Source organism: Taudactylus pleione, unplaced genomic scaffold (genome assembly GCF_031769625.1).
Source record: "Taudactylus pleione unplaced genomic scaffold, aTauple2 ptg000386l, whole genome shotgun sequence".
Classification (NCBI taxonomy): Eukaryota; Metazoa; Chordata; class Amphibia; order Anura; family Myobatrachidae; genus Taudactylus; species Taudactylus pleione.
Window position 1 is genome coordinate 7,305,530 of NW_028284787.1, and position 288,358 is coordinate 7,593,887.

At 43.6% G+C, this 288,358-nt stretch overlaps 1 protein-coding gene and 1 pseudogene across 2 annotated transcripts; one reads left to right on the forward strand and one right to left on the reverse strand.

Annotated features, from left to right (window-relative positions):
* Window positions 1–26,583: 26,583 nt before the first annotated feature.
* On the reverse strand, window positions 26,584–179,549 carry SLC6A19 (solute carrier family 6 member 19). Of its 2 annotated transcripts, XM_088445644.1 has the most exons (14): window positions 179,434–179,549; window positions 172,791–172,861; window positions 170,164–170,385; window positions 122,472–122,612; window positions 114,611–114,748; window positions 110,041–110,222; window positions 105,971–106,081; window positions 98,799–98,911; window positions 79,698–79,826; window positions 72,867–73,023; window positions 61,468–61,672; window positions 34,224–34,383; window positions 32,319–32,481; window positions 26,584–27,416 (listed from the first exon to the last, which is right to left on the reverse strand). In XM_088445644.1, the coding sequence occupies exons 3-14, from the start codon at window positions 170,363–170,365 to the stop codon at window positions 27,207–27,209; spliced, it is 1,911 nt and encodes a 636-aa protein (XP_088301770.1). In that variant the 5' UTR covers window positions 170,366–170,385; window positions 172,791–172,861; window positions 179,434–179,549; the 3' UTR covers window positions 26,584–27,206. The 2 variants fall into 2 exon arrangements, with proteins under 2 accessions (XP_088301770.1, XP_088301771.1); XM_088445645.1 differs by lacking the exons at window positions 170,164–170,385; window positions 172,791–172,861; window positions 179,434–179,549 and adding an exon at window positions 123,941–124,021.
* LOC148507713 (5S ribosomal RNA) lies at window positions 140,556–140,675 on the forward strand (annotated as a pseudogene).
* Window positions 179,550–288,358: the final 108,809 nt, after the last annotated feature.

Here is a 288,358-nt window from a genome sequence, read left to right on the forward strand (position 1 = left end):
GGGACCTGATGCACTGTGTATGACTCTCGGCCCACTGGGCATGCGCCAGAAATCCCATCGCAACCCTCCTACTGGGCATGCGCCCGCCAGAGGTGAAAATTCAACAGCATACCGACTGCAGTAATACAGCCAACTGCGCATGCTCAGTGACGATCTTCCATACGCCATGGCATAGCGCTACATGGCGTATGGCTTGGCACCACAGATCCCATTGTACCCCCTCCATTTCTAATCCATCGCAGATGGCTGACAGCCGCCATAGCGCCAACCGTGTAATACAGAGAGCTCTCTCTCATACAGATCCCACTACTACCATACTTACTAGACATGAGAAATCACTATAGTGTGCAAGGTTGGAACAGCATCACTATTGTCACAAGTTTGCGATGCAAAGCTATTTTGCGCTTCAAATGCACAGTCAGCTTTGAACACAGAGAGCTCTCTCACAGACAGAAACCACTCTCAGATACAGTCCAAGAGACGTGGCTATAGTGTGTAAGACTGAGACCGCATCTACGTTGTCGCATGTTTGCATTTTGCGCTTTAGGCGCACAGTTTGTAATACAGAGCCCTCTCACTCATTCTATACAGTCCATTCACTACCAGTTTCTGCAGTAATGAAATTACTATTGTGTGTGCAAAATTCAATGGCATGGTCAGTTTTTAATATACAGCACAGACACATTCATAGCGGCACACTAGTTGTCCTAGCAAATGGGGGATGGTGTCCTTGGCAATGGTCACTATTCGTAGCATTTCTCAGGACACTAGGGCAGAGCTGACTGCTTACACTAAATGGATTAACAAAGCATCCTTTATTATGGTAATGAGAGGCTCTTGCTTGCTTTGGGGGAAGGGACCTGATGCACTGTGTATGATTCTTGGCCCACTGGAAATGCACCAGAAATCCCAACGCAACCCTCCTACTGGGCATGCACCCGCCAGAGATGAAAATTCAACAGCATACCAACTGCAGTAATACAGCCAACTGCGCATGCTCAGTGATGATCTTCCATACACCATGGCATAGCGCTACATGGCGTATGGCTTGGCACCACAGATCCCATTGTACCCCCTCCATTTCTAATCCATCGCAGATGGCTGACAGCCACCATAGCGCCAATCCTGTAACACAGAGAGCTCTCTCTCATACAGATCCCACTACTACCATACTTACTGGACATCAGAAATCACTATAGTGTGCAAGGTTGGAACAGCATCACCATTGTCACAAGTTTGCGATGCAATGCTATTTTGCACTTCAAACGCACAGTCAGCTTTGCACACAGAGAGCTCTCTCACAGACAGAAACCATTCTCAGATACAGTCCATGAGACGTCGCTATAGTGTGTAAGGCTGAGACTGCATCTACGTTGTTGCATGTTTGTGTTTTGCGCTTTAGGGGCACAGTTTGTAATACAGAGCCCTCTCTCATTCTATACAGTCCATTCACTACCAGTTTCTGCAGTTATGAAATCACTATTGTGTGGTGCAAAATTCAACGGCATGGTCACTTTTTAATATACAGCACAGACACATTCATAGCGGCACACTAGTTGTCCTAGCAGATGGGGGATGGTGTCCTTGGGAATGGTCACTATTCGTAGCATTTTTCAGGACACTAGGGCAGAGCTGACTGCTTACACTAAATGGATTAACAAAGCATCCTTTATTATGGTAATGAGAGGCTCTTGCTTGCTTTGGGGGAAGGGACCTAATGCACTGAGTATGACTCTCGGCCCACTGGGCATGCGCCAGAAATCCCATCGCAACCCTCCTACTGGGCATGCGCCCGCCAGAGATGAAAATTCAACAGCATACCGACTGCAGTAATACAGACAACTGCGCATGCTCAGTGATGATCTTGCATATGCCATGGCATAGCGCTACATGGCGTATGGCTTGGCACCACAGATCCCATTGTACCCCCTCCACTGGGCATGCGCATGAAATCCCATTGCAACCTCTTGAAGCAGACAGCCACCACAGCGCAGACATTGGCGAAAGTTTTGCACTATTTAACACACAATCAGTTTGTAATGTCTTACTTTTAAGCAGCCTTTTAAACAACAACACTACAGTATTATAGTACAACACTACTAAATTAGTTTCACTATAGTGTCCAGAGCAGACAGTGCCAATAAAAAAAATATACAGTATATGGTATATTCTTTTCCAGGGATCGAACCCAGGACCATAATTCTTCCAAAGTGATCACCTAACCACTAGCCCACACGACAGCTACAGTGAACCGCACAGAGCAGCCTCATCCTTGTGCACTCCTCCCACTGCTGTTTTTAATTAAAAAAAAAATTGTCATACTGTAATTCCTCCCATCTCAGTGAAAGCTGTGCGTGCATCTCATTAATCTACAGTATCAGTTATACCGTGATAACAACTCGGGCAACTTATCTACTGTTCAGTTACTGCACCGTATGTACTGTATGTGAAGTGATTTGCATCCTGTTATAAGATCTTACTGTACGATACAGTACTGTACTGTATGTACATTATGTGACAATAAAAATATTGGTTGTGCGAACATGCAAATGCTGTGAATGTGATATCCATCCAATTTACTGTAAGTTTAACAGTATGGCATTCAGTACAAGGCATTCAGTACAAATTACAACAGTGGAGCACTCACCACCCAGCGGTTAAGCACTGTATTATATGCAATTACAACAGTGGAGCACTCGCCACCCAGCGGTTAAGCACTGTATTACATGCTGTAGCATATCCTTCGTTGAAGAATACCACGGTACGCCACAAGTCCATGGCGCGACTCAGAGGCCTGCACGCCACTTCACAAGTCCATGACGTGACTCAGAGGCCAGCACGCCATGCCATGAGCAACAAAATAGCTGGGCAGATCTGTACCTTAGATGTTAGTAGGTATACCCGAGTGGTAGTGAGTGGGGTTGGGGTATAGTGGGTTAAGTTTTTTAAAGTTGGGTCCTCATTATAGGGATTCTTGTCTGGTTAGGAAGGTTTTGGATATGCAGGGTTGTTTAGTAGATGGTATTGTTTTTTTATTTATTTTTTACCTTTTTCTATGTTACAGGTTACTACTTTCCTGATGCTATGCGTGAGTGCCCAAGATGGTGGTGAGTAATTATGTGTTAGAGGGTCCATCTGCTCATCAGGAATGTTCAGGGGGTGAATGATAGAATAAAACAATCTTACTTAAATTAAAAACCTGACCCTGACATTATTTGTTTGGTGGAAACTCATTTAGTAGGGCTTATCTTACTTAACAAACCATGGACTCACATGCCCAAAATTCTATGGGCGTTTTGAGCCTTATTCACAAGAGACTAAGGGCCTGATTCAGTAAGGATCGCTATTACGATCGCAATAGCAATTACGCACGCAGTCTCATTGCGAAGATATGCTAATGATTGCAATCGCAATACCATACGCAGCCTAACATAAGGATGCCCCCTTCACCTTATACACACATCCGTAATACTTAGCAAGTCTGCGAAACTATCGTTAACATTGAGTACAATCGGAGCCTCATGCACACTTGCACAATATCTGACCTTACTCAGGAATTGCTAACATCATCGCACGCAGTGAAAGCCCAAGCTGCGTATGGCATCGCAATGGCTAATTTATGCACGTCCCTGTACCGGCATTCAAATGCACTAGCACGTCTGAATTTCGCCGACCACTCACCCGTCAACACCCCAAACGGTGCTGCGTAGTCACAGCGATCGCAGTCACGATCGCAGTGGAGTCTTCACGCACACGCACTGTGATGCATACGCATGCACAGAACGCAAGAATCAGCCGATTACATGCGTAATCGCAGTTGCGATCAGTAGTGAATCAGGCCCAGTATGTGTGAAAATTTACTGACTGTAATGTTATTTTTCCATAAGGCACTGGTATACTACATTTTGCTATTGTTGGGTATATACTGTATATGCCTCCCCCATTTAAAAACTAAAACTATGGGCCTGATTCAGAGCCAGATGCTCTGAAAGAGCGCTCGCTCTGAATCAGGGCATTTTTTTGGGGGGGTTTTTTGACCACCCACAGCTATTGTGACCGGCCAGGAGGATGGTCGCGATAGTCCAGGCCATCGCGACCATCGAGCTTGCGACGAGACCCTTGTGGTAGGGTCTCGTGGTCGCAAGCCCCAGAGAGCTTCTGGCTCTAATAGAGCCGGAAGCTCTCCCACTGACATCACTGGTGATGTCAGTGGGGCCGCCCACAAACGGCAGACGTTCACTTGGGAACGCCTCCGTTTGTGAAGCCACCCCCACGCCACGCCTCCAAAACGGTGCGAGCTGTTGATCAAAAACAACAGCCTTTTGGTGCGAGACCTGGAGCGACGAAGCGCCTGTCGCTAGCCGGGTCTCGCGCATGCGCACATCAGAGCTGGCTCCGGCGTGCGCATGTGCAGTGGCCTAACATCGACCCGCTGGGTCTGAATCAGGTCCTATGTTCTTAACCAATGTGCCGCATTGGTGTATTTCAATAATGTCATGTACCCTGGCCTACAGTAGATAGATGGCAATAATGTAGTCTGGATGTGTTCATCTGTGATATGGGGTTACATGAAGTCTCGCAGTTTAAGAATTTCTCTTGTTAGTCCTATTTGCACCAAGCTTTTTCAAGCATTAATTATGGTTTTACTTCCCTTAACTTGGTCCCTTAATGCTGGCTATTGACTTGGACTATTTCCTCATACTGGTGTCCATGAGTTTTGTGGTGGACAAAGGTATAACATTTTGAAAGCTTAACCCCTTCTAGGTATTGTTGATGGTTCTGGAATCCAATTTAATTTATTACTGGGAGAGATTTTTTGATGCTAATGTGATGATGGTTGGTCATAGTATTGTTTGGGATTTGTTTAAAGCATACCTTAAATTAATGTTTATTAAACAGGTAATAAATAATGGAAGTAGAACTTGAGGAATGTTGATTGGTGGATTTAGAGATTTTTACATTTTGTCAGACTCGATAGGTGGAATTGGGTTGCTGTTCAGATGGATTGGGAAAATTACCTCTTTGATAAGGTCCATTATAAATTGCCCTTATAAATTGCATTGTGTATCGCTACTGGTCACAAATGTTGAAATACTGGCAAAAGTCTTGACTGATTAAATGCTGCAAATGCTCAGCATATCCTTCCAGATCAGACGGGATTTATGCCCCAGTTTATCTACTGTTACCAATCTTAGGTACTCTTCTTTACGCAGATACAGGTACGTATGAGAGAGCAGTGGTTGCGTCTCTGGATGCGGTCAAGGCCCTTAACACTATGGAATAGGCAGCTTATGTAATGTTTTTGTCTGTGGGATTTTATTTTTGTTGAGAGCAACTTCTTTACTTGGCACCTTTGGCCAGAATTTGTGTAAAAGGAGTTACCTCCATTTGGTTGAGTCAGGTCATTAGGCAGGGTTGTCCATTATCCCATGCTCTATTTGCACTATCGATAGAACCACTTTCCTGTATGATACTTGCACATCCAACTATCCAACTATTCATATGCTCCCCCTGGGAAAAGTGGTAAAAAAAAAAAATTCATATGCTCCCCCTGGGAAAAGAGCTTTATATGTTGATGACATGTTGTTGTTGTTTTTTCCACGGATCCAGATGATTCTGCATCAACTTTTTTGGTGGTGGTGGATAGCTTTTGTTCATATTGTGACCTCAAAAATACTTGGGAGTCTGGACTTTTCACTCGCTATATTGATTCAGTGAATCACTATATTCATTCATGGAAGAAGCTTCCCCTTATGGTGACTGTCAGAATCAACTTCAGAAAAATGTTGGTGTAGCCTAAATTTTGAAACTCATTTTAGCACTCACAGGTTTACCCTCCTGCCAAGGTTTTTCACAAATTCAAAAGGAGTATATCATCGCTGATATGGAAAGATAAGAGAGCTAATGTCAGATTGAGCTGGCCCTTCTTAACCTTCTACTATCTACAGTAGCTGCTTAGCTGTCTCATTTACTTGAAGGCCCTCAGGTCAGAGCCGGCTCAAGGCATGTTCGACCAGTGTGGTAGAACAGGGGCGCTACCCCATAGAGGGCGCACCCCTCCATACCATTCCCGATTTCAGCGTGACAATCCCATTTTTCAGGCACTGCCCCGCTGTTCTACCCGCAGGGCGAAGTGTCCCGTGGGTGGTTGGGAGGTTGGGCACCTCCACAGCTGCGGTGGTGCTGGCTGCGGAGAAGAGGAATGGATGCCGCATGCTTTCTAGGTGGGCAAACAGATTCCTTCCTGACTCCTTTACAGATTCTCCCCATCTGGGCTCTTGCAAAACTATAGTAATATAATACTATGGGCTGTATTCAATTCGTAGCGAAAAGCCGTTTTCGCCCATTTTTTTGCGAAAATTTTGCCTGAAAATGTATCTCCGTATTCAATTCCAGTCTGTTTTCGCCTATGCGAAAAGTCAATGCACTGAAATAGGCAAAACTTTTTCTCCACAAAATAGCAGGATAAAAAAAGTTCAAAATCTATATTTTGGGGTGCAGGTGTTGGAAACCACTCAGAACCCTTGGTACACTACCCCAAAGGACAAATCACCCAAGAAAAGGAAAAAAATACAGGAACACCCCAAAAAAAGCCTTACAATTTTGGGGAAAAAATTAAAAAAGTGGGAGGACAACTTCAAAAACTAGCTAAATGTTCTGGGGTGCTCTAAGAAGGGGCCCAAGTGTTTTTGGGATTGCTGGTGCTTGTATGATGGAGGAATTTCACTTTTTCGAAAACTTCACTTTAGCGACATTAAAATATGGTAGTACCCATTCACAAGCACCCAAAATTTTATGGAACTACTGATTTTCTCCAAAAAACACTGATTTATGCCATTCTTCACCACTTTTACCAAGACACTAATAGCAAGCATTTACCACCACTTAAGCACCCTAACTAATTCAATTAGGGCTAATACTAAACTACCATAATGATTTCCGAAGTCAGAATTCATCCTGCACTTTTCGCCTGGTCCACATTCGCCGGGTCCCGTTTTCACCTGTTTGGCAATTGAATACAGAAAAAATCGGGAGCACGCATGAAAAGTTTTCACATCCAAAACACGCGAAGGCGGCGAAAAGTCAGGCAGGCGAAACTTTCTTGCGTCGGCCACATAGCTGGGGTGGACCAAGTGCGCACTTGGAACCTCCGCACCACGATCCTACCTGGGAGTATACAGGGACAGGTACTTTACCTTTACCCTCCCTCCTTGCTCTCTCATTAGCTGACTGTTACTGAGATTCCCTGCGCTGCCCTCTGGCAACAGGGAGTCCCAGTTTCATTGGACGCTAACAGCAGAGGCAAGCTGTACTGTTTCATATGTGCCATATGTCAGTGACACTCATCCCATGTCTGATACTTGTATGACATGGGAAAGCAGCATCTGACTTATAAGTGCACTCATCTCTGATTATTCCTAACTATGCAGGTTTCATTTTTTCTATACTCTCCCAGGTAGAAGGGAGGGACGCCTCCAATAAATTAACCATTGTGTATTGAATTGCTCACTTTACTCGTGGTTTGCAGCTTTTTAAAATTATATATGTTATCTGTTTTTGTCCATGTTTTCTATATGTTTTTCACATATTTTTCACCACACCTATATGTGCAGCTTATACTGGTACCTACATGTGATACCATAGAGCTTAATTTTTGAGCTGTGACTAGACTATTTATTGTCCTATTGTCACTCATCTTTGATATTTTAGACTCATGTAGGAGATGTAAAAAACTCTGATTAGTCTGATATCTAATTGAACCTATTGGTGCAGTTAGCGCATACAGGATCACCTGTTATCACTTTATATTGTTTGTTTGTTAGTCTGTCTGGCTTTTGATGTTCATGATTATGATTTTCTGGCAATAGTATTTTTAATTATTTTGAATAAAGAGTTATGTTTTAATCCTTATTAGACCTTTACCTATTTTTCTTTTTCTCTTTTTTTGATCTACCTCACATACTCTGAGGGAGCATCTCTGTACTGTTACTTAAATTCCATACCCTGACCTCCTTTGTTTCTCCTGTGCAATTGTTTTCTCTCCCTATCCCCGTTTCCCTTATTGCAATACACACATCTTGATGGAGGTGTTGCTTCCTATTCATGCTCTGTGGGAGACAGTGTTTTGGAACATACAAATAAGGACATACAGGAAAGTGTGGCACAATTATATATTTTGGATACTAATAACAGCAGGCTTAAACTGCAGCCATCTGAAGGGATATGCCACTACTTCTCTTTATACTGTACAACCAAATGCAAACACACAAAAACATACTTCATTCAATTGGTTTTATTCTTTGGTTGCGATCTCTTGGTAATATCTAATACTATTACTGTAAGGTGTACAGCATTATCACAGCTCTTATATGTTTAGATTTGGGAAACATTTTTGAAGAGGATTGGATATTATTTATAGGGTGTATACATTTTGAGCGAACATATGGGAAATCTTTAGATTGACTGGAATAGTGGTCCCTCCTTTAGGTCCCAAGGTTGGTCTATTTGAAGTAAGCTAAGAAAAATTGCTTACTAAACCTTTGTTTAAATATGTTTTAACATGACTATGAATGATAAAAGATTTAGGTATAAATGCAGAGAGGCAATCCATACAGTAAGTATCACACAGTCTGGTCCCCTTGGTATGACTCTCCTTGTGTAATACTTCCTCACAATGTTCCTCCTGATTGAGGGGACTGGGTTCATATTTACTGGTACTGATAAACTTCATGCTTCTTCTTCTCTTTTCTCCTTCTTGCTTCATCTTGTACCTTTCTGGGTGCCTGCTTGGTCATCTTTATTCCTGTACAATGTTATTGTTCGATATCTATGCATGTTCCCAGTACCTGACTACCCTTGTGCTATAATGATCTTCAATGTTGGTACCATATTTTCTAAGGACAAACAGTTCTAACCCTTGCTGGTTGCTATTATGTTTTCTAAGTGGGTGTTTTGTTGTAAAATATTTGTTGAAATATCAATAAAAATGACTTGATTTAAGAACACACTGGGCACACCATTTTAACCTAATGCTGGGTACACAATTAAGCGACCCAGCGGCCGTCATGCAGACTGAGCTGCTGATTTGGTAAGCTTACAGTAACAGTTGAATGGGAACAGTACAAAGGACCTTTGGGGCAATTTATTGCCTAGTACACCCCTGCCCTTAAAAGTTAAATGTGAAATGTAAATAAAAGGCTGTGGCCATAAGCTTTTCATTCCTTGGTGTTGGAAAAAATATTGAGTGGGTGTTTATTGGTTGATTGTGGGACTTAAGGGCAGATATATCCCAGTCTAGGGTCATGATTTGTTTATATAGACTTCATAATGTCACGACCAGGGTTTCACGGCGTGGAGGTTTGCGGTCCTTACTGGTGAGGGCGCTGGCGCAGTTCTTCTGTCAGGAGAGCTGGCGTGTAGAGACTGGCATTGGCTGTATGCAGAGGTCTGCCAGCATTGGGCCATCCTGGCAAGGGTAAGTCTAGTGGCATCTCTTTTGGTCATGTGACATAGCAGGCCAATCGTCTGTAGGTCACCTGCTCTCTCTGTCCTATCACGTTCCTCTACTGGGTACTTAAGGGTGTTTGGAGCTCCCTGTAGTTGTCAGTGCAATGTGTTCACAGCGTAGCTGTGAGAGAGAGTTCTCTGCACTCCTGAACCCCAGACTTGTGCTCCGGTGCTTGCACTAGCTCCTTGTCAGCCTCTGGCTCCCTGCATAGCCTGCACCGCTCTGCCTTGCCTTTCTCTCCACTGAGATCAGCCCTGCACCTTCCACCAGACCCACACCTGCCTGAACCTGTCTCCTCAGTTAACCCATTCCTGCGCAACCATCATCACAGCATTACCGGATATCCCCTTCAGCCACTATTCAGCAAACCAGGATATCCACTTAATTCTCACAGTCAATCTGGATTCATCTCTGTCACTGATCTGGACATTCGTTTACTCCCATTCACTACAGTTCCCTTCAGCCACATATATCAGTTTATTTATTACTGGACTTTAGTTTATCTTATTGTTCATGTCTACGATCATTCACATTTAACTACCCACCTTTTAGTTTAAACCTGTTCCGGTGACTGCTTCTGTTTCCACCCCAGGTCCACAACAAACATAGTCCCTAACACATAATGTCTGTCAAGACAAGATTTAATGGTTAAATACTGAAAACAAGGTTTGGCACTACCTGTAACAGAGGCGCAAAGTCTAACATGACAGTGATGTTTGCCAGAGGCCCCTGTAAAGGGATTTAGGCTTTGCCGTGCCCAACATGCTGGTCGCAGACCTCTAAGTTGGTACCTACCGTGACAGGTTGGTAACTGGAACAAGTGGAGGAAGATAGCAGTGGGTCAGAACCAGATATGTTGGAGGAATTACCAAAGAAACATCATTAAACAAGCCAGAAGTCAAATACAGAATCCACAGCAGAGATACCCAAGAAATGCACAGGAAGCAAAGTCAGAAACAAGTTGAATCACAGGGGCAAAGGCCGGATTACTAAGGAGGGGGGTATCTATACATTATATATATATATATATTTTATATACACATACATATATAATACATCGTGTACGAATTCTCCTGAACTCTCCCCAGGAGCTCCCCGGCATTCGTGGGAGTGATTTGGTCAAAAAAAGCTGCTAATTTGATTTACGATCTATCGTGCATCGTGTCTGAAGTCCAAATTGTGAGATCGTGCCCGATAGATCGTGAGTTTACAAAACAACACATGGCGATCTTCACGATTGGTGGGAAATTTAAATAATGGGCGGGGCTAGCTAGGGTGTATAAAAAGCAGGCACCATTTTAACCCTGTGCACATTCTGCACTGCTACTAGTGAGGCTAGGTGTATTCCAGCTGAAACCTGTACATTGCTACTGTGCTCTGCTTTGTATATGGCTCGCCTTTTACAAAGTGTCTTCTACCTGCAAGTGTGTGCTACCTGCATTCTATCCTGTTCCTGAATTCTGGGCTGATGGATCCCTATCAGTATAAAGTGTTGGTCACCCAAGCTGGGGTCAAGATGATTCAGGAGAGGGCCCAGCGAAGGAGGAGGAGAGCATGCTGGACCAAGGAGTGACTGCAGCAAAGGGATAACTGCTCTCGCATGTCCCTGCTGATGGAGATCAAGGAGAACAACCTGGACGACTACCGCAACTATCTGCACATGGATGATGACACCCTCCAGGAGTTGCTGCATCTGGTGACCCCCCACATCCAGATGCAAGACACAATGTGGCGGAGGGCAATCATTGCTGAAGAGAGGCTGGTGGCTACCCTAAGGTACCTGGCTACATGAAGGTCATTTGAAGACCTGAAGTTTGGAACACTCATCTCACCTCAGTCCTTGGGCGTCATCATCCTGGAGACCTGCAAGGCAATCGTTAAAGTGCTGCAGTACCAGTATTGCAAGGTAAGAAAAAAAACACCATACACATTTGTTTCTTGTAAAAAAAAAAAAAATTTTTTTAATTGAACCCTTTATAATAACTGTGACAGCCAATAAGGCAGCATTAAAAAGACTGTGCTGCATAGCAGTCATTAACATTTGTGTTGCAACACAATTACATTTTTTTGTAAGGTTTTTTTTTAACTCATTATAATAACTGACAGCCACTGTGGCAATAACACTGCACAGTAGTCAATAACAATTTTTCTGTGGTTTTATTTAAACTGTTTATTATAACTGAGACAGCCAATAAGGCTGCATTAACAAGACTGTGCACTGAACTGTAGGCAATAACATATTTTTTTGTTATTTTTAATATATAAAATAAACATGTATATAAATTGTACAAACCAGCATTATCACCAAATTTGATCAATCACAATAGGTGGGCTGCTGTATGTTGTACGGTGGGTCAGACACCAGATTGAACAGGCCAATACACATATGGCATAAGTACAGATTGTGGCCCCGGCATCCATCAATCTGTACTTGCACCATGGGTGTAGTGACCTTGTCCAATTAGTGTCATCACCACTGTATACCATACAGCCAGCACTTATTGAGAGTGATAAAATTTGGTGATAGTACAGGCAACAATAAGAAGAAGAAAAAAAAACTATTACTAAATTTTATCAATACCAATAGGTAGGCTGCTGTATGTTGTACGGTGGGTCAGACACCAGATTGAACAGGCCAATACACACATGGCACAAGTACAGATCGTGGCACCGGCTTCCATCAATCTGTACTTGTGCCATGTGTGTAGTGACCTTGTCCAATTAGTGCCATCACCACCGTATACCATACAGCCAGCACCTATTGGGAGTCATAAAATTTGGTGATAGCACAGGCAAGAAGAAGAAAAAAACTCAAAATTAAGAGTAACGCGTCAACTCTTCCTCTGACTCCAGCAGAGCATTATAAATGGTCTGGCTTGTGGGTGGGGTGCTGGGTGGGGGAGTAATCTCCAACTCAGCTGGGGGGAACCTCACATAGGCGGTTTGTGCAGGCAAATAAAGAAGTGTGTCTGCAATGTAGGTGGAGTCATGTAAATTGTTGTTGAGTGACCTAATTAAAAGCTCATAGACGAGCCTGTGCAAATTTTTCTTAGTTAGCTCATCCATTTTTCTCATTCGACTGTTAATATGTGCTGTAAAATCGTCAATATCATTCAGTGGTTTCTGAAGGATGTGTTCTGCTTGTTGGAGAAATGAGTTCTCCTGTTTTGTGTGCTATTGCTTTCTCCCGCTTTTTTTTTTTTGGGGTGGTGCCGAAGAAGATGATGGTCCTGGTAGAATGAGTGTTGGCACTGTGGTCAAATTATCCATCTCGCTGTCCCCGAGCAAACCTAGGTCTAGCGTGGAGGACATATCAGGCTCTTATAGTCATGTTTAACCCATTTTTCTACTATTTTTCCAGTTTCCTAACACTGTGGGTGAATGGAAGAGCATCGCTGAAGAGTTTGAACAACGTTGGAATTTCCCTAACTGCGGAGGAGCCATTGCTGGAAAACACATCTGCATCAACCCACCTGCCAACACCAGATCATATTACTACAACTACAAAAGCTTTTTCAGCATCGTTCTCATGGCAGTGGTGAATGCCAACTATGAATTTTTGTTTGTGGATGTTGGCAAGAATGGCCGTGCTTCAGATGGTGGGTCCTTCAAACAGACGGCTTTCTACAAGAGATTCACCAACAAAACCCTCAACTTGCCGTCACTGGACATGACAAATCAATGCCTAAATTACGTTTTCATCACAGACGAGGCTTTTGCATTAGATGAAGCCATTTGCCCAGAGGGGCCTGACCAGAGAGAAGAGTATGTACAACTATCGTCTATCTCGGGCACGGTGCATTGTGGAAAATGCATTTGGAATACTCAGCAACCAGTTCTGCATTTTCCACACCACCATAAATCTATGTGTGGAGAAGATAGACTGGTTCGTGATGGTGTGCTGTGTGCTGCATGACTTTCTGTGAAGGAAAACTACACAACGAGGACCAGTCCCAGCTAGACCAGAAGATGTAGGACCTCCGGAGAAGATTGCCCAGTTTACATCAGTGTCTGCACCACCAATTCCTACAACATTGACAGCACGTGTCAAAGAAGTGAGGGAGGAGTATATGGCCTATTTCAACAGACCAGGTGTGGTGCCATGGCAGGAGCACTGTCTGCGAGATAAATGACTATAGTGGACAATTGGGATAGAGCTACAAAAACAATAAAAGGATTTGGTTTATGAACCGTGGCTCTCATTCAGAGGCGGTCGGAGGATGCAAGTGGTCGCTCAGAAACTGGGCGGCCGCTTGCATCCTGACCGACCGCCTCTGTTTCGGTCGTTAGGCTGTGGGTTAACACCCACAGCTCTATTGACCGCTAGGGTGATGGTCGCGATGGTCAATGACAGGGCCCTATACAGGGCCCTGTCTGTCAAGTTCCGCAACATACAATGAATTGTAAGATGCATCGTGAGTAAAAAACTACTCACAATTTGCACCTAATCATGTCCCAGATTGGCAAATCTGCCCTACAGCACGGGAGATCTGAAGATGCAATGTATGACGAGCGGGGATGTGCATCGTCATCGTGATCGCGAGTGGAAACTCACAATTTGGTCATATTTTGCATGATTTGTTGAAATCGTAAAAATTGGGTAAAATATCGCTATGTCTGTGGGCAGCTTTACACACAGCATACATACAAACACACACACAGCATACACACAAGCATACTTACAAACAGCATACACACATACACACAGCATACATACATACATACATACATACATTACATACATACATACACGCAGCATACATACATACACAAAAGAAAAACACAAAAAGGGGCGCTATACAGCTAAAGTAGAAAATAATTAGACAATTGAATATTAATAATATGAATAAAGTATGGAACAATGCAAAAAGACACCTTGGAATGGGCCTCAGATAATTGCTGCTACCAATAGAGGAGCTGACCCTCTTTGAATATAGACATATACAACACAGATAGGAGCGCTATCTCTGAAGGCCTGATAATTACACTTATAAATAGTTTTAAAGAATAAATAATTTGTATTCCACCAGAGGAACAAACAGAAACAAAATACAATTAAAAATAATTAAAAACTTGCAAATAATCAATTAAATAAAAAATCTTTATAAACATTTAAGAAGGCCCAGAGAAGCAAGAAAATTAAAAAACCAAAAGAAACAGCTTTACATAAAAAATATATACATTAAAAGCAATGACATTTACATACGAAAAATAATAAAATATATATGGAATGATTAAAAATAGCAAACCACTTGATACATTTTCATGAAAGATAAACCTGTATACCCTTATTGTTAGATCTGCAGTAATGTGCAAATATGTTGCCAGTTCTGCAGTAATGTGTAACTGTGTTGCCAGTTCGTGTCAATATTGTCCTGTAGTGGGTATGGTATAGGAATGGAAATCCTTCAGTCTTATATTTGAATATAGAACATCAGTAGCCAAACTGGTTCAATTTATGCGTTTGTAGTAGCAGCCAGTGATAAAGGTTTTTTTTAACTGGTCTCAGTCCTTATGGACAGAATCTTTATTGATAAAAACAAAATTTGAAATTAAATTTGAGAAGTAAATAGAATTCCCAAAAGAACACCGCTAATTCCGTCTCCTCTCATAAAGGGATCGCCTGCAGGGAAAGAAAGTCCTGACTACGGTATATAGAAAATATGCACCGGAGACAATGATTTTAGTGCAAACAAAAAAATCCGATCACAGGGGGGAGGTTAGGGTTAGGCACTCCTAAGGAGGGTTAGGGTTAGGGGGGTTAGGTTAGTAGATACTTACCTTAGGACGATCGGGATTTCCAGCGCTGTCGGGTTTCTGCTGCCAGGCTCTGCTGGTTTGTCGGGCTGCCGCTGCTGGGATTCGAACTCCCGGCCATGCGGCAGCCGGGATATCAGAATGATTCCCCCAACGGACACACAGTCACGGCCACAAGCGCACACGGAAAGGACTAATCCTGGATGGCCCTGCGATGTGGAACCCAAAAACCAGATTATGAAGGTACCACACCAACATAAGCAGTGGTATTAAAAATCCCTTTCACTTAAATGTGATCAGATTTTTTTGTTTGCACTAAAATCATTGTCTCCGGTGCATATTTCCCTGCAGGCGATCCCTTTATGAGAGGAGACGGAATTAGCGGTGTTCTTTTGGGAATTCTATTTACTTCTCAAATTTAATTTCAAATTTTGTTTTTATCAGTAAAGATTCTGTGCATAAGGACTGAGGCCAGTTAAAAAACCCCTTTATCACTGGCTGCTACTACAGATGCTCTAAATTGAACCAGTTTGGCTACTGATGTTCTATATTTAAATATAAGTCTGAAGGATTTCCATTCCTATACCATACCCACTACAGGACAATATTGACATGAACTGGCAACACAGTTACACATTACTGCAGAACTGGCAACATAGTTGCACATTACTGCAGATCTAACAATAAGGGTATACAGGTTCATCTTTCATGAAAATGTATCAAGTGGTTTGCTATTTTTAATCATTCCATATATATTTTTATTAATTTTCGTATGTAACTGTCATTGCTTTTTATGTATATATTTTTTATGTAAAGCTGTTTCTTTTGGTTTTTTAATTTTCTTGCTTCTCTGGGTCTTCTTAAATGTTTATAAAGATTTTTATTTAATTGATTATTTGCAAGCTTTTAATTATTTTTAACTGTATTTTGTTTCTGTTTGTTCCTGTGGTGGAATACAAATTATTTATTCTTGAAAACCTTTTTATAAGTATAATTATCAGGCCTTCAGAGACAGCGCTCCTATCTGTGTTGTATATGTACATACATACATACACACACACAAACACACAGCATACACACATACATACATACACACACATAAGCATACTTACAAAACCGAGGTCTGAGGAGGGATGAGGAGGAGGCTCAGCGTTGGAGTCCATGTGAGTGGAGCTGTTGCAGCTTGGCCTGGTATCAGCTCCCTCAGAGCCAATAAGAGTTCTCTTTCTGAGGAATGGTAGCTCCATCGCAGTTGCGCATGGCCCAAGAGAAGTGTGTAGACACAGACAAGTCTGTCTCCATCTCTATAAAACAAATTTGGTCCATCAGGAGGGGTTTCTGGGTACTTATGGAAGGGAAACATGGAGTTGGAATCAGAAGTCTGAACCAGTGCTGGAGCACAGGAAAGAGAGCCTGACACTCTGGCACTGCTCTAGAGATGGCTACTGAGTGAGTGTCTCAACACAATGACTCTAATCATTCAGATGTGAAAATGATTCAAGTCACTCAACGTTTGGTGTGTCGAGACACCCACCTCTATCTCTAGCTTCTCTGTCAGTGGGAGCTGCTACCACCGGGGCCGAGGTGTGTGTGCATTGACTCTTCTGAGACAGTGCAGGATTATGATCAGCAGTGCAGGGTGCAGAGCAGTCAGCGACTCACTCAGAGTCACGCTGCTACTGCCATGGCTCGGCTCAGAGGATGTGCACTGACTCGGTGATTGAGGTGAATATAGGAGGCTGGATTTCAATTTGGTGCCAAGTACTTGGTCAGTCACATGACTGCACACATAAAACTGGCTCCTAAAGAGAGTGCTAGGTGTCATGATCCGATGCAAGAGTTCCTCTGTGGAGGACGGTAGGCCGGGGGGTTTGGATGGCTAGAGACGTGACAGTCCTAGTTCCCTTATTAAAGGTCAAACCTAGGTGTTGGCGAGACCTAGCCAGAGGCACAGAGTCTAACCCACTCAGTGGTCTTCACCAGTGACCCCTCCAATTGGGATGTGGGTTTTGCCGCACCAAGCGAGTAGGTCGCAACCACCTGGCTAGGTAGCTGGGAGAGATATGAGGAAACTAAGGAATGACACTGTAATACTTGTACACAGGAGATTAAATGAATATTTGAAAATAGGAGATTAACTGAATACCTGAACACAGGAGTTGAACTAAATACTTGAACACAGGAGTTGAACTGAATACTTGAACACAGGAGTTCAACTGAATACTTGAACACAGTCAGCTTGGGAGCTGAGCAGCACACTAACAGAAAGCACAGGAATTGTTACATGAGACACTGGAGTTCTGTGAGAAAGCAGAAGTAACACGCTTAGAATTAGCATGGGAGCTAATACAAGTGACACTGGAGAGGTCAGCGTGAGGGCTGAAACAACTCACTGGGGATATAACATGGAAAACACTGGAGAGCAAACAATCACTGGAACAGCGAAGTTGAACAGCAGTTTCCTGTTCCTGGAGTCAGAATTCAATACCCCTGGGTCGCTGGTCATTGGATCAGAGGATCAGCTGAGTGACCACAGGACTACTATTGGGAGAGACTAGTCAGGTGATATGGACCAACATGGATGCGCCATGCCCGGCACCCCGGAAACCAGGACGCACGGAAGCCCTAGTAGACCCCGAGGAGACTACTCAGACACTCACCTCCACTCCCAGCGACTGAACACCTAAGCCAAGAACAGAATTGAGTACCTGCCCGGCTCAGAGCAGAACAATGGCACAGAAAAACAGACCCCAGCTTCTGCCTGGCTAGAGCAGGGTGCTGGTGCAGATTTCAAGAAAGCAGGGACCACCGTCACCTGACACAGTAAACCCAGAGTTCCAGCAGCATGTGGCAATGTCACTAACTCAGTATTTTATATTCCGCCTAATCATTTGTCCCTTAGGCAACCGTTTTGTTTCACATAATGTTAGCATTTTACTATTTTTACATTTGCTAGTGTGCAAATGGAACCTCCAGACAAGGTGCTTCAGTCAAAAAGGAACCTTCTCTGGAGGTGTCATGTAGACCAACAAGTTGTGCAGAAGTACTTGAGTAAGACAGAAAGTGAAGTGTATTTTCACAAAACTAAATGTGCTGCATTTTTACTTATTTGCAAGTAGCAACTGACCCTAAAGTAGTGACGACAGGGTCAAGATGATGTTAATCATTGTTATTCTTCTATTAGGTTCTTGATTATCCAGTAACTTGCAGAAGATGATTTGTTAAATGTTTAACACACTACAAAGGAAATGCAAACATAAATGATTAATGATTGTACACCTCTTCTACAGATTTTAGGCCAAACGTGACATTCCTTTTGGGTTGATTAAATATTTCCATTTTTAATTTAGATTTTGCCTTAAAATTTCATATATACTATGGCATTACTATAAATCTTAAATTATATAAAATAAATGTTGAGCTGCCTTTTTAGACTTGTTTTGATTTGATAAAAAATTCTAACAAAATTAAAATTTTGGACCTCAAGTTTTGTGCATGATTTTCTAAAGCTTACACTGGTGACATTGGTTGAGTACATTTACACCAAAGACACAAAGTGAAGGTACCACACCAAAGTGACACAATCTTCAGACCATGGGCATCGGAACAGGGAGGGGAACAGGACAATATAAAGGAAGAGATAAAGGGCTTTTCTAAACCATTTACTTTGTGCTGTTGGAATCCATGCACACGTACTTTTTCTTGCAGTATTTTTCTGGGTTTTTTTTTTTTATGTTTTTCCTAATTGCACTGTGTTGCAAAATGGGTAGTCTCTTCTATTTTTAGACTTTGCAAAGCGAAGCATTTTTGTTAACCCAAAATTAATTTCCTTCTTATAACTAAAGCTGTGTACACACAATACGACCCAACAATGCGGCGATGCAATGTAATGATACAACGCCCATGGCATACATACTGTGTACGCTGGAGTGATGAATTGTTACATGCTGCACGTAACTGCGCCATGTTGTTCATTGCATCATGCTGGACAGCAGACGGGGTGATGTGATGAACGACACTTTATGATGTGTACGATATATCGTTCCAATCCACGACGGAACAATATATCGTACAATGGATTATATAGTATGTACCCAGCTTTATCTAAGAATACATTATACTAACTATTCCTCAAGTTCTATTAATTTCAACAATTGTAATAAGCTTTATATTGTTTGGGTTCACAAGTTTCAACAAGTGTCTACAGTATTTCTAGTACACATATACATTGCTAGCAATTCTATTGCATCAATCAATTTCAGGGTAATTAAAATACTCTACAAATATAGCACTGTCAGTTTTGCAGTTGTTTTCTATTTGTGATTTGATCTGGTTCATTCTCATTTAGGGGTCTATTTACTAAGCAGTGTTAGGAGACAGAGTGAAAAGTGATAATGTGCCAGCCAATCAGCTCCCAAATGTCATTTTTCAAACACAGCCTGTGAGATGGCAGTTAGGAGCTGATTGGCTGGCACCTTATCACTTTTCACTCTGTCTCCTAACACTGCTTAGTAAATAGACCCCTTAATATGGATTAATAAAATATTCCAACGATTATCGTGCCTAGTGTAAAACTGAAAATAATAAAAACCCCTGTTATCTTTCAGTACCTCATATCATCACTTTTTCTCTCAGGGACAGGGAAACTACAGTCTAATGTCCTTCAGCACTTATGCTTTCTTTCAAGCTGGTTCCACATTTTTGATATTTCCATTTTCCACAGTCAAAGACGAAACTTCTTTGGGGAAACTCAATAGAATACTCTAAACTCACCTGTTCACCAAAGATTTATGTTGACCCATGTGATCTGGATAGCTTCCCACAGCTCGCTGATATTTGTAGATTCAGGATCTTGGGTTCGAATGGACCTCTACGGCATGTCCCTTAAATGCTCAATTGGGCTCATGTCGGCCGAATGTGGTGGCCACACTATTTGTCTGAGCTCTCAAGAATGTTCCTCAGACCAATTCTGGACAACTTGTGACCGATGATACTGTGCATTATTCTGCTTGAATATTCCATCGTTGTGTGGGTACATGAAGTCCATGGTCATTAAGCAATGCAGTGTAGTGGTTACCGACCAATGACGTGTTCAGATGGACCAGCGGATCCAACCCATGCCACGTGAATGCACCCCACACCATTATGGAACCACCACCAGCTTGCACGGTGCCTTATTGACAACTGGGGTCCGTGGCCTCATGGGGTCTATGCCACATCCAAACCCTAGCATCAGCCTGAAACAACTGGAACCATGACTCATGAGTCCATAACACATGTTGCCAGTCCTCCGGGGTCCTATTAGTGATGGCATGAGCCCAGGTGAGGCACTGTGCACAGTTTTGTAGTGTTATTATCAGGAGCACTGTTGTGGGTCTTCTGCATCCAAATCCCATGGAAGCTAAAGACTGCTACAGTGACCTGATATGCATCTAGTACATCCTGCATTGGGTGTGGGTGTGATTTGAGACAGTGTTGCTTGTCTGTTACCAAAGACTATTTTGGCCAGGCACTGCTGTTCATGATCACTAAGCACCCATGGTCAGCCACTGCCTTGTCTATGGTGTGTGGTAATGCCTTCCATGAGGTATTCCAAGTACACACGCAACACAGTAGATCGAGGAATGTTGAATGTCCCAACAACTTTGGAAATGCAATGTCCCACCCTAGGGCCCCGTTCGAACTCCGATCATGTTGTCTTGCCATGAGCAGCCTAGCTGGTGTTCAAACTGACTCATGAGATGTCAGATTACAACTGATGCAGGTCTGGGCATTTCCAAAACATCACACTACGATGACACCACCTACCATTACCTTTACACACTGCTATCCCTTGACTTTTGGCACTTCAGTGTATGTCCAGGAATTAGTCAGGCTAAATATTATTAACATTTATATTACTCCCATGCCACAAATGTAAAATTTTTATTACCTACTTGATCTCTGACTTGCTTCATATATTGCACAAGATTTTTGTAAATGTAATTGATATATTTTTAGTAAATATATGTATATGTTGAATTGTTAATGGTTCATACGGTAAATTATTTCTTGACTAAATATTATTTATGTGACCTTGAGACATATATCTTATTGAGATTTGTTTGAGAACTGTGGGCCTGATTCTGACCTGCTCGCGAGCGCTGAGCACTCGCAAGCGGGTCGATGGTGCCCAAGTGCACAGGCGCACGACGGAGGCACCTCCATCATGCGCATGCGCGAGACCCGAATAACGACGGCTAAGCCGTCGTTAAGGGTCTCGCACCTAAGGGGGCGTGCTGCCGATGGTGAATGACAGCACGCCCCCTTTGGTGGGCGTGCCGGGGGCGTGGCTGCCCAGACGGAGGCGTTCCCACTAGTGATGTCAGTGGGAGTGCTTTTGGCTCTGATAGAGCCAGAAGCACTCCTGGGCTTGCGGCAGCGAGACCCTACCGCAGGGTCTCGTCACAAGCCCGATGGTCTTGACCATCGCGACCATCATTTTGGCCGCTCGCTATAGCTGTGGGTGGTCACCCACAGCTATGCGAGCAGCCAGGAGGCCGCTCCAAAAAGGAGCAGGGACGGCCCTTATTCAGAGCGAGCGCTCTGTCAGAGCGTCCGGCTCTGAATCAGGGCCTGTGTTCTGATTGAATGTGGAGAGCTGTGCAGACAACCTTCTGTTACATCATTGTTGGAATCAGCTGGGGAACTTTTTCCTGTTGGAATATAAGCTGCTGCATAACAACCTAATGCTCTATTATTTTAGATCTAACTAAATGCAAACAGTTGTATAATAGCGCTGTTAAAATCAGCTAGAGAACTCTTTTCTGTCAAGCTGCTACATAATAATCTGCTGCTTTATGATATTGATACTATCAATATCAACAGCTATTTTGTTCTGCTGAAATACAAATCACTGTAACACAAGGTTGCAAATTAAATTTTTCATAACTATATCTTACTAACAAGATTAAAACACAGCTGATGTTACTGTTTATAGAGAAGCAGTCTTCCTATGGTTTTATATTATTAAGGATTTTAAAGTTTGTAAAGACCCTTGTGTTATTTTAAATGAAGGAAGTGATATAAAATAGGAGACATACTAATTAATGTTTAGACTTGTATTAATTAATGTTTGATAATTAGCTGGTATTAATCTTTCATTAAGAAAAGGAACTAATACATTCTTCTTTTTATAGATAAGAACTGGTGGTACTTCCTCGTCTTTGCGGCCCCGTGCTGGAGTCTACTGGTTACGCTATTTGCGGCCCCCTGCGGGAGGCGCTAGTTATGCTTCTTACGTATCTTCACTGACTTGTGACTAGTGAAGATACGTCATATGCAGGGGCGAGTGTGTTCGGCTGGTCATGTGTGGCGAGTGTTCGGCGGGTCCGGTTGGATTATTTTGGCTGGCATTTCATTTTCTCACGGATTAAAAGCCTTTTAAGCTGGTAAAGAAAGGTAAGTCTGACTTCTATTATTGTTAGTATTATTGCCTGTTGATTTTTTATGTGATGTGGTGATGTGATGTGAATTGTGATTATTGCTTGTTGATTTTTAATGTGATGTGATAACTTACCTTTTAAGAGAGCGGCGGCCAGATGTCAGCGATGGCTTGTAATATGGCATCAAAAGGGTTTTCTGCTCCCAAAGTCTTTTGCCAAATGAATTCAGCTAGATAGGACTGAAGGTGGTGGCGTGCAGTGCCTCTTTGTTTTTTATTTCTCCATTTAGCAGAGCCCCACATTCTTTCCTCATTTTGTGTATGTGCGCCCGTTGCAGGATCTATGAAATTATATTTGTGGTTCACAGTTGCATGGCTGTATCCTGCTTTTTCGAGGTCCTCTGTTTTATAGGCACGCCAGCAGTCCGAACCAGAAAGTACTCTCCATTTTCCCTGCATACCCCTCCGAAGATCCATTGTTGGGGCAAAACCCTGCCAGCGTTGCTTTTCCTTCTTACAAATAGACTTTTATCTCTTTCCACAAGTTTGCCAGGGCCACCTATTAATTTTTTTGGTTGATGCATGAGATGTAGTGAGCAGATCTCTCTCATGTGATTATTCCAGTTTATGGTGGTATTTTCGCTCATGTTAAGCTGGTTTCTCGCACCACTTGATGGACGTCAGCTCCTCTGCCCAACAGTAGGCAGTTAACAATGGTACCCTGGAACCATTAAACCAGTTGTCAGACCTTACAAATTTTGACGTTACACCGCCAAATGTTTTCCCACACATACAACTTAATTTCGTGGCCATTTGCACATTTTCTGTTTCGAGGTAAAATGCCTCTTTCTTGAAAGAAAGCAACGGCATCTTCCTCAGTATGTGGCAAATTAAAAATTGTCATCATTTTGGGGTTACTTTTTTACCACAAACAACGAGGGGGATGACGAAATTTTTACCCACATAAAATACGTGGGGGACAGAACAGATATATCGTGCAGCATCAGCTGCGGCAGAAATACAGTAGCAGTAGCGTAAGTAGTACATTTTTTAAGAAAGTTACGTAAGTTAAGTACATTACATAGCGGATAAGTAAGTTATGTAGCGGGGGCCGCAAAGATGAGGAAGTACCGAACTGTTTGCTAGCACTTTCTATCCTTTTTTTATTATAGTTTTTATTCATGAGGCTTGAGTAATTGGAAGCAACAGGCAAATTAGTTCCACACCAAGTAGTTTAATTGGCGCTGACTGTTTATTTTCTATTGTTGCCCATGGCAGATCAGACCGCAGATCAGACTGTTTACACAATCCTACTGCATACCTGCTTACAGATTCTACAGCCGATCCTCGCTACTCACTAGTCTGCTGAAAAAATATATTCGGCTGTGCAGGAAAGGGGATTTATTAATGAGGAATTTAATTAATTATAATGGCAAAGAGGGGGAGGTTGAGAATTAATAACCTGATAATTGGAACGGGACCTGATTTCAAGTTTCAACAAGAAACTAAATACAATAGCGTGGGGTTCCCCCCAAAGAGGTATAACCAGCCCCAGGCTCTTTGAGCTGGCCCTAGTTCAAAAAATACAGGGAACAAAATGTGTAGGGGTCCCCCATATTTGATGAACCAGCACCAGGGTCTTGGAGCTGGCACTGGTTCTAAAAATACGAAGAACAAAACAAATAGGGGGTGCTAGCGGAGCACCTGGCTCCACTAGCAGGGGGCTAATGCCACAGCCAGGGGACACACTTGCCGGGGTCCCCTGGCCAAAGCATTCATCCCCCCTAACTAGTCAGCGCAGGCCGGGAATTCTTGTGGAAGTAGGGACCCCAATAATAAAGGGGTCCCCCCTCTCCAGGGCACCCAAGCACAGGGCTGAGGCCTGGGGCTATCCAAGGCACTCCTGGACTGTGGGTGTTGAGTTGATAGTCCATTATTAAAAGTGTAATATTGTCTTTTAAAGGTGGAACTACAGGTCCCAGAAAGCCTCCCCCGAATGCTGGTACATGGAGAACCACAAGTACCAGCAGGTGGGGCATTAAGGGCCTGCTGGTACCTATAGTACCCCAGTAAATGAAAAAGTAAAATAAAAATATAACACTAACTGTTTATTTTGCTGCACTTTCACCGGGGAGGTGGCGGCTTTTAAGCTCTTTTTCACAGCAACCGCCCTGCCAAGACTGCCCCCGCATCTTCAATCTTCAGGAGCTCTTCATCGCCCCACCTCCGCAGTTGGACTGACACCCGCTCCATCACGCTGGCTTATATAAGCCAGCATAAAGGGGCCGGACGATGATGCAGCGAGCCGTGAGTGGCTTGCTGCGCCCATCTTGAATTTCAAAAATGGCTCCGCGATGCCATTTTTTAAATTGGAAGCCGCACCGTCACCAACAAGGTAAGCCACATCCAGCGCCTCCACCAGGACTTCCACGACGTTTTCACCTTGATGGCGGCGGCCTTTAAGCTTATTTCCATGGCCGCCGCCCATCCAACTCTTCCCTGGTGTCTTCAATCTTCAAGAGCTCTTCTTCGCTCCTCCTCCACAGTCGAAATGACACCTGCTTCCTCGCGCTGGCTTATATAAGCCACCATAAAGGGGCAGGGTGATGACGCCCATCTTGAATTTCAAAAATGGTTCCGCGATGCCATTTTTTAAATAGGAAGCCGCACCGCCACCTCCCGCACTGTCCACCACCGCCATCCCATCATGCAGCAGTGGTGGACAGTGTGGGATCCTGCCGGATCCTGCAACGCCGCCATGTTGATAGTGTGTTGGGCTGCTGGGACCGGAGATCGGTCGCCAGCTCCAGTCTCCACAGCCTACACTCTACAACATTGGTCAGTGTTCGGTTCTCCTAGTTTTTAAGCATGTTTAAAAACCAGGAGACCCGGCAGGCGACTAGGATCGGGTCTGTGGAACGATCGGCGGTGGGTACACACTTGTCCAATGTCGGGCAGACCCATTCGTTGGGAGTAGGATCTCCCGAAGATTGGATAAGTGTGTACCCAGCTTTAGTCTGGCTCTGTTTTGACGAGATAAAAAATCCTAATAATTTTGGATTGTTAATGTTATAAAGCATTATAACATGGTTTGATCAAGGGTTCTAATACAAAGCAATGTTTGAAAGTATTGATATAATAAGCATTTATTTGTTTGTTTTTTAAAAAACTGTTTTTTTTCCAACCCTGCCCCTTTTCCACTACATTTTCATTTGCGTAAACAGGAAGTTCACATGGAATGGTCCTTGGTAACCCTAATGTTAGTATGAACAGAAAAGAGAATGTCTTTCCTGGGACCATTAGGCACAATGGGGGAGAAGTATCAAACTTGGAGAGAGCTAAACTGGAAATGTTTAGCAACCAATCAGCTTTTAAATGTTATCTTTTAGTATGTGCTAGATAAATGAAAGCTAGAAGCTGATTTGTTGCTATAGGCAACTTTTCCACTTTATCTCTCTCCAAGGTTTGATACAGCTCCCAAAATATGAGATATGTGGAACACATGTAATTAACAACTGGTATTTAATTGTATTACACCAAAAGCTAAAAACATTTACTTATGTATTACAAGTTATTTATATAGCACACACATATTCTGTAGAGCTTTACAGAGAATATTTGGCCATTCACATTAGTCCTTGCTACAATGGAGCTTAACATCTATTTTCCTTACCATATGCACACATAATTGTTCCATTGTATCTTATATATCTTAGTAAGTGGGACAGTTGTAAAAATAATATTTAGTGTACTACCCACTAATATTTTCTGTCAAGCCTTTACCTAATTCACCTAAGTACTAGTGGGAACGGAAATTAAGCCATTCATATTTGATATATATATGACACCTCAATGACTACCTTAATTCAAAGAGATAAAAACATTTCATCTTTATTAATCATGGCTCTGAAGAAGATTCATCTTTTACAGTAAGTAGACAAATAAAACATTACAATTTTAAAGAAGCCTTTAGTTGTAAGATCTACCCAACAAAATGTACGGATAGTGCTGACTCAGTGGAGTAGATTACAAAGCAAATACTATAAGATTGGGTCTTCGGGCAAAAAACAAGAACTTGGAGAATTTGGTTGTTTGTTTTCCAATTAATAGTACTAGCGTATATTTATAGACCTGGTTAGTAAAATGTCTGACTGACATTTCTGCTCCTAAACCTTCTAGAATTTTAAGAGCATTGCTCAGAAATTTCAGAGAACTAAGTAATCCAGTTGCAGATATCTATAGCAAATAGTAATATGTGACTACAAAACTATTTTATTCCATTGATATGTACAAAGTAGACACTTATTTAGTCATAGTTCAGTGAACACAAGGCTAATTATTACATCCTTGTATGAATCTCACTGGAGTTCTTCTCTCAATCATTGTTGTAGATGCTTCAATTCTTCACCTTTCTCTGCTCCAATGACATGTCTTAATTTTGAAAATAAAGGAACTCGCCAATACAATAGTTTTTTTTTATATTTTCAATTGAAAGTCTTTCATGATGTTTTGTAAACTTTAAAACTTGCTTTTAGGATCACCATTAATAGACACCATAGATGCTGCGTTCATAAATTCTTGTTCATCATCGTCCTTTGTACAGCAGTTCCGGATAAGCTTGTAAACAGCATACCCAGGTATTACTAAGCTTGGAACTCCAGCAAGAATTACAATGATGGCATACACCCAGCCAGGATAAGGCTGTTCTTTCGCCTTTGGAAATTCATTCTGCAAAGTGTTTACATGCAGGATTGTTACAAGTGTATTTATTTGAATATGAAAACATTCGATCATTTTATGTGCTTTAAAGGTGTGTACACACACAATGATTTTTTGAACGATTTAACTACAACGACGTCGTTATCGTTCAATCGTTCAAAAAATCGTTCAGTGAAAAACGATGAACGATTCACATTCATGCGCGTTCAAGTTTGTCGATTGTAGTTTGTAGTTCAGTCAGACTGGCCAACTGAACGATTATACTTTGTAAAACAATTTTCGTTCACTTTTTCAAGGGAAAAACTGAACGATAATCGTTCAACGAAAATCGTTCATTACTTACATCGTTGTGTGTGTACGCAGCTTAAGAAATGGAGGAGGCATCATAAGTGATGTAGGAATAACTTGACATAATTGGCATACAGATTTAAGACATATATCTTTTGTATTTTGTCTCTTGATTTGAATGATTTATATACCGTGTACTACCTAAGCACAACATATACCCACACTTGAGCTGTGAAGTCTTTGTTACCTAAGGGTGTTACTTTTAATGCAGGGGAAATAGCCTAACCATGCAATATAATCAGAGTGATAAACGCCATACCTATCCTCACACTGTTGCATCAAGGAGTGTGTGGGCTCTCTCATCCCTCAACGCAGAGCAGGCCATAGTTCCATGTTTTTGAACTAAGTGTATTTTATAAAATGTTGTTCTTGCTAAATGAGCAAATGGGGCTGACCAATTAAGACACTGTCACTGTGTTATATATTATACATTGGAATAGTAGTAATGGTTTCTGCAGCTTCATTCTGCAGCTAATAAATATAACGGCCATAGCAATCATCTGCATATAATTATAACCTATTTGATCAGAAAAGAAAGCTAAAACAATGTTTTAAAGTTCATTTGGAACTCTATATATGAGATCAGGACATAGGCTTTTTCTAGTCTACTTCACTTGGACTTGTTCACTCTTCTTCCTTTTTTCACTTGATTATTTTATGCTGCAGATCTTATAAGCATGAGCTGCTATATTATAACTAATAGCCCAGAACTAAAAGAGCACACAAAGGGCTTGATTCAGAGATGGACATGGACAAGCAATGTTTGTGCATTTAAGCTAAGCAATGTTTGTGCAGTTAAGCTAAGCAATGTTTGTGCAGTTAAGCTAAGCAATGTTTGTGCAGTTAAGCTAAGCAATGTTTGTGCAGTTAAGCTAAGCAATGTTTGTGCAGTTAAGCTAAGCAATGTTTGTGCAGTTAAGCTAAGCAATGTTTGTGCAGTTAAGTTGCTACTGCATGAAAAGTCCTGTAAACCCCTACGGCACTTGCGTTCCCCTGAGTGTATGCAGAGTCCACTATGGCATACGGAGGTGCTGGCATTAGAACAGGTGAGTCGAAACCATGGGCTTCCTGGGCGGTGTCTGTGAGGTGGCCTGAAGTGAGTGCAAAAAAAGGCTGTCTTATAGGTTTGTTATGGGAGTTTCACGGATGTGTCAGTGAACTCGGCCGCGTTCCCGAAAGGTCACAGTGGCCGGGGCGTATTTATAATGGGTGCACACGGTACCCTGAGTCCAGGGGGTCCCACACCGCATACCCTGAACTCATATTTAGTTTATACTAGCATGCAATGCTGAATGCAGATTCCCGATTATCGTGAATCTGCGTAGACGCCTGACCCATTCTGCACATGTGCAGAACGGGTCTGCGATCCAGCACGTAGACTGGCAACAGACTGTCATTGACTGACAGTCTGCTGCCATTTGTGAGCAGGGAAAAGCGGCGATGGCCTCTGTTTCCCGAAACGGAGGTGTGTTGCCGCTGCTGCAGGGGAGGGAAGAACACTCCTATGGTGGAAAGTGGACATCTCAGGGGTAGGCTGAAACTAGCGTTTGCATATTACCACCGTTGCAACTCTGCATAAAAGTTGCAACCGCAGCTTCAACTGCATCCACCTCTTAGTCAGACTCAAATATACTTTATCTTGGATTTTTTGGAGTGCATGCATGTTATTAAGTGGCTTTGGCAATTTTATGTTATCTAATGTGTGCACCGAGTTGATTGAAGTTACTACAACATTTCTAAATATGTTGCAGATGGAAAAGGTTGTTGAGCAGAGACGTGAAATTCAGGCGATACTCTAAGATTTGCTTTTGCTTTGTTATTCTACACTGTGAGCCTAATTCAGATGTGTATGCTAAAGCTATAGGAGCTGTGATCGTATACGCAGCTGCTGTGCGAAAATATGCTAATGAATGCAGCCGCCAGGAAATGTATTAGGACACCTATTGGCAACTTCGAAGATCCAAGCAACTGCATACAAATCCTTCGATAATCGATCATGTTGAGTTTGAGTGGGCGAGGAAACTGAGAATCTGGCGCCATAATTTCTGCATACGGGATCGCAGATGTAGGCAGATACATGCCCAGATAACAGCCTGCCTTTTTGTGCCCCTTCCTGTTACCTCCCCCAAACAGTTCCTGAATGTCATTTTGGGAATAAATCCTTCCTACAATCGGAATCGCAATTGTACCTTGGCGAGTGCACAGTGCGACCGTGATGCATGCGTAGTCGACCGATAATCGATCAACTGCGTGAATATCACCATTCCATCCACATCTGAATCAGTCCCTGTATTTGTAAGCTAGAATTTATAGTTTATGAATAGAGCTGTAACAGCAATTCATTAAGGTCAAATTTAGTTGCCAAAAATGATTAATGTAGTGGATACATTTTTGAATGAAGCAATTATTTTGTGGAAGATTTGAAAATGTTGCTCATCTCTTGTTATTAGTTAAGTGCATGTGTGTTTGTAGTCTAATTCACTGGGTAGGTTGTTGGATAGGTTGTATCCCGACCACAGGGATTCCGGCACAGAGAATGCCAGCACCGGAATCCCGACATTTGTCAGAATCCCTATGCTGGCATCCCGACCACCAGAAACCAAAAGGTAAGTAGTGGGGTTGGGGGAAAGGTTAGCGTTAGGGCTTAGGCACTAGGGGGAAGGTTAGGGTTAGGCACTAAGGGGCATGGATAGGTTTAGGGTGCGGGGTAGTGTCAGTATTCTAACCCTGTCGGGGTGCCGGCGTCGGGATTCTGACCGCTGGGATCCCAAGCACCGGCATCCCTTACCCATCCTGGTTGTAGAATGAGCAGATTATCTTGGTAGGAGAGTGGGAATCGAGAAATGTGTGACATCCGCTTTGTGAAAAGTTACCCTATTGGCGAGGAAAAACGTTGACGGTACGGAGTATTTGCTGCTGTCAGCTATACTGTGGAAGTGTTAGTATTTGCTCGACTCAGCATCCCAGCGTGGAGCTCCATTGAACATTGCCATTAACATTATATACATTACTGGTCTTGACATGCTCTTTGAAGAGCTTGTTGGGATATGGTATCTTAATCCCTGCTGTGCTTGCGTTATCACTGCCCTCACTGCACTGCTGGTCCCGACAGGCCCGGAATGTCTAGATCACAGGATCTCAAACTCGGTCCTCAGGACCCCAAACAGTGCATGTTTTGCAGGTCTCCTCACAGAATCACAAGTGAAATAATTACTCAACCTGTGGATCTTTTAAAATGTGTCAGTGTGTAATTAATTCACCTGTGCACCAATTAGGTGACCTGGGAAATGTGACCTGTGTTGGGTCCTGAGGACCGAGTTTGAGAACCACTGGTCTAGATATATAACAGCACGATGTACTCCACCTCCATTATCTTTGGGGTAAGGCATCCCATGGCTTAATTTGCTTTGTTGGTGAAGCTATTACATTTCCTTTACAGGATTCATTATGTTGGCTGCATTGTGACTGTCTACATTGAACTGAGAGTCTCTGCAATCGTTAGCTCAAGTGGACATTTCAAATCCTTGTGTTTTTTAAGATTACTAGCTTTGGAGCAAGGAGAGTGATCTTTTTCACCTAGCGCGCCAATGGTGATTTTATTTCTATATTATCTGCTCTGATTGAATATACCAAGCAAAACTACTATGGGTAGGGCCCATGTCTAATGAATGTGTATTTTATATATGCAGCTTTATGTTATTCTTTGTGACAAGCCGCTTTTTATTGACCCACTCACAGGAGTTATTAATGTGTTAATTGAATAAATATTCTCTTTTTTATTTGACTGTGTCATTGTGTGTATAATCTCCACTTAGATCCGTTATTTATGAAAAGAGCAGTGACAGCAATGATCAATTCATTCAGCTGAGTGGTGTGGTTGGGTTAGGATTGGTAATATTTATGGTCAAATTTATACCCATTTTCCACTGCCGCTTAAACCCGGGTTATTGCCGTGTCAATCCAGGTCTCGGCTCAGTGGAAAAGGCTCCTAGGAAAAATCCCGGGTTGCATGACCCAGCAATCCTTCCCGAGTCTCACGCAGGGTTTTCTGCAGGTAAGACCCGGGTAAGGCTCAGTGGAAACGGGTATCCCGGGTCATCCGACCCAAGTCCCGTTCACAGCATAGGGAGAGCCACATTTCCCGGCGCCGGCAGAGGTAAGCCCCAGCAATATCTTGGGTGCAGTCTGCGGTGTAAACTGGGTTCAAGCCGCTGTGACAAGGCTTGAAAAATGTGTGCAGTGTTCCGGGCTGTACCCGGGATTTTGGTGGAAAAGTGGTATTAGTTGTCAAAAAAGATGAATTTAGTGGACAATTATAGAATGAAGGAATTATTTTGTGGAAGATTTGAGAATGTTGCTCATCTCTGGATATTAGTTAAGTGCATGTGTATTTGTAGTCTAATTCATTGGGTAGGTTGCAGATTGAGCAGATTATCTTGGTAGGAGAGTGGGAATTGAGAAAAGCATGTTCGGAATGGCTAGATAAGACTTTTTACAATGTTGCGAATATTGTTCACATGGATCATGCTACTAATGACATTCATTTCACATTGTGATACTTACATATTCGGGATCCCAGGAAATGTAGAGAAGTTCTTGAGAAACTTTAATCACAAAATAGAAAATGAATATAACTAACATAAGAAGAGGGCTGATAACTCTCCAAGTGGCTTGCCAAAAGATATTTGGTTTGTGGCCAATCATGAATTCAATGTCTCTGTTGAACCTACAAAAGAAAATAACTGTAACTCATAGCAGGTGGAATTGTAAAATAATCTGTGCATGGTACATGACTGATATTACATTCCTTACATCATGTAAACCTTCTTTTTAAGAATTTGTGTTAGACAATGCTAATTGTAGATTGTACTGTGATGCGCTGGCTGTACCACACTCACACAGTGATGTATCTGAGGATAGGCTGGGCTACAATTTTTTGTTCTATTAGATAACCTCCAGATTACTCATATGTTAAAGGAATCTAGCTCATTTTGTATTTTGTATATAAAAAATATATTATTTGTTAAAATAATTTCTGTTTTTAATCTGTTACCTTTTCTATTGGTATTTCCTGTTTCACAGCCAAAGAAGGAGGGTCCTCCACTTGGTGCAATATATAACACAGCTAAGTACATAGCTAATCCCAGTAGTCACTTCCTATCAGCTACAGGAAAATGAAAAAAAAATGACCCAACTAATTTAGCAAAGGAATAAGCCACATCCTCCCCCTTCCCATGTTCCTCCTTTATCGCGCCTGCATCATGTGATGACACTTCAAGAGCAAGACTGCAGCCATCCATATCATTTGATGGGAAGCAGTCGGGAAGCCGACGGATGGAATCCCGACCGCCGGCTTCCCGACTGTCTAATCCCAGCAAGGGTTAAATGACAGGCATCAAAATCCCGACGCCTGTCATTTTACCTTTGACGGGAGCCTGATGCCCGTCATCCCGATCGAAGGACAGCCACGGGGGGGGGGGGGGGGGGGTTAGGTTAGGGGCTCCCTGGGGGTACTTAGGGTTAGGCACCCCTCTGGGAGGGTTAGGTTTAGGCTAGGGGAAGGGGGGGTTAGGGTTAGGCACCCCCAGGGGGAAGGTTAGGCTTAGGCACCCCCCCGGGAGACTTAGGTTTAGGAAGCGGGGAAGGGGGGGTTAGGCTTAGGCACTTAGAGGTGGGTTAGGGTTAGGCACTTGGGAGGGATGTTAGGGTTAGGCACCCCTACGGGAGGATTAGGGTTAGGGGGGGGGAAAAGATTAGGGTTACTTACCTTAATCACCGTTCAGGATTTTCACCCATGTTGGGCTGCCGCTGTTGGAATTTGAACCATGCAGCCGGCGGTAAATCATACCGATCCCCATTTGATCACAGTTGATTAATGGAGTGAATAATACAGCCTGCTAAAATGACAGCAGCTTCTATCCAATCGGATGTACATTCACTTCTTCCTGTTTTATGCTGTCAGCATTTGATTTACCTGGTTGCCTGCAATCTTCTTTTTCTTAACGTTGCACCAAAATGGTCAATATATTCATAGTCCATTTGCATTTTAAAATGTAACCTCTCTTACAGTATCTCATCTAAGGTGTTTATTGACATAACTGTACCTATTTGCTCTGAAGGATCAGAAGAAAGAAAATAGTACTTGCTTTGCTAGTTATATTTCATCAACCTTTCTATCAAAAAGCCCAATGTATTTCTAAATTGGTATTATTCAGAACTAGGTGACCCACTGTCCACATTCATTAAAAAGGCATTGGTCAAAAACGCATTTATACACTGATGGTAACACTTTTATAGAGAAGGCTAAATTAGCAAGCATACTATTATTTTTTACTTCATATTTCAAATAATTCATAAAGAAATATAACACTAATTCAATATGAATCTTTAATAACAGTTGCAGATGTATATTAACCGAATGAAGTTATATATTAAGGTTCTTTTGTTTACAAACAAATATAAACTTACCTGTCTATTCCATATATGTAAACCACTGAAAACATTTCACAAAATGCTATTATTAGCAAAGGTATGGACCCAGCAAAACCATCAAATAAAGCAAGCCAATAATTTCCAGAGTTCAGCACAAATATAAGTGCAATCAAAAATGAAACGACACATATAGAACCTATAAAAATAAAAGGGAAAAGAAAATTTAGTGTGATAATTATCTATTTCATTAATATGTTGTCAGTACCTCAACTTTTAATATATATTCCTCACAGAATATTCATTGTAATAAACATTACTTATGATTGAAAAGAAAAAAAAAGTTGTAAGGTGTGGTGCTACAACTGCACAATAAAGGTACAGTACGTCATTCTATAATCACTTTTAAAAAATGTGCATTTTGGGTTGAAGAAGCCCAAAAGTTAATTTGGGACCTTCAGTTTGTTTTAAGTTCCATAGCCAGATGATAGACCTTTTGGGCCTAATTCAGAGGCGGACACAGTGCCAATGCTTGCACAATTGAGCGATTATTTGCTGCTGCACATGCACGAAAAGTCCTGAAATCCCCAATGGTGCATGCGTTCCTCAGAGTGTACAGTATGTGGAGTCCGCTATTGTGTACGGAGGCGCTGGCATTAGAACCGAGGAGGCAAAACCATGAGCGGTGTCTGGAAGGTGGCCTGTAGTGAGCGCAAAAAAAGACCATCTCCTGGGCATCTTATGGGAGTGCCAGCAAACGTGGCTGCGTTCCCAAACACAGAGCCGCAACCACAGAGCCATGTTTAGCCGGAATTGAGAAGGAGACAATATGCCAGCCAGAGGCTGGTGCAAGTGTTGATGGTGGACGAGATTGCCTGCCAATGGTGCAGTGTTTTTAACCACCGGCAGATTTGCAGTGTACACTGGCTTTAATAGTGAGCGGCTCAATGCTTTCACAGTACGGCACATGCTAGTACACAGGGAGAATGCTGAAACTAGCATTTGCATTTCACCACAGCTGCAACTCTGCAAATAAGGGTTTGGTATAAAAGATAGACAGGAATTAGATAGACAACAGATGTTAGACATGCAATACGTCGACAGGGACAAAAGGTTGACACAGCAAAGGTTGACATGGGTGAAGGTTGACAGGTACAAAAGGTAGACCAGATCAAAAGTTCAAAAATGGTCAACCTGGAAAGCAGTGATGCAAATACATGTACTGTAGGCAAAACACCAGTGGGTAATCCTGTGATAAACAGATAACAAGTGATGAGGAGACAGTTTTACCCCAGTAGCATATAGCAATAAGAAGCAAAGTACAGGTGTTTCTGCATGCAAAATGCTAGCGTCACAGCCGCTGACACTGTAACGTAGCATTTAGCATGCAGATACAGCCACAGTCATGCACAGAATATAGGCATGCTGCATATCATTTTAATCAGCAGAAGCTGAAAAAAGGTAAAAAGTCACACAAAAAGACGCTCAGCACTACCGAGTAACACCACAGCATGGTGCAACTAGAAGGGCTGTTTAACAAGTAAGATGTCTGTGGACACATCTGTATGTTTGCATATTTCACAGATTTGCTCCGATTTCACATGTGACTTTTGGTGGCGCGAGTTACCTTGTATCCCAGATTTGCGACTTCATTTGTGAAACACAACGGATATGACTGATCTTGCATATGCAATAACATGAATAGTTACATCATTGAATGACAAAATGAAAGCAAACATGATTCTCTGAAAATGTGCATTTTGCGGCGCAAAACGTTCTGGCAATGAGGTGTAATAATGGATCGCATCCCTACACGATACTTAGTAAATCTCCCTCCTAGCCTTACTCTCGTCAGTACTTTGCAACCACTTCCTCCGCCACATGTATCCACTGATGATGATGCTTATCTGATTATTGAAATAAATTGGAAATTTGGAAACATGAAAAGGGCTGCACTCTACACAGTGAACACCGGACACATGTTGCAGCATTAGTTGTGTCAGTATTTCTCCCAATCGGCAATTTAGGTTGTAACATAGCCATAAGCTCAGAGCCGTAAATGTAGACCAGACTTGCCTACCCTCCCAATTTGGTCTGGAGTCTCCCGAATATCGGGTCCCACTCCCGGCCCCCCGGAAAGGCAGGCAAGCCTCCTGGCGGCTGCCGTCCCCCCCGACCCCCTCCCCCAGAGTAAATAGAGAGACCTCTGCAGTGGGGGGGCCTGGTGACATGATTCGCTGTTGTACCACTGTTATCCAGATATTAATGCCAAATACAGTGTGAATCTAATGGCTGCAGTGATAGTACACAATACATATGAAGTATAATTCACCAGCTTTAGATGTAGGGGAGCGCAGGTGAAGCTGCACCTGCAGCAGGATTTGTCTATCAAAACAGCCATGCACAAGCCTGGAGCCGGCAGCGAAGATCACCGACTGAAGGTATAGAAAGAGTGCTACTTGTAGTATATATGAAGCAAATATCAGCGGCAGGAAGATCCATGTATGTACACTATGCTGACAGCTGAATTCACTGGCAAAGGAACTCGAGTTGTAGTGGTAGCACCTGGGTCGGGAATCGGTGGCTGTGTTCAGGGCTACCGTTAGAAATTGTGGAGCACATAGCTCCATGTGTAAGGTGTCTGACTGCCATGTGAGAGGTGTTAGATTTTGAGTCCCGACTAGTGCCCAGAGGCTACTGATACTGTGGTTGCCGGTCAGATGCGTCAGTCTGCTGCCGGCCACCAAGGAGAGAGGAGGGGTCCCTGGACGAGGAAGGCACACGGCCCACTCCTCGCTTAATACACCGCTGGCTACAAGTGATTATAAACAAAAAATTGGCAGGCCCAATCAGCACCTGTGCCATCACCCTAGTTACAGCCCTCTTAAACACTGCACACATGCATCTGCTGACAAAAATGCTTTTACTGCCCAGGGAAAACCAAAATACAATAGAAACCAATGGCAAACAAAGCCCAATGTGCCCCGGACCACTTTTGCTGGTTTTGGTTCTAACTCGTGACTGGTTTTGATTTTGTATTTTTTTTCCAAAAATTAATAACAAGTTAACAACAAAAAGCTAAAAACACATACTTTGAGCCTTTTGTAATCCTAGAGTATTATTAACCTCAATAACATTCATTTACACTCATTTCCAGTCAATTTTTACCACCTCAAAACATTATTTTTTGAACTTGCAGCTCGGTTCAAACTGTCAAGATCCAGTGCAAGAATTCCTCTGTGGAGGACAGTGAGCCGAGGGGTTCGGGTGACTAGGGGAGTGACTAGACTAGGTCTTCTAGTTGCGGCCAAACCCAGGTTTGGCTAGACCTGCCCAGAGGCGCGGAGTCTAACTCACTTGGTGGTTTTCTCCAGTGACCCCTCCAATTGGGATTTGGTTTTCAGCTGCACCAACTGAGCAGGTCGCGGCCCTCTGGACAGGTACCTGGGAACGGCAGAAGACCAGAAACTATAAAGAATGCAATAGCACTGGAGGTGAATGGAATGAATGAACTCTGGAAATGGACCTGAATGCTATAACACAGGCATGGACTGGAAACAGTTAAGTATGCAGAAAAACACAGACATATACTGGGGATTGCAAAGGCAAGAGCAGAGTGGACTCAGGGAATATATGGGAATGCTAGAAATGATTGGAGCTGATTACCAGAGACAAGACACTGAGCAAAGAACACAGACATATACTGGAGATTGCACAGACAAGAGCAGAGTGGACTCAGGGAATATATGGGAATGCTAGAAATGATTGGAGCTGATTACCAGAGACAAGACACTGAGCAAAGAACACAGACATATACTGGAGATTGCACAGACAAGAGCAGAGTGGACTCAGGGAATATATGGGAATGCTGGAAATGATTGGCAGAGACAAGACACAAAGAGAAGTCAGGCATACACTAGGAGAGTGCTAAATGCAAGTGCAGATTTGCACTGACAAGACACAGGGCAGATTGACACAGATATGTGCTGGGAGGTCCAGCTGTGGGCTAATTAATACCAGCAGGTAATCTGACACCTCAGTGACACAAGGAAGCTGCAATACTAGCAGCACATATACAAAGACACACAGACATAGAAAACAAAACAGTCTGGATACTGGGAGAGAACTACTCTCAGACTAAGAATAGCTTGGAAGCTAATACTGAAAACTGGAGAACTGTGAACAGGCTGAAGTAACTCTCTGAAAGATTAGCACAGAGCAATGCTGGTATCACTGGTACAGAGAAGAAGTTGAACAGCAACTTCCTGGAGTTCTGGAGGCGGATTTATACCCAGGGGTAGCAGATTACTGGAGCACAGCATCAGCTGACTGAAATCATGCTACCATAGGTTAGGAGTACTGTCACATGAGAGGAACTGTCATGGCGGCGCCCATGATGGGATCCCCAGCACACACAGCCGACCATGGAAGCTCGCAAAAAGAACCTAAGGCAGAATACTCAGCCCCACATCCATCACTGCACCAGACGTCTGACCGCAAGGAAGTCAGGGGAAGCTGGCAAGGAGGTGAGAGAGGCCGATCCTAGGCTGAACCCTGACAGTACCCCCCCCCTTTTAGGGTGGGCACCGAACACCCATAAAGGCTCAACTGGAACTCCTCAGAAAGACACAAAAAATATATTTGAAAAACACAGGAAACTCGAAAATCTTGATTGAAGATACAATAAGAACTGGAAAATTTAGAAGAACAAGGTTCCCAATACCAGATGGATTCTGAGACTAATAATTGGAAGAAATAGTCAACTTGGTCCAAGAAAGGTTGGTCACCAGGAAGTCATCGATTCTTCTTCTTTTTCCGAGACTTTTTCGAACCACTTGAAGAAGAAGAAGTCTTAAGTTGCAAAGTGTCTTTCATGGGAACTACCGAAATTGTTTTTTCATCGTACTCAGGATCATAGTCAGAATCTGTGTTATAATTCATCATCCTTATGCTTCCTTGAGTCTTATCCTTCTGGACAGGTTGTTTTTGTACTGGATCTTTTTGAGAAGGACTCAAAGAAATGCATCTGAGCTTAATAGCAGAGGGTGGTACCCCAGAACTTGAGACTTTGTTGAGATGAGTATCCTCGAGAGAACTGTAAGGATAAGTTGGACCAAATTCTTTAATGACTGCCGCAGTAAAGGCTACTAAATCTGACAGCATCGGATCCTTTGAATCATAAATAGGCTCAACCCAGTCCCAAGCTTTACCTCGGAAAGATGAAATTATAAATTTTACTACATTAGTAGGCTTGATTTCAGACCATGGAGAGGATTTCATAATAGCGATGAAATGATCCACCAAAGCATAATACTGCGTTATATCTCCATCAAAAAGAATGGGCATAGAAACATCAGATGGATCCTGAGGGATACCTATAGATATAGTGGTAGCGTCATTTTGTGAACCTCTTAACTGATGGGGCACTAAAACGTTTGACTTTGACACAACACCAGAAGACTCTTCCTTGAGTAAAGAACCGGAGATCCTTTCTTGGTGCAAGAAATTTAAGATCTTTCCCTGGGATACGGATTTTGAAACTCCTTCTTGGGATGTTAGACTTGGGACTCCCTCCTGAAGAGTAACACTGGTAGCCTCCTGCTGAGGTATGACACTACAACCCCCATCTTTGGGAGTAACACTTGTAAACCCTTGTTCTTGGGGTACAAGACTTGAGACCCCCTCCTGGGGTAAGACACTTGCACTCTGCTTCGGAAATGTAATACTCGAAATCCCCCCATGGGGAATGGCACTAGGAATCCTATCTTGGAGTATAATACTTGAAACCCCCTTTTGGGGTAAAACACTTGGAAGTCTCTTTTGGGGAATAACACTGGAAACCCCATCCTGAGGTTAGACACTTGAAGTCCCGTCCTGGGGAAAGACACTAGGAACCCTCTCTTGGGGTAAGAGGCTTGAAACCCCCTCCTGGGGTAAAGAACTTGAAACAAGGATTTTCTCTTGGGACGTAACACTTGAAATTCCCTCCCAGGGTATAACACTGGGAACCCCATCCTGGGGTAAGACACTTGAAATCCCCTCCTGGGGTAGGATACTTGAAATCCCTTTCTGAGGAATAACACTTGAAATGAAGACCCTCTCTTGGGGCGTAAGACTTGAAACGAAGGCCTCCCCTTGAGGCGTGAAACTCAAAACGAAAGCCCCCTCCTGGGGCGTGAAACTCGAAGGCCCCCTCCTGGGGCAAGACACTTGAACTCTTCTTCAGAAATGTAATACTAGAAATCCCCCCCGGGGGGATGGCACTAGGAATCCCATCCTGGGGTGAGACACTTGAAGTCCCCTCCAGGGGAATAACACCACAAACCCCATCTTGGGGCATTACACTGGGAACCCCGTCCTGGGGTAAAACACTTGAATTCCCCTCCTGCGGTATAACACTGGGAACCCCATCTTGGGATGAGGCACTTGAATTCCCCTCCTGGGGTATAACACTGGGAATCCCATCTTGAGGTATAACACTCAGAACCCCATCCTGGGGTGAGACACTTGAGGTCCCATCTTGGAGAATAACACTTGAAATTCCCCCTTGGGGCACAACACTGGGAACCCCATCCTGGGGTGAGACACTTGAATTCCCCTCCTGGGGTATGACACTGGAAACCCCATCCTGGGCTGGAATACTTGAAATCCCTTTCTGGGGAAGAATATTTAAGGCTCCCTCTTGGGGCATAACACTAGGAACCCCCTCTTGGAGTATAGCATTAGAGGCCCCTCGTTGGGGTACGACACTTGAAACCCTCTCCTGGGGTATAGAGTCAGGAAATCCCTGTTGAGGTACTTGACTTGAGGCCCCTTCCTGGGAAACAAGATTCAAAACCTTCTTTTGGGGTGAGAGACTCAAGGCCCCCTCCTGGAGTACAGAACTTGACACTCCCTGTTGGAGTATGGGACCTAAAACCCCCTTCTGGGGAAGCTGACTTGGCTTTTCCTTTCGGGGTACGCAATATGAAACCCCCTTTTGGGATGCTAGAACGCAGACTTCCTCCTGGGGTGAGTGGCTCAGAACCCCTCTTGAGGTATGGAACTTGAGACCCTCTCTTGGGGTGCAAGACTTGAGACCCCCTGCTGGGGTGCGAGACTTGAGACCCCCTGCTGGGGTGCGAGACTTGAGACCCCCTGCTGGGGTGCAAGACTTGGGACCCCCTGCTGGGGTAAGGAAGTTGAGACCCCTCCTGGGGCTACTGACTGAAGTCCCATATTGGGAAAAACAGAATCCGGACTGGGACCGATGGAAATGGAATCCGGGCCGTGACCAATAGAAATGGAATGAGTAGTGTCCCTGAGTTTAGAAGGTTGAAATATCCTCCGAATATTTCTTAGACGAGGGCTGAAGCATCTTGTAGCAGGGCCCCAATCGAAAACTTGAACTTTCTTTTGTTCAATGGACATCACCTCCTTATCTGTAACTGAAAAAACGGGAATCACTGATGGATGACGGGGAGCACTGAAAGCGCAGACATTGGAAGTCACACACTTGTCACCACTTATCAGTGGGCACAGAGTACAGTCCTTAAGAAAATGATCGTCATAACCGCAATATAAACAGAGATGCAGTTCCCGGCGTCGCTGATGTTCAACCTCAGTAAGTTTAGGGCGCAGGAAACTTTGATGCTTTACTTTAGTTTGTTTGGAAAAGCTGTTAGTCAAGTCAGGAGTAGCACTAGAAAGCTTGGGAAGAACTTTAAAAATTTTGGGACGGAGATTTTGTAGTTGTTCTAGAAGCCAGTAGAAACTCTTGAAAGGTTCAGGGTCATGCATATCAGAAAATTGGGGAACCAGAGGACACTTGAGAGGTTCACTAGCTTGCACAGAAAATGTTTCATCTGTAGGTGTAATTGAAACTTCAGAACAAAACTGTGGAGAAGTCACTGGCGGAACTTGTGGTGTGTCTGGAGACAAAGCAGCTAGAACTGAATGAATAACCATCATTTGACTAGAGAGTTCTTGCAGCTGCTGTCTGACGGATTGCAAAGCTGTCTCCTGTGCAGTCACACGAAAGAGTAAATCCTGAAACCCTGCATCACCCTGGAACCCGGCGGCTTGCATATTGGGCTGTTCAAACTGTCACGATCCAGTGTAAGAATTAACGGTGAGCCGAGGGGTTCGGGTGACTAGGGGAGTGACTAGACTAGGTCTCCTAGTTGCAGCCAAACCCAGGTTTGGCTAGACCTGCCCAGAGGCGCGGAGTCTAACTCACTTGGTGGTTTTCCCCAGTGACCCCTCCAATTGGGATTTGGTTTTCAGCTGCACCAACTGAGCAGGTCGCGGCCCTCTGGACAGGTACCTGGGAATGGCAGAAGACTGGAAACTATAAAGAATGCAATAGCACTGGAGGTGAATGGAATGAATGAACTCTGGAAATGGAACTGAATGCTATAACACAGGCATGGACTGGAAACAGTTAAGTATGCAGAAAAACACAGACATATTCTGGGGATTGCAAAGGCAAGAGCAGAGTGGACTCAGGGAATATATGGGAATGCTAGAAATGATTGGAGCTGATTACTAGAGACAAGACACTGAGCAAAGAACACAGACATATACTGGAGATTGCACAGACAAGAGCAGAGTGGACTCAGGGATATATGGGAATGCTAGAAATGAATGGAGCTGATTACCAGAGACAAGACACTGAGCAAAGAACACAGACATATACTGGAGATTGCACAGACAAGAGCAGATTGGACTCAGGGAATATATGGGAATGCTGGAAATGATTGGCAGAGACAAGACACAAAGAGAAGTCAGGCATACACTAGGAGAGTGCTAAATGCAAGTGCAGATTTGCACTGACAAGACACAGGGCAGATTGACACAGATATGTGCTGGGAGGTCCGGCTGTGAGCTAATTAATACCAGCAGGTAATCTGACACCTCAGTGACACAAGGAAGCTGCAATACTAGCAGCACATATACAAAGACACACAGACATAGAAAACAAAACAGTCTGGATACTGGGAGAGAACTACTCTCAGACTAAGAATAGCGTGGAAGCTAATACTGGAAACTGGAGAACTGTGAACAGGCTGAAGTAACTCTCTGAAAGATTAGCACAGAGCAACGCTGGTATCACTGGAACAGAGAAGAAGTTGAACAGCAACTTCCTGGAGTTCTGGAGGCGGATTTATACCCAGGGGTAGCAGATTACTGGAGCACAGCATCAGCTGACTGAAATCATGCTACCATAGGTTAGGAGTACTGTCACATGAGAGGAACTGTCATGGCGGCGCCCATGATGGGAACTCCGATCCCCAGCACACACAGCCGACCATGGAAGCTCGCAAAAAGCACCTAAGGCAGCATACTCAGCCCCACATCCATCACTGCACCAGACGTCTGACCGCAAGGAAGTCAGGGGAAGCCGGCAAGGAGGTGAGAGAGGCCGATCCTAGGCTGAACCCTGACACAAACTGTGTGAAGTCACAGGGCTTTGAACAAAGTGCAGTAGGGTAAAGCGCACCAAACAGTACAAACAATAGATCTATATATATATATATTATGTTTATTATTATAATTAGTTATTATGGTGAGTGCAGAGCCCCTGTGATTTCTATTTAAACAATGTGGTCACATACCATGTTGCACCCCAAATCTAGGAATGGTGAGTGCCATGGATTAGTGCTTTTTGTTTATTTTGATACATTTTTATAATTAATCATTTTTGTGATCACATTTTCTCATGCTCCCCTTTTAACTAGTTTAATTAACTTTTGTCAGCTGTTTTCCTTTTCCTTTGCAACAGGTGTGCTTGGTAACTGTCTCACGTTTAAAAGCAAAGTTGCTGGGAGCTTTAAACCTTGATAGCATACCCTGAGTTTAACACTAATGTGATGGCTATGTCCATGTTATAATTCTGAGCAATAGAGTAGGGACTTGCAGTAAAGTGGGGTCCCGCGACGATGGGCTGCAAGCTTAAATGCATTCATCAATTCATGAACTAAAACCCCACTGTTTATTATGTTTATTATTAGTTATTATGGTGAGTGCAGAGCCCCTGTGATTTATATATATATATATATATATATATATATATATATATATACACACACAATAACAGTACAATAATAAAATAACATCTTAATTTTTCACTTCGAAGCTCAGCTCTCACTGCGGCAATTCAAAGGGGTTTTATTTTATTATGTACATAAATAATAACACACAAGGGTTCAGTGAACACAGGTTGTGCAAACTTAAAATAATATATTTTTTTTAACTTTTCTAAAAAATTTTTCATTTATTTTTTAATTTTTATTTACTTTTTTCACGACTGGCAATGACAATACACAATGTAGAGCTGCTTGTGAGCAGCCACTTTAGATGGACACAACACTTTAGATGGACACAACAATTTACAGAAGAGTACAGCGCAGCATATAGAAGCGTTCCCCCATACACACTGACTATACAGAACACAGCCACATGTTATGAGTCTGGAGTCTGGACACAGCTCAGCCAATTTACAGCAGAGCACAGCATACAGAAGCATGCACCTATATGCACAATGACTATACAAAGCACTGCCACTTGTGAGTCTGGACACAGCACAGCCAATTTACAGCAGTGTACAGTGCAGCATACAGCAGCGTACCCTTATATTGATGATACAGACAGAGCACAGCCACTTATGAGCCTGGAGTAAGGACACAGAACAGCCAATACCGCTGAGTACAGTGTAGCATACAGCAGCGTGCCTAAGAGTGAAATGAAGCTGAATACCGTCCGCAGCTCCTTATATAGAATCCAAAACTCGCGAGAATCCGATGCTGGGAATATAACTTTTTGCCTCCAGGTGGAATCTGAGTCTGGCGAGAAGACCCAAGTCAGATTGACTCGGATATCGGAAGTTCGGGCGGGTTCATATTACAGGTACATCTCTACCAAAAACTCAATGAGCCAATCAAAACCAAATCAGTGAAATCTGCAGCCCCCAGGAACCAATGAGGGAGAACAAAACACCCCCTTCATCTAATATAGCCTCTGTAACACCTTCCGCAAACACCCTTTTGGATCAGACTCCAGGCTATCTAGCTAAAATAAAGGTTACCCCTTCTCCTCCATAACAACAACTTATGTCAAATATAAAACCCCCAAAATATGGCATTTGTAAACTTCAGACCAAATTGGCCTTGCATTATTTTAAGCCATTTTTTGGTTAATATTTTATTAACATACATTCTTAATTAATAATATTTAATATCACTATATAAAGTAAGATAAAGTCACAATTTATTGAAATAAATTGGAAATAGAGAAATGTGAAAAAGGATAGCCATAAACCAAACATCCATCAGCTGCACTACATGGTGAACATCAGACGCAGAGTTTGCCAAGCTCCCACTTGCTAGGCTCCTCTTGGCTTGTGACCTAGCCTCACCCTCTTCAATACTGCGCATTCACCTCCTGGGCACATCTACCCACTGACTATAATATTTATCTACTAACACAAGGTAACATAAGCCCACCACCAAAAACCAAATGTAAAGTCACAAAACAAATGTGAAAAAACAACTGTAATCTACACTCAGACATGCCCCATCATGTCAATAAAACTGCACTCATACAAAATGTAAACACTAAAACCGAATCACTCGACCACCATGCTGCAAAATAAACTGAAAGGAAGTAGCATGCATCAAGTGACGCACTCCCTTCAACATGCAGGGGAACCAATTCCAACCAACAACCAACTGAGGCGATGGAGACTCATCAAGGGAAGATCAACCTGGAACCAAAACCAGAGGAATTAACCACCCCTCACTCCTGAATAAATCAGAACCAGTCAGGATTACCCCATTCAGCAGCAGTCACATACAGACAAGGAGGAAAGCCATTCTAGTATACCACATGTCTGCAGCATCCCAGAAAAATGTCCACCACGGTGCTTAAGAAGGATAGGCGGTCCAAAAAATAGTAGAATGGGGCACCATGCAAACAGTATGCAAACATCAGAAAAACCAAAAAGAAAACAAAACAGCAACATCCACAACTACAGTAAAAACACCCAACAAATGCCCAGCATGAACAACATAGCATCTCAAAAAGATCAGGCAGATGCACTAGACACAGCAAGGAGGGAGAAGAGCTGGAAGGATGGGCATTAGGTCTTAGATACGAGCAACCCATCGGAAGGATAAAAATTATGGAAAATTATTAAAAGCCCTTCAAACTCCCACAAAATAAGTAAGCAGTACACATCATGGGTTACTCATAAGCAAGGAGTACTTAACAAAACAGTAGGCACTACAAATAAAAACCCTATAGGCAACTTGCCACCACCAGCATACACAGTCTGAAATCATCTCCCCCAAACTCCTCATGCTGTAGCTGCCATGCATAAAGCTACCTATTCGTACAGAGCTACCCCAGAGATGAGTGCAATCCATAGTCTACACTCTGCAAACCGCACAAAGCAAATAATAGGCAATCCCCAAAAGTTCCTCACCCCTGAACATTTGACACAGGTATTTCGAACGCTGTCAGACATAGTATAGGAACTAGAGAAGAGCGATTCGGTTTTCAGCCAAACACACACAAACTTTGGGGTTCCGAGTCCCAACTTGGATCACACTTGGGGTTCCTAGTAGACCCGAGTCTTGGCTCTTGGATCTAAAACCGGATCTTGCATGTTTATGACTGCATGTAAGTCCTTTCCTTGTGATTTCAGGTATCAACATTGGTTAAAATTGACATTGATAATACTATAAGAACAATAACAGGTCCAAAAACCAAAACACTTAAGCGTCGGTTTTGCCAAAACCAAAACATGGGGGTCTGCGTACATCCAGTGCCAGATTAAGGTCCATATGGGCCTGAGCTGACCTTTCTGACGGGGCTATTTGTGCTGCCGCAGAAAGTGAGACCAGCATGGCGGGAGTGTGACTACTGATGTAGAGAGCGGGGGTGACCAGTGCTGTGGGTGTGTGGTCTGCACAGGGCTAGCACCATGGAGGGCATAGCTACTGCCTACTGTCAACCACCTCAATCTCTTTTCCACACACACACCTATCTATATATATATATATATATATATATATATATATACAGCGATCACACTGACAAAAACAATTACAGTATGTGAGTCCAAGGGTCCCATAATGTATAAAATTTGAGAAAAATAACAAAACAATAGTGTATAAAATGTATCACTGATCAGTGATCACCATCAGTTGTTTTTAGTAGTGACCCCACATATTATGTAAAATAGTAGTACCCCCAGTACACAATCTGGACCTGATTTAGAACCTTGCACAATGCCAATGCTAATGGAGTTAAGCAATATTTATCATCTGCGCATGCTCCAAAATTTCTAAACACCCCTGCGGAGCATGTAGCACACTGTGTGTATGCACACAAATGGTGCTTTTGTGATCGAGACCCACAGTATCAGGGAAAAGTGATGGGTGATCCTGTATGGTGACTGGGAGGAGGAAAGAAATGCACACAAATATGGTTTGTGTAATGGGCGTGTTACGCGAGTGTCAGTGAGATTGACTGTGTACACAGATGCACAGCCGCAGGCACAGGAGGCCATGGTCAGACGGAGAAACTGCACCTGCCATAGGGGTAGTGCGACTGATGGTGGCATATATGGATGCACCACTCTGTATTACAGTGTGCACGGGCGCTTGATAGTGCATTCGGCAGCACTAATGTAGACAAGGGAAACAGTTTGTAGCGATATTTGTATAAAGTGGCAGGTGGATGACCACCACTAGACGCTGCTGCATGCGCTTCTCCATCTGACTCAGAATCAGGCCTTATACCACATTTTAGTACCCCCGGAAAACACTATGTCACATTATTTTACATCCTAGTGCCCCCGATGCACATTATAGTGCCCACCGATACACATTATGCCACATTGTAATGTGCCAATACACAGTGCCACATTGTGGTGCCCCCACAACACACATTATGCCACATTGTAGTGCCGCTAATACACATTATGCCACAATGAAACCCACTTTATCAGGGAATTTTCTATATCAATCCAAGTTAGAACCCCCACCCACTCACAGCTGTTGTTGAACAACAGTTTTGTAGGGCATCAGCTGCAATGCCAGCATGTGGCGCACATCTCAGCCACTGGCAGAAGTGAGTGAGGGTAAACGGTGTGGTGGACGATAAAAGTGTAAAAATTTGTCCAAGTATGTGCCCCTGAGGGTACCACACTCCCCATACTTAGTTTAAGTCCATGACAGGATGGAACCACCCCCCTGGTCCTTCAAGCCGCTTTATACTGCAGTGGGCCAGCTGATGCTAATTCTCTGAACCAGCGTCAATGAAACTAGCAGAACGCCTGAGAACGTTCACAACTGGGGCGCGAGCGAGGAGCAGAAAGGGGTAGGACAAAGCAGACATATCTGTGCAGCTTCACAGAGAAAGGAAATCTAGAATCTGACTGAATATGGCAGGGGTAGGCATGGTCCAACAGGTTTGTCCCCGCTCTGTGTCAATGAGGTTCACCCTGCCAGTACAGCACCATCCTCTCTGCTCACAGACCTGCCAGTGTTTGTGCCAAAGCACAGAAACTCAAGGGCCCCATACATCTGCGACGGATCGTCGAGATATAGCGATCCTGTAACCCGGCATCGCAGGATCGCTGAGATCCAACATATTTGAATTTCACAGATATGCTGATCACAATCCAAAAATTATCGTGATTGGCAGATCGGTGAAATTTAACATGTGAAATTTCACCGATCCTGCGACGGATAGCGGAACATGGACGAACACCAGTCAGCATTTCCGAATGGCGTTTCCGATCCCATAGCTACATCGTGACAATCTGTTGCAGATGTATGGGGACCTTAACACAGCAAGATCTATTGGCTATAGCGTTAACTATGGAACTTGCTCATTTTGAAAAAGTTGCTACCCCCTATAGTGTAAAAGATGGGCTATAGCACGTAATGGTGAACCCACACACATATAAAGCATACAGTCAGGTCCATAAATATTGGGACATTGACAGAATTTTCATATTTTGGCCTCTATTCACCACCACAATGGCTTTGAAATGAAACAAACAAGATGTGATTTAACTGCAGACTTTCAGATTTAATTTGAGGGTAATTACATTCAAATCAGGTGAACGGTGTAGGAATTACAACGGTTTCTATATGTGCCTCCCACTTTTTAAGGGGCCAAAAGTAATGGGACAAACTAAACAATCCTAAATCTAACTTTCACTTTTTAATACTTTGTTGCAAATCCTTTGCAGGCAATTACAGCCTGAAGTCTGGAATGCATAGACATCACCAGACGCTGGGTTTCATCACTGGTGATGCTCTGCCAGGCCTCTACTGCAAATGTCTTCAGTTCCTGCTTGTTCTTGGGGCATTTTCCCTTCAGTTTTGTCTTCATCAAGTGAAATGCATGCTCAATCGGATTCAGGTCAGGGGATTGACTTGGCCATTGCATAACATTCCACTTTTTAGCCTTAAAAAACTCTTTGGTTGCTTTTGCAGTATGATTCGGGTCATTGTCCATCTGCACTGTGAAGCGCCGTCCAATGAGTTCTGAAGCATTTGACTGAATATGAGCATATAACAGTTCAGAATTCATTCTGCTGCTTTTGTCAGCAGTCACATCATCAATAAATACAAGGGAACCAGTTCCATTGGCAGCCATACATGCCCACGCCATGACACTACCACCACCATGCTTCACTGATGAGATGGTATGTTTTGGATCATGAGCAGTTCCTTTCCTTCTCTTCTCTTCCCATCACTCTGGTACAAGTTGATCTTTGTCTCATCTGTCCATAGGATGTTGTTCCAGAACTGTAATGGCTTTTTTAGATATTGTTTGGAAAACTCTAATCTGGTCTTCCTGTTTTTGTGGCTCACCAATGGTTTGCATCTTGTGGTAAACCCTCTATATTCACTCTTGTGAAGGCTTCTCTTGATTGTTGACTTTGACACATATATATCTACCTCCTGGAGAGTGTTCTTAATTTGGCCAACTGTTGTGAAGGGGTTTTTCTTCACCAGGGAAATAATTCTTTTGTCATCCACCACAGTTGTTTTCCTTGGTCTTCCAGGTCTTTAGGTGTTGCTGAGCTCTCTGGTGCATTCTTTCTTTTTAAGAATGTTCCAAACAGTTGATTTGGTCACACATAATGTTTTTGCTAACTCTCTGATGGGTTTGTTTTGATTTTTCAGCCTAATGATGGCTTGCTTCACTGATAGTGACAGCTCTTTGGATCTCATATTGAGAGTTGACAGCAACTGATTCCAAATGCAAATGTCACACCTAGAATCATCTCCAAACCTTTTACCTGCTTAATTGATAATGAAATAACGAGGGAATAGCCCACACCTGTCCATGAAATAGCTTTTGAGATGATAGTCCCATTACTTTTGGCCAGTTAAAAAGTGGGAGGCACATATTGAAACTGTTGTAATTCCTACACCGTTCACCCGATTTGGATGTAATTACCCTCAAATTAAATCTGAAAGTCTGCAGTTAAAGCACATCTTGTTTGTTTCATTTCAAAACCATTGTGGTGGTGAATAGAGGCCAAAATTCTGTCAATGTCCCAATATTTATGGACCTGACTGTATAAAATATACATATATATATATATATATATATTCATTTATGCATATATACATAATAGTTGTGTAAGGCTATCACATGTTCTCAATGCACGAACCCCAACTATTCCCAGCCTTTGGATCGGGCCTGCTGCTGGAGTAACTGAGGGAGCCCGGGGTGTTGGGAAGGAGCTGCAAAGGGGTAGACGGGGGATTAGGATGGAGCCATGGCAGGGAGGGGGGTGGATGGAGTCACAATGAAGTAGGAGTCCTGGAGGAGGCCAGCAGAAAGATGGTGGGGCAGAGCAGAGGGGAGACAGAGCTGGCTTGGCAGTCAAACTGGAATATATACATTATATATATATATATATATATATATACACACACAAACAGTATCTCTTTCTATGTACAAACACTGCATATATACATCACATTATCCACACATTTATGAAACTAGATTAAAAAAAAAAATTGTCAGAGGTTGCATACCTTACAGAAGCACTGACTGAGGCTCAGTGATCAGCAGGACATTCTTGATCAGCAGTCAGCGTCTCAGCTGCACTGCAAGATTGATACTGGACAGTCAGTATCAGAAACCCAGCTGGCCCCGTCCCCTTCACAGAAATAAGTTCCTGCTTAGCGGGGTGCAGTGGTGGCAGCAGCACTCATGAAATCACGCGGCGCGGAGGAAGCCCTGAGGGATAGTTAGTGACGCCTTCCTCCGCACCTCACCTCTGGAGAGTCTGGTCGCTGGTGTTTGAACAGCGGGCGGCCAAGGGTGGGAGTGGGAGGATCTCAGTGGGTGGATTTTCAGACGGCCGCTGGCAAGGCAGGCTGGTGCAGCAGTAAAAAAAAAAATGGCTTCAGCAGCACAGCTGATTCTGCTGTGGGCCTATCTTGATGGGCGGCCTGGAGCTGCAGCTCCACCCGGCCCATTGATAATCCGGCCCTGCGTACATCTATAATATGAACTAGACACAACATCATCTCTGCCATCAGAGGACATGACAGCTATCCTACTGATCCACCAGATCCTTCAACAAAATGAACACAAAAGGATCACAGTATTGAAATAACATGAAAGACATGTGACATAAAGTATGACAGAAAAAAAAAATGTCCGGGCCGCACTGTGCATGTTCCACGATACAGAGACTCAAGTGGAAATTGCATGCAATATTGATGGGTGTTTCTGCCTTTCTGGATGGTAACAGGTAGGGGTGGTGGTTATCAGTTTTGGGCATGTCAGTATCAGCAAATGCATCTAAAGACACATTTGCACTGTCACCAGTGACAATGTCATATTAGTACATTCTGTGCCTGCCATAGGCAGAATCACTAAAGTAAGCATAGCTTCCAACAGGTTGGGTACAGAATGCCAGCGCTCAGGATCCCGGTGGTCAGAATCCCAATGCCAGCATCCCGACTGGGTTACATGGCGGACACCTGCATAGAATACTAACACTAATCTTACCCCTAAACCCAACCATCCCTCCCACCCTGCAGCCTAAACTTCCCCTCACAGACTAACAACAACCCCTAATCTAACCTAACCCTCTCCCTAAGCCGAAAACTTACCGTCGGGATGCAGGCACCGAGATTCTGACTGGTGTCGGGATTCCGGCACTGGCATTCTGAGTGGCGGCATCCCGACCGCTGGGATATGAACTATGGACCTCATTCAGAGTCGGTCGTTGCGGCCGCACGGTCGTAGGGGAAAGGGGCCGGATATGCAAATGAAGCGATCACAAGTTGCGGTCCTAAGATGAAATCGTTAGCTGCACGACCAAGAGTAAGAAGCGGTCGCAAGACTAAATCACGCCCCCTTCTCGATCATAACACACGTCATCTCCTGGGATATAAGGATTAATCGCGACCATCGGGAACCATCGGAGCTGGTCGTAGAGCTTAAGGTTGACCATACACTCTCTTAAGCACTACGATCAAGTCAGTGTACAAACCTCCCATGTCACATGTGCCACGACGCTACTTTGTTAATTATGCACTCCCATTAAACGCCGTTTGCATAATTAGGCACGCCTGCATTCGGATCTCCACTCCCCCGTTTTCAGGCACCTTCCCCTGTTACCACCCAGAAACGGTTCATTCTGTCACTCAAACTAACGACCTGGCTGTGTTCAAGGAGAGAGAAATTTCTGATCGTAACAGCTAGTTTGCGCACGCGCATTGCAAACTTTACGCATGCGCAGTTCAGCGAACATCGGCTGCGTACGACCGTGCGGCCGCAACGACCGACTCTGAATGAGATCCAATATCCCTCCATAGCACCTGCCACAACCATCCTATGAAGTACCAACGTGGAGGCTAAACAGCTAAAATAAAATGTACTACGTCTTTCCTACGACTACAACTTATTTAAAATATAACAATTCTAAACTGTGGCATTTTAAAACCTCAGGTCAATTTGGCTATAGAAGAGGGACAAAGGATTTCTGTGTGGTTTATGGCACCTTTTTTGTACAAATGGATGTTTTTCAAATGTTTCCTTGCCTAGAGAATATATAGTAAACATTACATAAAAAGAACAGAATAAGAATTGTAATAGTTGATCAGTTTTGTCAATTGGGGACTGTCGTTAGATATTGAGAGCCACTAAAAATTATGGGGACAATTTACATATCTGCGATATGCAGCATCTGCGCACATAATGTATAATTATGGGAGAGAATCATTACTCATTTTACTCTGCACCCTTATGGCAATGTGCTGCCATTACCAGCATTCCCATGGCATATCACCAGCATCGTGATCATTTAAATTGCCCCCTATGAATTTTGCTTTTCCTTACTCTGGAATTTGATGGACTCTAAATGGTCCTACAGTAGGTCTATATTCCCTAATACGACTCTCAAGTTCCTTAAATCTCTTTTCTAGCAGACCGATCTGTTCAGGATTTATTCAAACTAAATTATTCACCAACAATAATCCTATATGGTTTGGAGAGGTACTTTAGAAGAGCTTTGGAAAATAAATAATGTACGACTGGACATACATCTAATCTTGTATTTAAAATAATAGAGAAGAGATACTGAGAAGTACAAATGTCATACAGAAATCAAATAGTGGCACTGTGTAACTGATCATTGATAACCCCCCCCCCCCCCCTAATTTAGCCTGTTTATTTCTACACTTGATGCAAAAAAGCTTACAAATACAGTAATCAGTTATATAAAAGCCAATTCATCATAAGCTCAACAACAATTTCAAGATTTCTTTTGAGTCCTAGGGGTACATTTACTATGGTTCGATTTTGTTTTCTGTTCGATTTTTAGTTACAGCGCTACTGAGACTGGATGCTGTGGCGACAGCGGTACAGAGGTTGGACGCTGTAGTAACAGCAGAAATGAGGCTGAACACTGTGGTGACAGTGGTACTGTGGCTGGACACTGTAGTGACAGTGGTACTGTGGCTGGACACTGTATTGACAGTCGTACTGTGGCTGGAAGCTGTAGTGACAGCAGTACTGAGAGTGGACGCTGTGGTAACAGCTTTACTGAGGTTGGCGCTGTAGTGACAGCAGAACTGAGGACTGCACTGAACATGGGTGAAATGTCGAGGACGCATTTCTGCTCACTGAAGTGGCAAATGGTTCGCAGACAGGCGAGATGTTGGGAGCACACTTCTGCACAATGAGGTGGCAAAGGATCCGCAGACAGGCGAGATGTACTGGACGCACCTGCACAACGAGGTGGCAAAGGATCCGCAGACAGGCGAGATGTACTGGACGCACTTCTGCACAACGAGGTGGCAAAGGATCCGCAGACAGGCGAGATGAACTGGACGCACTTCTGCACAATGAGTAGGCACTGGTAGGTACAGGGAAAACACAAGGAAGGACCTGGAACGAGATCTTCAGTAACACAAGTGAACTACAACATTGCTCAGGCAACTTCCTGTGGTCCGCAGTCTGGCTTTATCCCCTGCAGTAGCAGATCATTGGTGGATAGCAACAGCTGACCATCACCATGCTACCATTGGGTATGGAGTCGTCAGGTGATGCAAACAGTCATGGCCGCAACCACGAAGGCAACCCCAGAAACCAGGCACGGAGCAGTCCAAGGCAGTTCACATGGCACTAGGTAGAATACTCAGCATGTACCCTTCAGTGCAGCTGACGTCTGACCCCACAGGAGATCAGGGGAAGCTGGTGCAAAGGTGAGTAATGGCCAATCCTAGGCCGCAACCTGGCAGTACCCCCCCTTTCAGGTTGGACTCCGAACACCACCATGTGCGCCAAAGTACAAAAGAATCCTTGACTCGAAGAAATTCTGATTGAATATCAAGATACACAACTTCCAAAACATCTTCCAGGTGATCTCCCAAAGCTCCAGATACGAGGAAGTTCCAAAACACCAGTAGAAACTGATAAATAGAATTAAAAAAATGAATTTGTCACAGAAAGGTTGGTCATAAAGAATTTATTGATTTTTCTTCTTCCTACGGGATCATCGAGGACCATTCAAAGAAGGAGAAGACTTAAGTTGAAAAGGATCCTTAACGGGATCTACCAAAAACTGTACAGTATTTTGTCATGCTCAGGATCGTAATCCGAATCCATGTTGTACAGTAATTCATCATACTAATGACTCCTTGAGATTTTTTCTTTTGGACTGATTGTTCAAGAACTTAAAGAAGTGCATCTGAGCTTAATGGTAGAAGATGGTACTCTAGGGCTAGGGACTTCGTTGAGGCAAGAGCCCACGGGTGGACTTGGGAGAATCTTTTGACAATGGCAGTACTAAAAGCTACCATATTCAGAAGGATTGGGGACCTTATTCAGAGGCGGCCGCCTCGATGTTTTGCCAGTGCGCATGCGCACGAGGGAGCCGGCTCCCTCGTGTGCATGTGTGAGACCCGCTACGACCGACAGCGCCGGTCGTAGCGGGTCTCTTTCCAAAGGGGGCGAGCTGTCGATGTTGAGTGACAGCTCGCCCCGTTTGGAAGGCGGGCCGGGGGGTGGCAGCCCAAATGGAGGCGTTCCCATGGGAATGCCTGCCATTTGGGGGAGGCCCCACTGATGTCACTAGTGATGTCAGTGGAGAGCTTCCGGCTCTGACAGAGCCAGAAGCTCTCCGGGGCTTACGACAAGTGAGACCCTACCCTAGGGTCTCGTCGTAAGCCCCGATGGTCGCGATGGTCTCTGACCATTGCGACCATCACCCGAGCGGTCGTTAGAGCTGTGGGTGTTAACCCACAGCCTAACGACCGCAACAGAGGCGGGCGGTCAGGATGCAAGCGGCCGCCCAGTTTCTGAGCGACCGCTTGCATCCTCCGACCGCCTCTGAATGAGGCCCTGGATCTCGAGATTCCATTAATAGGGTAGCCCATTCCAACGCCTGTCCTCTAACACCAGAGAGAAGAAATTTAACGATACTTGTTGGAATAACACCACTAGAAGGATCGGTTCTCATAATGACCTCAAAATATTGGAGTACCTCAAAATAGTGTGTCAAGTTTCCATCAAAATGAATGCAATTAGGAGTACTAGGAGAATTTAGATCTGCTGGTTCATACTTTGCCGGCGGAAGGAGATTGGCAGATTTAGATTCACTAGAATTTACACAAGTCTTAGTTGAAATTTTTCTTGAAGTGTTTGAAAAGGCTGGACTAAATTTCTTAATTACCGCTTCACTAAAAGCTACTAAATCTAAAAGTACTGGGTCTTTAGATTTGTAAATAGGTTCAACCCAATCCCAAGCTTCACCTTGAAAAGACTAGATGATAAACTCTACGACGGTAGGCTTGATTCCCAATGACGGAGAGGACTTCATAATAGCAAGGTATGGATCTATTAAAGCATAATATTGTGCTACATCTCTATTACAGCAAATATCAGAAGGATCCTGGGTGATACATACAGGCGCAACAGTGAATCTCTTAACTGAAGGGGTATAGAAATGATTGTCTCATGCAAAACACTGGAAGCTTTCTCCTTGAGTAAGGACACGAAGGTCCCAGCTTGGGGTGCGAGACATGAGATGGAGTACCCTTCCTGGGATATGAGGCTTATTAAATCTTTACCACATAGTAAACAACAAGCATTCTCCTCTTGAGAAATTAAACTTAAATTCCCCACCTGGGGTATGGAACTTGAATTCCCCTCCTTGGGTATGAGACATGTGAGCCCCTGCTGGGGTGTGAGACTTGAGACCTCCTCTTGGGGTTAGAGACCTGAAACCCCTTCCTGTAAGACTTGAACTCCTTGTTTGAGGCTCAAGACTTAACTTCCCCACCTGGGAGACATCCTCTGAAACCCCCTCCTGGGGTGTAACACTTGAAAACCCTTGCTGGGGTATGAGACTTGAAACCCCACCTTGGGGTGAGAGATTAGAAACCCCCTTCTTGGGTGTGAGACTTGAGACCCTTCCTGGGGTACACAACTAGTAACCTCCTCCAGAGGTACGATTCTAGAAACCCCCTTCTAGGGTGTGGTACTTGAAATCCCCTCCTGGGGTGAGAAACTCAAAACCCCCTCCTGGGGTATGAGACTTGCAACCTCCTCCCAAAGTATGAGACTTGAACCCCCTTCTTGGGGTGAGAGACTAAAAACCCCCTTCTGGGGTGTGAGACTTGAGACCCCCTTCTGGGGTACACAACTAGTAACCTCCTCCAGAGGTATGATACTTGAAACCCCCTCCTGGGGTGTGGTACTTGAAACCCCCTCCTGGGGTGAGAGTCTTGAAACCCCCTTTCCTGGGGTATGAGAGTGGTAACCTCCTCTTGAAGTATGGGACTAGAACCCCCTTCTTGCGGTGAAAGACTCAAGGCCCCCTCCTGGAGTACAGGACTTGACACTCACTGTTAGAGTATGGGACCTAAAACGCCCTCCTGGGGAAGCTGACTTGGCTTTTCCTTTTGGGGTAAGGAACATGAAACCACCTCTTGGAATGCAAGAACAGAGACTCCCTCCTGGGGTGAGTGACTCAAAACCCTCTCTTGGGGTATGAAACTTGAAAACCCCTCTTGGGGTATAATACTTGAAAACGCCTCCTGGAGTATAACACCAGAAGACCCCCTCCTGGGGAAAGAAACTTAAAACCCTTTCTTGGGGCGTGAAACTTGAAACAAAGGCCCCTTCTTGGGGCATAAGACTCGAAACGAAGGCCCCCTCCTGGAACGTGTAACTTGAAAGAGAAACCCCTTCCTGGGACATGAAACTTGAAACGAAGGCCCCCTCCTGGAGCGTGAAAATTTAAATAGAAGCCACCTCCTGGGGCGTGAAACTTGTTAACCCCTCCTGGGGTATGAAATCCAAACCCCTCTTGGAGTGTGAGGCTAGAAACCCTCTCCTGGGGCACGACCCCTATAAACCCCTCCGAGGGAACAAGACTTGAATTCCTCGCTAGAGGTCAGCGACTCGAATTCCCCATCTGAGGCTCATAACTTGGTACCCTCTCCTGGGGTGTAAGACCTGCAACCCCCTCTTAGGGTGTAAGACTTGAAAACCCCAGCTTGGGTATGGGACTCAGAACTCCTTCCCGGGAAAGTTGATTGACTTTTTTTCTTGGGGTACCAAACGTGAAACCCCCTTTTGGAGTGCAAGATCAGAGGCTCCCTCCTGCGGTGGTAGACCCAAAACCCCCTCTCGGGGTATGAAACTCGAAATGATGACCTCTTCCTGGGATGCACAATCTGTAGCCCTTCTTGGGGTGTAGCACTTGAAATTTCCTCTCGGGGTGAGAGACTCGAAACCCCTTTCTGGGGTACAGGACTTGAAACTAGAGAGTTTAAGTCTGGTTTATTGAATAACTCTTTAGGAACAACTGACTGAAGACCTCCTACATTCCCTAGACAAGGAAAGAAACATCTTGTAGCTGGGCCCCAGTTATAAATTTACTTGAAACGCGTTCCCTTTTTGTTTGAAACTGCAGGAGTAGAGATCACCAGTGGTGACAGGGAAGAACTGGAAGCTTTGTCTTCAAGGAATACACCCTTGTCCCCATCTCTTGCAGGACGAAGTGCACAGTCTATAATAAAACGGTCATCATAACTGCAATACAGGCATAGATGTAGTTCCTGGCGGCGCTGATGTTCGCTCTCCAAAAGTTTGGGGTGCAGGAAGCTTTGATGTCTTACTCCTGCCTCCCTGACGGTAATGTAAGATAATCAGGGGTGGCACCAGAGAACTTAGAAATAATTTGGAATATTCTGGGGAGGAAACGTTGGAGTTATTCCAAAACTTGACTAAAACTTATAAGGAGGTTATGCTCACTGGAAACCGTTGCCGATGTAGACAGGGGATCCCCGGAAGATAGACTCGAAGACTTAAAGCTTTCACCTGCCATAGAGGAGAGTGGGCTGAGAGTCTCAGAAGATCCGGGCACAGGAGATTTAGTCGGTGGCCTCGAAAAGTAGCTGGAGATGATACAGAAGAAGCAAAAAATTTTTTTTTAATATTCCTGAAAATTCTTGCAGGTGTTGCTCCACAACCCGCAGAAATGTTTCATGAGCCTCCATTCGAGAGAGCAACTCAAAAAACCCCACCTTATCTTCCAACCCGGTGGCTTGCATATTTTTGGGGCTGAGCAAACTGTCATGACCGGCTGTATGGAATCCCCTGCTGTAGTGACAATGATACTGAGGCTGGGTGCTGTAGTGACAGCAGTACTGAGACTGGATGCTGTGGTAACAGCGGTACTGGGGTTGGCGCTGTAGTGACAGCAGAACTGAGGATTGCACTGAACATGGGTGAAATGTCGAGGACGCACTTCTGCTCAACAAAGTGACAAATGGTTCGCAGACAGGCGAGATGTTAGGAACACACTTCTGCACAATTAGGTGGCAAAGGTTCCGCAGACAGGCAAGATGTACTGGACGCACTTCTGCACAACGAGGTGGCAAAGAATCCGCAGACAGGCGAGATGAACTGGACGCACTTCTGCACAACGAGTAGGCACTGGTAGGTACAGGGAAAACACAAGGAAGGACCTGGATCGAGATCTTCAATAACACAAGTAAATGACAATATTGCTCAGACAACCTTCCAGTGGTCCGCAGTCTGGCTTTATCCCCTGCAGTAGCAGATCATTGGTGGACAGCAACAGCTGACCACCATCATGCTACCATTGGGTATGGAGTCGTCAGGTGATGCAAACTGTCATGGCCATGATGGCAACCGCAAAAACCATGCTTAGAGCAGCCCAAGGCAGTTCAATGGCACTGGGTAGAATACTCAGCACGTACCCTCCGCTGCACCTGATGTCTGACCCCACGGGAGATCAGGGGAAGCCGACGCAAAGGTGATTAACGGCCGATCCTAGGCCGCAACCTGACAGCATGAAGCAGTTCTATTCATTTGGGACTTTGAAGTTTGTTTTGGAGTGGGATTTGCTGTTCGATTTGGACATGAACATGCAAAATCGAACAGCAAATTCCTTCTTAAACAAGATCGAATTTGAGTTGAAAATCAAAAGCAAAATCCATTCTTAGTATATTTGAGATTTGCTAAGGGATTTGCTGTTCAAGTTCAATTCGATCTCAGGAGATTTCAGAGATTTCAAAGATTCATAAAAATTAATCTCTAATCGAACTTTAGTAAATTTACCCCCTACAGTTTAGATAAATTATATTTGTATGTGATTTGTAAATGATAGTTGCATGGGAGCATATTAACTTAGCCCGGGGGTTTTACTCCGTGGCTAATTGTCAACCCTGATTAATTCAATTGTTTGCCACATCCATATGCATTAGATCCCAACACAGATATTTCCTCACATCTCCTGGGGCTGCGGGGTAAAATATGCATTAAGTTCCCCCTCTGGTAGTAAACACATGGGGTTACACACAATTCCAGCATTTAACATGGAATCTATGGATTAAAATATTCTAACAGCAAGTTACCGTGCAGGGAAATTGACTAATAATCGAATAGATCTGTGTATTAACCACAGAGCTGTCCTTGAGCTGAAAACACCGCTGGTAATAGAATCTGCCCCATGGACTATGTATAAATGGAAGGGCTAAATGGCTGATGTTTATCATGATTTTTATCTTTCTATTTGCAGTACTGTTTTATTTCCTAAGTGGGCTCTTGCTATGGTTTGTTACATAGAAACATAGAATTTGATGGCAGTAAGACCCACTTGGCCCATCTAGTCTGCTCTTTAAATGGCATAATTATAACGTATTCTGGCCTGACACTGCAATCTTATATGCCAAAGGGGCACGGGTTACCTTGAGCAATAACCTATACACAGATAATGGCACTTCATTGTTCACTTGAAGTATTTAAAGGACAACAAGCCATCTAGCTTTTCCGGGGGTTGCATAGCATTAATACAACAACTTCTATATACAGGTTGAGTCTCCCATATCCAAAATTCTTGGGACCAGGGGTATTTTGGATAACGGAATATTCTGTATTTTGGAATATTTGCATATCATAATGAAATATCTTGGGAATGGGACCCCAGTATACACACAGAATGCATTTATGTGTTATATACACCTTATACACAAAGCCTGAAGGTAATTTTATACAATATTTTTAATAATTTGTGCCTTAGACAAAGTTTGTGTACATTGAACCATCAAAAATCAAAGGTTTCATTATCTCAGTCATGCCAAAATAATTCCATTTTACGGAATATTCCGTATTCGGAATATTTGGATATGGGAGACTCAACCTGTATCATATTTTCATAAGTCTGCCCTGTTTATATCTATACAGAATAACTTTAGATAAGTAAGTTAACACATACCTGTCACAGCTTCTTTTGGCCACGATTTTGGTATTATTTTGAGATCCATCAATGGTACTAAAACACCTTCCATATTACCAAACATGGAGGAAAGCCCTAAGCAAAAGAGCATGATGAAGAACAGAACAGACCAGAGAGGTGATACTGGCATTTTTGTTATGGCTTCAGTGAATACGATGAAAGCTAGTCCTGTTCCTTCCACACCCTACAGAGGGGACAAAATTATATCAGTGAGATTTTTTTTTAGTTATAAGGTAAACGTTACTCATACAGAACAAAAATAACTACATGAAGGAAATACAAATACAATAATAACTTATATTAAGTACTTACTTTCCATGTACTGATCATCCATTTATTTACTTGAACAAGGCTTTTTTTTTAAATTATTTGTATTATGTCCTCATCTTTCCAGATAATGAGAGCTGGCATGAGTTATCTTTCTCTATTCAGGAGGCCAAGTAATAAGCTGATAGTTACATCACATGGGGTGCACTTTCATGTAGAATGAGCCTCTCAGAGATGTAGTACCCAATGTACCGGACTCAGCTGATGATGGGTCTGACTCAGAGGTGAACGCAAATCCCATCGTGACTGCTATTCTGTATTCAGCGGACTTGCGAAAATATGCTAATGAGTGAGGTGAAGTCTTCAAAACATTGGTCACACATTGGAACCTCTGATCAAGCCTATGCTATCTTAGAATGAGCATCTCACCTAAGACACCGGGGGCTCTCCATCTGCATGCAAATTTGCAGTGGCTGACTAGGGTGCGCCCAGAAAATGGTCTCAACATACCTGTGTTTTTCTAGCCACAACCTGTTACCTCCTCCAAATGCTGTTGCTCACTTTACAAAATAAATCCTCTCTGCAAATGCTGCTGCAAACCAAATGCTGCGTGTGCGCAGTGCGGCTTTGGCGCTTGCTCAGTAGCAAAAAATCACTCCACTGCATCCAACATTAACATAGCGTCCACCATTGAATCAGGCCCAATGGATCATAGAGTCAGGAGAGAAGTTCTAATTTGCAGTATATCAGCCGTGTGCATTGCAAACTGTTATGCCTATAAATGATCACTGGAATATTACTGTCAAAAAAGTACTTTGATCCTGTATAAACTGGATATGAGTCAGAGATGTACGCTAATACCGCCGGTGCTGCATCTTTGTATGCAGATACTGTGCGAAAATATCTAAATGTTGCAAACACCGAGGAATGTATTGAGACGCCCATCTGCAGCTTTTCAAATCCCAGCATCTGCGTAAAAAAGATGCATCGGTCGCAGATCATTAGATTATCAGTCTTCTGAGTAACCCTATGAATACTTAGAATGCCGATGGAACTAAGATGCCGGAACCATTTATACAGCATACAAAGACGCAGTTGCTGGCTCAATTTATATAGTGGCTATATTAATTAATGGTGCGACCAATATATGCGTGTTCTATAAATGTTGATGATTAGGTTACAAATTTGACTTTCCTCTGACTCATCTTAATATCATCTTAAAAAAATATATATATATTTACCAAATTATATTACAGAGATGTCTTTGTTCATCTAGCCTCAATACGCTATGCAGTGTGATAAGCCTGGCGTGAGTGAGCCGCCAGGTCCCGTGCAACTCTGCTAGCGTTGGGTGTCTTCTCTTTCCAGAAATGCATACAAGTCACAATGCACCAGGACACTGTGCTGATTCTATTCATATGCGACACTTGTATATCTGTGCGCGACTAATGGCCTCATTCACCAATGCACGCATGTGTAGAAAGGGTCCTGCGTGATTGCCTGACGCCTCCTGTAGCATTAACATACTTGCAAGAATGGAATTGCAAATCTGCTTGCGTGCATCTTTGCAATTTGGTTCACTGCTGAATCATGCCCTGAGACTGTACACAGAACTTGGCGTGGAAAAAAAAAGCTACATCAAGCACTTTGTATGCTAATTGAGAGACTCAGTCGGACACAGATATACAAGTGTCACATATTACATAAATCAACACAGTCTCCTGGTGCGTCCTAGTCACATCGTATTGCAACTAAGACGCATTTTCGTCAAAACAGATGCAAAAAACATGCCCAGCGCTAGCAGAGTCTCACAGGACTAGACGCACCGGGAGGGGCTGTTTGGTATTACTGCTGCCAAGATGAGAGAGGACACATCTGTACTTCGATCTTGACTAAAATTTATTGCCTGGCTTACTTATTGTCTGACCTTTGTACTCATATTAATTGATTTCAACATTCCCATTAAAACCCCACTATATCTGCTGTCAGGAAACTTTGTATTCTCCAATATCTGCTCAAACTTTTGTCTCTCTTGTTTGGCTTTCCTACACTGACCCACAACCCCCCTAACATCAGCATTAACTCACAGCTCAAACTTTTGTCTCTCTTGTTTGGCTTTCCTACACTGACCCACAACCCCCCTAACATCAGCATTAACTCACAGCTCATGATCTACCACCCAAATCCACAGTGGCACAGTAATAAATAAATGTTCTTGACCCAATTCACTTCTCAACTTCACTAAAACTACTCCTTTTTCCTATAACTGCCCTGTCCTGTCATGATTGGCTGCCAGTCTTTTCACAACAACAAATTCACTTCAGGCCTAGACAAGCAGCTGCTCTAGCTACCACACTCAAGTCACTGGAAATCCAAGTCTCAGTCATGGTACACTATAAATCTTGCTCATATGGCTCATAGTTAAACTTCCTCCACTATAAATTCATTCTGTCATCTTACAGCATTGCCATTTTACTTGCGAAGCACATTAGTTTAATTTTGATTATCCATTCAGTCTTCTAACCCCCTACACCTCATTGACACCTTCATCTCACTTATCTGCCCACCTAAACACCCTCCCCTTCTTCCCTCACAGTCCATGATTTTGCATGACACCTATGCAAACCTGAACTGGAGTGGCTATCTGGCACTTCTGGAAAATTGCCTGATGGGCTGGTCCGGACTGAAACTTGGCCGAGCTGCTCAACCAGGAAACTGAGAGACAGGGTGTGTGGCAGCCCACACACAAAGAATAATGCCAGGGCCAGGGGCTTCTTAAGAGAGGAGGGAACCCGTGTGCCACCGCAGAAGCAGTAGGCTCTGGGCACCAGAGTGTGCCCAGAGTCTACTGCGCATGCGAAGAATGCCGGAAAAATGCGTCCATTTTCCGGTGTTCTGTGCAGTGCTGACAAATTACGTGGGACCACTGACAGTTATTCCAATTGGCAAGATATCTCCTCATGTCATGCATCACAACACTCAACCAAATTCTTTAATCAATCTTAATACACACTCTAAGAGGGGTATTCAATATGAAACGTTAACTTCACTGTCGAAGTTAAAGTTTCATATCGGAGTTTTTACCTCCGTTAAAGTATCGGGCGCGCTCCCGCTTATCCCCGTATTCAATATAAAATTAACGAAAACGGGAAACTCCGAAGTTGGATTTGCGTAAAGTTACGAATTTTTCATTAAAAAAATTGTGAGACCCCCCTAAAGTTGTAAAAACATGGGGGATCACTATGGGTACCCCCGTTTTAACCTTTAAATGAAAGTCGGGAATTTAAATAGCCGCAGCAGGTGTTTTTTTCCCGACATTGAAGAAGTGTTGCAGAAGAGCACTTAGGTTATTTTTTTTTATTTTTAAGTGGTCCCATCAAATTTGGGGTACATGAAAATGGGTACTAGCATATTTTTAAGTCCCTAAAGTAAGTTTTTAAAAATTCTGCATTTGTGCACCTGCCGCTATAAATCTATTCTAGAAAACATCTGCCGCATACTTGCAGAATAGCCCTGAACCTATTTCCCTATTGTTAGACAATTTTTTCCCATTTTTTTTTTTTTCACCCCAAATTTTACATTCATTTTTTGGGGTGTCCCTATTTTTTTTTTTTGACACAGTTCTTTTTTAAATGTCATTCCCAGGGGTGCAGGCTATTTTTTTTAAGCCTGCACCCCTAAACCCCAATTCTGCACTTTTTTTCGACACCTATTCAATGATGGAAATTTATCCCCGTTTTTTATCAAAGACTTTTCAAAACTGCGATAAGTCTTTGAAATTGAATACGGTGTAAAAGTAAAACCTGCGATAATGACGTCATACCTCCGATATTAACGCAAAAACGATGTTATCGCTCCCATATTGAATACCCCTATAAGTCCATTTTCCCTGATAACCAGGACAAATTTTATTCATCTCGTCTTGCATACAACCTGCCTCCTCAAACCCATTTGCTCTTAACTTTTCACCTTCCCCTCTCCACAACGTGCTCATTGTCTTCATTAACCTATCTTTCTACAATGGCACATTCCATCATTACACCATCCTTTACACACAAACTCATCTCACCAATCCTAAATCAATTATCTCTAGTCTAAATCCAGCCTCTGTCCATTCAGTGCCCCTTCTCCTCTACTCCCGTTTGCCTCCAAACTATTGAGCAATGTGTGTACTGTACAACCATCTATCCCAATTTCTATTCTCTCTTTCATTCCCTTCTAATGTCTTTGCAGACACTCTCTGTAACCTTCCACCTTTCACTAATGTTATCACTGATCTATTTACAGCACAGTTAAAGGGTAACTATTCCATACTGATCATCCTGGGTCTCAATGCTGATTTTTCACCACTGATTACTACCATGCACACCTGTTATTGTGTAAATCTTCATGACACAGTTTTACCTCCCTTGATATGTGTGTGTGTGACCCCTTTGTTTTTAATATCGACTGTGAGATGTATGTTTGAGGGATATTAGTCAATTCCACCATTATTGTCACATGCTATGCTGACGATGTCCTTTAAGTTAAGAAAACACAGTTTACACAAAGGGCTTGATTCAGGGATGCACGCAATGCCCATCGCTGGTGAGATTCCGTACGCAACGGATGTGCAAAATTATGCTAATGACTCAGCCGCCGTCATCTGCACAGAGATGTCCACCTGCAGTGTCTCACATCTGCAGCTTACTGACAACAGCAAAAACATCAGAAACATAGGTTGCGTATCGATCGCACATTACACCTCTGAGCAACCCTATGCTGTCTCAGAATGTCCGTCTTACCTAAGAGGTCAGGGCCTCTCCAGCTGAGACCAAATTCGCAGAGGCTCACTAGGGCACGTCCAGATAATAGTCCCAACATGCTTGCGTTTTTCTAACAACCCCTTTTACCTCCCCCAAACACTGAATACCTGTCACTCACTTTGCAAATAAATCCTCTCTGCGACCACCGTCGCTAATCCACTGCCACGCATGTGTAGTGCAGCTTTGATGCATACGTAGTGGCAAAAGAGTTGCTCCACTGCTTCCGAGATAGACATTGTGTACATCTATGAATCGGGCCCAAAGTCTCTTACAGACGCAATACCTCTGTTTCTGTGAGTGCAGTATACTCAGCTTCAATGGTGGATAAGGCAACAGTAGGCTGTTTTCTGCTAGCCCAACTGACGGCTGCACCCACTAATGCAAATAGCTATCCTATGTAGGAAGGCCTATCGTCCTTAGCTGATCTCCAGTCGGCGTCACAGTTGGCTTGTAACTCCAGACTTCTATTTTTTACAAAACTTTAGTTTTAAGGACTTAGGGCCTCATTCAGAGGCGGTCGGAGGATGCAAGCGGTCGCTCAGAAACTGGGCGGCCACTTGCATCCTGACCGCCCGCCTCTGTTGCGGTCGTTAGGCTGTGGGTTAACACCCACAGCTCTAATGACCGCTCGGGTGATGGTCGCGATGGTCAGAGACCATCGCGACCATTAGGGCTTACAACGAGACCCTAGGGTAGGGTCTCACTTGTCGTAAGCCCCGGAGAGCTTCTGGCTCTGTCAGAGCCGGAAGCTCTCCACTGACATCACTAGTGATGTCAGTGGGGCCTCCCCCAAACGGCAGGCGTTCCCATGGGAACGCCTCCGTTTGGGCTGCCACCCCCCCGGCCCGCCTTCCAAACGGGGCGAGCTGTCAATCAACATCGACAGCTCGCCCCCTTTGGAAAGAGACCCGCTACGACCAGCGCTGTCGGTCGTAGCGGGTCTCACGCATGCGCACGAGGGAGCCGGCTCCCTCGTGCGCAGACGCACTGGCAAAACATCGAGGCGGCCGTGCGGTCGTAGACCGTACGTCCGCCTCTGAATAAGTTCTTTACAGTGGTACCTTACAGGTATCTTAAAATGCGTTTTACAGAAAACCAGTGTTCCTTTCCGGAGTTGTTTACAAATTGGTTAAAATGACTGACTGTGTGTAACAACATTTGCATATATCAAAGTTTTTTGGTCTATTTCAGCCTTCGAAGTTGGACACATAGGGCCTTATTCAGAGGTGGATGCTATTTAGATATTCGCACAGTTGAGAGATTACCGGTGGACTGCGCATGCATCTTAGCCACAATGTGCATGCGCGGGAATTGAATTGTGATCAAATGCGACTACAATTGTAGTGAGGATTTATTCACAAGTGATTGACAGACAGGGCCCATTTTGTGGGAAGTGACAGGCAGTGGTGGCATTTTCAGGGAGTTTATCTGCCTACATCTGTGATCCTGTATGCAGAAAATATGGCACCAGTGTCTCAGTCCCCTCAGCCATTCTGGTGAAGACCATCACTGCCTATTTATAAGCAGTTGCTTGGATCTGCAAGGTTGTAGGTGTGCGTTTCTATATATTTCCAGGTGACTGTAGCATTAACATATTTTCGCACACACAGCAGCTGTATACAAATTAGCCTCTGTTAATGCATTAGCGTCCACATCTGAATCAGGCCCATAGCTTTTGTTATTTTTGTCCTTTTGTTGATTGGTGTACTGACAGGTTTAGCATCCATCATATTACATTTGATGAGCGTCGCCTCAATGTAACCTTGTTGGTCAAATGTAACAGTTCCAGCATTCAAATCTTGTACAATTCTTAGACTCAGCAATTGGTGTGCAGGCCCAAGATCTTCAATTTGAACATGTCACTTAGCAAAATCTTCACTTTGGCTATTGGCTTTCTGTCCAGCAAGCAACAAATCATCCACATACAAAACTATGATGAATATGTTATTTTCTCTACATTCATTTTTTGTTTTGGAATCTATAAAGTCAATTTCTAATAACACAATGTCAAGTTTGATGTACCAGCAGTGGCCATTTTGCTTTAGCCAATAGAATGATTTTTTTACATACTTTTCCTTCTGGAAATGCATTAACATTGTAATGTTCAGGTGACGCCATGCAAAATTCTTCAGCTAGCTTACTATTCAAAAAAGCTGAATCAAAGTCTAGTTTGTACAGCAGTAAATCAAACATAGCAGATATAGCAGTGATCACGCACAATCTACTGTACCTTACAACAGGTAAAAAGATCTCCCCGTAGTCAACACCTGTACAGTATTTTGGGTGTTACCCTTGGCAAACAGTTGGGCTTTGTAGTGAGCAAGACTTCCATCTGTGTTTCATTTCTTGCAGAAGACCGACTTGTTTTTAACTGTTTGGTCTATCAACAATAGTCCGTGTGTCATTGTTGTCCAAAGCTGTAAGTTCTGAATCTATGGCTGATTTTCACTTGTCCTAGTTGCTGCTTGACTTTGCTTCTTCTATGGACTGAGGTTCATAGACAAAATTCCTTGCTGTATATATTAGTAGGTTTTCCTCATAGAGCTCCTGCTGTGTGGTTGATCACTTGTATCTGTGGTTTCAATCTCTGGCATGCTTCTAGCTGTTGGAATGTCCAGCTTTACTAGTTTTTGTGGTTTTGTAGTACTTTGCTTGTCTATTATTGAAGCTGCTTCATGAATCTCTTGATTGTAAAGCTTTTGATTGACAATGTCCCATAATCTGTAGCCTTTGCTTTGCTGCCAATTCCAAACTTAATACACGAGATAGATTTTGGATCTAGTTTGCACCTCTTCTCCTTAGAGATAAGGACATATGCTCTGCATCCAAAGATACATAGGTGACTGACACTTGGCCAGTTACCGGACCACGCCTCCAGTGGTGTTTTGAACACCACTATAAGTGTTCGAATCTTGAGATAAATTGTAGTTTCTACTGCTTCTGCCCAGAATCTATTGTCCAGATCTGCACCGCTCTTTCAGCACTTATTGTTCTGTTTGCTTTCTCACTTACACCATTTTGTTCAGGTATGTAGGCATCATTAGTTGATATGGTGTGCCATTCCTTTTGAGAAATATAGCTAGAACTATTGATATATTCTCCACCATTATCAGACTTCAAAGTTTTTATCTTCAGGCCTGTTTGAGTTTGTACTAATGCATCATCCTTGTAGCATGTCTATGAGCATTATAAAGTAGCTATTACTTCTCACTGACTCCACCTCTATTGGTCCACATACGCCTGTGTTTACTAATTTCAATAGTGTTCTTGCTTTAAACACTTAATTAGGGAAGGGGCAATCTCTTTGCTTACTCCTCACGCAAATATTACATTCTGGTAATTCAGGATTGTTCACTGACATCCCCCATCACCTTCCCATCTAAACGTTTCTGCACATTGTCATATCCTAGATGTCCCAGTCTTCTATGTCATATTTCTATTGACTGCTGAGAATCTGAAGCAGTCATCGTACAACACTCCTTAGTATCTAGAATTTATAGTTGTTGGCATCGGGTTGCTGCTGCAATTAAAGTCCCTCTTTTATTGTCCACAACACACTGTACCTTTGCAAACTGGACCTTGTATTACTTCTTTCAAATACAATTAGATTGGTTTCTAGTGGGTGTACAGTATATATCAAAGTTCAATTTTGCATTCGATTTTATGTTCGATTTAGCTCACCTGAAATCAAATCGAATGTAGAAATCCATTTCAAAATCCCACATTTACTAAAATTCGATTTTGGATGCCTTTTCTGAATCAAATTCAATTTGATTCAATTTTGAATAGTGATTTCTTGTTCCATTTTGCATGCCCATGTCGATATCAAAAACATTATCTAACTTCAAATCAAACTTCAAATCCCCAAAATAATAGACCTGCTTCACGCTAAAAGCGTGCAAAATACTGGAGACCCCTACGTCTTTTGTCCCCCATAATTTCACAACCAGGATCGGCTCAGAAAAGGCTTGTGCTGGTTCTGCTTTTAGGGGGGACCACACGTCATTTATTTTTTTACATTTTAACAACCTAGTTTTTACACACAGAAGCATGCACGGATCTCACTGATCTGTGCATGCATCTGTGTAATTCATACCTGCTCATGCTAAAATCACCAGCATGAAGCAGGTCTATTATTTTGGGGATTTGAAGTTCGATTTAGAGTTCGATTTGTTGTTCCTTTTCAAATTGAATATTAGTAAATGTGGGATTTCTATGTTGGTCTATGTAAAAGTGCCAAAGTTTTGCCGATGTTCGATTTTGAGTGGGATTTAAGTGGGATTCCGTTTTATGTTCGATTTGACATTCGGTTTTGCCTTTAATAAATCACGAAAGGCAAAATCGAATGCAAATCGAATGTGAAATCACTTAAAACTCAAAATCGAACATTAGTAAATATAACCATACAACTGGTACTAACAACACATCTATGTCTGTAGCTATGAAAGGAAGGATCCGCACCAAAAGAAAAGAGTTTACAATAGGTTGAGGGTATACAGCTGTAAACTGGGGAACTTCAACCAATAAAGTTCCATAAAGTATTAATATATAAAGATGGATAGTTCCAGTGCTTCTCCAACTGTTAATGTCATAAGGTGTTGTTTGGTACCGACAAAGAAAAAGGTATATATAGAGTACACTGTGCAATTGCTATGATCTGCAGCAGCGGATCATCTTGGTGGCAGGTTCCGGCCGTATTAGGTGACTGGGACACTGCATCATGCTTTGATTCCAGTTCTGGCTGTTGCAGGCAGCTAGAACTCTGTCTGTGTCTGTGCAGCTCATAGCTGCATTCCTACCTGTCAGTCTGTGTACAGCTCAGCTGCAAACCATTCAGTGATTATGGAGGCTCTCTGCAGGTATTGCTCTCATTGGTCCCTGCTTCTGATAAATGACAGCCAGTCCTACACTTCCTGCTGGTGATATTGCCTGACTTCCATAGTATGTGTTTGTCCCTGTGCTCAGAGTTTTAGCCGGTCTCACCTTGTTCTGCTGTTCCTGTGTTCAGTAGCTATTAACATCAGTTCCTGAACCTGTTTTCCTGATCAGACGCCGTCCTGGTTTATTCTGCTGTTGTGCTACCTGCTCACGTCCTTGCTGCTCAAGTCCTTGCTGTTGGTACCATATGGAGCAGCGACTTTTGCAGTCACGACCTCTCTGTCCGCAGTGAATGGAGATAATGTACCTACCAACCAGCTCCTGTCATTTTTCAAGCACATCCTGTGACATGGCAGTTAGGAGCTGATTGGTTGTGACTTTATCTCTGTTTACTTTATCGCCATCCAAGGCTTAGTAAAGAGTTCCCCTTTACCTCTCTCCACTTTATCTATCTCCAAGCTTTCATACAATCCCCCTATAATCTGGTGTATTTATACCTTTGTGAATTGTTTTTAGAGTTTTCTTTTGGTAGGCTAAAGACTAAAGCATACTAAAGTATAACACAACTTAATTTGCCAGTTCTACTAACTGTAAGTACACCATGAGGCTGATTCTAAGTTGGGAGCGAGTAAAAAGCAAGTAACTTTGTATTTGGAACATACCATGTTGCAATGCAATGGGTGCAAATACATTTATTAATCTGTTCTTTGTATGCAGGGTACATACTTCCCGGTTTAGCATGTAGCCCACAAATACTGGACAGCTTTATTTTTATTCTGCAATTTAGATTTGAGTTTGGACACACCCCATGACATCTAAATCTACAGTATCTGCACATTGTACATCTGCCCCTCCTGCAGTGCAATATGGTTTTACTAAGGTGCAAAGTTACTTGCTCTTTTTTGCTTTGCTCCTTACTGAGAAGCAGCCTTATACTGTATGTACACTTTATATAAGATACATTTTCCCATTATAGGGTCTAGAAACAAGAAACATCTTCAGTACTTCCCACTTTCTTTAACCATTTATGTTTTATATTTTATTAAACACAGATCCTGTTTTATAGAGTTGTTGTTTTTTTATTTTTTTTAAATTCCAATTCTTCAGGAAGTAAAGGGGGATGTGAGGCAGTGGAGATCTGAGATAGATCTTCATCAGCACCTAGACTTTACTTCTCAGGGAAATCCCTGCTGATATCACTTTATGACATCACAGGATTTCCCATCTTCAACAAGAAGCCCAGGCTTCCCCATTTCGCTGAAAATAGCATTTATTTTAAAAACTGTGTACATTAAGTGGCCAGTTTACTAGTATGAGAACATAGATGGTAGTGCATGGCTTTTATAACTAGCAAATTATTTTTTCGTTTGGGAAAAAAGACTAGCTGTACCTGAATTGGAAAGGGTTTAAATGCAAAGAAAATCTTACCTGAGATAGAATGGTATCTAAATCACATTTTGGAAGCTCGATAGTTTTGAAAACCGTTGACTGTGTTTCATTAAAATAACTGACCATGTAATCATAGTTCTCCTGTGTTATATTTCCCTCTGGCCAATCAAATGTGTTTGTCAGTGTTAGGATGTTTCTGAAATAGAAATTATAATCTGTAAAATATATAAAATTACTTCTTGGGTATTCTGCCAAAAGCTAAAGACACATTTTGTGCAGGTTTGATATGTCCTATATTGTATTAATGGTTTGTTACACATGTTTTTTATGATCAGAAGTCTTACACACATGTGCGTTTAATCCCACAATCTAACATATACATGTGCGTTGATCCTACATTCTTACATATACATGTGCATTTGATTCCACATGTTACTGAATCAGTTTAATGGGAGCCTCCCATCACTACTGTTTTGTCATAGTATTCTGTCTCTTCCACTATCAAATTTTCAGTCTGTGGCTTTATGATTGTCTCCATTGTTGCCTCATCCTCACTAACAACAATAGGCAGGTCACTGCCTTTCCAAAAATAAGGGGATTATGGCCCCATTAAATACTTTGTGCAGCTGTGCTCTTTCTGATTCTGTCATAGGCTAATGTTTGTTCTATCCACCCAATTCAAAATAACTTACATGTACAGGAAAATTATATAAATGAAGATTACAAAAAGGTTCTTAGATCCTATTAGCTGGGATACCCAGCATTGCCTGGGTTGAAGACTCGACCCTGAAATACACCTGCAGCCTTTATTTGTTTACATTGTCCTCACCTATAACCCCATTATATTGATCCTGAAGAGGACCCCACTGTTTGCTAACATGCATGCAAACAGTGGCTTATCTACTGTGGGTGCAAGGGGTGCTATGGTGTTCAAGCTGCCTCTGTGGCCCGCTGATCCCCCTACACCCAGTCATGCACACAAGGTGGAATGGTCCAGTTAGGGCCACCGAGGGGGGCACGGGTGTCAGCGGTGTTGATTTGGTGCTGGCCCGCCAGCTGATTACAGCTGGCACACCGTCGGGCAGACATGATGAGACAGCGCCACTGGTCACGAGGCAATCAGACTGGTGGACCGGCAGCCAATCAGCAGTGGTGGCTCCTGACTGGCTGCTGGTTTGGCTCGTGACTAGCACCAGACTCAAATTGTACCGGTGCTGTCTGTCCATGTCTGTCACTGCCTGCCAGTGCACCAGCTGTAATTAACGGCACACAGGGGGAGATGAGAGACTGCTGGAGGGACATGGGGAGTTGCTGGGGAGGGCATAATGTGTAAGGGCCATTACTATGTAGCATAATGTTATAAGTGGCATTACTGTGTGGCATAATATGTAAGGGGCATTTCTACTGTGTGGAATAATGTGTTATATGGGGCACTACTAATGTGGAATAATCTGTAAAGGGCATTACTGTGTGGTATAATGTGTAAGGGGCAGTACTGTGTAGTGTAAGGGGCATCACTGTGTGGCATAATGTATAAGGGGCACTAATAGTGCATGGCATAATGTGTATAAGGGGTACTACTGTGTGGAATAACCTGAATAGGCTCTGTGTGGTATAACATGAATGGGCTCTGTGTGGGGGCAAATGTATTTGTTTTTGTTAACTCTGGGGGTGCCCTTTTAAGATCTCACTATGTGGCCCACAAAGTACTAATTATGCGCCTTGCATGCAAACACCCTCTGACTAATATATATACCCTCTGACTAATATATATGGGGTGGGACGTATCGCACTCACGATGCATTATGTTTGCATTCTGGTTGGTAACGTCGGCATGCATGACTATCCCCGCAAAGGACCACTCTGTCGGTAAGAGCAGTGGAGGAACTTCCAGGTCTATGGCCAAGAAGACCCTCTGCGCATGCCGTGGGGGGTGCTGGAAGGGATCTGATTGGATCCCTCTATCAGCACTCGGTGGAGAGAAGCCCATAGGCTTCTATGGGTAATGTCATCAGGAAGATGGCGTTACCCACCGCAGCCAAGTCCCAGAGTGCATCGCACTCCGGGGGCTTGGTGCATATGAAAAACATGGTCAAACCCGCATTTTCAGGGGTTGACCGCATTGTTTTTACCCTTTATGCATCTCGCCCATGGACACATTAAAATGGACTAAATCTGGATTTAATATTAACTTGTATGAGGTTAAAAGGATACTTTTGTAGCATTCACAAAGGTTTTTGACAGACTTCCAATTTCCACTGGAGCCAGCCCCGCAACCTGTGTAATTTAAGATTGTCTCCATTTTTAGGGATTGTGTCACAGTGTGTGGCTCTGATGAAGTACAAACTTAGGCAAAAATCTAATCCTGATCAAACTACACCACCCTGCCAAATCTGGTCAAACTAGATCCAAAACTCTGGCTGTGCCTAAAGGACAGACAGACAGAAACGCTTTCTCACTTACTGTATGCATTAGATTTTATTTATATGGTGCCTGTAGTGCCACCCAGGAAGAACAATGGTATAAACAAACAGTACAATACAAAAAGATACAAAACAGCTGCAAAAATCAGACAATAAGTTAAATACACAAATAAATAAATTATAGTAATTAACAGTAACATTCAGTGCCCAGGGAAAGGTGGAGAGAATGGATCAGAGTAACTGACTGTGAGTGGGAATGCAATGGAGATTACTTATAAGGATAGTGCAGGGTGAGAACTAAGCATATAGAGGGCCATGCTCAATTGCTCATGAGACCTTACTGTCTAGAGGTAAGATGGTAAACCTTGATGTGAACTGGGATGTGATGAGGAGAAGGTCAGAGAGCAGTGTCTGAGGTGGGCTGGTACCGTGTTTCCCCGATAATAAGACCTACCCTGAAAATAAGCCCTAACAAAAAATAATAAAAAAATAATAATGGTAAGTAAAGAATTGTAAAGCAGGACTGAGGCTATGATGGGGATAAAAGCAGGACTGAGGGCATGATGACGATAAAAGCAGGACTGAGGGCATGATGGGGATAAAAGCAGGACTGAGGGCATGATGGGGATAAAAGCAGGACTGAGGGCATGATGGGGATAAAAGTAGGGCTGAGGGAATGATGGGGATAAAAGCAGGACTGAGGGCATGATGGGGATAAAAGCAGGACTGAGGCCATGATGGGGATAAAAGCAGGACTGAGGGCATGATGGGGATAAAAGCATGACTGAGGGCATGATGGGGATAAAAGCAGGACTGAGGGCATGATGGGGATAAAAGTAGGACTGAGGGAATGATGGGGATAAAAGCAGGACTGAGGGCATGATGGGGATAAAAGCAGGACTGAGGGCATTATGGGGATAAAAGTAGGACTGTGGCCATGATGGGGATAAAAGCAGGACTGAGGGCATGATGGGGATAAAAGCAGGACTGAGGGCATTATGGGGATAAAAGTAGGACCTAGGCCATGATGGGGATAAAAGCAGGACTGACGCCATGATGGGGATAAAAGCAGGACTGAGGGCATGATGGGGATAAAAGCAGGACTGAGGGCATGATGGGGATAAAAGGAGGACTGAGGGCATGATGGGGATAAAAGCAGGACTGAGGGCATGATGGGGATAAAAGCAGGATTGAGGGCATGATGGGGATAGAAGCAGGACTGAGGGCATGATGGGGATAAAAGCAGGACCTAGGCCATAATGGGGATAAAAGCAGGAATGAGGGCATGATGGGGATAAAAGCAGGACTGAGGACATGATGGGGATAAAAGCAGGACTGAGTGCATTATGGGGATAAAAGTAGGACCTAGGCCATGATGGGGATAAAAGCAGGACTGAGGGCATGATGGAGATAAAAGCAGGACTGAGGGCATGATGGGGATAAAAGCAGGACTGAGGACATGATGGGGATAAAAGCAGGACTGAGGGCTTGATGGGGATAAAAGCAGGACTGAGGACATGATGGGGATAAAAGCAGGACTGAGGGCATGATGGGGATAAAAGCAGGACTGAGGGCATGATGGGGATAAAAGCAGGACTGAGGGCATGTTGGGGATAAAAGCAGGACTGAGGGCATGATGGGGATAAAAGCAGGACTGAGGGCATGATGGGGATAAAAGTAGGACTGAGGACATGACGGGGATAAAAGCGATAAAAGCAGGACTGAGGACATGACGGGGTTAAAAGCAGGAACTGAGGGCATGATGGGGATAAAAGCAGGAATGAGGGCATGATGGGGATAAGAGCAGGACTGAGGGCATGATGGGGATAAAAGTAGGACTGAGGCCATGATGGGGATAAAAGCAGGACCTAGGCCATGATGGGGATAAAAGCAGGAATGAGGGCATGATGGGGATAAAGGGAGGACTGAGGGCATGATGGGGATAAAAGCAGAACTGAGTGCATTATGGGGATAAAAGTAGGACTGAGGACATGATGGGGATAAAGCAGGACTGAGGGCATGGTGGGGATAAAAGCAGGACTGAGGGCATGATGGGGATAAACGCAGGACTGAGGGCATGATGGGGATAAAAGGAGGACTGAGGGCATGATGGGGATAAAAGCAGGACTGAGGGCATGATGGGGATAAAAGGAGGACTGAGGGCATGATGGGGATAAAAGCCGGACTGAGGGCATGATGGGGATAAAAGCAGGACTGAGGGCATGATGGAGATAAAAGCAGGACTGAGGGCATTATGGGGATAAAAGCAGGACTGAGGACATGATGGGGATAAAAGCAGGACTGAGGGCTTGATGGGAATAAAAGCAGGACTGAGGACATGATGGGGATAAAAGCAGGACTGAGGGCATTATGGGGATAAAAGCAGGACTGAGGGCATGATGGGAATAAAAGCAGGACTGAGGGCATGATGGGGATAAAAGCAGGACTGAGGGCATGATGGGGATAAAAGCAGGACTGAGGGCATGATGGGGATAAAAGTAGGACTGAGGACATGACGGGGATAAAAGCGATAAAAGCAGGACTGAGGACATGACGGGGTTAAAAGCAGGAAGTGAGGGCATGATGGGGATAAAAGCAGGAATGAGGGCATGATGGGGATAAGAGCAGGACTGAGGGCATGATGGGGATAAAAGCAGGACTGAGGGCATGATGGGGATAAAAGCAGGACTGAGGGCATGATGGGGATAAAAGTAGGACTGAGGCCAGGATGGGGATAAAAGCAGGACTGAGGGCATGATGGGGATAAAAGTAGGACTGAGGGCATGATGGGGATAAAAGCAGGACTGAGGGCATGATGACGATAAAAGCAAGACTGAGGGCATTATGGGGATAAAAGTAGGACTGAGGACAAGATGGGATAAAAGCAGGACTGAGGACATGATGGGGATAAAAGCAGGACTGAGGGCATGATGGGGATAAAAGCAGGACTGAGGCCATGATGGGGATAAAAGCAGGACTGAGGGCATGATGGGGATAAAAGTAGGACTGAGGCCATGATGGGGATCAAGCAGGACTGAGGGCATGATGGGGATAAAAGCAGGACTGAGGGCATGATGACGATAAAAGCAGGACTGAGGGCATGATGGGGATAAAAGCAGGACTGAGGGCATGATGGGGATAAAAGGAGGACTGAGGGCATGATGGGGATAAAAGCAGGACTGAGGGCATGATGGGGAGAAAAGCAGGACTGAGGGCATTATGGGGATAAAAGTAGGACTGAGGAGATGATGGGGATAAAAGCAGGACTGAGGACATGACGGGGTTAAAAGCCGGACTGAGGGCATGATGGGGATAAAAGCAGGAATGAGGGCATGATGGGGATAAAAGCAGGACTGAGGGCATGATGGGGATAAAAGCAGGACTGAGGGCATGATGGGGATAAAAGCAGGACTGAGGGCATGATGGGGATAAAAGCAGGACTGAGGCCATGATGGGGATAAAAGCAGGACTGAGGGCATGATGGGGATAAAAGCAGGACTGAGGGCATGATGGGGATAAAAGTAGGACTGAGGGCATGATGGGGATCAAGCAGGACTGAGGGCATGATGGGGATAAAAGCAGGACTGAGGACATGATGGGGATAAAAGGAGGACTGAGGGCATGATGGGGATAAAAGCAGGACTGAGGGCATTATGGGGATAAAAGTAGGACTGAGGACATGATGGGGATAAAAGCAAGACTGAGGGCATGATGGGGATAAAAGCAGGACTGAGGGCATGATGGGGATAAAAGCAGGAATGAGGGCATGATGGGGATAAAAGCAGGACTGAGGGCATGATGGGGATAAAAGCTGGACTGGGGGCATGATGGGGATAAAAGCAGGACTGAGGCCATGATGGGGATAAAAGCAGGACTTAGGGCATGATGACGATAAAAGCAAGACTGAGGGCATTATGGGGATTAAAGTAGGACTGAGGACATGATGGGGATAAAAGCAGGACTGAGGACATGATGGGGATAAAAGCAGGACTGAGGGCATGATGGGGATAAAAGCAGGACTGAGGCCATGATGGTGATAAAAGCAGGACTGAGGGCATGATGGGGATAAAAGCAGGAATGAGGGCATGATGGGGATAAAAGTAGGACTGAGGCCATGATGGGGATAAAAGCAGGACTGGGGGCATGATGCTGTCAATGTTAATTAAAATAAGCCCTACCCCGAAAATAAGCCCTATGGAGTTTTTTTGACCAAAAAAAAATAAGACAGTGTCTTATTATCGGGGAAACACGGTAGGCTTTATAAAACAGGTGTGTTTTCAGGGAACCTTTGAATTCTTGTAGACATTCTGATAGGGTGAGGGAGTAAGTTCCAGAGTTTGGGAGACGTCTTGGATGTGTGAATATGAGGCAGTAATCAGAGAGGAGGCAAGGCAAAGGAAGGGCAAGAGGAACAAAGTAAAAAAAAACATTAAAACAAAGTGCTTACTTTGCAAAACAATCATCATATTGGGCTGTAGCACGAAATCCAATGATAGAGTAAATAACGGTGGCAGAATATATGGATGTGCAGCCATTTATAATGGAGATTATGACTGCATCTTTTTCACAGTTATTACTGTAAAATAAAAATTCATCATTTACCAGCTTCTGTCAATTTGTAAATCAATAAACCCAACATTTAATAATATTACATACAGTACATGAAACTATGTTGTTCAAATAATTAAGAACATAGTAAGTGTAAGTTCAATCATTTTGTTAATATGTTAACTAAAGACATGTCCACACCTTTGCTCAAATCTCACCAAATAGCCTTGTTTGGCGCAACTTAGGGCCTAATTCACAGATGTTTGCAAACGCGATTTTACAGAGATTGAGCAATATTTTGCTATTGCGCATGTGTCAAAGTCGCACTGCGCATGCGCAGCAATTGTCTTGCGATGCTGGTAACGGGGTGGTTAGAAAAATGCAGATATGTTTTACCGTTTAACGCCCTTCCATGGCCGTGCATAAATTAGCCATTGTGATGTACCATACAGCACGAGAGCTCTCTGCGTGTCAGGGGAGCCCCTGTATTTGAGACAGGTCACACCTGCTGCATGGCTGGTTGATCTGCATCGATGTTACCGATATTTACACTGGCACGCGACGTCGGACGCACGTGAGAAGACAGCAGTCAGCGTCCCTATTCTCGGGTAAACTTTGGAACTATTAGCATTTTTCGCAGCTAGATCGCATCTGTGAATCAAGCCCATAGTTGTGCCAAGTGTTTTTTTTCTTTTATATACTGTATGCATCTTAGTCATATCACTAGTGCGATAAAAGATTACACTGATTACTGGTGCTAGCATTACATGCACGTCTGTGTGCAATTAAGTCACACATCTGGGTAAAGAAACCCAAAAGAAAGAGTTTGGCTATGAGTTGCCGCGCCATGCCTGTACTGTTATGCCTAATATGCAGCTTTATACATCATGCATCAAGCTTTCTAAAGAGTGAAATCTTGGACACGTAGTGAAGTTGCCCCTAACAACTAATTAGCTTCTACCTATTATTTTATAGAATGTACTTGATAAAGTCTACCTCAAAATTGATTGGTTGCTATGGGCAACTTCTCCACTTGCCCACTTTCCCACTTTTTATGAAGCTTGATACACCTCTCTCTTAATACCAATTTATTTGCGACAAAAGTACCAGTCTAGTGTTCCTGGTGAGCATCTTTGGATGTGGCTAGGATGCAACTGAGCACACAATTTTGGAAAAAATATGCTCTTCTCGTGCCATATTACGCAATAAGTCCAAGTGAATGTGGACACATCTGTGCCATGTGCCTCCTAATCTTTCACTGTTCAAACCCAAATAATTACAATTTTCTTCATATTTTTATAAAGTTTTATATTTTTATATTTCACACAAGAAATAGAAAAGAACACATTGGGCCTTGTTCAGCAGTGAACGCTAATGCACAGAACGCAGTTGCAAAAATATGCTCCTGCCAAATCACATGCGTCATAAAGACGCCTACTGCTGCTTTCTCATATCCATCCAACCTCACACTTCTGCATATACATTGGTACCATCGACACACATTGGCCAGTCACGCAGCATTTACAACAGGTCTGACCAGCCACAGTGATTGCAAGTCTCTTCGCATGCAGACAGCTCTCATGCTGCGTATGCAATTGCAGTGGCTAATTTATGCATGCCCATGAATCGGCGTACTAACGGACAGGCACGTCTGCATTTTTCTAAACACCCCCATCACCGACCCCAAATGCTGACAGCCTATCACTCACTTTGCAATGGAATCCACCTGTAGTGCAGCTTATATGCAATGGCAAACAATCACTTGATCTGGGTCCGTAATCGCACTTGCGTTCGCTAGTGAACCAGGCCCATTGATAACAAATGACAATCATGTTTAGTAAAAACATGTAAATAACAGTTAACAGTAACTAATTAATATATATTATATTGTACAGTACAGTATAGCGTGCTAAGGGCCTGATTCAGAGACGGACGCTAATGTGATCGCAGCCGCGATTTCATATGCAACACAGCAGTGAAAATATGCTAATGTTAGAAAAGATCTCCCAAGCATAAAGACGCCTACTGCTGCCTTCTTGCCTGCATGCGACGACGCATACCCACATAAATATCGGTAACATCGATGGACATCGGCGGCCATCTTACTCTTGCAGCAGGTCAGACCTGCCGCAGCCTAGAGAGCTCTTCTGACACGCAGAGCTGTGTATGCAATAGCAGTGGCTAATTTATGCACGCCCATGTAACTGTGTTTAAACGGACAGGCACGCCTGCGTTTTTCTGACTTCACCCCGTTACCACCCCCAAACGCGGAAACTTGTCAGTCACTTTGTGATGGGATTCTATGTGCGTCCGCAATCGCATTGAAATTGCTGCGCACATGCAGTGCGGTGCATACGCAAGCGCAATGGCAAACAATCACTCCATCTGCGTGAAAATTACATTAGTGTCCATCTTTGAATCTAAATTTCATAATCCCAGCTAGTACTGCTAGTAATTTAACACAACTGACCTGCAAAGGCAGCCGTTTACAAGGAGTGGCACTGTACCAAATTAACAGATTAACACAGCAACCAGTTGACAGAGGCCAGGTCAAAGGAAATTACTTTAGTAAAGAGAATAGCTTTATTCACCCCTCCAATGTGTTCACATAAATATGCCCCTGTTTTTTGTGTTGTATGTTGACGGTTGTTGGATTGACAATTTGTAAAACCTCATTACATTCTCTAGGGCAGGGGTCTTCAACCTTTAAGACAGTGTGGGTCACATTGAAAAAATTCAACGAAGCCCAAGGGCCACTAAGCTATACTCTGTTATTTAGACTTTTAAATTTAGAGGATTCTAAGACCTTTTCCAGACTCATAAGGCCATAATGAAGACGTCAAAAGATAATTTTATTATATTAATGAACGGAACATTGTCTGTTTATCTTGTTTACAATAATATGTTCATGTCAGTACTGCACTCTGCACTGATGGTGCTGCTGACAGAGGACACATAAGATCCCCTCCCCGCCTCCTTCCTGGCAGCGCATCCTGTCACTTCCTGGCAGCTTTAGGTTCGTTAACCCCCTTCAGGCCCCGCCACCATTCTCTCCCCTCCAACCCCTTCAGTGCCAGCATCCCCCGCCACCATTCTCTCCCCCCAACCCCTTCAGTGCCAGCATCCCCCACCACCAATCTCTCCCCCCAACCCCTCTAGCGCCAGCATCCCCTGCCACCAATCTCTCCCCCTCCCCTGACTGGGGCACCGTAGAGCTGTTTTCCACTGTGGCCCGCTCTAGGGCATATTTATCAAGCCCCACATTTTAGCCCTGATAAGTATGATATCCATTTAATATTTTCTGATAATTAAATTTTTAGCATTTCCTCTTAAAGATTAATGCTAAATTTATTAGACAAAAGTCCTGGGGATGAAAACTACTTCTCATCCAAGTAAACGCCTTAAGAAGACTATGATTCACTAGCCTTCAGTTGAGATCCACAAGTTGATGGTCCCAGTTTTTCAGATTGTTTTTACTGGTATTGGGAGATTTTACCACATCTAATTACCTTAAAACATTTTTAAAACATCAAAGTTTTTAGGTATCATATATCTGTTCTTAAAAAAAAAAACTCTGCATGAGGGATTACAAATTTCTATTCCTAAATATATTCAATGGAATTCACATGGGTTCTGTTTTGAATGTAAACCATCCAGCCCAACTGAAATGCCCAATATGCACAATATGGTCCAGAATAACACCACAAATAATATATTAAATCAAGTTTTATTATTATTATTATTATTATTATTATTTTATTTTTTAACCAAGAAATAATAATGCATAATTGCTCCTTGAAATGCTAGTAAAGATTCAATGGGTTTTGGGCTAGAGTAGAAAGCAGAATCATAAAAAGTGTTACCTAAAGAGCAAAAAGCTTTCTAATAGATTAACAAATGATTATTCGGACAGTTCAAGAGATACGATTCAATCACAGTATAAATGTATATCAACAGTAGGAAGGGTTCGACTGGCCCACATGAGTACAGGGGAAACCCCCGGTTGGCCCCACTGCCTGAGGGCCCACTCCCTCCTCTAGGGATAATGTTTCAGACTTGAATTATATATTATACATATTTTACATCATACTGCACAGGGTTATCATGTATTTTCTACAATTGCTGTTATTAATCTTGTACATTATCATGCATGCAGTAGTAGTATTTACTGTCTATATATAAATATCTATATATATATATATATATATATATATATCTATATATATATATATATTAGGGGTGAGCGGGTTTGGATTTCTGAAATCCGAACCCCCCCGAGCCCCCCCGATCCGAGGCCGATCCGAGTCAGGCTCGACTTTTCCCGCCTGACTCGGATCTGAAATCGAGGCAAAACGTCATCATCCCGCCTTCCGGGTCTCGCGGGTTTTGGATCCTATATAAGGTACCCGCGTCGGCGCCATTTTCTCACTCGGCTGTGGACAGTGAAGAGGGAGGGTGGGAGTTAGGGCTGGCTGGGCTGTGTAGTGTAGTGTAGTGCAGTGTTGTGCTGTGCTGTGCTGCGCTGCTGTTGTCCATAGGGGCTGTGTCCACTCCTTCAAAGTCCATAGGGGCAGGCTGGACTGTGTTGTGCAGTCAGTTGTCCATAGGGGCTGTGTCCACTCCAAAGTCCTGTGCAGTGTCCCAGTCCTAAAGGGGTGCTGTAGTGTTGTCCAGGGGGTGCTCTGTCCATCAGGGGTGCTCCCCCCAAGTGCAAAAAAAATATATATTTTTTCTGTGTTTGTGAATTGTGTGCACTGTGGCTGCACGTGCATCAACAAAGGAGCAGCGCCAAGCATGCGCCTGTGTCCCATAAGTAAAAGGCCGGCTGGCTTGTCCGTTAAAGGGTGCTGTAACCCCCAAAGGGCACTCCAAACAAAATAAAAAAATATTTTTTTTTGTGTTTGTGAATTGTGTGCGCAGTAGCCGCACGTGCATCAACAAAGTAGTGCCAAGCGTGCGCCTGTGTCCCATAAATAAAGGTCCGGATGGATTGACTGCTAAAGGGTGCTGTAACCCCCAAAGGGCACTCCAAACAAAATAAAAAAAAATATTTTTTTGTGTTTGTGAATTGTGTGCGCAGTAGCCGCACGTGCATCAACAAAGTAGTGCCAAGCGTGCGCCTGTGTCCCATAAATAAAGGGCCAGCTGGATTGACCGCTAAAGGGTGCTGTAACCCCCAAAGGGCACTCCAAACAAAATAAAATAAAAATTTCTGTGTTTGTGAATTGTGTGCACTGTGGCTGCACGTGCATCAACAAAGGAGCAGCGCCAAGCTTGCGCTTGTGTCCCATAAGTAAAAGGCCAGCTGGCTCATTTCTTAAAGGGTGGTGTAACCCACAAAGTGCACTAGTCTCCAACAAAAATAAAAAAATATTTTCTGTGTTTGTGTGCGCCTTAGCCGCACGTATATATCAATATAACATAAATGGAGGACCAAACTTTCTCCGATAAAAATAAAATAGAGAAAGATCAAGAACCACTTCCTCCTAGTGCTGAAGCTGCTGCCACTAGTCATGACATAGACGATAACATGCCATCAACGTCGTCTGCCAAGGCCGATGTCCAATGTCATAGTAGAGGGCACATACAATCCCAAATGACAAAGTTCAGGAAAATGACCTTGAAAAAAACATTGAAATCATCTGAAGAGAAACGTAAACTTGCCAATATGCCATTTACGACACGGAGTGGCAAGGAACGTCTAAAGTCTTTCCCTATGTTCATGACTAGTGGTTCAGCTTCACATGACGATGGAAGCCCTCCTCCCTCTAAAAAAATCAAACGAGTTAAGCTGGCAAAAGCACAGCGAAGAACTGTGCGTTCTAAGAAGATATCACAAATCCCCAAGGAGAGTCCAAGTGTGGTGGTAGTTGCGATGCCTGACCTTCCCAGCACTGGACGGGAAGAGGTGGCTCTTTCCACCATTTGCACGCCCCCTGCAAGTGCTGAAAGGATCACCCACAGTCCACTTGCTGATATGCAAATTGAAGATGTCACTGTTGAAGTACAACAGGATGAGGATACTGGTGTAGCTGGCGCTGAGGAGGAAGTTGGCGAGGAGGATTCTAATGGTGATGTGGTTTGTTTAAATCAGGCTCGGGGGAGACAGTTGTTGTCCGTGGGATGAAAAAGCCCATCACGGTCATGCCTGGGCAGAAGACCAAACATTCCACCCTGAACTCACCCTGATGACACTGCATGGGTGGGAAACTGCTAGGACAGAGCAATTGAAGTGACTTGCTATCTACTGGAATAATCAACAGAGAAAGTGGACAATCCTTATATGTAGGACAAACGGAAATAGGCAGCACACAACATATGTTGGCCAGATTGATTTTTTTTTTTCAGTCTTCAAAAGACACTCCAAACCTGGATTGAATACAGTATTGTGGAAAGTACCATATTTTACTTAAAATAAATCATTTAGTGGACACAATGGCCCATGGATAAGAAATATATGGCCTCCACATTGTGTTTGCAGGAAGAGAAAACAAAAGTCCACGAAAGTCTCTTGAACATAAATAGCAGCAATGATATTTTTGCTTTGTACCTAACCCTAAAATCTGAACAAGGAATGGCCAGTACAGACTGTTGGTGCAGCCACACCCACAGTGGGCATTTTTTATGCCGCATGCCATGGGGAACCTGCTTCCATGGTGTGTGGCAGTGGGACACCTCACAACCCTACTGCACTTCAATCCTGAGCACAGTATGGTGGCACAATTCTCTAAGATTGGGATTGTCCCATCTACAGCAGGATGAGGTATTTCATTGCATTACTATACCAAAATCATTGGCCAAATATGTTAAAGTTAAATAGGTGCTGATTCATCCTTTGTAGTTTTATTATTAATTTTATTTATTATTTAAACATGTTCACTTGATTATTAGCTGTTTTTCTGAGTGTTTCAGCTAGCTATGTTAAGAGATAGCTATGTAACTATGTAATCTATTTTCCAGAATTGCTGCCCCTGAAGAGTTTGAAAGTAATCACCTCCATTAGCATCATTTTAGGACCTTATTTATCAAAGGGTTTTATCATATGCAACGAGTGATAAAACTTGTGCGTATGATAAATGGTGCTGCAGCCAATCAGCTCCCAACTGTCATTTTTCAAACACATGACAGTTAGGAGCTGATTGGCTGGAGCATCATTATCATATGCAACAAGTTTTATCACTCATTGTGCATGATAAAACTTGTTGTTATATAAGGCCCTTTAAGATCCCGTAAATTGTACTTAATATAATTGCTATAATATGTATAGCATCTTTTCTAATCCTTTCACATTCCGTAACTTTTTCAATCAATAGAGTTTGTTAACCACCAGTTAATGTGAAGCAGACTGGCTCTCCCACTGTGAGTAACTTGAAAGCCAGTGCCACAGTTACAGCTAGGTGTGAGCTTTTACTAAAAATGTCTTATTAGAAAACTAGAGTCCTACTAGTGTTGTTTTATTTTAATTAGCCTTTATTTTATCTTCAATTATCTGAATAGAACTGGAAGATGTGTGATACCCCTAAAGTGTATATTGTCCAGCTTATATAGATATATGGTATGTTGAGATAATAATTCATATATTTACACTGCATTATGTGGTAGAAGGGTGCTGATTGATGTACTGTAGGTGCTCAGTAAATAAGCTAAAAAGACTGTCAGTCTGTGTATTTACACAGCGTTAAATAGTAAGGAAATGCTGTTTGATGTGTCAGCGCCCCCCCTCCCTAGAGAGGACATTGGAGCAGCCTGCCTTCCCTGAACTATTGTGCACTGATGGGCGCGCGGCATGGAGCAGGTTAATGCCGCCGCCGCAGAGGGGAGAAGGAGCTCTATGGAGACCTGAGTAGAGAGAAGCGGCGCGCGCGGTCGGCGGGAAGCGGACCCGCACGCGACCGCTGGAATATAAGAGTTTTCCCGCAGGGGCTGCTGGGGGTTGGCCTGAGGTAAGCGAGCAGCGGGGGAAGCGCTGCGCTTACCGGCGAAAGGGAGTCCTGAGGCAGCGGTGATCTGCGCAGAGTCTGCGCACTCACCTGGGAGTCCTGAGGAGACTGTCGGCAGGAGCCGCTGGCAGAGAGAGAGCTTGGATCGTAGCTCAGCTGAGAGGAAGGTGCCAGTCTGCCGGGTCCTGAGAGGAAGCAGCGTCAGCAGGGGGATGTCTCCATGCCTGCCCCTTCTAGGTGACTGACAGCTGGGGAGCTGAGAGGCTGCTGCCGGGACTCAGAGAGGAGAAAGGGGTTTTCAGCAATGGAGCTGCCCTGCATCCTCCCCCTTCTTGTGACTGATGGCTGGGGCCAGAGAGTATCAAGTGCTGAGGCGCGGCTTCCACTGGATGGGACGGACCAGAGCTGGTGACAGGTGGAGCAGTGAGTACTCTGACCCGCTCTTAACGCAATCCCTGTCAGTTAAACACAGCCCCAGTATTAGTTAGTGCATACCAGCTGAGGAAGAAGTTCTTTCAGTCTATAAGCAACTTGGATCCCTAGTGACTTTAGTGCAAACCCTATGGGACAAATGTATTGAATGCAGTAAAAGGCAGTATCCTATACAGTGAGAGTTCCCCATCCTGCAGGGAGAATATAGCATACACTTTTACTATTTGGATGTAGACATTGCTGCAGGTAACTCCCATCGGTACATTCTCTGGACCCTAAAGCTCTTAAATTTGCTGACAGGAGATAACAGACACTGTGTAAGTAAGGGAGCAGCCATACTCTCAGCTAAGCCGCAGGGAGCAAATCCAGGAGGAAGTACAACTAACTCTGCTACATCTAACCTTAACAGAGCCCAGTCAGCTACCATACAGCTTTCAGTAAGGAAATATTGTTATATTACATACTGCATCCAAGCCATTTGTTATTACTGTGCAGTAAGGGAAGTAGAGAGTTGTATTGTGCACGCTACTACCAGAGACAAGTAACCTGTTTAAAAAGCCTCAGTGCAGGATCTTGCATAGATAGAGTACATTTCAACTTATTCCCCAACATTCTTCTTCAACCCAGCCAACGTTTATAAAAACTGTCTCCTAGCTAGCTAATCACTTGCATGCAGTGAGAAACTTCGAGACTATTGCATTCTATGTTTTTCCTGGTGCACCAGGTAGATGTGGTAGAACATGCTTTATTTGTTCTGTTATACATATGTGTGATGTAATATATATGTTCGCTTTTAACCTTCTTCTCTGCAGTTGGATCGCAAGTCCAGTGTTCCGGTTACAATAAAATTTGCGGATCCAAGTGTAAATTTATTTGCTTAAAAGTGTGCTCAAAAAAATCGAATTGTTCTTCTGAAATGCTAATGTAAAAGTTGTCACTAATTTGAACTGATCTTGTTTGAATAAATATCACATCCTATTGCCACTATTGCCTGTATCTAAATCATTACCTTCCGGAAGATTCCAAGGTGATCCAGAGACAGAGTATTTGGTAAGGAAGCACCCTAACACATCACTAGTAGAATAGAACACCCTTAGCGGGGTGTTACATTTTGGCGTCACGAACAGGATTCAAGCAAGTCATATCATCCAACGACGAATAAGCTGCGGGAGACTATTCCAACACTCGTCCAGCCATGGCCAACCTTAATTCGATACAAATTTTACAAGGTCAGCTAGAAAGATTAGCGGTGGAAATAACAGAATTGCACAAAGAGATGCGTAAATTCTCTCATCACAGACCTAATGACTCCTCTGGATGGAGAGGAAACTCGGATCGAAGGCGTGGCAGTGATGATTGGTGGGAACCTCCTCAAGGGAATGGGAGGAGAATCACAGATAAATTTGATTCCCAGGGACGACCTATCTGTCAAGGATGTAACCGGAGTGGCCACATTAAGCGGTATTGCAACCAGAGGAAGCCGTTAAACTTAGAAGTCCTGGGGTCGAGGACCAGCCCTCAGGAGGGACAGACGGAATAGGTCCATTGTTGAAAGGAGGGCAAATCAGATACGCAAATCCAGCCCCAATATTACAAAGCCAAATAAAATTTGTGAGCACACCAACTGCAGGGAATGTTACATCAACCAGTGCAAGAAGGATTACAGGAAAGGTCGTATGGTTCCACGTGCGGCGAAGATATGGATTCATTAACCGGGATGATACCAAGGAAGACCTGTTCATCCATTATACTGCTATCAAAAAGAACAACCCAAGAAAGTACCTCCGCAGTTTGGGAGATGGAGAGATAGTTCAGTTTGAGGTCTTGAATGGGAGGAAAGGTCTACGAGCAGCTAATGTAACTGGCCCTGGTGGTGTTCCAGTTCAAGGTAGTAGATATGCAGCCGATCGCAAGCATTATTGGCATCAGTCACATCAAAGATGTCCTCCACGTAATTACCAGCAAAAATATGAGATATGGTAAGAACTTACCCTTGTTATCTCTATTTCTACGAAGTCCATAGGGTTCCACAGGATACCTTGGGGTATAGGTGTGACGTCAGTCGCAGGGCACCAAAGAGTTAAGCTTTCAGCCTCCCAGGATGCACTAGGTCCCCCTCCTATACCCCGCCCCCGGGCCAAGGCACCTCAGTTAGTTACCAAGCCATAGGCCGGAGGAGGAGAAGGAAGAGAGAGAACAAAGATCTGGACACATACAAGAATCACATTCTCACCAGAGGGAGACGGAAAACCGGTGACCAGAGCAAAGCCCATCTGCAGCACAGGTGCGACAGGGCGGGAGTCCTGTGGAACCCTATGGACTTCGTAGAAATAGAGATAACAAGGGTAAGTTCTTACCATATCTCATATTTTCTACTTCAGGGTCCATAGGGTATCCACAGGATACCTTGGGGATGTCCCAAAGCAGTATCCTTTAAGGGTGGGGACGCTCCTGTGCAGAAAGGAGAATCCGCCGCCCGAAGGAAGCATCCTGAGAGGCGAAGGTGTCAAACCTGTAATACCTCACGAAGGTATGGACAGAAGACCACGTAGCAGCCTTGCAGATCTGAACTGCCGAGGCACCACGTCGAGCTGCCCACGAAGGACCCACAGACCTAGTGGAATGAGCCTTCAGAGAAGGAGGGACCGGTAGGCCTTCATGAAGATAAGCTTCAGAAATAGCCATACGGATCCAGGCTGCCAAAGTTTGCTTTGAAGCAGGCCAACCCTTTTTACGGAAGCCAAAGAGGACAAACAAAGCGTCCGACTTCCTAAACGAAGAAGTGCGGTCAACATAAGTCCTTAAGGCCCGCACAACATCCAAAGAGGCCTCACCCACGGAAAGACCCGGTGAGTTAAAGGCCGGAACAACTATTTCCTCGTTAATATGAAACTGGGAAACAACTTTGGGAAGAAACTCGGGCCGAGTGCGGAGCACTGCCCTGTTCCCATAAAAAACCAAGAAAGGGGGTCTACAAGAAAGAGCCCCTAACTCAGAAACACGTCTGGCCGAAGCAATGGCCAGAAGGAAAACAGTCTTAGCTGTTAGCCATTTAAGATCCACTGAGCCCAGTGGTTCAAACGGCGGTCCTTGGAGAGCCCTCAGGACCACAGCCAAATCCCAAGGCGCCACAGGTGGAACAAAGGGCGGCTGAATGCGGAGAACACCCTGCATAAAGGTGCGCACATCCGGGATTGTAGCAATCCTACGGTGAAACCAGACAGATAGGGCCGAAACCTGTACCTTCAAAGAAGCAAGGCGAAGCCCATGATCTAGTCCCGCTTGCAGGAAGGCGAGAATCCGAGACAGACGAAACTCCCGCGGTGCATAACCTCTCGGTCGACACCACTGGAAGAACGTATGCCACACGCGATGGTATATCCTCGCGGAAGACGGTTTCCGAGCTCGTAACATGGTACGCACCACAGAGCTGGAAAACCCCCGGGACCTCAGCATGGCCGTCTCAACAGCCACGCCGTCAAAGACAGCCGAGTCAGGTCCGGGTGAAGGCAAGGACCCTGAGACAGAAGGTCCGGTCGTAGCGGTAACCGCAGAGGAATGTCCACGGACAGACCCTGAAGGTCTGAGAACCAGTGCCGTCTGGGCCACGCGGGAGCTATCAACAGGAGCGTCCCTCCTTCCTGTTTGAATTTCCGGATTACCCGTGGAAGAAGGGAGACCGGAGGGAACAGGTATGCGAACCGGAACGTCCACCGGACGGACAGAGCATCCACCAGAGACGCCCCTTCGTCTCTTGTGCGAGACCCGTACACCGGCAACTTGTTGTTGTGCCGGGACGCCATGAGGTCGATTTCTGGAAGACCCCACCTGTCCACCAGTAGTTGAAAAACGTCCGGGTGCAGGGACCATTCCCCCGGATGAACGTCCTGGCGACTTAGAAAGTCCGCCTCCCAATTGAGCACTCCCGGGATGAAGACCGCTGATATGGCCGGAAGATTGCGCTCCGCCCAAACCAGGATCCGAGAGACCTCTACGAGAGCCGCCCGACTGCGAGTTCCTCCTTGCCTGTTTATGTAGGCCACGGTGGTAGCATTGTCCGACTGGACCTGCACCGGGCGACCCTGGAGAAACCGCTGTGCCTGCTGGAGAGCATTGAAGACCGCACGGAGTTCCAAGATATTTATTGGAAGCTCCGCTTCTGTCGGCGTCCACCTGCCCTGGAACAAGTGTGGACCCGAAACTGCTCCCCAGCCCCGAAGACTGGCGTCCGTTGTCAACAGGACCCAATTTGGAACCCAGAACGGACGTCCCTTGTTGAGGTGGGTCGTCTGTAACCACCACGTAAGGGACAGGCGAACCTCCTGGGTGAGCACAATCGTCTGGGACTTCAGAGACTGAGTCAGCCCGTTCCACTTGGACAGGATCAGGTGCTGCAGAGGTCTGGAGTGAAACTGGGCGTATTCCACCATGTCGAACACCGACACCATGGAGCCCAGTAACCTCATCGCCGAGTGTAAGGACACCCGGCGGCTGTGCAGACAACTGCGCACCCTTGACTGTAAAGCAGAGATCTTGTCCTCCGTCACGAAGATCCTTTGCTGTCCCGAGTCCAATAAGGCTCCAAGATGCAGAATCCTCCGAGACGGGATTAGAGTGGACTTCTGCCAGTTGATTAGCCAGCCGTGCCGTTGCAGCAGTGCAATGGTCAGGTCCAAGTGGCGTAACAGGAGCTCTGGAGATCCTGCCACCAATAACAGGTCGTCCAAATACGGCAACATGCGGACTCCCTGCAGCCGCAGAGAAGCCGCCATGACCGCCATCACCTTGGTGAAAACACGTGGTGCTGTTGCCAGGCCAAAAGGTAACGCCCGAAACTGGAAGTGGTCGCTGCTGATTGCAAACCTGAGGAACTGTTGATGGCGCCAAAGAATAGGGACATGCAGGTAAGCGTCCTGTATGTCCAATGACACCAAGTAGTCCCCAGGTTCCAGCGCCAGAATGATGGACCGTAGGGTCTCCATCCGAAACTTCGGGACCCGCAAAGACTTGTTGAGTGCTTTGAGGTTGAGAATCGGACGATATGACCCATTGGGTTTCTGTACCAAAAATAGATTTGAATAGAAACCCTGGCCCCTCTGGGAGAATGGAACCGCCACTATAACTCCAGCCTGGAGCATAGTGTGCAATACCTTCCGCAGCTCCGTAGCCTTGTTCCGGTCTGATGGGAGACCCGTGGTGAAGAAGCGAGCCGGGGGTCTGTGCCGGAAGGAGAGGGCGTATCCGTGGGAAACCACCTCCAGAACCCAAGTGTCTGTCGTAGTGGTCGACCAACACTGGGCGAACTGTAGCAGGCGGCCTCCCACCCTGGGATCCCCCAAAGGGAGGCCCGGACCGTCAGGCCGCAGGCTTGTCATCTGGCTTGGGGGCCGGACGTCTGGTACTCCATGCCTGCTTCCGGGGCTTGACCGATTTCTTAGGGCCAGCCTGTCGAGGAAACGACTGTGGTTTGGGCCTGCCCTGGGCCCTAGATGACCGAAAGGACGATGGTCCCGAACCAGAAGGAGCAGCGGCCGACGGGAGACAGGCAGATTTGGCTGCCGCCAGCGTGGCCACAATCTTATCCAGATCCGGACCGAAGAGAACTTCTCCGGTAAACGGCAACGCTTCCAGACCTTTCTTGGAATCTGCGTCCGCCTTCCAGGATCGCAGCCACAAGGTGCGACGAGCAGCTACCGCTGCTGAAGAAATTCTAGACACCAGAGTACTAATGTCTAGAGCCGCCTCGTTGATGTAGGTGGCCGAATCACGGAGATTGCCAATCAACTCCGCCTGATCGGCCGGACAGTCGGATTCAAAAGAAGCCTCTAATGAAGCCGCCCAGCGCTCCATCGCTCTGGCAACCCAGCAAATGGCCATAGCCGGCCGTGCTGCCCCCCCTGCAAGGGAATAAGCGGACTTCAGGCAGATTTCTACCTTGCGGTCCGTAGCATCCTTAAGGGAGGACATGGATGGCATCGGCAATGTGGCACTACGGACAAGACGGGTCACGTGCGAATCCACCTGTGGAGGGGATTCCCACTTCGCAAAATAATTATCCGCGAACGGATAAGCCACCGCCAGGCGTCTCTGCGGCTGGTATCTTTTGCCAGGTTGTTTCCACGCCTCCTCTAAATGGTCCACCAACTGACCCGAAAGAGGAAAGACTGTGGCATCGCCCTTCACATCTTTGAAAAAGGCATACTTAGATTTAGCCGCTGGGGGAACTTCGTCCTCAATCACCAAGGCTGTGCGGACCGCCCGAATAAGTCCAGGAATATATACTTTGGACTTAGCATCAGCGTCCTTAGTATGGAGAGGTTCCTGATCGTAAGGATCTAGAATCTCCCCATCATCAGACGTCCCTTCGTCATCCTCATAAGGAGCGGACAGAGACGCCACCGGCCTTTTATGAGACCGCATCACAGACTCCCCTTGCAACACATCCGACAAGTGCTGTACAGAACTCGTCAGGGAGTTAACCCACGCTGGCTCCTGAGAACCCGGGAGCGGGGAAATAGGGAGACTGTGGGGTACCACCAATTGTCGTGGGAACCCCTGCATGGGTGACGACACCACAGACTGCTGGGACAAACCCATCGGAGTAAACGCGGGCTGCGGAGCTAACTGGCCCACTAAAGCTGTTAACGCCTGAGCGAAACAAGCCCAGGGCGGCTCCTGTACCGGTGCTGTAACCGTAATAGGCCGCGCCATGGACAAACACTGCCGGCAAAGGCCCTCCGCGCTACCCTCCCCCTCCGCTAACGGTACTTTGCACGTGGTACACTGTAGCCGGAGGGGAAAATCACTTTCAGACATGATGGCACCACGTATGTGACCTCTCTCACCAATTAAGTATTAAATAGGCGAGAGACCACCCTGCAGCACCGCACCGCAAGGGCTTTAGCAGAAAGAACAGGGACAGTAATAAAGCTGACAGTTTAGAGAAGAAAAGATTACAGGCAGCAGCGCTAGCACAGTCACATACAATGCAGAAAAATAACAATTCCTGCACTAACAGCGCTGATCACTCAACTACACAGACACAGGGCCTGGTAGGACACAGCGCTGCATACACAGACCTGACCACAGCGGAGGAGAGGTATGCGGGGGGACCCAGACCACGATGCTTCCGTCCAGCGCTTCCAGCAGCGTTCACCATGCGTTCTGGAGAAGATGGCCGCCGAGGAGCAGAGAGGAGGCTGGCCTGGGGGAGGAGCTCTGCCACAGGACCAGTCGGCAGCATGCAGAGAGGGCTGTGTGCAGCGGGGGAGGCGCCGGCTGTGAGACAGGGAAGGCGCGCTCCCCTGGCATGCATTTAACCCCTGGGACGCCGCAGCGCTACCGCTCTGCTGCGGTCCGCTGTCCCAGGGGGTAGTGGAAGCGCAGGTTGGTCGCCTGGCTCCACGCTGCAGCCAGTCCCCAGGGAGCCCCCTGCCTGGGGACTTAGGACCATGTGATCAGCGGGGACCCACCGCGGGACCCCGCTGCTTACCTCTGTCCCCCTTGAATCCGGCCATGGTCCGGAGCATCTGGGGTCACCGCTAGCTGTGACCCCAGACGCCCACCAGCATCCCCGGATCAGTACCGGCGTTCTGGTACCGGCGGGGTGTAGGGAAGACAGCATGGACGTCAGGACTGACTGTCCATGCTGTTCATCCAGTTGTGCAGCCACAGCTGCATGAAGAATAAGCTTCAGGGGCTCTTCTAGCCCCCACTCCAACAGGTGCACCCGACTCCGGCCGGGCACCAAACTAAACTGAGGTGCCTTGGCCCGGGGGCGGGGTATAGGAGGGGGACCTAGTGCATCCTGGGAGGCTGAAAGCTTAACTCTTTGGTGCCCTGCGACTGACGTCACACCTATACCCCAAGGTATCCTGTGGATACCCTATGGACCCTGAAGTAGAAATGACCGATATCATGAAGATGGAAAGGAGCCCGAAGAGATAAAATGTGATGCAGTGTTTCAGAGTCGGCAGAACGTAATTGGGCCACCACCTTCTCCAGAACTCGAGAGCGAATTTAGAGCGGAGGACATCCATTCTCGGGAAAATTGCTGTAATCAGGGACATTCAAAGGCCGCTGAACCAGAAACAGGCAGTAAAAGGGTGAACCACATGGCCACAGCAAAAGAATTGGAACCTCCTAAACTTCATTGCCCGGACTCAGTCATATTGAAATCTGAATCCGACGTCCCTACCAACACTCCAAGCACAGCTAAAGAAGAAGTGACATATCTCTTCCCAGAGTGGCATCGCGCAGACTGCGAGTACATCACGATAAGTTCCCAAGAGGTAGCAGCAATTCTGAAAAAGGCATGCAACAAGTCAGGGAAGAGACGCAAAGGAAACTCTACCCATTAGATGCAGGCAATAGTATGCTCAGTAGCTGCTTAAAAGTATCAGACTAAATTGTTACAGGTGTAAATACTGTGTTAAGAGTTATAGTTGCCCATGTTGTTGCAAAAGAAACAATGGTAGAGTTTGTCTAATAGTGATTCAGATTTGTTAGAAAACCCGATGCATGGGGACATGCATCATTCTAGCGGGGAGGAATGTGATACCCCTAAAGTGTATATTGTCCAGCTTATATAGATATATGGTATGTTGAGATAATAATTCATATATTTACACTGCATTATGTGGTAGAAGGGTGCTGATTGATGTACTGTAGGTGCTCAGTAAATAAGCTAAAAAGACTGTCAGTCTGTGTATTTACACAGCGTTAAATAGTAAGGAAATGCTGTTTGATGTGTCAGCGCCCCCCCTCCCTAGAGAGGACATTGGAGCAGCCTGCCTTCCCTGAACTATTGTGCACTGATGGGCGCGCGGCATGGAGCAGGTTAATGCCGCCGCCGCAGAGGGAAGAAGGAGCTCTATGGAGACCTGAGTAGAGAGAAGCAGGGCGCGCGGTCGGCGGGAAGCGGACCCGCACGCGACCGCTGGAATATAAGAGTTTTCCCGCAGGGGCTGCTGGGGGTTGGCCTGAGGTAAGCGAGCAGCGGAGGAAGCGCTGCGCTTACCGGCGAAAGGGAGTCCTGAGGCAGCGGTGAGCGGCGCAGAGTCTGCGCACTCACCTGGGAGTCCTGGGGAGACTGTCGGCAGGAGCCGCTGGCAGAGAGAGAGCTTGGATCGTAGCTCAGCTGAGAGGAAGCTGCCAGTCTGCCGGGTCCTGAGAGGAAGCAGCGTCAGCAGGGGGATGTCTCCAAGCCTGCCCCTTCTAGGTGACTGACAGCTGGGGAGCTGAGAGGCTGCTGCCGGGACTCAGAGAGGAGAAAGGGGTTTTCAGCAATGGAGCCGCCCTGCATCCTCCCCCTTCTTGTGACTGACGGCTGGGGCCAGAGAGTATCAAGTGCTGAGGCGCGGCTTCCACTGGATGGGACGGACCAGAGCTGGTGACAGGTGGAGCAGTGAGTACTCTGACCCGCTCTTAACGCAATCCCTGTCAGTTTACACAGCCCCAGTATTAGTTAGTGCATACCAGCTGAGGAAGAAGTTCTTTCAGTCTATAAGCAACTTGGATCCCTAGTGACTTTAGTGCAAACCCTATGGGACAAATGTATTGAATGCAGTAAAAGGCAGTATCCTATACAGTGAGAGTTCCCCATCCTGCAGGGAGAATATAGCATACACTTTTACTATTTGGATGTAGACATTGCTGCAGGTAACTCCCATCGGTACATTCTCTGGACCCTAAAGCTCTTAAATTTGCTGACAGGAGATAACAGACACTGTGTAAGTAAGGGAGCAGCCATACTCTCAGCTAAGCCGCAGGGAGCAAATCCAGGAGGAAGTACAACTAACTCTGCTACATCTAACCTTAACAGAGCCCAGTCAGCTACCATACAGCTTTCAGTAAGGAAATATTGTTATATTACATACTGCATCCAAGCCAGTTGTTAATACTGTGCAGTAAGGGAAGTAGAGAGTTGTATTGTGCACGCTACTACCAGAGACAAGTAACCTGTTTAAAAAGCCTCAGTGCAGGATCTTGCATAGATAGAGTACATTTCAACTTATTCCCCAACATTCTTCTTCAACCCGGGCAACGTTTATAAAAACTGTCTCCTAGCTAGCTAATCACTTGCATGCAGTGAGAAACTTCGAGACTATTGCATTCTATGTTTTTCCTGGTGCACCAGGTAGATGTGGTAGAACATGCTTTATTTGTTCTGTTATACATATGTGTGATGTAATATATATGTTCGCTTTTAACCTTCTTCTCTGCAGTTGGATCGCAAGTCCAGTGTTCCGGTTACAATAAAATTTGCGGATCCAAGTGTAAATTTATTTGCTTAAAAGTGTGCTGAAAAAAATCGAATTGTTCTTCTGAAATGCTAATGTAAAAGTTGTCACTAATTTGAACTGATCTTGTTTGAATAAATATCACATCCTATTGCCACTATTGCCTGTATCTAAATCATTACCTTCCGGAAGATTCCAAGGTGATCCAGAGACAGAGTATTTGGTAAGGAAGCACCCTAACACATCACTAGTAGAATAGAACACCCTTAGCGGGGTGTTACAGATGTAATTATTATACTTCACATACAATTTTAATGCTTGTAAGTTATGTGTTAATAAAGTTATATAGATTTAGCAAACATTGTAAACATATAACATTTGACTTACTGTACAGAATTGTAACTGGAAAATGAAATCAGGCCCCCAAAAGCGAGAGAAAATGAATAGAAAACTTGGGCACCAGCATCCAGCCAAGTTACCGGATTTGCCAATTCATTAACCTAAAATAAATTTTACGTTTGTGAGTTTTTTTATTTTGAATAATACTAAAATAAAAAATGAATATGGGCAATGTCCTATCAACTTATACATATACAAGTGATTGTTGGCAGTCTTAGATATGCTGGCATACACATTATTCTCCAAGTGCTAACTTAGTGAAATATGTTACTTATGTATAATAAGTTACATATTTTGAATAAATAGAGAACAAAGTTCAAAGCAGACTGACAAAACAGCGCTGGGATTATTACTTCATTTTATTAAGAAGAGAAATGTAATACAAACAGGACTTATGTGTTACTTGAGAGCAACATTTTTAATAAGCTTTTAAAATTGATATTTCAGCATCAGCAGCAGTTCTTACCTTCTTTCTGTTTAGGGGCAGCCTGGGCTGAAGCATTGCCTTGGCCCCTATCCATTACGCATGCGTGAAAAAAGGACGGGAGAAAAACCCCACAATCTCAAGCCTCGCACATGCGAAGTAAAAATAGCATCGGTGCTAGGGGCTGCATCAGCTGCATCCCTAGAAGCCGAAGTGGGCTGGTATATTAAAAGCAGAAGTGGCTTCCCATTGTTTATGGCAGTCTGGACTGGCAGCCCCAGGGGGGGGAAACTCCTCCCCCTGGGCTGTCTGTTTGAAGAGTGAATAGCAGAAAGCATTTTCAATGGTAATAAGTACATTTATTAACCAGTACTCAATGCGCGCGCGAAAGGTGCAAAGTGGGCATGGCCACGTGTCACGAGGGGGCATGGCCATGCAGCATGGGGGCATGTCTGCACGTCACGCTCCCATTTCTCTGCAGTCTTGGTCATGCCGAGTGCTTCAGGAACTGATGGGCTTCCCCATGTCACTCACTGGCTGGCCCGGGCCCCTGGGGTATGACTGGCCCAATCATTCATAGGCCGACTCATGCGCCAAAGTCTGTCTTACCGCCATGTGCTGTGACTTGCTCAGAGGCACAGGCTTACAGCTAATAGCGGTGGGAAGGCGGTTGGGTAGTACTGTGTTCCAGCTACTATTTTTTAAATGGATCGCCGTACCAGCCCATACCGCCTTACTCGCACCACTGTATTATAATATTCACAGGAGGAAGATAGGAACTGGCGCTGTAGCATAGTGGGTGACTGGGGGCTCAAAGGGAAGTGGTAGATTTTACTGGGAGGCTGCAGCCCAGCAGTCCCTCTATAAAATCTGCTCCTGATCAGCATAAATAGCCTTTTAAACGTCATACAATTTCTGATGTCTACCTTATAACTTTAAAAAATCACATAAATAATTGTTTATATGGATAATTTCTTAATTGGGGGTGGGTTTGTACCAGGTCACTCATAAATATGGTTCTAAGGAGTTTATTTATCATGCTGTGATAACAAATTTTTCTCCAATTTTTGGTTGATAAAGGAGTTATCACTGGTCCACCTAATCAGGGCCGTAGCTAGGGTAGTGCGGCTGGTGCCATCGTACAGGGCACCACAGATCAGGGGGCGCTGTTTGGGCCTGTCAAATTTCCGTTTATTATCATTCTCACTTGTAGCTTCCTCTTATTTCATCCCCAGCATCTCCTGGCTTCCCTATCTGTTCCCTGGCCCTTCCCCATGAGGCCATTCCCCTTTTTTGGGTGCATTATGTTCCTTTGCTCTGCACCATGTATCAGCAGGATACAATTTATATATATATATATATATATATATATTATATATATTCCATAGCCAAAAAACCTTACGGTTTCACATGTCCCATTAAGGCTGCTCAGACATGATCTGAAAATTCACAAAACCTACTGAATTTGTGCCACAATTTATTAACCATCAGGGTTTTGATGAGCAAACTGGGCCACCTGCAGAGCAGTAGGACAACAAATAGGTACACCAACACGGGTGGAGGAGCAGACAGCACACAGGAGGTGCTTTAAGGGTGCAGAGGGAGAGGCGGCTGTGGGACACAGGCTTCAGGTGTGTGGCGCAGTGGCAGCAACAGGGGTGTGGAACAGTGGCAGCAACAGGGCCGTGCACAGAAGCATCAGCGGGTGACAGAGGGACTCATTGGTGCTGGGCATGCACCTGAGAATATCAAATCAATAAGACACAGATGCATGGACGTATCAGTGAGATCCATCCATGCATTGTTTTAAAAAATGAATGTGTAATATAAAAAAAAAATTACGTGCCCCGACAGCACAACCAGCATCAAGCTTTGGAGCCCCAGTGCTGGTTGTGCTAAACACATGGGACAAATGACATACGGGGTTCCCTCTATAAAGCACAACCAGCACCAGGCTAATCAGAGCCAGACCTGGTTACCAAAATACAGGGGACAAACGACGTAGGGGGTCCCCTAAAAAAATGGAATTCTCCCATAGAGAATTCCGGAGGGAGGAGGCATGGTGTTTAAGGGGTTACACCTCAAAAGCTATTGGAGGTACGGAGCTGAAATTTGGCATACGTCGTTTGTCCCCTGTATTTTGGTAACCAGGTCTGGCTCTGATTAGCCTGGTGCTAATCAGAGAATTGTCGCTCGGTGCTGCATGCCAAATTTCAGGGCAAAAACATAAAAAATTAAGACTTGGGTGTAATCTAAATTTCAGTTTTATCTGACACTCAATTAGGACAATTTTTCTGCTGTTCTCTATGGTGGATTTTTGGGAAGGCATAACTCAGGGTAGGGGGCGAATTTAGACTTGGGGTTTGTTTTATTAGATAACTATTGTTCAACGGTAGGTGCTTTTGGGGCTTAGGTGATTGAGAAAGTTACAGTTTTTAAACTATTACCTCACGAATCCGCCATTATAGAGATAGGAGGTTTCAACTTGATGCACAGCCTCAGTAGGAGCGTCTATCAGGTGTACTTACTGTGGTTTCACTTGGGTGCACCAAGATGGCAGGTCAGTGCGAGCGGTAGCGGCGGATGGGCTTGGGGAAAGAAGCAGCCGTAAGTTACGGCAGGAACCCAGGGGGGCAGCAGGCGTTAGCTGTGGCCAGGACCCAAAGGCATTAATGGCGGCAGTGGTGAAGGCGGAAGGACCCGGGGGAGGTAGCAGCAGACAGATGCAGGCTTGGATCTGAAAGATCCGTGATACCTGCATCTGTGTATAAATAAACACAGAAGCACAGATGGGATAAGTGAGACCCATCTATGCTTCTGTGATAAAAAAAAACCTGTGTAAAAACAAAACAAAAAAAATGGCGTTGCCCTTCCCCCCCAAATGACAACCAGCACCAGGCTATGGAGACCAGCACTGGTTGTGCTAAATACAGGGGACAAATGACGTAGGGGTTACCCTTATTCAGCGTAACCAGCACTGGGTTCTGAGCCAGTCCTGGTTCTGTAAATACAAGGGAAAAATTGCGTAGAGTCCCCCAGTATTTATCAGAACCAGCACCGGACCCTTTCTAGTAGGGGGGTGATGCCACAGACAGGGGAGCCCTTTCACCAGGCCCCCCAGCCAAAGCATCACCCCTGACTGCTAGTCAGCCCAGGCCGGGGATCCCTGGGGAGTTGCCCTCTCCAGGGCACCCCAGGCTGATAGCCCGGGGTTATCCCTAGCACCCCTGGGCGGTGAGTGCCAGGTTGATTATCTAAAGTGTGGTGCATATGAAAATATAAATATTGTCTTTTGCAGTAGTTCTACAGGTCTCAGCAGGCATCCCCGCAAACTGGTGCTTGGGACAACCACAGGTACCAGCAGGCTGGGCATTAAGGGCCCACTGGTACCTATACTACCCCTGCAAAAAAAATATTAAAATGAATCAAAGACAGTTTGTTTTAATATTTTATTTAACGGGACCTTCACCTGAAGGGCAGCAGCCTTTAAGCTCTTTGTCATGGCTGCCGCTCCCCCGTGACTTCTACGGCATCTTCACCTGGAAAGCGGCGGCCTTCAAGCTCTCTTTCCCGGCTGCCGCCATCCAGGGCTTCCGCAGCGTCCTCTTGCTTCAGCTGGTCTTCTCGCCAGCTCCCCAGCTGATGACTGAGTGGACAGCACCTCACGCTGGCTGTATTTAAGCCAGACGAGGGGGCGGGGTGATGACATCGGGAGCCGTGATTGGCTCGTGACGGCCATCTTTGAATTTAAAAAATGGCACTGAGGCACCATTTTTTAAAAGGGCTTGCTCCGTTCTCACCATTGAAGTCAATGGTGAGAACAGCTCATTGGCTGAGAGGCGGAAGGCTCACCTCTCTCAGCCAATGAGCGCTCCGCACTGGGATTTCTGAACTGAAATCCCGGGTGGAGCTGTCATTCGGGTATTAGTGTTCTCTGAGAACACTACTAATGTGTGAGGGTCCCGGTATCTCCGTGTTTTTTTTTTGCCAAGACCCTGGATTGACTGAGAGGACAGATCCACGCATAGGAGGAGGTGAGTATGTTTTTTTATATTACAGCTAATCCATTGGATTATCTACTGGAGAAGAGGACAGAATGACTACAGGGATACATAGGTGAGTATGTGAGCTAGTGTGTGCATGTGTAAGTACATGTGTGTGTGCATGTATGTTTTAATAAAATTGTACTTTTCTACGGTGTCTGTGTTGTGTGTATTTTTAATATTGCTTTTGCTGTGGAACTACAGGTACCAGCAGGCCCGTAATGCCCCGCATGCTGATACTTGTGGTTCTCCAAGTACCAGCATGCGGGGGAGGCTTGCTGGGAACTGTAGTTCCACAGCAAAATACAATATTTGAGTTCTTTCATATGCACCACACTTTACATAATCAACCCGGCACCCACCGCCCAGGGATGCTGGGGATAACCCCAGGATATCAGCCTGGGCCTGGGGTGCCCTGGAGATGGGGACCCCTTTATTGGGGGGTCCCCAGCGCCCCAGGGATCCCTGGCCTGGGCTGACTAGCGGTCAGGGGTGATGCTGCGGCTTGGGGGCCTGGTGAAAGGGCTCCCCTGGCTGTGGCATCACCCCCCAGCTAGAAGGAGTCCGGTGCTGGTTCTGGGAAATACAGGGGGGCCCTATGCATTTTTTCCCCCTGTATTTCCAGAACCAGGACCGGCTCAGAGCCCTGTGCTGGTTGCACTAAATACGGGGGACCCCTACATCATTTGTCCCCCGTGTTTTGGCAACCAGGACTGGTTCTGAAAAGCCTGGTGCTGGTTGTGCTTAATACGGGGGACTCCTATGTCGTTTGTCCCCTGTATTTAGCACAACCAGTACTGGGTCTAAAAAGCCCAGTGCTGGTTGTTTTTCAGGGGGCGGGGCCATGCCATTTTTTTTTTAAACACAGAAGCAGGTATCAGATCGAGCCTGCATCTGTGTGCTGCTACCTCCCCGGGTCCTAGTGCCTGCCCCACCGCCGCCTGCACTGTCGCTCGCACTGCCACCGCTAAGGCCCGCTACCGCCCCGGGGTCCTGGCCACAGCTAACGTCCGCTACCCCTCCGTGCCTTTCCCCCGGGTCCTGCTGCAGCTAATGCCAGCTTCCTTCCCCCGAGCCCACCACCGCTAAAGCCTGCAAATGACTGCCATCTTTGTGCACCCAAGTGAAGCCACAGGAGTTATGCTCCTGTAGATAGATAGATAGATAGATAGATAGATAGATAGATAGATAGATAAGCAAATTCCTCAGAAAGTATCCCAATATGCCGAGATTTGCCTTATTTATGCAAAGTCTCTGTAATTTTGCTTGAATAAACTAATTAACAAGTTGGAGACGTGAATAATATCTGCATGCTTCTACTAACCTCTATGTGCTAATAATTTGGCTGTGTTACTACCCTTAGCCACATGGGACTTTAAAAATATTGCTTGGATTGTGTTAATGGTGTTCCTTTTTGCTTTGATAACTATACAGTAGGATATTGTACTAATGTATCTGCTATACTTTGCTGGCTAGTTCATGGATTAATTAATGGTGATTTTTTTATATTTACATATTTTATATTGGTATTTAAATGAGTGTTATATAATAAATTATTAATGACTGGCAGTGCTTCTAATTTCTTCTTTGTAAAACAAGCATTTACTATTCACTTCTTAACTATACATTAAAATATGGTTCATAAAACCCCTTTTTAACACTAGTGAGATCTATGGGTGAAATGAATCTCTGAAAAAACATAGAGCAGGAGAATAGTAAGGGCAGGAGCGTTTTAAGAGAGGAGGGGGGCCATGTGCAGCCTCCGTTTGGGCTCCCTCCTCTCTGACGGCGGGAAAATGGCGTCCGCACCTAATTTCCCAGGGACATCTTTACTGCGCATGCGCAGGTCACTGGGAGAATGGTCGCCACCATTTTCCCAGTGAGTGTCCACTGCTGTACAGCGCCAGTCCGGCGCTGCGGAGCAGCACTTCGGAAATTGGCGGAGAGGTAAGTATAATTATCTATGGGTGCAGGGTGTGCGGTGTGCACCGCACACCTTGCACCCATTATAAAGACGCCTATGAGTAAGGGCCTGATTGTAAGTGGCACGCAGCTCTGTATGTGGCAGCATTTCGCTAATTTTAGGTAACTGCACATTCGCTGTAGAGAACAAACTCATGCATATCTTCGGGTAATTGAGTTGGATGGATCTCAGACATTTCTCTCTATGGGGGAGATGTATCAAGCCTTGGAGAGAAATAGAGTGGGGAAGTTGTGCAAAGCAATTAATCAACTTCTGTCATTTATCTAGCACAGTCTGTGAAATGTCAGTTAGATGCTGATGGGTTGCTATGGGCAACTACTCCACTTTATCTCTTTCCAAGGCTTGATACATCTCATCTCATATGTGAAATGATTGTTTCTGGGTGTCAACTGGGTGGACGAATGGAAGAGAGTGGGAGTGTCATGGGCATGTAGCCAGAGTTGTGTCCTATTCGCGTGTATGCAGAGGGGACACCTAGGTAGGAGTAAGTGCCAATACTAATGGTGCTGGATGTGATAATGGACTGAAAGCAATGGGGTGGAATGAAGACCAGTGTGATTAGCTGGGTGTGACTCAGAATGAGGCCCTAAGTGTCTTTAGGCAGGAAACCAAACAGCCAGATTCCACAACTGAATATTGAGATCATTACTTTAAATACACTCTACAATTTAATATAGTGTAACAGTGGAAGTATGACAAAACTACTTACGTCTGGAGTGAACAAGAATTTGATCCCACTTACTGAACCCTTCAATGTGAGACCTCTAATCAGGAAAATTGTGAGGACCAAATATGGAAGTGTTGATGTTACATAAACTGCCTGGAACAAAAGAGAAATCAGATTATCAGAAGAGCGCCATTTTATGTATCTATTGATCTAGCATTGACAATTATGTTATTCATTTATATTTTCTATTTGAAGAAAATAAGGGATTTCATATGCATATATTTGTGGCATAAATATTCCAGACCATCCAACTTGATCTATTCCGTGTAATCTAAATGTTCTGCTTCTAAATTCAAACTTAATTTACTATTACAGCTTAACTTGGCTGAATGAATGAATTGATTAGTGGGGTTTTCTATGGCTTAAGCAATGAATTCACCACAGGTACTAGAACATTAAAGTAAGATGAAAGTTCAAGGTGAGACGGGTAAACTTGTAGTGTTTGCATGTACTATTGGCCTCTGAATACAAATTGTCATTGTAGAAAAAAACAAGCAGGGCCATAACCAGGTTTGTGCTGGCAGCGCCATTTAACAGAGCGCAGGGCTCTGGAGGAGGCACGGTCGCTGCCCAATGGCCCTTGCTTCTGGCTAGCAGGGTGCCTACAGCCAGGATCTCTGCTGCAGTGCTGCCCTTAGCATCCTTTGGATGCCCCAGACAGGCACCCTGAACTGTATTCAGCCACTTGGAGTGTCCTCAGGATGTTTAGGGCAGTGCTGCATTTCCCGATGATGTCAGCCCCACCCCCTATGTGCGATGTCACGATGGCACTGCAGCCCTGTTAGGCTGCTGAAACTTTAATTGGAGGCTTGATGAAGCATAAAAGTATTATTTTACTTGAATGTGATATCCATGATTTTGTAGAGCTTTAACGTCTATAAGCCGCACCAATTTCCCCTGGATTGTTTAGTCACAGATAGTGTATATGATTTATTGGGGGCTCCAGATTGGTGGTTTTGTTTTTTTCCTTTTTTATGCACAACTGCTGTTTATGTTTTCAAGCTGCCATTTCCAAGAGTGCAGAGAATCAGTTAGTCCTTATTTTCAGCGCCTGAACCTAAAAGAAGAATGCTTCTAACCATTATTTAACTTTTTTCTTTTAGAATGCATTTGAAGTAAACTGTAAAGTGTCTAATGCTGGACATAGACTATACAATTAGTGAAAGGTCTTCACTTCAGATACTTCAGCAAGAATTCATGATAACTAAGGGGTTTCATTTGAATCATTTATCTAAACACTACTCAGTTCTCTGAAGAACTAGAGCTCTAGTGATCCTTGATCACTAATTTACAGCTGTGTCTTCATAGACTGTGGCTTCAGTCTTGCCAAAGAGCCCGTCTCGGTGCATCAGGTCTTGGGCAACTTGGCCATGCTGATTGTCTTTTTTGCTTAAAATCTGTATCTTATTCGTACATAAAAAATATTGGAAGTGACAAAACTACTTTGCAAGATAGTGCTGATCAATTTGATGTGCGACATTTGTACATCTGTATACAAATTAGGGTGGTATTCAATTAGTTTTGCATATGCGATAAAGTTCTGCCTGCCGGCCTTTTCGCCTACATCACGTCTTTTCTCCACGGAAATTTATCATGCATGTCCCCGCTATTCGCCATATTCAATTCCAAAAGACGCGAAAACGCATGCCGGCGAATGTGAAACAGGTGAAAAAGTGCTGTCAGAATTGGGGAAACCAGCCTGTCACCCCCAAAAAGATGCACTAACATTGGGGATGAATATACAGTAGATGTGCCCGAATAGCCCTAATAAAGCTATTTGTGGTACTTAAGTTGTGTCTTTTGCTTCTAATTAGAGTCTTTGCACAAATGGTGAAGAATAGCATTAAGCAGTATTTTTTGCAGGAAATAAGTAGTCCTGTCAAATTTGGGGTACTTGGAAATGGGTGCTAGCATATTTTAAAGTCGCTAAAGTGACGTTTAAAAAAACGTAAAAAATGCACCTGAAGCAAGCACCTGCAATCATAACAACACCTATCTCATACTTGCAGACCCCCAAAAAGTCTATTACGCTACTTTTTATGTTTGTACCCCACTTTGTACTTTTTCGCCACCAAATTCAAACTACTTTTTAGGGGTGTTCCTCCCTTTTTTTTTAGGGATTTTTTGACGCAGTTATCCTTTGGGGGGCAGTGCCAAGGGTTCTAAGTGGTTTCCCCACCTTTGCACCCCAAAATAAAAAAAATACACTTCTTTTCTCCTGCTATTCAGAAGCAAATCACATTGCATTGACTTTCCGCATACGCGAAAAGTATATGGAATTGAATACGGAGATAAGTTTCCGACTGGTGAAAAGTCGCAATCGGCAATACTTTTTCGCGGATCTCGGCTTTTCGCTTCTAATTGAATACGGCCCTTAGTCTGAATCTGTATACAAAGCGCTATGATGCCGCGGCTGTGGCTTTTTCTCACGCCAAGTTCCATTGTGCTTCATCTGCGACTTTGTACGTGTTTAAAACTAATTCCTGTGCAGTATAAGTCGCAGCTCAACGTCTGTAGCACACTGTGGGCCTTATACCGAGTCGCACGCTAAGCTGATATTTACGCAGTCGGCTGCTGTTTTTTCTTCTGCGCATAAATTGGAGTCGCACAGTTCATGTGCCCAATTGTTACTGCACGGAGTTACAGAACGGAGTTGGATGCAGGGATAGTGGATTTCAGTAGGTATTCCTGGGAGGTAACAGGTAATTGGCTATGCAGACGCTGCCGTGCCGCATGCATATCACTTACAATGGCTGTGTCCAAGACACACAGCCGCTCAGGAGGCCATATTCATATGAATAAACTGCACCTGTCATAGGGCTGGTGCAAGTGTCGATGGTGTTTCCGATTGTGAATCTAAGGACACACCGAGACGGATTTCGCCGCCGCAAGATGCTGCAAGTGGGAGTCTTCAGTATTGGCAAAATCAGTCATGGCAGTAGCATAAAGACTATAGCAAAAGTGTCAGCCGCGACCGAGTCTGGGTGCGACTCAGAATAAGCCCCTTTGAGTGGTGATTCGCTGCTTCTGTTATGTAAATAAGACGCAAAATGTAAAGAAAAAGACAGTACGCTGCACTTGTTGCGGCTCAGGTGTGCTGGGCGTCTCACTCAATATGGTATATTGAGGCTAGGTGTATGAGGACACCTCTGTATTCTCCCTATATGTCTGCTTATCATTTTATATTACAGTGTATTCGAACACAATTGTACTGCTGAGGTGTTGTGTTGTGAGGTCTGGCATAAACATGATTGCACAAATCCTTCTATATAGCTTACAGTGTCATCCGTCAGATATAACAGATCGTTGTGCAAGTCATAGGCAGCATACAATGTTCTTTTTCAGAGATCATTTTCTGATTTTCCATAATGAGCACCTTTCATTTTGATTATTCAAATACATTCTGACCTTAGCCAAAGTATTATCTGGTGGTCACTCCCCTCCTCACCTATTAAAGGAACTGTTATAATATTGGATTATTTCTAGTCATTGCTAACTGGCTGATGTGCTTTTGTAAGAGATGCAGCATTGAAGCTCTCAACACCCTGTTGACCAAGCAAAAAGGAATTTGTAAAGGTCAGTAGTTCAGAGTATCAGCACTAAAATAGATTTCTCAGGTTTATTAACAGGTGACTAATCATAGGCACACAGCAGGAGAAATGAAGCTCTTGCCTTGTATTTTGGCCATAAGCACAGAGGGGACTTGTGATAAATATGGACATAGTGTGCTTACATACTGTATGGAAAGTTATAAATCTTTTAAGCAACATCATGCTAGCTAGTTAGTTTGTGCCTAATTACTTTCCACATATATCATGAATCTGGGGTGAAAATTATCATTTATTTATACAGTATACTGACTCTCTCCCCAATAGGACTCCAAGAACTTTAATTACTTTTTGCAGAGGGCAGAGACAGCTATCTTGGCACTGATAGTCTAAAATCCCTCCAGCGAACTTCCAGGAATAAGGTGTATTTGTTTTTTATGTTTATATTTTTAGCATTTACTCGCAATTATGTACATAATGTATAAATTAGATCAAACAAAATACCTTTCCTGTTGTTTCAATGCCTCTAATGGTACACACATATAGGACACCCCAAGCACAAGCCAAACTGAGAACAAGCCACCATTGGAGAGTGCCTGAATCTTCAATAGCTGGGGAGATATTCAGCGTTTCCCGATACCAGAAATAATCCACAGAAGAACTTTTTTCACACTCAAATACAACACCTGAAATTATTAGTAATTGTTTAGTCATTTGTGCAGTAAAGATGTTAGTTTTAAAACTTAGGGGCCTATGTATCAAAGCTTGATGCAATATAAAATTGTAAGAGAAAAGGTATTAACCAATCAGCTCATAACTGACATTTTTCAAACACAGCCTGTAAAATGTAAGATAGAAGCTGATTGATTGATGATTTATATCTCACAAGTTTAGCTCTCATCAAGCTTTGATACATAGGCCCCTTAATTCACATACCGACCCCATTACATTTCTGCTTCTCTGTAGGATAGTTATCAGTTCATCACAATTACCATTCTTACTTCTCAATGCTTGAAGAATACACCACCTTGTGGTTGTCATTGTTCCTGTTCTAAATAAGTTTTACTATAACAGGTATTTCAAAGGTGCATGTTGTTAGATCTTGTAGAAATACTATAGTTCAGTGACTGACTTGTTCTAAAAGATCCACATGTACTACTGACTATGGGGGGAGATGTATCAAACCTTGGAGATAGATAGAGTGGAGAAAAAGTACCAACCAATAAGCTTAACACTGTCATTTTTTAAACACAGCCTGTAAAATGGCATTTAGTAGCTGATTGGTTGGTACTTTATCTCCATTTTATTATCTCCAAAGTTTGATACATCATGATCTACCCCATTGTGATCCTGTAAGGAGATACTGTATGCTGTATAAAACTTGCACTCTTATTTTTGGTTGTCAACCATCAGTAAACTTAAAGTCAGTTAAATTCACACTTATGGTAGACATAAGCAATAAACCATTAAGATAAACCTTACAGTAATAAACTATAAATTATATGCCCGTCATTAATTTTTTTGGGGTTTATGATTCCCTTATTTCCGATCTCTGACAGTAACCAATGATTCCTTCCTATATACAACTTTTGTTGTATTTTACATTTCATTAAAATATATTTTTGGATTAAAAAAACTCAGAAAATGTTTGTAAAAATATTTTTTTTGTAAACTGTACAGAATTAATCATTGGAGACTTTCTAGACACTTCCAGGTACAGTATTTCAATTAGAAGTGATAGTGGTGAGCGTGCTGAAGGTAACCCGCCACTAAAATTGCACATTTTCCCTAAAACCCATGGAGGTGCACAGGAAAATATGCATTGTTAGTGATATTCCCAATCCCAGCTGCACATCGTGACTGTACACTGCTGAGAATTGCACCTTTGTTTCAAATCCGTTACTAGATTTTTGTGATCTCAGAAAAGTCATGCTGATACCTGTGTCCATAGAATCCAAACGATTAAAATTGCAATAAAATTAAATTGTAAACTAAACTAAAGCTAAAACAGCCTTGCACAATGATATGTGAAAATTGCATTCACTGCAAAAACACTAATATGTAAAAACAAAAATTACAATGAACAATCAGAAAACTGTTTTGTAAACCACTGTTGTAAAGAATAGTATACACCTACAGTACATTACTAGGTTGAGATTAGAGATGTGCGTCGACCCTCGTATTTTGGTTTTGGTTTTGGATCTGGATCCCCCCTGGTTTTGGATCTGGATTGGTTTTGCCAAAACCTCACCTCCATGTTTAGTTTTCGTGTTTTGGTTTTGGATCTGGATTTTTTTCTTAAAAAAACTATAAAAACAGCTAAAATGACAAAAAATGGGCCTGTTTTTGTTCCTACAGTATAATTAACCTCAATAACATTTATTTCCAGTCATTTCCAAACAATTTTGACCACCTCACAATATTATCTGCTTCATCTAGTTAAGGCCAAAAGGTTGCATCCAGCTAGCTGGCTGACTAAGCTAAGTGACACAGTGGGCGGCATTAACATGGGCAGTTCAGCTTCTAATTTCCAACACGGATACAGTGTGTTATACAGTGTGGGTTGGATACTGTGACAGCAGTGTCAGTAGAGCGTGTTGCTGACGGTGTCCTCAGTACATGGAATGGCAGTGCTGCAGTGCTGGCAGTGTCCTCAGTGAAGGGTACCGGTAATGTCGGCAGTGCGGGGGTGCCAGCGGTGTCTTTGGTGCAGGTTTGCTGGCTGTGTCGGCACTGCAGGGGTGCCAGTGGTGTCTTTAGTGTAGGTTTGCTGGCTGTGTCGGCAGTGCGGGGGTGCCAGCGGTGTCTTTAGTGCAGGTTTGCTGGCTGTGTCAGCAGTGCAGGGGTGCCAACGGTGTCATTAGTGCAGGTTTGCTGGCTGTGTCTGCAGTGCGGGGGTTGCTAGCGGTGTCCTCAGTACATGGAATGGCAGTGCAGGGGTGCCAGCGGTGTCTTTAGTGCAGGTTTGCTGGCTGTGTCAGCAGAGCGTGGGTGCCAGCAGTCTCCTCAGTTCAGGTTTGCTGACTGTGTCGGCAGTGCAGGGGTGTTCTCAATGCAGAGTGCCGACGGTGTCAGCAGAGCGGGGGTGCCAGCGGTGTCCTCAGTGAATGTGTGCTGACAGTATCGGAAGTGCAGGGGTGCTGGTGGTGTCCTCAGTGTGGGAGTGTTGGCAGTGTCGGCAGTGTGGGGGTCCTCAGTACTTGGGGCAGCAGTGCAGGAGTGTCGGCAACTGTGCTGTCGGCAGCAGGGGATGCTGCTAGTGGGGGTGCCGGCGGTGTCGGCAGCAGGCGCCATCTTCTTTTTCTCTCTCTCTGTGCATTTTCATTGGGCTTAACGCTGATTGGCTGAGAGCCGTCACAGACGGCTCTCTCAGCCAATAAGTGTTAAGCCTGCTCAAAACAAAACCTCGCGACCCGACAGCGGGGTCGCGAGGTTTTGCCTCGGGTGAGGGATCCGGGGCTGCGCTCGGATCGCCCCGGATTCCCGAAATTCGGGTGAGTTCGGATCTCTGAGATCCGAACCCGCTCATCTCTAGTTGAGATGGGTTCAGGAGTAAATGCTCTATTTATCACTCACTGATAACCCATAAGTTAATTGTTTTCCACAGGAAGGGTTGGACTGGCCCACAGGGGTACAGGAGAAATCCCCGGTGGGCCCCAGTGCCTGAGGGCCCACCCTCTCCTCTAGGGATCAGGTTTCAGACTGTGCACTTGAATTATACATTATACATATGTTACATTACCCTGCACAGGACTATGGTGCATTTTCTACAATGCATTGCTGTTATTAATCTGGTACATTAGCATGAATGCACTAGTAGTATTTACTATCTATATATATTTTTAAAGGGGCCCAGACCATGCACTCTCTAATGGTTATCCACACCCCAAAGTATGGACCCCCATCACTGCATTTCCCCGGTGGGCCATTCATGCCCCAGTCCGACAATGTCCACAGGAAGGGGTTACCAAAGAAGTTTCTGTCAAGAAATAAATGATTTCTCAGGCAGTTCTCTACTTACCATTATTTCTTGCATCTCTATACTCAGATATGGGGAATGCATTGTGCTTTATACAGTTACCACTGTTTTATATAAAATCATAACACCATTGCTGTGTCCCCATTACTGGGACCCAGCAAAGCTTTGTCGGCTTCAGAGACGCCTTTCAGACCTTGCTTAATCTCGCTGAGTCAAAGAGCTATGCACATGCCCAGACAGCACCTGTGTATTTTATCTATCACAGGTAGCTGCAGCATTGGGCTGCCAGCAATACAGAAGAGGAATATGCCAGGGGACACTCCTGGACCTCACTAGACAGATAAGTATTGGTAAATAGCAGAAAAATCATGCTACTTAGAGATGTGAGCAGTAGCAAAAACAGACGGTATATACTGTTCATTGGAATATTTAGGGGTCTATGTACTAATAATCGCGGGCCAGCTGTGATTTTTATCTACCCATCTCGCCAGGGATATTTTCATTTTTAATGAAAATATCCCTGTTATCTACAAAGGGGAACTCGCAGGTACAGCGGTGGCAGTAACAGCTGTCCCTGCGAGTTATATCCCAGTCAAATTGTGAAAGTCTTTCACAGAACTGTGCATGCACACAGTGTTAACTTCTGGAATCGGACAGGGGCTGCGAGAGAGAGATCAAAAGATCTCTTTCCTGCCCCTGGAGCCTCCATAGGCTTATAGTAGTTTACACCCTCTGAAGATGGTGTAAACTACTGTGGTTAATCTCTGAAAAGCTTTGCTTTTTGAAGTTTAGTAAATAGGGGTCAGATCGTAGTCCCCATTGCTAATAATTTGGACTGCGGTCTGCAGCACTAATTAGCACTTTGCCAGAGATTTCTGAGAAATCTCCTGCATTGTGCTATAAGTACATAGGTTAACTACATAAATTATGCAGAAACTGCAGTTTCTGCATCATTTTATGTAAAAAACAGATTGATACATAGGCCCCTTAATGAGAAGTAGAGAGCCTCAAGTGTCAAGAGGCAGCATTACCAATGGTTTTCCATAAAATGAATCATTATGTTTGTTTGTTTTTTATAACTAAAACACATTTTACCTGTGTGGTTTTCATTCAGTGGACAGGTACTCCATGGTAAAGGTTCTTGGAAGGAGTTGAAAAAATACCACATGACCCAGGCTATGATGGTGTTGTAATACAAACCAACCAGGAAAGAGACCAACATTGATGCAATACCTGCAAGAAATACATACAACTTTTATTTTTCTAGAACATTTTACAATTAAAAAGATAAAGTAAAAGTATGCAAGTGCTACTATGTAGGAATATGTATAATCCGTACAATGCTGTACGAATAAAAATAGACATTCAAAAAAAGTCTTTTGAAATGTTACTCCAATTTTGTCATACAGGGCGGGATTCTCTATGATGAAAAATGCAGTCAAACCTACGAAAATGCCATTTTCGGAGGTTTGACCGCATTTCCCATATGCACCAAGCACCGGAAAGCTAAACTTTATGGAAATTGCCAATAGGCAACTCCATCTTTAGATTGCATTTCTCAATAGAAGCCTATGGGCCTCTTCTCTGAGTTTTCCCTGAGAGGGATTCAATAGGATCCCTCCCAGGGTCCCCCAATGCTCGCACATGCGCTGGCTGATGGCCGTGGATACCCAGAGGGACTCCCGGTCAATTTAGGAAATATTAGCCAAATTTTGCTTTAGCTCTTTTATAGGTATAATTATTCTTTACAGTGACACTAGAACAGAAGCTATTATGAATAGTAACAAAAAACGTAATATTTTTAATTCAAAACCTACATTTCTGCTGCCTGTGACACCTGCTTCAGTCTACTACAATTCATATTTATTATGAATAACACATCACTCACTAGTGTATTCATGTTCCAAACATACCAATACCAGCAATGATGATGTATAGAATCTGTCTGAAACTATTAACTTAATTTGCAGATCATCATCAGGGGTAATCAATAATCCAAATGATTATATTTAGGGGTGTGCACCGGCCACTTTTCGTGTTTTGTGTTTTGGTTTTGGATCTGGATCTTTCTTCGTGTTTTGGATCTGGATTGGTTTTGCCAAAACCACCCTTCCGTGTTTTGGGTTCTGGGTTTTGTGTTTTGGATCTGTATTTTTTTGAAAAAAAGCATAAAAACAGCTAAAATCACAGAATTTGTAGGTTTTTCTGCTCCTATGCTATTATTAACCTCAATAACCTTAATTTCCACTCATTTCCAGTCTATTCTGAACACCTCACACCTCACAATAGTGTTTTTATGTCCAAAAGGTTGCACCGAGGTAGCTGGATGACTATGCTAAGCGACACGAGTGGGCGGCACAAACACGTGACCCATCTAGGAGTGACACTGCAGTGGCAGGCAGGATGGCAGTTAGAAAAACTAGGCCCCAAACTGTACATAATGCAAAGAAAAAAAGAGGTGCAAGATGGAATTGTCCTTGGGCCCTCCCACCCACCCTTATGTTGTATAAACAGGACATGCACACTTTAACAAATCAATCATTTCAGCGCCAGGGTCTGCCACACAACTGTGGCTGAAATGATTGGTTCGTTTGGGCCCCCACAAAACAAGCTGGCAATTAATGTGTCCCTGCACAAACTGGCTCTACGGAGGCAAGATGTCATCCTCATCCTCCTCATCCACCGATTCCTCACCCTCTTCAGTGTGTACATCCTCATCCTCACAAAGTATTAACTCGTCCCCACTTGAATCCACCACCACAGGTCCCTCTGTACCTTCTGGAGGCTGGTCTCCCTGGAAGAGCTGATAATTCATTTTGATGAACATCATCTTCTCCACATTCTGTGGAAGCAACCTCCTACGCCTTTCGCTGACAAGGTTCCCGGCTGCACTAAACACTCTTTCGGAGTACACACTGGAGGGGGGGCAACTCAGGTAAAATAGAGCCAGTTTGTACAGGGGCCTCCAAATTGCCTCTTTTTCCTGCCAGTACAGGTATGGACTGTCTGACATGCCTACTTGGATGCTGTCACCGATGTAATCCTCCACCATTCTGTCAATGGTGACAGTATCATATGCAGTGACAGTAGACATGTCAGAAATTGTTGCCAGGTCCTTCAGTCCGGACCAGATGTCCAAACTTGGTCCTGCCTGCCCTGCATCACCGCCAGCGGGTTGCTTAGGATACCTAAGTTTTTTCCTGGCAGCCCCAGTTGCGGGAGAAAATGAAGAAGGAGCCGTTGACGTGTCACGTTCCGCTTCAGCTGACAGTGTGTTCACCAGCAGGTCTTTGCACCTCTGCAGGCTTGTGTCGGCCGGAAAGAGAGACACCACATAGGCTTTAAACCTAGGATCGAGCACGGTGGCCAAAATGTAGTGGTCTGATTTCAACAGATTGACCACCCTGGAATCCTGGCAAAGCGAATGAAGGGCTTCATCCACAAGTCCCACATGCCGAGCGGAATCGCTCCGTCTTAGCTCCTCCTTCACTTTCTCCAGCTGCTTCTGCAAAAGCCTGATGAGGGGAATGACCTGACTCAAGCTGGCAGTGTCTGAACTGACTTCACGTGTGGCAAGTTCGAAGGGCTGAAGAACCTTGCACAACACGGAAATCATTCTCCACTGCGCTTGAGTCAGGTGCATACCCCCTCCTTTGCCTATGTCATAGGTGGATGTATAGGCTTGTATGGCCTTTTGCTGCTCCTCCATCCTCTGAAGCATATAGAGGGTTGAGTTCCACCGCGTCACAACCTCTTGCTTCAGGTGATGGCGGGGCAGGTTCAAGAGTGTTTGCTGGCGCTCCAGTCTTCGGCACGCAGTCGCTGAATGGCGAAAGTGGCCAGAAATTTTTCGGGCCACCCAAAGCGTCTCCTGCACGCCCCTGTCGCTTTTCAGAAAATTCTGCACCACCAAGTTTATTGTGTGAGCAAAACATGGGACGTGCTGGAATTTGCCCAGATGTAATGCCCGCACAATATTGGTGGCGTTGTCAGATATCACAAATCCCCAGGAGAGTCTAAGTGGGGTAAGCCACTGGGCGATGATTTCCCTCAGTTTCTCTAAGAGGTTGTCGGCGGTGTGCCTCTTACTGAAACCGGTGATACACAGCGTAGCCTGCCTTGTAACGAGCTGGCGTTTCTGAGATGCTGCTACTGGTGACGCTGCTGCTGTTGCTGCGTAAGGTGATACATCTACCCAGTGGGCTGTCACAGTCATATAGTCCTTAGTCTGCCCTGTTCCACTTGTCCACATGTCCGTGGTTAAGTGGACATTGTGTACAACGGCATTTTTCAGGACACTGAGGACACTTTTTCTGACGTTTCTGTACAGTCTCGGTATCGCCTGCCTAGTGAAGTGGAATCTAGACGGGATTTGGAACCGGGGACACACTACCTCCATCAATTGTCTAAATCCCACTGCACTAATGGCGGATACCGGACGCACGTCTAACACCAACATAGCAGTCAAGGCCTCAGTTATACGTTTTGCTTCAGGATGACTGCTGTCGTACTTCATCCTCCTCGCTAAGGACTGTTGGAGGGTCAATTGTTTAGTAAAAGTAGTGGTGTTCCTACTTCCTCTCTGGGATGATGAACGACTCCCAGCAGCAGCAGCAACAGCAGCAGCGGCAGCAGTAGGCGTAGCAATGCAGGATCCTCCGGAGGAATCCCGGATAGGAGAGTCAGTCATGCCAGTGATATGGCCTGCAGGACTACTTCCGATCCTGACTAAGGAGGAAATTGACGAGGAGGGAGTTGACGGTGTGGTTTGCAGGCGCTTGGATACAACAGGACAACGGGATTTAGGTGTCCCTGGACTGCTTACGGTCTGAGCCAAAGTTTCTGAACTTGACAGTAACTTTTTATGAACGCGCTGCAGGTGCCGTATAAGGGAGGATGTTCCTAGGTGGTTGACGTCCCTACCCCTACTTATTTCACCTTTACATATGGTACATATGGCAAGACAGTTGTTGTCCGGATTTGGATAGAAATATTGCCAGACCAAAGAGGTGGAATGTTTGGTCTTCTGCCCAGGCATGACCGTGATGGGCTTTTTCATCCCACGGACAACAACTGTCTCCCCCGGAGCCTGATTTAAACAAACCACATCACCATCAGAATCCTCCTCGCCAACTTCCTCCTCAGCGCCAGCTACACCAGTATCCTCATCCTGTTGTACTTCAACAGTGACATCTTCAATTTGCATATCAGCAAGTGGACTGTGGGTGCTCCTTTCAGCACTTGCAGGGGGCGTGCAAATGGTGGAAAGAGCCACCTCTTCCCGTCCAGTGCTGGGAAGGTCAGGCATCGCAACCACCACCACACTTGGACTCTCTTTGGGGATTTGTGATATCTTCTTAGAAAGCACAGTTCTTCGCTGTGCTTTTGCCAGCTTAACTCTTTTGATTTTTTTAGTGGGAGGAGTGCTTCCATCGTCATGTGAAGCTGAACCACTAGTCATGAACATACTAGGGATCGACCTTAGCCGTTCCTTGCCACTCCGTGTCGTAAATGGCATATTGGCAAGTTTACGTTTCTCTTCAGCTGATTTAAATGTCTTTTTCAAGGTCATTTTCCTGAACTTTGCCATTTGGGATTGTATGTGCCCTCTACTATGACATTGGGCATCGGCCTTGGCAGACGACGTTGATGGCATGTTATCGTCTATGTCATGACTAGTGGCAGCAGCTTCAGCACTAGGAGGAAGTGGTTCTTGATCTTTCTCTATTTTATTTTTATCGGAGAAAGTTTGGTCCTCCATTTATGTTATATCGATTTGATATATACGTGCGGCTAAACACAGAAAATAAATTTTTTTTTGGTTCGGACTGGAGTGTACTTTGTGGGTTACAGCACCCTTTAACGGTCAAGCCAGCCGGCCCTTTACTTATGACACAGGCGCACTCTTGGCACTACTTTGTTGATGCACGTGCGGCTACTGCGCACACAATTCACAAACACAGAAAATAATTTTTTTTTGGTTTGGACTGGAGTGTACTTTGGGGGTTACAGCACCCTTTAACGGTCAAGCCAGCCGGCCCTTTACTTATGACACAGGCGCACGCTTGGCACTACTTTGTTGATGCACGTGCGGCTACTGCGCACACAATTCACAAACACAGAAAATAATTTTTTTTTGGTTTGGACTGGAGTGTACTTTCGGGGGTTACAGCACCCTTAACGGTCAAGCCAGCCGGCCCTTTACTTATGACACAGGCGCACGCTTGGCACTACTTTGTTGATGCACGTGCGGCTACTGCGCACACAATTCACAAACACAGAAAATAATTTTTTTTTAGGTTTGGACTGGAGTGTACTTTCGGGGGTTACAGCACCCTTAACGGTCAAGCCAGCCGGCCCTTTACTTATGACACAGGCGCACGCTTGGCACTACTTTGTTGATGCACGTGCGGCTACTGCGCACACAATTCACAAACACAGAAAATAATTTTTTTTTTGGTTTGGACTGGAGTGTACTTTCGGGGGTTACAGCACCCTTAACGGTCAAGCCAGCCGGCCCTTTACTTATGACACAGGCGCACGCTTGGCACTACTTTGTTGATGCACGTGCGGCTACTGCGCACACAATTCACAAACACAGAAAATAATTTTTTTTTTGGTTTGGACTGGAGTGTACTTTCGGGGGTTACAGCACCCTTAACGGTCAAGCCAGCCGGCCCTTTACTTATGACACAGGCGAACGCTTGACACTACTTTGTTGATGCACGTGCGGCTACTGCGCACACAATTCACAAACACAGAAAATAATTTTTTTTTGGTTTGGACTGGAGTGTACTTTCAGGGGTTACAGCACCCTTTAACGGTCAAGCCAGCCGGCCCTTTACTTATGACACAGGCGTACGCTTGGCACTACTTTGTTGATGCACGTGCGGCTACTGCGCACACAATTCACAAACACAGAAAATAATTTTTTTTTGGTTTGGACTGGAGTGTACTTTCGGGGGTTACAGCACCCTTTAACGGTCAAGCCAGCCGGCCCTTTACTTATGACACAGGGGCACTCTTGGCACTACTTTGTTGATGCACGTGCGGCTACTGCGCACACAATTCACAAACACAGAAAATAATTTTTTTTTAGGTTTGGACTGGAGTGTACTTTCGGGGGTTACAGCACCCTTAACGGTCAAGCCAGCCGGCCCTTTACTTATGACACAGGCGCACGCTTGGCACTACTTTGTTGATGCACGTGCGGCTACTGCGCACACAATTCACAAACACAGAAAATAATTTTTTTTTGGTTTGGACTGGAGTGTACTTTCGGGGGTTACAGCACCCTTTAACGGTCAAGCCAGCCGGCCCTTTACTTATGACACAGGCGCACGCTTGGCACTACTTTGTTGATGCACGTGCGGCTACTGCGCACACAATTCACAAACACAGAAAATAATTTTTTTTTAGGTCTGGACTGGAGTGTACTTTCGGGGGTTACAGCACCCTTAACGGTCAAGCCAGCCGGCCCTTTACTTATGACACAGGCGCACGCTTGGCACTACTTTGTTGATGCACGTGCGGCTACTGCGCACACAATTCACAAACACAGAAAATAATTTTTTTTTTGGTTTGGACTGGAGTGTACTTTCGGGGGTTACAGCACCCTTAACGGTCAAGCCAGCCGGCCCTTTACTTATGACACAGGCGCACGCTTGGCACTACTTTGTTGATGCACGTGCGGCTACTGCGCACACAATTCACAAACACAGAAAATAATTTTTTTTTTGGTTTGGACTGGAGTGTACTTTCGGGGGTTACAGCACCCTTAACGGTCAAGCCAGCCGGCCCTTTACTTATGACACAGGCGCACGCTTGGCACTACTTTGTTGATGCACGTGCGGCTACTGCGCACACAATTCACAAACACAGAAAATATATTATTTTTTTAGCACTTGGGGGGAGCACCCCTGATGGACAGAGCACCCCCTGGACAACACTACAGCACCCCTTTAGGACTGGGACACTGCACAGGACTTTGGAGTGGACACAGCCCCTATGGAGAACTGACTGCACAACACAGTCCAGCCAGCCCCTATGGACTTTGAAGTAGTGGACACAGCCCCTATTAACAACAGCAGCACAGCACAACACAGCCAGCCCCTATGGACTTTGAAGTAGTGGACAACAGCAGCACTACACTACACTACACTACACAGCACTAACTCCCACCCTCCCTCTTCACTGTCCACAGCCGAGTGAGAAAATGGCGCCGACGCGGGTACCTTATATAGGATCCAAAACCCGCGAGACTCGGAAGGCGGGATGATGACGTTTTGCCTCGATGTCAGATCCGAGTCAGGCGGGAAAAGTCGAGCCTGACTCGGATCGGACTCGGATCGGGGGGGCTCGGGGGGGTTCGGATTTCAGAAATCCGAACCCGCTCACCCCTAATTATATTACAGGTTGAGTCTCCTATATCCAAAATGCTAGGGGTATTTTGGATAACGGAATATTCCGTATTTTGGAATAATTGCATACTATAATGAAATATCTTGGGAATAGGACCCAAATATACACACAGAATGCATTTATGTGTTATATACACCTTATACACACAGCCTACAGGTAATTTTATACAATATTTTCAATAATTTTGTTTCTCAAACAAATTTTGTATACATACATGATATTCATTTATGTTTCATATACACCTTATACACAAAGCCTGAAGGTTTATACAATATTTTTAATAATTTGTGCCTTAGACAAAGTTTGTGTACATTGAACCATTAAAAACCAAAAGTTTCATTATCTGAGTCATGCCAAAATAATTCTGTATTTCGGAATATTTGGATATGGGAGACTCAACCTGTATTCACTAGGATTGCAAGGAAATAGGACTGCTGAAATAATTACCCACTGTTGGTTATGTTACATTTAGGTTTTGTTGGTCATGTTTTATTTAGTCTCACTCAATTGCTTATTTTATAGGAATAATACTTACCAACCCCTTTCAGAGTTGGGTGAATGGAACTCCATACTCCCACACTTCCTTTTCTTAAGCGCTGTCCAATTGCGAATTCAAGATGTAGCAGCGGTATACCCTCAAACACAAGCAGTATAATAAAAGGGATCATAAATGCTCCTAAAACAAAATAATACATACAGATTTTTAATGGTTTCTACACAAGCGACTTTGAACAATTTGACAAACCGACAAATAAAGATATTCATAAATGTCCCATATATAGGTTTAGCTCATTTCCCCATGAAATTATTTTTGTTTATAGTTGTCATCCTTAAAACAGAAACCAACTTACTAGCTAGTCTGAGCACAGCTACATTTCCCATATATATAAGGAATCACATTATATATACAAATATATATATATAAAATAATAACTATATATATATATATATATATATATATATATATATACACACAATATGCTGAGTCCGGCACTCAGGACAAATGGGGTCGATGTAGGCTGCCTTCTTAATATGGTAAAATAGAAGCAAATCCATCTGGCCCGAGTGTGCCAGAGAGTGTGCCAGAGAGTGGCCCAGGCTCGATACATGTTCACGTCCTGAAGAAAAGGCCAGAGAGCCTTGAAACGTCGACAATGACTTTCGCCATGTTACCTTTGCTTATTTAATACTAAAGTATTTTTTCTACCATTGGAGAGCCGCTTTCCTTCCTTATCGAGCCTGGGTGCACACTCGGGCCAGACGGATTTGTTTATATATATATATATATATTAAAAACCAGGATACTCTTGTGACCTGAGATACAAGCTAGAGATGAAGAGGCGCTGATGTGACAGAGATGCTTTAGATGGTACATGGAGGTGATAGGGGGTACTGTATGGTACATACTGTACTGTATATGGTGAAAGGGGCATAGGTTGGTACATTATAATGCTGTTACTTGATAATGATTGGGGCACCAACTCATATAATGTAATGGAATGAATGGGTTGTACACAGTGACAATACACAGTCTGGTACGGTGTGGTGATTGTCTTACTATATTTGGCAAAACTGGTGTAAAATGATGAGTACAAACTTTTATTTATTTTTTATTTTATTGTGATGTGAATGTGGTTACAGTCATGAGATAAAGGGTTACACAGATATGTTGGAAAAGAAGGGCAAAGATAAGTCGAGTGGGTAGTGAGAAAAAGGAACATGCAACATAAGGATATAATGTGATTACCAGCTCAATGTCTTATTAGGTACGCACATACCTGATTAAATACCATATATCCCCACTACCCCAACATAATTACTATACAAGGGCACATCCTCTTGTTTTTATGACTGTGCAGCTCAATTGCCACTCTATGCCTATATAATTTCAGTATCACATTACAGGTTTGCATTCCTGAGCTGGGTGTGCAATTGCTCTGTGACAACGTTGGGCCTTGCTATTACTATTATTTTATATATATTATTTTATATGTATTATATTACCTATTACTATTAAACCATAGCTGTTTCTCTCACCACCTTTACTTCATGATTTCGTACTGCATTGACCAATAGATAATATTTGGGGCTACTGGGAGATAAATATATAAACTGTATATCACCTTTTAAGAGCAAAATAAGAGTGAAATGGATTGAACCTATCAGAGCACAGGTTATTACATTTTTATTTTATACAATTTTGGACAGGAAAAAAGTTGCATTTTAGGTTTTGTTATTCTCTAATGTAAGATTTATATTAATAATCATAAATACAAATATGCTAAAGTGTAATTAACGGTACAGTTTTTTAGACAAGGCTGTAATATTGGTAGACATATTTCTCTTTTTTTTATTTCCAGAATTAAGGACTGTAATGGTGCTTATATAGTATGTGCCCAGGTTGGACCTTTATTCTCAAGTGCAAAACAGTTAGATCTATGTAAAAATTTGCCATATACTGTACACGTGCGTATGAATCGGACAAAGCTGGATATTTAGCTCTCACTGATTGTCTGTACCTATGGGGCCTATTCATCATACCTAAAGTTTCTCTGGAGGTAATTAGGTTTAGAACTTGCATGGAGTTCTACCTAATTACCGGAGGAATTCATCAGTCCTCCTCCCTATAACTATCTATTCTGAAAAGCTGTCATTTTTGCAATGACAGCTGTTCGGGAAATTTTCGGGAAGTTATCCCTCTCTACTCTAACTTACCGCAGCTGGAAACAGTGCTGCGCATGCACTGTTACATCTGCAAAACCAGCGCATGCGCAGCACTTCCTACACCCGCGGTAAGTTTGTGGGTCGTCCCTCCCCCCCGCTCACCCCGCCCTGTTCAGCACTTACCTGCCCGCGCAGCAGCCTCCGGCTCCGTCTGCTATGCTGTCACGTGTTCTCCCAGCAGAGCACAGTACTGTTTAGAAGAAAAAAAAAAAGTTTTTTTTTCTAAACTTTATTGTGCTCTGCTGGGAGAACACAATGTCAGCATAGCAGATGGAGCCAGAGGAAAGACCAGAGCGCCGGAGGAAGACGCCGGGGGACCTGCCCACGCTGACACAGGTAAGTGTTACCTGCTATTCGCCACCTCACAGTGGCGAATAGTAACACCATCAAATTCCAAAAATACATAATTTTCAGAATTTGCTGAATGCCATAATTTCCATATCCCCATACTAATGTATGGGGAGCATGGAAATGAACGCAGGGGGACTTAGCACAGGAAATATCACTGATATCTCCTTGCTAAGTGTGTTCGTGAATACTAAAATAACGTTTATTAAGGAAAATGTCCTTAAAAGCAGTATTTTAGTGTTGATGAATAGGCCCCTATATGTCACAATTAGTGTGGGTGATGATGAGCATAAACCTGACCAGATAATGGTCAGTCATGGTCCAACTGAACTTTCCGAAAATCTTTAGTGATGTCTCAGAGATTCTTATCAGATGATCTAATACACTTTTATTAGAATTAGGTTTAAAACAGTAATGAAACCAACATAAGCATGCATGGACACCATGACTCAGCTGATGTATACTGCAAAACATAAAATATCAGAGAATGATCATCTGCACTCAACTCCATAACAAGTCAAACATATATGTAAAATTTCACTTCTACAAACATATTTGTGATTATTGCAGATTTCCTTTTTATGTGCAATCATTTTGTATTAATTTAGTGTTTTAGTGGATTGCAAGGCAATAGAAGCATTATAGAATACTTTGTTGTATTGTTCTATTACCTTGGCATCCTGTTTCTATAAGTATTGTATATTCATATACTTAGTCACTTTTATGGAAAAAATACTATATACATCTAACAGACACTGCACAATAACATATTTACTTGCCTTCTGCATACTGCATACACCTTGCCTGTCCTGACATTTGCCTTGTCTCACTGGATTCTCCTTGCTTGCTGCCCTTACCTGCAGATCATTCCTGGTTGTTCTGCCGCTCGTCCTGGTGCCAGTGCTCCTTTCTACCTGCAGTCCATCTAACTACCTTTTCAAGTCTGCGTATCCCTATGCTAGCATATACTGTAACAAAGCATACATTTGTTAGGGCTTAGGCTGAATACTATGTAGTACCAGGACCAGAAGTATACAGTCTTCTCCTATAGCTAGCTACATTTCCTGTACAGAGTTGTATGCTCACATATACTTGTGTGCCCCCAGAACTTCAAGTACTGAGTGGTTGGGGCCAGGGGCACAGAGAGGGGGTGTGGGAGCGGGTACAGATTACCCTGGCCCGGATATGGCAGGGGGCCCAGGCTGCCCGCAGCACATCACAGCTTTTTATATTTTTTCAACATTTCTTTTTTAATTCTCCTTTACTTAAACCACTGGGGGTGGCGGCGGGCGGCATTTCGTGGAGGAGTAGGGGGGAGGGGCGCACTGTTACTCACTTGACTTGCATTGCAATGCAGCCGCGGAGCTGGTGCTCTCGCGAGATGATGACATCATCATCTCGCAAGACTTTCTCTCTCAGTACTAGTTCCGGGCTTCGAGGAGAGATTGGGAGGGAGGGAGGCAGGTGACAGTGGGCAGCCTAGGGTGGTCCAGAGTGCACCAGACCACCCATTAGCCTCGTTCACCGTTCCACCGCCGAACATCTATATTTTTTATGTAATTAACGCCCGCCTGGTCTGGAATGCGTCAATTGCCTGCACCTGACCAGGAGGACCTTTAGTTTCCCAGCTCAGCTTCCCCCTGCATTACACCAATGGCATCCTGCAGTCACGTGCACATGTCGTGATGTCAGGCCCTGCACGCGCACTTGCTCTGCTCAGTCTGCTGTTGTGAAGATGAATGGAGGAGGAGCTGTGCATCAAGGCCCCGAGGAGGATGCTTCACTCAGCCACCACGCTACAGTCAGTCTGTGTGTCAGTGACAGCCTGTCTAGCAGAAGAGGGGAGGGGATCAGACATCAGAGAGTTTGATTTAAAGCAATTCTTTGCTTTCCCCAGGTAAGGCAATGTTTCTGGCTGCAGCTTTGCAGGGGAGAAGGTGAGGGGATGCTTTGCTTGTTGTCATTTATTACTCTGTAATGGCGGGAACCCCTATTTTTACTTGTTCTTTTTTTTAATGTAACTTTGTAAGAATATCTGTTTTTAAACTCTGCATCTTCAGCAGCCCAGCTGATGGGATGCCGACGTCCAAAAAAGCTGTGCCGGAATCCCAACAGCAGTCAGAGCCGCTTGTAAGCGGCCGCTCGTTCGCTCTGAGCGATGTTCGCACAACTGCGCATGCGTATGGGTCGTAATGCGCATGCACAAACCAGTCATTGTGGTCGGAAATCGTGCGCTCACAAAACAGCGAGGGGCTGCTAATGTGATTGACAGAATGTACCGTTTGTGGGTGGTTACAGGGGAAGGTGCTTGAAAACGGGGGAGTGGAGATCCGAACGCAGGCATGCCAAACGGTCAAAAGGGCGTTTAATGGGAGTGCATAATTAGTAAAGGAGCGTCATCGACCACGTCACTTGGTTGTCTTTTAGCCTGAACTGCTCGCAGTGATAGCGGTAGGAAAAACCTACCACAAGCACTGCGAGCAGTTCAGATGCCTTTCGATGTACCCGATTAATCTAATAAAAACCGGAGATGACGTGTGTTGCGAACGGCAAAGGGGCGTCTTTACAAAATAGCGAGCGCATTTTTCGTTCACTCGCTCAGACATAGAGGCGTCAACAAACCGCAAAGAGCGAGCGCTCAATTTAAATAGCCGGCCCCTTTTTTGGAACAACCGTCCGCAAATAGCGTCCGGCTCTGAATCAGGCCCTCTGTCTCCAGAATCCAGAGCACCAGGGGTTAGGGGGAGGGTTAGGTTTATGTTTAGGAATATGCACTATGTTAGGGTTAGGCGCTAAGGGGGGGAGGGTTATGTTTAGGCATCGGGGAGGGAGGGTTAGGGTGCGGGAAGGGGGAGGTTAGGTTTTAGGTTAGGAATATGCACTAGTAGGGGAGGTTAGAGTTAGGCACTAGGGGGGAGGTTAGGTTTAGGCACTGGGGAGGAGGTTAGGTTCAGCCACCAAGAGGGAGGTTAGGTTTAGGGGGGCATTATGCTCAGGCATCGGGGAGGGTTATGGATTAGGGTTAGCGTTAGGGTACTTACCTAATGGTGTTGGGGTTCTGAATGTCAGGATACCGCTGTCAGCATTTTGACCGCCGGCATCCCGCCGGCATATTTTTGAATCTGTGGGGTGATTTAAATGTTTTGCGTGCCCCCTGCTGGCTGTCTATACAATTGTAGCTTTGTTGGGATGCCTAAAGCTACGGGGTGGGGGGAACACATTTCTTCTCGCAGCCTCCTGAGCCTCCTGAGATGCAAGCACTAATGTGTGCAAAGTCCTTTGCCTGGGCAGCCAAACCAGGACTTCAGACACCCAAACAAGAACTTTAGACAGATTTAGCTGCTTTCTTTTGCTAAACCCTGTTCTTTTGGGCGCAGTAAATACCAATGGGTGTCTAATCTGAGTAACAATTTATTTGCTCTGAAAGATGCCCATTAGTTTAGACACCCAGCAGGGGGCACGCTAAACATTTGAATCGCCCCCTGTATATCTGTATAAAGCATACATTAACAAATGAATTTGTAATTTAAAAAATTATAGGTATTAGAAAAAAAGGGCAGGGGGATGGAGGGGATACAGGGGGCAGTAGGTGATACAGGGCACAAGTCTGGTTGAACATCTGCTGTATGATGATGACATGGTTATATTCCTATACAAACAGGCATCTTCTCTGACCATGTGATCTCCATGAATAGTGAATACTGACTGAAGACAACGTCTCCCAGGGAGGATCAGTTTCTTCAGAGGTACTACATTGCAGAGAAACCACCATATAGGTAAGGTGTATTTGGAATAGAATGGAGAGGAATGTTCCCAGAGTGTCATGATGACAAACCCCCATTTCCAGTGACCACGCCCCTAATGACACGTGACCATGCCTATGTTTTTTACGCGCACCTTCGGCGTGCATGCACTACGTGTTACTTCATTTTGAAACTTACGCCATTAAAGTTAACATAAGTTATGGTGTTGGAACTGGGACCACACATTATCAAATGGCTAGTTTCGCCTATGGGTGTTGGTTGCAATATATATTGTGACACAGTCAGATTAGGAGGTCCCTCTCCTGGGTAGGGGACTCCTTCCTTACACACACATAGCAGCAGGGAAGCAGCACACCTGTCTGGAAGTGAGTACAAGCTGGTCGGCGCCAGTCTTTATTGTGCAAAACAGAAACAACAAAAGAAACCATAAACATAAAACCTAGCCCTGGCCGGGCTCTAACTTTACAGGTGGTTCCCTCACTACCAGAACCTGGCAGGGCCTAATGCCCTCACCAGCAAACAAGGCACAGCACAACACTCACAGTTAGGTTTTCCAGTGTCTCTGAGCAAACTCCCTGTCTGCTCTCCCAGGTGAGACAATCAGCCCTAAACACACTAGGCTTATATTGGCCACTCTCAGGTGGAAAACTAACAAGCCTGTTAGCAGGCTGCGAGAACCAAAACCTGGAGTGGCCGTGGGTGGAGCCCTCCCTCTCCTCTCACCCACAACCCCCAGGTCCCAAACCAGCTTTTCAAAAAGCCGAAACTCAAGCCTGCTACACTGCAGACTTTCTCCTGGGGGTTTAAAACACAAAAGACAGGAATCTGGGACAAATGTACCTGCCACAGACCACTTTACCAGTGATCCTATCACATATCCCCCCGCTTTGTTTCGACCTGTGGGGCGGAACAACTGAAGCCCCCAAACAATGAACGCGTGACAACGCGTCAGCATTGGCCAGCTGGCTTCCTGGCCTGTGTTCCACTGAAAATTTAAAAGTTTGTAACGCCAAGAACCATCTTGTAATTCTCGCATTACTGTCCTTATTTTCAGACATCCACTTCAGAGGGGCATGGTCAGTGATCAATTTGAACTTTCTTCCGACCAAGTAGTACCTGAGAGCCTCTAACGCCCACTTTATGGCCAACGCCTCCTTCTCCACTGTGGCATAGTTTCTCTCATGTACATTCAACTTTCTGCTAAGATAGAAAATAGGGTGTTCCTCACCCTCCTTGTTCTGGGACAGGACCGCTCCTATACCTACTTCTGATGCATCGGTTTGTACTATGAATTCCCTTTCAAAATTAGGAGTCTTCAGGACTGGTTGGGAACACAACGCTACTTTCAACTCCTGAAAAGCTTTCAATGCCTCAGGACTCCATTCTACCATGACTTTTTGTTTGCCTTTGGTCAGGTCAGTCAGTGGGACTGCCATGGTGGCAAAGTTGGGTATAAACCTCCTGTAGTACCCCGTAATTCCCAAGAAGGCTCTCACCTGCTTCTTATTCAGAGGCCGTGGCCAGTTTTGTATGGCATCAACTTTATTGAGCTGAGGCTTTATCAGGCCTCTGCCAATGGTGTATCCCAGATATTTTACCTCCTCCATGCCTAGACAACACTTTTTTGGGTTGGCTGTCAAACCTGCCTTAAAGATGGAGTCCAACACTGCTTGTACCCTGGGTAAGTGAGACTGCCAATCAGGACTATGAATGACCACATCATCCAGATAAGCAGCCGCATACCGTCTATGGGGCCTTAGAATCCTGTCCATCATTCTTTGGAAGCTAGCAGGTGCCCCATGTAGCCCGAAGGGCAACATCTTGTACTGAAACAAGCCCTCTGGTGCTGAAAAAGCTGTCTTTTGTTTGGCGCTCTCGGTTAACGGTACTTGCCAATACCCTTTGGTTAGGTCAAGAGTGGTTAAATACCTTGCCATCCCTAGTCTCTCAACCAGTTCATCCACTCTTGGCATCGGGTAGGCATCGAATTTTGAAACGCTGTTCAACTTTCGGAAGGCATTGCAGAAACGCACACTCCAGTCGGGCTTTGGAATCAACACAATGGGACTTGACCATTCACTATTTGATTCTTCAATAACCCCTAATTCTAGCATCTTTTTAATTTCTTTCGACACCGATTCTCTTTGTGCTTCTGGTAACCTATAGGGCTTTAGATTAACTTTAACCCCTGGGTCAGTGATGATGTCATGTTTAATGACCGAGGTTTTCCCAAGTACGTCAGAGAACAGCACCCTATTTCTAATCAGAAACTCCTTGACCTCTTGTTGTTGAATTGCCGACAGGGTTTTAGCCACTGTCACTTCGGGAACTAAGGGCCCTGGACTTACTGGAGGGTCTCGGACGGCCGACAGTACCGTTCTATCTTTCCAGGGCTTTAACAGATTTATATGGTATATCTGTTCCGGCTTTCTTTTCCCCGGCTGGTAAACTTTGTTATTGACCTGCCCCACTCTTTCTAAGATTTCAAAGGGCCCTTGCCATTTAGCCAAAAGTTTATTTTCCACAGTGGGAACCAATACTAACACTCTGTCCCCAGGAGCAAAGCTGCGTAACCGAGCATTGCGGTTGTATACCCTCTGCTGTGCCTGTTGAGCCTGTTCCAGGTGCTCTCTCACTATCGGCACTACCGCAGCAATTCTCTCCTGCATTTGAGAAACATACTCAATCACCGTTTTGTAAGGACTATTGGCAATGTCTAGTAACCCCCTTGGGTGTCTCCCATACAACAAGTCGAAGGGTGAAAACCCGGTGGAGGACAGGGGAACTTCTCTTATGGCCAACAATAAATACGGCAATAAGTAATCCCAATCCCTACCATCCTTGTCGACCACTTTCCTAAGCATGTGTTTTAACGTCTTGTTAAACCTCTCGACCAGCCCATCGGTTTGGGGGTGATAAACCGAAGTTCTTAACTGTTCGATTTTGAACAGGCGGCATAACTCTTTCATGACTTTGGACATAAACGGTGTACCCTGGTCAGTATCTCCTTAGGTATACCCAGCCTGCTAAAGACATGAACTAGCTCTCTGGCAATGGTCTTGGTTGACGTATTGCGCAACGGGATCGCTTCCGGGTACCTGGTAGCGTAATCCATTATGACTAGAATATACTGGTGTCCCCTGGCAGACTTCATTAAGGGTCCAACCAAATCCATCGCTATTCTTTCAAACGGCACCGCTATAATAGGCAATGGAATTAGTGGACCCTTAAAATGTGGCCTGGGAGCATGATACTGACACTCAGGGCAGGATGCGCAAAAGTCAGATACCTCTTTATGAAGCCCGGGCCAGAAAAACCTCTGCATTATTCGCTCAGTGGTTTTCTCTACCCCTAGATGGCCTGTCATTATATGACCATGGGCCAGATCCAACACTGCTCTTCTGTAGGCTTTGGGAACTATTAGTTGTTCCACAACATCTTCCCCCTTCTTAGTCACCTGATATAACAAATCCTGCCACATTGCCATGTGGGGATAGGACAAAGGACTATCAGGGTCTACGGGTTTACCATCAACTACTTTTACATTCTCCCTGGCTTTTACCAAAGTAGGGTCATTCAACTGCTCCACGGCAAAGACCTCTCTTCTGACCTCTAAATCTGGCAGACGATCACCTGGCCCATCAACACTTCCCACCTCAATGGGAGGCACATCAGTTGGCGGGCCACCGTCACGCTCCGCATTCTCTAGTTCGCCAATCATAGTAGAAAAAGGGAATAACTCTGACTCAGAAGCAACTCCCTCCTCCACTACATCGACAACCTTCTCAAATGGATCGGGGTTGTCTCATCTCTGGAACAAAACGGCTTTCCCACAACTTCCAGAAGTGAGCAAAGTCTCTCCCCAATATTGCATCGTACATCAGACCATGCACCGAACCTACAGAAACTATAGCAGAACCACATGGTGTCTCGATGTTCACCTCGGCAGTAACATAATATCGAGTATCCCCATGTATGCAGGTCACACCAACAGTTTTCCCCTCACGCCGCAAGGGGTTCACCAGCTCAGCTTTTATAAGTGTCACCAAGCTACCAGAGTCTAACAGTGCCTCTACTCGGTTGCCATCTACAGTGAGTACACACATGTGCTTATCAGTCTCAGCCTGCCGGTCAGCCGTACAGGCTGTCTGTGCAAAGAACGACCCCCTGCGGTAGGCATGAGCAGTATCACATTGCATAGGTTCAGTTGTAAGTGAACAATTAGCGGCAATATGGCCGAAGCCACCACATCGGAAACACTGAGTCATCTTAATGTCTAGTCGTTTACGGGGCAAGAACCTTCCCGGCCTGGCAGGCCTGTCTCCAGGTTCTACACCCTCAGTCTTAGGTACATTCCACCGCCCAGCACCCTTCTCCCCTGGAACAGTCTTACCAGTGTCTGTGGGAGTTCGCCGGTGCGCCATCGGGGCTCGGTGGTGCATACTCATCAGCTCCTCAGCCGCCACGTACCTCTCCACCAGCTCGACCAACTGGTCTGCGGACTTAGGGTCTGCATGGCTCACCCACTTGCGCAGAGTCACAGGTAATGATCGCAGGTACCGGTCCATCACGACCCTTTCCACGATCTGTGGTCCCGTCAGCGTCTCGGGCTGTAGCCATTTTGAGGACAGATGGGCGAGGTCATGCATCTGTGAACGTGGAGGCTTGTCCTTATGGAACTCCCAGCGGTGGACCCGTTGGGCACGAACAAAGGTGGTGACTCCCAAGCGAGTTAGAATCTCCTGTTTTAGTTTTTTATAGTCCTTGGCATCAGCCAGGCATAAGTCGAAATAGGCCTTTTGTGGCTCCCCAGACAAAAAAGGTGCCACCAGACTTGCTCACTGCTCCTGGGGCCAACTCTCCCTTTCCGTCGGTCTTTCAAATGCGGCTAGATAGGCCTCCACATCATCGCCCGAAGTCATCTTTTGGAGGAAGTGACTGGCTCGTACGGAGTAAGTGGTGGTTGGAGGACCAGTAGTAACATCTCTGGGCCGGGCGACCAGGTGCTGTACCACCTCTCTTATGGCCTGGCTGTTTTCCGCTAAGGCCTGGCGGGTTTCCTCGATGGCGACCTGTTGTTGCCTCTGGGCTGTCTCCAAGGCCAACAGTTGCACCCTGGTGGATTCCTGCTGAGCCCTGGTAGATTCCTGCTGAGCCCAGGTAGATTCCTGCTGAAGTTTGTTCATCTCCTGCTGAGCTCTGGTAGATTCCTGCTGAGCTGATGTAGCTTGGAGCAAGGCCTTAATAATGTCCTCCATTTTGTCCTGGGGTGTAGGTTGGAAGCTGAACCTTGCCTCTCTGAGCATTGGCTGATGCCTCCTCTATGGGACTCCAAGGACACAGTGTTATTTCCACACTCACAAATTGGGTGTCTGTCCCTTTAATTTTTAAATGGAAAGTTTTCCTCTCGCTGCAACTTCAGTGTGTGTGGATGCCCGCATTCTCCACCATATTGTGACACAGTCAGATTAGGAGGTCCCTCTCCTGGGTAGGGGACTCCTTCCTTACACACACACAGCAGCAGGGAAGCAGCACACCAGTCTGGAAGAGAGTACAAGCTGGTCGGCGCCAGTCTTTATTGTGCAAAACAGAAACAACAAAAGAAACCATAAACATAAAACCTAGCCCTGGCCGGGCTCTAACTTTACAGGTGGTTCCCTCACTACCAGAACCTGGCAGGGCCTAATGCCCTCACCAGCAAACAAGGCACAGCACAACACTCACAGTTAGGTTTTCCAGTGTCTCTGAGCAAACTCCCTGTCTGCTCTCCCAGGTGAGACAATCAGCCCTAAACACACTAGGCTTATATTGGCCACTCTCAGGTGGAAAACTAACAAGCCTGTTACCAGGCTGCGAGAACCAAAACCTGGAGTGGCCGTGGGTGGAGCCCTCCCTCTCCTCTCACCCACAACCCCCAGGTCCCAAACCGGCTTTTCAAAAAGCCGAAACTCAAGCCTGCTACACTGCAGACTTTCTCCTGGGGGTTTAAAACACAAAAGACAGGAATCTGGGACAAATGTACCTGCCACAGACCACTTTACCAGTGATCCTATCACATATCCCCCCGCTTTGTTTCGACCTGTGGGGCGGAACAACTGAAGCCCCCAAACAATGAACGCGTGACAACGCGTCAGCATTGGCCAGCTGGCTTCCTGGCCTGTGTTCCACTGAAAATTTAAAAGTTTGTAACGCCAAGAACCATCTTGTAATTCTCGCATTACTGTCCTTATTTTCAGACATCCACTTCAGAGGGGCATGGTCAGTGATCAATTTGAACTTTCTTCCGACCAAGTAGTACCTGAGAGCCTCTAACGCCCACTTTATGGCCAACGCCTCCTTCTCCACTGTGGCATAGTTTCTCTCATGTACATTCAACTTTCTGCTAAGATAGAAAATAGGGTGTTCCTCACCCTCCTTGTTCTGGGACAGGACCGCTCCTATACCTACTTCTGATGCATCGGTTTGTACTATGAATTCCCTTTCAAAATTAGGAGTCTTCAGGACTGGTTGGGAACACAACGCTACTTTCAACTCCTGAAAAGCTTTCAATGCCTCAGGACTCCATTCTACCATGACTTTTTGTTTGCCTTTGGTCAGGTCAGTCAGTGGGACTGCCATGGTGGCAAAGTTGGGTATAAACCTCCTGTAGTACCCCGTAATTCCCAAGAAGGCTCTCACCTGCTTCTTATTCAGAGGCCGTGGCCAGTTTTGTATGGCATCAACTTTATTGAGCTGAGGCTTTATCAGGCCTCTGCCAATGGTGTATCCCAGATATTTTACCTCCTCCATGCCTAGACAACACTTTTTTGGGTTGGCTGTCAAACCTGCCTTAAAGATGGAGTCCAACACTGCTTGTACCCTGGGTAAGTGAGACTGCCAATCAGGACTATGAATGACCACATCATCCAGATAAGCAGCCGCATACCGTCTATGGGGCCTTAGAATCCTGTCCATCATTCTTTGGAAGCTAGCAGGTGCCCCATGTAGCCCGAAGGGCAACATCTTGTACTGAAACAAGCCCTCTGGTGCTGAAAAAGCTGTCTTTTGTTTGGCGCTCTCGGTTAACGGTACTTGCCAATACCCTTTGGTTAGGTCAAGAGTGGTTAAATACCTTGCCATCCCTAGTCTCTCAACCAGTTCATCCACTCTTGGCATCGGGTAGGCATCGAATTTTGAAACGCTGTTCAACTTTCGGAAGGCATTGCAGAAACGCACACTCCAGTCGGGCTTTGGAATCAACACAATGGGACTTGACCATTCACTATTTGATTCTTCAATAACCCCTAATTCTAGCATCTTTTTAATTTCTTTCGACACCGATTCTCTTTGTGCTTCTGGTAACCTATAGGGCTTTAGATTAACTTTAACCCCTGGGTCAGTGATGATGTCATGTTTAATGACCGAGGTTTTCCCAAGTACGTCAGAGAACAGCACCCTATTTCTAATCAGAAACTCCTTGACCTCTTGTTGTTGAATTGCCGACAGGGTTTTAGCCACTGTCACTTCGGGAACTAAGGGCCCTGGACTTACTGGAGGGTCTCGGACGGCCGACAGTACCGTTCTATCTTTCCAGGGCTTTAACAGATTTATATGGTATATCTGTTCCGGCTTTCTTTTCCCCGGCTGGTAAACTTTGTTATTGACCTGCCCCACTCTTTCTAAGATTTCAAAGGGCCCTTGCCATTTAGCCAAAAGTTTATTTTCCACAGTGGGAACCAATACTAACACTCTGTCCCCAGGAGCAAAGCTGCGTAACCGAGCATTGCGGTTGTATACCCTCTGCTGTGCCTGTTGAGCCTGTTCCAGGTGCTCTCTCACTATCGGCACTACCGCAGCAATTCTCTCCTGCATTTGAGAAACATACTCAATCACCGTTTTGTAAGGACTATTGGCAATGTCTAGTAACCCCCTTGGGTGTCTCCCATACAACAAGTCGAAGGGTGAAAACCCGGTGGAGGACAGGGGAACTTCTCTTATGGCCAACAATAAATACGGCAATAAGTAATCCCAATCCCTACCATCCTTGTCGACCACTTTCCTAAGCATGTGTTTTAACGTCTTGTTAAACCTCTCGACCAGCCCATCGGTTTGGGGGTGATAAACCGAAGTTCTTAACTGTTCGATTTTGAACAGGCGGCATAACTCTTTCATGACTTTGGACATAAACGGTGTACCCTGGTCAGTATCTCCTTAGGTATACCCAGCCTGCTAAAGACATGAACTAGCTCTCTGGCAATGGTCTTGGTTGACGTATTGCGCAACGGGATCGCTTCCGGGTACCTGGTAGCGTAATCCATTATGACTAGAATATACTGGTGTCCCCTGGCAGACTTCATTAAGGGTCCAACCAAATCCATCGCTATTCTTTCAAACGGCACCGCTATAATAGGCAATGGAATTAGTGGACCCTTAAAATGTGGCCTGGGAGCATGATACTGACACTCAGGGCAGGATGCGCAAAAGTCAGATACCTCTTTATGAAGCCCGGGCCAGAAAAACCTCTGCATTATTCGCTCAGTGGTTTTCTCTACCCCTAGATGGCCTGTCATTATATGACCATGGGCCAGATCCAACACTGCTCTTCTGTAGGCTTTGGGAACTATTAGTTGTTCCACAACATCTTCCCCCTTCTTAGTCACCTGATATAACAAATCCTGCCACATTGCCATGTGGGGATAGGACAAAGGACTATCAGGGTCTACGGGTTTACCATCAACTACTTTTACATTCTCCCTGGCTTTTACCAAAGTAGGGTCATTCAACTGCTCCACGGCAAAGACCTCTCTTCTGACCTCTAAATCTGGCAGACGATCACCTGGCCCATCAACACTTCCCACCTCAATGGGAGGCACATCAGTTGGCGGGCCACCGTCACGCTCCGCATTCTCTAGTTCGCCAATCATAGTAGAAAAAGGGAATAACTCTGACTCAGAAGCAACTCCCTCCTCCACTACATCGACAACCTTCTCAAATGGATCGGGGTTGTCTCATCTCTGGAACAAAACGGCTTTCCCACAACTTCCAGAAGTGAGCAAAGTCTCTCCCCAATATTGCATCGTACATCAGACCATGCACCGAACCTACAGAAACTATAGCAGAACCACATGGTGTCTCGATGTTCACCTCGGCAGTAACATAATATCGAGTATCCCCATGTATGCAGGTCACACCAACAGTTTTCCCCTCACGCCGCAAGGGGTTCACCAGCTCAGCTTTTATAAGTGTCACCAAGCTACCAGAGTCTAACAGTGCCTCTACTCGGTTGCCATCTACAGTGAGTACACACATGTGCTTATCAGTCTCAGCCTGCCGGTCAGCCGTACAGGCTGTCTGTGCAAAGAACGACCCCCTGCGGTAGGCATGAGCAGTATCACATTGCATAGGTTCAGTTGTAAGTGAACAATTAGCGGCAATATGGCCGAAGCCACCACATCGGAAACACTGAGTCATCTTAATGTCTAGTCGTTTACGGGGCAAGAACCTTCCCGGCCTGGCAGGCCTGTCTCCAGGTTCTACACCCTCAGTCTTAGGTACATTCCACCGCCCAGCACCCTTCTCCCCTGGAACAGTCTTACCAGTGTCTGTGGGAGTTCGCCGGTGCGCCATCGGGGCTCGGTGGTGCATACTCATCAGCTCCTCAGCCGCCACGTACCTCTCCACCAGCTCGACCAACTGGTCTGCGGACTTAGGGTCTGCATGGCTCACCCACTTGCGCAGAGTCACAGGTAATGATCGCAGGTACCGGTCCATCACGACCCTTTCCACGATCTGTGGTCCCGTCAGCGTCTCGGGCTGTAGCCATTTTGAGGACAGATGGGCGAGGTCATGCATCTGTGAACGTGGAGGCTTGTCCTTATGGAACTCCCAGCGGTGGACCCGTTGGGCACGAACAAAGGTGGTGACTCCCAAGCGAGTTAGAATCTCCTGTTTTAGTTTTTTATAGTCCTTGGCATCAGCCAGGCATAAGTCGAAATAGGCCTTTTGTGGCTCCCCAGACAAAAAAGGTGCCACCAGACTTGCTCACTGCTCCTGGGGCCAACTCTCCCTTTCCGTCGGTCTTTCAAATGCGGCTAGATAGGCCTCCACATCATCGCCCGAAGTCATCTTTTGGAGGAAGTGACTGGCTCGTACGGAGTAAGTGGTGGTTGGAGGACCAGTAGTAACATCTCTGGGCCGGGCGACCAGGTGCTGTACCACCTCTCTTATGGCCTGGCTGTTTTCCGCTAAGGCCTGGCGGGTTTCCTCGATGGCGACCTGTTGTTGCCTCTGGGCTGTCTCCAAGGCCAACAGTTGCACCCTGGTGGATTCCTGCTGAGCCCTGGTAGATTCCTGCTGAGCCCAGGTAGATTCCTGCTGAAGTTTGTTCATCTCCTGCTGAGCTCTGGTAGATTCCTGCTGAGCTGATGTAGCTTGGAGCAAGGCCTTAATAATGTCCTCCATTTTGTCCTGGGGTGTAGGTTGGAAGCTGAACCTTGCCTCTCTGAGCATTGGCTGATGCCTCCTCTATGGGACTCCAAGGACACAGTGTTATTTCCACACTCACAAATTGGGTGTCTGTCCCTTTAATTTTTAAATGGAAAGTTTTCCTCTCGCTGCAACTTCAGTGTGTGTGGATGCCCGCATTCTCCACCATATTGTGACACAGTCAGATTAGGAGGTCCCTCTCCTGGGTAGGGGACTCCTTCCTTACACACACACAGCAGCAGGGAAGCAGCACACCAGTCTGGAAGAGAGTACAAGCTGGTCGGCGCCAGTCTTTATTGTGCAAAACAGAAACAACAAAAGAAACCATAAACATAAAACCTAGCCCTGGCCGGGCTCTAACTTTACAGGTGGTTCCCTCACTACCAGAACCTGGCAGGGCCTAATGCCCTCACCAGCAAACAAGGCACAGCACAACACTCACAGTTAGGTTTTCCAGTGTCTCTGAGCAAACTCCCTGTCTGCTCTCCCAGGTGAGACAATCAGCCCTAAACACACTAGGCTTATATTGGCCACTCTCAGGTGGAAAACTAACAAGCCTGTTACCAGGCTGCGAGAACCAAAACCTGGAGTGGCCGTGGGTGGAGCCCTCCCTCTCCTCTCACCCACAACCCCCAGGTCCCAAACCGGCTTTTCAAAAAGCCGAAACTCAAGCCTGCTACACTGCAGACTTTCTCCTGGGGGTTTAAAACACAAAAGACAGGAATCTGGGACAAATGTACCTGCCACAGACCACTTTACCAGTGATCCTATCACAATATATATATATATATATATATATATATATATATATATATATATACATATATATATATATATATATATATATATATATATATATAGGAAACAGGGGCGAGAGGATGGCACTCAAGGCTAAATTAACCACTGAAAAAAGCAGGCACTCCAACTGCAGTGTAAGTAGACTACTTACACTGCAGTTGAAGTGCCTGCTTTTTTCAGTGGTTAATTTAACCTTGAGTGCCGTCCTCTCTCCCCTGTTGCCTGTATTAAGTACTCGGGAAAGGCATCTGGTAACATTGTTCATATTTTTTTGAAGTGCCGAGCATTACAAGGACATATATGTGTGTGTATGTATCTATATATATATATATATATATATATATATATTTATATATATATAAACGAGTGAAACAGCGGCATTCACGGGACTTAGTAAAAAAGACTCAGGTACAATGCCTTTTTTGTCTTTGGATCAAGGTTCCACCAAGAGGTAGTGATCCGTGACCTACTTAAGAGGTTATGATTGTGGGAGAGATTGTTGGTTATTCTTCTTCTTAAAGGTTTACTAACATACTCACACTGGATAAGCCCGATCTCGTCCGATCTTGGAAGCTAATCAGTGTTTGGCCTGGTTAGTACTAGGGTGGGTGACTCCCTTGGAATACCAGGTTTTGTAAATCAAACTCAGTTTTGGACTTTTCCCATCTCTCTCCTCATCTGACCTTGTGTGGTCACTATGATCTTGTCTACCCCTAACGTGGCATTGTCCTCAGTACACCATAGGCAATTTTTCCTGTTGACTCCAGTTTTGTCATTTCTTAAGTCTAGTCATATCCAATAACCTGCTCAGGTTTTCTTCTTTTTTTAGTGGACATGTCCCTTGATTTATGAGGTACCAGCACATTGTATAGTCATGTCTACATATATATTTTGTTTCACATGTCCATTCGCTTTTTGGTTGCCAGTTCATTGCCCATTGCATCAACTTACAATATGTCGCATAGTCTTTTCCATTACTTATTATATCATGACTATTGCAGTTTATATGTTATATGTTGTTTCTGTCCTAGCACGTATGTATTTGCTTATCCATGTGTATGTTTGCTATTTTTCACTATTGCTGGCATCCTGTTTATTTATCTGTATGCATTTATCACATTGTTGTTTATCATAATATGTCAGCACACTTCAGCTGTTATTGACGTTACACATCGTCTCTATGGACACCATTTACATAACCCAACCCATTGACATGCAGCTGACGCCGGGAAGTGTGTGTCATCGCATCCAGTGTCACACGCCAAACGTCGCCACGTGCACTGTGACGGTTCGGCCGCATGCTGATGACGTCATCCACCTGGCGACTGGCAAGATGGGCGCGCGCAGCACTTCACCACACTAACACAGTCCTATAAAGGTTTGTACTTTGTATCCTTTCTATGTTCTTGATAAAAGTCCTCACCGACTGAAACGTCGAATCCAACACACCATTTGTGTACCTGAGTCTTTTTTACTAAGTACCGTGAGTGCCACTCTTTCACTCATTTCTAAACATCAGGTTTCCCCTACCTCGGATGGCACCTAGCCAAGTATCTTTTGTTTGTTGTGGAGTGCCGGCTTCAGTGACTTTATATATATATATATATATATATATATATATATATATATATATATATATATTAGGGATGAGCGGGTTCGGTTCCCTGAGAACCGAACCCACCCGAACTTCGGGGATCCGGGGCGATCCGAGCCCAAGCTCGGATCTCCCTGTCTGCCCCGGATCCCTCTCCCGAGGCAAAACCTCGAGATCTGCTGTCGGATCTCGAGGTTTTGCCTCGAGCGGCCATTTTAAAAAAAATGCCTTTGCCTTTAATGGGCAAAGTGCTGATTGGCTGACAGAGCCGTCTGTCACGGCTCTCAGCCAATCAGCATTATGGTGCTCATTTGCATGTAGCACGGACTCGTGAGATCCGTGCTACATGCATCTGTGTGATTGACAGTGACACAGAGCACAGATGGGTCAGTGAGACCCGTCTGTGCTGCTGTGTATTTCAATGACACAGATGCACGCACGGACCAGGAGATCCGTGCTACTTGCATCTGTGTCATTGACACAGAGCACTAACGGGTCCGTGAGACCCGTCTGTGCTGCTGTGGTAAAAAAAAAAAAAAAAACCTGTGTAAAAAGAGAAAAAAATGGCGTGCCCCCCCCCAAAAAAAGAGCAACCAGCCCCGGGCATTAGTGACCCAGTGCTGGGTGTGCTTAAATACAGGGGACAAACGACATAGGGGTCCCCTGTACTTAAACACAACCGGCACTGGGCTAGTCAGAACCAGAGCTGGTTGCCAAAATACGGGGGACAAACGACGTAGGGGTCCCCCGTATTCTGCGCAACCAGCTCTGGGCTCTGATCCGGTCCTGGTTCTGGAAATACAGGGGAAAAAAATGAGTAGGGTTCCCCTGTATGTTCCAGAACCAGCACTGGACTTTTTCTAGCGGGGGGCTGATGCCACAGCCAGGGGAGCCCTTTCACCGGGCCCCCCAGCCGCAGCATCAGCCCTGACCGCTAGTCAGCCCAGGCCGGGGATCCCTGGAGAGCTGGGGACCCCCCCAATAAAGGGGTCACCCTCTCCAGGGCTCCCCAGGCCCATGCTGATAGCCCGGGGCTATCCCCGCCACCCCTGGTGGCGGTGGGTGGCGGGTTGATTGTGTGGTGTGGTGTAAATAAAGAATATCAAACATTGTCTTTACAAGTAGAACTGCAAGTCCCAGCAAGCCTGCCCCGCATGCTGGTACTTGGAGAACCACAAGTACCAGCATGCAGGGCATTAAGGGCCCACTAGTACCTGTAGTTCACCTGTAAAAAAATGTTTAAAAAAAACACAGGACACACACACCGTGACAGTATAAGTTTATTAAACATACATACACACACACACACACACATGTACACATACTCACCTATGTAACCCTGTAGCATCGGTCCACTTGTCCGGTAAAGTATCCATAGGGGACCTGTGAAAAAAAACATACTCACCATCTCCTATGCGAGGTTCTGTCCTCTTCGTTCCAAAGTAGGCATCCCCGGACTTGGCAAAAAAAAAAAAACGAAAACGCGATCCACGAACTTAGTACCGTTCTATAGAACGGTACTTCCCGAATGAGAGCTTAGCGGCGGGGTATCACCATGGAAACCCCGCTGCTAAGCGTTCATTGGCTGAGAGAGGCCATCTCCCGTCTCTCTCAGCCAATGAACGGCTCCCTCCATTGTAGTCAATGCTGGGAGCCGCAAGGTTATTAAAGTTTACCCTGCGGTTCCCACCATTGACTACAATGGAGGGAGCCGTTCATTGGCTGAGAGACGGGAGATGACCTCTCTCAGCCAATGAACGCTTAGCAGCGGGGTTTCCATGGTGATACCCCGCCGCTAAGCTCTCATTCGGGAAGTACCGTTCTATAGAACGGTACTAAGTTCGTGGATCGCGTTTTCGTTTTTTTTTTTGCCAAGTCCGGGGATGCCTACTTTGGAACGAAGAGGACAGAACCTCGCATAGGAGATGGTGAGTATGTTTTTTTTCACAGGTCCCCTAGGGATACTTTACCGGACAAGTGGACCGATGCTACAGGTTACATAAGTGAGTATGTGTACATGTGTGTGTGTGTATGTATGTTTAATAAACTTATACTGTCACGGTGTGTGTGTCCTGTGTTTTTTTAAACATTTTTTTTACAGGTGAACTACAGGTACTAGTGGGCCCTTAATGCCCTGCATGCTGGTACTTGTGGTTCTCCAAGTACCAGCATGCGGGGCAGGCTAGCTGGGACTTGCAGTTCTACTTGTAAAGACAATGTTTGATATTCTTTATTTACACCACACCACACAATCAACCCGCCACCCACCACCACCAGGGGTGGCGGGGATAGCCCCGGGCTATCAGCCTGGGCCTGGGGTGCCCTGGAGAGGGTGACCCCTTTATTGGGGGGGTCCCCAGCTCTCCAGGGATCCCCGGCCTGGGCTGACTAGCGGTCAGGGTTGATGCTGCGGCTGGGGGGCCCGGTGAAAGGGCTCCCCTGGCTGTGGCATCAGCCCCCCGCTAGAAAAAGTCCAGTGCTGGTTCTGGAACATACAGGGGAACCCTACTCATTTTTTGTCCCCTATATTTCCAGAACCAGGACCGGATCAGAGCCCAGAGCTGGTTGCGCAGAATACAGGGGACCCCTACGTCGTTTGTCCCCCGTATTTTGGCAACCAGCGCTGGTTCTGACTAGCCCGGTGCTGGTTGTGCTTAAGTACAGGGGACCCCTACGTCGTTTGTCCCCTGTATTTAAGCACACCCAGCACTGGGTTACTAATGCCCGGGGCTGGTTGCTCTTTTTTGGGGGGGTGCACGCCATTTTTTTCTTTTTTTACACAGGTTTTTTTTTTTTTTTTTTTACCACAGCAGCACAGACGGGTCTCACGGACCTGTCATTGCTCTGTGCCAATCACACAGATGCATGTAGCACGGATCTCCCGGGTTCGTGCTACATGCAAATGGGCACCATAACGCTGATTGGCTTCCTGTCTGCCACTGCAGTGCCACTCCTAGATGGGCCACGTGTTTGTGCCGCCCCCTTGTGTCGCTTAGCATAGTCATCCAGCTTCCTCGGTACAACCTTTTGGCCTAAAAACAATATTGTGAGGTGTGAGGTGTTCAGAATAGAGTGGAAATGAGTGGAAATTAATGTTATTGGGGTTATTAATAGCGTAGGAACAAAAAAAGGCCCATTTATGTGATTTTAGCGTTTTTTTTTATTTTTTAAGAAAAAATCCAGATCCAAAACACAAAACCCAGAACCCAAAACACGGAAGGGTGGTTTTGGCAAAACCAATCCAGATCCAAAACACGAAGAAAGATCCAGATCCAAAACCAAAACACAAAACACGAAAAGTGTCCGGTGCACACCCCTAATATATATATATGTTATATCTAAAAGTGTGTTATATAATTTATGTGTGTGTGTAATATATACTGTATATATACACACATATATTTATACACACATATATATATTACACTTAAACACACATATCTATATATATATATATATATATATATATAAATATATCAAAAAGTGAACCCTATGCCAGGGTGATTTATGGGGACCTAAGGACATCAATTTTAACGGGGGCATGCCATAATACCACGCCTCTGGCGCACAGGTGTCCCAACTGCTGAATCACCAATGTCGGGAGGTATGATCCTAATAGTGAATACTTATGTCCCAGCTGCTGGTAGCCATGTCATGCTCCTGTGGGTGGCTTCACATGTTAGACACGCCCCCAAAGAGGTCCAGCCCTGTCCCTGGGAAGTTGCTGTACTGGGGCCCAGGATTTCTCTTGGCAGCCCTGGTTGGGGCTTATTTAAGGGTCAGCTAGCATAGGGATATGGACACTAGTACAGTACTTTGATGGACTGCAGGTAGAAAGTAGCACTGGCACTGGGATGAGCAATTGGACACCCAGGAATGATATGAAAGTCAGGACAGACAAGAAAAGCAAGGAGAATCCAGTAATACAAGCCAAAAATTACAGGACGCTGCATGCCAGGAGTATCCAGTACAATAAACAATTGGTCAGGGCATGTGGCAAGGAGCATAAGCCAGGGGTTATAGCAGGCAACAGACAGAGAATACAGTAACAAAGCCTTAGGTCAGAAGCAGATATAAAATATCACACAGTATGCAGAAGCAAGGCAGCAGTAGTGCTATCATCTGCATGGAGGTTCTGCACACTCTGTCCTTCAAACGCCTAGGGTCGTTTAAGTAAAATCATAAGGAGCAAACCCCCGAGCAAGCAGTGTTCCAGCCATTATTCCTGTTAACAGCATCCAAGCAGTTAAGATGAGAAGATGGTGGCGGCTCCCTCCTAGCGAGCTGATGGCGATCATATATCAGTATAATTAAAATAGTTCTAACATTGTACTTTCCTTTATTTCTGTCATTATTTTCTTATGTATAATTATGTGACTGTTGAAAATTCTGAAAAACTGTGGGTGGCATTAATAATGAAAAGCTAATAAATAGTCAAACTGTATGTCTCATAATTACTGCAAATAGCTTTTGTATGGGCACAGCAACAATAGATTGCAGGCTATACATATCTCACACTATACTGACTTTACTAGTACTCTTTTCCACTCCGGAGGTACTACAGAAAATGATGTTCATAAAGCTACATACCATCAGTCTGCACCTCATGTCGCATGAAATAGCATTCAAGGGGCAGTATCATAAATATAAAGGCCTGAATATGGAATCATACATTACTATGTTGCATGTAGTGGCATGTATAAACCTTTAGACCTGCAAAAGGGCATCCATTACACTATTGTACCATAAAGGTTGTGATGGTAGCAGTAGTACAGTATGTGAAAACAACATATTTACTTTTCCAGTTGCGGTACATATATAAATGTACATACGCTAATATAAGTTTTCAGTAGTTGTAAAATACCATAGCAGATGAATAAATAGGGACATAGGACCTCATTCAGAGCCGCTCGCAAAATGCAAGCACTCGCTCTGAATGAGGGCTGCCGCATGTTAAAAATGTTCCGGCCTTCTGGCCACTCGCTAGGCTGTGGGTTACCACCCACAGCCTTCGCGAGTGATCAGGGTGATGGTCGCGTTGGTTGAGACCATCGCGACCATCGGGGCTTGCAACGAGACCCTTGAGGTAGGGTCTCGGCTGCCGCAAGCCCCGGAAGCTCTCCCACTGACATCACTGGTAATGTCAGTGGGGCCACCCACAAACTGCAAGCGTTTGCTTGGGAACGCCTACGTTTGTGAAACCACCCCCCCTCAAACACCTACAAAACGGGGCGAGCTGTCGATTAACATCGACAGCCGCCCCTTTTGTAGTGAGCCCCGGAGCGAGAGAATTATTCTCTCGCTACGGGGCTTGCGCAAGCGCAGTGCGGCTGCTGCGCGTGCGCACAGCCAAACATCAACCCGCTTGCGAGCGGGTCTGAATGAGGTCCATAGTGCACTTCTAAATGAGCAAATCATGCTTTCCCTCTCTCCAAAGTACTAATGACCATACATAATCCGGAGATAGAACAAATCTTTTTTGCAGAACACTTTGGTACAGGTGGATGTAAAACAAGTCAGAAAAAATACTTCTCACTGAACATTACTATGGGTCTTATTCATTATGGATAACTATTCCGATCGCTGCTGCGATTACGCACGCAGTCTCACTGTGAAAATATGCTAATGATTGCAATGCCATCGCAGCCAAATATAAGGACGCCCACTTTACACACATCCGCAATACTTTTCAAGTCTGCGAAACCATCGATAACATCGAGTACAATCGGAGCTTCACGCTCACTTGCACATGCTCTGACTTTACTCAGGAATTGCTAACCTCATCGCACGCAGTGAAAGCCCAAGCTGAGTATGGCATCACAATGGCTAATTTATGCACACCCCTGTAACAGCATTCAAACGCACTAGCACGCCTGCGTTTCGCCAACCCCCCCTGTCACCACCCCCAAACGCTCACTTCCTGTCAATCACTCTGCGATGTGTCTGCATAGTCACCGATCGCAGTGAAGTCTTTGTGCACGTGCACTGCGATGTATACTGCGTGCGTAATCGCAGTTGAGATCGGTAATGAATCAGGCCCCATGTGCCATTAGTTTGATAAAGCATGGTACTCACCAAAAATTACAATGCCAGGTTAGCAATGTTCTAGATAGGATGAAGGTGCTGGAAGCAATGCATAAATAAATCATAACAAGACAATGCAAGAATGAATTTAGTCAAGTTGACTTTAAGAGATTAATTGAATAGACAAATCCCTAATATGATGAAACATTTGGTTACCAAATGTAAACATATCTTCAATGAATTTGGTAACAAAAATATTAATTTGCTCTCTAACACTTCAAAAAACAATATGAGGGCAAGGAGCCTTCGCTCTGTTCCAATTACAGACTTCTATCCCTCATAAACTTAAATATTGAAATATGTGCAAAGTGTAGCCAACAGGATGACTATAGTATAATTCAACTGGAACAGTTGGGTGTTGCCTCCTTTATAGAGGGCAAAAGATAAAACCACTAGAGCAGTAGCTCTAAAACTCTGTCCTCAGGACCCCATACAGGTCATGTTTTGCAGGACACCTAGCAAGTGCACAGGTGTATTCATTACTCACTGACACATTTTGAAAGATCCACAGGTGGAGCTAATTATTTAACTTGTGATTCTGTGTGGAAAGCTGGAAAACATGCACTGTTGGGGGTCCTGAGGACCGAGTTTGAGAACCTGTGCACTAGAGCTATAAATAATATGCAGATGGTCTGGTTCAGGGTTGTAAGCTTACTACAGCAGAGAAGGATTTTATGCTCTTCTTTAGTGATACAAAATGGACCGAGAAGGAATGTCCTCTATTTACACTTATTTGTATAGCACTAGATATATTTCATATAGTGATAGGGTTGAACCCATGCATACAAGTTTCTGAGGTCTAGGCATGCCAACATATTGCATTTGTGAATGGCCAACTTCCTTGTATCCCCCTCACATCTCTATTCCAATCAATAATTTAGCTTCTTTTGGTGCTCTTTACAAGTTAACACCACTTTCAATAAATTTGAAGCCATGATTTAGTCACTGAATTAGACCTCATCTGTCCTAATTATATTATGTTTTTTTAATTTCCAACTGCTGCAGAATTTTCTAAAATATTCCCTATGAACTTTATGACTGGGATGTGTGGCCTAGTAGCCATATTGGAAAGACGTGTTTAAATTATGCTCCGCATGAGTAATGAATATACACTGCTTATTATTAGCTCTTTTGTCAAGAACAATAAGATAACAACAATTAACGCAGCACTATAGAGCTCAACGGTTATATAACAACAAATGTTTAAAATATAAAACCAAGGTACAAAAAATTTTACGAAGTTTGTTTGTCCATGAGAGTCAGTCTTTTAGAAAATGGATTTCAAAGTTGAAGTGTAATTAATTAATTAACCATTGACTTTTAATTGTTTTTACTGTTTCAATTACATAGTACCATGTTTAATTTATACTATATTATAAAATCTGATTGTATTTGGTTCACTTTAACACTGAACACTACATATGTTAATTTAGCAACTTGGGCTCTGATTCAAAGTTGTATGCTGTTGGCGTCGCTGCTGCATCTTTGCATGCGGCAGTAATGCTAACATATGTTAATGCTGCATGAGGCATCTGAGGACATCTGACGCATCACAGATCTAAGACTGCTGCATTGCATCCGAAGACTCAGCACTGGATCACCATCGTGACTATCGGTCACAGCATCGGCCATCTGAGTGAGCCTAAGCATATGACATTTTCCGCAAGGGTTTAACTGCAAAAAATCACATGGACCTCGCAACCAATTTTGGATTACCACGGATATGCGTGCTCCTGATACCTGAGGTATCCAAATTTCAAAAAATGCACGCTGTGTTTTCAGCATTGAAAATCCAGAGGTACGTGGAAAAAGACAAAAATAACTCACCTGTTCCGGTGGCTCCGGTCTGCAGTGCTTGGCTACTGCTTCTTCTCATTCCTGGCTGCTACTGTCTACTACACTGGAGAAGACAACCAACGTGAGCTAATTGACTGAACAGTACGCTTGGATCACACACACATGACGGGGTCACTGGGTCACACACACACACTGACAGGCATGACAGCGCTCTCACATACTCACCCAGTCTGCAGACGTCAGAGGAAGTGCCTTCAGCATGCCAGAGATGCAGAAGAGAGAACAGTCCTGCCAGAAGGTGAGTATATATTGCACTAATTAAGCTAATTGGAAACCTCCAATTGCTTAATTAGTCATAAGGGAGGGGGTGCCGCAGGGGTCCCAGAACAATTCCCGACCATTTTTCCTAAAACTATGGATTTTAGGAAAAATTGGTCATGGTCTTGGGTTGCGAGAAAAAATAAACCTGCCCTGCTCAAAAAATTAAAAACCCTGCACCTAATTGAGTAGCAAATATCCTGCACCTGTGCGAATAACCCTGCATGTGCGGGACTTTTTCTATTCTTGCATCTAATTGAATATGCCCCTAAGGTTACTCAGAATGGCTGTCAGAGTTCCGTAGCCGAGACCTGTTATTCTGCATCAGAAGATTCAGAGACTGGCCTCAGCACTCCCAGAAAATGAGGGCAACACTCCCCTGTTTTTGAGAACACTGGAAGTTGTTTCCACTCAATCATGCTGTGGTTTAGGGGCATTGTGACCATAGTTGTAGAAGGAGACCTGTACATACACAGTGCAGATCATGTGCATGTGCAGAATTCCAACAATAGGAGTTGTATGCAAACCATTGGGTTTGCGTACAACTCTGAATCAGGCCATTGATCTTAATATAGGGCCTGATTTAGAGATGGGCGCAATACCAATATTTATGCAGATGAGCAATGCATGCATCTAGGTCACACTGAGCATGCATCAAGATACATTACCTTAGTTGCTCACAGTGACTTCTTATTTGCAGTTTGGTTGACAGTCAGGGAGAAAATAGGGGAGGTAACAGTGAGTGGTGGCAATGAATACAGACCATTTTCTGGGCATGTCACAGCCTGCGTCTGCGATCCTGTATGCAGTGAACATAGCTCTGGCATCTCAGTACCCACAGCCCTTCTGAGCTGCCATAGGGTTACTCAGAACTGTGGTAATCAAATCATGTGCAACCAATGCTGCATCTTTGTATACAGATACGTGTATTTGCAAAGCCACAGGTGTCGGTCTCAATACAATCCTCAGTGTCTGCGACTTTTTATATTTTTGCACAGCAGCTACATAGGGGATCTCTGCTGCAATGGCAATAGCATACATCTCTGAATGTAGATAAACGTAGATAAATCATTGAACAGTTTGTACTACAGTAACTCTCTCTCCAATCCAAGGTATAAGTGATGTTATATCAGCAGATATGACGCCCCAACATTGGTACAATAGACAATAAAAGTCAATAAAGACAATCAATATGAATGAAAGTCAGTCTATTATGTGATCCAGCACCACAATGCTTTGATAGAAATATAATAACTTTGTGCCCGAATACTCAGGCAACTCTCCAGCATTTTTGTCTGGTGAAAACAAGCCTATAGGCAGAAAAAGCAACATGTTCACCACTTCAGTGTTGTCTGGATGCTTGGCTTATTTGGGTTTTATGGGCTTTGGCCTTGGCACTGCTATGTGAAAAGTTATGTATATGGGTAAGATTTTATGGGTGTAATGAGCATCCCCAGATAGAAAGATAAGGTTTTTGAAACATTTCACCAATTGAAATAATGGTTTCCTCAGAAGGCATGTGCTTTGTGAAGAAACCATCATTTGAAATGGTGAAATGCGTCAAAGAACTAATCTTTATACCGGGAGACTGTCATTACACCCACCATCTCTTACCTGTATGCCCATAACCATTTGCTTTTCTCAATGCCTAATTCACATTCCTACCAACAGGGTTTGCAACTTAAAATTTTCCACAATTTGGACCCCTCCACCATATAGAAATTACGGGAACAGTTTACATGAATCCTCCAACAACATAATAACAAATAACAGTAACTGTTTCCCAGCTATAGGTATTTAATGGAAATTCAATTCAAGTTGCTAAGTCAGTACAACAAGGACAATAAATCTTTGCCAAGCTTGAAATATATATATATATATATATATTCAGGGTGTGCCGTCTAGGGCCCTTTTCTACTTTTTCCAAGCTTGAAATTGTAACATACACCATTCTGACATCCAACAAGAGTTTATTTACCAAGCCTCAAAGAGCGGAACTACTTGCACCTGAGTTGACCAAAGTAAGTGTTTGCATTGCTCAAGAGTCTTCACTTCCATGGCTGAATATTACTAGTCTACTTTGTCAATGATGCCTTGCTCTTTAAGGCTGGAGCACCATTGTTGTTGCTGTAACATGGTCCTATGATTACTCTTAATAGTTTCTTTTGTTTAATGCAGTTTTTATGATTTTTTTCTGTTTGATAGAAGCTTTCATGCCCAACCTACTCATTAACAATCCACTTTTATTGCATAAGCTGATAAAATCCACTTGTGAACCTGTTACTTTTCTTCATCCTACTCCTTTTTCTCCTCTAGCCCTCCCTTACTTCATCCTTCATTCATAGGACATCTTCATAGAACATCTTCCCCTTCTAACATCAGCCAATACTTCAACCACCTACCATTTTGCCTGACTCTGTCACATTAGAATGATCAGATAATGTTTCTGGTCATTTAAGCAAAGTTTCTGATTCCACCTACAGTACCTGTACTATAGCTTAATTCCACCAGCCACACCCCTAAGCACCTTTAGTTCTGTAACATAAACTTCTTTTTGGCTGCAATTTTTCTAATGAACCTGATTAGTGCTCTATTAAATAAGAGTTTCATCTGTAAGAATTTTCGCTCACCTCACATGCTTTCTTACACATCTATGTATCCCACCATTCTTGTCCCTCCCTCATTCAGGTGGACTAACTTTTATTTTTTATTATATATTCCTCTCCCGATTTTGAGTGTAATCTCCATATACGAGGGGGTATCAAAAAATGTTAACTATCACCATGAAGTTTTTGAAATATCCGGATGTAACTTGATCAACATAATCATTGATCCTTATGTGCATGATGTTGTAAATTACAGCTACTTATGTCCACTTTTTTGTTTCTGGAGCTGGTAGAGGTCAGTAACCAGCATGATGGACAAACCTGAAGCCTGCAGTGTTATTAAGTTCCTCCATTTAAAGGAGGAACTGCCAAATCCATGATGAAATGGTGACTGTTTATGGTGATGAAAATCCACTATATGACACTGTTGTGAGGTGGAAAAGGAACTTCAAACTGGACATATGTCCCTCTCAGATGAGCCTCGATCTGGGAGACCCTCAATCATGGATGATCTTGACAAGGTGAGGAAAGTGGATGCTCTTGTCCTCGAAGACAGACAAATAACCATTGAAGTGATCATGAAATAAGTTGGTCTTAGTTATGGAAGTGTGTGGAAGATTATGCATGAGCAACTGCATGTCTAAAGTGTCATCACAATGGGTTTCCCGCTTGCTGACCCCATTTAACAAGCAAACTCAATGTGAACTTTTGTTGACTCTGAATGAGCAGGACGAAAAGAAAATGTATTCGCACGTCTCTTGACTATGGGTAAATGCTGGCTCTTCCTGTACGATCCGGAGACTAAAGAAATGAACAAGGAGTGGAAACACCCCTTCTCACGCCCTCCCAAAAAAGCCAAGGTGCAGAAGTCTGCATGGAAGTTCATGCTGTCCGCTTTTCGGAACTGTAATGACGTAATCCTAACCGATTACTTTCTGAAGGGTCAGACCTTTACCAGTGCTTACTACTGCACCCTTCTGCAGAAATTGCGAGATGCCATGAAAGAAAGCTGCCATGGTATGATCAGCAAAAGGCATCCGTCTCTTAGCTGATAATGCACCTACATATTCTGGCCAAGCAAACTGAGATCCTTCTTGTTCCTGCTGAAAAATAGCACTGGGTGTGGCTATGAAATTTTGCCCCATCCCCTTATTCGCCTGATCTCGCACCCGGTGACTTCTTTGTATTCCCTAAGATGAAGAAGCCACTTCAGAGTAGGCGATTTGCAAACACAATTTTTGTAATTCTGGAAGTGGAACAGTGGTTCTCGAGGAAATTGCATGACTTCTATAATGATGGGTTGCAGAAGGTCAAGAAACGCTGGTAGAAATGTGTGGCTCTGCAGGGCGACTATGTGGAGAAGACTTAAGTTCAACATACCACATTTAACTTCCTATCTCATTCTGTTCATGGTGATAATTGAAACTTTATGATACCCCCTAGTATGGATTCAATATCCCAGAAGGTTCTTTCAATTAAAGTAAATGGCCTGAATTCCCTTAAAAAACATACAATGGTTACAGAAGAGAGATGAGTCATGCTTAGCAAGTACCCACTCTTGCCTACAAGTTAAACAAAGATTTTTGCTTTAGATTGTAAAAAGCAGGCAGTGGCAATTTTTATACTGTTCAATGCTGACCCAATTTACCACTATGAAAGTCTTCCCAGTCAAGAATAAAGCATCTTTTTAAGGAAAGCCTTAGCATGTGCTCAGCAAGTTGCACAGGACACTATAATTATAGGAGGCAATTTCAACATAGTATTCAACCCTTCATCTAGACAAAACAACTCCCACATCTACATAAGGCATTTCCACCCACTGAAAAGAATTTCAGATGCTTATGGGTCTCCTTAAATGGCTGGAACTATATGAATCTTGGATCCTTAAAAAACTTCACAGCAAAAGTTTTGGTGCCTCATCAAAGTTACTCATGCATCCACATAAACTCTCTCATATGATCTCCATACTCTTTGACAGATCTTGCAATAGTATTTTTTTTTTTTAATTAATTAATTAATTAAATATTACATACAGTAGTACCTAGATGATTTGCAAAACCTGAAACAATTCCAATTTCAAGAAATGAAGTAAGCAATTATGAAGATTTTTTTTTTACTTAATACCTCATGGTGGAGTGCACCAGGATTCTTATGGGAATATAATAATGCCACTGTGGGCTCTATTCAACATGTTAATAATTGTGGTCATTGCTGCGGCGCGGATACAGCTGATCCGAAAATCAGCTGTCTCCACAAGTTTTTTCACTGCTCCTTTCAGAGCAATGAAACTAGTGCACATGCGTGATCTACAGGTCACTCATGCGCATAAGAACCTTGGAGTCCAGCGGAAGGAGCTGGACAGGGGCTGAGGAATCAGAAAGGATCTCTCTTCGCAACCCGGATATCCTTCCCATAGGGAAGGAGTTGTTAGCGGCAGCACTCGCCATCTGAAGATGGTGAATGCTCCAGCAGTTAAGCTCTGAAAATATTGTATTTTCGGAGCTTGATGAATTCTGTCCCCATACTAGTGTATGGGGACAGCCGGCCATTCCGGTAAGCAACTTTATGATGAATGGGCCGATAACTTAATTTCTACAATTGCAGGTGAAAATGTTAATTTTCACCTGCTTTTGTAGAAATTAAGTGCTGATGAATAGAGCTTCATAAGAGTTAAAATAATTAGCAATGCTTCCAATGAAACTTTGCAGCTTACTAAATACTTTAGACTCAAAATAGCTTATTTGCTCTGCAACATAAACAAACCCCCTGATCAATGCCCTTATAGACCAATTGAATGCAGTTCTCTCTTGCAAGGCTGCTAACACACTTCAAAAGTTGCAGCAGTGATTTTATGATAAAGCTGATAAGGTGGACACTGTTTTTACAAACAAACTTTGACAAAAGAGTTCCTTGGGGGGTGATTCAGAGGTGGACACAGGGAAGCCATTAGGGGCAAGGGGCCGATAGGTTCCCTTTGCACATGCCTCCAAGCCACACTGTGCATGCATCCCAAGGTTACAGCACAAGACACATCAATGCACTTTTGATGGGCATTTCTGGGTGGTAACTGGAGGGGGGGTGTATCAGCACAAGTGTCTAAAGATGCAGTGCAGTGTCTTATGGTGTGGGCAATTGTGCACCGATTTTCACCATAATCTGTGGCCATCTCAATGGGATGTCCATCAGCTGCAGCATTAGAATAAAGACGCAGTAGCGGCTGCGACACGAGACACAGCCACTACTGCAATAGCGTCCACTGCTGATTCAGGCCTTTGGTCTGAGCAGTGAGATCAAAGAGAGTAATGGTATTCAAATTACTTGTGACCCCAGGAATTTTAAGATAATTTTGAATCTTTCTATAATCTGCCAAGGTTTCTGTGTCAGCCTGACTGTCTTCTTCCTATACTCCTAAAAAAAGCTTTCGTACAATCAGCGGGTGCTTTTGGTTGCAGATATCACATCAGAAGAGATTAAAGTGGTAAAGCGAAGGCTTAAATTCTCCTCACTCTGGGCCCTGCAGATACTGTGAGTAAATATGTAAATGTCGCAGCGGCCGAGGAATGTATTATGATGACCACCTGCGGCTTTGCAAATCCAAGATGCAGCATCGGTCACAGATCCTTTTGAAAATCAATTTCTGAGTAAACCTAAGGTCATGAAGAATGGCCGTGGGAACTGAGATGTTGGAGCCATTTATACTGCATACAAAGATGCAGTTGCTGCCTCTGACATGCCTATAAAATGGTTGTATCACCTTCACATTTTTCAAACAACCCTCTATTACCACCCACGAATGTCCATAAATGCCAATCATTTGGCGTCATCGCAGAGGCATTGGCCAACTGCATAAATAGCGGCATAGCATACAACTACGAATCAGGCCCTATATTCCTTACCACATGTGTACACACACACACATATTTATATATATATATATTCATATACATACATTAGGGTTAATTTATTTCTTAAAAAGCCAACAAACCTACTGGTATGTTTTTGGACTGTGAGAGGAAACTGGAGTACCTGGAGGACACCCACGCAAATGTGGGCAGAACAATCAAACTCCACACAGTTAGGCCCTTGGTAACAATTGAACCCAGTTCTCTGAGATATAATACTAACCATTATGTCAACTATGCTGCCCTAATATTATTGTGATACCTAACCAGGGAATGATCCAATTTTGTGAAAATTACAGACTACTTTAAGTATTAAATGTTCATCTGAAAATACTGTATATACCAATATATCCAAGTAAGGCTGGTTTTATACTAGACTTACAGGTTCTCAATAATACCAGATGAATTAGTGACCTGAATTACTCTATGTACATGCAAAAGTGTGCCTCCCCTCTTAAGATATTAGATGTCAAGAAAATAGCCTTCAAAAGAATCTCATGGCCTTTCATGTCTAGAATGCTCAGGGCAATGTTTCTAATGGTACATTTCTTGATGGGGTCATGGCCCCAAAACAAGTACAGCTAATGTTGCCACATCATCTCCATTCAGTATGTAATGGAACAAGCCAATGGTGCCTCCTTGCCTTAACGATCTTTTAAAACACACATTATAAAAGCTGGAGAAGTGGAACATAAAATTGCTGTCCATGCAGATGATGTGCCTCTAATGATAGCTAATCCAACCTTATCACTCAACAAACTTCAAGAAGAAATGTTAAACAATAGCCTTCATTCTAGATAAAAGATCACCCACAGAAAACTGAAGTTTTCTATTTCTCAGATCCGACAAAGGCTGGGATAGACCTCCCCGTCAATTAACCACCACACTCACAAAAAAAATCAAGTATTTTTGCAGCCATGTGACATAATAATTAGCCTTTTCAAGACATTATCTCAGTGGCTACATTTCAGGTCAATGCAGATTGGAAATAACCCTCCTTTCCTTCCATGCAAGTGATTCTTATGAGAATATTTCAAACCGAGAAATAAAATTTATGATGTCCATTAATACTGTAATGTGGGAGCCTTGGGTTTCATATTACAACATGCCGTACTCCTACCATCTCCTTTTGAGTCTGTGGCTGGTTAATTTTTGTGAGTCCCTTACTTTAATCATGTAATCCCCCTCTGGTGGTCTGCCATGCTTCTCCACCCTCTTTTTATCCCTGCTTTTTCCCTTCTTCCTCTCCATCCTCTCTACATCAAACACTGATCAGCAGGCATATAAAGTTTATGTATTGTAAATAAATTTTTTATTTTTTTTGGAAGGTCACATTTGAAAATAGGCTTTGAACTATTTGTTTCAGGTCAAATCAAGCCAATATAGGAATAATCCAATTTGCATATTTTCATATATCGGATGATTTTGACATGCCATAGCTTATATTACATCTTTTGCTTCTTTTTGTTATCTTATTTATTATTGCATATGTTTTTGTTAAAAATCGCAGTTATCACAGAGGATGCGTGCATGCTAGCCTTGAGGCAATTTCGACATCATATCTGCCAGTAAGAATGTACTGTACATGGCACTGTAGATAAATATATGATTATACATTGCACTGTAGACAAATAAGATACATTAATTATTGATTCATTTTAGTTTTGCAAGACTCTATAATTGTTTCTCTGTGTAGAACTCCATGTTAAATAAATGGTGATGGATCAGCTCCTCTGCTGTGTCTCTAGACAACAGGTTCTCAAACTCGGTCCTCAGGACCCCAAACAGTGCATGTTTTCCAGGTCTCACAGAATAACAAGTGAAAAGCATTAGCTCCACCTGTGGATCTTTTAAATGCATTAGTGAGTAATAAACACATGTGCACACCTGCTGGGCGACCTGGAAAACGTGAACTGTTTGGGGTCCTGAGGACCAAGTTTGAGAACCACTGCTCTAGCTAAATGCACATCTATGCACATGAAGAAGTGGAAGAGAAATGGATGTTATTAAAAAGATTTTGGCATTGGCTGATGAGTTACAATAGCCTACCCTCCAACATGACCACTTTCATTAGGTACAAAATGCTCTGCTCCTGTACTTCCCACCTAATTTATGATTGCAGTCACCTGTGTTGAACTAGTTAATAGATGAGAAGTGTTTCAACATATGAGACTGCAATCATAAATTAAGAAGGAAGTCCAGGAGCAGAGCATTTTGTACCTAATGGAACGGGTCATGTTGGAGGGTTTGCAATAGAAGGACACAGCAATTTCCACAACAGTGAAGCAAGTGTCGAAGTTTACATGTGCGACCTTGACTTCCTGTGACGTGGAACAAAGCTTTTCTGCTTACAAACTCATTTAAGCAGGGGACATAGAATGCAGACGCACACTCTAGGTGCTAAGAACAATGATAGACAAAAGCATCCTGATAAACTCTACAATTAACATGGAGTATAAGTAATAAGTATAAGTAAGTATAAGTGGGCCCCTACCATCCCTAATACTAACACATTACGTTAAATTTATCCAGGACTTACCTGTAATAGTAAATTCTAACATGTAGACAGAAATGCAGGAACCTGGGCTGGTGATTAAAAATGAGGTGGATGGGCAAACATACTACAAGTCTCAGCATGGCAGCACCTCCTATTATGTTTTAGGGTGTGCAGTCCAAGCCCCCCCCCCCCCCCCCTTCTTCCTTAAAACTCATTTAAACATCAAGAGGCAGAAGTTAACAACTGCAAAATTGGGGAAAGATTTCAATTTATAGTGTACATAAATTATAAGTAACCAATATTTTTGTTTAAATCTTTTTGTTCTTTTGGTGCCAGTAAATTGTTTGTACTGTTAAAATATTTTTTTGACAATATACAAGGTTTCTCTTTCTAAAATGTAATAGATTGTATTATGTATTTTTAATCAATTTGTGAAGTAACTGCACCTTAAATATTGTTACCTATAAGAAAAAAAAGGTAAAATAAAAGTGGCAGTAAATGTTTGAGTTAGGCATTCTCTTTTTAATATTATTACAATTGTAGATCTGGATGCATTTTAACTTAAGTTAAAGACACAAGCATAAAATGTGTCCGAAAAAGAATGTCTGCTAGATTAGCATATCTGTCAGTTTTAGGTCTGGACAGAAGAGTTTCTATCTTGAGGACAGGAGAAAGCTGTAGTACGATATGTGGCTGGTTAATGTTAGTGGTAGTAATGTTTACTAAAGTTACGGTTCACAATTCATACACAATATAGAACTTTAATAAAACATCATATTCATAAGTCAGTGTATGGACAGTGTTAATAATACAATAAGTCACTTTTACTATGTAAAATACATTTTAATACAGACAAAAATACAACATTAAAGTGCTAATTAAGTTAAATTAAAAACATACACATGTTGTTTTTCCCTTTAAAAAAACAAATAAATAAAAAATCTGAATTTTCCCAGATTCAATATATAATTCATAACTGCCTGTAGTAGCCACTAGGTGTCACAATTGATTAATTTCAGCTTGTTTGTTTAGTTTAACAGGCTCATGTCTGTTGCTTTCATACAGAGCTTTCATTTAGGGTCAGGTTGCTATTGCTGGCCATACACAGGAGCTAATGTTATTTTATACAAAGTAGGATACTAAGACGATGCCAGGCTCCAGTAAATGCCCCCCTATATTTGTCTGTCCTGTATATGTTTATTCTTTTGCCTGTCTGTATATATCTGTAGGGTTAGATTTTGGGGGGGGTTTAGGGTTAGGCACCCCTGAGGGGAGGGTTAGGATTAGGCACCACTAGGGGGGTTAGGGTTGGGCATTAAGGGGGGAGGGTTAGGCTTACGCATGAAAGGGGGAGACTTAGTTTTAGGCACTAACGGGGAGTGTTAGGGTGTGGGGTGGGGAGGGTTAGTCTACAAAAAGAGAGTGTTAGGTTAGGGGGGGAAGGGGGGAGGGCAAGTATACTTACCCGACCTCTGTCAGGATACCAACCAGCGGGATGTCGCTGTCGGTATTCTGACTGGAGGCATCCCGACAGCTGGCATTACATACCAATTCCATACAGCCATGTGTCTGAATATGCAAGGAATAAGAAGCCCGCTTTGAGTGTATTTAGATGCAAGTCTCTTTTACTACCCCATTGCAGTGTACTGGGGAAAATGTTTGTTTTTTTCATGCCTTGATCATAGGTTCTCACACCCGGTCCTCAGATCATGTTTTTCAGGTATCCTCACAGAATCAAAAGGGAAATAATTAGCTCCACCCATGGGCATAGATATAGTGGGTGCAGAAGGTGCCTTTGCTATGGGGCCCCTGACCCAGGTTATATAGTTGCATACTAATTTACTGGATTTGCCTGCTAAACAAATGGATCCAACCCATAGCCCAGCCTGAATGTGGCATAATGTGAACTGGAGGACACTGTAGTGTGGCATAATCTTACCAGCTCATTGTAATGTGGTATACTATGAACTGGAGGGCACTATAATGTTACATAATGTGAACTGGGGCACTGTAATGTGGCACAATATGAAATGTAGGCACTATAGTGTGGCATATTAACTGGAGGGACTGTAATGTGGCATAATATGTACTGGGGACACTGTATGTCTTAATATGATTTGAGTGTACTGTGAGGTATAATATGTACTGGGGACACTGTATGTCTTAATGTGATTTGAGTGTACTGTGAGGCATAATGTGTACTGGGGAGACTGTATGTCTTAATGTGATTTGAGTGTACTGTGAGGTATAATGTGTGCTGGTAGCCCCACAAGTGACATAATGTGAACTAGGGAACTACTATGGTTCATAAAATAAACTAGGGCACAACTATGGGGCATAACATTAAATTGAGCACTACTATGGGTCAGAAAATAAACTTGGGTACTGTTAAGGGGCATTAAATAAACAACTGCTGTGGAGAGGTGTCTCTCTAGAAGCATTGGGATAGAAGCCCCTTCCAACTGTTGCTATGGGTCCCACAAAGTCCTGACTATGCTCCTGGCTTCACCTGTGGATCTTTTAAAATATGTCAGTGATTAGTTAATACACCTGTGCACCTGCTACGTGACCTGGAAAATGGGAATTGTTTTGGTTCCTGAGGACTGGTTTAGATTAACCCTCTTCTTATATGCACCTGTGATGGGCCAATAAATTGATTGTTCTGAATGGCAAGTATGGTATCAGTAGCTGAAGGGTATGCTGATCCTGGTAGTGCCATATTTGAGGACCCTATGGTGCCCCAAGGTGAGTTGGCTCTCAATTTAGAAATATATTAATATATATATGACCCAAAGTGGTGCTATTATTATGCAGTGTAGAACCACCAGAGTAGAGACGCCTTGACGTGGCTTGCCACATGTTTGCAAATGTATGTACTGTAACTAAGTATTATTATGTAGGATGCAAGTCTCATTGCTGCCCTCATTACATTGTGCTGGGGCAATTTGTTTTGTTTATTCTTGTCTAGATTAACCACTCCCTTACATTCATGTGTGATGGGCCATTAAATTGATTGAGCAACTTCCATTCTGTGTATCACTGTTAAGAAGTGCCAGATGGCCTGACCAGCCTTGCATACATTGCTTTCCTGTGTAAATGCTGCTAACACAATTCTAGCTTTACATAAGTCACTCTCTTGATGTGGGATCTAAAAAGACATTGGCGTGTCCAGGATTTGTATTGCAAAATGATGCAATATATATGTTGTCATGCTATTACAGTGAACGTGTGAGTTATTGTAAATTTACTTACAAGAGTAAAAACTTTCTTTAATTTCTGGATATAGCTGACTTTTTAGGGATAAATTATATTTTTGGTAAGATTGGTGGGATATTGTAAGTTTCTCAGTATCCCAATAATGTAATTCTTTTCTAGCCAAATCCACTTTCTTTCATCAGAAATTATCCTTCATTATAATTGATATATGATCCAGTGTACTAAGTGGGCTGTTATACATTGGTATGGTATATCACCATTCTCATAATGCTTCAATTGTTATACTATCTGCAGTAATTCCATTCACTTACATTTTTTATACCACCACTTCTTGTCGCTGGATACATCTGTATGAGTTATGTCATACTGCTCATTTGCCTTTCTTGATTTGGATTTAACCACATTTCTTTTGTATTCAATAGAAACTAGTATTAACTTCTACTATCCTTGCCTGAGCCCCAGTTGACTGAAATCTGTATTTTTATATACTGTAGTACATGTAGTATTAATTTCTATTTGTACTGTACCATGAAACTCATTTGACAGCTGTCTATATTCCATGTATGTATCTACAACTGTAATATTTATTAATTTGGTGTGGATAAAAGCTCCACTAAAAATTCCAGATTCATACTAGATACATAGTAAAAGCTGGACCCATACTAAATGCACAGAAAAAGGCGGACCCCACAAAAAAGCCAGATTCATACTAAATACATACACACAAAAAACAGATCCACAGAAAGAACAGGATCAAATATTAATAACATTAAACAAAAGTCAGATCCACATAAAAAGTCAGATCCATACTAAATACATAGAAAATGCCAAATTCAAATTAACAGCCTGAACTATACCAAAAACACAGAAAAATCTGGATCCAAATAAAAAAACTATATCCATACTACTGTAAATACAAAAAAGACATATGCATACTAAATGCACAGAAATTGGAATCCACAAAATAAGCCAGATATGTTCTAAATACACAGAAGACAGATCCACTTAAAAAGCTGCTACATACTAAATACGGGGTGTAGTTATTATCCCGTCTTTTGGGATGCTGGCACTCAGAATGCTGGCGCCGGAATCCGGACACTGGTCAGAATCCCGGCACTGGCATCCCGACAGTAAGTATTGGGGTCAGGGGTAGGGTTAGGGTTAGGCACTAGCGGAAGGGTTAGGGCTAGTGTGCGGGGGGTGAGGGTTAGGTTTAAGCTACTGGGGGGGAGGACTAGGTTTACGCTGCGGGGAAGGGAGGACTAGGGGTAAGGAAAGGTAATATACTTACCTCCATCTGTTGGGATTGTGACCCAGTCAGGATGCCGGCATTCTAACAGCCGGAATCCTGAGTGCTGGCATCCTGTGCCCATCCCCTAAATACACAGAAAAGGCTGGATGAACGTAAACAGCCAAATATTCAGAAAATGCCAGATCCACAGAAAAAAATCATCCATAGTAAAAGCCGGTTCCTTACTAATTAATGACACAGAAAAAGCCGTATCCATACGAAATACTCAGAAAAAGATGGGTCCACAGAAAAGGATGGATCCAAACTAAATAAAAAAGACAAATCCACAGAAAGATTCACATCAAATACGGAAGTACATAGAAAAAACTGGATATACAGAAAAATTAGATCTGTGCAAATTACATAGAAAAAGCAAATAAATATACACAAACACACCCAGATCTTGCCGCTTCCACACTAAATTCACAAAAATCTACCAGACTTCTCACATTTTAGTGTGAATCTGGGTTTTCTGTATATTTGGTATGAATCCAGCATTTTTGTATCTTTGGTATTGCAAAATCTGGGGCTGTGTGTGAAGTTAGTGTGGATCCATCCTTTGCTATATATTTAGTATGGATCGCTTTTCTGCATATTTAGTATGGTAAGATCCAGGCTTGACTGTTATTATGCATCTTTTGTGTGCAAACTTTTTATAGTTGTGGGTCATAATTGCTGACTTCTGGACTGCCTGTTCGGTGGTGCAAGGGGCGTGATGCGATCAATTGGGCGTGCAATGTGTGTGATGGCACAATCACGTCACCGTGGCCGGACCAACACTATACAATGCTGTGATTACCATAATTGCAAAGCGAGGGTGGAGTCATGATAACTCAACTATTTTTTTTCTTGCCAAACTACAGGTTCTAGAGCTCTGGCTGTGGTGCCAGGCAAGCTTGTCACTTGTGGTTCTCCATATACAGGGTTGCTTCGGCAACCATGTTTGGCAATCTGGGTATGCTGGAACTTGGTGTTTGCCAAGGACAAAGTGTGTTAAAATCAATTTTTACACCATTACCCCTATATACACTGGGCATTAGATATGGGGAAGAGCCCTGGTGCTATTGGCACCATTGCTGGTTATACCCCAAAGGGGGATCCCGCAGTGTCTGTCTACATCTGTGACATCAAATAACAATCCAGATTGAGACAAAAGTTGTGTAGTTGACTGGTGTGATGAAAAAATTGAATAGTGTATGAAGTCACACTTCATGATTGTTTAGTTGGTCAGATAATTGTTCAATTGGTTACTTAGATGAAAAGCTGGATAGTGTATGGCCAGCTTAACTCTCAACATTATGCTTTTGATCAACTCGCCAACTTGTTCACATTACTTGATTAGTTGCTGTTAATGGTGAGTCTAGTGGCAAAACAATTGCAGGGTACAGATATATACGGGATGTAGTCAGCATCCCAACTGTCACAATGCAGATGGTCAGAATACCGGTTCCGGAATCCATATGGTCAGCAGAATACCGGCTCTGGAATCTGACGGTAAATATCAGGGTTAGGGACAGGTTTAGGGTTATAGTTAGGCACTAGAGGGGAGGGATAGAATTAGGCTTTGGGAAGGGAGGGGTGGGTTAGGGTTAGGCTGTGAGATGGAAGGGTTAGGGGGAGGGTTATGGAACAATATAATGGAGCAACACACTTGATTACACAGTGCGAAACATCTAAGGATGACCAGCCCATCAACAACCCACAGCCCCCAGACATAGAAGCAGACAATGAAGTAGGTTTGGACCACTCCTTATCCCATGCTGCACATTCACAATCCTATAAACTGTTCCATTACACACTTTTCCATCTTTTTAAGTACATACGACCCTGATTTTCAACCCCTTCTCTCTGTGTAGTAGTGTAATATATGTTTCACCTGAATAGCCCATGAATTTTGGAGCATTTCCTTGGTTGCTTGATTTTTTAACCTCTACAAACTTAACATCTCACCAGGTTTCAAGATATTAATTGCTTATCCAAATTCAACTTGTTCCTCCAAACTGCCCTCTCTATCTTATTCTTGGCCTTTCCCAGATGACCTACTCTTAACATGGGTACACACCTGAATGATATATAAATGTTCGTACAAAGGATGAACGATATATCAATGGTGCATCGCCAGGTGTGTGCACCCGATATGTCTGTGAATGCTTTGAATATAAATCAAAATTCACTCTAAGAACATGGATAAGTTATAGCCAGGATCATGATTATTTAGCATACTTGTAACCATATTCATACATGGAGCATATAATCTTCAATATTAAGCAGGTGAAAATATTCTCTCTCTCTCTCATCGCTCATGAAGCTAATCATGTAGTGGATATGCGCCTTTAGAGCTGTGCTGATTTCAAAGACTCTCGTATGAAGTAAAACAGTAGTGACAAAACCTAATTTCTCACGATGTCCTCAAATATACCACTAGTTACCACTCCAACTGAAACTCTCTGAACATTATAAAATAAATATACTTCTAATTAAATATAATCTCCACTCAAGCTTCAACCCCAAAACTACTCTTCAATGTATTTAAAACACTATCAAACCTCCCACACCAACCCCGTTAACCATCATGAATGGCCATGATCTGGCTTTCTACTTAAGAACAAAACTCACAAGATCAAATATGAAATGGTGTCTTTTCTCCAAACGCCAATCTGCTCAGGTCCTTTCCCACACTTGCATCCTTCCTATATTAGAACCACAAATGATGATAAAGTCTTTGCCAACTTTTCCCACTTTACTACCTGCCCACTCTACCCAATCCCAACACTAAACTGTTGATTGTTGTCTCCTATTCTCATCTCAGTCACAACTGACAACCAGTGGCATAACTATGGTATTCGGAGCCCAGGGCAAGATGAAAAATCCCCCCAAACTGGGCGTGGCCACATGCCACAAGGGGCATGGCCACTGAAAAATGGGGCATTTCAACATGACACACACCCCTTTCTTGTCATGAGTGAGCTCCAGCCCAGCTCTGGCAGTGGGCACAGCAGCCAATGAGAGTCTGCCTGACTTTCATTGGCTGTTGAAACACACATCGCCGCTGGGTAGTACGAGTGTACTACCCAGTGCCGGTGGCAATGTGTGTGTAACTGTGTAGTGCAGACCGCACTCACTGCAGTCCGCACTACACTGACTGACTAGGGCAGACCTGTACCATGGCCGGAGGTGCCCCCCCACGCCGCCGGTCCCACAGCGCCCAGGGCATGAGGCCCTGCCCTAGTTACGCCACTGCTGACAACTGAAATATCTCTCTCCATACTGTTATCTTTACATCATTACCCAAGCATGTGATTATTACTCATATTATGAGAAAAAATATATATTGCTATTTCTCTGTCAGATTTCCTCTCACCTCCTATGTCCCTCAAAGCTTCCAGAGAGACTTGTTTACACCTACTGCTCTCATGTTTCCTTAGCTCAGACAACCTATTAGGCACTCATTCTCTCTCTCTCTCTCTCTCTCTCTCTCTCTCTCTCAGGGTCTCATTTATCAACGAGTTTTATCATTCACAATGAGTGATAAAACTCACCATATTGCGTATGATAAATGGTGCTCTGGCCAATCAGCTCCAACTGTCATATTTGAAACAGATGATTGGTTGGAGCACCATTATCATACGCAACAAGTTTTATCAACTCGTTGTGAATTATAAAACTCGTTGATAAACAAGGCTTTCAGTTTTTAATGTGTATGGCCGCCTTGTTTATTATCTGTCTTTATTTGTTTTTTCTGTTTCTACTTGATTTTTGTAGCGATAGTGATGATCGCAGCCTATGCTGTCAAGTCAATAATAATCACAATATCAGTGTTACAGGTTTCCCATAGTTTATGGGAGCTCTGTAGAACCAATACTCATAATGGGTTCAAGCACCTTAAGTCAGTCCACCCTAATTCTGTTTCAATGCTCAAGCAACCTTCTTAACCTTCACCAACATTGTTTTGTGACTTGGTCATGTGACACCACTAAGTACTTTCTCCCAGTGACATCTGACTAGATCAATATAAGATATTTGGTGCTAAATCTAATGTATTAAACTCCTATTTTTATATTAAATGTAAGCTTATGATCAGGACCCTATTATGTTAAGCCGCTTAGGTATGATGGATATCCTTGTGCCTAACTCCTGGTAGCATCTTTTATGCACCCTTATATGGCCATCTCTGTCCCCACTCCCATTAAATAAAAACGCAACACACTATAGCTGGCGGAAGAAGATCCAATTTATTTAATACTTCCATAAAGTTGGTGGCCCAGGAAAGCAATTGCAAACATACTATTCAATTTGGTAATAGGGGTGGACCTGGACCTCCTCTTTCTTGTGAGTCACTTTAACCCTGTATGGTCCGGGCTATATCCCAGCCCCTCTGCCACTGCAGCTTCCACATTTGCCTGCGACAAAGGCTATTCATTCACCTAGCCCCAATTTATATCCCCAATACCACATCGCTTATCTACATCGCGTCCAGAATGCAGACGCTGCTTCCATATTCTTTCTGTTTGTGAAAAACTAGCTCTGGTTTGCTCCAATATGTACAGTATAATAGTATTTATAACAAAAAGTGTATTCCCTTATTATAATAATTATGCTTATCTGTAACAATCTGTAATGAGAGGTGTGCAACTGGTGCCTCTATCCAGTGTGAACTCATCTCCAAGGTGCCCCGTCCAGACAGTGCCTTAGAGAGGCACCCCTCCACTCTTTTCCACCTTGCGGGGCGCCTGATATTTATGCAGCAGTGATATTTTACATGCAGTCATTTGTAGAGCATCACTGAAACAAAACTAATATGGGACAGACAGGTATTATTTTCAATAGTGTATGTTTATTTGAACTACAATTAATCTCTACAGCGGTATTCAATTTGGAGCGAATATTTCAGAATCATGACGTCATTTTCGACGATTTCAATTATCCCCGTATTCAATTTCAAAGACTTTTCGCAGGTTCGAAAAGTCTTTGAAAAAAAATGGGGATAACTTTTCAACACTGAATAGGTGGCGAAAAAAAGTGCAGAATTGGGGTTTAGGGGTGCAGGTTTAAAAAAAATAGCCTGCAACCTTGGGAATGTCATTTAAAAATAAACTGTCAAAAAAAGTAAAAAAAAAAATTAGGGACACCCCAAAAAAATTATTTAAAAATTTGGGTGAAAAAAAAAATGGAAAAAAGTGTTTAAAAATAGGGAAATAGGTTCTAGGCTATTCTGCAAATATGCGGCAGGTGTTTTCTAGAATAGGCCATTAGCGGCAGGTGCATATTTGCAGAATTTTAAAAAAATTACTTTAGGGACAGAAAAATATGCTAGTACCCATTTTCATGTACCCCAAATTTGATGGGACCACTTAAAAAAACGAAAAAAATAACCTAAGTGCTCTTCTGCATCACTTCTTCAATGTCAGAAAAAAACACCTGCCGTGGCTATTTAAAATCCCGACTTTCATTTGCAGGCTAAACCGGGGGTACCCATAGTGATCCCCCATGTTTTGACAGCTTTAGGGGGTCCTACAATTTATTCCAGCTAAATCCCGTGTTTTTTCGCCGATCCTATTTCGCCGGCTCCCGTTTTCGTAGCTTTTTAATTGAATACGGGGATAAAGCGGGCGCGCGCCCGATATTTATCCCAGGAAAATCAGCGATGTGGAGCGAAAAGTCCAGCACAGACTTTTCGCTCCAAATTGAATACCCCTGCTAGTCTTCATTTTGTTTTATACACATGGGAGACTGCCCAGTGCAACTTCCCGTTATCAGCATAATGTATATAATTCCTGTTCTTATTATCTTTTTACAGCTCAGTGCCTCTTCTCTTTTTCTGTTTTGATAATACAATTCCAAATTCTGATATAATGATGGTTAGAATATGTCACCAAAGGATTCTATTAAATCTACATGACATTTTATATGATGTAGGCACAAATGTAAAGCAAAAATGTAAATACTTCTGATACAAATAGCAGAAGTTAAGGCACTTTTGGAGCCACAAAAAGTCCCCTAGTAAGTGGGCTTTAACCACTTTCCTGGTGTGGTTGCTTCAGATCCAACCACGCCAGATTGGGCTTTACCTAACGTGGTCGCATCTGATGTGACCAGTCAGATATGCCCACTGGGCGGCCATTGGAAAATAATCTTCCAGTGGCTATATGTAGCAAATATATTGGAAATATTGATATGCATAATTCGCACCAATACATTTTTCTGTAGTGTTGGGTCATTTGTATATCGCTCAGGGACGATTGGACACTTTGATATATCATTCTTGGACCAGCTCTCATATCAGAACAGCAGCCCCACCCCCAGTCCACCTGTAAACTACAACTGCATAGCATTAAATATAAATTTTATAAATATCGATATTAATAATTTCAGTATGGTGATCCCACATGGATGGCTAAATTTTATACATCCTAAATAGTTTAAAAGTGTTTAAAGTTCAAGTTCATGCATTTGAAAAAAATGCTCTTATTATGGGGAAAATGTGTTCATTTTTTTTTTTTTTTTTTTATAAAATCGTGTTGGATAAGTTTTAAATAGATGTTATTGACCTACAGTAATCATAAAAAATCCTGACAATTTCTGAGCGGTTTTGGAAAAAAGATTACCCAGTTAAGTGGTTACATTGTAGTATTAAAAATATACCAATATACAGTTTCCTTGTTTTCAAGATCAATATAGGATATTATTATTAACTAAATATGTGATGTGTTTTCGTGAGGAACACATAGAAACATAGAAATAATTCTGCATAGTGCAATAATAAACTCAGTGTAAACAATACATGTAAAAAAAACCTTAATAGTTTCATAGCAATTGGCACATACCTCCTCCATGGCTTTGACAAAGGTAAGGAAATCTCCATACGTTTCCCAGTCCTACACAAAAACCAATACAGGTAAGCATGTACTGAGCTTTGTTATCCCATTGTGGTCTATCGCCTGCTTCTTCTTTTTCTAGTTTCTCAAGTTCCTCGTATGTTTGTATCCTGTTCTCCAGTCCCGGGTTTGGCAACACAAGTCTCACCATGATGCACAGAGTATGACTTTCTTATAACATAAGGAATAAGAACAGAGACAGCAGGGCAGTTAGATGGATGACAAATGTGATGATTCTAAGCAAATGGTATTTATAGTGAACCTTTGGCACTCATCTGAAAAGGGCACCACCTATAGCAGAAAGAAGTGTCAGCAGAACCTTTACCAAGATAGTTCATCTAATTATTAATACCTTATCAGTCAGTGCTTCACTGAGCACTGAATGAACCATCATACATTTTCAGTGGACTTTGAAGAGCAGTTATTTTATTGCACTTCTGAATGGTTCTGAAAAAATATTTGCCATTCGCTTGTGTAAACCAACATTACACAATATAACATGTATTGTACAGTACTGTATACTTAAATCATATTTACAGCTGACAAATGTTTTTAATTGTAAAATGGAAGGTAGTATTGAAAGGTTAAATGATTTATGTGTTTCTAGCAGATGCTGTAAAGAAAGGTTTACAAGTATAAAGCAAACAGTTAGAAATGTAATAACATGATTATATAGTAAGATGGCCAATACATCTTTCAGAAATGACACTAAGGGCAGACTTACTGTACTAAACGGCAACTTTTTCAAGTGGAGGATTCTCAGCAGATAATGACCCCGAAATTCAAAACTCCAATTAACTTCTGGTTTTACATTTAATATTGTTGCTGTTTACATTTCAGGGTCAAAACAGCTGAGAATTAGTGTCTTTGAAAAGCCGCACTTAGAAAATGTAGTCGTAAGACTTAATACAAAGTATCAGTGCTGTATGGAGGGCGATGCTGTCAGTGCCGTGCCCTGGAATGGCACCCAGTCATGGTGCTCTCGCCCACCCACTTCCTGGAGTGCAGCCTGATAAAGGCATGTATTTAAGGGGAGTGGGCGGCGCCAGTACAGGGCCCACTGAAACCCTATGACGGGGCTATAAAGTATAAAAGGGATATATACAAACTATATTTATTTTCTATGGTTAAAGTATGAAGCTAAACTGTTGCACTGCCATTTTTAGTACTGTGCTAGCACTTGGAAATACCCTTTCTTTCCAGGCACAAGCAGGTGGAAGTGCCTTAGTTGGTACCGTTTTGGACATGCACAAAGTGATTTAACTAAAGATAGACAGTACTCACTTTGTATCAGCCCCAGCATGAACATACATGGTTAATGCATTAAGTCATTAGCTGGTCAGTAGTCAGCACAGCAGAAGGAAATGAGATTTCAATTTTATGGTTGGATTTATGACCTAAGGCTCCATGCCTGTTTGTGTTTGCTGATGCTCAAAAAGTCATTATTAGGTAATCCTGTCAGAAAGTATCTAAGTGTTTCCACTGTATATTGTTAAGGAAGTGATATTGAAAACAACAGGACGCAAGAAAAGTCACACCATACTAAGGACTAGATTTGTGATGTGGCGGCTCTGACACTGAAATTTCAAATGGCAATGATATCAAATGCGAAACACTCCTTAGTAAGTCTAGTCCTAGGACTCAAATAAAGGTGATGATGGTTATTGTTTAGTTGTAGATTTTTTGCCAAAACACTGATAAAATGGTCCAAAAACATCCAGAAACATTCAGCTTCGATTATCGAATCGTTCAGACTTAGCAGAAGATATCGGCCAAAAGGTTCCAATATCATGAAGTATGTGGGCATTCTCTATAATCTGTCCATATTTCTTACACATTTTCGTGACTACATCAAACTCCTTGTAGGTGGACATATTGAAATTATAGATTCCTGAGCCTGAAAATCATCAGCCTTTTCATTTAAATTGTATAGTGTGTACTGCCGATATCTGGACCTTCCACTGACAGAAAAATCATGCTGATTGTCGGTTCAACCAAAAAAAAATCACATAGGGCCTGATTCAGACCCGCTTGCAAGCGGGTCGATGGTGGCCCAGTGCACACGCAACGCGCGTGCGCGAGCCCCGTAGCGAGTGAGACCTGCACTCACTCTGGAGTTCGCAGCAAAACGAGGCGGCTGTCGATGTTGATCGACAGCTTGCCCCTTTTGTAGGCGGGTAGGGGGGTGGCTGAACAAACGGCGTTCCCGAAGGAACGCCTGCCGTTTGTGGGCATCCCTACTGACATCACTCTTGATGTCAGTAGTGGACTTCCGGCTCTATCAGAGCTGGAAGTCCACTCAGCATTGCGAGTGCTGAGACCCTACCTTAGGGTCTCCCCGCAATGCCGATGGTCATGATAATCGTGACCATCTCCTGCCCGCTCGCACTAGCTGTGGGTGGGCACCCACAGCTTAGCGAGCGGACAGGAATAAAAAATACTCCCCGCCCTGAAATTGTGTTTTTACTAAACTGCACATAGCAGAACATTTGAGTCACAAGTATACACATTCTGATGCAAAACCCAGGAATTCAAGATTTCAGGGGTCCCAGCTGGAAGACAGAAAGTGAGCCTACCTTCTCTGGAGTCCAGATTACATCCCAGTATTCTGGAAGAGTAGGCAACACACGAGTGCGAAAACACGATCCTGCATAGAAATAGACATCAAAACACGCAATTAGAAGTCAAAAGACCATCAAACCAACACGCGAGTACTTTCTATAGACAGGAATACAACTCAAGGATTTACTAAGAATAGTGTTTCACAATGCAATAGAACATGGAGCAGGATAGAAGAATGACATAGAAGTGCACTGTGATCTGTGCAGGCTTCTGTGTGCACAGTGTAAAGTAAGGGTTAAAATTTAGAAACAAAAAATCGATCCCCCCAAAAGCATAACCAGCCCCAGGCCTCTGAGCATGTTCTGGTGCTGGAAATTCGGGGGGAAAACAGTGTTGTGTTCCCCCATATTTTCAGTAACCAGCACCAGGATTAACAAGAAGGTTAACGATTGACGTTTATGCCATAGCAGGGGGACACTAAGGGCTGCCAAGAGAAATCCTGGGCCCTGGTACAGCAACTTCCCAGGAAGTTGCTGTACCAGGAGGAGTTCCCACCTGGAGGAGGTGTGGCCACAGCATTTTAGGGACAGGGCTGGACCTCTTTGGGGGGGTGTCTAATATGTGAAGCCAGCCACAGGAGCATGACATGGCTACCAGCAGCTGGGACATAGGTATTCACTATTATCATACCTCCCAACATTGGTGATTCAGCGGTTGGGACATCTGTGCACCGAAGGCCTGCGACCCAAAGAGGGGCGTGGTATTATGGCACGCCCCCGTTAAAATTTAAGTTGTCCGTTGTCCTGAGGTCCCAATAAATCACCCTGGCACAGGGTTCACTTTTTGATATAAAGACTCTGAGTGCCACCTCTCTCCATATATTGCTATATATATATATACAGTCAGGTCCATAAATATTGGGACATTGACAGAATTTTCATATTTTGGCCTCTATTCACCACCACAATGGCTTCGAAATGAAACAAACAAGATGTGATTTAACTGCAGACTTTCAGATTTAATTTGAGGGTAATTACATTCAAATCAGGTGAACGGTGTAGAAATTACAACGGTTTCTATATGTGCCTCCCACTTTTTAAGGGGCCAAAAGTAATGGGACAAACTAAACAATCCTAAATCTAAGTTTCACTTTTTAATACTTTGTTGCAAATCCTTTGTAGGCAATTACAGCCTGAAGTCTGGAACGCATAGACATGACCAAACGCTGGGTTTCATCCCTGGTGATGCTCTGCCAGGCCTCTACTGCAAATGTCTTCAGTTCCTGCTTGTTCTTGGGGCATTTTGCCTTCAGTTTTGTCTTCATCAAGTGAAATGCATGCTCAATCGGATTCAGGTCAAGGTATTGACTTGGCCATTGCATAACATTCCACTTTTTAGTCTTAAAAAACTCTTTGTTTGCTTTTGCAGTATGCTTCGGGTCATTATCCATCTACACTGTGAAGTTCCGTCCAATGAGTTCTGAAGCATTTGACTGAATATGAGCATATAATATTGCCCGAAACACTTCAGAATTCATTCTGCTGCTTTTGTCAGCAGTCACATGATCAATAAATACAAGGGAACCAGTTCCATTGGCAGCCATACATGCCCACGCCATGACACTACCACCACCATGCTTCACTGATACAGGTGGTATGTTTTGGCTCATGAGCAGTTCCTTCTCTTCTCTTCCCATCACTCTGGTACAAGTTGATCTTTGTCTCATCTGTCCATAGGATGTTGTTCCAGAATTGTAATGGCTTTTTTAGATATTGTTTGGCAAACTCTAATCTGGTCTTCCTGTTTTTGTGGCTCACCAATGGTTTGCATCTTGTGGTGAACCCTCTATATTCACTCTTGTGAAGTCTTCTCTTGATTGTTGACTTTGACACACATACACTTACCTCCTGGACAGTGTTCTTGATTTGGCCAACTGTTGTAAAGGGGTTTTTCTTCACCAGGGAAATAATTATTCTGTCATCCACCACAGTTGTTTTCCGTGGTCTTCCGGGTCCTTTGGTGTTGCTGAGCTCTCCGGTGCTTTCTTTCTTTTTAAGAATGTTCCAAACAGTTGATTTGGCCGCACCTAATGTTTTTGCTATCTTTCTGATGATATATATATATATATATATATATATATATACAGTCAGGTCCATAAATATTGGGACATTGACAGAATTTTCATATTTTGGCCTCTATTCACCACCACAATGGCTTTGAAATTAAACAAACAAGATATGCTGTAACTGCAGACTTTCAGATTTAATTTGAGGGTAATTACATCCACATCAGGTGAACGGTGTAGGAATTACAACGGTTTCTATATGTGCCTCCCACTTTTTAAGGGGCCAAAAGTAATGGGACTATCAGCTCTAAAGCTATTTCATGGACAGGTGTGGGCTATTCCCTCGTTATTTCATTATCAATTAAGCAGGTAAGAGGTCTGGAGTTTATTCTAGGTGTGACATTTGCATTTGGAATCAGTTGCTGTCAACTCGCAATATGAGATCCAAAGAGCTGTCACTATCAGTGAAGCAAGCCATCATTAGGCTGAAAAATCAAAACAAACCCATCAGAGAGATAGGAAAAACATTAGGTGTGGCCAAATCAACTGTTTGGAACACTCTTAAAAAGAAAGAACGCACCGGAGAGCTCAGCAACACCAAAAGACCCGGAAGACAACTGTGGTGGATGACAGAAGAATTATTTCCCTGGTGAAGAAAAACCCCTTCACAACAGTTGGCCAAATCAAGAACACTCTCCAGGAGGTAGGTGTATATGTGTCAAAGTCAACAATCAAGAGAAGACTTCACAAGAGTGAATATAGAGGGTTCACCACAAGATGTATACCATTGGTGAGCCACAAAAACAGGAACACCAGATTAGAGTTTTCCAAACAACATCTAAAAAAGCCATTACAGTTCTGGAACAACATCCTATGGACAGATGAGACAAAGATCAACTTGTAACCCCTGAGAACAATAGTCAACAGTGGTCCTAGTCTTCACACCAAATTACTGCTATTTGCTGTCTTGCCCATGGTATTGGACTGCAAATGAGTGAATTTAACGGTTGAAATAAGGACTTCTGGGAAAATACAGAATGCTGTAGAGATAGTTGTAATCAACTAGAGACTATGAATCTCAAACATAAGTGATCGTATAATTAGATATATCACAGTCATAGAAGTGAAAGGCTCTAGTGACATGGTATAATATCAGGTCAATATATAGGAAATGTCGGTAAACAGAGATATAGAAAAAGTAGGGGCTAAAGAATCCACAACCAGGCTCTGCTGCTCGGTCTCATACACAATTGTAGAGGAGGAGGAGTGAGAGATCTGCTGATGTAGTAGTCCCGAGAAAGCAAATAAGAAGAGGTTCCCGTCATCAACCCCAATTTCTGCTGTTGATGGTCATACCCAAAAGGCATAGGACAACAAATGAGAGAATTATCAGGTCGGTACGAGAGCCTCTTGCAAAAATGGAAAGAAATTAATAGAAATAACGCACTCTGTTACCAACTATATCACAAGTGTCACCAGTGCATATGAATCATTGCAATCATAATAAACAATATAGATCACGGAGACATATCCAGAGGGTATATCTTAAAATCTGTGCATAATATGCAAACCTCCCGAAATTATACCTTGGAAATAATTGTATATGGGTATAATGTCATGGCGTGGGCATGTATGGCTGCCAATGGAACTGGTTCCCTTGTATTTATTGATGATGTGCCTGTTGACAAAAGCAGCAGAATGAATTCTGAAGTGTTCGGGCAATATTATATGCTCATATTCAGTCAAATGCTTCAGAACTCATTGGACGGTGCTTCACAGTGCAGATGGACAATGACCCGAAGCATACTGCAAAAGCAACCAAAGAGTTTTTTAAGGCTAAAAAGTGGAATGTTATGCAATTGCCAAGTCAATCCCCTGACCTGAATCCGATTGAGCATTCATTTCACTTGATGAAGACAAAACTGAAGGGAAAATGCCCCAAGAACAAGCAGGAACTGAAGACATTTGCAGTAGAGGCCTGGCAGAGCATCACCAGGGATGAAACCCAGCGTCTGGTGATGTCTATGCGTTCCAGACTTCAGGCTGTAATTGCCTGCAAAGGATTTGCAACAAAGTATTAAAAAGTTAAAATTAGATTTAGGATTGTTTAGTTTGTCCCATTACTTTTGGCCCCTTAAAAAGTGGGAGGCACATATAGAAACCGTTGTAATTCCTACACCGTTCACCGTAATTACCCTCAAATTAAATCTGAAAGTTTGCAGTTAAAGCACATCTTGTTTGTTTCATTTCAATGCCATTATGGTGGTGAATAGAGGCCAAAATATGAAAATTCTGTCAATGTCCCAATATTTATGCACCTGACTGTGTATATATAATACATCAGGTGCGGCACTCCACGCAAATAAGGTAAACATCACACACAGCTTGAAGGTGCTTCGAGCTGTATGTGAAGTTTACCTTATTTGCGTGGAGTGTCGCACCTGACGTATTCTATGTTATTGGACATTGTGGGGGCAACCAGCTAAGTGACCATTATCATACCGAGTGCCGGACCAATGCATTGTGTGTGTATATATATATATCTGTCTCCCAACAGGTAATCAGCAATTATTATCGCAAGTCTGCTGCAGTCTTATAATATTTTATTGTATATAAATTGCCATAAGTACTATCTCCAGTCTTTAGATTGTGTGTAGGCATGATTGAACTTAAGTCCTAAAAGTTTGGTATGTGCTACGTGTTTGTTTAAGCCATTTTATTGCTGGGTCTGTATTGGCTGGCAAGTGGGGAGTTGTCTTTAATTAGGATGCACACTTGGCTACATCTCTACTTAAATATCATTCACTAGGCTGTTTTAGCCTTGGCTGGAGTTAGCAGACTCCTAAGTGCAGAATCACAAGTGCAAAATAGATTTTAGAGAAAATTTCAGCGTTACACCAGCGCTAAACCGAAGGAAAACAGAAGGAGAACATTTCATCGAACACAACTAAACTTCTATCAATACTGCATATGGACACCTATGGAGCATCAAGTGTGAGTTCAATACCTCTTCACAACAAACACCTGCTGCCTGCATAACCAGGATATGCAACACTGAAATCCTTGTCTGGTCATTGCAAAGACATTATCTCACTTGCTACTATTTGTGCTGCCTCTTTTTTAACAAAAAACAAAATTCTTATTTGTACCAATGCAAAGTAACCTCTAAACCTTGCATATACGGTTTGATTTACCATTGCTTTTGCCTAGCATCACAACTTTAAACTTCTTTTTTATTACTCATTTTCAAAACACTTTAAACCACATATATTCCCTTCAATAAAAAACCCTACTTTGTTCATCAAGCATACGCATTCACCAACTGTGTTCTTTCACCAGCATTTTTGAAAAACCTTCAACACTATCGTTCTCACACATACACTATTCTTACCTCATCCACACTGTCACCATGTTTTCTTCAAATTCTCACTTTACTCAGTGCCTACCTAATCCTTTATTCTGCCTCCTGTTCCCACCTCTATCCTTCCCCCCTAATATCCTCCACTTCTTCCTCCCCTTCTCTCCCCTCCTCTGTCTGTATTCCTCCCCTCTGCTTCCCTCCTTCTCCTCTCCTGTTACTCCTCTTTCATTCTTTTCTCCCCCACAATGGTCCTACCCAACCACTAAGCTCAGCACCCACCCTCCTCTCCCTATCACTTCACCACACCTTCATCTACATCACACTAATCTAAGTCCCTCTCCTACAAATGCATCCCACCTCTCGCCTATTGATCACTTCCTTCCACTCCTGCCTCCAAGATCTCGCCTGTGCTGCTCCCTACCTCTGGTACTCTCTCCCTCTGTGACTCTCCACCACTCTACAAATCTTTAAACGGGCTCTTAAGACTCACTTCAAAGCCTTCCAGCTCTCATCCTAATCTGCTGCTCACATGCTTCTTCCTGACTGTCTGCCCTATCTGTGTCACCCCTGTCTGTCTCTCCCCTCCCTGACCCCCATAGAATGTAAGCTCTCACGAGCAGGGCCCTCTTCCCTTATGTGCTTTTCCTTCCCTCACTCATACTATCATCTACTCAAAACTCTCTCGCCATATAAATAAAGGATAATAATAATTATATATATATAGCAGCCGTCACCCATAGTTTATATTATATAGATCATATTTTTAATATGATATATCTAATATACACTAACGGTGATGCATTATATTTATAAATTATGTAGCATTCAGATTTACAACTTGCAACAAGATCACAGTATCAAAGTCCACTTACACAGATTCGCAGTGTCAGCCTTGCAGCCAGTCAGTCGCACACTCGCTTGGCTCTTCCCTTCACAGACAGTGACAGTCTTATTTCCACTTATGGTCTGCGCCCATAGGCAAAAACTAGCCATTTGATAATGGGTGGTCCCTGTTCCAACACCATAACTTATGTAAGTTTTAAAACTTGCGCCTTCAAAGTTAAGTAACACATAGTGTATGCGGGCCGAAGGCGAGCGTAAAAAAAATAGGCGTGGTCACGCGTCATTAAGGGCGTGGTCACTGGAAATGGGGGTTTGTCATCATGACACTCCACCCATTTCTTGACACTCTGGGAACATTCCTCTCCATTCTGTTCCAAATACACCTTACCTATATGGTGGTTTCTCTGCAATGTAGAACCTCTGAAGAAACTGATCCTCCCTGGGCAGACGTTGTCTTCAGTCAGTATTCACTATTCATGTTGCAGATCACATGGTCCCAGAAGATTCCTGTTTGTGTAGGAATATAACCATGTCATCATCGTACAACAGATTTTCAACCAGACTTGTGCCCTGTATCACCTACTGCCCCCTGTATCCCCTCCATCCCCCTGCCCTTTTTTTCTAATACCTATAATTTTTTAAATTACTAATTAATTTGTTAATAACGTTATAGATATGTGTAGTTGAAAAACTACAATACCCGGCGCTCAGAAATAAATACAGAAATTAACCACCTGCTAGCTAGTAGCAATCTTTGGTCTAGCTAGGACCAAATAGAAAAAAATCAACCTGAAAACAACAACCTGTGTAGCTACTGCGCAAGGTGGGTGGTGATAATTGTCAATACAGATTATAAATTGTATGTGTGCTCTCTGTTCAAATGAATGGAAGACTGGATCAGTAAAATAATCTTATTTAATAATAGCACATATATCACAGTACAATCACTAATATCCAGATAATAATAAAAAATCTGATAGAGGAAATAACAACTGAATAAAAGATTGCTGGCGTCCCAGCTACTGGCATAAAATACAAGGTCTACTTGATCTCTAGATCATAAAAAATACTCTGAGCGTGGCCACGCTATTATGCATACGGTCCCATGGAGATGTTCACAATCATATCAACAAATTCAAGTAAGTATCGATCTCACGGAATGCAGTGGTGTCAGTAAGAAGTTCACATCAAAGGTGCTAAGAGAAATGCTCTTACAATCTTCTGGTGATGGCTGAAATAGTGATCAGCGTGCCGCTGTTGGAAAGCATGCAGGGCTTGCTGGGCGCTAAGTCCTCCAGTGACTCATGCCCCAGACGCGTGCAGCAGTGTAGCGGCTCCGGCCGCTAGACAATTCCAGGCAAGGTGTAGGTCAGCTGATTGGCACTTCCGGTTGTGCGTGTGACGGGCTGGGCTTGCTGGGCAATAAGTTCTCCAGCAGTACTCACCCACGCACGCCTGTGTGGGGCAAAGCCAAATGCTGGTTAGATGGTCAATAGTCCTGCTGGGCAGATACAAATAAAGCGGCTTAGGTGATGAATATAACGATCCTCCTGGTAGGCACTTGGTAGCTCTTGGTCAACGCGTTTCGTCCTATATCCAATTAAGACTTTTTCAAGACACTACCTATATGGTGGTTTCTCTGCAACGTAGAACCTCTGAAGAAACTGATCCTCCCTGGGAGATGTTGTCTTCAGTCAGTATTCACTATTCATGTTGCAGATCACATGGTCCCAGAAGATTCCTGTTTGTGTAGGAATATAACCATGTCATCACCGTACAACAGATTTTCAACCAGACTTGTGCCCTGTATCACCTACTGCCCCCTGTATCCCCTCCATCCCCCTGCCCTTTTTTTCTAATACCTATAATTTTTTAAATTACTAATTAATTTGTTAATGTATGCTTTATACAGACATACAGGGGCCGATTCAAATGTTTAGCATGCCCCCTGCTGGGTGTCTAAACTAATGGGCATCTATCAGAGCAAATAAATTGTTACTCAGATTAGACACCCATTAGTATTTACTGCGCCCAAAAGAACAGGGTTTAGCAACTGAAAGCAGCTAAATCTGTCTAATGTTCTTGTTTGGTTGTCTGAAGTCCTGGTTTGGCTGCCCAAGCAAAGGACTTTGCACACATTTCTGATGCATTTCAGGAGGCTAAGGAGGCTGCGAGAAGAAATGTGTCCCCCCACCCCGCAGCTTTAGGCATCCAAACAAAGCTACAATTGTATAGACAGCCAGCAGGGGGCAAGCAAAACATTTAAATCGCCCCACAGGTTCAAAAATATCTATATAAATGAAACATAAAAAAAAATTATCTGAAGAAAGACAACAGAAAATAATAATGTTGGGTATGGGATGGCGGCGGTCAAAATACTGACAGCGGTATCCTGTCAGTCAGAACCCCAACACCATTAGGTAAGTACCCTAACGCTAACCCTTGCCCCTAACCCTCCCCGGTACCTGAACATAATCTCCCCCCTAGTGCCTAAATCTAACCTCCCCCCACCCTAAACTTAACCCTCCCGGTGGCTGAACCTGACCTCCCCCCTAGTGCCTAATCCTAACCTCCCCCTCCCTGCACCCTAAACCTAACCCTCCCCAGTGCCTAAACCTAACCTCCCCCCTAGTGCCTAACTGTAACCTTCCCTACTACTGCATATTCCTTACCTAAAATCTAACCTCCCCCTCCCCGCACCCTAACTCCCTCCCCGATGCCTAAACCTAACCCTCCTCCCCTTAGCACCTAACCCTAACATAGTGCATATTCCTAAACATAAAACTAACCCTCCCCCTAACCCCTGGTGCTCTGGATTCTGGAGACAGAGTCCCAACTGCTGTTGGGATTCCGGCACCAGTTTTTTGAACGTCTGCATCCCATCTCCTGGGCTGCTGCAGATGCAGAGTTTAAAAACATATTCTTACAAAGTTACATTAAAAAAAAAGTTAAATAGGGGTTCCCGCCATTACAGAGTAATAAATGACAACAAGCAAAGCATCCCCTCACCTCCCCTGCAAAGCTGCAGCCAGAAACATTGCCTTACCTGGGGAAAGCAAAGAATTGCTTTAAATCAGACTCTCTGATCCCCTCTCCTCTTCTGCTAGACAGGCTGTCACTGACACACAGACTGACTGTAGCGTGGTGGATGAGTGAAGCGTCCTCGGGGCCTTGGTGCACAGCTCCTCCTCCATTCCTCTTCACAGCAGCAGATTGAGCAGAGCAAGTGCGCGCGCAGGGCCTGACATCACGACGTGCGCGCATGACTGCAGTATGCCATTGGTGTAATGCAGGGGGAGGCGGAGCTGGGGAACAAAAGGTCCTCCCAGTCAGGCGCGGGCAATGCAGTGTAATTGACGCATTCCTGACCGGGCTGGCGTTAATTACATAAAAAATATAGCGGTTCGGCGGTGGAACGGCAAACGAGGCTAATGGTTGGTCTGGTGCACCCCTAGACCACCCTAGGCTGCCCACGGTCACCTGCCTCCCTCCCTCCATATCTCCGCCCGGAGCACGGAACTAGTACTGAGAGTGAAAGCTTCGTGAGATGATGATGTCATCTCGCTAGAGCACCAGCCCGGCGGCATTGCAATGCAAGTCAAGCGAGCAACTGGGCCCCCTGCCATGTTCGATCCCAGGTAATTTGTACCCGCTCTCCCCTCCCCTCTCGGCGCCCCTGGGGACACACATCACAGGGTCTCCCTTCCCAAAGCAATATCCAGCCCCAAACTGTTCATCCTAGCCCTGGTATTCCTCAGAAAGTGAGGATCCACCTAAAAAAGGGGTCCCCCTCCCAAAGATACCCAAGGGCAGGAGTGAAGCTTGGGGCAATTCCCTGCACCCCTAGTGGTAGTGGGTGCAGGGTTAATATGTGATCAATACGCATTAATATTGATCAGTACAGTGGGACTACAGATCCCAGCAAGCCTGCCCTGGTGTGGCGGCACTTGGAGAACCACAAGTGCCACCATGCCCTGCCAGTAAGGGCCTGGTGGCACCTGTACCCCCACTGTGAAGAAAATATAAAAAACAAGACATACAATATATACTTACCTACTCCATGGCACTGGTGGGCCCCCTTCTCCAAGTATACATCCAGGGGGCTTGGCAAATAACAAACTGAAATCCCGAACCCATGGACACGATAGTACTGTATGTACATACAGCGCTTCCCTGAGTATGACAGATCCCCCACATGTCAGGAAAATAGAAATACAATTTTAAAACTTATGATTTATGACTGTGTGGCCAAATGGGTGGCTGTTTATCATCATGCTGCCATGACAATGAGCCTATTACTGTATGTGGAGACCTGGAGCTGCAGTCCCATCTGCCGCATTGTTAATCTGGCCCTGTCTGTATCACTGCTTATTGCAGCCCTGCTCCTCTGCAAGACTTATATCTACAGGCAGCCTAATGTTGCCTTTCTTACTTTGCAAGTATCACATTGCCAGGTATAGTTAGCACCATCTAAAAGGTTCAATTGAGTAGATACTGCAGTGATTTCTCTACGGTATCCTGTTATTATTTAGGCAAAAAAGTCAGAGAAATAGGTTTTCACTGCTTCAAAATTAGAAAATTGAGGGTCAGATGTACTAAGCTCTGAAAAGTGATAAAGTGGAGAGTGATAGACTGCCAGTCACTCAGCTCTCAACTGACATGTTACAGGCTGTGTTTCAAAAATAACAGGAGCTGATTGGTTACTTACGTGCAATGCTGAATCAGCCCCTAAGTGAAACAAAAAGGTCACAAACGGTATTACAGTGCAGAAATGTAAATGGGCTCAAAATACAGGATACCACAAAGTCAGTAAATATCTAGTATATAAAACTAGTTCCAGAATATGCAAGTATAGTTGAAGAAAGTTCAGAAAGAGGTGGTGCTACAGGTTTACCAGATATTACTGGAGTTGGATGCTGAAGCAAAATCAGCCAGGTTTCCCAGATAACTGAGTACAGATATCCATGATAGCACTGAAGGAAACTCAAAACTGGCAGGAAACTCAAAACTGGAGTCTGAACCAGATTACTCAGGACTGGAGTCTGCAACAGCAAACTCAGGACTAGAACAGTCATGGAGTATTCAGAACTAAGGGCCTGATTTAGCAAGAAAATCAACTGCTAAAGCATATGCAGATGGCCGATTGTTGTGCACTGCGCATGCGTATGCATTGCAGCGTGCATGCGCGAAAGCACCATGGCAATCAGGACTGCGATCGCAGTGACTACGCAGACCCATTGCAGAGTGATTGACAGGAAGCACCGCTCGATGGTGGTGATGGGGGGGTGGTCGAAGAAACGCAGGCGTGCCAGTGCATTTGAATGCCGTTGCAGGAGTGTGCATATATTAGCCACTGCGATGGCATATGCAGCTTGAGCTCTCACTGCGTGCAGGAAAGTTAGCAATTTAGTTGTAGGTTCACACCTGCCTTAAATATGGGAGTTGCTGCGATGTTACCGATGTTTTGGCTGGATTGCAAGATAGTACGGATGTGCAAGAGGGGAAGTGGGCGTCTACTTGTTGTCAGTGAGAGTGCTTTGTGGTTGCAATTATTAGCATACTTTCACAGCAGAACTGCGTGCGCAATCACTACCGTGATTGCAATAGTGATCCTTGCTGAATCAGGCTCTAAAACCTGACAACAGGAGCACATATATTGTTTAAATATGATTTATTTGAACTTTGTCACACAATTGTTGGATATATAATTAGTTAAAATTATTGTAAATTATTTTTTTGCAGTTATGATGGAAAATGTTCTGCCTTTTCCCAAATCTTAGAATTTTTTTTTTATTTATTGCAAAACTATGCTGTATTTAAGTGTTAGAACAATATTCCTGAGGAGGATGATAAACTGCTATTATTATTATTATTATTATTAATAATAATAATTAATAATAATAATACAAACTAGCTGCCTTCAAGTCAAAGAGGTGTGTTTGTAGATAAGATTGAAGTGTAATAAATAATATCTTTGCTAGCTCATATTTACTGTATACTGTAGTTCAATGACCACAATTCAACTCATACCTTATCATCACCTTCTTATTTGTTGAGGCTAAGGTTTCTTTGCTTAGTCTTCATTTTCTGAAAAATTTAATAAAAGAAAGTAAAAACTTTATTAAATAATTGTAAAATAAAATAATGATGTTTGATGTGTAATCTAAAAATCTACTAAAGGACGATTTTAATCAATTAAAAATTGATCAGCATTGATGTGTTTCAGGGGCTAAATCGCACATTTACTAACACTTAATCGATTAAAATCGACCTTAAGTAAATTTACCCCTAAGTTTTTAACTAGTTAGGAAGATTGCTTCAGAAACGTGTCAAGAGGAAAATGGCGTATCTGTTTAATTCAGGCAATGTTTGCCCTGCACAGAGGCCATATTTAGCTTCATAAAGCTAAAAATCAATCCTATAAGAAATTCATGTGCCTCCAGTATTTTCATGCATCTGTTTCTTTGTTATACATACAAGTACGTCTTTGTAAACTTGTGAACTCAAATGAACATAAAACAAAAATGTTGTTATGGACAGCAATTCACAAATAACAAATCAGCATAATTGTGCAATAATAATAACTATACATTATGCGTCTATCTTCTCTGTTAACTGTACTGATACTGTATTTATTTACTTCTCCTCTGCTAGTATGAGTTTTGTGTTATCTGGTATGACAATACTACTGTACATATAGTAGTGTACGCTCACTTTTTTATTGTTTTTTAAACCCTTTTAAATATAAAATAGTCAGCAATCTGTCCTTGTTTGCTGAGCATATTCTTACTAAAAAGACAAATATAACCTAGTGCTAAATGAACAAGAGGATCAAATATTAATTCAGCAGTATAAAAAAAGAGGTTATTGTCAACTTCACATACAAAAATTAAGACAATAGAACACTGCACCTTAATATTTAAGCTGGGACACCAGTACAGCACACATGAAATATAGATGTAAAAGTATATATAATTTATTCAATAGAGCTAAATAACAACATAGAAAAAATCACCTTAAATTAATATAAAATGAATAATTAAGAACAATTAGCACAATAAATCCTGTTAGGCATGAAAAATGATAAATACAGTACATTCAGCAATAGAAGAGTTGATCAGACTCTTATAAGAAGTACTCAGAAAAAAGAAATATGAATAAAAATCAGTAGAAACATAAAAAGTGTCCATAGTTAATGTAGCCAAAAATGTATCCAATGAAGGAATAAGTATCCAGATGGCTGATAGAAATTAGTGACTCTAAAAAGTAAACCCAGAGATCCTTTCAGGAAAATAAACATGTAACAGTTCTCCTCTGATTATTGATATTAGAGATAGCCCGACAATAGTATATTGAAAAAAATTGTGCCATCTATAGGAGAGTCTGTATCCTTATATATCCACTGCTGTGCATAAAGTCCCATATATCTGTGTCTAACCACAGCAGATAATTCGTAGTGAACATACACTAACACCCTGTATTCAGGGCTGTACCTTAGGGCAGGAAAGGACAAGTCCAATGGAATCATCCGCCACAGGACACTCACGGCTATTGTATCAAAAAGATGACAGCAGCGCTGGTGGAATGGTCCGCCGCAGGCCGCTCACAGTCACCGTCTTAGTGCGTAGACACAGATATATGGGACTTTATGCACAGCAGTGGATATATAAAGATACACGCTCTCCTATAGACGGCACAATTTTTTTCAGTATACTATTGTCGGGCTATCTCTAATATCAATAATCAGAGGAGAACTGTTACATGTTTATTTTCCTGAAAGATCTCTGGGGTTACTTTTTAGAGTCATTAATTTGTATCAGCCATCTGGATACTTATTCCTTCATTGGATACATTGTGGATACATTAACTATGGACACTTTTTATGTTTCTACTGATTTTTATTCATTTTTCTTTTTTTCTGAGTACTCCTTATAAGAGTCTGATCAACTCTTCTATTGCTGAATGTACTGTATTTATTGTTTTTCATGCCTAACAGGATTTATTGTGCTAATTGTTCTTAATTATTCATTTTATATTAATTTAATGTGATTTATATGTTGTTATTTAGCTCTATTGAATAAATTATATTTACTTTTATATCTATATTTCATGTATGCTGTAATGGTGTCCCAGCTTAGCGGTCTATTTACTAACCAGTGTTAGGAGACAGAGTGAAAAGTGATAAGTAAGTGATTAGGTGCCAGCCAATCAGCTCCCAACTGTAAGTTTTCAAACACAGCCTGTGAGATGACAGTTGGGAGCTGATTGGCTGGCACCTTATCACTTACTTATCACTTTTCACTCTGTCTCCTAACACTGCTTAGTAAATAGACCCCTAAATATTAAACCGCAGTGTTCTATTGTCTTAAACTTTGAGCATATTCTTACTGTAGTTTAGTGTTTTCCTAGCAACAGAGATGTATGATCAGTGTTATCAGGTGATGGATCTTCAATGTGAAAAAGTGGTTATTTGCATAATGTTATCCACAATCTCAGTGAAGGTTTTATACTCTGTAACCTGTTTCTGAATGCAAGTGTTGTTATGGTATATCAATACCTGTATTAAGTCAACAAAAGAGAATAAGGATGTAATTATTGATATTACTGAAAGTAAACATTGATAATATCAGTAAATTATATAGGTGTTTTAAAAGAGAAATAAGATAAAACAATTTGCTCCCATAAAAAATTGCACTTTGTAACATTAGCAATTATATATTTATAGCTTTACATAATATATTTGTATATATGACATGGAAAGAAATACTTTACCTGTGCATTGCTTACTTTACTGTTGCTACTTCTGCTCTTGTTAATAGAAACATTCAATGTATTTGACTCTGAAACTACAAACTACAGGACTATTATCTTTATCCTGCTAAGTAGAGTCCCAATCTGTCGCTCATCTCGTACATTTTATCATACTAATGTCCTCTCTGGTGAATAAGATAACATCATGGTGAGTAGTATTCAAAGCAGAACTCTGGTATCTAATCTGGTGGCCAATGTGTGGTAGGAGTTTCATTCTGGTGGCCAGTATAAGGTAGGGCATCCAATCTGGTGGCCAGTATAAAGTAGGACTTCCAAACTGGTAGCTAGTGTGTGCCAGAACCACCTATCTGGTGATTAGTGTTTATTGAGGAGTCCAGTTTTCAGTCTATGCCATCACCTCCAATCTGATGGCATATCTATAACACATCTCATACATTGTATTATACCAATGTCCTCTCTGGTGGGTAATACACTAAACAAATAACATTATGGTGAGTAGTATTCAAAGCAGAACTCTGGTATCTAATCTGGTGGCCATGTGTGGTAGGACTTCCATTCTGGTGGCCAGTGTAAAGTAGGACTTCCAATCTGGTAGCTAGTGTGTGGAATAACCTCCTAACTGGTGATTAGTGTTTATTGCTGGCCTCCAGTTGTCAGTCCATGCCATCACCTCCAATCTGATGGCTATTAGGTGGCAGGAGATTTAATTTTGTGCCTTGTAAAAAACAAAAATATGTGTTTACTGTATAGCATGATATTCAGTCTAAAAAATACAAAATTGAGAGTGCTGTCAGACAGTTTTATATATAAAGAAAAAAATATTTAATTTTATCTAGTTTCCTTATTAAACCAGCTTACTGACATACACACATTCCTTCACATTCAAAAATTCTCAATATACAAAAACACTTTCCCAATAAGAATACTTATTAAACGTTCACATGTAATTCACTGATGAACTAATTAGAACATTCAGTACACCTCCAATGTTACTACTAAAAAAATATTTTCCACTAATATCTGTTATAGTAATCAGTTGCATTTAAAGCACACATAAAAAGATCACAGGTCTATAAACAACAGCAGATCTCATTTAGGATAAACAGAAACAGTTGTAGCTTTTTCACTTTTTAGCAGATAATGTGTATCCACTTGAGGCTTTTATTATCCTCCCTTGATATTATCCTTTTCTGGAATATTGTATATGAGTTTTTAGTTCCAGCTCACACCATATATTTCCTTTTATACTGCAATTTTGTATAGAATTGTGAAAAAAATATGTCCATTCTGGAGTATTACTAAGTACACAGCAAACAGTACTGTTTATGGCTGAATATACAGACACAGTGACAATTGGATATATTTAAGGTGCAAGATTTTGCTTTAGATACAAATAATGTCCAGTTGTGAATATGGCTGACTACACAAGCACAGTGGCAATAAAATCTCTTTTGCGAGATGTGAACATATACTTTGTAAAAAATAGATTGCATCCATAGATATATAGTATCAGCGATATATGTATTTGCATGTATAAAACTGAATGCTTTGCATCCACCAGGTGTATGTATCAATGATATATACGTTCCTATGCATCAATTTAAAAAATATATATTTATGGTAAACAATAATCATCATGGCCATGAATAAAATATATATATATATACTTGAGTATTCTATTAAGGCTAATAGGATACCAAGGGGACTGCGTATACAAAAGAACCCTAGTTTTGGCCTTAACAAAACACCATTTATGGAAAAATGGGATCACATTTTACACGATTGTGCCATCAATTTAATGAAACTTATTGTACAGGAAAAAAGAAACCAATTAGAAAGTTTGGAACAACAAATTAAAACAAAAGAAACAACAATTGTATCCCAAAAAGATAATGAGGACTACAAACAAAATGAGTTAGTATTACAAAAGAAACTAGAGAAGGTTGAGGAGGACGTCATAAAAATTAAAGAGAAAAAATTCCTTAGAGATAAATTTGATTATGAGAATAATCAGATTAAAAACTGGAGCCGCCCAAAAAATACCTATAAGAGTTTTAATAGGTTTATGCCACATAATAGGGCTTATAAAGAATGGACATCGTTTCCATCTAAACCTAGACCTATAACCCCAAGAGCCAGGCCAAGCCCCCTAGATAGGGAAGTATTGCCTTTGAGGAATAGGTTCGCAACTCTTGCAAGATTAAATTCAAATAATGATACTGATTTTTTATCCCCTACTTTAACACTTTACCAACAGCATACGCAAAAAAGAATTACGTTCAGGGACCAGTCGAGACATGCCTCCCCTCTAAAAAGAAGACACATAGAGGAAGGAGAGCAGGGTGCAGAAAGAGAGCCAAAAAGGAAAAATCCGTACAAATATTAGACCCCAGATCACGGCATTTTTAATATTTCTGATCATAAACTCTCTACAGCCGAAATCTCTCTTCTTTCAAAGGGACTAAAATTTGCTCCCTATCAAAGAAGCAATACATTTCAGACCTTTATTGATCTAAATAAATTTACAAGGAAATTGACTTTAAAAAGGCACTTTCTACGTAAAGAGACAGCAGTAATCTCAAATTATGAGGCATCCAAGTCAGGCCTTATACCTACCTCGAAATTTTATCCTCTTGAATCTAAAAGTAGTAACATCTCAATGTTTTATGAAATGGTGAAAAAGGACTTGCTAGATAATGATACCACAGATACTAATATGATAAACAAAAATAATCTAACTATGAAAAACAGGCTCTAAAAAATTTACAAAAAAATGCAACCATTACTATTAAACAAGCTGACAAAGGGGGGGTATTGTTATAATGAATAGATCTGATTATGATAACGAAGCTGTGCGGCTCTTATCTGATCAGAAATCATACAAACCGCTTCCCAGTGACCCTACGGAACAATTTGTTGATGCTCTGAGAGACACTTTAGTAAAAGGTTTGCACAAAGGAATTTTAAATAAGGAGGAATATCAATATATTATGCAATCTAATCCGGTCATTCCGATATTTTATCACTTGCCTAAAATACACAAAGATTTAAGAAATCCACCAGGAAGACCGATTGTTGCAGGTATTAATTCTGTAACTTCCCATGTATCTGAATACATTTAAATATTTTTGAGTAAATATGTTACGAATTTACCCTCATATTTGAAAGACACCACAAGTCTTCTGAATCTCCTACAGGACATGGAATGGGAAAAAGTCTTTATATGGGTGACCATAGATGTACAATCTTTGTACACATGCATAGAGCATGATAAAGGTATAAGAGCCTGTAAAAAAAATTTGGCACAGGATATGGAAATGTCTAGCCAACATAAGGATTTTATCTGTGATTTAGATTTTATCTGTGATTTGATGTTTTATATGTTTTAACACATAATTATTTTAAATTTTTAGACCAATTTTATTTGCAGACATGTGGGATGGCAATGGGTACCATTTTTGCACCCAGTTATGCAAATCTGTTTATGGGCAACTGGGAAGCAGAACATATATATAATAATAATCCTTTTAATGCGAATATCCATTTTTATAAATGATATTTTAATCATTTGGAAAGGGGATGAGCAACTTTTTAGTGAATATTTAGCTGCTATTAATACTAATGATTTTAATCTTAAATTTACCTCTAATGTACAGAATCATGAAATTTAATATTTAGATATTGTCTTAGAAGGGAAAGAGAGCAAAATCCAGACTAAGGCCCTCATTCAGAGCCGTTCGCTATTTGTGGTCGCTCGTTTAAAAACAAGGGGTGGCTATTCAAATGATCCGTACGCACATTGCAGTCTGTTCACACCTCTAAGTCTGAACGAGCGAGCAAAACATACGCTCGTTTATTTGTTAAAAACGCCCCCTGGCCGCTCGCATCCTACGTCATGTCCGCTATTTATTAGATTAATCGAGTACATCGACCAGCGTATGAACTGCTCGCTATTCTTGTGGTTGGTGTTTGCTACCACAAATTTGCGAGCAGTTCTGGCTATAAAATAACCCAGTGACGTGGTCAATGACGCTGCTGTTTTAAATATGCACACCCATAAAACGCCCGTTTTGACCTTTAAGCACGCCTGCGTTCGGATCTCCACTCCCCATTTTCAAGCACCTTCCCCTGTTACCACCCACATACGCCTCATTCTGTCACTCAAAATAGCAGGCCCTCGCTATATTGCGTACCAACGATTTTCGGCCGCACTGACTGGTTCGCGCATGCGTACTAGAAACCGTACGCATGCGCAGATGTGCAAACATCGCTCGGAACGAGCGTACTGCCGCTAACGAGCGGCTCTGAATGAGGGCCTAAGACTTTTATTAAAAGGGTAGATACAAACAGCTATCTTCACTATAAGAGTGGACATGTTAAAAAATGGAAAGATAATATTCCCTACTCCCAATTCCATCGCATTAAAAGAAACTGTTCTGATACAGAGGTGTGCTCACAGCAAGTAGAAATGTTTTCTGGTCGCTTCAGGGAAAGAGGGTACCCTGAGAGCATTATTTCCCAAGCTAAAACCAAAACCGAAGGCCTACAAAGGGAGAACATCTTGCAATATAAGGTGAAAGAGAAGAAAGATGAGATTGTACCTTTTGTAGCACAATACAGTATGGATGAAAAGAAAATTAAATATGTTTTGAATAAGCACTGGGGGATTCTTAGGTTAGATCCAGTTTTAGATGAGATCTTACCTGAGAAACCCATGATTCTTTTCAAAAATGCAAGAAACTTGAAAGACATGTTAGCCCCAAGCATGTTAAAAGAAGAAATTATTTCTACTAACACTTTGAAGAAATGTGTGGGCTCTTTTAAATGTGGCAAATGTATTATGTGCAAATATCTCCATCCCAATAGAAAGACTTTTTCAAACTTTAATGGGTCCAAAACATTTCCTATCAAACAATTTTTGAATTGTAATACGTGTTCTGTTATTTATCTGCTGGAATGTGCTTGTGGCCTTAAATATGTGGGTAAGACCAAAAGGAACTTGAAGGAACATGTTAGAAATATTAAAAATAAGGTGGAAAGTCATTTTATTTCCAGACATTTTAAAATGCATCACGGGTCTAATCCTGAATTCCATACCTTCAAAGGTATTGAATTAGTACACTTAGGACCAAGAGGAGGTGATCTGGCAGTAAAACTCTCACAAAGAGAAATTTTTTGGATATTTGAACTTAACACCATCATACCAAATGGTCTGAATGAGAATTATGAGATTGCCCCTTTTCTTAATTAACCATTTTTAGCCGCATGTTTAGCCTCATTTTAGCCCCACATTCATTTGCAGTATGTTTTATTCTTTTTATTCTTTTCATCTATTTTTAAGATTGGTCTTACCCTTTATGTATTTCGCCATTTCATGTATGTATTTTTATTAACTATTGATTGAGCTTCTGCTGTCTTTTTATTATTTATATATTTATTATATTATTATTTTATTTATAAGTGTCTGTTCTGATCTCAAGAGTCATTATTTGCATGTCTCTACTATCAAAATAATGTGGCACTATTTTATGTTGATTTTGGTCTGTAAACCCAAAAGATGGCTGCCTTGACATGATATTGTCATCACTGGTAGATGGGTGCTATATTGTTAATGGATGGCCGCCATTCACAAAATGGCCATTTTCTATATGGTAGCCACACATAAGATGGCCGACGCCATCCGAAATTGAGAAAAAAATGGCCGCCGGAGGTCCGGATACTGCATACAGCATCTATATTCAAGATGGCCACTGCCGGAGGTCCGGACGTTGATTGCCATACAAAAGATGGCTTCACCTACTACTTCCGCCCACCAGCGAACTGCAGGGCTACCGGAAGTTCTATTACGCACTTCCGCTTAGAGCGGATCGAAGTGAGGCTGCCCTCCAGGCTTGGGAGCCTCACTCACAGTTCCATATTAGGGCCGCACACATCCGCTATGTCAAGCGGCGTGTGTGGGGTTTTTTAAATCTAAGCTCAATAGCCCTAGTAAAATAGCGACGCGGAAATGACGTCACTAAAAATGGCCGCCGTACAATGCGCATGCGCGGGACGGCGTGCATCCACAAACAAGTTAGAGGGTATAAAAAGGGGTGCTCCAGGACACTACTACTACCCCTGAGGAAGTCCAGACAGACGAAACGCGTTGGGACCGATTCTCACAACCCCCAATAGTGGACTATCATCTGCTGCCATTCCTTAAGATAAGCGTTTTTTTCTTTTAAATTGTTAGTTATTTTTTGTCATTGTACTGTATGTATGGTCGAAATTAAACATATTCACGGAGAATTTTCTCCATTTCTGGTCTGAGGTCATCTCTTTCTTGCTGCCATATGAAGCCAGACTGTTACTGAGGTTGACCAGAAGCACAGAGGAATGACATTATCTATGTATTGATATACGCTCATTGTGGAACGCAGATATATTTTTTGTCCAGTGGTGTCTTTAGTTGTTGCATTGAAATACTACACTATATATGTTTCTTTTGATGGGCAAAAAATTACAAGCCCATATTTAAGGCAATCCTAAAGGTGTATCCTGTGGAAGTCCTGGAAAGTGCTATCGGCTTAAGTTACCTGACCTTTGCAGTAATACCTGGTTACCAGATAAGCCTGTATTTATTTATATTTTGGTACACACATTACTTATCCACCTGAGCACGGATCTATCTGTTGTTTTAAATTACTGCGCACGTTTTTCATTTAATATTTTTCAGCACCTTCTCCTATTGCCATACGGATTGTTTGGAAAAACTGCAGCCACCTGTTACATTCAGAAGTGTTCTACACAACGTACCATCAATCATCAATATTTGACTATTCACTTTATTAGGAATCTGAAAGTTGTGCGCCAGTATTTCACCTATTATTTCTATATATATATATATTAGAGAGGAGCGGGTTCGGATTTACTCGGATCTCAAAACAGCATTTTATTGGCTATCGGCTATCACGTGTTTTGGATAGCCAATAAAATAAATCCGAACTAATCCAAACTTGCGGTAAAATGGCAATAAGAACCGAGTAAATCCGAACCCGCACATCTCTAAATTATATATATATATATTTATTTATTATCACCACATTTTTACTCTGATATTTAAAAGAAGGGGGCTTGTCCTCCACCTCATTCGGTGGGTGCCCAATTCTTCCCTTTCTCCCACTCTGCTGCAGAGGTTAATTGTGATATTACACACAGTCACTTATCTGAGCAGATCCATATGCTGTCAGCAAGGGAACAGAAGGGGAATTCTGATAAGGAGAGCTCTGGAGCATGTGGTCTTCAGCTGGTTTGATCGAACAGGCAATAAAACATTTCTCTGCCTCAGTATCAGCGGCTTCCTCAGAAGCATATTCAGTCTGGAGGCCTGGCAAGCATAGGACAAGACCTGCAATCTCGTGGTCAGTATATCCCAGGACCTCCAGCCTAGAGGCAAGTATATTTCAGGATTACCAGTTTATGGGCCAAACGTAATAGGGTCTGAGTTTTGCAAATGTACAAGTACAGAGATTATACTCGCACATTTTTTTGTAATAGGGTGCGCGAACATGTAAACTCGCCTGTTTCTCACACCCCCGCAACTCACGATGGCAAAACTCGCATCCAGATGTTTGCCTTTGTGAGGATACGACTCGGCCAATGTATTAGAGTGATAGTCAGCCCTGGCCTGGACCGATTAGCGGTCAGGTGATGAATGTTTTGTCCGGGGGGACCTTTCTTTACATTTCTAGGTGAATACATATGTGATTGAAACTATATTATGACTTTTGACCTCAGCTGTGATCAGTAGTCTGTCCTGTAACTATTTAATTAGAGATGAGTGGTTCAGGTTCCTTGGAATCTGAACCCGCCCAAACATCAGGAATCAATCCTATCGGCGACTTGGGTCTTCCCACCTGACTTGGATCCACCTCGAAGCAAAATGTCATCCTCGCGGGTTTTGGATTCTATATAAGGTGCTACAGGCGGGACTTGGCGCAATTTCCTTGTCAGGCATGCTGCTGTTTGCTGTGAGTAACTCTGCTGTAAAGGCTGCGCTGTGCCCAGGCACGCTGCTGTATGCTGTGCTGTACTTTGCTGTATAGGCTGTGTCCAGACTCACAAGTCAAGTCACAAGTAGCTGTGCTGCTTAGTCAATGTGTATCAGGTTGCACGTTTGTCACGCTCAGGCTATGCTGACCCTCTGCCGAGGTATTGGAAGACGTGGACCCAGGTTGGGAAAGCAAAGGAGGCGAGGGGCCTGGATAAATGACTTCCTCATCCACTAGTACCGGATGTTGGCTAGACTTAACCAAAGGCGTGGAGTCTAACTTACTGGGAGGTGTTCATCAGTGACCCCTCCAAGTGAGATTTGGGCTTAAGCTGCACCCAGCAAGCAGGTCGCAGCCTTTTGGTCAGGTATCTGGCACAAGTTGGAAATGGAAGAACACTATCACAGGGAAAGCAAAGGAAAAAGTTACTGGAAGTTTGTACTTGGGTGATGTATTGAGTACACACTCTGTTGATACAGACGCAAGCCTGACACAGGAGAATGGCACTAGGAGATTGTACTTGGATGACGTACTAAGTGCATATGCTGTGGCTTCAGACGCAGAACTAGCACAGGAGAATATTATTACGAGATTGTACTTGGATAACGTACTAAGTACACACACTGTGGCTTCAGATGTAGAACTGGCACAGGAGATGACTCTAGGAGATTGTACTCCGAAGACGTACTAAGTACACGCACTGTGGATATACATTAGGAACAAGTCACTAAAAGCAATGGAGCTTGGGACCTGGGACGCTGCAACAGCAAGTTTTCACTGGAAGTAACAACGTTGTACAGGCAGCTTCCTGTTGTCCAGAGCACGGCTAAATACACTAAGGTAGCAGTCCATTGGAGGATAGTGTCAGCTGACCACAAACAATGCTACCATTGGGTAAAAGGCTAATCAGGATATAGACTGTCATGGCTGCGTCCATGGTGGTAACCGCAGGAACCACATCATGGAGCAAGCAATGACCTAGTAGACCGCAGGTATATTCTACAGCGCATCACTCACCGCCGTGTCTGGTGTCTGACTGCTTGAGAGGTCAGGGGAAGCCAGCGCTGAGGTGAGTAACGGCCAATCCTAGGCCACAACCTTACAGTGCTGCTGTATGCTGTGCTGTACTCTGCTGTATCGCCAGTGCTGTGTCCATCAGTAAGACATTCACCTGCATATATAAGCCATGTGACTCCACTCCACGCTGTTTGAATAGACCTGTGCCTGCGACATCAAAAAATGTAATTAAATAATTGTATTGTTTGTACTGTTTGGTGCGCTTTGTTCATGTGCATATATAAGCCCTGTGGCTCCAGTCCATGCAGGAATAGAGCTGCGCCATCCAAAATAAATGGGCCAGGCAGTTCCCCCCCTAATGGCAGCCCAGCCTGCATGGACTGGAGCCACAGGGCTTATATATATGCACATGAACAAAGCGCACCAAACAGTACAATTTATTTTTTTGATGGTGCAGCTCTATTTCTGCAAGGACTATTTCACAGGGCTTGCCTTATATATGCATGTGAACAAAGCACACCCAACAGTACAATTATTTAATTTATATTTTTGAAGGCGCACCTGTGGCTCCAGTCCATGCAGTAATAGAGCTGTGCCATCCAAAATAAATTAAATAATTGTATTGTTTGTACTGTTTGGTGCACTTTGTTCATGTGCATATATAAGGCAAGCACTGTCGCTCCAGTCCATGCAGGAATAAAGGTGCGCCTTCAAAAATATAAATTAAATAATTATACTTTTGGATGTGGTTTGTTCACATGCATATATAAGGCAAGCCCTGTGAAATAGTCCATGCAGAAATAGAGCTGCACCATCAAAAAAATTAATTATACTGTTTGGTGCGCTTTGTTCATGTGCATATATATATAAGCCCTGTGGCTCCAGTCCATGCAGGCTGGGCCACCATCAGGGGGAGACTGCTAGGCACAGGTGACAGCGGTGCAGTTATGCACCGGTAGCCAGGAAAAAACAGCACCGCCGGCACTTCAAATATGGCACTGGCTGCCGATCGCGAGCCAATCACAGCTTGCAGACCGGCAGCAAATCAGGAATGGACCCCTGTTCTCTCCGGACCAGCTGAAGGTAGCCTGGTAAGTGCATAGGTCCTAATGCACTCTGCGCCCTGCAAGTCCTGCTAGGTTTTCCTGCCCTGTGCCCCCCTCCCCATTAAGATTCAGCCTTCCCTACCCAGTGCCTCCACCCTACTCCAGTCTGCCCTGCCCTGCTCTCCCCCCCTTCAGAGGAGCCCTGCCTATTTTATCAGTACTGGGCCCCACTATTCTGGTGGCAGCCCCGCATGCAGGCATAGAGCTGTGACATATAAAAAAATGATGTTTGTACTGTTTGGTGCACTTTGTTCATGTGCATATATAAGCCCTGTGGTTCCAGTCCACACAGGAATAAGCCATGCAGTGATCTGCGAATTGAAAAATGGATAACGTTCCGTTTAGAGAAGAGCAACCAAATACTGTCACTGCAGCTGCTGCCACCAGTAATGATGACAACACTAGTCCTTCAAAGTCATCTACTAAAGCCGATGCTCAAGGACATGTAAAATAATAAACAATATACAGTACTAAAGAAAAAACACATTTAATAAAGGGAAAGTGTGGTGCAGAAAAACATAATTGCCAACATGCCATGGTAAGGATAGACTGAGGCCTTGGCCTTTATTTATGAGTGGTGGTTCTGCAAGTGTCAGTGAGGAATCTTCCTCTGCCTCTCTTGACGATGTAAGACCTTATCACTCTCAGTGTAGCAAAATATATGGTAGTTGCTCAATCCCTTATCACTCTCAGTGTAGAAGAGGTGTAAAAAAAATGAAAACCACTAAGGCAGTAGAACAAACTGTGTTCATAAACAGAAATGTCACAAATCCCTCAGGAGAGTGTTAGGGCCGGATTCAAATAGCCGCGATAAAACAAAAACTATTTGCACTATTCGCCAGTTTTGTTGTGATACTTTTGTGTCTTTTCGCAGTGTGCACTCCTGTTTTTCGCCCTATCCTATTACGAAAGATGCAAAAGTGCAAAAACTGCTCATGGTGAAACCAGTGAGAAGTACAGCACAACTTGGGAAAATCAGTCTGTACCCCATAAAAACCATAAAATCAATATAGTTGTGTATCAGTAGAACTAATAAAAGTATTTTGAGTTCTTAAATTGTGTCACAAGGCTGTTATATGCTTATTTGCTTAAGTGTTGAAACATGATAGAAAGCAATATTTTTTGGATGTGCACCTGGTGACGTGCAAACCTCTCCATGTACAGTATGCAGTGAGGAAGGGAAGCAGATACAAGAGTCTGCATATGCTCTATACAGTAACAGATGAAAGGTAAGTGTAAATGGTCTATTAGTTTGATGGTGGAAGCTATTAATTTAGTGTTGGGGTGATTGTGGAGGCTATTATTTTCAAAGTGGTGACTGTGTGGAGCTATTAATTTAAGGCTGATGTGCTTTAAAGGCTATTAATTTGGTCTGGTTAGGAAAATTAGGACTATGTATTAAATATGAACGCTATTAAGTTAATTTCTAGACTTGTTTGGTGAAATAGGCCTATACATTGTCACGGTTTGAGTAGTCAGATCCGGGTCAGGACCCGTGGACTGGACTGATGAGGTACAGTATAGAAGAGTTGAGACTAGATTAGACTGGATTAAATGTCTACTCATGGGTAGGACTCATATGGCATGGATTCTGATTTGGGAATAAAGTAAAATTTAACAAGTACTTAAGCAGCTTGATAAAACCATGCTGCATCGCAGGTGGGGCAGATGTAACATGTACAGAGAGAGTTAGAGAGAGGTGTGTCCAAACTGAATTCAAAATTGTAGAGAAAAAATAAATCTGTCCAGCATTTAAGGGCTACATACAAAACCAGCCAGTATTTACCATGAATGCAAAGAAAAAATATGTATTTTAGCCCATTGTATTGCTACATGGTTTGTCCAGGTATACAATTACTTGCACTATTTTCTCTATTCCCAAATCTAGTGTCATCAAAGAGGTCAGAGATTACTAGAAGGCTGTTGTTAGAGAACAGGAAAGGGAAAGATATGGGATATCACCGCACAGGTATACTGTATAATCACCAGTTATATGTCAAAAACCCCAAAGGGGGGGGAATTAACAAAGTGCTATAACCACTAATAATCAAAAGTAATACTCTGTGAGTTATTATGATATCAGGTAGTGGTGGTGCTTCTCAGAGTTATATTAATATAGAAAAAAGGAAAACAGAGGTCTAGCAGACCACCAAAGCACTCTAATAGAACCTTAGTACCGACAATGCAAATATAGTTAAAACACAACCTTTATTACAACTACAATGCCATTAAAATAAACTCACAGATACACATAGTAAAGTACAGTAAAGTGTGATAAAGTGCAAAAAAAGAGAAAAATATACAAAGCAAAAACTAATCACAGGTATTAGGATCACGTATCAGGTTCCTAAACACCTGAGAGATGGTGAAATATTACAAACATATAAACTACCATATACTGTAAGACTGAATATATTAAAAATGATAAAATACACCCAGATCCGGACACACGGGTTCAAATTGATCTAAGAGTTTACTTGTGAAATATATTACAAAATTTTCACACAAATAATTCTGCTTCAGTTAAGACAATAGAAGAGATCAGAGTAAAGTCAGGGATGTAAGGATTTGTTCTACAGAAGGTTCTACTTCTTCCTATCTTACCAATGGGTATTGGATAGAAACTCAAAAGGAAAAGGGGAAGGAAAGCGCTAACACACAGTTTTTATCTACAAGAAAAAAACATTTATTAATAACTTTCCTCAATGAAAAGATTTTACCAGCTATTTATCAATTGTTACTAAGCTAAAATAATTTGAAAAGGCATACATACACTGATAATCAAAACAATCAGAAAAAATACTCAGAGAATATTTGCTACTTTGTATTGTACTTTTAAGGATAAAAATTAATAACCTCTGGGTGTTTGTTATATATACCCACAAGATTCTTATTATTATTATTATAATAAAGCCCCTAGCAAGCTTATGAGTCAGAACACAGCTGTGAACTTTTTAAAACAGAAACATGGTAACAACATGTTCAATTTGTAACTGTTTCACAGTAATTGATATTCTTATACTAGTTGTAAGTAGCAATCTAAAAAAAATTTGGATTCCTGTGTAACAACCCTTTTCTGCAGTGTTGGAATATTCTGCTTATTTTTATCTGCACCATCAGGTATTTTCAATTTAAAGCACAGTCTTTGTACACTTTGTTCAAAGGAAACACAGGAATTAACACTTTGCACTGGAATTTTAGATCACACCATAGTTGGAATACCCAGTTGATTCAAATCACACTGCACATCCGTTATATTCCCAACATGAATTTGCAGACTCAGTTTTAAAAAATAGTCTTTTCAAGACAATGTATAGTGGTGCAGGTCTTTAGTATTCATTAGTAAAAAAGTGTATGCATGCTTAAATAAAAATCATGGCCATAAAAATATATATAAATATAAAGAGTTTACCATTTTTATTTGTTAGCGCTGGTGCTTAAATCCCTTCCAGGGACTCTCTCTCCCCCTCTCCTCTGCCTGAGTTCTTCCCTGTCCTCAGCACATCAGCCGGTTGTCTCCAGACTTAAACACAGCCAGACCTCTGGAGGAGACAGGGGATCCCGAGGACGTGGATGCAGCTAGCTGGTCATTTAATAGCAGTCACACACTTACTGAGGAAGCCGCTGATACCTGGCAAAGGTGGAGAAATGCGTTGTTTTTTTTACTGAATTGTAGCAGATTTAATTCAGCATCACCACTTGGATTTTTGTGAAACAACTTTTCCAAAACTAAGTAGCTCATTCTCACGTTCCTTGCATATGCATGTATTTTGTCTAATAGAAATGTTTTAATATGATTGTCATATGGCAATTATAAAGGGATATTGGATCTCTATATTATCATTGTGTGTCTTTATAGCGCCACCTTAAACATATATAATTTTTTTGTCGCTTTCGGTTGTGAGAGGATTGGCAAATTTCTCTCATATAGGTGTGCAGCATCTGACATAGGTTTTATACACCACTGCTGGTGCCAGGTCGTTATTATACTGTTTTGTGTAGGAGGCTATTGGTGGCAGTTTTATGCTTATGTAGATCAGTTTTGATCTCACCATTTGGTCCCATGATGATTTTGAGATCCAAAAAGGTGATGCATGTGTGACTGATCTCCCAGGTGAACTTCAAGTTCAGATACTTCTCATTCAAGATCTTCATGAATTCCATAAATTCCTGTTCACTCACTACCCTTCCAAATTATGAAAACATCAATGTATCATAACTGTTGTTCTACATGTTCTGTGTAGATATAAGTCCTCCCTCTCCCACCAACCAAAAAAAAGGTTAGCCTAAGTAAGGGCACATGTTGAACCCATTGCCTGTGCCCCTGGTTTGTAGATAGGAATGAAGGAAGGTGAAGTAGTTCCTATGTATGATAAAATTCAGAAGATGAGGCAAAAAAATAGAAAAGTTGCCTTGATCCTTAATTTCAAAAAAGTATATCACTCCTGATCATTGGATTGAACATTAATAACTGATAACATGTGGTATCCTGTAGTTATCCTGTAGTTGTCTCATTGCTTCTTTAATATAAGATTCCTTGGGCCACAAAACAATGTTACCCCCTTTGTCAGAGTGTTTTATGACAATATTTTCCCACTTTCAGATCTCATCCAGGGCTATTTTTTCTTGTCTGGTGATATTGTGTTGTATAGGTCTCAGTTGAGAGCACTTTTCTTGGAGCACGTCAATATCTTTGGATACCATTCCCATAAAGATTTGTACAGCTGGTGAAATGTTCTCTTGTGGAAAGAACATTAACTTTTTTACAGATAGGTCTTCTTTTGGCTGTGATTGGCTCCAAAATTAAATCGGATTTATCTCTTAGTTCCTCCAGCTATGATATCCTGTTCAGAGTCAAGATTAACCTCCACCAAGTGTCCATCACAATCCTTCGTTGGTTCCAATTTTTGAGAAAATAATTTATTTCGTAAAAGATTCCTCCCAAAGAGGTGTAGATCCTTTTTCCATGAAAATCTATTGAGACTGGTTGTTGGGGAAAAACTCAGACCTTGTTTCAATAGAGATGTTTGGACTAATGTGAGAGTTTGATCAGATAAATTGATGATTTCAAGTTCATCTTTATTGTCGCATATTATGTCCATTTGTTGGTCCTGGAGGACTGTCTTTGAGGGAGAGGGGAATCCCAGGTGGTTCAATCCATTCCACTTCTTTCTCCCCTTCCTCATGCCCTTCCAGTGCAATATCTTCCTCTAACATCTCTGGTATACCCTAAAAAAGAGACCGCAGATTTTTGTAATGGGGAGGCTAACTCTCTTGGTAATGATTCTGGATATTCCTCAGTTCCTGACTGTATATACAATACCATATAACATTGAATATATTAAAAATGATAAAATACATCCAGATCCAGGCAAACAGGTTCAAATTGATCTAAGAGTTAATTTGTGAAATATATTACAAAATCTTCACACAAATAATTCTGCTTCAGTTAAGACAATAGATCAGAGTAAAGTCAGGGATGTAAGGATCTATTCTACAGGTGGTTCTACTTCTTCCTATCTTAACAATAGTTATTGGATAGGTAGTGAGAGACCCCTGTTATACAGCATCCCCTGGTAACAACAGTCAATATCAGTGATTTAAGTGCAGCCGTTCGCTTCTGCTTTCAAGTGTCGTGCCCAATCTACCTAAGTGGATTCAGGGGTATAGGACACCTGATGAGAGAGTTAGTGAGTTGCCTTGGCACTAATAGGAAATGGATAGAGAAAAGATTGAGCTGATGACATTAGCTGTATTAAGAATATCCCTTCTATCCGGGATATATATCAAATACTTATAATATAGGATTAATTCAATATGCATATTTCCTCCAATTATCACTTGTTGTTGTTGACTGAAATATATAGATTCCGTCAGAAGCAGATAGTGTGATTTGTAGAAATTATTACTATCAGATGCATATAATATATAAGAAAGAAAAAGAGAAATATTGATTTCCTTCTAAGTGACAACTCAATGCAATTATAAGACCAATAGGTTCATCAAATAAGATGTGTCTAAACAATGTTTAACATATAGGGGTCAATGCTATTCTGTGCAATGATCTCGCCAGTGCAAATCATCACGGCAGTTGCCGCACTTTACGGCAGCCTGAATTTGCCAAATTTTGCTCGCAGCCCCATAGGGCAGTGAGCAAAGTTTGGTGAATTCAGGGTCGAGTCGGGCTGCGAAGAGTGCGATGTTCTGGTCCATTGCCAGCGTTTTAACACTGTTGTCACTGCACATCGCACCCTTCGCATGGAATAGGATTGACCCTGTAGATCCGGAAAATAATCAGTTGTGAGGATATATAAATTAACATATAAAATGCACATCAGGAGCAGACTGTTCTCATCAGAGTTTAAGTTGACTGAAGATGATATAAAATTCAGCAAAGTGTAATAGTGTCAAAAGTGCTAGTGCGGTCTGGTTTAGTTGTTACCCAGTATAACTTTGTAATCTTCGGGTTTAGTTGTGGGCCCGGGGTGGTGACAGGAGCAAACACAGAAGCAGATTTAAATAAAAAGGTAGAATTTTTAATGAGTGGCTTAGAAGACATGGGAATGGCAAAAGCAAAAAGTCCAGGTGTAGCACTAAAGTGCACTTGATTACTGTAGTGAGGATAATGGGAGAATGTCCAGAAAGTGGCAGATAAGAACAGTCCGGTATGCAGGTTAGTGAGCTGAAATAAATACAGGCAGTGGTGATGAGTCCAGCTGGGAGAGAAATAAATACAGGCAGAGGTAATGAGTCCAGCTGGGAGTGAAATGGAGGCAGGGTGCAGGGTGTCAGCAGGCTCAGGCGCTCAGGCAGGGGAAAAGGTAGTGGAGGATGCAGGGTAGTCCAGCAGGTTTTTGGAGCTGACAAGGAGGCTGGCAGGTAGCGTTTATACAGGTAACAAGAGGTGAGCTCAGAGAACTCCCTCTCAGCTAGGCTGAGATACACATTGCACTGGCAATGAAGGAAGGCTCTGGACCTTCCTAAATACCTTGTTCCGCGCTATGACTGGCTGGAGGGAACACATGACTCACCAGGATTGGGCAGTTGAATCACATGGTCAGAAGGCAAGATGGCGGCGCCCATGCCAAACAGAACGGAAACACCGCCAGGCCTTATCAGCCCTGAATGACAATGTGCCCGCACAGAACCACGCGGAGCCAAAGTCCGTCGCCAAACACCAGCGCCACTGCCAGACACCCCCCTGCCATTGTGACCTCACAGGTAATACCCGCCGACCACCATGCCGAGAAACCCTGGCCATGACAAACTTGATACAGAGAACATACTGTATCAAATACATAATGACCAGCTACTCATCTATAATGTGTAGCCAGTTCAAAACAAGTTTAAATGCTCTCAGGAGAAAATACAAAGTATACAACTTATCACTGAACTCCTGTGCAAATCACAATAGATATCAGCACATAGGACCTTATTCAGAGTCGGTCGCGAGTGCCGATGCGCTCATAACCAACTCGATTGTTAGGCCTGTGCACGCACAGCGGCCGCACTGCGCGTGCGCAAGCCCCGGAGTGACAGAGAAACTCTGACGCTCCGGAGCTCGCTACCAAAGGGGCGGCTGTCGATGTTGATTGACAGCTGCCCCCGTTTGGTAGGCGGGCCTGGGGGGTGGTTTCCAAAACGGAGAGCAGAAAGCTCCCTGGGGCTTACGAGTGCCCAGACCCAACCTTAGGGTCTGGTCGTAAGCCCCGATGGACATGATGGTGATCACCATTGCGACCATCAACCTGGTCTGTCGTTAAACTGTGGGTGGTAACCCACAGCTTAACGATCGACAAGGAGGCGGCTGTTCAGGATGCAAGCGGCCACCCTGATTCAGAGCGACCGCTTGCATCTAATGACCACCTCTGAATGAGGGCCATAATGTCTATCATCACATCTGCCTATGGATCTCTGTCTGTTAGCTCTCTATAAGGGCATCGTAGAAATGCTGTCTACGCTTACAGTGCACATGCATAACATTTCTGCTTACAATGGACGCTCAGTGGATGGCGTATATAACATCTCATACAACCTGGGGGTAGGGGTGCCTTGACATTGCACAGCTGTAAGGCACCCTTGGAAATGAGTTTAATGTGCATTTCGCCTTCGTGGATTGGTCATGGAGATCAGCCCAATGTGCAGCTTCCTGGTCCCCATACTCTTTCTAATAGAGACAGACCAATCGTAAGCCGCCTGCGCTGGAATGGCATGTCCTCTGACCAATGGTTGCTGGTCATGACGCATTGAAAGCTGACCAATAGCGAGGAAAGGGGTGTGTATTGGGTTTAGTGATTTATGTTTATGGCCTCCAGTGTAATATGCTGGAAGCACTTAGCATTGTAGAGCTCATATTTACTGTTAGGATCGCTGGTGATATAAAAAGTAACTATACAGCGACAAGTAAGATTACATATGAGACTGCGTCCCGATCCGCATGAGGGAGGGTAGTAAAGTATTATTCTTCATATAATACTCAGCAAAATACCAGAGTCATTAAGACCAACTTCACTGTAATCATTGTTAATTGGGATATTATAGGTTACCATTGCTGCATATTGATATGCCGCTAAATAAATTGAAGGCTCTCATCCTGCTCCTTGAACCAATTGTGTAAAACTCAACCCCAGTTCTGATCTCAGGACCATAGAGCTGGTAGCAGTGTTTGAGATCTCAGGAGCAGAACAGAGAATAATACAGATAATTATCAATAGCCCACCTGGAATCCACAAGTGCGACCAGAATACCAGAGCTGGGTGCCTGGAGCCTACACCATCCAAGAGGGATGTAGATCCATTACCCAGTCCCCAGCACCTGGAGTAAACCTCTCCACTGGAGACTCAGAAGCTCATTAAGACCCACTCGCTAGATGCTTTTGCTCGCTCCTAGCATATGCAAATCCAGCGCATGCCCAGCAAGGCAGGCAATCGCCCGGCAAGGCATTAGCACGCCCACTATGTCTTGGCATGCGATCACTTTGTGTAAGCAGATGCCCACCAGCCATTCATAAGATGCCAACTTGCGCATGTCATCTCCTGGAAGTGCATGAAAACATCGAGCACTATCAGGTGTGCTCACAGTGCTTGAGGTTGACTATACCTCACCGCAAGCACTGCGATCACTTCAGTGTGAAAGACAACCGGGTGACGTGTACTATGACGCTGCCTGTTAATTATGCATTCCTCTGAAACGGCGTTGAAACAGGCACACCTGTGTTCGTACCTCCATTCCCCCCGTTTCTTGTGGCCTGCCCCTGTTACCACCCACAAACAGCCTCTCCTGTCACTCATTCAACTGGGATGTCTTTGCTGGGCGAGCAAGCGCTTCCCGATCTTTCGCAGTGGTTCGCGCATGTGCATGCGCAGATTGCAAATATCGGCCAGCTATGAGCGATCGCATCCTAGCGAGCGGGTCCATGTCAGTTCCTCAGCACAAACACTTAGAGAGAGGACCCTCAGGACAACAACGACCATCGATGGTGACACTGATGTACGGAGAGTAGGGAGTCCCAGAGACAGGCTTGGAGCTGTAATGCTGAGATGGGGAGTAGAACTCACTGAGCAGCAATACATTCTGAAGTAAAATATAGGAATAGTCCAATGAACTTGCAATGAGCAGGCAAGTTGTAATCATAAGTGCTTCTCTTTACATTTTCTTCTACTCTCTACTCCCCATTAGGGCACCTAACACGGGACCGCCAACTCCCGGCAGCTTATTGTGAGTGCTTTAATCACTATTTCAGCAATGTATATAAGTCGTGTCCTTGTCCTGCACTGTAATGTACTGTAAGTTAATTGTTTCTTGTTCACCTATTAGTTCTACGTACTATCTAAGGCGCTGCAGAACACTTGTGGCGCCATATAAATAAATAAAGCACAGACGGTGTAATGGTTAGCGTTACTGCTTCACAGCACTGAGGTCGTTGGTTCGATACCCACTACGGCCCTAACTGTGTGGAGTTTGTATATTCTCCCTGTGCTTGCGTGGGTTTCCTCCGGGTACTCCGGTTTCCTCCCACACTCCAAAAATATACTGGTAGGTTAATTGGCTCCTAGCAAAATTACCCCTAGTGTGTATATGTGTGTGTGTGTGTGTGATTACGGAATATAGAGTGTAAGCTCCACTGGGGCAGGGACTGATGTGAATGGCCAAATATTCTCTGTAAAGCGCTGCGGAATATGTGTGCGCTATATAAATAACTGGTAATAAAAATAATAATAATAAGAGTTACTTGAAATTACTGTAAGAGCAGACTGAAGACTTGGCACTTGAAAGCACAACAACAGTCAATGGCAAAATCAGGATACTTCAGACTACTGTACAGGCTACGGAAAAACGTAAATGTACTCCTGAGCTACACAATAATGAAAGTGCTGCTAGATAAAATGTGATCCCCACCACAAAAAGTGTAAGACAATGAAAAATTATATATACCCTGTACTACTTTCACTAAGGTAGAGGAGAAAAGGATAGATAAAGACCGACCCTTATATGTTTGAACCTCCAATATGTGGTAAGTCCATTTCTTCTTTTTTAGCAATCCTTATTTCAATAGTTCACCAAAGTAGCAATCACCTGTTCCCTTTGGTCTCCACATCAATATTATCCTCTCAACGGATAATACTCAAGCCACGAGTTCCTCAAAAAGAAGATTTATAAAAGGGAACAGCCCACAGTGTAATTCTACGGTTGGGTTTGATATCCCGGCTGTCGGGATGCCGGAATCCCTACAGCTATAGAAGTCAAAGGTAAGTATTTTGTTACCTCCTCCCCTAACCCCTACCCTAGCCCACCTTTCCCGGTCCCTAAACCTAACCCTCCCCCACTAGTGCCTAAACCTAACCTCCCCCTCCCGTACCCTAAACCTAACACCCCCTCCTCAGTGCCTAGACCTAACCTCCTCCTGTAGTGCCTCACCCTAACCCTGCTACCTAACGCTACCCTCCCCCTGCTCCCCGATCATTACCTTCAGGATGCCGATGGTGGGTATACTGGTGCCGGGATCCCAACCTGTCGGGATTTCAGTGCCGGTATTAAGACAGTCGGCATCCCGCGCGCCGGGATGCTGACTACATCCCATAATTCTATATGTATTACTTAAACATACAAAGAAAACACACTAAAAATGGCTGCATACCAAAATGGGCCTTAAGACCAAGGCAGGGTAAATACATATGGAAAGGAAAATCAATATCCTGGGTTCGAATGTGTTATATACACGCCCATCAATATGTTTTATATTGGATTTGTGTTTATTTTTATTTATATTTGCATTTTTTCATGTATTTTCATTGGAAACGCCAGTATACAGAGGTTTAATTGATGTACATTTAGGCTGTTGATACTATGCATTTAATAAACCCCAAACGGGAATGGAGTTATGATTGTTGCTATAAAGCCAGGACGGTAACCCACTAGTCTCACTTTGACAAAGGCTTAACCCGAAACACGTTAGTGTGAATGACAGGGACTGCTGCCATCTGGAACATTTGAACCCGGGATATTGATTTTCCTTACCATGTGTATTTACCCTGCCTTGGTCTTAAGGCCCATTTCGGTACATGGCCATTTTTACTGAGTTTTCTTTGAATATCTAATAAATCCATATAGAATAACACTATGGGCTGTTCCCTTTTATAAATCTTCTTTTTGAGGAACTCATGGCTCGAGTACAATCCATGGAGAGGATAATATTGGTGTGGAGACCAAAGGGAACAGGACGATTGCTACTTCAGTGAACTATTGAAATAAGGATTGCTAAGAACGAAGGACTTATGAACTGACCCCATATTGGAGGATTATACATATAAGGGTCGGACTTTATCTATCCTCTTCTCCTCTACCTAAGTGAAAGTAGCAGTAAGTATATATAATTTTACTGTACAGGCTAGACCCAGAGTGTGAAAAGCCGGTCTAGTGGCCTGATTCAGCACTTGCAATTGCAGCTGCGAAAATATGCTAATGTCTGCCACAGCTCAGCCAGCATAGAGACGCCCACCAATGCTTTCTCACATCCTTAATACCTCACAGTCCTGCTTATACATTGGTAACAACGAAGGACATTGGCCTCTCATGCATAATTACAGCAGTTCTGGCCCGTTGCAGAAATTGCAAGTCTCATCGCATGCAATGAGTACTCAAGCTGTGTAGGCTATCACAGTGGCTAATTTATGCACAACCATGCAACGGTGTTCAAATGGACAAGCATGCCTGCATTTTTGCAACCACTCTCCCGTCACCACTCCCATTGCCTGTCACTCGCTCTGCGATGGATTCCTTTCGGCATGCGTGATCTCAGTGTGGTGCATACCCATGCGCACTGGCTAACAATCAATTGATCTGCGTACGTTGTTGCAATTGCGATCGCTGCTGAATAAGGCCCTAGATCTGGAATGAGGGACACAGGCTAAATCTGTACAGACTGAATCAGCCTGTAACCAGAGCTTGATTCAGAGGAGTACAGCAGCTTGATACTGATTGGGACCAGTGCTTGAACCTGACTGGAACCAGAGAACAACAGCTTAAACCAGACTGGAGCAGAACAACAGCTTAAACCGGACTGGGACCAGAGCTTGAACCGGAGTTGAACAGCAGCTTGATCCGGACTGGTAACGGAGTTGAACTGGACTGGAACCATAGGAGATCAAAAGCTTGAACCAGACTGGGGCCTGGAGCTTGAACTGGATGGAGTGCAACAGCTGGATCTGGACTGGAACCGGATTATGACATCGGCAGAAGGTAGTGATTCTGAGAGAACAATTTTCATTTTGAGTGACACTACTTGGCTTTTGAAGGCTGGAGCAGCATTGCCAGTGGGTTTGAAGTGGAAGGTCGGAGATTGGCCTAAAATGTGTATAATAATAGCAATTACCAATGCATCTCACCAGAAGCCCCCAGCACCACACCACAGACCTCTGCATCTCATCACAAGCCCCTGCTTCTCACTGCTGCCTCCTGCATCTCACCAGTGTCACCACAACCCCCTCTGCTGCTGCCCTGCAGCTGGCTGGTGCCCTGTCACTGGGATGTGCTGGGAAGAACAGGAGGATCATGGATGAGAGATTTGTTTTGAATCTGTTTACAATCTTCAAAGGAAAATCATTTGATGGTGTTCCGATGGTTGTTTGATTTTATTAAATTCCTGATAGCTATGCCTCCCTTGGCTCCTTCCTGGCTACTGAGTCTGCATCAGGGCATCTTCATGGGTTTGTTGGAGGCAGTCTCTCACTCTCTGTCTGCCTCAGACGTGACCCTACTCAGTCCCTGACTCATTCTCCTCTCTAGACTGCTGCTAAGCAATAGGGCACATTGCTAGCTCTGATTGGATCAGTTTCAGATGCTCTCTTGCTGTTTCAACACCCTGGCCAGCTCCTATACAGCAGCTTGGTGCAAGATTTTTTCTGTGACTTGCTTTACTAAAATCATGACTGCTCAGCTCCCTTTTGTCACAGATTCATGGTTCATATACCTTCACCTTCCCCGATCAATCCTGTATAGAATAGTGAAAAACTCATGATAAACCATCCAGTGGTTCAAGAGATTAGCCCAAATGAACAGGCAGACCTTATAGACCCTATATACTATATACTATTCAGATAAATAAATACCTATAACCATTATAAGTTGAGGTAACAACAATTGGAAATATAAGGAAAAAATATAAGCAAACATAGTGTGATCCCATAAATAGAAATTTATTCAAAAACAACTATCTTTGACTACTCTACACCTGAAGGCCAAGGACTATTCAGCTCTACCACTTGTAAGAGTTGCAGGGTGACATTGAGAGTCACCTGCTTGCATCCCATGCTTTCCTGGGTGGATATCTGGTACAGTGTGCCATCTTTCGGCTATTTACTAAGCTGTGTTTACAAATTGCCATTTTTTCAGTCATTTTAGCCTATTTGCACTTTACCATATTATTGTTAGATTCCATCTAATTATTTATTGTGCTCTAGCCAGATTTCTTTTATACACTTTTACTGTATATATGTTTATTAAGTGGTTTTTATTAAAAAAAAAATCTATTTATGGGATCACATTATGGCCCATATTCAATGACCCCCTGCATACATATGAACATCTGCAAGGATCTGAAATTTCATCTAACCTAGGAGTGCTGTGTGTTCAGCTTGGACCCTCTCCACATTGCTGCACACCTGCTCGAGAGTTGGTTATTATTTCTATGGATAAGTTGGATTTACAAAGAATTGGAATAAGGATCATGAAGTGTACAACTTAAAAGACAAAACAAGAGAAAAGTTTCTATTGCACCAGAAATATAACCTTTTATTATAAAAGGAACCCCAAAATTGAATATTCTCAGAATCTATTTCATAAATTTCCTTCCGGGTATTGGGGGTGCTGCCACAGATAAGGTATAGACAAAATATAACCTTCATTAATCTGCATATAAAACAATATGTATGTATATAAAACTAGTGAAATATTTAAAAGAAAAGACAATAAGAAAATAGTGATTAAAGTAATAAAATGTGTAATAAAATTACTATGTGCCTGTTAATAATCCTCACAATTCATATTCTGTCCATATTCCATGAGCATATATTATGTGATTATTATATAGGGACTGCGCTAATCATCAATTTCTTTTAACTGTGTACACTCTTTCAATAGACCTATGTACTAGTCTTATATTGTTACAGGAGTATCAGTCAGTGTTGTTATAAATGTTGCTACTTTGTAATAGCATATGTAGCAATATGTCTCAGCTTATTCACAGTCAGATATCTAGCTCTATCTTTGTAGGACAGTGTGTGTTTCATTTGTTCCAATATTCATATAAATCCCTTTCTTCAAAAAAAGTATTCGTTTGTGAATTGTGTCTAGTATCCCCAATCACAGATATTAATTTATTTCAATCTAAAAATGCAGGCTTCTATAATGTCTATTACACATTGCTGATGGTGAAGATTGCAGGTAATAACTGAAGAAACTGCATATGATCTTACCAAGATTTACCAGGATAACTGGACAGAATGGCAGTGTAGGGTACAGAGCTCAGAATCAGCAGGACAAATACTAGAAGCAGTTAGGAAACTAGAGCTGATGAACAGGGAGCTGATTGCAGTATGCATCAGGTGTAATTCTCAAGCAGCAGAGTAGTTCAAATAAACAAATACAAGTTAGCATGTATATTACTGAGCGGGACTGAACTTGCAAGTTGAATACAGGAACAGTTGTAGTAAAACGGCAGGAATAGGAAACCAGATTAGAGTTGAGGCAGAATAACCTGATTATCTGACATGGAGAACATCACAGAAGTTCTGACATAGTGAACAGACACTGGGCTTCTTACATGATGGTCCAGAAAAGGAAACAATTTTGAAGCAGGTAAAAATCAGGCAGACACAGGTGCAGCCCACAGCTGATTCATTAGGCAATTATCCCAGGCTACAGAATCACAGAAGGCCATGGGACTAAACAAGCTGAAATACTGTAAACAGGACAGGCACCACAGAAAAGAGCAGCAGCACTGATAGGAGAGTGGTACTGCAAAGGATTGTGACAACTAGTTAGTAAAATCATAAACATGTACATTTGCAAATATATCAGTTCAGAACTAAACTTGGGGTGGTGCATATTGCCTTTTTTTTTGCTGCATCCAGTCATTGGATTCTGTGGAACATCCCTGTTCCAGTAACATAAACAGTCCCTCGTTCAAATAAGACCTCTTAGTTTAGGCCTGGCCAACCTGTGGCTCTCCAGCTGTTGTGATAATACAAGTCCCAGCATACCCACCCACCAATTATCTGGTAAATATTACTGGGACTTGTAGTTTCACAACAACTGAAGAGCCACAAGTTGGCCTGTCCTGTCCTGTTCTGTGGGGATGTATTAGGCCTGATTCCTGCTAATTCATATACAGTGAGTAATCTGACTGCTGTTTGTGGAGTAGTGACTGACAGTGTTTATGGTATAGCACGAAGTATACTCAGATTCATTCAGTTTCCAACAAAACACAATGTTATTCACAGCCCTGGGTCTGGCATTGGGCTGGGATTCATAAAACCACTCTTTCAAATCCAGAGCTATGCTCCATAGTCCTGTCTCTCAAAGGCAGACTAATAAAAGTCTCTACTCCCTCTCAACATTTTAGACCAATGGTTCCCAAACTGGTTTCTCAGGGTCCCTAACAGTCCACATTTTCCAGACCACCAGCAGGTGTGCAGGTGTATTATCATCTGTCACATTTGAAAGATCTACAGGTGACCTGGAAAATAACTGTTTGGGATTCTGAGGACCGTGGGCATGATTCAGACCCGGTCGCTCTGACAGAGCGCTAGCTCTGAATCAGGGCCGGGCTTTTTTATTTTGCATCGGCCTCTTGACCGCTCGCATAGCTGTGCGTGACCACCCACAGCTATTGCGAGCGGCCATGATGATGGTCACGATGGTCAAGACCATCGCGACCATCGGTCGTGGGACGAGACCCTTGTGGTAGGGTCTCGTGGCCGCAAGCCCCAGAGAGATTTCGGCTCTCCACTGACATCACTCGTGGGAACACCTCCGTTTGGGCAGCCACCCCCCCCGGCCCGCCCACCAAAGGGGGCGAGCTGTCACTCAACATCGACAGCTTGCCCCCATTGGTGCGAGACCCGGAGCGACGGATTGCCCATCGCTAGCCGGGTCTCAAGCATGCACACGACGGAGCCGGCACCGTCGTGCGCATGCGCTGTGGGCCACCATCGACCCGGTTGCGAGCGCTCAGCACTTGCGACCAGGTCTGAATCAGGATCCGAGTTTGAGAATAGCTGTCACTCCTGCTTGACACCAGCACTTCCTGCCTCACATCCTCCCTCACACTTCTCCTCTGCTAGCTGCCACCTGCTTGCAACTGTTATTGAGCAAGGAACGCAGTTGCTAATATGCACACAAATGGCCAATTTTTGCATATGCATCAGAGTGTGCGAGTGTGAACTAGCCATTGTGATCGGGACTGCGATCACAGTGGCTATGCAGACCCTTCGCAGTGTTTGACAGGAAGTGCCATTTGTGGGTGGTGATGGGGAGGTGGTTGGCCGAATGCAGGCATGCCTGTGAGTTTGAACACCGTTACAGGGATGTGCATAATTATGCCCCTCCGATGGAATATGCAGCCAGAAGTCTAGATGGCGACAGGAAGTTTTGCAGTTTGTAAGTCAGGATCAGCTCAACCACAACTGTGCGTATGGGTCTGATGTTATTCTGTGTTACTGGTGTTTTTGCTGACTTGCGGATGTATGAAATAGGAAGTGAGCAGCTTTATACAGTGATGGGCGTCTTGGTATTGTGCTGCGATTGCACTGAAATTACATTCATTTGCATATTTTCACAGCAAGCGGATGCGTGCGTTTGCAGACTTGTGATCAGTGCTGAATCAGGCACTATGTTCATCCCCTCTAATTAAACCCTATCTTGTAGAAAGGAGCCAATATCTCAAGTTCATTGTATTGAAAGGTAGCTAATTTACAGAGAATGACTCCTCCAAACACAATTAACACTGATAAACATCTCTTTAGGCCAGACATTCCCAAAATCTGCCATTACAGTCCAGATTTTAAGGATATCCATGCTTGAGCACAGATGACTTATGGTATGCTGAGAACCATATTTCAAGTCCTAGTGTAAGAATGTGTCCCAACAGTGTGGAATATACAAATGCAGATAGGAAGCCAATGGCGGCACCATGGAGGGACAAATGGACCCTTGGCGAGCCTCGAGAAAATGGCATGGAGGTTGGGTAGGAGCTTATCCCTGAAGCCAGCACTGGATGAAGAGGATTCATCGAAGGAGAAGAGGCTGAGAGGTGCCATCTGCTCCAGTGCCGGTAACTCAGTACTTTTTTCCAGCATTGGTGAGCTTAAACCATTCACATTTAAGCTGAATTGGCAGTATTTTGTATTTGGCAAGTCAGAGCCAACTGTGGCAAGCCAATCACGGCTCATTACATCATGTCTCTGCCCTTTCACTCTAGCTTTTATTAGCTGATGGGAGCTCTGTAGTACTCTGGCAACAAAGGAGCAGAGAAGAACTCCTAAAGATCCTACAGATGAAGAGGCACTGTAGAATGAGGAAACCCCACTTAAAGAGGAGAAAAGATGCCAGAAGGTAGGAAGAAGACGTCGGGTCAAGCGAGAATACTGCTAGACACCTACGTCTTGGTGGCAAAGGTACTTTTGTGCAAAAGTACTGATGTTTTCCCCTGTTAGTTTAGAAACTGGTGGAGCCAAGCCAGCATTAAAAAACAACACAAGCATCTGAAACTTGGCAAACTGAGGAGCAGTTCTGACCCCCTGCAGAGAAGGGCCAACAGAGGGGGTTCTCCTCTGTGTCCACCAAGGTAAGCCAGATTGAGTAAAGCCTCTTTCACAAGCAGAATTGGCTGTACTTACCACAACAGCCTTAGTGCCATAGAGCATTTTTGGGGTATGCCTAGTTTTTTTCCCCACAGCATGCACTATTTTTTATATCTGTTTCCTTCACATATCCTGTGAGTTCCCATTGAAATATTGTTGATGATCAAAGTGACAGAACCGCCAGCTCCTATGTTGCTGTCCCTTTCTATACCTCGCCAGTACTTGGCTAAAGAACATGCACTTAAGCTACATTCCAGGCAGGGCGCTGCGGCCCGGGAGGCAGGGTGCCATGTGCCCCCCGGGCCGCAGCGCCATGTGGGCTGTGGGCTGGGGCAGTCTGTGTCTCTGACACAGGCTGCACCACATGTGTAGTTCTTACCGGATGGAGTTCAGTCAGCGCTACACTGACTAACACACAGCCGCCGGCTCCGACAGCTGTGTGTTTGTTTTGATCAGCAGCCAATGAGAGTCTGACAGACTCTCATTAGCTGCTGCTGCGCCCACTGCAGGAGCTGCTCCATCTTCCGGCTCCCGCAGTGGGTAATGGGAGAGGCGTCATGACGGCTCTCCCATAATGCAGAGCGGCCCAGCCCGGGAGGACAGATGGAGGAGTGGATGGCGGCGGTGGGAGCGGGGATTCAGGTAAGTGGTTTGTTTTTTTTAATGTATTACTTGTGTCTACTGGGGGATACCACTACTGGGGGCACTACAAGGGGGGGGACTACTTATACTGGGGGTACTACAAAGGGGGGGCTACTACTACTGGGGACTGCTACTACTGGGGCACTACAAGGGGGGGAACTACTACTGGGGGCACTACAAGAGGGGGACTACTACTACTGGGGACTACTACTACTGGGGGCACTACAAGGGGGGGCTACTACTACTGGGGGAACTACAAAGGGGGGGACTACTTCTGGGGGCACTACAAGGTGGGGACTACTACTGGGGGCACTACAAGGGTGGGAGACTACTACTACTACTGAGGGCACTACAAGGGGGGGACTACTACTAGGGGCACTACAAGGGGAGGGGACTACTACTAGGGGCATTACATAGGGGGGAGGGGACTACTACTAGGGGCACTACATAGGGGGGAGGGGACTACCACTGCATCGAGGGACAATTCTGGGGGCTCTATATAAAGGGCAATACTGGGGGCACTGCATTGGGGGGAGACTACAACTGGGGCCACTATTTAAGGGGCACTGCATAAGAGTTACCACTATTGGGGGCACTGCATGGGGGGTGGACTGCTACTGGGGGCACTATATAAGGGGCACTGCATAGGGGGTACCATTATTGGGGGCACTATATAAGGGTCTTACTACTGGGGGCACAAGGGGTACTGCACAGGGGGGACCACTACTGGGGGCACTATATAAGGGGCTTACTACTGGGGGCAAAGGGGTGACTACTATTGAGGGCACTGTATAAGGGCACTGCATAGGGGGGATCACTACTGGGGGCACTACTGGAGGCCTGCATAAGGGATCCTCTCCTGGGGCACAGGGGGGCACTGCATATGGGCACTATGACAGGGGGCTGCCCCATATCTTTATTTTTACTTTACATTAATCCCATATGGACCCGCCTTCTCCCTGGAACACTTGGGGGGGGTCCGTAGCACGCACGTTCTTTGGGCACCTAGCTACATGCTACTCCTCTGCCACGGCCACCTGCATGAATTTGCCCCCAGGCTAAAACTTGCCAGTCAGCCCCTGGTTCCTGGCTAAAAGGTCCCAGCACCATTAACAGAAAATATGTTCTCACCAGCTTTGACAGCTTTCTTAGGGCACCACTAGTTACCGAATACCAGGGTATAGTTGATTTCAACATTTGATCATGCAACATGGTAAACATGTTAAAGCTTCAAGATAGTCATGTGCCAAGCTCATAGCCTCATAATTAAATTGGGCCTTAGGCCCATGCAAATTTATTGATTTTGGGCATTAAGCCTGTATCCTTTTTTTCCCAACAGGTACTGGTGTGAATGGGTTAGCTGGCCCCCAAACCACCCACTGGCCCACCAGAGGTGTAAATATACAGACTGCATTGAATAACAGGGGGGGGGAGTGAGGTGTGTAAAAAAAAAAGGAAGGGGCACAGACTGCATTCAGTAACGGGGGGAGTGAGGTGTTTTAAAAAAGGGAGGGGCACAGACTGCATTCAATAACGGGGGGAGTGAGGTGTTAAAAAAGGAAGGGGCACAGACTGCACTCAATAACGTGGGGAGTGAGGTGTTAAAAAAAAGGAAGGGGCACAGACTGCATTCAATAACGGGGGGAGTGAGGTGTTGAAAAAAAGGAAGAGGCACAGACTGCATTCAATAACAGGGGGAGGAGTGAGATGTTAAAAAAAGGAAGGGGCACAGACTGCATTCAGTAACGGGGGGGAGTGAGGTGATAAAAAAAGGAAGGGCGCACAGACTGCATTCAATAATTGGGGGGGGGCCCTGCATATTCTGTCAGTCCCGGGCCCCACAATTTCTGATGCCAACTGCTAATCCCTCCTCCAACACTTCTCTTCATGTCACCTCATCCCACCTCCATCCATATCTCGTTAAACTGCCTCCCTACCCACCACCTGAAGCTTCCCTTCCCAGCACTGGTGCCCTCACAATCTCTCCACTCTATTCATCTCGGTCCCCAAAATTAATCTTACATACTCGTTACAGCAATCCTGATAATATTATTCACATCTCCCCCTCAAACACTGTCCCTTTCGCCTGTGCCCTCTGGAATGCCAGATCGGTCTGTAATAAACTGGTTCCCACCCACGACCTTTTCATCTCCAACAACTTGCACCTCTTAGCCCTTACTGAAACCTGGATTTCACCCTCTGACACCACTTCTCCTGCAGCTCTCTCCTCTGGCGGCCTCACCTTCTCACACCCCTCAGCCCGGGAGTCGCCATGGCGGTGGTGTTGGGGTCCTTCTATCCCCTGGTTACTCCTACCAAATTGTACATTCTGAACCATCCCTTACATTCTCTACATTTGAGGTTCATGCTATATGCCTCTTTCAACCAGTACACCTGCGAGTAGCTGACATTTACTGTCCATCTGGCCCTCCCTCCAAATTCCTTGACAACTTTGCCTCCTGGCTCCCTCACTTTCTCTCCTCAGACCTTCCCTGACCCTTTTTAGTTTGGCTTCCATTCTCTCCACTCTACTGCCCTCACAAAAGTCAGCAATGACCTCCTTACTGCCAAATCCAAAGGCCACTACTCATTCTCTTTGGTCTCTCTGCTGCTTTTGACACTGTTGACCACCCTCTCCTGCTGCAAATCCTTCACTCCCTTGGTCTACGTGACACTGCCCTCTCCTGGCTGTCCTCCTATCTCTCTAACCGATCCTTCTCTGTCTCCTCTTATGACTTCTCTCCCCCCCCCTCATCCTCTTACAGTAGGTGTTCCCCAAGGTTCTGTTCTTGGACCACTCCTATTCTCCCTCTATATGTTCTCTCTAGGTGAAATCATCTGCTCTTTTGACCTCCATTATCATCTCTATGCTGATGATACTCAGATCTACCTTTCCTCCCCTGACCTCTCCCCCTCTCTACTCACTCGTATCTCCAACTGTCTCTCTGCTATATCTTCCTGGATGTGCCAGCGATTTCTTAAACTTAATGCGTCTAAGACTGAGATGATCATCTACCCACCCTCCCATATAAGCTCAGTTCCCACTATTTTTCTATAAATTGATGGCACAACTATCTCTGCTAGCCCCAAAGTGCTCTGTCTTGGAGTAATCCTGGACTCCTCCCTCTCCTTTAACCACACAGTCCTGTCAGTCATTTTCACCTCAAAAAAATGTCAAGGATTAGACCCTTTCTCACCCAGGATGCTACTAAGACCCTAATACACTTACTGGTCATCTCCAGATTGGACTACTGTAACCTCCTCCTTTCTGGCCTACCCAACTCCCATTTGTCTCCTTTCCAGTCTGTCCTCAATGCTGCTGCTCAACTCATCTTTCTCTCCAAATGCTCTACATCTGCCTCTCCACTCCTACAAGCCCTCCACTGGCTTCCCTTCCCCTTCAGAACCCAATTCAAGGTTCTCACACTCGCTTACAAAGCCCTCACACTTTCCTCTCCCACTTACATCTCCAACCTCATCTCGCCTCATTCTCCTGCCCGCACTCTTCGCTCAACAAATGCACCCCACCTCTCATGGCAACTGATTACTTCCACTCCCATCTCCAAGATTTTGCCCGCGCTGCTCCCCACCTTTGGAACTCTCCCCCTCTCCCCATCAGACTCCCCACCTCTCTACAATCCTTCAAATGGGCTCTCAAGACCCACTACTCCATCAAAGCCTTCCAGCTCTCATCCTAACCTGCTACTCCATGCTCCCTCCTGTCTTTCTACCCCATCTGTGTCACACCTGTTTGTCTGCACCTCCCCTTTAGAATGTAAGCTCTTGCGAGCAGGGCCCTCTACCCTCTTGTGCTTCTCCTTGATTTATTTTCATCTACTGCTTACTCCCCACTAGGGCACCTAACACTTGGTTGCTTATTCTCTGTTGCTTATTTGGGTTTTATGGTCACCAATGTAGCAACGTATATTATACCTGTCCTTGTTCTCCATGGTATTTGTAATGTACTCTTAGGGGTTAATTTACTAAAGTGAGAGTTTTTAGAAGTGAGTTTTAAAAGTGATGTTGCCCATAGCAACCAATCAGATTCTAGCTATTATCTTCTAGAATGTGCTAGTTAAATGTTAAGTAGAATCTGATTGGTTGCTATGGGCAACATCACTTTTAAAACTCACTTCTAAAAACTCTCACTTTAGTAAATTTACCCCTTAGTCACTTTTTTGCTTATGTACTTTGTAAGGCACTGCGGACTTGTGGCGCCATAAAGATAAATGATAATAATAATAATTGTTTGTCTTGCCTTTGCCATTCCATCTGCATTGTAATGTATTATAGTGTCTGTTTATCATTAGCAACTATTCCAGATAGGGCGAATTAGTCAGTGTATTCACATAGCCTCTTAGGGGAAAATTTACTAAAGCGAGAGTTTTTAGAAGTAAGTTTTAAAAGTGATGTTGCCCATAGCAACCAATCAAATTCTACTTAACATTTAACTAGCACCTCCTAGAAGATAATAGCTAGAATCTGATTGGTTGCTATGGGCAACATCACTTTTAAAACTCACTTCTAAAAACTTTCACTTTAGTAAATTTACTCCTTAGTGTTCATGTTACACTGGATCAGATAGTTTGTTGAGGGCTTGTGTTTTGTGGTTCTTAGCAAGGTTGCTGTAATGGCACTCTTTAGTGGATAGAGTAGCCTTTGTTGGAAAACGATATTGATGTTGATTAAGTGCTGGAGAGCAGAGAAAATTAGAAGCAAGGTGACAAGAAGCTCAGTGGAGAGTAGGTTCTATGTTGTGTCTGTTTTGTTGGCCAGTACTGTGCGGCATATGTGAGTGCTAGGGCATACCATACCTGTGAGTCTTCCCTTTATAGTTTGACATATGCGGGAGCTAATACAGATTAAATGTATTTCTAGGGTTGCCAGGAAGCTGCTACTGGCAAGATCACAGGTTAGTGTGTGAGTACAAATATGTGAAAACCGGGGTCTGGGGCCACTGTGCCACTGATGACTTTACCTGATCCTGCAACTGTAGTGGCATCTTCCTTGTTGATTGCTGTTGTCTGTCTTGTCCCTATCTAAACATCTTATAACTGCCTGGTCCTAACCTCAGTCACTTTCCAGAGAGAGTTGTCATCCAGTTTGGATTCCTGGACTGCATGAGCATCTCAACTGTCTGAAGGTTAGGGAGTGTGGAGTGAGGTATGAGCCGCAATAAACTGCATCACCCCTCCACACATTTCACACTAGTAGTGGTGGAAACAAACAATGCGGTTCTATTCAGCAATAGTGACGATGTTGCACAGAATATTATCAGGCAACATCGTAACGATTTTCTATTATTATAAATATGGCTGCTATTTAACATTATTTTGAGCAGGGACAGCGGTTGCGGTAATAAGCTGTTCCTGCGATGTTACAGAAGATATTGTTATCGGTTGTAAAGTAAGGATTTTTCGAGTAAGTTAACGCTTTTTGCTTTGCTGAATAGCACTGTAGAAATCAATGGTTGATCCTTACAGTGCGATACTCTGCGAGATGGGAATTAATGGAGAAGATAATTGCGTTATCTTCTCCATTAACCCATTGCTGAATAGGGATTTACATAAAAATTGCAGAAATTATGATTTCCGCATTTTTTATGTAAAAAGATCATTGCCGAATAGACCCCATATAGTCTGTTCTACTGTAATGTGAGAGTCACCTTCGAAAACATGTTGAGGGACCAGGGTGAACATTTAGAACTAGATTTACTAAATACCGGCTTTGCAATTCTCAGTGGTGAAAAATGCCAATAATTTTAAATTCAAAACCAGGTGTGTAACCTGTTTTCAGAAACCATTTGAAAAGTTCCATCGAGAAGTGATAATGAAGAGAACCATCCATGCAACTAGATGCCATTCAGCAAGTGCATAACTATAAAATTCTGTCTGCCCAACTGTATTTATTAGAAACAACACATCCTATCTCATCCCTAATAAAGAAAAACATGCTGTCAATTACAGCATCATTTATCATAGTCAAAGAGTAACTGAGAACATAATACCAGACAGTGATATGGCTGCTAGTTCTCCATCATATGCACCATATACAGGACAAAGAAACTTTTTAAGTCCAAAATTTTTACAAAATCTGTTATTCACCATTGCAAGAAAAACGTTATCAGAATGGACATGGATAACGATGGTCAAGTTCACAGTATGAGTGCACCGTATGAGCAAGGGGCGTTTTAAGAGAGTAGGGGACCTATGTTCACTCCCCATCTGGGGCTCCCACCTCTCTCCCCGGCTGCCTTCAGCGAACTGACAGCAGTAGTAGACTCTGGACTACGGAGCGGCAATTTTCCAGGCGTTTTGTGTAGCGCTACTCCATGGGACTTCGGAAAGGTCAGTATATTAAAAAAAAGTATGGGTGTATGGTGTGCGGTGCGAATGGCAGAATCGCTCCTGCAGTGCCACCCGAAGTGACCTTTGAACGCTACAGGCATGCACACTGCAGCATGTACTGTACATCCCCCTGGAACATCCTGAGGATGCACTGGGCAGTGCTGTAATTCCCAAGACCCTCAGCCCCGCCCGCTCGGCATAACGTCATGACACTGTGTTCAGTGGGCATGTCTGGCACAGGGTACAATAAAGCTCTGTTACAGCACTGGCGCCATAGCTTCCTTTAGGATAAATATTCTAGACCTGACATACCAGATGCGGTTTAAAGAAAATAAAAATGTAAATATTGTACATAGAGCATTATTGCCCTTGCTGGTAGTGATGAGTGTGATTGCAATGATGATGTACATTTTAATTATTGTGGGACTGAAGCTGCAGATAATATTTACACTTGATAAAAAATATTTCTGTTTGGCTTGATCATAGCCTTTCGTTTGGTGTGCATATAGTATAGATGCCTGACATCCTGAATGTATTCCAAACTGAGCTTGTGGCACAATGACTAATGACTAATATGCATACAGATGTGTCCAGCAATATCTTTGCCGATCATGCTACAAACGTGCGCACGCATCGCGCCATGTGATTACCCGCAGCAGCATACGCTACTGCTGTGCACTGCATTTGCACCATTCAATCCTATGGAAGCACGGGTGAAGGTGCAGTGTGCGTATCCACTCGCGAGCACACGCCTCACGCCACTCGTGGTGTGATTTGCTGCATACGCAGCACAATGTAGCAGGACACATCTGTATGGAGATGTAGTTATGGTACAGACCACTAAATGCTCTTAGGCCCTCATTCAGACCCACTCGCGAGCGGCTGTCCGCTCGCAAGTGGGTCGATGGTCTGCACTGCGCATGCGCACGACGGAGGGAGCTCCGTCGTGCGCATGCGCGAGACGCTACGAGCGAAGGACTTTCCTTCGCTCGTAGTGTCTGATCAAAGGGGGCGTGCTGCCGATGTTGATTGACAGCACGCCCCCTTTGGTGGGCGTGCCGGGGGCGTGCCTGCCAGACGGAGTCGTTCCCAAGGGAACGCCTACCGTCAGAAGCCGGCCCCACTGACATCACTAGTGATGTCAGTGGGAGTGATTTTTGCTCTGATAGAGCCAAAATCACTCCTGGCCTTGAGGTTGAGAAACTCAACCACAGGCTTCTGCTCACAGTGGCGATGGTCGCGATGGTCAAGACCATCGCGACCATCATCCTGCACGCTCGTATATGCTGTGGGTGGTGACCCACAGCTATACGAGCGTCCAGGAGGACGCTCCATATTAATGGAGGTGGGCCCTGATTCAGAGCGAGCGCTCTGGTCAGAGCGTCCGGCTCTGAATCAGGGCCTTAGGCAAGACTGATACACTTTACAGGACAATGTGACTATTTTGTTTTTGCTATGTATAAAACCCACCATTGATACATTAACAAATCCTGTTAGGCTGTCCCTAGAGTCCAGATATAGGGGGAAATTCTGAATAAATGCTGTTTTTTATTATTGATTTGCACGACCATTTCAAATTCACTTAATTTGCTAATGGAAAACCACCATGTAAATTTGTACTTTTGGAAATCTTCAAAAAAAAAATCACCATACATTTCACAATCACACAAAGCACTTGGAAAACGCAATGGAACTGAATATTAAAAGGCTCTGGGCCTAATTCAGACCCGCTCGCGAGCGGTGAGCACTCGCAAGCGGGTCGATGTTGGCCCAGTGCGCATGCGCATGACGGAGGCGGCTCTGTCGTACGCATGCACGAAACCCGGATAGCGATGGGAAAACCGTCGCTCTCGATGTTGATTGACAGCACACTCCTTTGGTGGGCATGCCGGGGGTGTGCCTGCCCAGACGGAGGCGTTCCCATGGGAACGCCTACCATCTGGGGCCGGCCCCACTGACATCACAAGTGATGTCAGTGGGGGTGCCTTCGGCTCTGATAGAGCCGAAAGCACTCCAGGGCTTGTGGCAACGAGACCCTGCCACAAGGGTCTCGACGCAAGCCCAATGGTCGCGATGGTCTTAACCATCGCGACCATCTTCCTGGCCGCTCGCTATAGCTGTGGGTGGTCACCCACAGCTATACGAGCAGCCAGGAGGCCGCTCTAAAAATGAAGAAGGACGGCCCTGATTCAGAGCGAGCGCTCTGTCAGACCGTCCGGCTCTCAATCAGGGCCTCTGTTCAGTTCATCTGATTTGAAAATAAATTGAATTTTAATGTATTGTAGAATTTGTGGGATAAAGTGATCTAGTTATGATGATTGTGGGGGGTGCAGTCATCATGACAGCATTTAAAATGTAGACAATCATAATATCAACACCAGATCGTCGATTATTATAATGTCAACATTGCAGAAATATCGACATGGAACATGTCGACATCTGCAGAAGAGTTAGGCATTAGGGGGATGGTTAGGGTTAGGCTGCAGTGGGAGGGTTAAGGTTAGAGTTAGGATAAGGGCTAGGGAAAGAGGTACTCACTGTCCTTGGCTTAGATAACTGTGGAAGCTCTGGATTAGCTGACCGCTGGACCCAGGCCACCCACCTTCTGCTTCGCTGAGCTGCTGGAGATACTGCTCGGTAACCGGGACACACAGTTTTGTCTACATTTTAATAACCACTGAACTGACTTTTTTTTTTGTCAAAACCACACAGAAATTGTTATTTTTAAAAAATGTAATCAAATTTAAAAAGTATTTTTAAAATTGTATTTAAATGTTTTAATAAAAAAAATATATCTAGGGGATGTTATGCACCCCCAACCCCTTTGTCCATAGGCTCCCATGGAAATTTCACTTCCCACCCCCAATCAAAAATAATCCCCCCAGACAGGGACAAAAGTCAGACACACTAAAGTTCGACATGTAAGAAGGTCGACAGGTGCAAAAGGTGGATAGTGTCAAAGTTCGACATGAAACTGGTCGACACAAAAATTGTCGACAATTTTCACATAACATGCATTATTGCTTGAAGACAGATCTGAGAACTAGTGGCCAGGCCTCCCAAATACCATGCATGTTGTATACAACAATCTTTATTCTGCTACAATGAAAGACATACTGCTTCAAAGCTTGCTTCAAACTAACCAAAGAGGGCAGTTCCATGCTGACAAATACTTATCTGGTATGGCTTTATTTTTAAAATATATTTTAATAAAACTGATGTTTAAATTTCTCTTACGCAGGGATTATACAGATTGCCCTGAGGCATTCTTATCGGAAGTACAGTATTTCAATACAAATGTATACAGCATATTTTCATTCCATGTTACTCAATACCTTTTAAACCTTAAACCATATCCCTTTAAAAAAATATCACGTGTTGTCTAATCACTGAAAGATGATGGAAATTGTGTTTGATGATAACATTATATTACTTGTAAGTGACTCATTTGTGGGTAATTACTTAGGAGTACAAGATATACTAAGCATACATTCTAATGTACTGCAGACAAAAAATAAGACAAGGGAAAGCGGCCATGATTTAATAAATCATGTATTAGTGTATAGCATTATAATGCACAAAAGTATATAATATTGCTTTGTTTTCATTTCTATGTAAATATTCATCTTTGAGTATGTAAACTATAAAAATGATACAATATAACCTTTGGATGTACTATTTAGATGCAAACGTAAGTGATAAGATTCAATAAATACTATCATGTAGTTGTTAGATATTGCCTAAGATTATAGACCTACGATTATAGACTAAAGGCTATCTTGTTGTCATATTTTGTTATATTTTAACTTGAGCATGAGCTATTCAGCATGCTTGGTTCTATATTATGAATTAATATCACACCACCAACCTACGTCTTTCTTGACAAACATCTGACTGTACATTTTTCCATTAATAAGGTGACAAAAGGATGTATGAACATATTATATACTATACTATATCACATATGTATTAAGGTCTAGGAGTTGTGGGGAAATGTACTATTATTTTTGAAATGCTGTTAAGAATCTATGTAAACACCACTTTATTGGCACTCAACTTTTGAAACATTGTGACTGTTTGATAGTCAGATATTTTGCCTTGTTTGGACAATTTCTTGAATGTCATATATTCCAAAAACACATACTGTATATTACCCATACTGGTTGAAAACAATATACCTGGATTAAAATACAGCTGATTCTTATTTGCATTAAATTTAATCCCTGCAATTTTCTTGTAATCTTTAACTGATATTTGGTGGGTTGATACATTAGTGGATATGCTATAACCATAGGAATTTATTTAAGGTTGTTTCTTGTAACTATATGCCATTCTATATGTGTTAATATCATTACTGTCAAATACCTGAGATACCCTGATATTAAATTTTGATATCTGACCACTCTGACACTATGGGCCCAGGGTCAATCCAATTAGGTGCAAGTTCCTCGCACTTATGGTACCACCTGAGTCGCACATTTCAGTTCGCAGCCCCATAGGGCTGTGAGTAAAAATGTGCAAATCCATAGTGAGATCGGGCTATGAGGGGGCGAACTGCCATGCCATTGCTGGCATTTCTATGCCATTCCATCAGCAATTCACCACTTTTGCATCAAATTGGATTGACCCCCATGATGTTTTTAGATCAAAAACTTTATTTCTCACAATCTCATTATAGTTTCTATCAAATACTCAACTGTTAGGACCGTTATTAATTTTTGTGTGGATACAATATTACACTTATATCTGAGTAAGATACCAGTGCCTTTACTTATATTTATAGTGACCAATCAAACTATTGATATTAATATAATAACTCAATTATAGTCATGTATTAATATTTTTGGCACACCCTAACAGGACATCATAATTTGTTTCTTGACACACTTTTCCTTATTATTCTAGTTGTTTGTATACTTTCATATTTTTATGTGAATAATTAATAAAACATTTTAATCTATGTTTATTAAGTATGCCCACAAAATAGAGTTTTCTTTGCTTCTCCTCCTAGTATGGGGTTATCCAATTAGCCCCAAAAAATGTTTTGGGCACTAATGGATCCCTCGGGGCTATCCAATTAGTCGATAAATCCCCCCAAATAATCCACGATAAGTGTCGTTTTCACCCCTGAAATGGTGAAACACATAGGTCCGCGAGCTTATCGCAGATCATATTTGTTTTCGGGAGAAATATCCTATTATTTCAGATGAAATAATAGGATATGGTGAAAAAAAACATTAGTGAAAAACGAGGATGAAAATTCCTGTTTTTTGACGATCATGCCTAATTGGTTACCCCCTTTCAACTTACATTATAACTCTAGGGAGCACCACAAATGTGTTCTCACATACTGCTGGTATAATATTATTATTATTATTATTATTATTATTATTATTATTATTATTATTATTATTATTAACCAATAGTAGGTCTTCACATATCATATCCTTACTCACCATGTCCTGAGTGGAATCCAACCCTCTATCCATTAACCTTATACAGCAGATCTCAATCTCTAATTCCTGATTCCCTGCAGGCACATAAAATAAAAAAAATATAAAAATTCATAATTACCTAAAACCCTATAAACTAGCAGAGTATGACCAGTTTCAGTGTGAAAAATTTGCTAAAAACTAATGAATATTTAGATAACATCTTTCCAAGTACTATTGTACATAATGAAACCAATACTAATTGAAAAACAGATCTTCACAAACTCAAAATACATTACAAAGGCAATTAATAGTTGCCAATGATTTAACCTTGCTCAAAAACTACATAAAACACAAAATGTATCCATAAGGTTTAAGATCCAAAGCATTCCCAGCCTTAAGCCTAACTATAGAAAACCTTAAGAATGAAGGGAAACATGTCTAGTCAAATGTTTAACAACTATTAATACTGTATATCAGTATTAATCAAGCACAATCATCTAATTTTGGAAGAGTATTAGAAAAAAACTGACACACTAGGCAAAAAATTGGAATGCAAGGAGCAAGATGCTCAATTCCAGAGATGCTTTGAAAAGAACAAAAAAGGCCTATGAGTTTATTTACTAAGCATTAAGTTCTAAAACCCGGCACTTCTGATCATGTTTAGCCATGTTTTGCTAGTAAAATCAGTGCCTTTTTAAATATTGGAGATAAACAGAAGCAAAGTTCTAGAACCCGACACTTAGTAAATAAACCCCCTAGGGAAATATCGTAAATAGAAAAAAATTATATTAGCGCTGTTTTACTTTTAACTTTCGCACTTTTCGGGAGGTTGACTACCCCCTTTTAGCAGCTGCTTGGAGCAATAACACTTAGTAGCGCCCTTTACTTTTTATAGTATTCTCTGTTGTATACACAATAGCCCACTAAGATTATGGGGACAGTTCTTATTAACAAATAAACTTGAATTAATACATGATTTGGAAGGACTACAGTATTACAAGATACTGATGAAACTTGGATGTCTATACCAGAACCTCAAAGAAGAGCTGTATGTAGAAAGAAATAATCTTTCTTCCTGCAGGATTACACATATCAAGAAGTCCAGATGAAATTAGCCATAATAAAACTTTCTGGATTTACCCCTTAAGGGAATTTGAATTTCAAAGAATAAGAAGCTTTTTAAAGAGTTTAAAGCAAAGGAGAGAAAACTCTAATTTCTAGGGCATTCTTAAATAAATTAGAACTTAATCAAATCAAACTCACAGGTTGAACACACCACTTAAAACACTTAATAAAAAAGCTTTTCTAATAATCAAAACATTATACCAAATTCTAGATAAATGTGTATCCAAAAATGTATAGTTATAGCCCTAAGTTTTTATTTGGTTTAATGCCATAGAATGTCTCTATAATAGCTCTCTAAATATACACAGTGATAAATGGCAAACAGTAAAAATTAGATCAGTATCAAAATATGGATTTAATGTGTATAATTACAGACGCTGGTTACCCATAACCTAAATGCGGCCAATATACAAGAGACACCAATACATCTCTACAAAATCACACCAAAAAAGGGGACACCATAGAATAAATAGCACACAATAAAGTTTGGATCACTACCAGAATATAAATTGTAGATACAATATAAGGGTATAAAGTCCACAGATTATCCATGAATTTGTTGGCTATTACATCATTCAATACATAATTGAATTATACAGTATGTGAAACTATCTGACGTACCCAGCATTGCCTGGGTTTAAATCTTTAAGTTATAAAGATTTTATTATGTAATGTCGTCTAAATCCATCCAGTGAAAGGCCCAAAACAGGCTCCCTGGGTAATATAGGCATTGTGAAGTAGGGGGCTGGGCCAAAATGACGCAAATCACGTCACCGCCCCCGCCCCCCTCCACTGCGAGGGTTGCTAAGGATACTGCGGGGGGATAGGAGGGGTTGCAGGCAGCCGGGAGGATTTCCTGCATTCCCGGGAGGTCGGGAGCGGCACCCGATTTTCGGGAGGCTCCCAACCAAATCGAGAGGGTAGGCAAGTACGATTTATATCCAATGTTACAACAATCTTTATAAGTGCAGGTCATGATGCATTCACCATAAAGTATGGTTCAAATTGATAGCAAGTAGGAAAGAGCACATATTGTGGACCAGGTTTCTACTTTTGACCATTTGTCTAAGACATTGGACGGGCAATGAGAGTGCAAATGAAAATATAGTATAGACAAATGTATCAATCAGACTTGATTACTTGATTACTTTATTATCAAAAATATTGTTGACCTCATGAGAAAACTTGAACATTGGCGAAATATCTTACATATGTAAATTATCATGTTTTAGATACTGGAAAGAAAAATCATTCAGATATTAATTTATTGGCATAAGAAATAAATATGGTTTAGATCAACATGGATCTAAAAAGTTAAAAAGTAGAAACCTGGTCCACAATAATATATGCTCTTTGCTACTTACTATCACTTTGAACTATACTGTGAATGTATCATGACCTGTACTTATAAAGAAACTGCTAAGATTGTTATAACTTTGGATAGAAATTGAAAGAAGTGGCACTAATAATGGAATAATATTATCTGTGTATGTTTTGAAAGACGCATTTAGGGCTTGATTCAGCACGGATCACACGGCTGCATTCGCACGCACCCACTAGCTGTGAAAATATGCTAATGAATGCAATCGCACGGCAACAGCAGCACTATACCAAGACGCCCATCACTGTATAAGGCCGCCCACTCCCCATAACATGCATCTTCAAGTCAGCGGTAACACTGAATAAGATCGGAACCATTCGCACAGTTGTGGTTGACCTGACCCTACCTCACAAACTGCTAAACTTTCTGTCACCATCTAGACCTCTGCCAGCATATACAATTGCAGGGGCTTATTTATGCACACCTCTGTAATGGCATTCAAACGCTGAAGCACATCTGCGTTCCGCCGACCACCCCCCTCTCCGCCCCCTAACAGTCACTTCAGGTCGATCACTATGTGATTGGACTGCATGCTCACTGTGATAGCTTCCTGGTCGGAGCGGCCAGTTTGCACACGCGCACTGCGATGCATGCGCAGAGCATAAACATCGACCAGCTGCGTGCGAACGCAGCAGTGCGATCCGACCTGAATAAGGCCCTTATTTCACATATAATTCAATTACAATGTAATACCCAACAAATTGATGAATAATCTGTGACTTTATACACTTATATTGTATCTACAATCTATATTCTGGAAGTGATCCAAACTTTATTGTGTGTGATTTATTTTATGGTGCCCCCTTTTTTGGTTTACTATTGTAGAGACATATTAGTGTCTCTTGTATATTGACAGCATGTAACCTGCATCTGTAGTTATACATCCAATCCATATTTTGATAGTGATCAGAAGTGGTCAGAAGATGATGTAGTTAATCCATAACAAAAATATTTAATGATTGATTCAAGCTGCAAACAAGAGGAATAACTATGAGGTTGCAACATGTGCACCAACATATGCTAATCAGTTCCTAGGCTGGTGGGATAGGAAACATGTTTTCAATTATCAAAATGAGGACTATATCAGACATGTCATAATGTGGTTATGTTATATTGATGATATATTCATCATATTAATTGGCAATATGCAGATGTCCTTAACACCAGCCTAAACCTTAACCTCAGGCATGACATCAGCAGTGAAATTATTAAGGTACCCTGATAAGTTACCCAATTGCTTATCACAGCAGATATGTTTGCAATTTCCACACACTATCAAGAGAGAGTTTCCACACACAACCAAAGAGAGAATTTCTTAATGTAATAAGGAATTGTTCAGATGACATACTATAATATGCAAAAAAAAAGTGTTGAACTATCTAAAAGGCTGGACGATAGAGGATACAGTAAAAGGTAAATTAAAACATTCAAACACTCATTTCATCAAATAAAAAATAATCTGTTATTTTCTGTGACAACTCTAAACAGAAAAATAACTAAATAAACAGTCAACTTCTGCCAAGAATGGAAGGAATTTACAATTGTGATACAGAAACTTTGGTTAATGCTTTTATTGGTTGAAGCCCTATCAAAAGAATTAAACAAAAAAGTATCAATGAGTTGGCATAGATCAACCAACTTACAAGACAAACTAGTACATTTTTTTTAGAAACTCACCTAGAGAACCCAGTATTATAGGATCCATCTTGTGTGAATCACGCAAGCATATACCCATATGATAAGTACAGTAAGAAAAAATACAAATATGGCAAAATCAAAAACTTTTTTTGTATACTGCATAACATGCAACATGAAATACATAGGAATGACCTTAAATGCTTAAGCAGTGGCTCCTGGAACCAGGGGCGAATCTAGCCTTTTATTTTAGTGGGGGGCGGATTAAGAATGAAACATAACATATATATTTATATATATATATATATATATTTATAGACACACACCTATATATATATATATATATATATATATATATATACACATGCACACACACACATATATATACTATGGTGCCCCGAGGGCTCAACGAAATGTTAGCCCTCAATGTCTTTTTATAGCAGTCAGTAAAATCGGCTATTAGATTCTTATCAGTATGGTTTATATTGTAAAGTGATAATAGGGTACTATGGCTTTGGTTGTGATTGAAAAGATATATTAGATAATCATCATCGTGCATATGTTGGAACTTTAAATCAGAACATCTGTATATATTTTTGCACATGTCCTTCTTCCATGTAGTTTACATGTTCTCTACTTGTATACACCTGTTACAACAAGCTAGTGCTGCTAAGATTCATACAGTTATACTATGACATGGTTTATTATGATCAGGTCTGAGCCACATTACGGCCATTAACTGGTGTTAGAATTATTAATTATTATATATCAATATGTAACCCCCTTTTAAGTGTTTTCTTTAAGTGTTTATTTGTTTGTTTTTTGAAAGTACTAGCACTTTGCACATATATTTATATCCATGAGCTAGTCTCCTGGTCTTTTAATAGTTTTTGGCATGCATTAGCACTTTATCTGTACTATTTCCATGATCTAGTTTCATGGTCTTATGTCTTTGTATGAAGTTTAAATCACACTCTTTTTCTCTCTCCATCGCTGCGCTGCCGATCGGAGAGGTCTGTGGCATCTGTGGTTACTAGGCAACCTACAGCATCATCTGCTTCCGTCACTTCTGGTTGTGATCGACGGAAGTCCCGCCTCCCTCTCTGGGGACAGCGCTGCGGGGAGGAGAATGCAGCATGGTTTTGGTTTATAAGGTAAACGATTTTCATTGTTAAAGTTGTTTGTTTCACTGCACTAATTTTGTGACCAATCCTGATGAAAAAGCCTACGGGCTTTGAAAAGTCAATGCAGATGTCACATTATTAAATGACAGTTTTTTGATTTGCACCTATAAGTGCCACCTTGTTCTTTATATTTGGAACTTTGGATTATGTACATGTGGAGGAAGGCACCCCGCTGTTGTCAATATCATCCGGAGTGCCAGGCTAATTGGAGTAAGTATATACACACACCTATATATATATATATATTATATATATATATATATTATATATATATATATATATAAAGTCCAGTATTAGTCCACACTCTCGTCTGAAAATCCAATTGCTGGGGTAGCCACCCAAAAGGGATCACCTGTATCCCTGCATACAAAAAATGAACAAAGGGGGTGCACTCACCAGTCTTCTAAAATGAGTTTTTATTTCATCTTTTTAAAAAAATTTTTACAGCATTGGAGCTTTACTATGATGCTGTAAAAATTTTTTTAAAAAGATGAAATAAAAACTCATTTTAGAAGACTGGTGAGTGCACCCCCTTTGTTCATTTTTTATATATATATATATATATATATATATATATATATATATATATATACAGATGGGGCTGTCCGGCACTCAGGACAATATAATCACCAAAACGAGTGCCCTCCTAGGGTAAATACAAGCAAGATCCTAATGGTATGAGAATACACTCAAACACTGTAGGAAGCAAAATAATATAGCAAAATCATCAAATTGTATTAATCAAAACGCATCCACGTAACAGATAAGTTTGTTGACATTTCAAGGCCCTTAGGTCTTTTCATCAGAACATGAACAGATTCTGTTCATGTCCTGATGAAAAGGCCTAAGGGCCTTGAAACGTTGACAAACTTATCTGTTACGTGGATGCGATTTGATTAATACAATTTGATTATTTTGCTATTGGAGTGCCGCCTGCTTCCTACAGTGTTTGAGTGTATTCTCATACCATTAGGATCTTGCTTATATATATAAGCCAAAATCTGTCCAGCACTCATGTAGTTAAATGTAACTTGCCCGGTGCCCCCACAAGGTAAGTAGATAGCAAAACAAAAGGTGCGGCACTCAGGGCTTGGTCAAACAAAAGACTCAGACACGATGCAGAAATATCAACATTTCAATCCATGTTAGATTGTCATCAGGAAATACAGAAGGAAAGAAGCGTCTTACCTTTTAAACACTCACCCAGCAAGTGAACCAGTCACTCCAGCGAGAACCCGAGCCGTACACGAGGAGCAGGAGGCACAGAGTGATGACGTCATTGGTGCATCAATGCCGCGCACATCAGTGAAAGTAACCCATCACCATGGAAACACATAACGAGAGCAATACACTGTAGGTAACACAAACCAACGTATGCATCAAAAATGCAGCAAGCATAATGTATAGTCATCATAAGAACATGATACAGTAAAACAGGCTAGACCCATCTGATACAAGCTAATAATAAGCAAACAAGCATAATTGTACATACTTGTTAAGTCAGCAAGATGGTGTATATCTATATTAAATAAACAGCCATGCGATCCTAGACCCATATATATATATGCTAATATTAAAAAATATTAAACAATGCTATCCTGAAAGGCTGCAATGGAAGATCACTGCAGATCACTCATCAACAAAACATGATAAAGGTAAAACATCGTTTAGACCTTTAGGGGTAACCACATCCAAAAAATGGATCCAAAACGCTTCACGTTTTAAAAGAGCCCGGTTTCTATCACCACCTATTTTAAGAAGCGGAGTGTGGTCAATCATTCTATAGTGAAGACTAGCTAAGTTGTGTCCAGCCTCAACAAAGTGGTGAGCCACTGGCTGATCACTAGTGCCACTAGACAATGCCTTTCTAATAGAGGATCTATGCACCCCCATTCTCTCTTTAAATTTACGCAAGGTCTTACCTATGTAGTTAAGACCACAGGGGCATAGAATTTGATAGACCACATAAACAGATTCACATGTAAGATGGTATTTGATACGTAGTTCTCTACCCGAATGGGGGTGATAAAAAATATCACCAGTAAGTAAAAAACTGCAGGTTACGCACGTACACCTGAAGCAACCAGTTTCTTGGGTAAAAAACTCTTAATTGGGGTTTTGCCTCTACCAGTGATGTCACCCTTAACTAGAAGGTCCCTCAGGTTACTACGTCTAGAGCAGGGGTCTTCAAACTTGGCCCTCCAGCTGCTGTGGAACTACACATCCTAGCATGCACTGCCACCTTTTTTATATAACAGCATGCTAAAACTATGGCAGTGCATGCAAGTTTGAAGACCCCTGGTCTAGAGTAACAGGGGCGTAGTGAGAAATCTTTAAATTGTTATTCACTATCCATCTGGATGAAATTCCATAAGATATTATTGATCTGTGGGGATAATGAATTGTGTGACCCATGTAAGTTTGTTGCTTTTGTCAGCCTTTATTTTCCTAAGTAATAGATCTTTTTGCTCAAATAACATCACTTTTGCTTTAAGAAAATTAAAATTAAGGGAGTATTTTATTAAAAATAAGACGACTTCTACAAATGTCACTGCCCTTATTCCAGAGAAATTACAGCCTTTACGGAAGAAATCAAACTTCGACCCGTTATCCAATAATTCGTCTATTAAGCTCTTTATGAGAATCGTGGAACAGGAAACCAAGGAGGCTATTAAACAATCCAAATTAACTCCAATACACCATAATTTAACCCCAGATGAAAGACGGGCATTAAAGTCCCTAAGATCAAATGAACATCTAATTATCCTGACCTGCGGACAAGGGGGGCTCTATAGTGCTACAGGATATTGGCGACTACAGAGCAGAGATTGTCAAACAGCTGAATGAACCTGATGTGTACTGCAAATTAAATGGTGATCCGACGACAACATTAACTAAGGAACTGAAAGAGATCCTGATTATGGCAAAAGATGCTCAGTTTATTAATGAAGAGGTGTACGGTATATTACTACAAGAATATCCCATCACTGCGATTCTGTACACGCTTCCAAAAGTACACAAGGGTATCTTTCCACCACCTGGTAGGCCCACTATATCGGCCCGTAAATCCTTGTTCCAACCGACTTCCATTTTTCTTGACTCAATTCTACAACCCCTGATTTTGGATCATCCCAATTTGCTGTTAGATACCACCATGTTACTTGAATTATTGGGTACATTAGAACTACCCTTTGATGAGATTTGGCTTGTGACAGCGGATGTCACGAGCTTATACACGATCATCCCTCATCATGAGGGGTTGGCTGCTGTAAAAAGATTACTAATTGGCAGTGAACTATTTGATGTTACATCCATTGAGATTATATTAGAATTGGTTCTGACCAAAAACTTTTTCCTTTTCGATGGGGAATTTTTCCTACAGACAAAGGGCTGTGCCATGGGTTCTTCTGTGGCACCAACATACGCCAATATATATATATGTTTGATATTGAGAAGTACCTGTTTTTTACTGATAATATGATTTCATGTAGGATCTTGTTTTATAAACGATTCGTAGATGATTTATTTTTGATTTGGGTTGGCCCCTGTGATGTCTTAAAATTGTTAATTGATTCTCACAATCTCTCTTCCAGTCCTGTCAAATTCACGTAAGATGCATCAAGAAACTATTGAGTTTCTAGATGTTCAACTCTCTACAAGAGTCCGTGATTAATACTACGGTTTACCGCAAAAGTACTGATCGGAATACTTTTTTACACGCAAATACGCAAATAGCTGTCATCCCAAAGGCTTAAAATATGGTATTCCGTATTCACAAATGATTAGACTGAGAAGAATTAACAATGTTACACAAACTGCAGAGAACCAAATCAATGAATTGATTGAAAGTTTTGTATCCAGGGGTTATGAACGCAGTAATTTAATATTTCTTAAAGAAAAGGTGATGTTATTTGAGCAAAAATATCTATTACTTAGGAAAATAAAGGGTGACAAAAGCAACAAACTTACATGGGTCACACAATATAATTCATTATCCCCACAGATCAATAATATCTCTAAGAAATTATGGAATTTCATCCAGACGGATAGTGAATAACAACTTAAAGATTTCTCACTACGCCCCTGTTACTCTAGACGTAGTAACCTGAGGGACCTTCTAGTTAAGAGTGACATCACTGGTAGAGCCAAAACCCCAATTAAGAGTTTTTTACCCAAGAAACTGGTTGCTTCAGGTGTACGTGCGTAACCTGCAGTTTTTTACTTACTGGTGATATTGTTTATCACCCCCATTCGGGTAGAGAACTATGTATCAAATACCATCTTACATGTGACTCTGTTTACGTGGTCTATCAAATTCTATGCCCCTGTGGTCTTAACTACATAGGTAAGACCTTGCGTAAATTTAAAGAGAGAATGGGGGTGCATAGATCCTCTATTAGAAAGGCATTGTCTAGTGGCACTAGTGATCAGCCAGTGGCTCGCGACTTTGTTGAGGCTGGACACAACTTAGCTAGTCTTCACTATAGAATGATTGACCACACTCCGCCTCTTAAAATAGGTGGTGATAGAAACCGGGCTCTTTTAAAACGTGAAGCATTGTGGATCCATTTTTTGGATGTGATTACCCCTAAAGGTCTAAACGATGTTTTACCTTTATCATGTAGTGATCTGCTTCCATTGCAGCCTTTCAGGATAGCATTGTTTAATATTTTTTAATATTAGCATATATATATATATATATATATATATATATATATGGGTCTAGGATCGCATGGCTGTTGATTTATATAGATATACACCATCTTGCTGACTTAACAAGTATGTATAATTATGCTTGTTTGCTTAGTATTAGCTTGTATCAGATGGGTCTAGCCTGTTTTACTGTATCATGTTCTTATGATGACTCTACATTATGCTTGCTGCATGTTTGATGCATATGTTGGTTTGTGTTACCTACAGTGTATTGCTCTCGTTATGTGTTTCCATGGTGATGGATTACTTTCACTGATGTGCGCGGCATTGATTAGCCGACGACGTCATCACTCTGTGCCTCCTGCTCCTCGTGTACGGCTCGGGTTCTCGCTGGAGTCACTGGTTCACTTGTTGGGTGAGTGTTTAAAAGGTAAGACGCTTCTTTATTTCTGTATTTCCTGATGACAATCTAACATGGATTGAAACGTTGATATTAGGGGTGAGCGGGTTCGGATTTCTGAAATCCGAACCCCCCCGAGCCCCCCCGATCCGAGTCTGATCCGAGTCAGGCTCGACTTTTCCCGCCTGACTCGGATCTGAAATCGAGGCAAAACGTCATCATCCCGCCTTCCGAGTCTCGCGGGTTTTGGATCCTATATAAGGTACCCGCGTCGGCGCCATTTTCTCACTCGGCTGTGGACAGTGAAGAGGGAGGGTGGGAGTTAGGGCTGTGTAGTGTAGTGTAGTGTAGTGCTGCTGTTGTCCACTAATTCAAAGTCCATAGGGGCTGGCTGTGTTGTGCTGTGCTGCTGTTGTTAATAGGGGCTGTGTCCACTACTTCAAAGTCCATAGGGGCTGGCTGGACTGTGTTGTGCAGTCAGTTCTCCATAGGGGCTGTGTCCACTCCAAAGTCCTGTGCAGTGTCCCAGTCCTAAAGGAGTGCTGTAGTGTTGTCCAGGGGGTGCTCTGTCCATCAGGGGTGCTCCCCCCAAGTGCTAAAAAAATAATATATTTTCTGTGTTTGTGAATTGTGTGCGCAGTAGCCGCACGTGCATCAACAAAGTAGTGCCAAGCGTGCGCCTGTGTCATAAGTAAAGGGCCGGCTGGCTTGACCGTTAAAGGGTGCTGTAACCCCCGAAAGTACACTCCAGTCCAAACCAAAAAAAAATTATTTTCTGTGTTTGTGAATTGTGTGCGCAGTAGCCGCACGTGCATCAACAAAGTAGTGCCAAGCGTGCGCCTGTGTCATAAGTAAAGGGCCGGCTGGCTTGACCGTTAAGGGTGCTGTAACCCCCGAAAGTACACTCCAGTCCAAACCAAAAAAAAATTATTTTCTGTGTTTGTGAATTGTGTGCGCAGTAGCCGCACGTGCATCAACAAAGTAGTGCCAAGCGTGCGCCTGTGTCATAAGTAAAGGGCCGGCTGGCTTGACCGTTAAGGGTGCTGTAACCCCCAAAAGTACACTCCAGTCCAAACCAAAAAAAAAATTATTTTCTGTGTTTGTGAATTGTGTGTGCAGTAGCCGCACGTGCATCAACAAAGTAGTGCCAAGCGTGCGCCTGTGTCATAAGTAAAGGGCCGGCTGGCTTGACCGTTAAGGGTGCTGTAACCCCCGAAAGTACACTCCAGTCCAAACCAAAAAAAAAATTATTTTCTGTGTTTGTGAATTGTGTGCGCAGTAGCCGCACGTGCATCAACAAAGTAGTGCCAAGCGTGCGCCTGTGTCATAAGTAAAGGGCCGGCTGGCTTGACCGTTAAAGGGTGCTGTAACCCCCAAAGTACACTCCAGTCCAAACCAAAAAAAAAATTATTTTCTGTGTTTGTGAATTGTGTGCGCAGTAGCCGCACGTGCATCAACAAAGTAGTGCCAAGCGTGCGCCTGTGTCATAAGTAAAGGGCCGGCTGGCTTGACTGTTAAGGGTGCTGTAACCCCCGAAAGTACACTCCAGTCCAAACCAAAAAAAAAATTATTTTCTGTGTTTGTGAATTGTGTGCGCAGTAGCCGCACGTGCATCAACAAAGTAGTGCCAAGCGTGCGCCTGTGTCATAAGTAAAGGGCCGGCTGGCTTGACCGTTAAGGGTGCTGTAACCCCCGAAAGTACACTCCAGTCCAAACCAAAAAAAAATTATTTTCTGTGTTTGTGAATTGTGTGCGCAGTAGCCGCACGTGCATCAACAAAGTAGTGCCAAGCGTGCGCCTGTGTCATAAGTAAAGGGCCGGCTGGCTTGACCGTTAAAGGGTGCTGTAACCCCCAAAGTACACTCCAGTCCAAACCAAAAAAAAAATTATTTTCTGTGTTTGTGAATTGTGTGCGCAGTAGCCGCACGTGCATCAACAAAGTAGTGCCAAGCGTGCGCCTGTGTCATAAGTAAAGGGTCGGCTGGCTTGACCGTTAAAGGGTGCTGTAACCCCCGAAAGTACACTCCAGTCCAAACCGAAAAAAAATAATTTTCTGTGTTTGTGAATTGTGTGCGCAGTAGCCGCACGTGCATCAACAAAGTAGTGCCAAGCGTGCGCCTGTGTCATAAGTAAAGGGCCGGCTGGCTTGACCGTTAAAGGGTGCTGTAACCCCCAAAGTACACTCCAGTCCAAACCAAAAAAAAAATTATTTTCTGTGTTTGTGAATTGTGTGCGCAGTAGCCGCACGTGCATCAACAAAGTAGTGCCAAGTGTGCGCCTGTGTCATAAGTAAAGGGTCGGCTGGCTTGACCGTTAAAGGGTGCTGTAACCCCCAAAGTACACTCCAGTCCAAACCAAAAAAAAATTATTTTCTGTGTTTGTGAATTGTGTGCGCAGTAGCCGCACGTGCATCAACAAAGTAGTGCCAAGCGTGCACCTGTGTCATAAGTAAAGGGCCGGCTGGCTAGACCGTTAAAGGGTGCTGTAACCCCCGAAAGTACACTCCAGTCCAAACCAAAAAAAAAATTATTTTCTGTGTTTGTGAATTGTGTGCGCAGTAGCCGCACGTGCATCAACAAAGTAGTGCCAAGCGTGCGCCTGTGTCATAAGTAAAGGGCCGGCTGGCTTGACCGTTAAAGGGTGCTGTAACCCCCAAAGTACACTCCAGTCCAAACCAAAAAAAAAATTATTTTCTGTGTTTGTGAATTGTGTGCGCAGTAGCCGCACGTGCATCAACAAAGTAGTGCCAAGCGTGCGCCTGTGTCATAAGTAAAGGGCCGGCTGGCTTGACCGTTAAAGGGTGCTGTAACCCCCAAAGTACACTCCAGTCCAAACCAAAAAAAAAATTATTTTCTGTGTTTGTGAATTGTGTGCGCAGTAGCCGCACGTGCATCAACAAAGTAGTGCCAAGCGTGCGCCTGTGTCATAAGTAAAGGGCCGGCTGGCTTGACCGTTAAGGGTGCTGTAACCCCCGAAAGTACACTCCAGTCCAAACCAAAAAAAAAATTATTTTCTGTGTTTGTGAATTGTGTGCGCAGTAGCCGCACGTGCATCAACAAAGTAGTGCCAAGCGTGCGCCTGTGTCATAAGTAAAGGGCCGGCTGGCTTGACCGTTAAGGGTGCTGTAACCCCTGAAAGTACACTCCAGTCCAAACCAAAAAAAAAATTATTTTCTGTGTTTGTGAATTGTGTGCGCAGTAGCCGCACGTGCATCAACAAAGTAGTGCCAAGCGTGCGCCTGTGTCATAAGTAAAGGGCCGGCTGGCTTGACCGTTAAGGGTGCTGTAACCCCCGAAAGTACACTCCAGTCCAAACCCAAAAAAAATTATTTTCTGTGTTTGTGAATTGTGTGCGCAGTAGCCGCACGTGCATCAACAAATTAGTGCCAAGCGTGCGCCTGTGTCATAAGTAAAGGGCCGGCTGGCTTGACCGTTAAAGGGTGCTGTAACCCCCAAAGTACACTCCAGTCCAAACCAAAAAAAAAATTATTTTCTGTGTTTGTGAATTGTGTGCGCAGTAGCCGCACGTGCATCAACAAAGTAGTGCCAAGCGTGCGCCTGTGTCATAAGTAAAGGGTCGGCTGGCTTGACCGTTAAAGGGTGCTGTAACCCCCGAAAGTACACTCCAGTCCAAACCGAAAAAAAATAATTTTCTGTGTTTGTGAATTGTGTGCGCAGTAGCCGCACGTGCATCAACAAAGTAGTGCCAAGCGTGCGCCTGTGTCATAAGTAAAGGGCCGGCTGGCTTGACCGTTAAAGGGTGCTGTAACCCCCAAAGTACACTCCAGTCCAAACCAAAAAAAAAATTATTTTCTGTGTTTGTGAATTGTGTGCGCAGTAGCCGCACGTGCATCAACAAAGTAGTGCCAAGTGTGCGCCTGTGTCATAAGTAAAGGGTCGGCTGGCTTGACCGTTAAAGGGTGCTGTAACCCCCAAAGTACACTCCAGTCCAAACCAAAAAAAAATTATTTTCTGTGTTTGTGAATTGTGTGCGCAGTAGCCGCACGTGCATCAACAAAGTAGTGCCAAGCGTGCGCCTGTGTCATAAGTAAAGGGCCGGCTGGCTAGACCGTTAAAGGGTGCTGTAACCCCCGAAAGTACACTCCAGTCCAAACCAAAAAAAAAATTATTTTCTGTGTTTGTGAATTGTGTGCGCAGTAGCCGCACGTGCATCAACAAAGTAGTGCCAAGCGTGCGCCTGTGTCATAAGTAAAGGGCAGGCTGGCTTGACCGTTAAAGGGTTCTGTAACCCCCAAAGTACACTCCAAACCAAAAAAATATATATTTTCTGTGTTTGTGACTTGTGTGCACTGTGGCTGCACGTGCATCAACAAAGGAGCAGCGCCAAGCGTGCGCCTGTGTCCCATAAGTAAAGAGCCAGCTGGCTCATTTCTTAAAGGGTGGTGTAACCCACAAAGTGCACTACTCTCCAGCAAAACTAAAAAAATATTTTCTGTGTTTGTGTGCGCTTTAGCCGCACGTATATATATCAATATAACATAAATGGAGGACCAAACTTTCTCCGATAAAAATAAAATAGGGAAAGATCAAGAACCACTTCCTCCTAGTGCTGTTGCTGCTGCTGGGAGTTGTTCATCATCCCAGAGAGGAAGTAGGAACATCACTACTTTTACTAAACAATTGACCCTCCAACAGTCCCTAGCGATGAGGATGAAGTACGACAGCAGTCATCCTGAAGCAAAACGTATAACTGAGGCCTTGACTGCTATGTTGGTGTTAGACGTGCGTCCGGTATCCGACATTAGTGCAGTGGGATTTAGACAATTGATGGAGGTAGTGTGTCCTCGGTTCCAAATCCCGTCTAGATTCCACCTGCATCCTCAAAGCAGCAGCGACAAGCGTGCGTCTGTCTGTTAAAGGGTGGTGACACCCTCAAAGTGTGCTACACAAACAATTAAAATATTGTTCTTTTTTCTGTCTTTGTGAATTGTGTGGGCTGTAGCCGCACCTGCATCCTTAAAGCAGCAGCGACAAGCGTGCATCTGTCTGTTAAAGGGTGGTGACACCCTCAAAGTGTGCTACACAAACAATAAAAATATTCTTCTTCTTTTTTCTGTCTATGTGAATTGTGTGGGCTGTAGCAGCACCTGCATCCTTAAAGCAGCAGCGACAAGCGTGCGTCTGTCTGTTAAAGGGTGGTGACACCCTCAAAGTGTTCTACACAAACAATTAAAATATTGTTCTTTTTTTTTCGGTCTTTGTGAAATGTGTGGGCTGTAGCCGCACCTGCATCCTTAAAGCAGCAGCGACAAGCGTGCGTCTGTCTGTTAAAGGGTGGTGACACCCTCAAAGTGTGCTACACAAACAATAAAAATATTCTTCTTCTTTTTCCTGTCTATGTGAATTGTGTGGGCTGTAGCCGCACCTGCATCCTTAAAGCAGCAGCGACAAGCGTGCGTCTGTCTGTTAAAGGGTGGTGACACCCTCAAAGTGTTCTACACAAACAATTAAAATATTGTTCTTTTTTTTTCGGTCTTTGTGAAATGTGTGGGCTGTAGCCGCACCTGCATCCTTAAAGCAGCAGCGACAAGCGTGCGTCTGTCTGTTAAAGGGTGGTGACACCCTCAAAGTGTGCTACACAAACAATAAAAATATTCTTCTTCTTTTTTCTGTCTATGTGAATTGTGTGGGCTGTAGCCGCACCTGCATCCTTAAAGCAGCAGCGACAAGCGTGCGTCTGTCTGTTAAAGGGTGGTGACACCTCAAAGTGTTCTACACAAACAATTAAATTATTGTTCTTTTTTTTTCGGTCTTTGTGAAATGTGTGGGCTGTAGCCGCACCTGCATCCTTAAAGCAGCAGCGACAAGCGTGCGTCTGTCTGTTAAAGGGTGGTGTAACTCTCAAAGTGCTCCAAAAAATAAAAAACTATTTTTTTAATGTGTTTGTGACTTGTGTGCGATGTAGCCGCACTTGCATCCTCAAAGCAGCAGCGACAAGCGTGCGTCTGTCTGTTAAAGGGTGGTGACACCCTCAAAGTGTGCTACACAAACAATAAAAATATTCTTTTTTTTTCTGTCTTTGTGAATTGTGTGGGCTGTAGCCGCACCTGCATCCTTAAAGCAGCAGCGACAAGCGTGCGTCTGTCTGTTAAAGGGTGGTGACACCCTCAAAGTGTGCTACACAAACAATTAAAATATTGTTCTTTTTTTTCGGTCTTTGTGAAATGTGTGGGCTGTAGCCGCACCTGCATCCTTAAAGCAGCAGCGACAAGCGTGCGTCTGTCTGTTAAAGGGTGGTGACACCCTCAAAGTGTGCTACACAAACAATAAAAATATTCTTCTTCTTTTTTCTGTCTTTGTGAATTGTGTGGGCTGTAGCCGCACCTGCATCCTCAAAGCAGCAGCGACAAGCGTGCGTCTGTCTGTTAAAGGGTGGTGTAACCCTCAAAGTGCGCTCCACAAACAATAAAAATATTCTTTTTTTTTTTCTGTCTTTGTGAATTGTGTGGGCTGTAGCCGCACTTGAATCCTCAAAGCAGCAGCGACAAGCGTGCGTCTGTCTGTTAAAGGATTACATCGGTGACAGCATCCAAGTAGGCATGTCAGACAGTCCGTACCTGTACTGGCAGGAAAAAGAAGCAATTTGGAGGTCCCTGTACAAACTGGCTCTATTTTACCTGAGTTGCCCCCCCTCCAGTGTGTACTCCGAAAGAGTGTTTAGTGCAGCCGGGAACCTTGTCAGCGAAAGGCGTAGGAGGTTGCTTCCACAAAATGTGGAGAAGATGATGTTCATAAAATGAATTATCAACTCTTCCAGGGAGACCAGCCTCCAGAACGTACAGAGGGACCTGTGGTTCCAGCAGGGATGAATTAATACTCTGTGAGGATGAGGATGTACACACTGAAGAGGGTGAGGAATCGGTGGATGAGGAGGATGAGGATGACATCTTGCCTCCGTAGAGCCAGTTTGTGCAGGGACAGATAAATTGCCAGCTTGTTTTGTGGGGGCCCAAACGAACCAATCATTTCAGCCACAGTTGTGTGGCAGACCCTGGCGCTGAAATGATTGGTTTGTTAAAGTGTGCATGTCCTGTTTATACAACATAAGGGTGGTTGGGAGGGCCCAAGGACAATTCTATCTTGCACCTCTTTTTTTTCTTTGCATTATGTACAGTTTGGGGCCTAGTTTTTCAATGCCATCCTGTCTGCCACTGCAGTTTCACGCCTAGATGGGTCACGTGTTTGTGCCGCCCACTCGTGTCGCTTAGCATAGTCATCCAGCTACCTCGGTGCAACCTTTTGGACATAAAAACACTATTGTGAGGTGTGAGGTATTCAGAATAGACTGGAAATGAGTGGAAATTAAGGTTATTGAGGTTAATAATAGCATAGGAACAGAAAAACCTACAAATTCTGTGATTTTAGCTGTTTTTATGCTTTTTTTCAAAAAAATACAGATCCAAAACACAAAACCCAGAACCCAAAACACGGAAGGGTGGTTTTGGCAAAACCAATCCAGATCCAAAACACGAAGAAAGATCCAGATCCAAAACCAAAACACAAAACACGAAAAGTGGCCGGTGCACACCCCTAGTTGATATTACTGCATCGTGTCTGAGTTTTTTGTTTGACCAAGCCCTGAGTGTCGCACCTTTTGTTTTGCTATATATATATATATATATATATATATATACACACACACACACACACACACATATATGCAAGTCGCTTAAGAAAGAATTGCTTTCTAGTCCAATTGTGTGGTTCCAAAGCACAAACAGTTATTTATGTAAAAGGGATAACACGAGGTAGGAGTTAACAATTAGAGTAAAAAGCAATGAAAATAGTACAGCCCGATACATACGCGTGCGCACTGGTCCCAGTATACAGTTATCAATCCAGAAGTCTGTGGTCGCTAGAAGATGTGTGTACACTGATGTCAGGACACAGTCTATATACCTTACAGGTTTCAGAGTAAACAAAGGGACAAATTGACAGGTTCTCATTGGTTCTTGCTTCTGGTCAATCTGGTCAATCTGGTCATTGGTCAGTTCATACGGTGTCATCAGGGGTATGGTTCAGTCTTCCAACATTCACATTGTGTAGCTTCCTGCTGAAGAACTGGTTAATACTGGCTACAACACTGAATACAAGTAAAAACATTCTATTCAATAACTCCCTATCATCCATAACTAGCGGACGCATGATGCGACTTCTTTGCCGATAGAAACGGATGTCTGCAAATAAACAGGGATTTAGTATGATACCAAACATGACATGTCCACTGTATTTTGAACCTTAGATCTCTTTTAAGTACATCTCACATCATAATTATTAGATAACAATACCTTCAATAACTCTGGTTATTAACTATTATGTGTGGGAACCATTTTATATGTATGCATTCGCATATGTGCGTCTGTGTACTGAAATAGCAAATATGTGTCTGCATGTATGTGAATATGCATATGAGCGTCTATGTGTACGTATGTGAATATAAATACGAATGTCTATGTGTATATATATATATATGTGTGTGTGTGTGTGTATGCGTTATGTGCGTCAGTGTATGTGTATTGTGGACCCGCATTTGTGCGCATTGGATTGCACCGACGCAAAGTAGTGTCCTAGTAACACGTCATCTGACATGACTATATCGTCAGATTATAATTGTACAGCGATCATATCCAATTATTTGATTTTGACGATATATATATATATATATACACACACGCATATGTATATGTATATACATACATACACCATCATATACATACATATATATATTTATATACATATATGTATATATATTCACCTCCCGTAGCCCCTTATTAAACATACCTCAAATCTATGGGACGACCCAAATTATTCATCCCTTCCTTCTGTCCCTCGGTCAGCATGCCTGTAAGCAGGCAGTTTCCTGCAATCTGAGTGGTGCATAGCTCCTGCCATCCACCAATCAGTATGTGTAGAACTCCCATCACTATGATTGGTGAATGGCCAGTGTCATCCACCAATCAGAATTCTGGCAGTCGTTTACAGGCTATGACAGACTTGTCATAGCCTGTAACAGCACAGCTGCAGCACACAGCACACTGCTTTTGTAGACTCCAGTCCTCAAGTTCCAATTGGCAGCCAGGAGGCAGGTCTCGGAGCAGCCTGAGCCCTGAGGCAGAGTAAAGTCCAGGGATCTCCCCAGCAGCTGCTCCAACCATGCGGGACTCCAGATCGCAGCTCTGGCTCCCATGCTGGTGCACCCTCCCTCCCATCCTGCTCTCCGAACTGCAGTCCGAACTGCTGGAGCAGCAGGTGGTGTAATGGAGGAAAATGTGTGTGACTAGGGGTGCAATCACCCTGATCGCCCCCCCCTCTGGATCCGCCACTGCCTGGAACACATATGATCTATCAGAAATGTGGCTTCTAATCTAACTGTTAAGGCATGTGTGTGACTCTTTAGAGTATAGTCCTGCAACAGCCTTAAGGGATGGAATTCTTGGCTGGATGCGGCCGTGAAGCAGCTTGGAGAGCTGGAAACAACTTGGCTAGATGGGCCTGAGGGCCATAGATTATGAAGCGATCTTTGGGCCATGCAGCAACCTTCAGGGCAGGTATGCCCTGGCTAGCTGTGGCCGGTGGGCCATAGAATATGAAGTGGCCTTTTGGCCATGCAGCAACCTTGACGGCTGGTATGCCTTGGCTAGCTGTGGCCAGTGGGCTGTAGAATATGAAGCTGCCTTTGGACCATTCAGCAGCCTTGAGGGCTGGTATGCCTTGGCTAGCTGAGGCCGTCGGCCCGTAAAATTTGAAGTGACCTTTAGGCTGTGCAGCAGCCTTGAGGGCTGGTATGCCTTGGCTAGCTGTGGCCGGTGGGCCGTAGAATATGAAGCGGCCTATGGGCCGTGCAGCAGCCTTGAGGGCTGGAGTCACTTGGCAAGATGCGGCAGCATGTTGTAATTAAGTCACTGGTGTTGGTATGCAGGATTGCGCACTGAAGTCATTGGAGTGTGGCCTGTGCCGCCGAGTTGACACAAGCAGCTGATGCTTGTGTCAACAGGCCGCTGTAGTGCGGCCTGTGCCGCTGGGTTGACACAAGCATCTGATGCTGTAGTGCAGCCTGTGCCGCCGGGTTGACACAAGTAGCTGACACTGTTGTGAGGCCTGTGCCGCCGGGTTGACACAAGTAGCTGACACTGTTGTGAGGCCTGTGCCGCCGGGTTGACACGAGCAGCTGATGCTCTAGTGCTGCCTGTGCCGCTGGGTTGACACAAGCAGCTGACGCTGTAGTGCGTACTCCGGACACAGAGTAATGTCCGTGCCGCCTGGATGACACGAACGGCAGAGGACAGATTTGCGGACCGTGCCACCTGGATGATACTAACGGCAGGTTGATGATATGCAACCGTGCCGCTTGGATGACACAAACGGCAGAATAACAATATAGAAGGCAGTAAAACTGGAGCTCGACTGGGTGACAGGAGACAAAGCCAGAACCTGAAACACGAAAACTGTATCACCGGCAACGGAGCACTATTCACACCAGCAGGATATAGATGTAGTAGCCAATCCCGGAGAAATCCCAGAATGATGGACAGGATGTACAGGGCCGAAACTAGGATTTTTGTCACCAGGGGCAAGACAGTAATTTGGCGCCCCCCATGTAATTCCCCCTGCAGTAGTGCCCATATTGTAATGCCCCCATAGTAATGCCCATATGTTAATACCCCCATAGTAATGCCCCTGTAGTGCCCACCATACAGTAATGCCCCTGTAGTGCCCATGCTCCCATATTAATGCCCCTGTAGTGCCCATGCTTTCATAGTAATGCCCCTGTAGTGCCCATGCTCTCATAGTAATGCCCCTGTATTGCCCATGCCCCATAGTAATATCCCTGTAGTGCCCTTACAGTAATGCCCCTGTAGTGCTCATGCCCCCACAGTAATGCCCCTGTGGTAATGCCCCTGTAGTGCCCATGCCCCAATAGTAATGCCCCTGTAGTGCTCATGCCCCATTAGTAATGCCCCTTATTGCCTATGCCCCCATAGTAATGCCCCTGTGGTAATGCCCCTGCCCCCATAATAATGCCCCTGTAGTGCAGCTTATTAAAAAAAAAAATACTTACCTTGAACCCCGCTCCTGCATCCAGCGTCGCGTCCGGTCCGCCGGCTGCTTCTTGGAACTATGGGGGAGATGTCATGACGTCTCCCCCATAGTGCCCGTGGGGAGAGCCGGAAGCTGGAGTTCGGGAGAGAACTCCAGCCTCCGGCTCCAGCTACACCGCGTCGCTGCAGAGAAGGAGCCGGGCGCCCGCTGGTAATAAATATTACCAGCGGACGTCCGGCTTGGAGCCTCTCTGCAGCGCCGGGCTGGAGGTCACTGGCACCAGGTACAGCGGCTCACCCAGTGCACGTGCACCTCCAGCCCCCCCCTAGTTGCGGCCCTGGGATGTAGGCGGAGATTCAGCGAACATTCACCCGGCGTTCGCCTCGCACAGCAGTCATAGTGCGGCGGCTTGTGACACTAACAGGGCCGGAATATAGGGAGGGCGATAGGGGCAATCATCCCTGGGCCTCCACACACTCTCCCCGGCCCCAATCCCCAAGATGAATAGCTATTTTTTTATTTTTGTCATCGGAGCAGCCTGCCACAGCTCGCAATTAAGACCCACCCCTGGCATTTGGCTCCACCCCCTTCTGCTGCTGCTGGCCAATATGCAGGGGCGGATTGGGTCAAAAAACCAGCCCGGGAAATTTCTTGAAGCAGCCCTAATGGGGGTCTATTGAGGGGTGGGGACTGTCGAGGGGCGGAGCCAGGTGACGGGGCAGGATGCTGTCCTCTCAGAATCAAGAGCTTTGCCAGAAAAGTAACTGCCATTGTTTGAGATATATATATAATAAGCAGTAGTAAGGTCCAGCACTTGGTGTGCAATAACAGGCATAGACAAACGGATATGATCAACGTTTCAGTGTTACTAACTCTTAAACGTTAATCATATCAGTTATCTTTTCCTGTAATTGCGCCTTACATCGGCTAAGGCTAGATTTGGAGTGCCGGACCTTGAACATATATATATAAGTTACAGGGTGGATGAGGGTTGGGACACTGAGGGGAAGTTACAGGGACTCCCTGAGACCTGAAGATTCTTTATTTTTTGCATGACGGACCTCAGAGTGCCATCCATGTTTACACCACATAGCTATATATATATATATATATATATATATATATATATATATATCTCCGGTCTCATAACAGTTAAAAATAACTCAGGTTTCAGGTTTCTTTCAATCCATCATCAGGAAACAGAAAAATATATAAATACGGTGTCTTACCTTAAATAAACATTAATTGTCACCGACGCTGGTCACCCGCAGGCTCTGTGGGCGGCTAACACAGGAGTTCCGGTCTAGGCTCTTCTGGTTCAAGCATGCACACCCCTCCGTTGCCCCGGCAACCAGACGCTGACGACAAGGATACTAACCCTACACCATAGATAATGTGAAAAACACCATTATAATATATTGTAAGTGGACATGGTTATATACATTTAGATATATGCAGTGAGTGGCAGAAAATCATTATTTGTATATATGTATATGTATATAATCAACAGAAGCGGCACTCAGGATTCAAATAAAAAGAATAAACGGCAGGTAAATGTTTCCAACGTTTCAATGCTTTACTGCATTTTACTCAGGGATGTGAACAAACAATAAACACTACTCACCTTATATCCCCAAACATCTCATCCAAACAGCCCAGCTTCCGTTTTCCTGCAGCTGATAACGTAATTTTGTTCCCAGCTGTAGGAAACCGGAAGCTGGGCTGTTTACACAAGGTGTTTGGAGATATAAGGTGAGTAGTGTTTATTGTTTGTTCATATCCCTGAGTAAAATGCAGCATCGGAAACATTTACCTGGTGTTGATTGTCTTTTTATCTGGATCCTGAGTGCGGCTTCTGTGGATTATGAAGCATATGTATCAAGCCGATTTTTACATACAGTTATGCAGAAACTGCAGTTTCTGCATAATTTAATGTATCGATCCTATGTACTAAAGCACAATGCAGGAGATTTCACAGAAATCTCTGGCAAAGTGCTAATTAGCACTGCAGATCGCAGTCCCCATTACTATCAATAGGGACTACGATCTGACCCCTATGTACCAAACTCCAAAAAGCGAAGTTATTCGGAGTTTAGCACTAGTAGTTTACACTATCTTCAGATGGTGTAAACTACTGTAAGCCTATGGGATCTCCAGGTGCAGGAGAGAGATCTTTTGACCTCTCCCTCACAGCCCCCGGCCGGCTCCAGAAGCTGACGAGAGTGTGAAAGACTTCTCCTAATGCCGGGGATATAACTCGCAGGGACAGCGGTTGCAGCATCCGCTGTCCCTGCGAGTTCCTGGTAGCACATAGCCGGGATATTTTTTATTAAAAATGAAAGTATTCCAGGCGCGTTAGACCGTTATTATTAATACATAGACCCCTAAATGTGCACCTTATTTGAGGATCGCTGAAAGGGAATGGGTATGATATTCTGGCTGTCCGGATGCCGCTGGCCAGAATACCAACACCCATAGGAACTTAGTAAGTATTTTCCTACCATCTATCCTAACCCTCCCTGGTGCCTAACCCTAACCATAACCCACTATTGCCTAACCCTAACCTACCCCCTTAGTGCCTAAACTTAACCTCCCCCTCCTCGCACCCTAATCCTCCCTCCCCGGTGCCTAACCCTCCCCCTAACACCACGATACTTACCTTCGGGATGCCGGCGTTCAGGATACTAGTGACGGAATTTCCGCACTGGTATTCACAACATCGGCATCCCGCACGCCGGGATGCCGACTGCATACCGCTAAAGGCACCAGGCAAAGCAAACCTGTGGAACTTGAGTGCATACACCACTATGCATTATATATATATATCAAAATATGTGTGTGTGTGTATATATATACACACACACACACATACATACACACACACTTACCTGATAGCTTTTCATAATGCCTCCTATTCTTCAGGATCCAGGACATGCAGCTTTCACATTGGGTCTCAAAGTAACTGAGCCTCTCAGTCGGGGGGGTGCACCGCGCGGCATCCTCCTGCTTCCGTTCTGTGCTAGCGCGCTGCTCCTCCTCGGCACTAACAAGATCTTCTTCAGCACAGGAGGCAGGCAGGCACACACACTGAATACACGCGTGCTGCGCGCATCGTGATGTCATCACGTCACATTTTATCCAGACACAGGTCAGTTGTCTAGAGCAAAGGGAGGAGGCGGAGCTTTAAGGTGTCCTTGACTACTTACAAGTTACTAAGCACAGAACGGCAGACAGACCGCGGGCAGCACTTAGTTTCACCCGCACAGCGGCAGCTGGCAGCAACAAGAATCGTCTCAGCAGCAGCTGCAGGGAGAGCGCCTCTCCAGCCTGGCGCCTCCCTGCAGTGCAGGAATTGCTGAGCGGGTTGCGCCAGCCCTGGCTGCCCGATCGGAGCTGTGCTCCGATCGCGGCAGCCCGGCCAGCTGTAGTAGAGTAGGGGTAAATGAAGGGTAGCAGCCCCTAAAGGTAACAATGTGGCCGGCCCAGCGGGAAACTGCCCGGCGTCCCGGCGGCCCAATCCGACCTTGCCAATATGCCTTTCCCTGCCCCTGAAGCAGTAAGTATATGCTGTATATGTGTGTGTGTATATATATATATATGTGTGTGTGTGTGTGTCTATATATATATTGTGACAGAAGCACTGGAGAAGTGTGGAATGGCTTCTATATTTGTCCCAGATTCCTGTCTTATGTCTTTTAAAAACCCCAGGAGATGTCTGTTAGAAAAGCAGACTAGTAATGTCGGCTTCTGTGAAAAGCTGGAATGGGTCCTGGGGGTGTGGGTTTGAGGAGAGGGAGTGCTCCATCCACAGGCCACTCCAGGTGTTGAGCCTTTTAGCCTGGTAGCAGGCTCATTAGGGCTTCCACCTGGAACTGGCTGATTTAAGCTGGGTTTGATTGTGGCTGAGTGTCTCACACCTGGGGGAGCTGGCAGGCTAGCAAGTTAAGAGACACTTGGTTAAAACCCTGTAAGTACTGTGCACGTGTTTTGTTGATGGTAAGGGCAATAGGCCCTGCCATTGTTGTGGCAAGGGAATCTGCTGTGTAGTTAGTGCCCAGCTGGGCTAGGACTTATGTTTAAGCTTTTGTTTATATTTTTCTGTGGGGCACAATAAAGACTGGCGCCAAAAAGTTTGTATGAGATTCCCAGACTTGTCTCCTGTTTCTACGGCTGCTGCGTGTAAAGAGGGAGTCCATCTACCCCCGGAGAGGGAACCCTATCCCAATTGTGTCACATGTGGTGGAGAATGCGGGCAAACACACTGAAGTTGCAGCCAGGAAAAAATTTCTACGTTTAAAATTTAAAGTGGCAGACACCCATATTTTATGGTGGATATAATGTTGAAGTCCATGGAGGTGGAACCCGCAGATGCTTAGAGAAGCCAGATTTTGCTTCCAGCCCACATCTAAAAGCAGCATGGAGGACGTTGTAAAAGCCTTGCTCCAAGTTATGGCAGCTCAGCAGGAAGCTACCAGAGCTCAGCAGGAATCCACCCAGGTGCAACTGTTGGCCTTGGAGGCGGCCCAAAGGCAGCAACAGGTTACCATTGAGGAAACCCACCAGGCCTTATCAGAAAACAGCCAGGCCTTAAAAGAGATGGTACAACACCTAGTAGCCCATTCTGTTGATACTACCACTGGTCCTCCCACCACTGCTCGCTCCATACGTGCCAGTCACTTCCTACAGAAGATGACTTCGGGCGATGATGTGGAAACATATCTCACCGTATTTGAGAGAACAGCAGAGAGGGAGCGTTGGCTGAAGGAAAAAATGGGCAAGTCTGGTGGCACCTTTCCTGTCTGGAGAGCCACAAAAGGCCTACTACAACTTATGCCTAGCTGATGCCAAAGACTATGAGAAATTGAAACAAGAGATCCTAACTCGTTTAGGAGTCACTCTATTCGTTCTTGCCCAATGAGTACACCACTGGGAGTTCCAAATGGAAAAGCCTCCATGCTCACAGATGCATTACCACGTCCATCTTACCACAAAATGGCTGCAGCCCGAGACACTAACAGGACTAAAGATTGTGGAAAGAGGTGTGATGGATCAGTATCTACAATCGCTACCTGCATCTCTGTGCAAGTGGGTGAGCCATGCAGACCCTAAATCCACCAGCGAACTCCCATCAAGACTGGTAAGACTGTTGCAGGGGAGAAGGGTGCTGGGCAATGGAGTGTACCTAAGACTGAGGGTGAGGAACCTGGAGACAGACCAGAGAGGCCAGGTAGGTTCCTACCCCGTAAAAGACTAGGTTATAATATGATTCAGTGTTTCCGATGTGGTAGTTTTGGCCATATTGCGGCTAATTGTTCACTTACCTCTGAACCTATGCAATGTGATACTGCTCATATTGACCGCAGGATGTCTTTCTTTGCACAGCCAGCCTGTACTGCTCACTGGCAGGCTGAGACAGATAAGCACATGCGTGTACTCACTGTAGAAGGCAACTGAGTAGAGGCTCTGTTAGATTCTGGTAGCCTGGTTACACTTATGAAAGCTGAACTGATGAACCCCTTGAAGTGTAAGGGGAAAACTGTTGGTGTGACCTGCATACATGGGGATACCAGGTATTATATTACTGCAGAAATGATCATCGAGACACCATGTGGTTCCACGATAGTCTCTGTGGGTTTGGTACATGGCTTAATGTATGATGCGATATTGGGGAGAGACTTTGCCCACTTCTGAAAGTTGTGGGAAAGCTGATTTGTTCCAGAAGTAAACTACCCCGACCATTTGAGAGGGTTACTGATACAGTAGAAGGGGGAGCTTCTGCATGGTTGGCGAACCTGAGAATGATGGTGGCTCACCAGGCGGTGTGCCTCCCACTGAGGTGGGGAGTGTTGTTGAGCCCGTGGATCGCCTGCCTGATCTTGAGGTCAGGAGAGAGGTTTTTGGCGTGGAGCAGTTGAATGACCCTACTCTAGTAAAAGCCAGGGAAAATGTAAAAGTAATTGATGGCAAACCCATAGTCCGTTGTCGTATCCTCACATGGCGGTGAGCCAGGGATTTTTGTATCAAGTGACTAAAAAAGGGGAAGACATTGTGGAACAATTAATAGTTCCCAAGGCATACAGAAGAACAGTGTTAGACCTGGTTCATAGTCATATAACGGTAGGTCACCTAGGGGTAGAAAAAAACACTGAGCAGATCTTGCAGAGGTTTTTCTGGCCCGGGGTCCATAAAGAGGTGTCTGACTATTGTGCGTCCTGTCCTGAATGTCAATATCATGCTCCGAAGCCGCATTTTAAAAGTCCACTTGTCCCGTTGACTATTATTGAGGTTCCCTTTGAAAGAATAGCTATGGACTTGGTTGGACCATTAATGAAGTCTGCCTGGGGCCATCAATATATTCTAGTGATAATGGATTATGCTACCCGGTACCCGGAAGTGATACCATTGCACAATACATCAACAAAGACCATTGCTAGGGAATTAGTCCATGTCTTTAGCAGGTTGGGAATACCTAAGGAAATCCTGACTGACCAAGGTACCCCATTTATGTAAAAAATCATGAAAGAGTTATGCCGCCTGTTTAAAATTGATCAATTAAGAACCTCTGTGTACCATCCCCAGACCGATGGGTTAGTGGAGAGGTTTAATAAAACTTTAAAGCACATGCTAAGAAAAGTAGTGGACAAAGATGGAAGAGATTGGGATTACTTGTTACCTTAGTTGCTGTTGGCCATAAGAAAGGTTCCCCAATCCTCCACAGGGTTTTCCCCTTTTGATTTATTGTATGGGAGACATATAAGGGGATTACTGGACATTGCCAAAGAGACATGGGAGGGGCAGTCCAGTCCGTATAAAACAGTTATTGAGCATGTTTCCCAAGAGCAAGAAAGAATTGCTGCTGTGGTGCCGATAGTAAGAGAGCACTTGGAACAGGCCCAGCAGGCAACGCAGAGTGTACAACCACAATGCTTGCTTACGCAACTTTACTCCTGGGGACAGAGTGTTGGTATTGGTTCCCACAGTAGAAAGTAAACTTTTAGCTAAGTGACAAGGACCCTTTGAAATTCTAGAAAAAGTGGGGGAAGTTAATTACAAAGTTTACCAACCTGGGAAAAGAAAGCCAGAACAGATATACCATGTAAATCTTATAAAACCCTGGAAGGATAGAGCAGCTCTGTCAGCCGTCCGAGCCCCTCCAGTAAACCCAGGGCCCTTGGTTCCCGAAGTGACAATAGTGCCGTTCAACAGCAGGAAGTTAAAGAATTTCTTTTCAGAAATAGGGTGCTGTTTTCTGTCATACCAGGGAAAACCTTGGTCATTACACATGATATAATCACTGACCCAGGGGTCAAGGTTAACCTAAAACCCTATAGGTTACCAGAAGCCCAAAGGGAGTCAGTGTCTAAAGAAATTAAAACATTTTTAGAATTTGGTGTCATTGAAGAATCGCATAGTGAGTGGCCAAGCCCCATTATGCTTATTCCAAAGCCTGATGGGAGTGTGCGATTCTGCAATGACTTCCGGAAATTGAACAGTGTGTCAAAATTTGATGCCTACCCAATGCCTAGGGTGGATGAATTAATTGAAAGGCTAGGAACAGCCAGATATTTAACCACACTTGACCAAAGGGTATTGGCAAGTCCCGTTAACTGAGAATGCCAAAGAAAAGACAGCTTTTTCAGCACAAGAAGGGTTGTTTCAATACAAGATGCCTGACCCAAGGCAAAACCTTGCGACCCCTCTGTCAAGTCGCGAGGTTTTGTTTTCAGCGGGCTTAACGCTGATTGGCTGAGTGAGCCATCTGTCATGGCTCTCAGCCAATCAGCGTTGCGCTCATTGAAAACATTACAAAGGAGGAAAAAAAGATGGCGCCCGCCATCCCCCACCGCCTGACACCGCCGGCACCCCCCACTGCCGACAATCCCACTGGCAGCATCCCCTGCTGCCAACACCACTGCTGCCGACACTCCTGCACTGCTGCCCAAAGAACTGAGGACACAGTCAGCGACCCCCACACTGCCGACAGTCCCACACTGAGGACACCACCAGCACCCCTGCACGGCCGACACATTCAGCAAAACTGCACTGAGGACACCGCTGGCACCCCCACTCTGCCAACACCGACGGCACCCTGCATTGAGAACACCCCTGCACTGCCGACACAGTCAGCAAACCTGCACTAAGGACACCGCTGGCACCCCCGCTCTGCCGACTCTGCCAGCACTCTGCATTGAGAACACCCCTGCACTGCCGACACAGTCAGCAAACCTGCACTGAGGATATCGCTGGCACCCCCGCTCTGCTGACACTGCCGGCTGAACACCCCTGCACTGCCGACACAGTCAGCAAACATGCAGTAAAGACACCGCTGCACCCCTACACTCCCACACTGAGGACACCACCAGCACCCCTGCACTGCCGACACAGTCAGCAAACCTACACTGAGAACACCGCTGGCACCCCCGCTCTGCTGACACCGGTGGCACTCTGCATTGAGAACACCCCTGCACTGCCGACACAGTCAGCAAACCTGCACTGAGGATATTGCTGGCACCCCCACTCTGCCGACACTGCCGGCACCCTGCATTGAGAACACCCCTGCACTGCCAACACAGTCAGCAAACCTGCACTAAAGACACCGCTGTACCCCTGCACTGCCGACACAGCCAGCAAACCTGCACTAAAGACACCGCTGGCACCACCGCACTGCTGACATCACCGGTACCCTTCACTGAGGACACTGCCAGTACCACAGCACTGCCATTCCATGTACTGAGGACAGCGAAAGCAACCCCGCTCTGCCGACACTGCTGTCACAGTAAGTGCATTATTGGTGCATCCAACCCAAACTGTATAACACACTGTATCCATGTTGGAAATTAGAAACTGAACTGCCACATGTTAGTACCGCCCACTGTGTCACTTAGCTTAGTCAGCCAGCTAGCTGGATGCAACCTTTTGCCCTTAACAAGAAATATGTATATGACACACACTATATATATATATATATATATATATATATATATATTGTGACACAGTTGGGATCGGGGTCCCTCTCAGGGGGTAGATGGACTCCCTCTTTACACACAGCAGACATAGAGACAGGTGACAAGTCTGGGAATCTCATACAAACTGGTCGGCACCAGTCTTTATTGTGCCACACACAAAAATATAAACAAAAGCTTAGACATAAGTCCTAGCCAGGCTGGGCACTAAGTACACAGCAGATTCCCTTGCCACAACAATGGTAGGGCCTATTGCCCTTACCATCAACAAAACACGTGCACAGTACTTACAGGGTTTTAACCAAGTGTCTCTGAACAGGCTAGACTGCCAGCTCCCCCAGGTATGAGACACTCAGCCACAAACAAATCCAGCTTAAATCAGGCTGTTCCAGGTGGAAGCCCTAATGAGCCTGCTACCAGGCTGAAAGGCCCAAAACCTGGAGGGGCCTGTGGATGGAGCCCTCCCTCTCCTCACACCCACACCCCCAGGACCCATTTCGGCTTTTCACAGAAGCCGACATTACTAGTCTGTTTTTCTAACAGACTTCTCCTGGGGATTTTAAAAGACATAAGACAGGAATCTGGGACAAATATAGAAGCCATTCCACACTTCTCCAGTGCTTCTATCACATATCCTCCCCTTTGTTTCGACCTGTGGGGCGGAACAACTGCAGCCCCCAGACAATGGACACGTGACAACGCATCTGCATTGGCCAGCTGGCTTCTGTTCTGTTCTACCGTGAACTTAAAGGTCTGTAATGCCAAGAACCACCTTGTTATTCTGTTATTTACTGTCTTTGTTCTCTGACATCCACTTCAAAGGGGCATGGTCAGTGATCAATCTGAACTTCCTTCCCACCAAATAGTACCTGAGTGTTTCTAAGGCCCATTTTATGGCCAATACTTCCTTCTCAACTGTTGCATAGTTTCTCTCATGTACATTTAATTTCCTGCTTAGGTAAAAAATAGGGTGTTCCTCACTGTCCTTGCTCTGGGACAGGAGCGCTCCTACACCTACTTCTGATGCATCATTTTGCACCACAAACCTCCTGTCAAAATCAGGAGTCACCAGAACGGGTTGGGTACACAACGCTGCTTTTAAGGCCTGAAATGCCTTCTCTGCTTCAGGACTCCATTCCACCATGACTTTCTGTTTGCCCTTGCTAAGGTCAGTGAGTGGGACTGCAATGGTGGCAAAATTGGGTATAAACCTCCTATAATACCCAGTAATCCCTAAGAAGGCTCTCACCTGCTTCTTATTCGAGGGTCTTGGCCAGTTTTGCATTGCCTCAATCTTATTGAGCTGTAGCTTTATCAAACCTCTGCCAATGGTGTACCCAAGATATTTTACTTCTTCCATCCCCAGACAACACTTTTTTGGGTTGGCTGTCAAACCTGCCTTATAGATGGAGTCCAACACTGCTTGTACTCTGGGCAATTGAGACTGCCAATCAGGACTATGAATGACCACATCGTCCAGATAAGCAGCAACATACTGTCTATGGGGCCTTAGGATCCTATCCATCATTGTTTGAGCACAGGTGCTCATGATGAAGGTGGTTGGACCACCGAAATGGCCGTCGGGCGCTTGATTGATTATGCTGCATTTGGTCACCAGGTACTGATAAGTACTCACTGCATTGCAGTTATAACATGCATTTGTATGACTACCCGATGTAACATCGCTGTACTTCAATATATATTTTTTGATGAGAAATTGTTGGTGTGCTGGCTTCGGTTTTTGATTCTCCTTCTTTTTGGGGGTTCAATCCAGTATTATGTAATGCTATTATGTAGCTATAGCACCCATCTAAGCTGATTAAGTGTCTGCGGTTCTATCCCTGGAATTTGTATATATATATATATATATATATATATATATATTAGAGATGAGCGGGTTAGGATTTACTCGGTTTTACAGGGATTTACTCGGATCTCAAAATGGCATTTTATTGGCTATCAGCTATCACGTGTTTTAGATAGCCAATAAAATAAATCCAAACTAATCCGAACTTACGGCAAAATGGCCGAACCCGCACATCTCTAATATATATATATATATATATATATATATATACATATATAATATATATATATATATATATATAAATATATATATTGTGATAGAAGCACTGGTAAAGTGATCAATGGCAGGTACATTTGTCCTAGGTTTTTGGCCTATGTGTTCTAAAAAACCCCAGGAGAAGTCTGTTTTGTAAGCAGACCAGAGTATCTGCTTTTGGAAAAGCCGATTTGGGTCCTGGAGGTGTGGATGTGAGGAGAGGGAGGGCTCCATCCACAGGCCACTCAAGGGTTTGGGCCTTTCCGCCTGGTAACAGGCTCATTAGGGTTGCAGCTGGAAATGGCTAATATAAGCATGGTTTGTTTGTGGCTGAGTGTCTCACACCTGGGAGAACAGGCAGACTAGCCTGTTCAGAGACACTGGTGACAGTCCTTGTAAGTGCATGTGTTTTGTTGATGGTGAGGGTAATAGGCCATACCATTATTATAGAGAGTGAATCTGCTGTGTAGCTAGTGCCCAGCCGGGCTAGGACTTATGTTTATGTTTTGTTTATGTTTATATTCATTTGGCACAATAAAGACTGGTGCCGGCCAGTGTGTACGAGAACCCCTGACTTGTATCCTGTTTCTGAGGCTGCTGTGTGTGTAAAGAGTCCATCTACCCCAGGAGAGGGACCCCTATCCTGACTGTGTCACAATATATATATAATGTGTGTATATATATATATATATATATATATATATATATATATATTAGGGGTGTGCACCAGCCCCTCTTCGTGTTTTGTGTTTTGGTTTTGGATCTGGATCTTTCTTCGTGTTTTGGATCTGGATTGGTTTTGCCAAAACCATCCTTTCGTGTTTTGGGCTCTGGGTTTTGTGTTTTGGATCTGTATTTTTTTGGAAACGAACATAAAAACAGCTAAAATCACAAAATGTGTAGGTTTTTCTGTTCCTATGTTATTAGTAACCTCAATAACATTAATTTCCACTCATTTCCAGTCTATTCTGAACACCTCACACCTCACAACATTGTTTTTATTCCAAAAGGTTTCACCAAGGTAGCTGGATGACTATGCTAAGCGACACAAGTGGGCGGCACAAACACGTGACCCATCTAGGAGTGACACTGCAGTGGCAGACAGGATGGCAGTTTGAAAAACTAGGCCCCAAACAGTACATAATGCAAAGAAAAAAAGAGGTGCAAGATGGTATTGTCCTTGGGCCCTCCCACCAACCCTTATGTTGAATAAACAGGACATGCACACTTTAACAAACCAATCATTTCAGCGCCAGGGTCTACCACACGACTGTGGCTGAAATTATTGGTTTTTTGGGCCCCCACAAAACAAGCTGCACAAACTGGCTCTACGGAGGCAAGATGTTTTCCTCTTCCTCCTCATCCACTGACTCCTCACCCTCTTCAGTGTTGTGTACATCCTCATCCTCACAGAGCATTAATTTGTCCCTGCTGGAATCCACCACCACAGGTCCCTCTGTACTTTCTGGAGGCTGGTCTCCCTGGAAGAATTGATAATTAATTTTGATTAACATCATCTTTTCCACATTTTGTGGAAGCAATCTCCTATGCCTTTCGCTGATAAGGTTCCCGGCTGCACACTATACACTCTTTTGAAGTACACACTGGAGGGTGGGCAACTTAGGTAAAATAGAGCCAGTTTGTACAGGGGCCTCCAAATTGCCTCTTTTTCCTCCCAGTATAGGTACAGACTGTCTGACATGCCTACTTGGATGCTGTCACTGATGTAATCCTCCACAATTCTGTCAATGGTGACAGTATCATATACAGTGACAGTAGACATGTCAGAAATTGTTGCCAGGTCCTTCAGTCCGGACCAGATGTCCAAACTTGGTCCTGTCTGCCCTGCATCACTGCCAGCGGGTTGCTTAGGATACCTGGCAGCCCCAGTTGTGGGAGAAAATTAAAAAGGAGCTGTTGTCGTGTCATGTTCGGCTTCAGCTGACAGTGTTTCACCAGCAGGTCTTTGCACCTCTGCAGGTTTGTGTCGGCTGGAAAAAGAGACACCACATAGGCTTTAAACCTAGGATCGAGCACGGTGACCAAAATGTAGTGCTCTGATTTCAACAGATTGACCACCCTCGAATCCTGGCAAAGCGAATGAAGGGCTTCATTCACAAGTCCCACATACCGAGCGGAATCGCTCCGTCTTAGCTCCCCCTTCACTTTCTCTAGCTGTTCTGCAAAAGCCTGATGAGGGGAATGACCTGACTCAAGCTGGCAGTGTCTGAACTTACTTCACGTGTGGGAAGTTCGAAGGGCTGGAGAACCTTGCACAACACGGAAATCATTCCCACTGCGCTTGAGTCAGGTGCATACCCCTTCCTTTGCCTATGTCATAGGTGGAAGTATAGGCTTGAATGGCCTTTTGCTGCTCCTCCATCCACTGAAGCATATAGAGGGTTGAGTTCCACCGCTTCACAACCTCTTGCTTCAGGTGATGGCAGGGCAGGTTCAAGAGTGTTTGCTGGCGCTCCAGTGTTCAGCACGCAGTCGCTGAATGGCGAAAGTGGCCAGAAATTGTTCGGGCCAGCCAAAGCATCTCCTGCACGCCCCTGTCATTTTTCAGAAAATTCTGCACCACCAAATTTATTGTGTGAGCAAAACATGGTACGTTCTGGAATTTGCCCAGAAGTAATGCCCGCACAATACAGGTGGCGTTGTCAGATATCACAAATCCCCTGGAGAGTCTAAGTGGGGTAAGCCATTGGTCGATGTTTTCCCTCAGTCTCTCTAAGAGGTTGGCGGTGGTGTGCCTCTTACTGAAACCGGTGATACACAGCATAGCCTGCCTTGGAACGGGCTGGCATTTCTGAGATGCTGCTACTGGTGACGCTGCTGTTGTTGCTGCATAAGGCGATACATCTACCCAGTGGGCTCTCACAGTCATATAGTCCTTAGTCTGCAATGTCCCACTTGTCCACATGTCCATGGTTAAGTGGACATTGTGTACAACCGCATTTTTTAGGACACTGAGGACACTTTTTATGACGTTTCTGTAGAGTCTCGGTATCGCCTGCCTAGTGAAGTGGAATCTAGATGGGATTTGCTACCGGGGACACACTACCTAAATTGTCTAAATCCCACTGCACTAATGGCGGATACCGGACGCACGTCTAACACCAACATAGCTGTCAAGGACTCAGTTATCCGCTTTGCTTCAGGATGACTGCTGCCATACTTCATCCACCTCGCTAAGGACTGTTGGAGGGTCAATTGCTTAGTAAAAGAAGTAGTGGTGTTCCTACTTCCTCTCTGGGATGAAGAACGACTCCCAGCAGCAATAGCAGCAGCGGCAGCAGTTGGCGTAGCAATGCAGGATCCTATCGAGGAATCCCGGATAGGAGAGTCAGTCATGCCAGTGACATGGCCTGCAGGACTACTTCCGATCCTGAATGAGGAGGAAATTGACGAGGAGGGAGTTGACGGTGTGGTTTGCAAGCACTTGGATACAACAGGAAAAAAGGATTTTAGGTGTCCCTGGACTGCTTACGGTCTTAGCCACAGTTTCTGAACTTGACAGTAACTTTTTATGAACGCGCTGCAGGTGACGTATAAGGGAGGATGTTCCTAGGTGGTTAATGTCCCTACCCCTACTTATTCCACCTTTACATATGGTACATATGGCAAGACAGTTGTTGTCCGGATTTGAATAGAAATATTTCCAGACCAAAGAGGTGGAATGTTTGGTCTTCTGCCCAGGCGTGACCATGATGAGCTTTTTCATCCCATGCACAACAGCTGTCTCTCCCAGTCCCTGATTTAAACAAACCACTTCACCATCAGAATCCTCCTCGTCAACGTCCTCCTCAGCGCCAGTTACACCAATATCCTCATCCTGTTATACTTCAAAATTGACATCTTCAATTTGAATATCAGCAAGTGGACTGTGGCTGCTCCTGAGTCCTTCCAGCACTTGCAGAGGGCGTGCAAATGGTGGAAGGAGCTACCTCTTCCCGTCCAGTGTTGGGAAGGGCAGGCATCGCTACCGTCACCACACTTGGACTCTCCATGGGGATTTGTGATATATTCTTAGAATTAGAAAGCACAGTTCTTTGCTGTGCTTTTGCCAGCTTAACTCGTTTTATTTTTGTAGCAGGAGGAGGGCTTCCATCGTCATGTAAAGCTGAACCACTAGTCATGAACATAGTGGAGGACCTTAGCCGTTCCTTGCCAATCCGTGTCTTAAATGGCATATTGGCAAGTTTACATTTCTCTTCAGACAATTTAAATTTATTTTTTAAAGTCATTTTCCTGAACTTTGCCAATTGGGATTTTATATGCCCTCTACTATGACATTGGGCATTGGCCTTGGCAGACAACGTTGATGGCATTTCATCGTCTATGTCATGACTAGTGGCAGCAGCTTCAGCACTAGGAGGAAGTGGTTCTTGATCTTTCCCTATTTTATGTTTATCGGACAAATTTTTGTCCTCCATTTATGTGATATTGATGCACCTGTGGCTAAGGCGCACACAAACACGGAAAAAGATTTTTTTTATTTTTTTTCAGGCACTTTGGGGGTTACACCACCCATCAAAAGATGAGCCAGCTGGTCCTTTATTTATGACACAGGTGCACACTTGGCGCTACTTTGTTGATGCACGTGCAGCTGCAGCACACACAAGTCACAAACACAGAAAAACATTTTTTTTTTTTTTTTTTTGGAGCACACTTTAGGTATTACACCATCCTTCAACAGACGAGCCAGCCGGCCCTTGATTTATGACACAGGCGCACACTTGGCGCAACTTTGTTGATGCACGTGCGGCTACAGCGCACACAAACAAAGGGGTTTTTTTTTGCACTTGGGGGGAGCACCTCTGATGGACACAGCACCCCCTGGACAACACTACAGCACCTCTTTAGGACTACAGCCTTTATGGGACACTGCACACAAGTCACAAACACAGAAAAAAATAATTAATTTTTTTCCGGCACTTTGGGGGTTACACCACCCTTCAACAGATGAGCCAGCCGGCCCTTGATTTATGACACAGCTGCACGCTTGGCACTGCTACTTTGTTGATGCACGTGCGGCTACAGCGCACACAAACAGAGGGGGGTTTTTTTGCACTTGGGGGGAGCACCCCTGATGGACAGAGCACCACCTGGACAACTCTACAGCACCTCTTTAGGACTACAGCCTTTATGGGACACTGCACACAATTCACAAACAGAAAAAAATATTTTTTTTATTTTTTCCGGCACTTTGGGGGTTACACCACCCTTCAGCAGACGAGCCAGCCGGCCCTTGACTTATGACACAGGCGCAAGCTTGGCGCTGCTACTTTGTTGATGCACGTGCGGCAAATGCGCACACAAGTCACAAACACAGAAAAAATATATTTTCAATTTTTTGGAGCACTTTGGGGTTACATCAACCTTCAACAGATGAGCCAGCCGGCCCTTGACTTATGACATAGACGCACGCTTGGCGCTGCTACTTTGTCGATGCACGTGTGGCTACAATGCACACAAACAGAAAAAAAAAATTCTTTTTGAACTTGGGGGAGCACCCCTGATGGACAGAGCACCCCCTGGTCAACACTACAGCACCCCTCTAGGACTAGGACTTTATGGGACACTGCACAACACAGCCCAGCCAGCCCTGATGGACTTTGGAGTGGACACAGCCCGTATGGACAGCAGCAGCACAGCCAGCCCCTATGACAGCAACACAACACAGCCCAGCCAGCCCCTATGGACTTTAGAGTGGACACAGCCCCTATGGACAACAGCAGCACAACTCCCACCCTCCCTCTTCACTGTCCACAGCCAGAGTGAAAAATGGCGCCGACGGGGGGACCTTTTATAGAATCCAAAACGCGCGAGATCCGACAGCAGGATGATGACGTTTTGCCTCAATTTCAGATCCAAGTCAGGTGGAAAAACCGAGCCTGACTCGGTTCCTGGCTCGGGGGAGGTATGGCTTTCAGAAATCCGAACCCGCTCATCCCTAATATATATATATATATAGAGAGAGAGAGAGAGAGAGAGAGAGAGAGAGAGAGAGAGAAAGAAATGAGAGAGAGGGGGGACCCCACCCGTTTGTTGCCCAGGGGCCCCACAGACCTTAATCCGGCCATGGACACTAACAATAATGAAATAGCCTACTGTACTTCAGACTCCAGGTATTTTTATTACAAATATAATAATCTTTTTTTAAAGATGAAAGCCTTTGGACTAGAAAGAGTGAGCCTGAGCATTATGGTGGGTGAAGAGTGTGGGTTGGGGGCAACCTTGTGAGTTTATAAGAGAAAAACTCAAAAAAGAAAAAGGAAGTGAGTGGTTTTTCAAATTAGGAGCACTAACACCCAATGAATTAATCAATTACAGTATAGTTTTGTCTGATTGAATATCTTAATGTAAACTATAGTTTCACTTTGATCTTCAGTTGGAATACTGGTATAGGAGCCTTCTATACCACATAAACACAATTTACCTTTTGTACACTTAACATTGAGCAAATCCCCACACAAAATATGTACACCATTAAAACACAGGCTCTCCTTATCATATCACAATCAGACCATCCTCTTACCCCTGGCTGGCTGATAACAATTTATTTCAAACATGAAGACTATTTGATGCTATGTTTTATTTAACTTTTGTTACTTTTATGATTTCTTGACAGCATCTGGCTGTACGTTTTTCATTAAGAATGTAACAAAAATTGTCTCTACATTCTACAGGACTGATTCTGAGATGCATGCACCATAGTGTCTCTACATACTACAGGACTGACTCTGAGATGCAAGCACAAGAGTGTCTACATACTACGGGGCTGATTCTGAGATGCATGCACCATAGTGTCTCTTCATACTACAGGATTGATTCTGAGATGCATGCACAAAAAGGTCTACATACTACAGGACTGATTCAGAGATGCATGCACCATAGTGTCTCTACATACTACAGGACTGACTCTGAGATGCATGCACCATAGTGTCTCTACATACTACAGGACTGACTCTGAGATGCATGCACCATAGTGTCTCTACATACAGTACTACGGGGCTGATTCTGAGATGCATGCACCATAGTGTCTCTTAATACTACGGGGCTGATTCTGAGATGCATGCACCATAGTGTATCTACATACTACAGGACTGACTCTGAGATGCAAGCACAAGAGTGTCTACATACTACGGGGCTGATTCTGAGATGCATGCACCATAGTGTCTCTTCATACTACAGGATTGATTCTGAGATGCATGCACAAAAAGGTCTACATACTACAGGACTGATTCAGAGATGCATGCACCATAGTGTCTCTACATACTACAGGACTGACTCTGAGATGCATGCACCATAGTGTCTCTACATACTACAGGACTGACTCTGAGATGCATGCACCATAGTGTCTCTACATACAGTACTACGGGGCTGATTCTGAGATGCATGCACCATAGTGTCTCTTAATACTACGGGGCTGATTCTGAGATGCATGCACCATAGTGTCTCTACATACTAAGGGGCTGATTCTGAGATGCATGCACCATAGTGTCTCTACATACTACAGGACTGACTCTGAGATGCAAGCACAAGAGTGTCTACATACTACGGGGCTGATTCTGAGATGCATGCACCATAGTGTCTCTTCATACTACAGGATTGATTCTGAGATGCACGCACAAAAAGGTCTACATACTACAGGACTGATTCAGAGATGCATGCACCATAGTGTCTCTACATACTACGAGGCTGATTCTGAGATGCACGTACAAGAGTGTCTCTACATACTACGGGGCTGATTCTGAGATGCATGAAAAAGAGTATCTCTACATTCTACAGGCCTGATTCTGAGATGCATGAACAAGAGTGTCTCTACATACTACGGGGCTGATTTTGAGATGCATGAACAAGAGTATCTCTAATAACTACAGACCTGATACTGAGATGCACATACAAGAGTGTCTCTACATACTACATGCCTGATTCTGAGATGCATGAACAAGAGTGTCTCTATATACCACGAGGCTGATTCAGAGATGCATGCACAAGAGTGTCTTTACATACTACGGGGCTGATTCTGAGATGCATGAACAAGAGTATCTCTACTTACTACAGGCGTGATCCTGAGATGCACGTACAAGAGTGTCTCTACATACAACGGGGCTGATTCTGAGATGCATGCACCATAGTGTCTCTACATACTACAGGCCTGATTCTGAGATCCACGTACAAGAGTGTCTCTACATACTACGGGGCTGATTCTGAGATGCATGAACAAGAGTATCTCTACATACTACAGACCTGATACTGAGATGCATGAACAAGAGTGTCTCTACATTCCACGAGACTGATTCTGAGATGCATGCACCATAGTGTCTCTACACACTACAGGACTGATTCTGAAATGCATGAACAATAGTGTCTCTACATACTACAGGCCTGATTCTGAGATGCATGCATAAGAGTGTCTCTACATACTACAGGATTGAGTCTGAGATGCATGCACAAGAGTGTCTCCACATACTACGGGGCTGATTCTGAGATGCAAACACAAGAGTGCCTCTACATACTACAGGACTGATTCTGAGATGCATGCACCATAGTGTCTCTACATACTACAGGACTGATTCTGAGATGCATGCACAAAAGTGTCTCTACATACTACAGGACTGATTCTGAGATGCATGCACCATAGTGTCTCTACATACAACAGGACTGATTCTGAGATGCATGCACCATAGTTTCTCTACATACTACAGAACTGATTCTGAGATGCATGCACAAGAGTGTCTCTACATACTATGGGGCTGATTCTGAGATGCATGCACCATAGTGTCTCTACATACTACAGGACTGATTCTGAGATGCATGCATCATAGTGTCTCTACATACTACAGGACTGATTCTGAGATGCATGCACAAAAGTGTCTCTATATACTACTGGACTGATTCTGAGATGCATGCACCATAGTTTCTCTACATACTACAGAACTGATTCTGAGATGCATGCAGAAGAGTGTCTCTACATACTATGGGGCTGATTCTGAGATGCATGCACCATAGTGTTTCTACATACTACGGGGCTGATTCTGAGATGAATGCACCATAGTATTTCTACATACTACAGGACTGATTCTGAGATGCATGCACAAGAGTGTCTCTACATACTATGGGGCTGATTCTGAGACGCATGCACCATAGTGTCTCTACATACTACAGGACTGATTCTGAGATGCACGCATAAAAGTGTCTCTACACACTACAGGACTGATTCTGAGATGCACGCGTAAAAGTGTTTCTACATACTACAGGACTGATTCTGAGATGCACGCACAAAAATGTCTCTACATACTACAGGACTGATTCTGAGATGCATGCACCATAGTGTCTCTACATACTACGAGGCTGATTCTGAGATGCATGCACAAGAGTGTCTCTACATACCACGAGACTGATTCTAAGATGCATGCACAAGAGTGTCTCTACATACTGCAGCACTGATTCTGAGATGCATGCACCATAATGTCTCTACATACTACGGGGCTGATTCTGAGATGCATGCACCATAGTGTCTATACATAACACAGGAATGATTCCGAGTTACATGCACCATACTGTCTCTACATACTACAGGACTGATTCTGAGATGCATGCACCATAGTGTCTCTACATACTACAGGACTGATTCTGAGATGCATGCACAAAAATGTCTCTACATACTACAGGACTGATTCGGAGATGCATGCACCATAGTGTCTCTACATACTATGAGGCTGATTCTGAGAAGCATGCACAAGAGTGTCTCTACATAGTAAGGGGCTGATTCTGAGATGCATGAACAAGAGTATCTCTACATACTACAGGCCTGATTCTGATATGCACATACAAAAGTGTCTCTACATACTACGGGGCTGATTCTGAGATGCATGAACAAGAGGGTCTCTACATACTACAGGCCTGATTCTGAGATGAATGAACAAGAGTGTCTCTATATACCACGAGGCTGATTCAGAGATGCATGCACAAGAGTATCTTTACATACTACGGGGCTGATTCTGAGATGCATGAACAAGAGTATCTCTACTTACTACAGGCGTGATCCTGAGATGCACGTACAAGAGTGTCTCTACATACAACGGGGCTGATTCTGAGATGCATGCACCATAGTGTCTCTACATACTACAGGCCTGATTCTGAGATCCACGTACAAGAGTGTCTCTACATACTACGGGGCTGATTCTGAGATGCATGAACAAGAGTATCTCTACATACTACAGACCTGATACTGAGATGCATGAACAAGAGTGTCTCTACATTCCACAAGACTGATTCTGAGATGCATGCACCATAGTGTCTCTACACACTACAGGACTGATTCTGAAATGCATGAACAATAGTGTCTCTACATACTACAGGCCTGATTCTGAGATGCATGCATAAGAGTGTCTCTACATACTACAGGATTGAGTCTGAGATGCATGCACAAAAGTGTCTCCACATACTACGGGGCTGATTCTGAGATGCAAACACAAGAGTGTCTCTACATACTACAGGACTGATTCTGAGATGCATGCACCATAGTGTCTCTGCATACTACAGGACTGATTCTGAGATGCATGCACAAAAGTGTCTCTACATACTACAGGACTGATTCTGAGATGCATGCACCATAGTGTCTCTACATACAACAGGACTGATTCTGAGATGCATGCACCATAGTTTCTCTACATACTACAGAACTGATTCTGAGATGCATGCACAAGAGTGTCTCTACATACTATGGGGCTGATTCTGAGATGCATGCACCATAGTGTCTCTACATACTACAGGACTGATTCTGAGATGCATGCATCATAGTGTCTCTACATACTACAGGACTGATTCTGAGATGCATGCACAAAAGTGTCTCTATATACTACTGGACTGATTCTGAGATGCATGCACCATAGTTTCTCTACATACTACAGAACTGATTCTGAGATGCATGCACAAGAGTGTCTCTACATACTATGGGGCTGATTCTGAGATGCATGCACCAAAGTGTTTCTACATACTACGGGGCTGATTCTGAGATGAATGCACCATAGTATCTCTACATACTACAGGACTGATTCTGAGATGCATGCACAAGAGTGTCTCTACATACTATGGGGCTGATTCTGAGATGCATGCACCATAGTGTCTCTACATACTACAGGACTGATTCTGAGATGCACGCATAAAAGTGTCTCTACATACTACAGGACGGATTCTGAGATGCACGCGTAAAAGTGTTTCTACATACTACAGGACTGATTCTGAGATGCACGCACAAAAATGTCTCTACATACTACAGGACTGATTCTGAGATGCATGCACCATAGTGTCTCTACATACTACGAGGCTGATTCTGAGATGCATGCACAAGAGTGTCTCTACATACCACGAGACTGAATCTAAGATGCATGCACAAGAGTGTCTCTACATACTGCAGGACTGATTCTGAGATGCATGCACCATAATGTCTCTACATACTACGGGGCTGATTCTGAGATGCATGCACCATAGTGTCTATACATAACACAGGAATGATTCCGAGTTACATGCACCATACTGTCTCTACATACTACAGGACTGATTCTGAGATGCATGCACCATAGTGTCTCTACATACTACAGGACTGATTCTGAGATGCATGCACAAAAATGTCTCTACATACTACAGGACTGATTCGGAGATGCATGCACCATAGTGTCTCTACATACTATGAGGCTGATTCTGAGAAGCATGCACAAGAGTGTCTCTACATAGTAAGGGGCTGATTCTGAGATGCATGAACAAGAGTATCTCTACATACTACAGGCCTGATTCTGATATGCACATACAAAAGTGTCTCTACATACTACGGGGCTGATTCTGAGATGCATGAACAAAAGGGTCTCTACATACTACAGGCCTGATTCTGAGATGAATGAACAAGAGTGTCTCTACATACCGCGAGACTGATTCTGAAATGCATGCAGAAGAGTGTCTCTACATAGTATGGGGCTGATTCTGAGATGCATGCACCATCGTGTCTCTACATACTACAGGCCTGATTCTGAGATGCATGAACAAGTGTCTCTACATACCACGAGACTGATTCTGAGAAGCATGCATAAGAGTATCTCTACATACTACAGGCCTGATTCTGAATTGCATGCACAAGAGTGTCTCTACATACTACAGGACTGAGTCTGAGATGCATGAACAAGAGTGTCTCTACATACTACGAGGCTGATTCTGAGATGCATGAACAAGAGTATCTCTACATACTACAGGCCTGATTCTGAGATCCACGTACAAGAGTGTCTCTACATACTACGGGGCTGATTCTGAGATGCATGAACAAGATTATCTCTACAAACTACAGACCTGATACTGAGATGCATGAACAAGAGTGTCTCTACATACCACGAGAGTGATTCTGAGATGCATGCACCATAGTGTCTCTACATACTACAGGACTGATTCTGAAATGCATGAACAATAGTGTCTCTACATACTACAGGCCAGATTCTGAGATGCATGCACAAGAGTGTCTCTTCATACTACAGGATTGAGTCTGAGATGCATGCACAAGAGTGTCTCTACGTACTACGGGGCTGATTCTGAGATGCAAACACAAGAGGGTTTCTACATACTACATGACTGATTCTGAGATGCACGCACCATGGTGTCTCTACATACTACAGGACTGATTCTGAGATGCATGCACAAAATTGTCTCTACATACTACAGGACTGATTCTGAGATGCATGCACCATAGTGTCTCTACATACAACTGGACTGATTCTGAGATGCATGCACCATAGTTTCTCTACATACTACAGGACTGATTCTGAGATGCATGCACAAGAGTGTCTCTACATACTATGAGGCTGATTCTGAGATGCATGCACCATAGTGTCTCTACATACTACAGGACTGATTCTGAGATGCATGCATCATAGTGTCTCTACATACTACAGGACTGATTCTGAGATGCATGCACAAAAGTGTCTCTATATACTACAGGACTGATTCTGAGATGCATGCAACATAGTGTTTCTACATACTTCGGGGCTGATTCTGAGATGAATGCACCATAGTGTCTCTACATACTACAGGACTGATTCTGAGATGCATGCACAAGAGTGTCTCTACATACTATGGGACTGATTCTGAGATGCATGCACCATTGTGTCTCTACATACTACAGGACTGATTCTGAGATGCACGCGTAAAAGTGTCTCTATATACTACTGGACTGATTCTGAGATGCATGCAACATAGTGTTTCTACATACTACGGGGCTGATTCTGAGATGAATGCACCATAGTATCTCTACATACTACAGGACTGATTCTGAGATGCATGCACAAGAGTGTCTCTACATACTATGGGGCTGATTCTGAGATGCATGCACCATAGTGTCTCTACATACTACAGGACTGATTCTGAGATGCATGCATAAAAGTGTCTCTACATACTACAGGACTGATTCTGAGATGCACGCGTAAAAGTGTTTCTACATACTACAGGACTGATTCTGAGATGCATGCACAAAAATGTCTCTACATACTACAGGACTGATTCTGAGGTGCATGCACCATAGTGTCTCTACATACTATGAGGCTCATTCTGAGATGCATGCACAAGAGTGTCTCTACATACCACGAGACTGATTCTAAGATGCATGCACAAGAGTGTCTCTACATACTGCAGGACTGATTCTGAGATGCATGCACCATAATGTCTCTACATACTACGGGGCTGATTCTGAGATGCATGCACCATAGTGTCTATACATAACACAGGAATGATTCTGAGTTACATGCACCATACTGTCTCTACATACTACAGGACTGATTCTGAGATGCATGCTCAAAAATGTCTCTAAATACTACAGGACTGATTCGGAGATGCATGCACCATAGTGTCTCTACATACTATGAGGCTGATTCTGAGAAGCATGCACAAGAGTGTCTCTACATAGTAAGGGGCTGATTCTGAGATGCATGAACAAGAGTATCTCTACATACTACAGGCCTGATTCTGATATGCACATACAAAAGTGTCTCTACATACTACGGGGCTGATTCTGAGATGCATGAACAAGAGGGTCTCTACATACTACAGGCCTGATTCTGAGATGAATGAACAAGAGTGTCTCTACATACCGCGAGACTGATTCTGAAATGCATGCAGAAGAGTGTCTCTACATAGTATGGGGCTGATTCTGAGATGCATGCACCATCGTGTCTCTACATACTACAGGCCTGATTCTGAGATGCATGAACAAGTGTCTCTACATACCACGAGACTGATTCTGAGAAGCATGCATAAGAGTATCTCTACATACTACAGGCCTGATTCTGAATTGCATGCACAAGAGTGTCTCTACATACTACAGGACTGAGTCTGAGATGCATGAACAAGAGTGTCTCTACATACTACGAGGCTGATTCTGAGATGCATGAACAAGAGTATCTCTACATACTACAGGCCTGATTCTGAGATCCACGTACAAGAGTGTCTCTACATACTACGGGGCTGATTCTGAGATGCATGAACAAGATTATCTCTACAAACTACAGACCTGATACTGAGATGCATGAACAAGAGTGTCTCTACATACCACGAGAGTGATTCTGAGATGCATGCACCATAGTGTCTCTACATACTACAGGACTGATTCTGAAATGCATGAACAATAGTGTCTCTACATACTACAGGCCAGATTCTGAGATGCATGCACAAGAGTGTCTCTTCATACTACAGGATTGAGTCTGAGATGCATGCACAAGAGTGTCTCTACGTACTACGGGGCTGATTCTGAGATGCAAACACAAGAGGGTTTCTACATACTACATGACTGATTCTGAGATGCACGCACCATGGTGTCTCTACATACTACAGGACTGATTCTGAGATGCATGCACAAAATTGTCTCTACATACTACAGGACTGATTCTGAGATGCATGCACCATAGTGTCTCTACATACAACTGGACTGATTCTGAGATGCATGCACCATAGTTTCTCTACATACTACAGGACTGATTCTGAGATGCATGCACAAGAGTGTCTCTACATACTATGAGGCTGATTCTGAGATGCATGCACCATAGTGTCTCTACATACTACAGGACTGATTCTGAGATGCATGCATCATAGTGTCTCTACATACTACAGGACTGATTCTGAGATGCATGCACAAAAGTGTCTCTATATACTACAGGACTGATTCTGAGATGCATGCAACATAGTGTTTCTACATACTTCGGGGCTGATTCTGAGATGAATGCACCATAGTGTCTCTACATACTACAGGACTGATTCTGAGATGCATGCACAAGAGTGTCTCTACATACTATGGGACTGATTCTGAGATGCATGCACCATTGTGTCTCTACATACTACAGGACTGATTCTGAGATGCACGCGTAAAAGTGTCTCTATATACTACTGGACTGATACTGAGATGCATGCAACATAGTGTTTCTACATACTACGGGGCTGATTCTGAGATGAATGCACCATAGTATCTCTACATACTACAGGACTGATTCTGAGATGCATGCACAAGAGTGTCTCTACATACTATGGGGCTGATTCTGAGATGCATGCACCATAGTGTCTCTACATACTACAGGACTGATTCTGAGATGCATGCATAAAAGTGTCTCTACATACTACAGGACTGATTCTGAGATGCACGCGTAAAAGTGTTTCTACATACTACAGGACTGATTCTGAGATGCATGCACAAAAATGTCTCTACATACTACAGCACTGATTCTGAGGTGCATGCACCATAGTGTCTCTACATACTATGAGGCTGATTCTGAGATGCATGCACAAGAGTGTCTCTACATACCACGAGACTGATTCTAAGATGCATGCACAAGAGTGTCTCTACATACTGCAGGACTGATTCTGAGATGCATGCACCATAATGTCTCTACATACTACGGGGCTGATTCTGAGATGCATGCACCATAGTGTCTATACATAACACAGGAATGATTCTGAGTTACATGCACCATACTGTCTCTACATACTACAGGACTGATTCTGAGATGCATGCTCAAAAATGTCTCTAAATACTACAGGACTGATTCGGAGATGCATGCACCATAGTGTCTCTACATACTATGAGGCTGATTCTGAGAAGCATGCACAAGAGTGTCTCTACATAGTAAGGGGCTGATTCTGAGATGCATGAACAAGAGTATCTCTACATACTACAGGCCTGATTCTGATATGCACATACAAAAGTGTCTCTACATACTACGGGGCTGATTCTGAGATGCATGAACAAGAGGGTCTCTACATACTACAGGCCTGATTCTGAGATGAATGAACAAGAGTGTCTCTACATACCACGAGACTGATTCTGAAATGCATGCAGAAGAGTGTCTCTACATAGTATGGGGCTGATTCTGAGATGCATGCACCATCGTGTCTCTACATACTACAGGCCTGATTCTGAGATGCATGAACAAGTGTCTCTACATACCACGAGACTGATTCTGAGATGCATGCATAAGAGTATCTCTACATACTACAGGCCTGATTCTGAATTGCATGCACAAGAGTGTCTCTACATACTACAGGACTGAGTCTGAGATGCATGAACAAGAGTGTCTCTACATACTACGAGGCTGATTCTGAGATGCATGAACAAGAGTATCTCTACATACTACAGGCCTGATTCTGAGATCCACGTACAAGAGTGTCTCTACATACTACGGGGCTGATTCTGAGATGCATGAACAAGATTATCTCTACAAACTACAGACCTGATACTGAGATGCATGAACAAGAGTGTCTCTACATACCACGAGAGTGATTCTGAGATGCATGCACCATAGTGTCTCTACATACTACAGGACTGATTCTGAAATGCATGAACAATAGTGTCTCTACATACTACAGGCCAGATTCTGAGATGCATGCACAAGAGTGTCTCTTCATACTACAGGATTGAGTCTGAGATGCATGCACAAGAGTGTCTCTACGTACTACGGGGCTGATTCTGAGATGCAAACACAAGAGGGTTTCTACATACTACATGACTGATTCTGAGATGCACGCACCATGGTGTCTCTACATACTACAGGACTGATTCTGAGATGCATGCACAAAATTGTCTCTACATACTACAGGACTGATTCTGAGATGCATGCACCATAGTGTCTCTACATACAACTGGACTGATTCTGAGATGCATGCACCATAGTTTCTCTACATACTACAGGACTGATTCTGAGATGCATGCACAAGAGTGTCTCTACATACTATGAGGCTGATTCTGAGATGCATGCACCATAGTGTCTCTACATACTACAGGACTGATTCTGAGATGCATGCATCATAGTGTCTCTACATACTACAGGACTGATTCTGAGATGCATGCACAAAAGTGTCTCTATATACTACAGGACTGATTCTGAGATGCATGCAACATAGTGTTTCTACATACTTCGGGGCTGATTCTGAGATGAATGCACCATAGTGTCTCTACATACTACAGGACTGATTCTGAGATGCATGCACAAGAGTGTCTCTACATACTATGGGACTGATTCTGAGATGCATGCACCATTGTGTCTCTACATACTACAGGACTGATTCTGAGATGCACGCGTAAAAGTGTCTCTATATACTACAGGACTGATTCTGAGATGCATGCAACATAGTGTTTCTACATACTACGGGGCTGATTCTGAGATGAATGCACCATAGTATCTCTACATACTACAGGACTGATTCTGAGATGCATGCACAAGAGTGTCTCTACATACTATGGGGCTGATTCTGAGATGCATGCACCATAGTGTCTCTACATACTACAGGACTGATTCTGAGATGCATGCATAAAAGTGTCTCTACATACTACAGGACTGATTCTGAGATGCACGCGTAAAAGTGTTTCTACATACTACAGGACTGATTCTGAGATGCATGCACAAAAATGTCTCTACATACTACAGGACTGAATCTGAGGTGCATGCACCATAGTGTCTCTACATACTATGAGGCTGATTCTGAGATGCATGCACAAGAGTGTCTCTACATACCACGAGACTGATTCTAAGATGCATGCACAAGAGTGTCTCTACATACTGCAGGACTGATTCTGAGATGCATGCACCATAATGTCTCTACATACTACGGGACTGATTCTGAGATGCATGCACCATAATGTCTCTACATACTACAGGACTGATTCTGAGATGCATGCATAAAAGTGTCTCTACATACTACAGGACTGATTCTGAGATGCACGCGTAAAAGTGTTTCTACATACTACAGGACTGATTCTGAGATGCATGCACAAGAGTGTCTCTACATACTACAGGACTGATTCTGAGAAGCATGCACCATAGTGTCTCTACGTACTACAGGACTGATTCTGAGATGCATGCTCAAAAATGTCTCTACATACTACAGGACTGATTCGGAGATGCATGCACCATAGTGTCCCTACATACTATGAGGCTGATTCTGAGAAGCATGCACAAGAGTGTCTCTACATAGTAAGGGGCTGATTCTGAGATGCATGAAAAAGAGTATCTCTACATACTACAGGCCTGATTCTGATATGCACATACAAAAGTGTCTCTACATACTACGGGGCTGATTCTGAGATGCATGAACAAGAGGGTCTCTACATACTACAGGCGTGATTCTGAGATGCATGAACAAGAGTGTCTCTACATACCGCGAGACTGATTCTGAAATGCATGCAGAAGAGTCTCTCTACATAGTATGGGGCTGATTCTGAGATGCATGCACCATCGTGTCTCTACATTCTACAGGCCTGATTCTGAGATGCATGAACAAGTGTCTCTACATACCACGAGACTGATTCTGAGATGCATGCATAAGAGTATCTCTACATACTACAGGCCTGATTCTGAATTGCATGCACAAGAGCGTCTCTACATACTACAGGACTGAGTCTGAGATGCATGAACAAGAGTGTCTCTACATACTATGAGGCTGATTCTGAGATGCATGAACAAGAGTATCTCTACATACTACAGGCCTGATTCTGTGATCCACGTACAAGAGTGTCTCTACATACTACGGGGCTGATTCTGAGATGCATGAACAAGAGTATCTCTACAAACTACAGACCTGATACTGAGATGCATGAACAAGAGTGTCTCTACATACCACGAGACTGATTCTGAGATGCATGCACCATAGTGTCTCTACATACTACAGGACTGATTCTGAAATGCATGAACAATAGTGTCTCTACATACTACAGGCCTGATTCTGAGATGCATGCACAAGAGTGTCTCTACATACTACAGGATTGAGTCTGAGATGCATGCACACGAGTGTCTCTACGTACTACGGGGCTGATTCTGAGATGAAAACACTAGATTGTCTCTACATACTACAGGACTGATTCTGAGATGCATGCACCATAGTGTGTCTACATACTACAGGACTGATTCTGAGATGCATGCACAAAATTGTCTCTACATACTACAGGACTGATTCTGAGATGCATGCACCATAGTGTCTCTACATACAACAGGACTGTTTCTGAGATGCATGCACCATAGTATCTCTACATACTACAGGACTGATTCTGAGATGCATGCACAAGAGTGTCTCTACATACTATGGGGCTGATTCTGAGATGCATACACCATAGTGCCTCTACATACTACAGGACTGATTCTGAGATGCATGCATCATAGTGTCTCTACATACTACAGGACTGATTCTGAGATGCATGCACAAAAGTGTCTCTATATACTACAGGACTGATTCTGAGATGCATGCAACATAGTGTTTCTACATACTTCGGGGCTGATTCTGAGATGAATGCACCATAGTGTCTCTACATACTACAGGACTGATTCTGAGATGCATGCACAAGAGTGTCTCTACATACTATGGGATTGATTCTGAGATGCATGCACCATTGTGTCTCTACATACTACAGGACTGATTCTGAGATGCACGCATAAAAGTGTCTCTACATACTACAGGACTGATTCTGAGATGCACGCATAAAAGTGTTTCTACATACTACAGGACTGATTCTGAGATGCACGCACAAAAATGTCTCTACATACTACAGGATTGATTCTGAGATGCATGCACCATAGTGTCTCTACATACTACGAGGCTGATTCTGAGATGCATGCACAAGAGTGTCTCTACATACCATGAGACTGATTCTAAGATGCATGCACAAGAGTGTCTCTACATACTGCAGGACTGATTCTGAGATGCATGCACCATAATGTCTCTACATACTACGGGGCTGATTATGAGATGCATGCATCATAGTGTCTCTACATACTACAGGACTGATTCTGAGATGCATGCACAAAAATGTCTCTACATACTACAGGACTGATTTAGAGATCCATGCAACATAGTGTCTCTACATACTATGAGGCTGATTCTGAGATGCATGCACAAGAGTGTCTCTACATAGTAAGGGGCTGATTCTGAGATGCATGAACAAGAGTATCTCTACATACTACAGGCCTGATTCTGAGATGCATGAACAAGAGTGTCTCTACATACCACGAGACTGATTCTGAGATGCATGCATAAGAGTATGTCTACATACTACTGGCCTGATTCTGAATTGCATGCACAAGAGACCTCTACATACTACAGGACTGAGTCTGAGATGCATGAACAAGAGTGTCTCTACATACTACAGGCCTGATTCTGATATGCACATACAATAGTGTCTCTACATACTATGGGGCTCATTCTGAGATGCATGCACTAGAGTGTCTCTACATACTACAGGACTGATTTTGAGATGCATGCACAAGAGTGTCTCTACATACTATGGAGCTGATTCTGAGATGCATGCACAAGAGTGTCTCTACATACTACAGGACTGATTCTGAGATGCATGCACAAGAGTGTCTCTACATACTACAGGACTGATTCTGAGATGCATGCACCATAGTGTCTCTACATACTACTGGACTGATTCTGAGATGCACGCACAAAAAGGTCTACTTACTACAGGACTGATTCTGAGATGCATGCACCATAGTGTCTCTACATACTACGAGGCTGATTCTGAGATGCATGTAGAAGAGTGTTTCTACATGCTAAGGGGCTGATTCTGAGACGCATGAAAAAGAGTATCTCTACATTCTACAGGCCTGATTCTGAGATGCATGAACAAGAGTGTCTCTACATACTTCAGGACTGATTCTGAGACGCATGCACAAAAGTGTATCTACATACTACAGGACTGATTCTGAGAAGCATGCACCGTAGTGTCTCTACATACTACCGGACTGATTCTGAGATGCACGCACAAAAAGGTCTACATACTATGGGACTGATTCTGAGATGCATGCACAAGAGTGTCTCTACATACTACGGTGCTGATTCTGAGATGCATGCACAAAAGTGTCTCTACATACTATGGTGCTGATTCTGAGATGCGTGAGCAAGAGTATCTCTACATACTGCAGGCCGGATTCTGAGATGCACGTACAAGAGTGTCTCTACATACTACGGGGCTGATTCTGAGATGCATGAAAAAGAGTATCTCTACATTCTACAGGCCTGATTCTGAGATGTTTGAACAAGAGTGTCTCTACATACCACGAGACTGATTCTGAGATGCATGCACAAGAGTGTCTCTACATACTACAGGACTGATTCTGAGTTGCATGTACAAGAGTGTCTCTACATACTACGGGGCTGATTCTGAGATGCATGAACAAGAGTATCTCTACATACTACAGGGCTGATTCTGAGATGCATTAACAGGAGTGTCTCTAAATACCACGAGACTGATTCTGAGATGCATGCACAAGAGTGCCTCTACATACTTCAGGACTGATTCTGAGATGCATGAACAAGAGTGTCTCTACATAATACAGGCCTGATTCTGAGATTCATGCACCATAGTGTCTCTACATACTACAGGACTGATTCTGAGATGCATGAAAAAGAGTATCTCTACATTCTACAGGCCTGATTCTGAGATGCATGAACAAGAGTGTCTCTACATACCACGAGACTGATTCTGAGATGCATGCCCAAGAGTATCTCTAATAACTACAGGCCTGATTCTGAGATGCACATACAAGAGTGTCTCTACATACTACGGGGCTGATTCTGAGATGCACGAACAAGAGTATCTCTACATACTACAGGCCTGATTCTGAGATGCATGACCAAGTGTGTCTCTACATAGTAAAGGACTGACTCTGAGATGCAAGCACAAGAGTGTCTCTTCATACTACGGGGCTGACTCTGAGATGCATGCACCATAGTGTCCCTTCATACTACGGGGCTGATTCTGAGATGCATGCACCATAGTGTCTCTACATACTACAGGACAGATTCTGAGATGCATGCATCATAGTGTCTCTACATACTACAGGACTGATTCTGAGATGCATGCACAAAAGTGTCTCTATATACTGCTGGACTGATTCTGAGATGCATGCACCATAGTATCTCTACATACTACAGAACTGATTCTGAGATGCATGCACAAGAGTGTCTCTACATACTATGGGGCTGATTCTGAGATGCATGTACCATAGTGTTTCTACATACTACGGGGCTGATTCTGAGATGAATGCACCATAGTATCTCTACATACTACAGGACTGATTCTGAGATGCATGCACAAGAGTGTCTCTACATACTATGGGGCTGATTCTGAGATGCATGCACCATAGTGTCTCTACATACTACAGGACTGATTCTGAGATGCACGCATAAAAGTGTCTCTGCATACTACAGGACTGATTCTGAGATGCACGCGTAAAAGTGTTTCTACATACTACAGGACTGATTCTGAGATGCACGCACAAAAATGTCTCTACATACTACAGGACTGATTCTGAGATGCATGCACCATAGTGTCGCTACATACTACGAGACTGATTCTGAGATGCATGCACAAGAGTGTCTCTACATACCATGAGACTGATTCTAAGATGCATGCACAAGAGTGTCTCTACATACTGCAGGACTGATTCTGAGATGCATGCACCATAATGTCTCTACATACTACGGGGCTGATTCTGAGATGCATGCACCATAGTGTCTATACATAACACAGGAATGATTCCGAGTTACATGCACCATACTGTCTCTACATACTACAGGACTGATTCTGAGATGCATGCACCATAGTGTCTCTACATACTACAAGACTGATTCTGAGATGCATGCACAAAAATGTCTCTACATACTACAGGACTGATTCGGAGATGCATGCACCATAGTGTCTCTACATACTATGAGGCTGATTCTGAGAAGCATGCACAAGAGTGTCTCTACATAGTAAGGGGCTGATTCTGAGATGCATGAACAAGAGTATCTCTACATACTACAGGCCTGATTCTGATATGCACATACAAAAGTGTCTCTACATACTACGGGGCTGATTCTGAGATGCATGAACAAGAGGGTCTCTACATACTACAGGCCTGATTCTGAGATGAATGAACAAGAGTGTCTCTACATACCGCGAGACTGATTCTGAAATGCATGCAGAAGAGTGTCTCTACATAGTATGGGGCTGATTCTGAGATGCATGCACCATAGTGTCTCTACATACTACAGGCCTGATTCTGAGATGCATGAACAAGTGTCTCTACATACCACGAGACTGATTCTGAGATGCATGCATAAGAGTATCTCTACATACTACAGGCCTGATTCTGAATTGCATGCACAAGAGCGTCTCTACATACTACAGGACTGAGTCTGAGATGCATGAACAAGAGTGTCTCTACATACTACGAGGCTGATTCTGAGATGCATGAACAAGAGTATCTCTACATACTACAGGCCTGATTCTGAGATCCACGTACAAGAGTGTCTCTACATACTACGGGGCTGATTCTGAGATGCATGAACAAGATTATCTCTACAAACTACAGACCTGATACTGAGATGCATGAACAAGAGTGTCTCTACATACCACGAGAGTGATTCTGAGATGCATGCACCATAGTGTCTCTACATACTACAGGACTGATTCTGAAATGCATGAACAATAGTGTCTCTACATACTACAGGCCTGATTCTGAGATGCATGCACAAGAGTGTCTCTACATACTACAGGATTGAGTCTGAGATGCATGCACCATGGTGTCTCTACATACTACAGGACTGATTCTGAGATGCATGCACAAAATTGTCTCTACAAACTACAGGACTGATTCTGAGATGCATGCAACATAGTGGCTCTACATACAACAGGACTGATTCTGAGATGCATGCACCATAGTTTCTCTACATACTACAGGACTGATTCTAAGATGCATGCACAAGAGTGTCTCTTCATACTATGGGGCTGATTCTGAGATGCATGCACTATAGTGTCTCTACATACTACAGGACTGATTCTAAGATGCATGCATCATAGTGTCTCTACATACTACAGGACTGATTCTGAGATGCATGCACAAAAGTGTCTCTATATACTACAGTACTGATTCTGAGATGCATGCAACATAGTGTTTCTACATACTACGGGGCTGATTCTGAGATGAATGCACCATAGTATCTCTACATACTACAGGACTGATTCTGAGATGCATGCACAAGAGTGTCTCTACATACTATGGGGCTGATTCTGAGATGCATGCACCATAGTGTCTCTACATACTACAGGACTGATTCTGAGATGCATGCATAAAAGTGTCTACATACTACAGGACTGATTCTGAGATGCACGCGTAAAAGTGTTTCTACATACTACAGGACTGATTCTGAGATGCACGCACAAAAATGTCTCTACATACTACAGGACTGATTCTGAGGTGCATGCACCATAGTGTCTCTACATACTACGAGGCTGATTCTGAGATGCATGCACAAGAGTGTCTCTACATACTGCAGGACTGATTCTGAGATGCATGCACCATAATGTCTCTACATACTACGGGGCTGATTCTGAGATGCATGCACCATAGTGTCTATACATAACACAGGAATGATTCCGAGTTACATGCACCATACTGTCTCTACATACTACAGGACTGATTCTGAGAAGAATGCACCATAGTGTCTCTACATACTACAGGACTGATTCTGAGATGCATGCACAAAAATGTCTCTACATACTACAGGACTGATTCGTAGATGCATGCACCTTAGTGTCTTTACATACAACAGGACTGATTCTGAGATGCATGCACCATAGTTTCTCTACATACTACAGGACTGATTCTGAGATGCATGCACAAGAGTGTCTCTACATACTATGGGGCTGATTCTGAGATGCATGCACCATAGTGTCTCTACATACTACTGGACTGATTCTGAGATGCATGCATCATAGTGTCTCTACATACTACAGGACTGATTCTGAGATGCATGCACAAAAGTGTCTCTATATACTACAGGACTGATTCTGAGATGCATGCAACATAGTGTTTCTACATACTACGGGGCTGATTCTGAGATGAATGCACCATAGTGTCTCTACATACTACAGGACTGATTCTGAGATGCATGCACAAGAGTGTCTCTACATACTATGGGACTGATTCTGAGATTCATGCACCATTGTGTCTCTACATACTACAGGACTGATTCTGAGATGCACGCATAAAAGTGTCTCTACATACTACAGGACTGATTCTGAGATGCATGCATCATAGTGTCTCTACATACTACAGGACTGATTCTGAGATGCATGCACAAAAGTGTCTCTATATACTACTGGACTGATTCTGAGATGCATGCAACATAGTGTTTCTACATACTACGGGGCTGATTCTGAGATGAATGCACTATTGTATCTCTACATACTACAGGACTGATTCTGAGATGCATGCACAAGAGTGTCTCTACATACTATGGGGCTGATTCTGAGATGCATGCACCATAGTGTCTCTACATACTACAGGACTGATTCTGAGATGCATGCATAAAAGTGTCTCTACATACTACAGGACTGATTCTGAGATGCACGCGTAAAAGTGTTTCTACATACTACAGGACTGATTCTGAGATGCACGCACAAAAATGTCTCTACATACTACAGGACTGATTCTGAGGTGCATGCACCATAGTGTTTCTACATACTACGAGGCTGATTCTGAGATGCATGCACAAGAGTGTCTCTACATACTGCAGGACTGATTCTGAGATGCATGCACCATAATGTCTCTACATACTACGGGGCTGATTCTGAGATGCATGCACCATAGTGTCTATACATAACACAGGAATGATTCCGAGTTACATGCACCATACTGTCTCTACATACTACAGGACTGATTCTGAGAAGAATGCACCATAGTGTCTCTACATACTACAGGACTGATTCTGAGATGCATGCACAAAAATGTCTCTACATACTACAGGACTGAGTCGTAGATGCATGCACCTTAGTGTCTTTACATACAACAGGACTGATTCTGAGATGCATGCACCATAATTTCTCTACATACTACAGGACTGATTCTGAGATGCATGCACAAGAGTGTCTCTACATACTATGGGGCTGATTCTGAGATGCATGCACCATAGTGTCTCTACATACTACTGGACTGATTCTGAGATGCATGCATCATAGTGTCTCTACATACTACAGGACTGATTCTGAGATGCATGCACAAAAGTGTCTCTATATACTACAGGACTGATTCTGAGATGCATGCAACATAGTGTTTCTACATACTACGGGGCTGATTCTGAGATGAATGCACCATAGTGTCTCTACATACTACAGGACTGATTCTGAGATGCATGCACAAGAGTGTCTCTACATACTATGGGACTGATTCTGAGATTCATGCACCATTGTGTCTCTACATACTACAGGACTGATTCTGAGATGCACGCATAAAAGTGTCTCTACATACTACAGGACTGATTCTGAGATGCATGCATCATAGTGTCTCTACATACTACAGGACTGATCCTGAGATGCATGCACAAAAGTGTCTCTATATACTACTGGACTGATTCTGAGATGCATGCAACATAGTGTTTCTACATACTACGGGGCTGATTCTGAGATGAATGCACTATTGTATCTCTACATACTACAGGACTGATTCTGAGATGCATGCACAAGAGTGTCTCTACATACTCTGGGGCTGATTCTGAGATGCATGCACCATAGTGTCTCTACATACTACAGGACTGATTCTGAGATGCATGCATAAAAGTGTCTCTACATACT

Coding starts and splice junctions, on each gene's coding strand:
- SLC6A19 (XM_088445644.1), bottom strand. CDS start 170,365: ATGGTGAGACTTGTGTTGCCAAACCCGGGACTGGAGAACAGGATACAA. Junction 73,024..79,697: donor TATGATGATTGTTTTGCAAA/GTAAGCACTTTG, acceptor TTTCTATTTCAG/AAACATCCTAACACTGACAA. Junction 27,417..32,318: donor TTTCCTGGGATCCCGAATAT/GTAAGTATCACA, acceptor AACACTTTGCAG/AATGAATTTCCAAAGGCGAA.